This window comes from Acanthopagrus latus, chromosome 6 (assembly GCF_904848185.1).
Source record: "Acanthopagrus latus isolate v.2019 chromosome 6, fAcaLat1.1, whole genome shotgun sequence".
Taxonomy (NCBI): domain Eukaryota; kingdom Metazoa; phylum Chordata; class Actinopteri; order Spariformes; family Sparidae; genus Acanthopagrus; species Acanthopagrus latus.
The window spans coordinates 24,977,296-25,215,148 of record NC_051044.1 but is presented as its reverse complement, the minus strand read 5'-3'; the positions used below and the strand labels follow the sequence as shown (position 1 = coordinate 25,215,148).

The window sequence follows — 237,853 nt, the reverse complement described above, 5'->3', positions numbered from 1 at the left end:
CAGCTACTTTTAAAAGAGTATAAATAACAACTTTTCAAATTAATCTGGGGTCCTGCTGCTTTTGGAGACTTGGATTACACTGGAGAAACTGCTTTGGATCATTTTATATTTTATCTTCAGTCATTTCTATACATTTTAGAAAAAGTCCCCATCTACTGCAGTTGTTAAGCTGTTTTGCTATGAAGCTCCATAAATGTTTTGTGGACTACCACCTGATTTACCATCAGCATGACGGTGAGTAGATAATGATTACATTTACATTCCTGGGTGAACTTTTCCTTTAGATTATTCTATGCCATGTGAGGAATACCATATATTCACTGTTGAATACCGCCCTGCTATGTTTAAGTCCTTCTTGGAATATAAACGGGAGAGTGTTTTCCAGCAAGTCCAACTTGCAGAACTTGTTTCTCTGCAGTGACGGGAAGCGTTCACCCTACATGGACCACTTTATGTCCAATTGTCCTTTTTTAGTTAACATATTTTAAGAGAGCAGAGGCTATTAAAATGAAATTGATTGCAAATTACAACAAATTGATCTACAGCAATCCTCTGTGATGTATCACACTCTCTCTATGGTAAATATAAGGTGTTACTGTCAGGGTGGAGGTAGAGGGTACCACTCTTCCCTTGCTGTATACCTTCCAGTATAGCTCTGACAAACTTGTGATGTGAGGTTTTGTATGTTTGCCTTCTTTATTGTTTGTGTTTTTAGCACTCTCTATTGAAACGTCTGTCTTTGATTGTAATAACTGCTGTATTGTTGTGGCAGTTGCAACAGACACAAAAAGGATTTCTGAAAGTACGATTGCTTAAAATGACAAATTGATGACATCACTTTACACCCCATCACGAGCTGTGATGACACACCTGAATCATTGCTGATGCAGTTTGTTGTTCCAAAGAAGCCGTTTTTCAAGCTGACAAGTTGGGTAAACGCTGAGGTTAAATCTAGGAAGTAAGTTTACCGAGAAGTAATCCACTGGTCCCAGACACGTGACCAAAAAATGCCACGACAGTGAATAATCAGGAGACTTACAGTAAGATCGGTCATATTGTTAGGAAGAACAAAAAAAAAAAATGGCACAGGTCTGACATCACACCTGTGGACACCAGTGCGAATGAGCTTCAGGGCGTCATGGCTCAGATTTTTGTGCTCAGTTTAGACCAATTTAGCAATCGATTAGTTTTCATTTAAGCAAGTTTTCCTTTAATCTGTGTCAGAAACATTACTCAATTTGTTGATGGTGGATCCAGGTTTGGGGGGGGGGGGGTTGGACATTTTAAGTAAGTATCCATGTATAAAAATGTAAGAACTGTAATTTACAGACTGCCTAGCTGTGTCACCCCAGGTGCACAATTCTTTAAAATCATGTACATTTGGTGTCCGAGGGGAAGCACAAGCACTCCTGACATGAAGCTATTTCAGTGACAATAATGATACCCTTATCAGCAGCCTATGATAATAATGACGCTAATTGTCAAGCACAAGGCCTAAAACTATTGGTGTAGGAGACAGTCACACACACACAGAGATAAGCAAAACACATCAGGGAAGTGTCGAGGCCGACATACCATAAAGGCCATGAAACATCCAGAAGGGGAACAAGTGGACGTCCAAAGGGTTCAGACAATGTGAGCAGCAAATGGCAGAGCGGGTCGAAACAGTGGAAGGTCAGATGGCTGTCTCAGCTGACCTCAAACACATTCCTCCCTAAAGGGCAAAGTGATCTCCCCCCCCCAACCCCACCCCACCCATCCTACACTGCCTGTGTGAGCCCCACAGCCAAGCTGCAGGCGGCGCGTCCCCTGCCTAAAAGGAGATAACATAGTGTGAATAGTCATGTGCAGCTGCAATTGGTGGGATGAAGTAGCCAACATGACCCAAATCATTTGGCTCCTTTAATTTGGAATGTCACTTTATTTCCATGACTACAGCAATCAGTTGCAATAATGATCAATATTCGTGACTCCTTCTGCTCCATGCACAAAGATATTTCATCCATGGACAATTTCCATTGCACAGTTCTGAGTGAGATTTGTACGGTGGCCCTGAGGCTCAAAACACTACAATATTTGAGAAACCACATTTAAAAAAACAAACTAAAAGAATTTTCACAAAGAACAATGACATTTCAGATTACAGATTCAGTTTACCGCCGGAAAAGGTGCTCTGATGGCAAGGTAGAATACGCTTAACCTGATATAAATTCGCACCACAGCCGTTTTCCTTTGACATCACGCGCAAGGTTGGAAGTTCAGATTTTGCGATCCTGTGTTCCAGGTTTCAGTCACATAAATGTAAGAATTTGACAGATTGTTATCAATTCAGCGCTCTCTGACCATCAACAATGGAAAGTGAAAATCAGGACTGACATCGAGCTATAGTGCCAGGTAAAACCCTCACATCCTGTTAGCCTCTGCTGGACGTCAGCTGGCGTTGGCATTCAGCCACTTCTGAGTTGACTTTACTGTTTGATAGCATCACACTGTACGATAGGAATTAATTCTGAAATATCAGCACACATCTTCTTCACAATCATTTAAGCCTGGATGTGGGGCGCACTGGATGTTTTCAGACAGTAAATGTCAGCAAGGAAGTGGCTGAATGCTAACCTTAGCAAATGGGTCATCAAAAATGTTGCTTCATCTGGCTTTACCTCCCTCCAGATTTTCGCTATCTTCTCAGTTGTTGATCGCTTGACATGTGGTAAATTGAAATCATCAGATTCATCAGATTCCCCACATCTATACAACATGAAACCAACATGACAGTTTCCCACCAAGAGGGAATGCCCGCTGTGTGAATATGGTCAATTGTTTAGCTTCTTACTCCTGTACTCCTGCTGGTTCTTCAGACTAGGGGTGACCACCATCTGTCTTACCAAACTATGGTCAACCATGGACTATAAGCCCTATAAGCCCACTTCAAAAGACCCAAACTGTCCCTTTAAAACCCTAAAAGCATGTTTGAAAAAACTCATACTGAGGCTGAGAGTAGTACACTGTATAAACAGGAAATTAACCGGCCCCAGGGACTTGGGTCCCATCCAATCACAAACAAGAATGCCTTCTGTAATCTGAAATGTGGTTGGGTTTAGATCCTCAGGGCTGCTGTAGAGTGTAGCCATTATTACAAGAATAGTAGATGTAACAAATTGATACTGCTGTCCTGCACGGGGTGAGACCTGCGTTGAAGTTTCACAGGTGAGAGCAGACAGTTAAATGAATGAATTCCTCTTTATGGCAGTGCCGAGGCCTCTGGTGTTTGTAAACCTCTGGAGGTGGAGAATCAGTGACTTCTGTCAAAGAAATCAAGTGGGAAGTGTACCAGACACTGTTATATCAACACTGTGCAGACGTTACTGATACGTGCTGTAAACATGCCTGCGCCTGCCCACAAAATGGCTGACTAACAAGGGAAAAATACTCGCCACTGACACAACCCCATGATGAAATATGTCATTTGCGACATACTGTAAAGTTCCATCGACAGATGCTCAACTTCTTATTGACTTATTTTGAAAACTTTTGTACTTTCTTCAAAGATGTGGAGCACCAGACAACTAACAACGGCTGGGAGGTCGTGCTCTGTTTGGGCCACGTCTAATAATTGCTGACATCCCATTTTTTCAGCGAGGAAGCCAAGTACTTTTTTATCATTAGCTTCCCCTAACCTATCCCCTAAATACTACAGGGTGACCATGTGATGGAAGTGGGGGAAAGGTCCTTACCATGTAATCTAAACATAATAATGGTGACCTTTTCCAGTTCAACACAAAGTCAGTGGCTGCGTCCCAAATAGCCACTTCACTCCTGCTATTTATAGCAGACTCACAAAGCCTGAGAGGCTCAGTGACAAAAACAATAGTTCCAAAGTCCACAGAACTAAAAACATCCTGCACGAAGACACTCCGGCTATACTTTATAAAGGTTTATTTACAGCTGTATGGACAAGTACAGTCTCTACATGGAGCAGTTGTACCTTACAGATGAGTTTTCCATGATTACAGGCTGCACTGTCTCCCTGAATGTGAAGTGAAACTGTAGCCCTTATTTACAGGAAGCATCATACTCAACCCCCATAAACACACACACACACACGGAGAAAGTGTCACAACTCATCCGTGTAGCACGGCCAGCCATTACCCCACTGCCGCTTGCACAAAGCTCTCTGGCCTCACACACTGAAAGGAAGCAGAGCGCTGCCTCTCAGAACTCCATCAAGAGGACAGATCAGCAGCAGTGACACTGATTAAAAGTATTGCTCGGTAGGATGTGCATTGTTTATTGCTGCTTGGATGAAAAATACTCCCCTGGGTGATTTTATTGACAAGACAGTCAGTGTCAGACTTTGCTTTAATTCATAAAAGCAGAAGACAGACAATATTTAAGACAACGCAGGTAATAGTGTGTGTTCTAGTTTCACAGTCTGTCCAGAGTTGGTTTGTCTGTGTGTGTGTGTGTGATTTGCACACTAGTGCACAGTTACAAAGAAGACCTCAGCCAAGCACTCAAATACACAACACGTGATCACTACAAGTACCTCAGGTCTGCACACAGACACGCTTAGAAACAGGCAAGATCTAAAAATTACATACATATGTATAGAAGAACAATTCAAAACTGATGAGGCCCACAGTGAGCAGAGCTTTTGATGTCTGACAGGAAAAACAGGTCTTGAAATGTCTTATAAATGTCCAACTCTGACTTTGCTGTTCTTCCTATGTTGTCCCTTTAATTCGAGGAACTTTTCCTCAAAAACCCGTCTCTCAAGATTCCCAGGCAGGTCTCTAACATGATCCTTTTCTGCACAATTCAACTTCCCCTTCCTCTTGAGGACCACCTGAGCTGGTTTTCTGTCACTGGCAGTTCTGCCTAGATTAACATCAACAGTCCTCTGGGTCTCATTGGCTTTGGCAGACTGTGGACCCGCTCTTGGCCCCCGCGGCGGCCTTCTTGCGTCTCTTGTTGAGTAGTGGATTGCTGGAGGTGTCCAGATCTTTGATCTTCACCTGGTCATAGTCCACACGCATGGTTGCTAAGGCGTTGGTCATCTCCTCCTGTGAGAGACAAGGGCAAAAGAAGACCACCCCAGTTATAAACATTAAGAGGGCAGGGAGCGTGCTCTGCAGGGCACATCTGTAGTAAATACACCTTTGTTGAGTTTCACTTTCTTTTTGAAATGTCGGACAATTTTGTTGGTGCTTTAGTACTTTTAAAATAATTAGTGATTACAACATTTACCCCTCTACATTCCATAGACTTCAAGGAATTAGTGGAGATATTTTTAAAGCAACAGTTTGACATTTAAGAGAGATGCACTTATTTGTTGTAGCCAGTTAGCTTAGCCCAGCAGAAAGACTGGAAGAAGGGGAACACAGTTACGGGCAGGACACACTGGAATGTGTGTTCAGCACTGCTGCGTGGCGTTACAGGCTGGGCACACTGGCTGCCTGTTTACATGGAGTTTGCCTTTGATAATTATCAATAAATTTGACGAAGTGATTCTCCTTTACCTGGCTAAAAGAGCAAGAAAGCAAGAGAACAAGATGGAGCGAGGCAGACAAAGTGAAAGAAAGAGAGTGCCTCTCACTTGTCGTGTGCGTTCTCTTCATGTCTGTGACATATTCTAATTAGGCCAGACTCTCCCTAGATGAGATGCAGCATCCTCGCTTGACACACATGCGCATCTCAGTCATCCTGCGTGACCGGTCTAACCTGTCGCGCCCGTGTCAAGTGAGGTTGCTAATCCACAAATAGAACTTATCATGATTGGTGAGAAGTAGAGGCACTCTGCCAGGTGAGCTGTTTCCAGTCTTTATGCTAAGCGACTTAAAACAATCGAACCTTATATCTGACATACAGATGTGATGGTGTTATCAATCGTATTAAAATCTACACTCTCAAGAAAGAAAGAAAACAAGAAAGAAAGCAAGGAATATAACGTTTTTTTGATCCTCTCAGGGTTGTTCCGCAGTAATTCACTAAACAATTTGTAGTGCAGGTCAAAATAAAAATAAGAAAAAGGCAGAGAGAGTCAAAATCTTCATCCTCTATTCTACATGATTTAAGGCCACTTGTCAGACCTGAACTACACTACCTATGTAGAAAGACCATGAAGTCTCTTGTTTTGTGCTTTTTGAGAAGTGCTTGTTTAAGAGTGCAGTCTGTGACATTTTTACGCAATGTAGCGTTGCCCATTGCAGAAGTGAACAGTGGCATATTGTGTGCGTATCATTTTAGAGAAATGTTCCTTTCATACGTTATCACTTCAGACTTGCCCATTCAGCAGTTGTGAAGGAATGTGCTACTCTACTCACGGTTTAGCTCACATTTAGAGCCACTGAAAGGAGACGGAATTGCACAACTGAGACATTTTGCACAGTACTGTAGAATTAACCCCGAAATGACTTAATGACAGCAAACAGTCTTGTTGTTTAACATTTTATTCTTTTGCGTAAAAATCATAGACAAAGAGTTGAGTTGAAGAATGACTCAGGGCTTTGTGTTTGAGTGTGTGTGTGTGTATGTGTGTGTGTGTGTGTGTGGGTGTGTGTGTTAAATGTTACACATAAATCAGAGTACTAGCACAGCTCAGACTTTAAAACCAGTTGTAGTCTTCTGATGCGCTGGACAAGCTTTGAAAAGGTGAAGAAAATTACCCTGATGGTGTCAGAGTGACCAGGGGTCTCTCAGCTTGGGCTCAGAGATGCCACATTTTAACAGTAAGCAGTACAAACTGAGTGACAAGAGGCTGAAAGATATTGGTATGTACATGCAAACATATAGGAGAAAATGAAGGATGCAATAGAGCTACATTATGGCGTATCCGGCATTTTTTAAGGAGCTTCCCCCACTCCTACTTGTGGCGAGGAAATTGATAACCCTGTCCTGGCTCAAGCCTCTACCTCCCACCCTTCAACAATGGCGAGAGGGACTAAAGAAAGTTTATGTAATGGAGACGATAACTGCAAAACCTCATGTAAAAATTGACTTGTTTTTGGCTTTGTGGGCCCCCATCATCTCCCACTTTGGATGGCCAGACAGATGAAGTGGTAATAGTTTGTTGTGAGAAGTTATGTCTGTTTTTGTCACTTGGTGAGGGTCTCTTGTCGAGCGTACTCTCTCCCCCCTATCCGGGGTTTTGTCTTGTGGGATGTCCAGTTGTATAGTAGAGCTATAGGGTTTGTATGTTTGCTGAGACACTAATCGTTCTTTGTTTTGTTTTTTTGTATTTTGTCCTAAATGTATTGTTTTATTTTGTTTTTACATGCATAATTTTCAATAAAGACTGTTAAAAAAAAAAATAAAGGAGCTTCCCCCATACTAGAGGTGTGAGGATATCTAGGCCTTTTCACCACTGATCTTTAAAAATTCCTCCCCTAAATACTATGGATGTTTAAAGTATGATAATTGCTGGAGAAACCCTGTAACACTGGTCCCAACTTCAAGCTTTGATAGCCCTGCAGCGACATGTTGTAATGTACATGAGTGACCACAGGGGGTCAGCGTTGTTCTGCTCACCTTCACATCCTCCCACATCTCTCTGTCCTCAGTCAGAACTCGGGTGGTGTGGAGCGGAGTGGAGGGAACCACCATCGACTGCTGCAGAGTGCACACAAACACACACAAAGATGCAGATATGAGCAAACAGATGTATGGAGAAAGAGGAAGCAGAACAAGAAGTACGCCGTGTCCGTCCGTACTCGACACATAAGCACTTACATTAATCCAGGGGTGGTTCATAAACTGAGTGATGGTCATCCTCTCGTTGGGGTCTGTCTTCAGTAGCTGATGGATCAAATCTTTTGCTGGAAGAGGAAAGGCAACGCAAAGATAATTACTTTATTAATAGCAACACATGCAATCTTGTGTCTTACGAAGCTTTTCCTGGTCTCGGGGACCAACTGGCCTACTTATAGTAATGAACTGTCATTGGATACCAGCAGGCTGCAATGAGTTATCTGTGTTATCTGTAAGATGACTCATGGAGGAGTCTGAGTACGATCACTAAGTCTTTAGCAGTGATAAACTCCAGGAAAGCACCAGTGAGGTCATGCCTGTGGGTGTTTACAAAGAACCAGAGTGACCTTGAGGCCAGCACTAAACTTCCAACCAAGTCAAACAGAGAATATGGTCTAACCAAAACCCTGATGTGCTGTCTGTTTGCTGAGACTGCACTCAGGCAAGAGCGCACAAAGCCTAAAGAGGTGATATGGTACAACGTTTTCCGACCAGCTGCAGCCGATCACATCCTGAGGTTTTCTACACGAGAACGTCTTTGACTGGGTCATCGAGTAAGCCTGTGGTTGCAGAGTCAGTTGTTTAATGGTTTCCTGTTCTCGACTGGGAGGCTTCAAGCTTGACAGGGAGGCCATGTCCACACTGAAGCACTCAGTATGACTGAACATGAAGTAAGGATGTGCATGGTTGATAAAACGTTGCTACCTTTACGAGTTGGCACCAGAAATACTAGTCGCTGAAACTTATCATCATTATCTTTTTAACGTACACATTTAAATCACATACATATCGACATGATGTGAACTGAATTCCATGTCTTCCCAGTCAAATGTTGCTTGAAAAAGAAATGAACATCTGTTACTAATGTTAACAACAGTGGTTAGCTGTTGTGTCCGAGATGTATTTACTAGATTTTTATTGTTCGTTTTTTTTGTTACGTTGAATATTGTTTTCAATATATATATATTTTTTTTTACTGTATTGTGTTTGATGAGTTGCTGTCATGTTTTGTCGGATAATGTGCCGTGTTCTTAATGCTCAGTTATTGAAGAATGTGATTGACACTTTCAAATGGCTCAAACATAATCTACACAATATATTAAAGTTTTACCTTAAATTGTGCTAAATGTTTAGTCGAAACTTCTATTTAAACTTCATGGAAATCAGACGATAGGAACACCCCTAACGACAACATTCTTCACATTCCACACAGGGTTCAATCAAGTGTTTTTCAGTCAGCTTGTAAGGGTTCATTTTGCTGTCCACAAGAAAAATGTCAATTTTAAAAAAATGTTTCAGTTGGAAAACAAAACAAAAAAATGTCTGTTGCCACCATCATTTGGTAAAGAGTTGGACAGAACAGACCATTCGGTTATTCTGCTTGGTGTCAGCTAGGCAAGTTTAATGTCTACATCTGACTATCTGCTGACTAACAGCGTCAGTGAAGAAAAGTAACACACTCACTCCATGCCACAAGGCTTTATTAACAATTATTAAACTAATGGCATGACGTATACGTAAAGCTGTTATCTTTTCATTAACCTCTGGCTCATGTTTTTTGTTGACCACAGCTTGGAAACACAATAGACAGTTGAACAGCTGCATGGCAAAATATTAACCAGTGATTTAAGAGCTACAGAATATTAAACCTTTCATAAATGCACAGGTGAAAACGTGAAGTTTAATAATCAGGTGTTGATGTTGGGCAGAAAATTTGCCCAGGATTTTCTGATGAAAACTGACTATTTCCAAATGTGTAAGCATCAGTGTAGACAGGGCCCGCGTCGTTTCCTCACCTTCCTGTGACACTATAGCCCACTCCGGGTTGGGGAATTCGTACTGGCCCATCCTGATTCTCCTCTTCATCCCTGGAGATATGGCCTGGCCTGTGTTGGAGTAAAATGGAGGGAAGCCACACAGCCTACAGAGACAAAGGTGATGAGACAGACGTGCAGCTTTAAAACCTTGAGAAAAGTGACCTATGATATCAACATGTTTGTGGTGACATCCACCCAAGCCCACAGCGAGTACTCACAGGATGTACATGATGACGCCTAGAGACCACATGTCACATGACTTGTCATATTTCTCGGGGCCCAAGACCTCAGGAGCTTATCGCAAACACACAGAAATAGATACAAATTATAAATGGTAAGATAAATGGCGAGAACTGGCTGCAGCAACTGTGTAGTTTTTTCTTTTCTAAAAACCCTGTTAACATCTGTCAGTGACAGAATATAAAGATACTTACCCACATAGTAGGGTGTGTAACAGGGGGTCTGAAGAGGGTTGTGTAGAGTGGTCTCCTTAGCAAAGCCAAAATCTGTTAATTTGAGGATACTTTTCCTTTCTTTAGTGGTGTACAGCAGGTTCTCTGGCTGGTAAAAAAGAAGAAACATAATTTAATAAAATGTCCTTCATTAGACCCAGAACCGATCATATTCTCCATAATTTGGGCGTTGTCTCTCTGAACCTTGATGTCTCTGTGCGCAATGTTGATGTTGTGGAGAAAGTCAATGGCCGTGCCGATGTCCCTCATTATCTCAGAAGCCTCTGGGAGGAAAAGAGGAAAACACACTCTCTCAAACCAGAAGCAGTTCCAGTGTCACACAATAAAAGATTTTTTTTTTTCTCCAACATGTGTGTCTTATGTCACACTTTCCTGGGAATGATTGCTCATTATTTCTCTCTTTCATCCTGTGATGTGTTTATAACCAGTGGTGGAATGTAACTGAGTACATGTATTCAAGACTGTACTTTTGTACAAATCTGAGAAAACAAGCGTTGGAAAGGTGTCACTGAGCTTTGGGTAATTCAGATCAAATTTATCTTTATTTTCAGAATTTTTACAAATGAATCAGTCAGTTAACTTAGAAAATGATCTGCAAATTAATCTCGAAACAAAAATAATAAGTGTTAATCCTAAGAAATCCTGTTCAAAAGAGTTGATGTTTAATACTTTAATACTGCAAGTACCATTTCATGATTATATTTGCATACAACATATTCAATACGTGACTATTTGAACAGTGTTGTTATTATTAATTTACTAAAGTATGTATATATAAGTATGTGCTTTAGTAAAGGATCTGAGTCTTCCACTGCAACACTTTCCATCCATTTATCAGTCCTCACCTTTCTCAGTGAAGGCCTGGTCTCCTCTGGCCTGGATCCTGCTGAACAGCTCTCCTCCCTCCATACTGGAGACAGACACACACACATTCACACAATTTTAAAAAAACTGCACATAGGACACTTCAGGGAAAAATGTCACCTGTATGTCACATAAATTAACTTTATATTTTGTGACCACTCAGCAGCTCAGGGCTCAACATTTTGATATCACCTGGATACAATGATCAATAATCGCAATAATTTACAAATCAGGGCAGTAACTTATAAACGGCACTGTGTTTCACACATTGGGTAACGGGGTTGGATTTCAGTGGCTCTATGCTGAGTTGTTTACAGCTCAAAACACAAGTGTTACAGTTTACAGCTTCTCGAAAAAGAGAAATGGTAAGTGAAATTGAAATTCTAGAAAGTACCAAGTAAAATTCTTCAGTAAAACCGCCTCAAATATGGACGAAGAGAGAAGTACAAAACCTTTCCTGCTGGAAGGAACCGACAGGGTTTTTTATGAAATGAGCCAGCATGTCATTATTATTACAGAAACTCTGACAGTTTGTACCTGAGACCTTTGACCCAATTCTTTTAAAGTTCAGTATCTGCTTCCCACTCTCACCTTTCACAACCACCCATCAAACAGATGTGATGGCATGACTGAAACTCTCCCCTCTGCTCCTCAGAAAAATATGTTTGTGCTTGTGTGTGACGTGGATGTGAATTTATGTGTATTAAGTAAGGGCGTACTTTTTGTGGTTCATGCACACAGATGGACAGATAAAGAGAGACAGACAAATGTGACTGCTGTGGACTGTACTGCCGTCCTCCTCTGACCCTCGATCACACAGGAAGCAGCAGCAGTGAGAGATTACTGAGAGCACACACAAACTCACAAGGTCGACAACATACCGTGGCGCACACACAGTTGCTGTGTCAATAAGTGTGATGATGAGAACCACCGAGTCACTGTTTAAAACTCCCACGAACTGAGAACAATGTCATTTCTGTGGTTTCTCCCTCACCCTCCCCACTATTATGTGTTTTTCCACTCACAGGTGGAGGAGTGGGTAGTAAAAAAAGTGCAAAGCTCAACTACCTGTATGCACATCAAAGCACACACACACACACACACACAATGTGTTATCAACGTCACTGGGGTCATTAAGGGTATTATGGGTAGTTTGACGTGTCAGGTGGAGCCCAGAGAGAACTCACTCCCTTTATCTCACCATCACCTCCACTTGTCTCCACTATGACTGACCTTTAGCATGTGTTAGTTCTGTCTGCAGTGGCACATTGGCACAAGATTATTAGAATTAGAAATAATTAGAAAACATCTGGAAAGCATGACTCTATATGTGTTACAGACGGTTGGTTTATCAACTTGGTCTAATATACAGTGTTTGCATATTGCGTCTTGTGCTTCGGGAGCTGTGACTGTGTGTTTGTGTATTTGTTGTATTTTCCCTGTTGAATATCTCCTGGGGGCAGATTTACAAACACTGTTTTCACATACAAAAAAAAACACGTATACGCCTTTGCCAAACACAATCTTGTATTCATAAAGGAAGAATGTGCTGTGAGAAATCGGGTAGCTTACACATAATTCAGACCAGGCGTACATATTTCTGCGGTTAAAATGATGAGGTGGGCATGAATTTTTAAGATGACAGATGTAACCTTAGAGTTGCAAATATTGTTGGTCTAGGTTGTTGATTGATTGGGTTATTATTTTGTCAACACAAAAGTCAAAAGTCACTGAGAGATGCATTATAAACATGACTTCACCTTCTTCACAAGTGATCAATCTGTGATTAATTAATGATCTTTTCATTTGACCCTGAATTGCAAAGCACTTCATAAAGTGGAGATTTGTAGAGAAGCTCTACTGACTCGATCGTCCTTCTGACATTTAATAATTACTGAGATATTACACACAGCTTTTTTAATCTGACAAAAATAATGCAAAGGCATATTTGAAGTGTTTGCGCTCACACACAGTCTATTGAACCTGCACAGAGTTGCATGCATCTGGCCCTTGTACTGTTAGTATTTGGGGAAGGTTTATGTTTACAGTTGGATGATATTTGTGTTTATATGATGTTGAAGCAATGCGCTGCTCGAGGCGATAGTGGGTTAACATCCCAGAATATTTGGTTTATAGTTTGTTAATGTGTCTGAAAGGATGGGTTAGGGTCATGTAAGGCCAGACACTGAGATAAAATATTCATTCATTCAATCGATAGGCTGTATTTTTTTTGTGAAAATGTATGAACTTATTAGATATATTGGTCTAACACATGTGTCTTCTGTTCAGTTCTGTCAAATGAGATTTATTTTGTTAACCTGTAGGCTTCTCAACATAGTGGATAAACCAAAAATTATAATTTGACCTATTTTTACAGAAAGATTGTTCATATATCACTGTAAAAACATTTAAAAGAAGATACAGTTTGAGATTTAAATGCGTTTTATTGTTGTGTGTTGACTTGTGGAGATCACACAATCCTGCAGGAAATAATGTTCCAAGTCTTTATTCACTACGGATCTTATGTTCTTGTTCAATATTGTTTTTCTTCCAGATTCTGATATTGAACTTTGTGCCAATCTGACACCAGAGATTTTGGCTCCTTGTGCAGTAAAAAACAGTAAGGTTGCCTGAAGGTGTGCAGGACACTGCTGGGAAGTAGCAGTATTCCTGTTTCTGATAAATGAATCACATGGTATTGGTGGGGTGCTTAGACTTGTGTACTAGCTGGAACTGGAACCAGCATTTTAGGCAGTATCAAGGTTTTTTTCTAATACTGGTATTGGAACAACCCTGTTTTTAACAGAACAAATATAAAAATTACAGTGGAAAGTTGTGGAAACTGAGAGCAAAGGTAACGTTTGGATTTTCTTGTCGACTGTCAAACTCCACATCATCAACTCAGAGCCACTGCAAGCTCTGTCAAAAATTCATGAATTAGGTTAGTCTTAAAATAGTCTTAAAGTGACTATGAGGAACTTCCAGTTTCTTTTATTCTAGCGGCTCCTTCTGTCAAAGGCAGTACAACACCAGCGCCTTCTATTGTAAAGATCTTTGCTGGTGTGTGACGGCAGCGTGTGCATTTGTTTTGGGAAGGAGTGACAGAGAGATCGCAGGATTGATCGCTACGAGGGAATGTATTTATATATGATTTGATATGTGATGAATGGGATCAGACCCGAGCACAGGCATTAAAAATAACTATAAAAATAGCAGTCTTTTTGCTATTTGCTGTCACAGGTCATTTATAATCATCTGAGGGATCGCAAGACTGTTTCTTAAACGCTTAAAAGTTCCTCGTTGTCACTTTAAATAAATGGCTTTGAAGGAAAGTGTTCAGATAGGTCTCCGTGTGTGTAAAGTGATGGGCAGAGTGGTGGCGTGTGAATCCTACCACTCCATGATGATGAGCAGGCATTTCTTCCCATGATGCATGTTCTCGTACAGGCTGAGGATGCGAACAATGTACGGCCCTCCTGACACTCGCCAGTGGAGCTCCACCTCTCGTCTCGCTTTGGGGCAGTCGTACAGAATCTGGCACACAATACAAAGTTAATGAAGTTAATGCTCAGAGTATGACAGGAACAACGACCTTAACAAATGTAAATAAGTACTAAATACTTCATGTTTTGTTTCTGTTATAGAGCATGCTGTAATTAACAACTAACAAAATTACTCATTTTGGTTTAAGTTTTACATATAAAAAGCATTTGGTCTCATGAATAACAGGACTCTGAGCATCCATTAGTAGATCAAGAGAGAGTTTATTGATGAAGTTGTTTGACTGATTTCAGCTTCACCACTGAGAGGATTTTGTGCTTTTCTCTATTTTGATGTCACTGTAAATTAAATATCTTTGTGGTTTTAGAAAGAACAAACAATATGAAAATGTCAGCCTTTAGGAAACTATGATATATATTTTTCATTATATTTTATGATATAAACAGCTAACATTTATCAGGGAGATAAGAGATGGATTAACTAATCATGAACATGATGGTTAGTTGCAGGTCTAATGTTGATATCAAACAGATCAAATCTACAGCATCCTGTAAGATTCTTTACTGGGTTAACAACAAACCCCTTTTCCATTATTTTTTTCTTTTATACTATTTATCATCAATGTTGCCTTACATGGTTAGATAATTATTCGATTTTGTGTTTTGCTTAGTGAAAAGTGACCTTTCAATAGAGTAGACACAGTAAGAGAAAATTGATAAATAACAGCTTACAGAAAAAAAAACAAAAAAACAAAATTCATTTATTGACTCTGGTCCTCACTGGTCTACTACGTGTAAGCAGAGGACACACACTGTACAGTCCTTAGGGCGGCCTGGTCACATAAACACACACGCAGCAGGTGTGGACCCTGACATAGCACACATCTTCAGTCAGGGTGTATTTTTGGATATGACAGTGATGGAGAGCTCTCCTGCTGCTCACAAGGCCGAGTCTGGTGTACATAACTCACAACACACACACAGGCTGACTCATTGACTTGCGACAGACCCACCCACACACACACACGCACGCACGCACACACACACACACACACACACACACAGACGTTAAACCTGTGCTCTCTCACAGGTGAACTCTGTCAGGATGTGAAGGAACATTCATAAACCTTCAGTTTCAGGGGGGTGAAAATGGAATCAGTTCACATATCTTGGAAACTCAAAACGTCAGCGCCGCTCACATGTTGAGTCTGAGCTCGTTGTAGTCAAAGAGGAAGTGGCCATGGGTTTCGAGCAGCAGGGTGTTGAAAGTAGAAGTTGAGAGTTTCCGTTGACTTGTTTGTTGCTACTAAATGCGTCCTACTTTGTAAAGCAAAGTGGTGGGCAGGTTTTTTTTTTCCTGCTGTGTCATTTATAGCTTTACGGCTTTAATCAAAGCGGGCAGCTTGTGAGCTGGTTTCTTTAATTTCCTGCAATAAAGCCGAATTGGCCTCAATAAAAGAGCTGTGTGGATTAAATACACATATAAAACACTGAGAGAATGAAACAAACACAGTTAATCTTCTCATGGACTCTTTTCTCATGTGAGGCAACATCATGGAGCCTAAATGCACACTTGTCCCTGATCCTGCTCTAAGCCAATCAACCACATCCTCTAAACCAATCTATGTCCATAGAGACTGCAAATCACACTGACACACACACACACATCTACCTGAGTTTAGCAGCGCACACACACTAATATCGCTCCAATATATTTGCACTCTGTCAGAGTGTGTGACTGTATACCTTGATAAAAAGGAGGTTTATCTTTACAATGTCCACCAATAAAGAGCTGCTCATAAAATCTACATGAAAGTGGTCTAGAAGTAGTGTAAATTTAATCAACAGGTGTTAACACACAGCTGTCCCCAGTTATAACAATGTTATACTGCTTGACTACTTTTAGTTTAGGACTAAAATCCTGGCAGTTTAAGAAAAAATATTGTTTTTTTTTTTTTTTGAAAAGCAATCATTCCTATGTTCCCTGTGTTCTTAGTGCCCCAGATTTATATAACAAAGGGTCACACAGTTTGTTCCGAGGGTCCTACGGTCTCCGTCTCTGGGGTTATTTGACCCAATCAGATCTGAGGAGTTGAAGTGTGTTATTGTAATATTGAACTGGGAAACAAAGGACTTAAGAAATGTGTTTTAATAGAAAATGAAGTGCTTTTCACACTGTGCTTATCTCCAGCGTTCTGGGCTTAGGTCAACCCTGGGTTAACAGTTCAAGTATAAAGGGGCTAAGCTGACCCAGGGTCAACTATTGGCCTAGAGTGAAAAGACACCCCTGTGCTCACAGTATACGTTGTGAGAAGCCTTGAATAGTCTACAGCCATGCTAGCAGCTCTGCGAGGCTGTGCTTGGGCACAGTGGTGCTTTGAGCTGAATGCCAACACTACAATGCTAACATGCTGACGTTTAGCAAATGTTTATCATGTTCCCTACCTTAGTTTAAAATGTCTGCATGCTAACATTTGCTAATTAGCACTAAACAGAGAGTTTAGCAGGTTTTTGGTCATAAAACAATTGTACAAATAACAATGTTGACCTGATAATATTGACGTCAGACTGACAAAAAAATGAATTGGCTTCCTCCTGTGGGCTCCATGAACTCTGAGACTTTCAAGGATGCCTCTTTCATACCGAATCATTATAAGTCTGCTGGTTACCAATTAACCTGTTTACCTGTGGAATGTTCTGGATTCTTCCCAGTCTTTCGTTTTTCCTGTACCAACCTCTTTGAGACATGTTGCCGACATCAAACTCAGAAGAAGCATATATTAACGAAAATCTACTGAGTTGATCGGAAAAAACATGAAATATATTGTCTATGCTGTTGTCAATTCACTGGATATGTGAAAAAGGATGAGCACATTATCACAGTCTGGTTTATTTATATTTTATGTTGTGTCCCAACTTTTCTGGAGTCTGTGTTGTATTATATTAATATCAAATACCCACCTGACATACTCAACATTACAGTAAGCTACAGTAAGAAAAACACCAAGAGCATATTTTTGTGTTTTTTCCTTGACATCAGAGGTCAAATGCAATGTACTTTACACAAAATCTTTTGAATAAAATCCCAAGTGAATCTCCCTACTAGGTAATGAGACATGAAGTTCCCCAAGCGTTGTTTAAATTGGCTGATCGACGCCAACTCAACTTCCATTTTTTCAGTATACTACGAGATCCTCAACCACAGAGGATCTCCTGTTGTGTTCATTCAAGACGTGTTGATCGTGTTTTTTTCATGCTGCAGTCGAAGCAGATAATTAGCTTGAATTGCTCAACATTCAATCAAAGCCTGAGAGTCAATGGAGACTCACAAGCCCAAAGTTCTGAGACTGATTAACTTGTTTAAGAGCACTGGCTGCCTGCAGTTGAGGCCTGCATAAGCTCTGAGTACAGTATTCAGCAGTGTCTGACCAAACCACCGAAGATTTTTTTCTGACAGTTTGGTCTCAGTGGGTCCCAGAGGAAACCCAGACAATCCGCAAGCGTGAAAAAAGGCTGACCATGGCGGTGAACACACAGAGATTTTGACTATGAATGGAAGCCTGTACACAGACCTCAAGCTTGCACAGCTTTCCGTACCCTAAACTTGACAGAGACTCAAGCGCTAAAATGGAACAATCACCGGCCAAGTACTTGCTTCCACAATGGTATTAGCAGTTAATGGTGGTGTGGTGCAGCACAGGGATCTACCAGGTCCGTCTCCTCCCTGGAGTCAAACAAATCCAAATTAAAAGAGTCCTGATGGCTATAACTGCATTACATTGAAAGGATGGCTCCCCTCCAAAGTGGATTAAAGCTATACTCATCCATTAAGTTAAGCGCTCAAAGCCACACTTAATTAAAAAGCCACTGAGCTGGTCAAGTCTCCTCACCCCGCTCCCAATCAAACCCTCTCAATTATTTCCTTTTGGCCTGAGATTAAAATAATACCTGGACAGCAGGAAATGAGCTTAAATGGTATTACAGTAGAATAAAAACATGTATCAAGTAGACTCAGAATACTGTCACTTAGTCTGGAAGAATTCATAAGCAAACCAACAGAGATGCCAGCTAGAGCTACAAGGCATTTTGTGATCTCCTGAGTGTTTCCTTTGTCATCTCTCAAACCTTTTAACGGGGTCTTCAGAGAACAAAGGAGGGATTAGATCGTGAGTGGTGGGTTTGTGGCGGGTCACTCTGACCTGCTGGAAGCTGAAGCCTGTCAGGCCCCAGGTGATGATGACAATGCACACTTACATCCTGGTTATAAACAGGTTTTTGGAATATACTGGTAATGTTCTGCGCATGTCAACGGATTCTCTCAGTTTCAAAAACCTGGATGTGCTACATGGAGTAGGGCACAGGTAGTAAAAACCAGGACGTGGCAGCATGTAAACACCTTGTGAATATTTCTGCACCCACCTCGTAGTGGCTGAGATGGCAGGAGACACACCTACAACAAAACATTTAAAATACAAAGCAAGTAACCTGGAGATTATTTGGCATCATTAAAGGATAAGCTCATCCAAAAAATATAGAAACGTTTGTGGAGCTTCACAGTGAAACAGTGTTGTATTATTCTTTCAAACAACTGAAGCTGCTGTGATCTCAGGACTTGCAGAGACTTGGGATACGCCACAGCTGCATGACTCCATGAGTTGCATGGAGCACTGCATGTTTTGTTTTTGTTATCACAAGTTAAAACAAGTCCCCATCTACTTGATTCTTTTTAGGAGAATGCCGTAACATCTTTTTGCTGTGAAGCTCCAGAATTTTTTGTGGACTATGAGACCTCACCCGACCTTCCACTGACATGAGGGTAGGCAGATAGTGACTGAATTTCCATTTTGGGGTGAACGTATCCTTTAATCCCTCTCTCCCACCCTGACATGAGGCTATCAAGCATCCTATCCCTCATGGCCTTGTGTTTGGGGCTTCCTTTTTTCTGCTGCACTTTATCACTCTTTCTCATCCTCTGTCGCTCTCCCTCTTCTACCCCACAGCCTGGGTCTGCAGCTCTGCTTGCGACACCTCTGCTGTCTGGTTTGGCAGCTCAGTTCCAGATGGATTACTGTAAGCCAGTAAATCTCTCTGAGTCTGCGTCCCAGTGGTGACAGGTGACAGCCCGACGACCCGGGCATGTGCGCGTCTACGCCGCTATGAAGGCGTGCCCAAGTTTCCACTGCTGCCTAGAATAAGGTGTCACTGTCAAAATCCATGTGCCTCCACGAAGCAGCGTTACATGTCACAACATATGTGGCAGGGTGACCGCGCGCTCCTCAAATCGCATTTGATCCATAGATAGGCTGACATTCTACGAAACACAGCTCTGTCTTCACATTCAGCTTGTGTGCACGTAGAGCATGTGAGCTCAGTGGGCAACATGTGCACGATGTCGAACCCAACGTGAGCAGCAGGTACACAAACATGCAAAAGCATGGCTTGGACACGCACGGATGCCAGTCATAGCTCCAGTGTTAGTCTGGGTCCTGTATGTCTGAGACAGGAATCCAAACGCAGTAAATAGTATATACAATAACATTTCTCAGTCTTGGTCACAGACTCACAAGTAAACCCACTTGACAAATCTCAGATCCAAATCACGCAGAACAAACATGTTCCCACATCAAGATGCATCAAGATGGCTGCAGTGACACAGTAAACATAAACTAAACACTTTATGATAGTTACAGACATTTTATCCTTGTATGTAACTGATGCTGCTATTTAAAGGATCAATCCATGATCTAAATCCAAGGATGTGTAGATTCAGACTGAAACTATATCCTGACACTGTCAAAAATGTCATATTCCAACCTCATGTTTGTAAACTCAGTAGAATAGGTCTATTTTTTTCTTTATTTTGATCAGTGGCAGAAGAATGCCTCAGGCCCTTTACTCGATGTGTTTTTAGTTTGGAAAGTTAGTACAGAACGACATGTATGAGCATTTTAATGTAGTTCCTCGATGTGGAGCCCGTTTTGGATACTTTATATAGTTCCTATATTACTGCATCATAACTTAAATATATCACAGTCTTTTATGTAAAAAGTAAGGGTCAATTAAATGCAGTGGAGTATAAGTGTAAGGTGTAAATGCTAAAACCAGTATGTCAAAATTGTCCTTCAGTAACTTGAGTAAATTGTACTTGTTGCATCATATTGGTAACACACAACATGGCCAGCGTCTTCAGATCTGCTTTAAGTGAATATATGTTCAACTTTCATGGTTCAAAGTACTGACTAAAGTGTGTACATGATGTGAGTAAAGTGAGCTGAGGGGTGGTCTGTCCCCCGCTGCCCTGTTTCTAACATGCTCATCAGTGTCAGGTGACTCGGGTACCTTCAGTGCGCACTTCTGTCCAGTCTTCTTGTTGAAACACTGCAGGACTTTGCCATTGATCCCTAAGCCCAGCACCTGACTGGAGATCTTGTAATCGTCCGTCACTGCGTTGCGCTTTATCTCCAGTTTGGGATATTCGGGCAGGGGGAAGTGTGGGGACTCGCTGCCGGCGTCCTGTCCGTCAGCAGCGGGGGGAGCCGGCAGCGGCGGCTGCTGCTGCTGCTGTGTCGGCTCGTCAGCCGGGGAGTCCGGCTCTAGCTCTGCCTTCGGCGCTTGGAGCGGTTTCTCCTTTTCGTTTCCATTTTGTAGCATGTTTACGCCGGCTCGTTGCCACCAGCGTTACGCGGGAGAAAAGGTGGAAAGTGGGAGTGATTCACCAAAGTAATGCGATGACACCGGCTGCCCTCCGGTAACTGCGGACCGCTGAGAGGAATCCACGAGCACCGCCGGAGCGTGAGGCTGTCCTGGGCACCGCAGCCCCTGACCGGACCCCACACAGTAATCCCACTGTGGTCTATTTACTGTACAGCTAGGAGGCTAATTACAGTGATCTAAACTACAAAACAACTAGACCACTACTTCTGAATTAACTTAAATACCCACTTTAAAAATAAATAAATAATAACTATTCCATCAAACGATCAAACCTGTTTCTCCAAAGAAATCCAAATGTATTAAAAAGGTTGTCTGGATGTCGCCGAAATTACATTCCAGTCAGAGAGCAGTGTGTGAGGATATTCTGCTGGTCCTGGTGATCTCAGTTTCCCGTTGATGTGATGTCGTGTGGCTGCGCTCACATGGCTGGTCACTGTCACTGTTTGTTTAAGCACCACCCTCCCACAGTTAAGTCATATTTCTCAACGGGCCCTATGTGGGAGCCTTAAAGGAGCAGGACGTATAATCAGTTCAGCACTGTGGAGATAAGTAAAGGCTGGTAGATGAAAGTAGAGAAGCTTGAGAAATCTTGGACATGGATGCTGAAAACACCCGAAAAAGCAGCCCTAAACTAACAATCCCACCAGACAGTATCAAACTAATATGGCATTGTGAAAACCTGTTTATTCCACAGACAGAAGGAGAGGTTCAATGAAGTCTTATTTGGTGACACAAGTAGCGCAGAAAACGGGTCTGTAAAAGTGGGGGTGTAATACAAAGATACACTATAAAGACAGGTGTTTTTCTTGTTTATGAAAAAGTGTTTGTCTGTGTTTAGTAATCCAGTGCACAGATGAGTGCGACTCCCCGCTTGATCCAGTGTCTCTGACTGCGATCTGTGGGCAGCTCCGCGGCGATCACATAGTTGGTGGAGTGACCGGTCTTAGACAGAGTCCCTACAAAAGCACACAAAGCGTTTCAGTGACATGAACACGTTTGTGTTTTTCCAGTCTCTGTGCTGTGTCCAGCGTGCCAGCGCAAGGTGTTGGCTACGTGCTGCTGTGGGTGGAAAATACAGAGCTGCACTTTCAGACGCTTCGTGAAACAGGACACTGACTGGAGTCTATTTTGGGTGAGTAATAAAACCACCGAAAGGAGATGCACACTAATGCAAGAGCGAGCGTCCCGACACCAAGTCACACTGAAGTTTCAGTTAATCCACTTCCATGAGTAAAAGAGATTAGTAACATTTAAGATTAGGGGACAAATACATAGTTGTTACTTATAGGGAAACTGGCTCGTTATTAGGCATTATTGTTCATAACCATATTCTACAACTACTAAGCCATTAACCAAGAGGTTTCTCTCAACTTCCTTGTAACTGCTTATTGATTGGAGGCAGTAATGGAATGTAACTAAGTTCAGTTACTCAAGCACAAAACTCAAGTACAATTTTAGGTACTTTATCAGAGTATTTCCATTTTCTGCTACTTTTAACTTCCACTCTACTACATTCCAGATAAATATTGCAATTTTGCTCATCACATTTATTTGACAACTGTAGAAATTACTTATTTTGCAGACTGGATGCTGCATCAGAGCCAGAGTCGTGCATTTTTATCTAATCGTCAATCATATTAAAATACATAAATAAAAGAAAACTGATTCTGATAATCAGGAAAATGCTGATTATCAGATTGGATAATCGTCCAGACCAATAATTAGTTTAAACCATAGTATACAGTATATACATACATGTTAATATATTTATGTATAATTTACTTTTACTTGTACTTTTGATACTGAAGTACACCTATTGCCAGAAAATTACTTTTTACACATCAGATACTTTAAGACTTTTACTTTTTTTTTTACTTTTATATTCATTAATGTTGAGTTTACTTTTAACACAAACTACTTAATTTCCCTTTCACTTATGTATGACTTTTGGATACTATTAAAACACTGACTGTAGATAAGGAGACTGGACCTGTCAGCCTTCATTTTCACTGAAAATTGTGTGGCCGTGGAATAACAAAATGTAAGGTTCAAAAGTGACTTATGATCTGAACGCGGTTGGTGTTATTAAACCATAGCCATTTACTTGTGCAATCAACATTTTTTTCATAATGATATGTTCAAGTCAGCTTACTATGCTTATCTCAGTATGGGCCTTAGATCGTGGAACCACAAGAGTTGTCATTTTCCCTGAAGAACACTTCCTGAATAGTGTATATTCTTATGTAACTAAACAAAACAACAAGAGTTTTTTTATGTCAACATAACTCATAATGGTTAAAACATGTTTTCTAATCTTTTCATTAATTTCATTAATCTCTAACGAAGCAAATTTTGTCTAATATGTAATAGAGCTGAATCCAGTCAGATACTGAGTGTACGTACCAGCACGTGTGAGGGTCTTGTAAATGGGGCAGACATAGACCCCAGAGGTCGGAGGTTTGCGGTTAGGTTTGGGGATAAGCCAGATGACGGCCATTTCTGTGTAGAGCTCCTTGGGCCTAGAATCAGTGAGTTGACCTGCCTCGTTATCCCAGCGAGCCCCCTCCAGAAATAGACCGTGGATGTAGCAGCCTGTACTTGGTTTCTCTGTTATCTCTGACACTGACTTTGCTATCACCTGAGGGGGATTATGAAAGAGAGGACGGTCAGTATAAGCCATCTGTACTTGATGATATTCACACGGATAATTTACCTGATCAAAAAAAAAACAAAACAAAAAAAACCAGTTTGTTTTTAACAGAATGACACAGGCTATCAGGCTTACTGTCTGACCTTAAAGTCAAATTCAATTGTGTCGATGGAGGTGCCAGAGCAACGGGCGTAATTCTGTAGGGTCCCGGTGAGAAAAGCCTGGGGGAAAAAGAAGCCGCTAATCCAGAAGACAGGTGGAATGCCATTATGGATCCATCTCTGCAGAAAATTGATTCTCTGAAGCAGGTCTGACACCCAGGAGGCCAGAGGCTTCAGAGATGGGTAGGCCTGGAGGGAGAGAGAGAGAGACGCATGGCCAGGCAGAGTTATGTATTCTTAGAAAGCAGAGTACTGACTTATTAGAGCAGCACAGAAATGTCACCAAAAGTTCATCTGATGTCCTGTGCACTGAAATCACTCCCATATGTCAAATGTCAGAGCCTCATGCTATAACGTCACAATATTAGTTCAGTTCAAGGCACACTGCAGTGTGCTGTACTGAAATTTGGGGTTTGCATTTTACCTTACAACAATCATTTTAAAGATGGAGGATTGTGCTTATTGTGTGTTTATTTTGAGCTAAGCTGTCTACAGAGTACTTAAGAGTATACAAATATGAGACAGTAATTGTTAACTAATTAATGTTAATGCCACATTTTGTGATGAATCCATTTGTGGCTTTTCTTCAGTATGTTATCCTACATAATGTTTTACAGTGGTTGTAACATGCCACCTGTGCACTTGTCACTGATACCCTCAAAGGAATGAGAAGGAGAATGACTGTTGTGTGCGTCTTGCCTTGGTTTTCCATATATCAGGCACCGCGTTGTTGAACAGGCTGTTGGCCATGAGCTCCAGCTCTGATGTCATCGGGAGGAAACCCTTCAGAGCCTTCACAATATCGCTGAGACTCTGAGAGATGACCACCAACAAATTATTATATCTGAAAGACAAAAAGGTACAAAGGACAATTAGTGAAGTACTAATGATTTATATTGACACGCCTCAGTTCAGTCATAACGGTGTCCTACCATTAAATGACGTTTAAACTGTCACAAGAACAAGTGCATCATCCAGGTTTATTTATTAATGTGTGCAAACATAAATACATAGTAATTCGAAGTCATCAAGGAAAGTAAAACAGTCAAATTTGACATTATTTACTGAGGGCCCTCACTCTAATTAGTGAAATTAATTTCCAAACCCATTGTTACAGCCTAATGTAACTTCAAGTTGACTAATAATAATGCTAACCTAAATAGCTTTTAGGTTTTGTTAAAAATCTAAACGAGTAATACAAATTCTTCAAAATCTTTGATGGAGTTTGTAAAAGCAAAAATAATTCCTCAACTAGCTCAAGGACATAATGTATGCAATACTTGATCTAAATACATTCAGATGCACAACAAACAAATGTTAGCCACCAAAAAAGTTGTTTATAACACAAGGACAACAACACCTGAAGAAGAAAAAAAAAGAAAATATTTTTCTTGCCCAGGTACGAAAAGGAAATAACAGATTTGCAAAGAGCTGATAGTACTGTTGACAGCAAAAATAACATCAGGGATTTCTGGCCTGGACAAGCTGCTGACATCACAATCTACTGTAGCTCACACACAACTGCATAAAAAAGTTGTTGAAATTATAGTATGAGCACAAAGCTGTGTAATAATATGGTTACTGGCCGTGACTTTTAAGGATACATTTTAGCTTCTGGACTCAAATAGAGGCATTACATTACGGGTTACACATTTAATTATTATTTTTTACCTCAAAAGTTAGGTGAGCTAAATACTGTCAGACATAATTTCAGTACAGCACAGATGGCAGTTTCTTTCTCTGATGTTGAAGAAATACCAAACTCTCACGCAAAAGATAAAGATAGCATAATTTGCTTATGTGAGTAACTGGGAGTCGTCCAGATGACGTGTGTTATTATATGAAGGAGATCTGCAGTGTGGTTCGTGATGTTATCTAAAGCTTGTTTTGTTACCTGATGACCTCCTGGATGAGCACTGTGTTCATGGACTCTTCATAGAGGACCGGGTACTTTTCCATCACATCTTGAGCACTGAAAGGTGGAGGAATCTTCTCAGCGATGCCCTTCACTGTCTCCTCCACCGTCTGCAATACAGGAAGAGGCACATCTCCGATTAAACACAAAGTGTTTAAAAAAGTCCATACATTTAGCAAAGGTATTGATAGGTACTGAAAGCCAGTTATGTTTGTATTAAATAACTGTAGTATACAAACTATAATATGATAGTAGTACAAAAAACAGAAGAGTAAAGAAAATATACAGATATTTTTACCTCATCCAGGGTTTTGCCCCCAGCCGTTGCAACTTGAGGCTGCAGACACGTCAAGGCCCCCAGCAGAGCGAAGGTCTCACTCTGGGCAGAGCTGATGTTAGCGTTGTCATGGAGACCGAAGATCTCAGGTGTATCATTGATGGGCAAACCATGAATGTATTCCAAGTAACCCTAGGGTCAGAATATTCATGACAAACAGGTCACACAGACACGCACTTATACCAACTGTCGTTAGTTAGTTTGACAGCAGCTCAAATGTAGCAGTCCTGTATCCTGTGACCTTTTAACTTGCTCGGTTCTCTGACTAATCAACTTTACTCCTCTATTAGCTGCTTTATATTTGAATGATTCTGATGTATTTGTGAAATGAGCCTTTAAAGCAATTAATATATATTGTACATGACTATTTTCACTTATAAAAAAAATCTTCCAATTTTAGTTTTACAAAGAATCATGTAATGTTCCATAGATGGCCATAAATATATGCAGTTTTGGAGTGCACCAGCTCATTGAGGGTTAAATCGAATCCACAACTCTGATCATGATCTCTTGAATGTGCCTGAGTTTATCTAACCTTGATGTCCAGACTTGTGTCTATCTGCCTGTAGACTCCAGACGAAGAATAGACATGATCATCAATAAGCACAGCGTGACAGTAGAAATCCTCCAGCACACTGAGCAGACAGCGTCTGTCCCAATCATCTGTCACACGGCCGCCATAATTTATCTCCCCTGCAGTGTATTTAAGCACCTGGACAGGTGGAGGACACAAAGGGAGACAGACAGATGAACCCGCAAAAACACACACACATTGGCTGAGGAAGAAAATGTGTCATTTACTAAAGGTCTTGTTGGCCTATATCCACAGTTATGGAAAACGTTTCACAATAGCAAAAAAGGCTGAGCAATGGTTATTGGTTATGCATGACAAGTTAGGAAAGCTAGGAACAGAATCAGTAATGGTAAAAACAGAAAGGGGAGAAAGGACAGCAAGACACAAACAAAACAAGAAAGAAAATGAAAACGATGCAGCTTTGGAACTGTGTTCCCTACAGGTAGGCATATATAGACAGAAGCCATCTCTCCCCCACCTTGTATGGGATGTCCTGGTACTCCTCCAGGAACATTTTGAGTTGGCTGATGCAGATGTTCAGGTCCCCATCGGTGAACTCATAGGGAATATTAAAGCCCAGTGGGCCAAACTTCCTTCGCTCCAGAGCAATTCCATGGAAAAGGCACAGAGACAGGAGCAAAGACTTGAAGTGTGACATCTGGAGAGTAGAGAGGAAAGGATGCATTGGAGATAAAAGTAGATAGAAAAGATGTCCTCAAAAACAAAAAGGCAGCTGTTTTCATTAAAAGTGTAAGAAGATAAATAGGATAAGCCGGATGGTGAGGGAAGACAAGGCAGACCTTGGTGGAAGAGCAGATGAAATCATCTGTGAGCCTGAGGTAGGTTTTCTGTAGATTGGCCTTGATTCCTCTGGGAGGCTCGAGGGTCATCTTTGACCCATTTTGGAGAATGGAGACTGGGAACTTGTTGCTGGGGAGACTGGTTAACCACAGACGGAAGTCCTTGTGCACCTGTTTATGGGTTATGAAATATGTGGTGCCAGTGGACAGTTTAGAAAGTAATTTAAAAGTCAATGAAAGGCCTGTCAACATACAGTACAATACCACAACAGTGTACAATACGTGTAAGCATATGTGCTGACCTTTACTGGGTCGATTTTCTCAATGAGTATCTCCAGGGCAGGCATCCAGCTGGGTGCCAGGTGACAGTTCTGGAGAAGGACCCACTGCCCTTTTTCCATGGCAGTGTGCATCATGGTCTCAGCCCGGGGGCCCTGAATCACACAGATGTAACATGAGGCTTTAATTTAAGAGACAACATCCACGTTTCCAGGAAGTTTGATCCATATTTATGGAGCAATAAATATAATTAATACTTTGGGATATGTGACATCTTCCTCAAGCCAGTTTGACATTCTAGGAGTCTATCAGGAAGGCTCAAGAGCACTGAGTTCAGTGTAGACATAAATTGAGGACAGGGTTGACGCAACAGCTCAGCAGGAGCCAGGATTCTAACTCCTTTATTACAAGTAATGTGATAAACACACGCTAACACTTACTGAACAGCCACAGGGGGAGTGTGTTGCTGGGAGAAACGTTTGATTTGCCACTGGGCTTTAGGTTTATGGAGGATGAGACGGCATTTATCATAAAACCTGCACATGATGTTAATGTGATTGTTTTCTGAAGTAATTTACAGTGTCCTGGAATCTAGCATCTATGATTGTGGTTTAGTAACATTGTCCTTGCCCACGGTCAGAAAAAGAGAAAACAATTCTCACAGAGGTGGCCATTCTTAACGAGACAAATGAGAATGGCCTGGTTCTGTGAGACAGTGATTTGCAGTGGCTTTTCTCCAGAGTCAGACAGAAAGATTGAGACAGAGTTCCCAAACATCCCCCCGGCCCTGACCTGGCCTTGGCCCAGAGAGATGGCACAAATTTTCTTGGAGAACTGCATAACGTCAGCAAACTTGTAGAGGTCAGCAGCAGGGTCAGCGCCAGGGGACATGATGTAGATGAGGGGGGTGCGGGGGGAGGACTCCTTGAAAACCACGGACAGGTCTGACGTCTGACAAGGGAGATATGGAAAAAGAAGGCGTGACAATTCAAGACCACTGCCGTCACACACTGTACAGTAGAGCAAACAACCAGGAATTGTTTTCAGCTTAGGGTGGTTAATTTTGTATTCATTAAACAATGTTTGTATTGCTGCAGTGACCCAGCCAAAACAAACCGAATCATTATTGCCATGGTAATGTTACCATACTCCTAACTACAGTGTCGCAACCTACATATAAGCTTTAACATCAGCATTAATACAAGAGGACGCTACCTGAGGTTCTATGAAGCGCTGACCCAGCTGAGCTGACACAAACTCCTGCAGGCCTTGAATGAGACAATCAGTCTTCAAGCAGCGCAGAACCAGCAGCTTCTGGAATGAGTCCAGCTTTGTGTCCCAGTCTCCTGGGAGGAGCTCCCTATAGGCAAACATACATATACACACCTTGTTATTGATGGCTTACACACAGTACAAATGAAGAAAGTTATTTTCACACATTGGTCATAGATGCGTGCCTGTGAGGCTGGTTGCTGTCAAAGATTCTTTTGAAATCCTGCAGATGTTCGGTGAAGCTCTCTGCCAAGTTGCTGAAGTTGTCCAGAGCGCTGAGGCCCTGGATCTCCTGCCAGGCACGCTCAGGCAGCCAGCTCACTGCTGGGTTTGACAGCTCTTGGATGATCATCCCTCCAGATAGCAGGAAGCGCCACTCAGCCTGCCACAAAGACACAACATAAATTTCATCATACCCCGAAGAACTTAACTTTGTGCAGAAAACTAAAGAGAGGAGGGATGGACTTCAAAGTCCTGTGTTGCTCACCATATCAATTTTGTTCTCATTCATCATGATGCGAGCACACAGGAAGAAGGCAAACATGAGTTTGTGCTTCTCAAACAAGCTGAGGCACACGTTGCTATATAGGCTGAAGGTGAAAAACTCATTAATGTTGGCGATTCTCCTCTCCACTGTGTCTGTGAGGCAGAAAAAGTGAATGGAAGCAGAAGAGTATTTTCAGCATCTGGTTATTATGTCATAAAACAGTCTAAATTGTTATTCCATCTGCACGGGCAATACTTTGTGTATAAGCTTTCATGTGGAATGTTTTCCTACCTGCTTTCTCAGAGTTGGTGATGCCAGCAATGAAGATACCAAGGAACCATTCCAGGGAGTACTGGTACATGGGGTCAACATTTGACAGTTCGGCTACACAAAAGAAGAGGATCTGTGTGTGCACAGCCACAGGAACATACACGATACGTGTGGCGTTGATGTTCTTCTCTGTCTGCTCTGTTTCCATCACTTTGCTCTGATAGTAAATACACAACCTTACGTTAGTAGAAAATCCAACAATAGTCTCATGACACAATGTATAATTATGAACATCATGTTAGGCCATTTATGATATTAACAATAATAGCACTCCCACCTTGATCTCTGCAGCCTTGGTCTTAGAAGCCTTCAACACTTGAATGATCTCCTCGTGGTCCACAGGGTTCCCCTCTGTGGAGCTGAGTCGGAACAAGATCTCATCCTCAATTACTTTCAGCTCTTGTCTCATCTTGGCGTTGCTGATGATCAGCTGGTTCTTAGCCTCCTCCAGATCTGGACGTTCTTTAGCCACCAACTGGCCCAGCAACTGGTCCTCTAGGCCACTAGGAATGCACAAAATGCACATTTAAGCAAACATAACCAGAAAAAAATGTAATCAGAGCAAGTTCTTCACCTTGATTGATTCTATCTGGTACACAGTAACAACCAGTTTTACCTGTTTAAAATGTGTTACCTTGGTGACAGGGTGAAGTTTATTAGTGTGACTTTGGTGGAGACCTCTGGTGAGTAGTGTGGGTTCGGCAGTTTGGTAGTGATGTACAACTTAAAGCCTTCATGGTAAGGGATGTATTGCTTCAGCCCAGTGCTGCCTTGTTGCCTGAATGTCTAAGGGCAAAAAGGTGTAAATTAATTGCTGATGTTTGTGATGCTTGATGTCTTTTTGTAATAAATGTGTGTGTGTGTGTGCTTGTTATCACCTGTTGCAACAAGATGGGTTCTAGAGCAGGATCTAAATCCTCTCCTGCATTTTCCAAGAGGCAGGGTTTACCAAAGATAATGGCGTTCTCAAGGCTGCGGTGGAAGTTTTGATCATTTAGCTTCATAGCCTCCAGTCCATTGTCCCGCTCCTGGGTGACAACAGGAAGCAGATATGAGTGAGTAATGAATCAAATATAGCTACAGACACTTAGACGCTTTACAGAGGAGTTGATAGTGCCATGGGATAAGACATGTCCACTGTTTGTCACAAAGCCAAAGCAAGGTATGGGTATGTGTTGAACTTAGTTCAGCAATATGAATAAAATATGAATGTCTGCTATGTCAACTTTTGAAACTGGTAACTAAAGTATAAGTAAGAGCTATACATCTGATGTGAAGAGGTTAATTAAAATCTTGACATGGCCTCTTTTCATATATTTTTGTCTCACCGGCACCCTCTGCAGTTATGGTCGGATCAGCACACAGAAAAGTGTCCTCACCATGTTTTTGATCCATGTGTTGGCTTGTCCCTCAGGATCAATAAAGAGAGCCCAGCGCAAAGAGTACTGAGCAATCACACCATTCTCCACTGACAGGTTATCTTTCGGCAAACCTGATACCTGTGGACACAGGAATGACAAAGAATGATGCCAATAATGGTACTAAAGTTAACCCGAAAAAGTATAGAAAAACTAAGTCAAGCTTTAGTTCTGACTATCAACAGTTCAAACAATTTGTTTTAAGAAGCTGATCACAGGTTACTTCTGACCTGCCAGGAGTGGATCTTGACTGGATCTCCGAGGGTGTTGATAAGGTTGGGTTTGTCAGTGTGTGGAACATTTAGCTCTTTGAAACAATGAAGCCACTCCTCTGCCATGGCTGTCCTGTACTCTCCCTAAGAAAAAAAAATAACAATAGGCCTTCATGCAAATCATACAATCATGCTGCAGACCAGATCAGCACATATAGGTTTAAGGGTGAAAAAACACAAACATACAGTGACACACCTACTAAAGATTTGGGTTTTGCCAACAATTATGTATCGTTAATTAACCATCATGTTCAAATTCAATGATTGTAAACAGTCTGATTTTAAGTAGAGTCATCTGGAATAACCAAAACAGAGGCTGAAAACTTTCCACCAGGAGAGCATAACAATATTGAATCTTTAAAATACGTCCTATTTTCATGGGAAAATATGTGTATATGCAATAAATTATGGGAACTGCAAATTCATATTGTGTATTCACACTCATGCACTTACTGAGCTATGACAGACTTACAGTGAAAGGTCCCAGGTATGCTACATATGCTGCAGACAGAAGCACATCGCCCGCCACATTATTGATCATGTAATCCAGATGTTGCACTGTTTCCTTCCAACGCACCTTCTCATCTGCCAGTTCGCCTATAAGCTGGGGAACACCAATCCATCATCAAGACATTACTATCAAGATTTAAATAAATTAGTATTCACATAGACATTACACTGCATAAGACACTGCTTATATAGTATATATTTATATGACATTATATATGTATTACATGAGCGAGTATGTCATATGTTATAAAGTTTTTTAAGATGTATTGTTCATATTATATGAGTATTACATTATTCTATTTGCACTTAATTCCTGATTATATTCATTAGCCATGCATACACATCTGCATTTGTGTCAGTTATAATGTACTTTTGCATTACTGGTTTGGCATAAACACTACATTTACATTGCATTACATTACATTTTTTTGTTGTAGCTTTATGCAGAAATTGTTTAATTTATTTAGTAAATTATTATTCCTCTTCCCCTCATCAATCTAAACTCAATACACCACAATAACAAAGACATTAAAGAAAAGTTCAAGATGTATCACACTGACATAAGTATTCAGACCCTTTGTTATGACTTAAAATTTAGCTCACACGCACCCATGTCGCTTCATCATATTTGAGATGTTTCTCTACCTTGTCTGAAGGCACACACCTGTCTATATAAGGTCTCACAGCTGACAGTGCACATCAGAGATAAAATCAAGCCATGAAGTCGAGGGAACTTCCTTGTAGTGTTTACAGGACTGTGTGGAGGCACAGATCTGGGGAAGGCTAGAATAAGATTTCTGCTGTGCACAGTGGTCTCCACCATATTTATCAGCACTATTCCCAGAGCTGTCCATCCGGCCAAACTGAGCAACTAGGGGAGAAATTAAAAAGTCAACAACATCCACTAGTCTGATGAAACCAAGATCGAACTGTTTGGCCTCTATTCTAAGCATCATGTCTGTAGGAAACAGGCACTGCTCATCACCTGCCCAATACCATGCCAACTGTGAAGCATAGTCGTGGCAGCATCGTGGGTTTATCAGCGACAGGGACTTGGGGACTGGTCAAAGTCCAGAGATATCCTTAATGAAAACCTGGTCCAGAGCACTCACAACGACCCTGAGCACACAGCCAAGACAACACAGCTGTGGCTGAGGGACTGTGGCTTAACTCTGTGAATGTCCTTGAGTGGCCCAGCCAGAGCCCTGACTTGAGACACCTGAAAATGGCTGTCCACTGGCAGTAACCATCCAACCTGAGTTTGATAGTATCTTCAGAGAAGAATGGCAGAAAATCCCAAAGTGCAGGTGTGCGAAGGCTTGTTGCGTAATATCCAAGAAGACTTGATGCTGTAATGGCTACCAAATGTGCTTTAACTAAGTAGTAAGTAAAGGGTCTGAATACTTAGTCAATGTAATATTTCAGTTTTTCCTTTTTAATCCATTTGCTGTTTCCGCTTTGACATTATAGTGTATTGACTTTAGATTGATGATGGGAAAAAAATAATTTAACGATTTTAGGATAAGGCTGCGACATAACAAAATCTGAAAAAAAGGAGGGGTCTGAATACTGTCTGAACACATTGTATACAAACTGATTTCGCGTAACACACTCCAAACTCTCTTTTCTGTTTACTTTCCCCTGGAGATCAATGCAGTATTGTTTTGTTTTATCTTATGCCTCCTTCTGACCTTCTCTGTTTGGATGAGGCGGGCCTCACACAGTTGATACTTTTTATCCAGCTCTTCTTTCTTAGCCACACACTCATGGAACTTGGCCTGCAACGTGGCTCTGCCACTCTCCATTGCTGCCAGCTGCTCTTTGGCATCATCCAGGATGCGTTCAGTCACCTCTAAGTCCTTCTGGGCCTCCTGGAGGGCTTGCTGTACAAATGTTTACATTTTTAATGTTTGGTTTAAAAAAAACAAAAAAAAACATCTAGGTGCATTCCTGTCTTACATGGATAATCAGGACAATTCAAATTTGGACTTTTTACCCTTTTAGGCTCCACAGCCTTGGCCACAAAGTGATATACATGCATGGCTCGCACCCACTGGCAAATGGAAGCACAGGCTTTCGAAACCTTGGCAATGGCGGCTGGCTGGAATTCCTCATTATCTATGTAGGGCTGGACTGAACTGATCACATTATCTGGGATGTTGTCCTGCAGAAATGGTTAGTGAGAACTTGAACTCAAATCTCAATGACAACATACATTTCACATTATACATATAATGATACAGCAGTTAATCTATTAGATATGTGCTCTACCTTATCATACTTGAAGAGGCTCTCCAGAAATTTGCCAGGATCTTGTAGCAGATTCATACCACGTTCCCAGTAGTCATCGACCTCAGTGTCAGGCTTCTCTCCTGGTATCTTTTTGGGCTTGATGCCTTTCATAATGCAAACTGCCTCAATAACAAGCTGCACCCCATGCGGTGGTTGCTGCATGCCTCTCACCTATGGAAAAAAACGACTGAAGAAAATGAACAATGTAGGAGGACCATTTGAAGGAGATTTTACCCAATCATTATCAGAATCCCTGACCTCAGTGACATTATTCTTGTGGAGTGACTTGAGGCTGGCGAGGGCAGCATCCAATGCTGGCAGAGCCTCACCCAAGTCTCTCTGGGTGTCTGCTGCGATGGCTCCTACAAAACGGGCTCTCCCTGAAGCTTTGGCTTCCTCTGCCTGCACAGACTTCCGCGTCTCCTCTGCAACCACTGTCTGTTTCTAGCAACACAAGTGTAAACCAAGGTCCATAGGTTACAAGCTGGTATATATATGGGACAATCATTTTTGTTTCCCTATTTTTGTATTGATTTATATCAGCATATCAAATATCAACATCTGTAAACTAAAATAAGAATGCTAAATACAAGGCATATCAGTGTAAAGCAAAGTCAGAGTCATACTTTACAATGTATCATTCTACTTACTTTGATTGTCTCCATAGTGAATTCAGAGTCCTTAGCAGCCTCCTCCAAAAGAGCCCTCATCGCCTCAAGCTCCTCCTGCATCTTCCTTACATCATCTGCTGCGCTGAAAATCTAGAGGATCACAGAAGAGCAGATGGTTATATAAGTGTGCAAATGAATTATATGCACAATTTAATTTCTTTGATTCTTTTTTCCAGTCCAGAGATTTGCCTTGTCCAGGCCAGTCTTCACGCGGTGGCGAGCGCTACAAAGTTCTTGCTTCTTGCGTCTAGTGAGATCTGAGAAGACTTTGAGCAGTTCCAGGTAGCTCTGGGGTGTGACATAGTTGTGTCGAGAAAGCTCAGCCAGGCACTGTTCACACTTCTTGGCGACCGTCTGATGGATCCTCACACACATCAGCGTCTAGAAAAGGAAATGCGATTAAGGAGAAATTTTGCTTAACAATCTTAATGAGTTTTAGATTTTTGATTATTGTATTTTTAATTTTTAAACATTAATACTGTTAATGCTCATTGACGCACAAAAACAGACATCATCCTCACCAGTCCCTTCATGGCTGTGGGGCCGGCTTCAACCTCAGGCAGCTCATTAAGAAATGATGTGGCCACAGCCTGTAGAGCCTCCTCTGGCCAAGCGTTGAACCAGTCTATGGTGCAACATGTCACCAGCGAGGGAAACTGCCTTAGTCGCGCACGGAATATCTCACCGATGGGACTGTGAAGGAATAAATTAAGAGGGTTGGTGTGAGTAGTTGAAAGGGAGAAAATAGGCTAAAAATAAAAGGTGAAAGAAGTAGCTTCATCCACGTCTTTTAATTTGTCTTTTTACAATGTCATCATGTACAGTTGCTGACCTCATGCAGAGTACAGTGTGGATGTTGCTGCGGACCCGCCTGATGTAGGCAGCCATAAGGTTGGCTTTAGTTGGCTGCTGGCCCAGGTCTTGCACCACAGGCTTCATGGTTGCCATGATACGCTCCTGCTCGTCCGTTGCATACAGGTTGGGGACATCCCCAGAGTTCAAAATGTTGTTGATATCCTCCAGGAATGACTCACTCTTAATCTGGAGGATTAAATGAAGGTACTAATGTGTAAAATGCTTCCTTATTATTTTAAACGTAAATACTTAAGATCACTTCGCTTCCTTGTTTATACTCTTATTCAAATTGTCTTAAAATAAGTACCAGCAGTAAAACATTATTCCAGTGATGATCACACACAGAGTATACTGTACTAGGTTATAAGACAACACTATTGATACCTGTGTGTCTACAAAGAGGAAGGTGATCTGCTTGTCCTGAAGGCCAGCCTTTAGCATAATGGTTTTGATATCTTCTCTCCACTCTGTCTGACCATAGTTCTTAGCCAGGTCAATCTGGAAGCACTCGTGGTCTGACCTAGACATGAACAAAGGCATGATGAGGACCAAGTCACAAGATACTAAAGGGGCCTGACTGATGTTCCTGCATGTTCCAGCACAACAATCATGTATGTGTATGTATATATATATATATATATATATATATATATATATATATATATATATATATATATATATATATATATATATATATATATATATATATTTATCCTTTATACAGTCCCTGTTTGTAGTTTGTAGAACTAACGTGTCTCAGTATGATTTTTTTTTAGGTGCTGAAATGAATGGAAAAAACCTGCTGCCTTTAAAGTAGGACATTTTTTAAAAATTGTGTATACTTTGGAAAAAGGTCAGCAGTAACACAATATTTTTTTGAAAACATGCAGATCCCAACAGGTAGATGCTTTAAAAAATATTTGGAGATAAAAAAAAACAACTTATTTATGGGAATCTCACATATGTGAGGCCAGCTTAGTGAGCGACTGGCGCCCGCTCCCACCCACTCCCAGGAGCAGGGCATTGCCTAGGGGCTGGCGCAGGATGCGACTGATACGGCAAACATGCTCAATGGCATCCATGAAGAGCACCAGCTTCATCTTGGTGGTACTTCTCTCATTGTAGTCTTCCATGTATTCCTCCATAATTTTCTCCAACTAGATGATATAATTCAGGGGTAAAAAATGGTTTCAATTCTCAGTTACCTTCTTATGTTGTAAAGTAGAAAAAACAAATTCATCTGTTTAGCATCAAAACACTTACTGTACCACTCACCTTTTCAATGTCTTGTATAAATGTGTAGACTTTGTGTTGTGCCTCAGGAATCATGAAATCTCCATACAAAACAGGTTGGCAGGGTACAACCTCTTCAAAGCTGCAGTCAAAGTCTTTAATGCAGTCCTTCAGGAGACTGTTAAACCAGTTCCTGTCCTCCGCACACACCAGGCGGTCCTGGAAAACCCGGCAGCTTTCATGGTACCACAGCTGCAGCAGCTGCAATTTGTCCTAAATTTACAGAGGTAACAGGACTTTCATACTGGGGATTTTGAGGCGTGTCTTTTAAGCCCTCTAACATTTCTTGGTAGTTTGAATTCAAGACATGATTATTCTGGATGTCCCGTAATATTTCTGCAGTTATGTCATAGCAGCACTGATTGCAAAATTATGTGATTATGTCAAATTAATTTGATTTTACCTCTATCACTCCAGCCTCTGCCGTGAGCATGCCCTGAAAGACTTTTGACAAGTCTCTGAGGTTGAAGGTGTAATGGCACTTGGCTGGAGTTGGGAGAAGCTGGGAGGTGATGGTAGCGTAGACTCGGACAGAAGCGTCTACAAGAGACTCATTCAGTGGCTGGATAGCTGGCACAGGTCCTAATGAAAAAGAGTAGGATAAAGGAGAGAAGTGATAACATTAAAACATGAAATTAATATGAAACTCTAATCAATAAGCCAATGTTTAATCAGAAGACACTTCCACAACCTTTGGTCAACAGCTTTTGTTTTTCAATGTGCTCTATGAATTATTCAGATGTGTTTTTTATCTTTTTATATCATACAAGCCATACTAAGTCATACTAATGCTATTTATTTTTCACACGTTGCACTCTTTTTCTACTGTTTCCCTGTGGCCCTGACTTACTTCCTGGTTCCCTTTACTAAGACAAGTTTTTTATTTTCAGAAGCTCATGTAAGTATTCTGTACTCTTTAACACCTGTCCGAGACTCACCCATCCAGCTGCCCAGAATGGTGGAGAAAATCGTTTTCTTGTTGGCATCCTCCATTTCAGTGAAGGACAGTAAGTTAAAGTGGCGCGTGAAGCGCTGGGTGATGGGGTTCCGTCCTCCACCTGGAGGTCCCATGGCACAGGCAAAATTGATGTCCACAATGTGCTTGAATGCCCCTGTGGAGAAAGGACAGGAAAACAAAAGAGAAACTCAATCTAATTAAATGTTTTGCAATTTATGAAAATAAAAAGTCCCAAATTGAGGTATTCAAACAGGCACATTAACATCAACGGTAATATTGTAGGCATCAAGAAACACTCTCTATATAATAATAATATAATAATCTAGCCCTATGCCTGCAGTACTCTCACCTATCTGTTTCCTGTCATACCAGCCTCCATGGTCCAGCCACTGCCTCAGCAGTTCAATAGGAGGCTGAGCACCATAGGTCTCCAACATGGGCATGTTCAGGTCATCAATGAAGAAGATGAAATGCTTCCTTACCGGGGGTCCAAACACAACTTTCCGCCTGACACAAAGGCACATGCAGCATGACTCAGAGTCAAACATAAATAATGTGAAGCTACATTATAAAGCATGCATACCTTTTTTCTAGTTTACTGTCAATGTAATCTTGAGTCTGGTTGGCTGATGTGTGGGCAGAGAACATGAGGAAGTGTGTGATGTATTCTGTGGGCATGTTCTTAAGCAGCTTGTTTGACATGGTCAGCGTTTTCCCTGTGCCAGCTGGACCAATACACAGCACCTGGATCACACACACAATTATAAATCATTCATTTTCAAGCCTAAAGAGTAAGTGCTTCAGTATAAAATGTTTTACGGACAAGTGATACTATTTGGACATCTTTTTAACTTTTATTCAAACCAAAGTATTTGTGGACATTTGTGAATTCAACTGCAATCAAAGCACTCACAGGTTTTTTGTTGGTCAAAAGCATATCCATGAGGAATGACATTCTCACTGTGTCAGCAGTGGGAACAATGATGTCAGCATAATTTGTCTCGGGGGTGATCACAACACTCTTTGCAGATTTCATCCAGCTGACCCACTGGACCTAGAGAGCATACAAAATGATGATTGAGAGAAAAGCAGAAATGCATCTGATGGTCTTGGCTGCATGAAATATCTGTATGATATAATTACTTTTCTTTCCTCATCTTCATCATCATCCTCAAAGTTACAAATCCCTGCATCATCAAGCCTATAGTCATACACCAGGGCCTCCTCTGGAAAACATAAGTGAATCTGAAGGACAAATGCATTTAATTAACTGTCAAGAAATAATCCAGCTGTCAATACAAATCACATTGGACATATTTTGGTGTTTGGATGCGAGAAGGAGAGATGATGATATTACCTTTTCTTCTGCCATCTTGTTCTTGAGCCAGGCACTGAAGCGCTTACAGCTGGCTGCATCTCCTGTGGCTCCTACACTCCACACCAGGGAGAAAATAAACCAGGGCTCGATCAGCTCCTTTATCCGGTCCAGTTTCTTCTGTGGCGGTGGCCTCTCATCCTATAAAATGGTAAAGTATTGTTGAGGGATAAATAGTCTTGCATTTTTAGAGCGCTTCTCCAGTCTACTAACTGCTCAAACCACCTTACAATAAATACTTTTCACATTCACACACACATTCATACTGCTCATCAGGAGCTGCGGCTCAGTATCTTGCTCAAAGACACTTCGAGCCAGGATTCAAACCAGCAATCTTACAATTACTATCACAATTAACATTTTTTATTTTGTTTTTCTGAATAAAGTCAACATATTTAACAATGCAGATTTAACAGCTAAAACCAGCATAGTTGCACAAAAATCCAGGCATTAATTTTTGAGATTCTTTCAAACACAGAGAAGCTGCACACACCTCTTTAGTGTCAAAAGGACTGAAGAAGCAGTCCATAAGTTTTAGCAGACTGCAGGTGAGGTTGCTGTCCAGGGATGTGATGACCTCCTTTACTGATGTGCGCACAAATGTGATAGAATCCTGTGTAAAAGCACAACAAAATAAAAACAAAGGCAGTACATTCTTTACAATATCATAATCTAATCCTGCTGGTCTTTCTCCGTTGTGTCTCACCTGCAGGAACCTGGCAAACAGGGAGTCAAGCTGCTCCGTGTATGGTTTCAGGGCTTCAGGGACCCGCTTTAGCCAGCATTCTGTAAAAGGGACGAGGCCCAGAATACTGGGCTCCAGGTAGACTATCCCGCAGCGTGACACTGTGGCAGGAGAGGCCATCGCCAAGTCTTGCACCTCAAACATCATGGTCATCGCCTGCAGGAAGAAGACACAAAACCTCTGAATGCACATAGGACAGAGGACGACAAAGAGACAAGAATTAAAACCATGAAAACTCAAGCTTACATCAGTGAGCTTAATGATTTCCCCAGAGCTGAGGCACAGTTTCTTGTTGTCATCAAGCAAAGTGTTCATGTTCTCAGTCCATACAGCATCAACGGGCCCATCAAACATGTACCAATTTTTCTCTTTTTCCATGGATGCTGCACCTCCGCGAATAAGAGATGGGAGGATACCATCTGTCCTGTTGGGTCAGAGAAAAACTTTGAGTGTATAGTATGAGTCTGACTCGCTCTCTAGTGTGTGTAGAACAAATCATCGCTTACCACTTGTGTGTGAGCAGGTCATACTCCCCGTAGAGCTGTCCCATGGTGACAGACTTGGGGTTGAGGACATATATCTGCACTGCCTCATACACACCACCACTCATGGAGGGCTGCCCCTGTAGAGCTGTTATTGCTGCACCTAGTACCTCGTAACACTAACACACACACACACACACACACACACACACACACACACACACACACACACAAACAGTAATACGTACAAACAGGACTCTACACTGCTCTGGATAACTGTGATTAAATCCGTAAACAATATAGTGACAAGTCAAAGACTCACCTTGGTTTTACCTGATCCAGAAGGTCCCACCAACACCAGGCTGTGTCTCACCACAGTGTTCTCATACAGCTGAATACACTTTTTAATAAACCCTGCAATCACAACAATTCTGTCATCTATTCATCCTGAAATAAAGGAAATTGCATGTCTTGAAACATATGTTCTGTACATCCAGACACACTAACCGTCCACATCTTTCAGGTTCTTCTTAACGCAGACATTCCGCATGGACTCTTCCAGTGTGCCATATTTGACTGGCTCCTGTTTTGTCTTCAGGAAAAGATCGGACACGATGCCGTTGAAAAGCTTCAGGTCATTTTGTAAAAACTTTGGTGCACTGACATCTCGAATGGCCCGCAGACAGATTGACTCCTAGGAGACAGAGAGAGCCAATGACAAAGATAAGAATTGGTTGGTTTAGAGTTTTACAAATTCAATAAAAAAATTGTGTCATTTTTCTTTTACTTGATTTCCATCAAAAACAAAATAAACATTTCTCACCTCATTCATGTCAGGATTTTCTTTCTTCAGGTTCCCGGCAGCTAAGATCACAGTCTTCACAGCTCTCATACCAAAATCATAATGATCCTTCATGCACCAAGATAAAAAGTCAACACATCTTTGTTATTCTTATATACACATATGCACACATTTACACATCTCTTCCATCTCCCCATGTTCACTACTTAACTGTATGTTATGCCAGTATTCTACACTCTTATTCTGTAATATAATATGTGAAGATCAAACTAATTCTAATTTTGACCTCCCCTGAAGTCACACAGTACCTGAGAACTCAGCTGTTCAGAGGAGAGCTTGAAAGTGGTGGTGATCTTCTTTGAGAGGACTTTGGCATCACTGAAGCCAAACGAATACAGGGAGATCTCAGCTATCATGGCGTAGTCAGGTACCATCATGGCCACAGGACGAAACAGAGCCTGCAGATGATTTAATCTAATCTGTTGAAACCCATCTGCTCATCCTCAGCTTTACACAGTTATTTAAAACTCAATAATGATGTAAAACCTTGAGGCTGTCGGGCAGATCAGTGCGTCCAGCGTAATCAGGAGTCATAGTGATGAATACAGCACAAGAGGGGACAAGACGGATCTCTGTCCCCTCAAACACAAACCGCTCTGCCTAAAAGCACAACATACACACAGTTATATTAGAGATTCACAGACTGCTTGTTCATCGGTGCAGTACAGTGCTCTTATAAATTCTTTACTTACTATTCTTTAAAGTCCGTGTAAAGCAGAAATAAATTTGTTTTATGAGTTTGTCACACCACAAAAACATATGTCTTGACCACTGAGCCAAATTTGAAAGATTAAAAAATTGCCAAGTATGTAAAATTAGGTCTAAAATTCATGGGGACAAAAAAGCACTTTTCTCTGCTGTGAAACACTGGGAGCGTGTCAGTTAGAGGTGCTGGAACCACGCCCACACGCAGGAGGGGAGCTGCCTCCATGTACTGTACAAGGACCTAACCTAAGCTAGCAGCGTCATTGGACGGACCCAGCCCGACCTGTTTGAGCCATCAGAGCCAGAAACTGACCACAGAAATCTGTGTTTGTGGTTCATGGATATTTCTTTACACAGAAATCATGAAACACAGTTTGTGAGTCTAGCTCCAACATTAAATTCTACATGGTTGAATGGCTTTTTACATGTTTTAAGGAAATATATTTATGACCTATTTAATGTGTTTGGAAGAAAATGGCTGATTTGCTTTACACAGACTTTAATGTCCCACAGACAGGGATATCTGTTTGTCACAGCAGCGACAGAACATTACAAAAACAGAAACAGAACAGGAACAATAGCAAAAATAAGCAAAAAAATTAAAAAGGGAAGAAATAGACATATATACATATTTACATGATGTAGTGCAAAATTAACAGCAGTTTTTTTTTTTTTTTTTAACGTTTTAAAGTTCATCCTGCTTTTTCTGGGTTTCAGTAGGTCCTGAAGTTTTGGTTCCTTTTGGACCAAGCGTAAGCTAATTCAAAAGACGTATATTGCACAGACATTTTGTGATGTAGCTTTCTGAGTCATTTGGAGTGTCATGTATATGATAAGTCATCAACCAAGGAGGATGTGTTTTGTTTTCTTTTCATTTGTTTCCTATTTTAAAGTTGGATACATTATGCTTAATAATGGGTTTATTTGATTGTGCTATTCCTGCATTGATCATCTATGTTGTATTTTAATGCGAATGCAGGGGACTTTTTAAATATTTTGGAGCACCTTCTGCCACTAGCCGAGATGAGGAGCCATCTACCTCTGCAGCCACACACGTCTCCACAAATGCTGTCTGATCCTGAGGATGAAGACCCATTTACCTCTAAGTTGCTAAGTCTCCGAAGAACTTCAGACTTAGGCGTATGAATCAGAACTCTTTAATAACGCACAGCATGGAGAAGAAGGCAAAAGCGTTCTCTCTCAAACTCTAAATTGTTATCCTTTAAGTACAGACTCAGAGAGGAGGTTACGTTCATTAACAACAGTCATTAACATTTTCTTTACATAATAATGACTCGTTGATGTTTGGGTGTATCCTGTCTTCATCCAGGACAGTGATTCTTTGATGTAACAGATGGGACAGCAAATGTCATCTTATCTAAAACTTCTGTGTCTTCCCACATGGGGGATGTGCCCCCACCTGTGGCTCTTATGACACCTCAAGCAAAATGTCATTCTCCAACTTCCTCCTCCTGTCCTTACAGCACATTTGATCACTAACAGGAAGACTGTGTAATTTCTCACTGGGTATGTGTGATGTTCTGCACTATAAACGCTGTGAATAATGTGTGTAATGCCCTTGTGCTCTCCATTAGAAATGCCTGGAGCAGAATAGTCTCCTGAGGATGAGCCTCTGTGCACTGACCTGCTAACTGACCTTCAGTTCTGACTGTGAGAATTCAGACACAACTGGTTTCCAGGGGACTAGGTCAGGTAACATCTGACTTTGTATTTCCCAGAAACGACAGTGACAGAAGAAGTTGCCACCATCAATACTTCAGGAAGTCATTGGTTAGTGGGGAAAATATATCTAGAAGTTGGTTGGTATTCATTTTGTGTTTCTTGTACAAAGTGTAGTAAAATTATTATACTCTCTTAAGTGTTATTGTACTTGTGTGATGAAGGTGAGGTTTGTCCAGGGCGTCATGAAAGCTAGGACTGCCACTGCTCACATTCCTAGTAACCTTCGCTGCACGTAATGATGTTGACCTCTTAGAGTGCTATCAATGGCATGAATGAGTTCCTCATGCCCAGAAGCTTGAAAATACATATTTGTACATCTTAAATTAAAGCTTATGTCCTGATGAAGAAACCCTGAATGTTTCACGATTCTTTCATAAAAAGCAAGATTATTGAGCTTAACAACTCCACTAAGTAGTAAGGATGTCATGATTTCGATTTACAATTGAAACAGACCGAAATGAAGTCACAATCTCAAACTTTGAATTAAAAAATGGGATCGTCGATGCTGCCACACCCCCCTGTCACGTCCGGTCCGCTTGCCAAGTGGAAAAAAACACATACGTGTTGAAGTGCTGCGAGTCAACCTCCTCTAAATTAGCTACTAGCTAAGCCAGTAGCTATTAAGCTACAGCCAGCCAAACGATAGCATGGTGTTACACCGTTCCTGTTCAGCTCCCGGACCGTGGTTGGGAAGCAGAGGGGAGATGATTTCCTCCAGGGCTGAAGTTTGCGATTACCTTCAGGGTGAACCACTTTCACATGTTAAGCTGGTTGGGAAATAAAACCAGGGAGCTTTGCTGTATCTGGAGGAGCCGTCGCCTTTATTCACAGTCAAACTGCAGACTATATTGTACACTTTATTGCAGTCGCTACTACTGCTACTCCTTTGGCCTCTCCTTCCTCTCCCATTCATTCACTGTCCGCACGTACACACGCTCCCTCACTCTCGCTCGCTCGCCCACTCACACCCTACAGACTTTATGCACACACACCTCACACACCGCCCTATTCCTGAAAGGGGCTACATCACTCTTACAACAATGGCAACTGGAGACCCATCGATAGAACTTGAGCCCCCTCCTCTTTCACTGAAGTTGCAGGTGTGGAAGTACTTTGGATATTCAGCGAGTTATGTTGACAAAGAAGCCACAGTTTGGAAGCTCTGCAGAAACTAGATGGCAGGTTATTTTGTTTAAGTTTCTAATTGACTGATAATATGACTAATAAATGTTTTTAATTTGACAATGTAGTGTGGTACATTGCGAACAAAGGTCAGATATTATATTGCATAAAAGTCTAGTCAAAAAATAGCATCGCAACCTGTGCTTCTTTTAAAACAAATGTAAAAATTGAGAATCTAATCAAACCGTGACCTTAGAATCGAAAATGTAATTGAATCGAGGATTTGGAGAATCGTGACACCTCTACTAAGTAGCTTGGCTCTCAGGATGCAGATGTCGTTTGGATGACTGTTTGGATTATCAACAAACTCTGTACAGCCATTCATGCTCTCCAGAGGATTCATCCTCCTGTATTTGGTGAAGCCCTGACTCTTCATCTAAAACCAACCAGTGAAATATCTCAAAATGTCTCAATAAAAACATTGTACAGACATTGATGGTTCCCAGAGGATGCATCCTAACGACTGCAGTGATCCTCTAACCTCATCTGTAGCCATACGGGTTGGTACTTAAGATATTTGATGTCTGTGATAACTTCATACAAAGCTAGAAGAAGCTGTACACAGAATCGGGTATTTGACATATGTGTGTGATATAGGCTACCTCTGATTACACAAACAAATCTCTTAAAAATCTGATAAACACTTGACATATTTTCATCACAGACTTGTTTTATGTGTTTAAGAACGTGGGCTCTGGGTTAGTGAGTTGATATATTTGATTTGATGGTCAGACTGTGAAAGTCTTTATTTTTTGTCATCTTCATTGTCTCCATCTGTACCATGCAGAGCAGAAGACTGTTAAACCCTGGTACAATTTAAATATAAACACTGTCTCTGCGTGCTTTTGTTCATTGCTTGAATTTGAATTCTGACTTTGATTTCAGATTTTTAGAACTTTGAGAACCCCCGTTGCTACGACAATAGGAATCACCTATGACACCATCGTGAACCTCAAGCTGCCTGTGCTCCTGTAGAAACCTCATTTGCGTTCGACAAGCTGAGCTATCAAGGTCTTTTTGTCATTTCTGAGAAGAAACGTTTAATTACTCGACATTCAGTGGATACCTTCTGGATATTTTATATTCAACGGATACCTTCTGGATTAATCGATATTTAACGGATATCTTTTTGGATTTATCGCAATCTATCAAAGTCTCTCTGCTCAACAATCGAAACTCCGTTCCGGTTACAAGTTGAGCTTTTAAACATTGATTTTGACGACTATTCTCATTCCAACTTTGAAATAGTCACTGTGTTGCAATGGACAGACGTCTCAGTGAAAATAACCTGGTAAGATTTTCTAATTTGACCTGAAGAAGCTTTTTTTCAGCAGTGTGCCTCTCTAGTTCAGCATGATGTTTAAGTCGAGGAATAATATGTTCTAAAAATTGTCTTAAATGTTTTCAGTGAATATGTTTGATTGTAATTAGTTGACAATGTCATGTTGCTCTGTATGAACTGCTGGCCGTAGACTACAGTATATTTTATTGTGTCAACAAGTGCACAGGTTTTCTTTTCTGTCTATCAAATGTCAACACAAGACTTTATGACTGACATGTGTTTCTGTCTTTCAGCCATTGCAAATGCAGTTTGTTGCTGTCGCTAACGGCCCAGACATGCCGGTAGTAGTACAGCTGAAGACCCATGAAGAGCCCTCTCACCCAGGACTCAGAGAGTCCCTGTACTCGGCCATCAATGAGATTAAGTTTCTGAAAGATCAGAACAAGTCTCTGATGACTGAGAATGGTGAACTCAAGCAAGAGCTGACCAGCAAGGACAAAGCTCTAGAAAGGGCCAAAACCGCCGCCAGTGTACTCAGTCACGCATCAGAGGAGTGGAGAACGAGATGTGAGGTCATGGAGAAGAGCCTCGCCGCCAACACGTTCCAGCTGCAGGTACGCTGCCTTAGATCATCAATTTACTTCACAATAATATCGTGTTGAATTATAACAGCTGCAATGAATATTAGAATAAAAATATTGTTTTTCTCTTCTCAGGAGCTCAACATCAAACTGCAAGAGCAGAAGCAGGTGTTGACTGGCAGGCAGGTGGAGGTGAGCCGTCTCCAAGAGGAGTTTCGGGAAAAAACTTTCCTCCTCAACATGGAAATACAAAAACATCAGGCTACCACCAAAGCCCACGTACAGACCCTGCAGCAGCTGTCTCGCAAAGAAACCCAGCTTAACAGGATTGAAGGACAGTGGAAGAGCCGGTGTGACACTCTGGAAGAGAACCATGTCTCCAACTCCACCCAGCTGCAGGTAAGCTAACACATATCATCAATTTACTTCACAACAATCTACTGTTGGATTCTAACAGCTTGTGTTGGACTGCCTCAGAATCAGCTTTTTTAATGTAAAATAAAATAAAAATACTGTTTTTCTCTTTTCAGGTGCTCAACGCCAAACTACAAGTGCAGGAGCAGGTGTTGACCAGCAGGCAAGTGGAGGTGAGCCGTCTCCAAGAGGAGCTTCAGGAAAAAACTGGCCTCCTCGACAGGGAAATTGAGAAATGTCGGGCGAGAACCAAAGCCCACGTAGAGACCCTGCACCAGCTGTCTCTCAAAGAAACTGAGCTCAACAGTATTGAAGGACAGTGGAAGAGCCGGTGTGACCGTCTGGTAGAGAACCATGTCTCCAAATCCACCCAGCTGCAGGTAAGCTAACACATATCATCAATTTACTTCACAACAATCTCCTGTTGGATTCTAACAGCTTGTGTTGGACTGCCTCAGAATCAGATTTTTTAATGTAAAATAAAATAAAAATACTGTTTTTCTCTTTTCAGGTGCTCAACGCCAAACTACAAGTGCAGGAGCAGGTGTTGACCAGCAGGCAGGTGGAGGTGAGCCGTCTCCAAGAGGAGCTTCAGGAAAAAACTGGCCTCCTCGACAGGGAAATAGAGAAACGTCGGGCGAGAACCAAAGCCCACGTAGAGACCCTGTACCAGCTGTCTCTCAAAGAAACTGAGCTCAACAGTATTGAAGGACAGTGGAAGAGCCGGTGTGACCGTCTGGTAGAGAACCATGTCTCTAAATCAACCCTGCTGCAGGTAAGCTGCCTCATATCATCAACTTATTTAACAATAATTTCCTGTTGGATTCTAACAGCTTGTGTTGGACTGCTTCAGAATCAGATTTTTTATGCAAAGTAAATAAAAAAAAACTGTTTTTCTCTTTTCAGGAGCTCAACATCAAACTACGAGAGCAGGAGCAGGTGTTGACCAACAGGCAGGTGGAGGTGAGCCGTCTCCAAGAGGAGCTTCAGGAAAAAACTGGCCTCCTCGACAGGGAAATAGAGAAACGTCGGGCGAGAACCAAAGCCCACGTAGAGACCCTGCACCAGCTGTCTCTCAAAGAAACTGAGCTCAACAGTATTGAAGGACAGTGGAAGAGCCGGTGTGACCGTCTGGAAGAGAACCATGTCTCCAAATCCACCCTGCTGCAGGTAAGCTGCCTCATATCATCAATTTACTTAATAATCTGGACTGCTTCAGAATCAGCTTTTTTATGTGAAGTAAAAAATATATAATTTTCCTTTCTCTTCCCACAGGAAGTCACTAAACGTTCGGCCCAGGAGGAGGAGAAAAAGAAAGAGGAGGAGAAGATCGAGAAGAAAAGGGAGGAAGAGAGCAGAAAAATGGACAATGATGTGGAAGAGATTAATGTGGAGGGTAAAAGTGGAGCGAGAGAAAGGAAACATACAAAGAATCATCACAAAAGGAGAGCGAGAAGAGGGAATCACTGAAATGTTCGGTAGCGAGGAGGAATGGTTGGACACCCCCCAAAAACTCCAACCTGCCTCCTACCTGACTCTCTCCTGGCTTAGTCTTCCTTACTCTCTACCCACAACCCTCCTACCCTAAACCTGCCACACCAGCCTCACCCCACCCATTACCGTCTCCCCCCTATTTATTTATTTATTTAGTTAGTTACATAGTTATCTGTCGATTTATTCATTTAGTTAGTTACTTACTTACTTAGTTATCTATTTACTTATTTATTCAGTTAGTTAGTTAGTTATCTATTTACTTATTTAGTTAGTTAGTTACTTAGTTATCTATGTATTTATTTAGTTAGTTAGTTAGTTAGTTACTTAGTTATCTATTTACTTATTTAGTTAGTTACTTAGTTATCTATTTACTTATTTAGTTAGTTACTTAGTTAGTTATCTATCAATTTAGTTAATTAGTTAGTTGGTTGGTTAGTTAGTTACTTAGTTATCTGTCAATTTATTTACGTATTCATTTATTTATTTAGTTAGTTAGATACTTCTCTATTTATTTATTTTAGGATTATAGCTAGTATTATTATTAAATTTATTCTTCTCATTATTATTATTATTATTATTATTATTATCATTATTATTATTATTATCATTATTATCATTATTATTATTATCAGTATTATTATTATTATTATCACTATTACTATCATTATTAAATATATTATTGGCATTATCATTATTACTATTATCATTAGTGGTAATGAATAGTAATATCATAGTTATATTTCTTATTAGTATGTACTATTATTATATGTATACTTATGTTTAACAATAAATATATGATATATGAATAAATATATGATATCAAAAATAAATACTGAATTCTCTGTTTATTCACACTCACACACCATGTAACAGCCAGTCTCAAAGCCAGCAGTCCCTCACTCATATGAACTGTTTATAAGTGGTTCTCTGTCCGTGTAGCTGCTTGTGAACTGAAAGGCTGCCTAATTGGTTGCCATGATGTGGGGAGTTAGATAGAATGATCTGTGTGAGGATGGGCAAATGAACTTCAAGTTGAAAAGGTCATCTGACAACAATGAAACAAGCCTAAGCAAAATTCAGGTTGTTAAAATGGATTTCATACCACATGGAAAACTAAATGAATTTACATAATGGAGAACTACAGTAATAACTGAAGATTTACAGCATGTACTTTAGAAATTAGTCCATGGTAACAGCCTGGCTCTAGACCTGTACTGCTGGTCCATCAGTCACTCCTCCACTTTGATGAAATATCTACGGGATGTAGAGAAAATTGGTCTCTCATATACCTTTAATAATGAACTTCACTATCTTTGTGGTCCCCTGCAAGCAAGCTAACACGCCAAACTGCGATGGTGAACATCATGGATTTTCTTGAAAAAAAAAAAAAATCATGTTGAAACTTCTATTAAATTCAGCAGCCCTTGTACAGTCCTATAGCTGTACTCCAAATACATCTTAAATAACCAACATAACTGATCAAAGTCTGACATGACTATTGCTGAATCCTCGAATGGTGGTCTTATTTGTTGAACTCTGGAAACTTTATTTTTGGTGAATATTTGAATTAGACTAATCTTTAGGAAGACAACCTGTTATTGTGAAATGCCCCTGTCTTATTGAAGTAGAATTTGAAAAGATGTTACAGCACAAAACCGAGCACTGCAATACCTCTCAGGACTACACAGGTGTGCACAGGCAGTACTAAAAGCCTAATACACAATCACAGAGCTGTTGTGTGGTCTGTGTGGACTAGAAGCACATCTGCACCACATGAGGGAAACAGCTGAAAAAGGCAAATGAAACATTACCTGTAGACAAGCTGTGACATGCAATTATGAGGCTCTCCAGTGTGCAGCCATGATGACAGACTGGTCACCTTCAGAGTCTGAAGGGATATTCCGGTGTAAGTTTAATCCATGGTCTAACATACCGTGACACTGAGTAAAAACCTCCCTCGAGAGATCAAACTTTCTGACTGCTAGCTTATGTAGTTTTAGCAACCTCAAAAAAGACAGCACGATAACAATACACTGCAGTCTATGCCTCCAGCAAGAAACCGCCATCAAAAAGCCACTCACAGCCACAAATAATGCTCTGAACAGCACCAAACTTCAGCAACAGTACAAATAGGGTCCCAGCACATAGTTTGAGGCATCAAACCTCTGCTAGCTTTGCTGGATTTCTACTGAAAAGAGAACACAGCTCACCACTCTCCTGCAGCAGCATGCTCGTAGTGGGGAAGCCCTGACGAGTCGATTACCGAGTGCAGTAGAGTTCTGCAGCTCAAGGATGAAAATGTATGATTGTTACACCACAGAAATGCAATCAAAGTTCATATGTGTCTTACCTACCAGTTTATAACAGTTATTATCGAGAGCAGACAGGGGAAAGAGTGGAATTAAGCATTTCTAACTGCACTCGGTAATCAACTCGTCGTATCTGCTCAGGACAGTAGAATGTGCAGCCAGAGTATTGAAAAATATAAAATGGAATCAGTCAAATGCTATTTGAAGTGATAATTTTATTGCTTATACTCTTGTAGGTTAATGCCCTTTGGACAAGCAAACCAACTGAAGTTGTTGTGGCTGTTGCAAGACATGCTGAACAGAAGCAAAATTTCTCCCTGCAGCACAAGGAATTTCAGAGTTTGAGGCCTGATGATCTCATCATAGGCAAGGTAAGTTTCTCAATGGTTGTGAATGCAGGAGGCATTCACAACATATGTTGGTTGTTTCACATAATTCTTAAATTTTCTTCAACTTATTATTCTTCTGGGTCAGAAAGTTTGGCCCTTAACGCCTTCAACATTTTTCAACGCATTTACTCTATGCACACTCAATTGGGAATCAGCTCTGGCTATTTTTTTAAATTATATCATTTATAATTTCAGAGAAATTTGACGTTTTTCAGCCTTCTCAAGCTCATCTAATCATTCACACTTCCACATTAAAACTCCATTATACAACAAGTAGTTCCGACAAAGCAATCTGATTGGTCAACAAGAAATTTAGACCATGCTCAAATCAGCATGGCTGGGAACGAGCGAGGAGCTTGAGATAAACATGCTGGAATGAGTTATCAGCAAATGGGCCTGCCACGAGAGAATGTCCCGTAAAATTCCCAAAAATCCGTGTGTTGACACTCCCCCCCACCCCCAGAAGATAAGGTAATGTTTTATTGGACTTTAAGCGCCCTTTTTTTACTAGTTCCCAGGTCTTATCAATTCTTTTTATGGACTTTTTACCTGTGGTTTTTATCTTCATTTTATTCAGTGAATAATTATCAGTGTGCACCTTGTTTGACATTGTGGTTTTGTGGTTTTAAGGACTGCTCTCCTGCCTGATTTTAAACATAATCAATTTTATCTAAACACTTTTTTTTTCTTACGTCATTTTAACTTTTAAAACATGCGCATACACACACACACACCATAGAACTCCTGCGTTACATCAGGAAATTACGAGACTGTGATAAAACATTAACGTCAGCTCAGAGTTCACTCATCTGGGACTAAAAAATCCTTTCTGTTGCTAGGTCTTTACTAAGGGTTGGTGCTGCTTGTGGACCTTGGTGCAAGCGCCTCGGTCCTGACTGCATTACTGTCATGCTCAAATGACAGGAAAGGAATATTGCTTTTGTTATTCTAATCTTTTAAAGGCAATTTGTTTTATATTAATTTTGTTTGTATACATTAACTAACTTTTGATTAGTTTTATTGACTTTTCAATGCAATTTAGAAAAGAAAAACTGTAATGCTTTAACTTTGTGAAACAAACTGTGGCTGCGCTACTGTCAGTTGAAAATAAAAGAAAAGTAGCCTTATGCATTTGCATTTTATCATGTTTTTCTTGTTGTGCTGAACGTGCACTGAACCATAACCCCTGTACTGAGGTATGTGCTGCACGGTGACTTTTGTGTACTGTACCATGGCAACTCCATTGGTACATACATTTTTTCATGATAGAAAAAGTACTCAATTATAAGTCAAAGTTGATTCCAAATTTTTACTTGCAGCACTTGGCCAATTTCAGAATTTTAATTATTGATATCATTTACTTAATGATATACTGTGAATTTCTAATGAATCAGCTTCTCACCTTTTGCTGTTGAGCCTTCTGTATAGTGGCGATCTGTTGTGCCACCACAGACAGCACTTCCACATCAATACGATTAAACTCATCAAAGCATGCCCACGAACCAGAGCTGCAAAATGGCAGACAGACAAAACGTATGAATGTGATTGATATAGGATTTGTGATTTTTAACAGTAACACACTGACTTGGAAGACACTCTAAATAATTGCCTCTCACCTGGCAAGTCCTTTGAGAAGCTTTCCCATGGCAATGAAGTCGAGCTGATCAGAGCAGTTGAAAACAACTGTCTGGATAGCCAGAGCCTTTCCCAGATCTTTTGTGGTTTCTGTCTTTCCTGTACCTGCTGGACCTGCAGGAGCCCCTCCAAACTTCAGGTGTAGAGCTCCTGTTAGTGTCAGGTAGCATCTGAAAGAGGCACGAAGTACTGTATTCAAAAGAGTATATGACATTCAGGAAAAATTAGGGTGGAGAATTGACTACCTGTCAGTGAGCGGGGTGATGACCAGACGCCCAGAGTTACCAAGGTACTCATATCCATACAAGAACTCTGCATTCACTGCACGGATGTACAAGTCATCTTTTGCCCAGTAATATCTACAAACAGTATCAGATCAGTATCATACTCATTCTGCACCCACATTATTGCAAATGAGAGGAAAGACTAGACTCCAGTATCAGGATTGGCAGAAGTAAAAAGTGGAAAATATGCAGAACAACAAGACAAATGGATAACCTGAGCTGGCTGATCCACTCAAAGTCATTGATGCTTGAGACCTCCTGCTCCACCAGTTTGGCTGCAACGTCCTTAGCATGGACCTCTATGACGATAAGGGCAGACAGTATAGCTCGCTGCATCTTTGACAGACCTCCTCTCACGAGTTGCACCAAGTCACCCAGCTTCAGACACAAAATGGCATGTCAGTATACAGTTTTCTACTGTGTGCACAATGTTCAGAGCAAATATTAATAGAATGGGTATATTTTTTTCAATTGATATTGAATTATCAACTGTTATTTAGTTTGAGTATTACTCTGCCTGATACAAAGTGCATACTTGTGTCTGTAGCTGTGGATAAAGGCGGTTGGCCAAGTTTCCTTGCTCCAAAGCCTTAGACACCTCCGCAGTCCAGAAGACCTGACAGCCAGCTATCACCACTTGACCAGGCCACAATAATACCCACTCAGCATGAGGTTGCTGAGGGGTCAAGACAACAAACACAGATCTCACAAAAGCTGGATAATTAAATATGCATAGAAAACACATCATGAATATCAAGGTGTGAGTCAGGGTTGCAGACCTCAGGGTAGACTCTGAGTGAGCGGTCAATGTTATTCCTTAATGTGGCCTTCATAGATGTCTCGACATCCCTGAGCCAGTCTTCCACATTCCCGGTAGGCCACACAGGCAGAACCAGCTTCATCTCCTCCCCCTCTCCAGAGTACATATGTGTGATCTGTAGATCCGACTGGAACTGAAGCTAAAAATGTTGAAACAGAAGTCTCAGTTGCATGTGGTATGCCTTTTACACTGTAAAAGACAATGTGTCTGAACATGTATGCCTTTTACACTGTAAAAAGCATACATGTTCAGACACATTGTGCAGAAAGAGTCAGAACAAACCTGTGCGATGTTCTCAAAGCATTTGAGCAAGTGCGGTTGTACAGCGGCAGGATCTTTGGTCTGGGACAGAATCTCCAGGAGCTCATCATCTGAGAGAAAGTAAAACCTGCAAACAGATATACATTGTACTAAGTCTTAAAATAGACAGAGTTAAATAATTTAGAATGGAAACTCATTCCTGGTCACAATTCAACACACACCACTTATGGTCTGGTTGTTATACATATCATTGTTGATTCAAGTCGCCCTTACTTCTTAAAGAAATGTGCTTGCTGTCCTCTCAGTATCATAGCTTCCCCCATTCACACTAACTAAAGCAAGTTTCTTGGGCAACTTACTGTTGGTTAGGAGGTGGTATGATATAAAAAAGTGATATCAATGCATACCCTCCACAGGGAATGGTATGTGGAATACAAAGGTGTAAATCTGTCAACATCAGAAATTGAGTTGCAGGGTAATCACAGCCTCACCTGGGGAAGGATTGTCGTTTTGTCTCCAAGTACTCACTGAGACCCCTTTGCACCTGTTCCATGAGTGCATTGCACTTTTTCAGTTTGTGGAGTAGACGAAGATCAGAACACAACTCAATCATCTATAAATAAATGCAGAAGCACACATTAATAGTTAAGCAAATGAGCATCATCATCTCGCTCGATGCTCATCTCTGTATAACAACAAAAGAAGTTATCCTTTAATATAAAGTGTTTTGAAAGCTCTGACCTTTTGATTATTAAAGGCATTTTTCATCACTGTCTTCCATGTTTTTTTGATTTGCTGGTATCTTTTTCCTTCCATAGGCAGCTGCTGGTTAATATAATCAGAGCTGAAGATGGGCTCCAAGTTGAGCCAGTACCGCTGGCACATCACCCATTCCTCCAGCACATCCTGCAAGCACCAGAGGGCAGTAGCACAACATAAGACACTGTGTAATAATTACACAAGACTCAAGACCCTCTGTGACTTTATATGGTTGAGTGTATTTTGTGTGTGTACCTGAGTCATTCTGAGCTTGCTTTCCCAGGCGTCAATGTGGCTCTCAAAGGTTTTTTTGAAGGGAGAGTTGGACATGCTCAGTATCATGACAATGTGGTCATCTAGCAGCTGGGACGTTTCATTTGGGCTCTTCAAGATGTAGGTGCCTGTCTCTTTGTAGGGCAACACATCAAAGACTACTGCCGACCACTCTTGCTCTATCTTTGACAGAGCCTGAGTGAGAAGGTGTAAAAAAAAAAATTGTAGCCACATATTCACACACTAGCAGTGAGCACTGGCAAGAAAAACTGAAACACGAGTCACTCTGCCTCTCTTTCACCATCTATTTGCGTTCATCAAGAAAACTGCATTTTTTAAACCATAATGATGACACAGATAAAAATATGCATCCCAAATGACATCCAAACTTTGAACTTTGACAGTGACACTAAAGTTATTGAATAACCTGTACTTAACACAAGATTGTATATACTGTTTTCAGAATGTGGCACATGTGACACACAGATACCTGTTCAATGGCGTACTCTTTCCAAGCCATCTCGCTCACATGAACTATGTCATCCACATGGTTCTGTAGGCCAAGCTCCAGACAGTGGGAGAAAGACACGTTGGCTTTGTGCTTGGCATCCATCTGAATGCGTTCTGAAAGCATCTGCCAGTGACGGCTCCTCATCCCTGGGTTCCTCAGACCCCTAATCAGAGGTATGTGAGGACGGAAGTCTTCAATTTTGCTGAGGATTACAGCCGCCACCAGCTGACAGTCTAGTGTCATGTTAAAATAAAGAAAGTGTCAAATATATTTTTAAAAAATCACACTTTAAGTTGTAAGGTTTAAATGGAGACCAATGTGTCACCTACCGGGAATGTCCTTGAACTGTTGAACACATTTGTGCATAGTCTTGTGGGCGTCTGTAATTTTGCGCTCAAGCTGCTCAGGATCAATAGAAGACAGCGGGCTATTGAGCCAGCTCTCATGCCAAAGTAGCCAATCAGACGTAGTGGTCCACAAGTCCTTAAAAGGCTGGAAGTCCTTCACCAGCTTCTGCAGATGATCATACTATAATAGACATTTATATGTCAGTTTCATAAAACGTATGACAAATGTTTAATCTCTCCCAATTTGTTCAGCTCTAGACTAATAAAATGTATCTCGACGTAATTTCGCTTGATGGATGCTCTTTCACTTACATTAGTGACAGGAATACCAAACAGATGTTCTCTGGTGTTGTAGGTCTGTGCCATTGTCTGGTACTCATTGAGTGCATCACATATGCGTCTAACCTCGTTGGCCACCTCATGGGCATGATCAATGTTCGTGTGGCTCGTAAACCCAGCAACCAACATCTACAACAATTTAGCACCAAATAACATAAATTTCCTTTGCTGTTTCTTAAAAATAGAATTTCTTACACACTTAAAAAAATACAAATCTTCATGGGGTTGAACTGTCAGATGCATTGAAACGGCTTCAAGTTCAGGAACTTTTTCCAAAAGTCCTCTCAAATTTTTCTCAGCTGACCTTTAGAGATTCCAGGCGATCCTCAAAGTTGTTCTGATCGACCAGCTGGATCTTATGGAAGTGCTCCTCATCCTCCACATGCTGTACGGCTGCTGCTTCCATCTGATTGATTATTTTTTGAGGCCATCCAATAGCTGTCCACCTAGGCAGATTAGCAACTATGACATCAGTCTGCAGCCCACACGAGAATGTACAAATCTAATTTCTGATATGCTTTCAAACACTTGGCATAATGGTTTTCCACTTACTTTTTGTTCATATCCTCATCGGTGAGACAGTAGTAAAATTCTTCAAATACTTCATAGTCTGGCAGGGTCTTGCAAATAAGTTCCTGTTGTGAAAATTAAATCAGAATTACTGACAGAGTAACACCTCACATGGCACTTACAGAAAAGTAAGTTAAAGCCTTCACTGTGCACCTTGTAACTCTTGATCTGCTCTGGGATTTGCTTCATCCAGTCCCTCTTTTCAGTGAGTTCCTCGATGCTGGTGGGCTTCTCACGTAACTTTCGACTGATTATGTTAAACTCTTCACACACCTGAACAAACATACACAAGATACAAAATGTAACATTCAGTTTAAAAAAAGAAGGAAAAGGTTGCTGTCAAACTGAAGTAAATATAGGTTCCGTGTAAACAAAAAAAACAGGCCCAAATAACATTCATAAACAGTAGTCTACTGTATACTCTATATTAAGTGTTTCGAGTCTCTGAAGAAATGACTTACATCATCAATCTGCTTGCGTAGCTTCACAGCAAGGTGATCCAGCATTGTCTTGGCTAAAGCCTTTCTTTTGTTAGAGAGAGTCTGACGTACAGCTTCCACACGGACAAAAAATGGACCAATTACAATGGAGGATGGCAGGGAGTGTTCGAGCTTCTCCTTTTCTTTGAGATGCTGCTCCACCTCTTTCTTCACTTCTTGGGATGTCTGTTCCACACACGTATGAGATCTGGCAGAAAACATATAAATTACTCCAATCCATGCTGAATAGCACAGAAACCTGACTGATTGGCATTTGTTAACCTGTGGAAGAACTTTAAGCAAACTTACTCGAGAAGGGTTTTGACATCTGAGTTGTGTAGCTCCAAGTGTTTCTCATATTCAGCAGCATAAGCCCTGAGAGGTATGGCTGCTTGTATCAGAGCATTGCGGACCTTCTCTCTCTGCTCATTTACTTCTGGCTCCCACAAGCTCACTGACTCCAGCAATGAATCACCAATGATGGGCAACTTCTGCATCACAAACTGTAACAGACAAGAAAGGAAGGATGCACTTGTCAATATCAATTTTCATGGATGGGGGAACTTAACATGAACAAATCTTACATACATGCATTCCCAGTTCTAATTTATTCCTTTGGAACTCAAGTGAATGAAGATACTCTTTTACCTTATCAAGTTGCGGTATGTGGTACGTGGCCATAATACCGTTGTCAAACAGGTTAACGATAGAGGTCTCAAAATTCTCCAGAGGTGTGCTGTAATGAACCCCAGTCTGATCCAGAACCAAGTCCAACAGGAACAGAGCATTCTTCTTCAGCCTTATTATAGATAATGCACTTACATCAGCACAAAGGCTTTGTCACACTCACTATCAAACACTTACTGAAACTGAGCAGAGTGCATAATGTAAAACTGACCCCAAGATCAAGTACCAGGACAAAAAATATACAAAAGCATATGAGCACAAAAGTGTGTGAAGAGGTTTACACAAATGTGAATGTACACCCATGTGTGCTTATATTTCCAAGAAGTGTGTATTATCCTACCCGTAGGGGCTAGTGATGAGGTTGTTGCCCCAGACTAGTTCCTGAGGACATGTGAGCACACTGTGGCAGGCGTCCAACAGCAGCTGGGTCAGGCTGGTCAGTGAATCCTGCACGAGGAAGCGTAAGGAGTTCTGCAGGTTGAGGCGCACCGCAGCCATCAGTCTGTACAGCTTGGAAAACTTGTACGACTCCCAGTTAGACTCATTGATGTTGTAGGATCCCCGGCCTAAATTCCGCAGGTTGGAAAGGATGATGTCGCTTATTGTTGCTATCCATGTTTCCCTAAGAAACAGGTTAATCTGGAGAAGAGGGAAAAATTTGATGCTACTTTATTCAAATGAAATTCAAGTGTCTGCTTTATGTGCAAGGATTGTCTCTCTGTTCATTCCCAGTTTACATTAGCAACAAAACTGATGCATGGCTTGTACAGGACTCTTTTCCCAACAGTACCAAAAAAAGGAAAAGTAAAGTAAAGAGTAAGAGCTGACATTGTTAATCTTTTTGCAAATGGTGTGTCCATGGATAATCCACAGCTGCCATGCTGCCTGTTTTGGCATAAGAAGCCATTCATTTTTGCTGCTAAGTGAGCGGTGATTACCAAGCAGTCAAACTATGCATTCAAATTGCTATTAAAATTAACTGAAAGCTACTAGACAAGTGTTGGCAGAAGAAAAGCTACCCAAATACTACAATACCTGAGTCTGGGTTTGAGATTGTATGTTTTCAAACTCGTCCAGTCGCAGTTGTGTAATCAAAGTGATGTTGAACAGTCTCATTGTTGCTACTTTGTTGCAGTTGGCCCATATTTCACACAACACACGGATCACCTCCGGCTTTACTAGCAGGGAATTGTCGATAAAAGCAGCTTGGTTCTTCTTATAGGCAGAGTGAGGAACAGGAACACACCCTGTGAACAGATGAAACAAAGCAGTGTGTAGATTGTGAGGGTGAATGCCCGGTATACATTTCTTTGATTTTGACCCCATGGACTCAAACAAATGTAGATAAGGCTAACTATGTTACCTTTTTGAGGAACAAACTCAGGATTCTTCTGTGGTAGGGTGATGTGTGCAAACTCCTCTGGATGGCTCATCACTACTTTGTTAAAGCTCATGCGGTTCATTGTATAGTCATACTCCAGTTTGATCTCCCTCTCCAGGACCCCTATATACTTCTTCACACTGCACACATTAATAATCCCTTTACTCAGCCCATTAATTATTTCACATTTCAACTCAGATGAATCTGTTAGAAAAACAGATCATAGTGGTCAAAGACACACCAACATTACTTACATTTCTGGCCTGAGGCCAGGGGCAGAAAGGGCATGTCTTTTGATACTGTGGGTATCAAGAGATGGGGTTCCCCTCCAGATGGGCATGCAGTCCACAGACAAGCGGTAGAGAAGGAGAGCTTCTGTGTTCTCCCTCCAGTGCAGGGCAAACTGGATCCGTTCAACAAAGACACGTGGATCCTCTGCACTGAATAACAATCTGATCCTGGGTATCCAGTACTTAGAGTCTGGTAGCATGTCATTCACTCCTATGCAACAGAAGGGGATGGAAAGCATACATACATGGTCATGATGACAAACAGAGGGTAACAGAGATAAGAGGAAATTATGAGTGCAAAGACATAAAAACCAACCAGGACATTTGCTCTTTTTGTGTTTGTCAGTTGGATTTCCTTCTTCATCTGTCAGTTTGGTGTTTTGGCGAACCTTCTGTACCAGGTATTGGCATTTCTCATTACTATAGTCAAGAACACCAACTAAATTCCAGCTGTATTCATGGGAGGAGCTTTTTGAGAACTCTTTAAATGAGAAAAACAAGAATAACCATTAAATAACAGTAAATATTGTCTATCTACAATACATTACATTTTTGAGGATAATTTACCAAAAGGAATTTTGTCATCTGTAGGTAGCAGGGCTTTTGCAGGTATAGGTTTTCGATCTGGAGATTGTTCAGCATAGCCCAGGGCGAGCCAGTCCTCTGGTGTCCGGCAGTCATAATCCTCATTGTCAAATATCTAAGGGACAAAACACAGGAAAGATTAGAGTGGAGTTGTTTGTGTACTGGGAACCAAAATTCGGCAGAAAAGATTGCACCCTGGAGACTGGAGACTCACCTCCAGGGGGAGGTAAGGTGACACAGGAGTATCTGGTGTAGTCCCATGTTTATCACTACTGCTCTGATGTATCGGCATCAAGAGATTAGAGTCTATGCCTTTTTCTGCCAGGAGCTGCTCAAAATCTATGTTTAGGTACTCCCTTCGACATCTATAAAAAAGAACAGAGAATAGTATATAGTCTTAACAGCAAGCTGTCAAATAAACCAATTCATGGATCCCATAAAACCAGCTACTGTACGATAAGAGTATATTGCTCACTCTGTCACTCAGTCACATGTGACCATTAAATCAGGCCTTGTAGTACATTATAGATGCTCATTACACAAAACAAGGAGCTCCACAGCACTAGCTTGTCCTCTTCTGTCATACATGGTATACACAGTACATACCGCTCAATCGCTAACTTGCGAGGGATCTCGCCAGGAATGGTTTGGTAGGCGATCTGGATCTTGGGTTTATCTCCACCCTGGCTGAAGTAAGAAGTCTGTGGTTGCGTTGAAGAGGTTCCTTTGTTATCCTTTTCAACAAGACTGTACTGTTCACATGGAGTGTTGAAAGTAGTACCTAGGAAAAGATTTTACGAACAGCATGTACAATGTTGTATTTTAGAAAAGCATAATATGCTCTCTTTATAACTGCATAGTATCAGTGAGAATGAGTAAAAATGCCGGGATCCATAAAGATGCCATCTAGCAAAGCTGTATATCACCTTCTGTTCTGTTGAGATCACTGAACTTGGGGATGGGTTGGCCCTGTGACCTCTGCTGTATCCCAGGTCTCTCTGTACACGACTAATGAATAAACAGTTATGCTTAGTTTTGGTCTTAACATAACAGAAACTCACACATTGCTTCATAATAAAATGTCTGTCAGAATTTTTAAATGTCTGATTTGCATGAGCTTACGTGCTTTTACCTGAAACTTGGGTGTAGAGATGATATCTGAGTAGATGCCCCTCTGTTCACTCAGATAGCATTTTCTGATTGGAGGCAATCTGAACTTGTGACTAAGAGTTGGAGATTTGGGATCTCGTGGTCTGGTGGGGGGATGAGGCCCCAGTACACCGAAACCAGGCAAATGTTTCCCGTCCATCTTCTACATCAGCAGGAAACAGAATAACGTTAATTTATGCATGAACAACCAAGCACGGATTCAATCCTGTTACTGCCTCCAAGCAGCGCTTTACCCAACTAGTTAACAATCTCAAAAGGAGAACAGGCAATTAACACCATCCAGCGGCTTCGGCTCCAGCCAAATTACTGCCAAAGCAGCAAAGGAACAATTCTGCGTTAGCTAGTTAGTATGTTAGCTGACAGTGGCTGGGAGCAGTTCCGACCGTTTTAAGCTCGCCAAATAATTGTCTGAATTGGTCCCATTAAACTTAGTACGTAATGTTTGCTGCTAAATCAAACAGAAAACAGTCACTTTCACATACCTTACTGTTAACTGTCTCATAAGTTGTGCAAACTGAACTTTTCAAATCTCAGTTTCTTCCAAGTGGAAGTTGACCACCGGTATGTGAGTGTTGGACGCGGCAACGGTTGTCATGGATACGGATATGTGGAGCTCCGCCAACGGCAGAGAGAGCCGGAGCAACACGTCTGAAGAAAGTAGTCCCCCACCGACAAGAAGGGGAGAGCTTTCAACAAAACCCTCTGTGATTAATGAACACAGTTTCTGGGACGCGAGAAGAGAGGAAAAAGAGGAGGAAAGAACCCAAAAGACGGCCAAAAAGAAGTAATGATGGCAGAACGAAATCGGAGGAACTGCTAATAGAAGGTAACGATAAAATGGAACTGCCACTAAGTACAGTTTAGTTACTCAGGTAACCAGCTGTAATAACGTGAGGCAGGTAAGGAGAAGTGTAGCTCATAGTCAGGCCCATACCTCCACCAGATAGATACACATAAAAATCCTTCTAATAATTAACAAGTAATTCATCAGTAATCCACTCACAGGTTCTGTTTATATTCAATAATTAATTTTCTTTCCATTTTGCTGCTAATACTTACATGCCTTGAGATTTCAACAGTGTTTGTAGACTAAAAGATCTGTATACTTCTTGTAAGTAAGAAAACCCATTGTGAAGCCAGGCAGTAACCCTACATATCCATTTGTAATTAACTTACGAGTCCGTCCCTGTAGAAAATCACATTTTTTCCCCCTGTAGTATAGTTGGGATTCAGTAAAATCATTTCTCATTCAAAGCAGTCCCAGTTGCAAAATCTTGGATATATATATATATATATATATATATATATATATATATATATATATATATATATATATATATATATATATATATATATATCTTAAGGCAGCATGAGCCTCTGGGTGATTTCTACCCATGCTGTGTGTAAATTTACGTAACCTCCACAAAAAGTTCACATGACACTGTTCTCCACAGGTCAGCACCAGAACAGTCACATCCCATGCTGTTACTGGTGACGATAGTGATGCTAATGGCAGTAATGGTAAGCTAACGGAATTTGATTGGAATGCACACTTTTCTGGTCCTCCATCTTCTCCTTACACGCTCATGACAGCTTCGATGTGTCCACATGGGGGGAAACACCCAGTGACCCATGCAATCTCCACACTCCTGGGTCACAAGGGCATCATAACCTCGGCTGTTTCCCATGGCAGATCACAGGCATCATGCACTGCGGCCCCTGCTCCTGGCTCTGGCCTCTTCAGTTGAAACCCATCAGAGCAGCCCGAGATTGGGTGGCCAAGCACAAATGAATAGTCTCATGTCTCTAAATCCTCACGTGTCACTTGCAAAGGACACGCTGCAAAGATGATAGGGATAAATTAAGGTGAAGAGGGGACCGATGAGTAGCCGAAGAGGTGCGGTCTTTGGCTGGGGTCATGAGGACGGGAGGGTTGAGGTGACGTCACTGTAATTGGCCGCATGAGACAGTCAGGAACAAAATGCTCTACAGTGGAGCCAAGCACACAGAATGACTTGATGTAGATGTGGCGGTCACCGCTCAAGAAAGGCCCGTCGAATTGTTCAGATAGAGGTCTTGCTGCTTCATTGGCTTCTTCTCAATGGAGCTCAGTCTGAAAGCGATGACATCACCTGCTGAGGAAGCCCAAACCAAATGAAAGACTTCCCCAAGGGTCCAAATAACCCACATCTAAAAGTGACATTATCATATCAGCGTGGTCTCGGCACACAAAGCATCCTGCAGTCTATTAATCATAAGCACATGTCTAATGGTATTGATTAAATGAGTGAGGAGACGCGGGTCGGAGAGGTTCCAAAGAAAACCTCACAGGAACCGCAAGCCTCTGATGAGGTGGTGGTACTCCAAACATGGTCGCCTACCAATGTTTGGTTGGCAGAGCTGCAGCCATCTCTGGAGCCAGGAGCCCACCACGGTGATGGGACGGGATCGGACAGATGTGGTCAGCAACTCCGGGTGAGTGGAACTGATTAGACCCTAACAAGCTTCGTTACAGCTTTGATCCGCCCTGCACTCGTGTATCCCTCACTTCTCGCTCTAACAGTCCAGCAGGAGATAAAATGCTGACATGAAAGATCTGGCTTGACATCAGTTGCAAAGAACATCAATATTAGGTCGCTTATATAATCATCCAGATGTGTAATCCCTCCTCTACCCTCTTCATCCTGAAATCGTCATATTAATCATCCACTCCTCTTCCTCCCTCTCTCCTGCTTTTACAGTATCAGGATGTTGTGAGGGTCATGCCTTTGTGAATACAACTCCCATTTTACGCTAATGACATCAGCATGTGCTGCTAACTTTAGCTCCTCCTGAGGGCCAGATGTTGGCTAATGTGATCAAACACTGGCTCGTTCCCGCTTACTGTCACATTGTTGGGCAAGCCAGGAGGGCTTAGCTGTCACACATATTTCCACATACCTCTTTTCTCCTGCAGGAACCCACAATCCAACCACAAATGCGGGCGCACCCTTGAGCAGCAGTTTGATTTTATTTTTGCATTTGCGCCACAGGAAGCGAAACATACGAAGGAATGCCATAGTTTCCAATAAAGTCTCATTAAGCTTTGCGTGTGAATAGTGTAATTTTTGCTTAGTTGTGGAAAAAAATCAGTGTGAAAAACATGCAGGGAGGTTTTGCCACAGAGCAACAAAGTCTTCCTCCTATTGGACACTATGGAGCCAGGAACTAACAGAGCTCCTGGACACATTGTAAGAATCATTTAAACCTACCACTTACAACCAAAAGCCCATCTCTGCACTCCATTTTCAAAGCTCTTTGTCTCATTTAAAGGGCATCTGAAACGGGCAACAACACCACTGTGGTCAATGAATGTCACTGGTCTAAGTGCATGGATGAAACAGAACCATCACGAGGGCAGCAAATGTCACGTTAACATCACAGTGTTTTGTGGCAGTACATTTTACAAGAGCAGGAGCAGACATTTTGTACAAGGCCGCTTCCACACAGATTTGATTTTTGTCTGTCCGGTCATGCGAGGTACGGTTGTTCAACGGTGACCCCTGTGCTCCGCTGTACGTTGAAGTTGCCGTCATGGCTCGGGTGACTCACAGGTGGACTCTTGGCAGTCCAATAAAGACTTTTTTAATGAGTTGAGAAGGGCCTCAAAGCAGCAAAATGGCCAGACATGAGAGACCGACTGGAACCCCCAACCTGTGGAACAGGACCTCAAACAGCTGCGTTTGATTTCTCTTCTCATTTGCTCCATATCTCAGTGTGACTTTTAGGAGGGGAACCAGAGTCAGACAGCACGGGCCATAAAAAGGACGTGTCGAGGAAGAATCTCAATGATGAAGAACTGAAAATGTTTTTCTGGGGACAGCCCTGATTTAAAAAAAAGTTGCTGCTGTGAAAAATAGAGATTAAAACAGGTATTTTCTGGTCTTTTGTATCAACTTTCTTAAAACGTGTTGCTGGCATCAAATACAGAAAAGCATATTTACAAAAATCAAGACAGTTTATGCGTCAAACATTGCAAAATATTGTCTTTGTGCTGTTTTCAATTAAGTAAATGTCAACAATTGGCAAATAATCTCAAACTTGTCTGGAAGCAGGGGTGTATTTATGTGAGCTCTTGTGGCTCCCTGCATCTAACTGAGCTCCAATCAGTGTCCAACACTGATCTCAGCCTCACTGTGCTGAACTTTGACCCCAAGCATACTTGATGGCGGTTTGCTTTTTTCAGCTAGTTTGCCATTTTTTTTGTGCGGCATTTTTCAACGTGCCAAACTACAGCTCATTTTGAATCCATTGGAGTTTCAGTTTTAGATATGAGCTGGAAGAGTAGGAAAGCAGCGTGCGCAATCTGTAACACATGTTCCTGTGTGTGTGTTTTTGTGGTACAAAAACCAGTGTGTGTGCTGGCATTCCAGTTTGTCTAATGTGGGTGGTCGATGGTAAGCCAAGAAAGAGTTGTCAAGAACTTGTGTCTCTGCATGTGTTTGTGTGTCAGAGTGACAACGTGTTTATGTGAGCGAACCGGTGATGCACAAAAGTAAATCTTGAGCTTCTTAGTTGATGACATCATAAACAGATTTAAAGGAGTCAGACAGGGATACGAGACTGGGGGAGCCAGTAGTGAGAGCCTATGTTTGCGAGTGAGTTTGTGGGTGGGAGGTGACGCTGTTGTCCTATTTCAAACAGGAGTTTCAGCTATAAATAAATCATCACCACTCAGCCCAAGCCACTCTTTAGAATTCCAGACATTCCACCTTGTTAAGAATTAATAAAGAAAAAATTGCTTTGGCATATTTTCCCGTCACTTACACACGTGAGAGTACATGACCAAAAGTATTCCAGGGACAAACGCCCACAAATCCACACACAAGCTCACAGATGCAAGCATTATTGGTTTGGCGAGCTGCCTGAGTGCTTCAAGGAGGCCAAGACCTGTCATCCTGCCTCATCTCGCCTCCATCACTTTCTGCTCTGACAGTTTAATCTGTGTCATTCATCCTCTCACATCAAAGAGCCAACATGCAATCTGAGCCTAGCATGCCAGCAGATAAGTCCACTCACACACCAGGTAGATGCGCACATGCACATGTTAAAAGGGCACTATGTAGCTTCGGAGAGGGAATTCAAACTCAGACTTTTTAACATTTACAATATTAATGAGGTAGTAATACAAACTCAGAAATATTTGTCTATTCCATAACTGAATAAACAAGATGTTCTCAGAGGAAAATAAGTGTTTGAAGCTAGAAAGATGTTGGGGTCCGCCACACACGACAAAGTAAAACAGTGTGAAACTGTGTTGACCTTTAATGATGAAAAATCAAAGCAACAGAGCAACTCAAACTATCTGCAAGAAATACAGTCTTGGCTTTATTGGACTTGAACTAGACCTTTGCAGTTGACCTATGACCCTGGCCCCTAACCTGAAACCTTGGCAACCAACAGACTTCAGGGTAGTCGAAGTATTTAAGAATAACCATTATACGATTTTGAAGTGTGCGACTGTGTTTCTTGGATCAGTATATCACATTAGTACTTCTTCAAATATTCAACGGGATCACACCCCATTTACCAATGCACTGACTGGTTGCTTCTGTGGCCAGTAGTTAAGGTCATATGAGATCCCACTGTGCGTCACCATAATAAACTGAAACACATTACAATTCTACTGGCATAATATTGATCGTTACCAAATCCACATCCACTGACTGAAAAGATTGGGAGAACAAAACTGAGGCCTGATCGTGTTGGCCTGAGTCATTTGAGGAAGCAGCCTAATCCTCTTCATCCCCCAGAGGAACCTATAAGAGCTGACATGTAGAACACGAAGAGCGAGAGAAGACGTGGAGATGGCAACGTGCGGAGTGACACTGTGTGCTCGACACACACAAGTATGAGCAGCCTGGACAAACACCGAGGATTAGAAGGGCGGGAAGGGGGAGTCTCTGTTCGTCTGACCCCGGCTCTCTAACCCCCGGCCCCTATTAAGCCCTGTAAATGACAGAAAGAGGAGCAATTAGAGAGGCAGTCATGGGGCAGGTAGGAGATCCCTATGACCTTCTCCTGGCTGGTATTTGACCTCTCACAGCTGGGGGCCATGATGAAGATACATGCTGAACATTGACAGAAAGTATTCGCTAGAAGAAAGAAAGAAAAAAAAAAGCGGACATTTTTCTCTCAGTGCTGGGAATGTAACACGTGTGGAGAACTGCGGCGTGGATTCTGTTGTTTATCCTGCTTGATATGCTCTAAACAAGAACTTTATTGGCTGTGGACAGCTCTGCATTCCTACATCACAGAAAATTACCCTTAATTACAGTTTGCTCAATTAAGAGTGCAATGTGTTTTGCATTTTGGAGCCAAAATGAGCAACCAAGAATAGTTTATCTGCACTTGAGCTGCTCTTAAAAGGGTTTATGGTTCTGCTGCAAACCTTGACCTCAAACCTCAAACGCTTATATTTAGTGAAACCTGCAGTTTTGCTGCCTTTGCAGAAATCATGTATCAGTCACACGTACAGTAAGAACTTCTCCCAGAACCAGCCCCATTCTCCCAGCCAAAGCAAAACCACAGCTGGACCACACTGATTAACTGACTCTATGGTTTATCCATTATCCCTCCTCTTTAAACACACAAAAGCACACAGGTCCTCCCATCCTGCAACCTGTGAAAAGATGGGAATCTCATTTCCGTGTGTTCCCCCTGAGCCGGAGCTTGACTGTAAATCAGTTCAAAAGCAGTCAGAAACTATGTATGCCTCTAACATCACCAGATAACAGCTAATCCCCCATAAACGGCACTGCCCTAATCTCCCATAAAGCTATTCTTAGCATATACTGCACCACTGGAGTGAGGCGAAAGGAGAGACTGTGAGATGAGGGAAGATGGAGAAAAGCCCCAGGGACTTTTTATTATGTGGAGGCCTAACAGACACTATAGCTGGTGTTGGAGCGCAGAGCAGGAGGATGAAAGGAAAGAGCCGCGTGGGGTGAATGAAGACAAATGAACAGCGGATGGAGATGGAGTGATACACGAGTTGAAAGATTGAGGAAAAGGAGATAAAAACTCGAACAATGAGAAACATTCATAATCAATGCAAACGTCAGATTAATGAGGATTGATGACTGGGACATCCACTGCTGGCTGCTCCCTCTAAAACATCACATTGTGTTTTCTGTTAGAAACACATAACACACATCACTGGCGCATATGTCATTGCTCAGTGATTCTCTTTTTGTCCTCCACTCTGGGGAGAGAAAGCAGGCAGGTCTGTAAACAATTTGTATGGCATTAAAGACATTTATGGAAACCAATCCAATTATGCGCGTCCATTCCAATTTTCTGAGCCTCCTGTTTTTCAAGCTGAGCCATAAAACTGAAGAGACATGATGTTTATCCTCCAACTCGGAAGGGGGTGGGGGGGATACATCAGGCTCAGCGAAGGACCTGACATGTGTGGTTAAAAAGAGACTAAAAAGAAAGTCTGTCATCTATCAGGCCATGTGCTTATTTTCCACTGTTATAATGAAGAATGGCGGAGCAGACAGATGGGCGAATTCTTTCCTCCTGTCCAAATCATTTGCATGAAAGTCCAAGCTGTCAGATTCTTTTGGTGCCACAATGCGCCATCGGGCTGCAAATAACCGCACCGAGGACTATTTTTGTCTCCCTGCTCAGGTTTCCTCCTGCCAGACTTCAAAGAGACCTGTAACTTGGAATTACTGCCGCTGAAAAACAGGAGGGCAGAAGCAGATAAACTAATTTCCTTGCCCTATTACGAGGCCCTGGTTAGTGGAGGGGGACCCGGTGTAGCTGGTATGCGCTGTGCGGCTGGTTCGCATTAACGAGATCGTGCTAAGGCGCGAGTCTGTCCTCCTCTGCGCACGAGACTTAACAGAATCCCGGTGGAGGAAAATCTTCGTTTCGTGTTGTTGTTGCGGTACAGCGTCCTGACAGTGTGTGTTTGTGTGCGTGTGTGGGCGGGGTGGACCGTGGATAAATAGGGCGCGCACTCCTCTCCCGTGCGTAAACGCGTTGAGCGCAGGACCTGGCCGGGACACGGAGCTCTCGGGTTGGCTGTGAATTGATGGAAACAGCATCAATTAATTAGCACAAAGAAAAAGGGTCTATCAATTTCATCTGTCCCGCCTAATTACTGGATGAAAAATGAATGAAGACAAGCATATATCTCATGGAGATTAGCAACATTTTTTTTTTCGTTCTTGGAGAAACCAGCGATCCATATTTTCCTGCAAGGGGAGTTCACAAACCATGACAGTCAGAGGGATGTTCCTGGCCTGAAGATGCTCTGAACTTCTCTCAACGAGTTGTTGTTTTTTTTTTTTTTTTCTTCTCAACATTTTTCGTTGCAGGACATCGGACAAATCGGACGCTTTGCGCATTGCGTAATTGGCAGGGAAATGCGCTTGTCCGTCTCATAGGCTCCACATAATGTTGGGACTAATCTCTGCTGGAAGGCGTTTATCGCTCCGTGTATGCTGCAAACACAACAGAAACAAGGATGACAGTCTGTAGTATGCTTGGCAAAGGTCGACATCAGGTGCTGGTGGGGCTCTGTTGGCTGTTTCTGGTTGTGACGCGGAGCGGAGCAGGTGAGGCACACCGTCATCATCATCATCATCATCAACAACATTATCATACTCATCATCATCATCAGCAGCAGCAGCAGCAGCAGCATCTCTGCTGCAGTTGATGATGTTTGTCTGAATAAATTGCGTCACTGTGGCCGAACTTGTCTTTCCTCGTTTGACACCGTTTGGTTTGGATTGGGCAGACAGAAATAGTGGCTCGTTATTCATGCAACTGACGACCTAATGGTGTCTTATGCTCCGTCATGCAGGTTACATTTTATTTGTTTTTGGTGACCTAACAGTGACGTAAAGGTCATTCATGTTAAACTCGATAGTGCTGCTGCCTTGTGTCCATTACATGTAACCCGAGAGTATCAGTGCAGTCAGGAGGGGGAGAGAGCAGGATTCTGTGTCACGTCAGAACAAGCATCAGTGGCACAATGGTCAGGAAAATTAAATATTCATGGCGGACACAATGAATGAGGACTCCAGTTTTGTCCAGGATGCAGGCATGTTACTCAAGTCATTTGGTCCAAGTCCCAAGTCATGTTTTTCTGAGGAAAGACAAGTCACAGGTTGCCTCAAGATAACCCTAACCTGTCTAATGGTGATTCTGTTGGCAATTGGTATTTGACAATTGATTACATTCTTATTGTAAACATTGATAATGATTGAAACAAATGTAATCAAACAAAAACTTTATAAAGTGTTTCTTAATTTCTTCTCAATCAGAAACACCACTGATTTCGACATTGACGACAGTGAATCTTTTTAATATTTAAACTGAAGACATAAAAATACACACAGACAAGTCATCATGTGTCAAGTTAAGTCAAGTCTTTTATCAAGTCTTTTTTGTTGCAAGTCACCAAAACAGTAACTCAAGTCAAGGTCACACTTACTCCAGTGATTTAAGAAGAACCTAAACGTCACACTTAAACTAAAGATATCATGTTAAAATATTACTTTGGTAAAAGTGAATGTCACCTATACAAATAGTACTTCAGTAAAAGTATATGATATTTAATGCATTCAAGTACCTAAAGTATGAGTAAAAGTGAATGTACTTAAATTTAAATTTCATTACTGCTCAAGTCTGCCATGATGTTAGTGCTGGAAAGTGCTTGTTTTAGAAGCCTTTTTTATGTCAGTAGCAATAAAACTGGTAAAAACACTGATCTGAATGCCCCTGTTTTCTCTAACATCACCCTCTGCATCAGTTTCCAGATGTGTGGACCATGCCTGTAGTCCACCCATAGGGAACCTGGCGAGTGGCAGGACCCTCTTCACCCTCTCTAGCTGCTGTGGGAACAGCTCCTCCAACACGAGCTCTTGCCTCCATCGTCCTGTGACCCCCCACCTCTGTCCCGAGGACACCCACCCTCCAGCTCACATGATCGACGACCCTTTCTTGCATCCGGATACCTGGTGGGCATCGGGTCCAGGCACTGCCACGCAGGAGCTGCAGGATGAGATCCGGTTGGACCTGGAAACACAGTTCTGTCTGTCCCATGTTGTTTTGGTGTTCAGGTCACCTCGGCCTGCTGCCATGGCTGTCGAACGTTCGGCTGACTTTGGACAGACCTGGGAGGCCCTTAAGCTCTTTGCGCACAATTGCAGCTTGGAATTTGGTCTACCTGATGATTTTACTCAGCCAGGGTCTTTGTGTACATCCCGATACACCAGCACTACACCCTGCAGTGGGGGAGAGGTACAGTGACACAATAAGGAGAAAGATGCAATTCATTATCTTCAGTATTTGGTGAAGTGCTGATAAGAGCTGTTTCTTGTTGATAAATCTGCAAGATAATGTCCACAAATGTATTTTGGCCACAAGGCAGATATATTCAGTCTACTGTCATAGAGCAGTCCAGAGAACAGAAAATACTCAAATCAGAGAACTTGGACTTTTGTTTACATAAATCGCTTATCAGAATAGTTGGTGATTCACAACTTATCAGTAAATCATTGCAAATCTACTCTTCTTCTCCTCTCAGGTAATATTACGGACATTAGACCCCATCAGTGTTAAAACACTGGACCCGTACAGTCCAGAGGTCCTCGCCCGCCTCACCATCACTAACCTCCGCATCAGACTGCTTAAAGCTCAAACATGTCCGGCGCCTGTAAAACTCCCTGTAGAGCAGACGAGCCCCACACCCTCAGCGCTGACCGCCACATCCACCACAGAAAGCCCGGCCTCAGCACCTTATGCTATTTACACTTTACTGGCTAGAGGGACCTGCCTGTGCCATGGACATGCAGAGTACTGTGTACCACACAACAGCAGCCAAGACACAATAAAGGACAGAAACATGGTGAGTGATTTTCTGTGTGTTTAGGTGTGCTTCTAAGTTAAAGAACAGTCAGTGATAAAGAAAGACTCTGAGTGAAAGTCTTTGGCCTGTGCTCTATTACAGCCTCGTATAACACGTGTCAGGACGTAAGGTCCAGATGAAAAATGTACTTACTAATGGAAAAGCCCCAACTTGAAGGACCTGCTGGATCTATTTAGGATTTATAGATCTAGACAGCAGGTGTGAAGTAACTGAGCAGCCCCAGATGTGTCTTCCAGGTGTTTGGCAGGTGTCTGTGTACTCACCACACAGCCGGGGAGCACTGCGAGAAGTGTGCCCCACTCTACAGTGATCGTCCCTGGAGGCCCGCCAACAGCAGCAGCGGGGAGTCCAACCCATGTCAGAGTAAGTGAGTCAGTGGATACTTGAGCCCCTCCTCATCCTGCTGCCCTCACTTGGTCTCTCTCTCCTCTCTCTGACTGCTCTAATGTCACTCCTCTGTGACTCCAGGGTGCCAGTGCCACGGTCACGCAGAAAGCTGTCACTTCTCTCAGCGGGCATGGCTCTCCTCCGGTGGCACCAGTGGGGGCGTTTGCGATGACTGCAGGCACAACACTGTCGGGCGCAGGTGCCAGCGCTGTCGCCACGGCTACTACCGCCATCCATCACTGCCCCTCAACTCCCCCCACGCCTGCACACGTAAGACACTGAACAGGAGGGAGGCCTGGATCGGCTAATGTGTTTTCAATGGGTCAGAAAAGCAAAATGAAGGGGCTTCAAAATAATTCAAAGTTAGGGAAAATGTAACAGAGCCATAAGGTCTTATAGCTCCATCTGCTGGAATATGTTTGTGAAGTCATAATTTGACAATAAAAGAGGAGAAAATCTAATGTTTCACCTCTCTGTTTCTCAGGCTGCTGGTGTGATCCACAGGGATCTTTGCCCCCTCGTGCTGGAGAGGAGGGACCCTGGTGCCACCCTAGGAGCGGGCAGTGCCACTGCAAATCTGGCGTAGGAGGCATGGCCTGCAGCCACTGCCTGTCTGGCTATTGGGGTTTTGGGGAGGAGGGCTGTAAACCCTGCGCCTGCCCTCACAGCTGTGATCCAACCACTGGAAAGTGTTTGGACAGGTCCGTTAATTGCTTAATTCACAGCCAAATTCTTTACACATTAACACAGAACCTAAAAATTAAACTCAGTGTGGTTAATTACTAACAGTGGACCTTGACCTGATGGGTTCCATTCTGCTTCTGCAGCTACTCAAATAATCAGGTGTTCAATGTGCCGATCGGTGGAAAAATCCCTGATTTGGATCACATGTTTACATATGAAGAGGAAGTGCAGTGGTCAAAGGAGCTCGCGGTCTCTGCTCTGCATTACACAGGTGAGTGCTGTAACAACACACTTACGTTTGTCAGGATAATTACTTTTTTTAGATGATAACTCAATTTTATTGTCTATTTAAGCACTGATATGATGAAAACACAATAGTTCATAAAACGTACATCTTTTCAAAGATCAATGAACTTGAATTCTTTAGAATATCTAGATATTAGTCTAGAAAAGTTTAAAACATCAAAAAATTTGAAACAACAAACTAAAAAAATATAAAGATAAAATAAAAACACACAACCAACACAATAAATAAAATAGACTCTCCGGTTTTATTAGAACATGTTGCACTTCAATAAATATTAAACATGTGGCATATTTAGTTATTTAAGTGCAATATGTGTTAATAAAGCCAGAGAGTCTTTCTTACAAGCAAACTGTAACCGTAACCAAGCCAGTTTGTGCCACTTTTCCTTGGTCAAAAATGAGGTCATTTCCATATACGGTAACATATATATGACATGTCTATAACGTAATTCTTGTACTGCTGTTTTCTTTTAACTATGATGTAAATCTGATTTGCAAGCCCTAAAACTGTGGGATCACTGTGTTTCATACAGTGCAATTATGGATGAGAGCATAACTCAGTGTCTGTGCACAGGAAAGTGTAGCTGTAAGGAGAGGAAGCTGCGAAGTGTGTCTGACCTCTGTAAGACCAAACATGATTATGGTGAGTAAAAATGTGCAGTTTTCACTTGAAAAACTGTTTTTATACAACATATATTATATTGAAGATTGCTGTGGCTATTGCATCTAATTACCCTCTTGGTCTGTTGTCTGTCTTTCTGTGTTGCCCATAACAGTAATCAAGGCCAGTGTGCTGTCTGCTCATGACAAAGGCAGTCATGCAGAAGTGCAGGTAAAAGTCCGCAAAGTCCTTCAGTCAGGACAAGTGGCGCTCAACCTGGGGACCGTCAGCATCTATCCTCTGTCCTGGACCAGCCGCGGCTGCACCTGTCCTATTCTAAACCCAGGTAAGACAGGTTTCAAAGTTTGCGATATATACACAGATTTTTTGCATGAAAAGTTTAGTATTTAAGCCAACCCAACAAAGACCTAAAAGTTGGAATATATCATACTAACACTCAATTTACAATGTCTTACCTTTCTCACCAGGTATGGACTACCTGCTAGCGGGCCCAGAGGAGGCCGGGACAGGCCGTCTGCTGGTCACCATGCAGAGTGTGGTGGTCCCATGGACACCAAGACTGGGGCTACTCATATCAGAGGGCCTGAGGAATGGATGTCCGTGAAATATACGATCCAAAAAGGCAGCTCACACTTCACAGGATTTCACATGGAAAAAAAACAAAACAGAAAAGGGACAAAAAAACCACTGGACAACATGTTGAATCATCAGGGGGAATTATCCAAGAGTCACACTCTTGATGAGTCAAGGTACCCACATTGTGTGGGTGTGCAACACAAAATAAAGACCGATTGTATGGTCATATTTAATAAGCTGTACCTGACATTAAAGGCTTTATTTGCACTTCAGATTTATTTTTTATGGCAATTAAAGCTGATAACCATTCTATGTTCAGGTCTAGTTCCATACTGGTAAACATCTCGATTTGTCATGATCGGTGTCTGACAAATTTCTTATTCAATGTTTTATTTTTTATTTTTACTGGTGAAAAGCAATGTACAAAAGATTAAATATGGGACTGGCCAGATTTTGTGTTCCGTTCTTTCAATATCATATATTTGTGTTATAAATTGTAAACATAACAATTACTGAAAGCTAAATCTCTATAATTTGGGTTCAATAAAAGCTAACATTCCAAATATACTAGCTTTTTAATGACACAAGGCTGTAAAACATGATGGTGTGGCTCACAGTCATTCATTTCCCTCAACTGGTAAATCTTTTTGGGGAATTGTAGCGATTCAAGCTCTCAAAAGTTCGGCCTTCAGTGTGTAAAGACAAAAATGTATAGAGTAAAAGGGTGTCATGCTTTACTTTAAAAGAACAAAAGGAAGAGGGAAGCTGAGATTGTTCGACAGTCATTTTAATCTGGACATTGCTGGACAGTGGTTTGAGATAAACCCGTCAGGTCTTTTAAGGCCCGAATGACACCGAATGGTGACAACAGCACCAAATCATAGACAGTAGACAGTGTTAAGACAACATTTATGCAATGACAAACCACTTTGGTCGAGGCCAGATACAGAGATCATGAATATAAATGATGACCATTGTTCACACGGCAACAGATGAAGATGGAGACCCTTAAGTTTCGACAAACACAGTTACAAACGTGTTAATATCAATGCAGTGTTCACTGAACAGAAGCTGTAACAGTAGCTTTGTTTTCTTCCAAATGATCGGTGCTTTGGTCTTTCAAGTGATGGAAAGCAAAGAGATTCTACTGTAAGAGTCCAAACTGAGTCAAGGTAGGGTCTTAAGCTTTCTGTCAAATGCAATTATTAGTGATGAATCAGTGCTAAGTTGACACTAACAACACAACACACATAATGATTGTTAACAGCTCTCCCGTTTGACATGAGAACACGCAAATTAAAATTAAATTTCTTTTGCATATAGAGTGAATCTTTCAGCTAATGTCCCTGCAGCAAAGAGCTTGGCCTGCTGCCATTAAAATATATTATTCAATGATATTTAACTGTGCAGCAAACAAAGCAGCCTATAAGTTTGTACATTTCTCTGCGTTCACAAAGTCCTTGCCCCTGAGGGTCAAAGCTATGTCAGTAAACCCTGTACGTTGGCTTAAACAGGAAAAGAGACTAAACAGAGATCCTCATGGAGAGTCTTTATGCTGGGCAGTGCTCATACTCAGAGAACAAGAGCCTGGATGAGAAATGAGTGAGCTTAGCTGGTAGTCTGCTCGTCTGTAGGTGACATGCTGTCAGATGGGACAGCCGACTCAGGTTCCGAAGAGGCTGGGGTAGAGTCAGTTTCAGATGGTAAGGCAGAGCCCTCAGTGGGGGGGTCGGAGGCAGAACCAGAGTTGGACTCTGCTTTATCTTCCTCCTGAGGATAGAGCTCTGGGTACCTCTGCATGCACTCCTGCATATTACGGAAGTTGTCGATGCACTCTGAGCCCTTCACCTCTTCCTTACTATAGTGGAAGCAGGAAAAGGCCTCTTTGAACTGAGAGCCACAAGGTCCGCTGGCCATGCCGCCCAGGCACGGGCAGTTCCAGTTGATGTCGCCATTTGGAAGGATCAGACCTAAAGAAACAGGAAGCCAGACAGGAGCAGATTAACAGAACACCTGTTAAAATCATTCATATATATTCATATCAATACATGGGCCGATATTCTGAAATACACAGAAAATAAAAACTACCACTTTTTTTTGTAATGATCCCTCCAATTTGATTATATATGTGTGAAAAAGATAAACATGTCATCTAGGCATTAATAGAGTTCTGTAATAGTGAATAAACTTATTGTCCAAAATGACATCAGCACACAGAAACAGCAAATTTAACTATCAGTTTTCTGATTGACACATATTAGATATGTTGATACTGAGCTATCTGTGACAGGCCATTATTGGCCAACCGAGATATCGCACACAGACTAAATGACTGACCTTGTTCCTCATAAGGGTCATCTGGGTCCTCTGCAATGAGCTCAGCGTTGCTGGGTGTCTCATGATCTTCCCTGGTCACGAAGATGATGCGATCTTTACCTAAATGACAAAAAACCACAACAACAACAACATGGATTATAATACAATTATATATAAGTACACGTTCCGGTGCAGGATAACATGTTTAATGCTTAATCACTTCTAATACCACAAGTTAAGTATAGCTGTACTATTTGCATGTCGGTGATCCCAGGGGGCCCCAGCAATACCAGCACCTTTAACTTGTGTTAACCTGCTCTCCGTTAGCTAGCCCTGACAGTCTCAACAATGCTAGTGACTTCAACTACGTCTCAAAATAATGCGGGACCTGTGCATAATGCCTTTCAAAGCCAGACGATAATATATACCTATGTTTACTACTGCTGGAGGCTTAGCTTTCCCGCACCTGGCCCGATGGCTAACCTACTGTAATCTTAATTAACTAGAGAGTTAGCCTAGCATGGTGACTCGCTCGGTGACATTGCTCTGCCATGGAGTGAAAATGAATTAAATAAGACCGTCATTACCCTCTTGTCTGCAGTATGACATGTCTGCCGGTGTTGCTGAACGTCGAGCCTTGTACTCCGCGGTAAAAGAGGACCACTGTGACAGAAATTACTTAACAACTGCGAGGGTTTCATTTGACAGGCTACCCGGCGTCCCACAGCCCCGTTATCCCCCTGTGACCTGTCCACATGTGGGCGCACATTAGTGACGTCACCCGGTCTTGTGTAAAGAAAAATAAATAAATTAAAAAGAAATGAAAAACAAGATGAAAAAAAAATCGTAACTGCCTTTAAAGTGTGCTAAAAATGTTTTGTTGAAAAAAATCCGCACTTGCCTGGTTATCCATGTGTGTTTTATGTATATATGCGGGTTTTTTTGTTTTTTGTTTTTTTAAAAAAAAGGGGGAAATAAAATCCACTGTGTTTGAAAATAATATTACATAAATTTATATGTACCATTAAAAACATACACCAGAAATTATGCTGCTTTTGAGTCGAGTGATGATCATCACGTAATTTACCCCCATGTTACTGGAGTGTCAGGATGAGTCTCTAACCCTAGTTCTAACCCTAACTTCATGGCTATTTGTGCGTTGTGTTCCTTTTGTAAAGTATGTGACTTCCACTGTAGGGCAGCAGTAGATCAACTAATATGTTGACCAGACAGGTATTTGTTGAATGTTAGATGTACTGCCACCTGCTGGCAGTGGACTGGCCAACATGGTGGCGGTACCTGTATGTTTTGTCCCCTGGCATTTGCAACATCATGAGCCTTAAACTAACTATTTTTGTAAATTTAAAGGCTATGTACCATTAACACGCATTAAGACATTGCATTGGTCAAAACAATTTCACAAGCTTCAAGTTTTAAGGTGGGCCTCTCTTCCTTTTGCTCAGGGAGAGGCTCAGGGAGAAAACCTGTTCTTAAAACCCTTCCTTAACTTTAGAAAGCACTAAGCTGACATAAGAAAAAGAAAACAAATATAACTACTTACCTACTACCAGAACTCCCTAACAAACTAAATAACTAAAAAAACACGAACAATTTCCCGGCAAACGGGAAACCTTCAGGGATCGTTCCCTAAAGGATGTTTCTATGTTCTAGGAACGTTCTCTAAAGGTGCTCTGCAGATTATTTATTAATTTAATTATCTTACCATTTTCAGAGCACCTTCTCCAAGGGCTGTATACATTCGTTTATGTGGCCCTCAGAGAACCTTTAAGGTCCCCTGGGGGTTCTCTTAAATAGGGTATTTTTTTTTTCTTGTAACCGTAATCGTTGGGAAAATATCATTATTGTATCCAAACTATAAAAGTAGGTCACGCTCAACATTAATGCTGAGTTTATTTTTGATCGATATTATGCTTAATAGATCTGGAACACACTTCTACAGGGATTATCGGTCAATTATAATGTTGCTGGTGTATTCAGTGAAAGGTTGGGGCCTGTGGGTTGGCAGAGGGTTTGTTTTTTTTTTTTGATGTATCGAACCACCAAATGTCTTCAACATGAGTCAAGGAAAAGCGGAATTTCCAGGTTCCTACTGGCGGTGGCACGCCGATTCATTCATGCTGCGAGTCTCGACCAACAGTTTACGTGATTACGCGTTTGGCCCGCGCAACGTGACGTCGGGCTGCGTCTCTCCAAAAGTGAGTGACGTCTCAACCGGCACAAACCGTCGTGTGTCAGTGGGACGTGTAAGGGTGGGATACCAGAGACGCAGCTGGCTGCTTTTTCTTTCTTTTTTTTTTTTTAAGAAATAAAAAAAAGTTTGAGTGAAAGTGAAAGTTCTCAACCTGCAGTCCAGTCACCATTTTGAGTGTTACAGAAAACAAAGGAGCGGAGGAGAGAGAAGTATGAAGCGAGGTGAGTCGATACGACATGTGTATTATTTTACCGTCAGTTTGCCGTTAGAGGAAAGAGACATCAGCGTGAACTCAACAGATTCACCTGTGGCACTGCGGCAGGAGAATGCACATTTAAAGCCCCATTCCTGTGTATGTTGGCATATTTGTCCTGATAGGGTTGATAAGCTTAGGTTCACTATTATTTGACAAACAGTTTTGTGCTCAAAGTACAGTGGAATCTTTTTTTCTTTTTTACTTTGTGCATTGTGAGGTGGCTTCTATGTAGGGAGGGGACACAGATTTTGAATTGAATTTAAGAAGACTGCTTGGCACTTTGTATCAGCCATCAGAAACTGTATGGAGGGGTAACACCTCCACACAGAGCTGAGCTGCTATGAGGAACACTCTGTCAAAGGTCAGTTAAAGGTTTGTGGATCATTCAAACTGAAACAATAATTCACTTTTTAAAAAAAATTTTTTTTTTTTTACATTTTTAAAAATCTGTTGTTTTTTATTTTTCTTGGAATATTGGTGTAATTGTTCAAGGTATCATACAGTGCTCATACCATAGATGTCCTAAGAGCTTTACTAAATATGTAATCAATATAGGTTCTGGTAACATTTGGAGCCCAGTACCACCAAGACCATTTTCACATTAATTACAGTTTGTAGATTAAACACATTAATTTCAAGGTGAATGTCCTAAGTGTGAGTGCATTGTGGCTTCTGAAAATTTGCCATTAACATAGCTGTATCTTAGAATCATATTTTTTTAACCCCCACTTTCCTTTAACGTTTACCTATTTTTAACATGCAGGTTACATATGGAACTACTAAAGTGTCTGATTGAAAGTCTGACACTTTTTTCTGCTGGCACTTGTCATCAGGACTCATTGGGCTATCTGGTGCAACCTCTTGCGGATTGTTATCTCTCTGACTGTCCCGCTTGAATGCTGGTGTTACTACACATTCTGTTTAGCCTGCTCACAGTCAGTTCTACTGTTACCTCTCAGACTGACTTCAGACCAGAAGATGAGTGTTTCTGTGGAGGAAGAGGAGGACAGAACAAAGTCTCCAGTGTCCAGTTGTACGTCTATGAAGAGTGACCGGTCTAAAGATCTACCTGAACACTTAAGTAATGGACCTGGACCCTCAGACACAAAGTAAGGGAACTCACCAGATCTGTTTTATAACCAAGAGCGGTAACAACGTCACACATCCTGTTGTACAAGTTGTCCGAAAGTGTGACTGTACATCAGCAAATTTATCAAGGATTTATGTTTTATGAATAATGAGATGTTGGTGTTTGCAGAGGTCAGTACAACAGACAGAGAGCAGCGTCTCCAGTATCCAGCTGCCTGTCTATGAAGAGTGACCGGTCCAAAGATCTACCTGAACACTTCAGGAATGAATCTGGACCCTCAGACACAAAGTAAGACACTGGTTTAATTTTAACTGACTTGACAGAATATGAAGAATCGAGGATTTTTTTTTTTTTTTTTATCAAAACACCTGAGAACCACCATTTCAGAATGTAAACACTAATTATGAGCTACAAGATATGAAATCTTTGCTCTAATGTTGAGGTTGTAAAACTATCAATATTCCATAATAATATCAACAAATGTAATAACTTTTGAGTGAATCTGCTTTGAATGTGTACAGATACACAAGGCCGATACAGCAATGCTGCAACAACCTGACATAATGTTTTGGACAAGTAAAAGAAAAAAGTCTTTATGACATTTAATGCTGAATGTTCAAAATGGCACAAATAATGAAGAATTTGCTGTGGCAGCTGTGCAAAGTGCATTAAGTTTCTTCTCACTCAGTAACTCTCAAAGTTGAGCAGTTTTTACACCACCATGCCAATGACAGTTATGGCTGAGGCATTGAAATGTTCTTGTTGTCCATCCTCACGTCATGAGTGTGATCTCTCAGAAATGCCCAGAGGTTAGAGTTTAATCATTTAGATCTGACAAAAACGTCCACTTGGATTCAGCGATGAACTGATTAGATTTTGATGGTTCACCGGGTCACTGTGATCTCAAAAAACACTGTTCTGGCCGTACCTCTAATTATACGTTAATTCTGACAACATTTAACAGAATGTCAAATTGGATACGATGTTGAAAATGAAATTTTATATCCAAAAGGTCAAAGGTCAACTTCACTTCATTTTCAGAGATATTCTGGCCTGTAAGGTTTAACATGTTGAAGGTTTAACATGTTGAACATCCAGCTTAAGAATCTGTGAAGAATGGTGAAATCACCATTTCATGCTTTTAATTATTATTTTAATTATTTTTACCACTTCTAACCTCACCTTCTAATCCTATTTCATTGACAACATTTACTGTGACGAAGCTCCAGAAATGTGTTGAGTTTGTATTTATAACAAACTACAGGTACATCAGTAAATGTGTAATGAGACAGTCAGAGAGGAAAAGCAGTTGATTAATGTTAATGAAAGCAGGAGTGTTAAAGTAAAAGGCAATTTAAGGAACAATCATCTTCGTTACAGACTGAATGCTGAATGACACTTTTACTGTTCTCTGTGACCATCTGAGCTTCTGGACAGTGTCGACCGAATCTTGATATTTTTCAACAATCGACAAATCATTTTGGTAATAAAGAAATGTCTTCACAGAGGGAGGAAGAGGAGTGATGTTTCTGTGGAAGAGCGGCCGTCCTGCTGTGTTTTGTGTCAGGACATCCTGAAGGACCCAGTCTCCACCAGCTGTGGACACTGGTTCTGCAGACAGTGCATCACTTCAAACTCAGACCGGTTTGCTTCCCCTGGAGACTCCTGTCCTCAGTGTGGAAAAAGATCCAGATGTAGGTCCACTAGTACGGGAAGGTTTGGTTCTCAGCAGTTAATAATTACAAATGGTGACGATAAAGATAATAATAAATAATATTATAAATCAGTAATTAGAGGGCACCATCCTGGATCCAGGGACCAATAACTCTCACCCTTGCTGTCAAAGAGAGGATGTTCACTTAAAAATGAAGATATTTATGGAATATTAACAGCTGGTACCAGAACACACATGCACAAATAATCATAGTATATGTGTTTGAACAGTGTAATTTGGCCATCGTTCAACATCATATCTGAGGAACATACATGTCAGTTGTCAGTCAAGTTCAAAATCAACTGGTCAGCAACTAATACTCACTCACACTCACTCAAAGACCCGTACAGGGGAAATTTGTCTGACGCTTTCAGAGGGGAACAAGACAAATTGGCACAGAGGGAGAGGAACTGAAACTAAATACTCAGGGGAGGGAAGATGATGAGGCACTAGTGAAACGGTTGAGGGCCGGGCAAGTAATTACACAGGAGGGAGACACGCAAGGTGACAACTAGGGGAGATTGCTGCTATATTTTTTACAGTTGGTCAGACACTGAAATGGTGACACTAATCTTTTTGAGTGCCCGTCTTCAAACTCTTGTAATTGTAGCGATCCTCTGTGCTGCCCGGCTGAACATGTGTGTGAAGCACGCACGAGTTTCATCAGAATCCACTTTATTGTGCAAAAATGTAAGACTGTCTTCACATATAAGATATTTTACAATGTTTTTGTATCTCTCAATGAACATACACTCTAACAGACATACAGCAATAGTCCAGCACAAGATCATTGGTTTTCCTGAGATTTAGCTTCAGATGATGGTAGTTGGACAGTGTGACAAAGCTGACTATCAGTACTTCTGTAAAAACAGTCTCTCAGTGAAGACAGCATATTTCTTACTGGAATATATTATAATGTGTAACTGTGAGAACTTCCGTTTTGCCAAAAACTACATTTAATACCTTTTTTAAAGTCTTTACTACATATGAGTATGGACAGACATGGATGTAAACTGCAACCAATTAAAACAGGTCTGCACCAGAAGACATGGACATGTCCTTCCTTATTCGATTGGTGGATAAGTTTGGGATGTTTCAGGGAACAGCCACAGTTAACTGTTCAGATAAAGAACTGAAGAGAAGCTGCTGAGACTCAGCCTGTTGCCTCCAATGTGATTCAAACATGTACATCAGTACAGTCAGACACAGAGAAACAAAGTAGCACTCCTGATGTTTCCTCAGAACTGGAGTTTATACACTTTATTATATATGTTTATATATTCTTATGATTGTTTTTATTAGTACACCACCAGATTGTAAAATGTTCTTTGTTTTGTCTTAAACTTGTGTCTCTTTTTCAGTGAATGTTGATCTGCAGGAGGTCGTAGATGAACATAAGATCAGTCTGAGGAGGAGATGCGAACGTGTGACTGAAGGAACAGATAAAACAGGAAGTGGAACCCTCCTCAACAGGATCTACACTGAGCTCTACATCACAGAGGGACAGAGTGAAGAGGTTAATACCCAACATGAGGTGAGGCAGCTTGAGACAGCTGCCAAGAAGAAGACCTTCAATGAAACTCCAATCAAGTGCCAAGACATCTTTAAACCCTTACCTGGCCAACATAGAGCCATCAGAGTCGTTCTGACGAACGGAGTCGCTGGCGTTGGAAAAACGTTCTCCGTGCAGAAGTTCACGCTGGACTGGGCAGAGGGTTCGGAAAACCAAGATGTCAGTCTGCTGATTCTGCTGTCTTTCAGGGAGCTGAACTTGATCAGAGATGAGCAGTACAGTCTTCTCAGGCTGCTCCATGTTTTCCATCCATCATTACAGAGGGTGACAGCAGAGAATCTCGCTGTCTGTAAACCTTTGTTCATCTTTGACGGCCTGGATGAAAGCCGACTTTCATTGGATTTCCAAAACAATGAGGTTGTGTCTGATGTTGCCCAGAAGTCATCAGTCAATGTTCTGTTGACAAATCTCATTCAGGGAAATCTGCTTCCTTCAGCTCTCGTCTGGATTACTTCCAGACCGGCAGCCGCCAATCACATCCCTTCTTCATGTGTTGACAGGGTAACAGAAGTTCGAGGCTTCACTGACGTCCAGAAGGAGGAGTACTTCAGGAGGAGATTCGGGGATAAAGACTTGTCCAGAAGAGTCATCTCACATATCAAGACCTCCAAGAGTCTCGACATCATGTGTCTGATCCCAGTCTTCTGCTGGATCACTGCTACAGTTCTGGACCACATGTTCACTACAGACCAGAGAGAAGAGCTGCCCAAGACGCTTACTGACATGTACTCACACTTCTTGCTGGTACAGACAAAGAGGAAGAGGCAGAAGTATGATAATGGCGATGAGACGAGTCCACAGGGGCTGACGAAGGCAGACAGAGAAGTTCTTCTGAAGCTGGGGAGGCTGGCGTTTGAACATCTGGAGGACGGAAACATCATGTTCTACCAAGATGACCTGGAGCGGTGTGGACTTAATGTCACAGAGGCCTCTGTGTACTCAGGGGTTTGTACAGAGATCTTCAAAAGAGAGTCTGTGATCTTCCAGAAAACAGTCTACTGCTTTGTTCATCTGAGTGTTCAGGAGTTTCTTGCTGCAGTCTACATGTTCCACTGTTACACCAAAGGAAACACAGCAGTAGTGGAGAACTTCCTGGGGGACTGGAGAGAGAATGAAAGCAGCAAAGAGTCTCTGGAATCACTTATTGCGAGAGCCTTTGAACAGATGAACTTATCCCTGGATGTCTTTCTTAGGACCAGCATGGAGAAATCCCTCAAAAGTAAAAATGGCCACCTGGACCTGTTTGTTCGCTTCCTTCATGGCCTCTCTCTAAAGTCCAACCAGAGACTCTTAGGAGGCCTGCTGGGTCAGACAGACAACAGTCCAGAAATCATCCGCCAAGCCATCAACAACCTGAAAGAGATGAACATGTCCAAGATCTCTCCTGACAGAAGCATCAACATCTTCCACTGTCTGACAGAGATGAACGACCACTCGGTACAGCAGAAGATCCAGGAGTTCCTGAAGTCAAAGAACAGATTGAAGGAGGAACTCTCTGAGATCCACTGCTCAGCGCTGGCCTACATGCTACAGATGTTAGAGGAGGTTCTGGATGAGCTGGACCTAAAGAAATACAATACAACAGTGGAAGGACAGCGGAGACTGATTCCAGCTGTGAGGAACTGTAGAAAGGCTCGGTAAGTCCAGATGTGATCAACGTTATCAAGCAACGTAAAACTGAAGCCTTCAGTACTAAAGAAAAACACTTAACACACATGCACAGTGTTGACATTATCAAAGTTTTCTTAAACTAGAATTAATCCTGCTTGTTGAAATGATCCTGCATGTGTTAAACTACACACGTCTGGGGCGCCGCATAGCTCAGTCGGTAGCGCGCGCGACCCATGTGCCGAGGCTCTGCAGCGGACCCGGGTTCGACTCCCGGCCCGGGTCCCTTTGCTGCGTGTCACTCCCCGTCTCTTACCCTGTTTCCTGTCTAACTCTTCAGCTGTTCTATCAATAAAGCCAGAAAAGGCCAAAAAAAAAAAAACTACACATGTCTACAATCATACACTTTGCATTTGTAGCTATGATCTATAAGCCTAATAATTTGACGAGTGGTAGTAATGTTTTAATAAAGTATACTTTAAAAGCTGTTTCCTGCTTATATGAACACACCAGAGGCGACTCCAATAGTATCGATATATCAGCCGATATTCTTATATACACAGAATGATCCCTCAAAAGTGGCTATCAGAACCATTAGTTTGTAATGAGGCAGAATAGTTTAACAATAAACTTTTTTGCTTCAGTGCACTGAAACAACAAACTTCACTGGAAATTTTAAAAAATATAGATAGAATTATAACATAATTTAAACTACCTACAAGTGTTTTCATAATGGCAAATATTGGACAACATTTATGTCGATATCGACATATCTGTGACTGTCCAATGTAGGCCAATACTACCAACTACACCAGATGTGCTCCATAGAGACTTGAAAGTTTGGCTGTCTTTTTGTTTTAACAGTGTATGCAGTGTCTGCACTGTGTTTCTATAATATGTTTGTTCATTTGTACATCCTAATGTAAGAAATGGGACTACAAACTGTCAAATGTGTTTCCCCTCTGCAATTTTTCACAGAGTAACACTAAAGGCAGGATATGCAGACATAACAGCAGCACACATTTGTACTGTGGTATTCATTGAATTTGCAGCAACAGCCTTTGCTTATTTAGCACCTGATTTCCTCAGACAGCAGCTGATGACAGACACGGAGCTCCTGGGACGGCCCCCAGGTTCATTCACCAGTTCAGTGGAGGATTTTAAGCGCTATGTCTTAGGCAGGTGGTCGTGTTTCAGTTTCTTGAAGATGTTTCACCTCTCATCCAAGGGGCTTCTTCAGTTCTAACTATAGGAGGCCTCTAAAACCCTGTGTGGGAGTGTCCTTACAGAGTTGTCAGGGCCACTTGTGGGTCATTGTAAAAAACACAAACAAGTGAGGTAAATACATACAGTTAAAACCTAGAGTGATTTTGCAATGATTTTCATTTAACATCATGTGAAAGTTTAACAAGATCAAATAACAGCACGCTGTAAATCAACACCTGACACATGATTACATTACAGCTACAGGACACTTGTCAACAGCAACAGCAATTTGGGGATAATTACGTTGGTGAAGGACATGATACATTTTTACAGGAGGAGCTCACATTTCAAACTACAAACCTTGTGACCAGCTCAGGCTGACAAACTTAACAGCTGATCTATAGCTGCTCACATTGTGCTTTGTTATGTAAAATGCACATATTTATTGTCATAGAAAAGGGTGAGATTTTATTACATTTTAAATGTTATTATTTGTATTCCCAGACTTTCCAACTGTGGACTCTCAGAGACTCACTGTGAGGTTGTGGCCTCAGCTCTGAAGTCCAACCCCTCCCATCTGACAGAGCTGGATCTGAGTGAAAACGACCTGAAGGATTCAGTGAAACTGTTGTCAGCTGGACTAGAGAATCCACACTGCAGACTGGAGACACTGAGGTCAGTTCATGGGTGTTTGTTTGTGCACAGTGTAAATCTACCTTAAATCCATAGCAGAAGGTTCAAATTCCCTTCAGTTCTCTTCACAAATAACAACAACAGTTTGTCAGTTTGAAGTTTGGTTCAGAATTGAGTTTGTCCTCAAATTGGTTTGTTGTTGGTGAGGAAACTGTGGGATGTATCCTTCAGCGTGCGGTGAAATGAGAGACATCAATATATAGAAAAAAATATGAAGGTCCACACTTTCAGGAACAATGCCTTTTTAAATATCTAATCTTTACAAAAAAGGTTTTTTTATATATATCTATAGAAAACATCCCTCAGAATATTCATAAAATGCCAAATGATTGTTCTACAAGTAACCAGAAAGGAATGAAAGGAGCAAAAGAAACATCATGTCCAATTTGATCATTTATTATTGACATGTTGGGGCTGACATTTGTAGAAGGCTGGCATTATGATAATCCACAATTACACAATGACACAAAATAACTTGACTAATTTAATAGAAAAGCTTGATTAGGACTCAGTAAGGTTAAGCTTTTCAAACACATTTCAAACCTGAACACATCTAACCGGTTTATAATGGATTTTTTTTATCTCCATAATTTATTCTTTATTCAGATTGAGTGTCTGCAGTTTGTCAGAGATCAGCTGTGCTTCTCTGGCCTCAGCTCTGAAGTCCAACCCCTCCCATCTGAGAGAGCTGCAGCTGAGTGGAAACAAGCTGCAGGATTCAGGAATGAAGCTGCTTTGTGATTTTCTGCAGAGTCCACACTGTGGACTGGAGATTTTGAGGTCAGCTGTTTTTCAAATGCATGATAATATGAAATATACAAATACAACATTGAATGAATAATAATTCTCTATTTCAACCCTCTTCGGCTCTGAACTGATTATTTAACACTAAATGACTTCAAGCAGCAATATTGGCTTCTAAAGTTATATACTTTATCTGTTATTCAGATTGTGGAACTGCAGTTTGTCCGAGATGAGCTGTGTTTTTCTGGCCTCAGCTCTGAAGTCCAACCCCTTTCATCTGAGAGAGCTGGAGCTGAGAGGAAACAACCTCAAGGATTCAGGAGTGAAGCTGCTGTGTGATTTTCTGCAGAGTCAACTCTGTAGACTGGAAACTCTAGGGTCAGACCCCATTTTTGACTTCTGTAATCAGATTAACATGACATGACAGTTGAGGTAATACTAAACTGCAGACATACAGCAGATAATATGCTGATTTCTGTGTCAAAGCAATGTTGAGCTACCACATTTTTCAATTTAAAACCTTCAAGAAAAATCGACACCAGATAAGACACTATGAACTTTTTAATGAATGAAAAAAGGAGAATGTTTATAATGACAGATAATCTAGAAGAATCCCCCATGGAGTCCAGACCTTGGTGGTGATGGAAGATTCTGGCAAATATGTCATCCTATGACCTCAATATATAGAGTAACAGGCAAAAACTCATTAGTGTTCTTTATTTCCTTATTTACACTAACTTTGTGCATATGAATTTGCACATGTCCACATTTATGGCCTTAAAAACTATGATAAACTATACAATACTGAATTTAGAATCTCTTTGGTTACAAGATACATAAGTCACCCCGAGGCTGGCATGTTATTGGCTTAGGAGAGAGGAGAAAGAAGAGTGACTGGGTCACTTGTCTACACGATCACTCATTAGAAGTTGTAGGCTCTAGGTTAGGCTTAGAAGCTACCTGCTCAAAAGAAGTGACAATCAAATGGCTGCCATCTCAGGATTTCCTGGTATAGGGGGATGATGTGGTTTGGTGTGAAATAAGAAGATTTTTTAAAAATTTTTTTAGACAGTTATAAACATGAAAAAGCAGCGATCATTGCATTTTTTTGCCATTTGGTCAGCATCAAATCATGGAATACTGTGTTTTGCACTAAATATATTAGTGTTTTTGTCGGACTACTGAAAACACCCAGATACTTGATTGAGTTAGCAAAACTTCATAAATCCTAGTTTGTTAGCTTGTCATCGGTTCTCTGTTGAAACTGGCTGACCCTAAGAGCCAGAGTCACTACATCTTCATTGAAGTAGCAGAACCTTGTCATCAATATTAATCAGAGCACTTTTTCACTTTTTGTGTTGTTAGATTCAGGTGCTCAGAGTTTTCATTGTCTAAATTCCTCCATTCTAAACCATCTTCAGCTCTGAACAAATTGAACATTGAATGATCTTAAGCAAGAACATTGTTTTTTTGTGGTTACATGATGTATTCTTCATCTTCAGATTGAGCGGCTGCAGTATGTCAGAGCTCAGCTGTGCTTCTCTGGCCTCAGCTCTGAAGTCCAACCCCTCCTATCTGAGAGCGCTGCACCTGAGTGACAACATGCTGCAGGATTCAGGAGTGAAACTGCTGTGTGATTTTCTGAAGAGTCCACACTGTAGACTGGAGACTCTGAGGTCAGCTCACTGACTCTTGATTAACAATTGAACCTAGTTTGTGGTAAGACATTGCTCACTGTTAGTTGAAAAGTAAATTCATGTGGGGTGCCGTTTAGCTCGGTTGGTAGAGCAGACGTCCCATGTGCTGAGTTTCCCCAGTGGACCCAGGTTTGACTGCTGGCCTGGGTTGCTTTGCTGCATGTCATTCCCCCTCTCTCTCACCCTGTTTCCTGTCACCATCTTCAGCTGCGCTATCAATATAGCCATTAAAAAAAGGCTGAAAAGTGAATTCATGTTTGGAATGAATGGTCACATCTGTAGACATAAGATCCTCTGAAACTGATATTTGTTTAAAATTGATAAAGATAAAAATAACAGGTGTATGAGTGTTGTGCTGACATTTGGATAATGTCTGTCGAAGGCTAATATTATGATGATCCACAATTACACAATGACAAAGTCACTCAACTCATTGATTAGGACACAGTGATGTTGAGCTGAACATTTCACATTTTCATATCTGACTGGATTATATAAAAAGAAATCTGCATAATTTATTCCTTTTACAGATTAAGTCGGTGCAGTTTGTCAAAGATCAGCTGTGCTTCTCTGGCCTCAGCCCTGAAGTCCAATCTGAGAGAGCTGGAGCTGAGAGGAAACAACCTCAAGGAGTCAGAAGTGAGGCTGCTGTGTGAGCGAGTCCAGGCTGTGGACTGGCGATCCTGAGGTCAGTAGAGGGCTGGAGTCTGGTCATGCTGGTATCAGCAGTATTGTATTTAAAACATTTAGCAACTAAGCACAGGTGGACTTCACCTTGTTTTCCTCAGTGAAGCTGTGAGAGGAGAATGACAACAACATATGCTCTCTCTATTAATCTGTATCACAGCTCTAAGATCAGTATGACTGCAGCTTGCAAATCATTGGCTCATAATTTGAAGATCCGCTACATTGTAACCAGCCAGATAGCAAAAGTGTGTGTTATGTGTTTATTCAGCTCATATACTGCATGGAACTATGGCACTTGGGCAGTCCAATCCTGTTTGCCAGGTCTTTGCTAAAAGCAGCAAACCAGATAAACCAGAACTGGCCCAAGTCTGAGAAAAGAAATGAACTGGGCCCCAGATTTAGGTCAGTTCCTGTTTATTGGGTTCACCCTTGGCTGACTTAAGGCCATAGTATGGCCTGTTTGCGTGACTGTTTTTGAACAGCTTTGAACTCTAAAAGAAATAAATGTTGGGCCTAAAGTTCTTAGTTCCACTCACTGCCGTCCCTACTGCATCTATGGATTTGACATTAATAGAAGCATGTGTGACTCAGCATCCATCCTGTTCTAACGTACATTTAGAGTTCTGGAGAATAACATTTTACTTCGTCTCCCATCAAAACACATTTTAGAAATACTTTTTTGCTTTTTTAAACTATTTGTGGTTACAGATAATCTTCAGTTCTCTTCTCTCACTCGTGTAGCTTGATGTTTTACTTGAGGCGACACAACCTGCTGAGTAATGATAATCTTGAGATCATCATGAATCAACAACCTGCTAACTACTCAGCATGATGCACTACTTAACAATGTATATGAAATGACACCCTGCTTTTAGTGGACTGGATGCTTTACTCTGTAAATCTTTTTCATTTACTGTCTTTATATTATATTGTATGTTACACCTCGTTTTCAAATCAAGGCATAACATACAGTGCTCCATGTCTGGTGATTTTGCATAATGTTTTAGATCCACCACAGGTTTCCTCTGAAAGCCGTTAACTGAACCGGTGATGTGAATATTTTATTTGTTTCTTTCTTCTTTCTTTCTTTCATTTGGCCAAAATTGAATGTGGTATGGCACATCCATTTATTTCACATTTGAATATTTTTGTATTAATTTCATTACGGTTGAAAACAATTGTCTTTCTAACTTAAGTTTTTGTTTCTTGTCTGTACACAGATATACCATTTTAACTATGCATATACAGTATGATTACATCTTAATTTGATTTTTGTTAATCATTTCTCATGCATTTTATGTTATTCATAAGTTTTTAACCACATTTTCCCTCACATAATAAAACTTCCTTTTCATCAGTTCCTCCAAACATGCATCCTGAATTGACCCTCAGGACTTCAACACTGAAGCGTTCCAGTTGCCAGATCAATGGGACCAAGATGACAATGACTTCACTGCACTAAAAAATACTCTGGGTCATCGCAGGGCCCTCACTGATGAGTAATGTGGTTCAGTATCTCGCTCAAGGACACCTCAACATGCAGCTCAGCCCTGCCCAGAGCTGGGATTTGAACCAGTGACCTTCCGATCACTAGTCGACCTGCTCTACCCGCTGAGCTACAGCCGCCCTCTTTGTTTCACTGGGTGACATGTTCAGTCGTTACCACAAACACACACTGTAGGGTATTAAGAGTCAGTCTGACACACATAAATACTGACTAATGTACCAAATGTGAGTTGAATCGGTGCTGAAAATAGTCCCCATTACATTGCTGATTAATATTTTGCTTTAAACTACTGTGTCCAGCTGTTTTAGGAGCTTACCAGTATTTAATGCATTGTTGCTATTGGTCTTTTAATTATATTTGTTGTAATAAAGATCTTTATTATTAATGCCATACTTCCAGTGTCATTATTAATGTGTTAGTGGCAATTCTAACTTATAACCAGAATACTAATCAGTTCGCGATGAGCTCTTGAAAGTCATTACCAGAGAGTATAGCCCAGTGTTATTTACACTTTATTAAACTATGGCCCTAATAAGAACAACGTTTGGATGGACCAACGATAAAGGGTAAGTGTGGGCCAGATCTTCTGGAATCACTTTGCTTTTGTTACCGAGCCCACCTACCAACACACCAAAAATAAATACGTAAACAGAAGTAATGATGACTCTTCCAGTGCATTACACATTTAATTTAAGAACTTTATTCTGCAGGTATAAAAAATTAAGAGTACAAAAAAATCATAAAAGCTTGACTTAACTTATACCTACCTACATACATATTTGAACACTTCCACATCTTTTAGAAGATGTTATAAGAAGGATTCCAAAGGGTCTTGAGAAATGTTTCATTCAAATTTTTTCAAAATAATTTTTGTCATTCCTCTAATTTCATCTTTAAAAAATAGTCAACAGCTACAACCACACTGCACTACAGGACAGTCCTGGAAACCCTTCCATCCTTTGTGAATCAAACATAACTCATATATATGAAGTTGTGAGATAGTCTCTCTCTCTCTGGATCAGTCTACAATCATTACTAACCTATCTACCTACATGACTTCTCAGGAGAAAAGTGGGAGTTAATGTCCAAAATCATGGCCATAATGATGAACGTGAACTGAACTTACCTGTACTTCAGAGTTGATGTGCTACAAACATGGAAGTGTTAGATATGTGTCTCATACGTTTCTAGATGCAGCTGACCAAGAATGATCCTTACACCTACACCAGTTGGATAAGATGGATGTTTTTTCCTAATTCAGACTCTATTACTGCCTTCAGAACTCTTTTACATAAACTTTTCTTTGAGGGCAACATAAAGACACGGTACATTGAAGTCATTAAAAAGGCTTATGTGCGATACTTCTCTTCACTGCTGCTCTTTTTACTTTTGTCATGTTTAATTGTTTTACAACTTTAACTTTAATTTAACAATTGACTGCTTAGGTGGCATTGACTGTTATATGGACAGCATCTTGTGTCTAAAACCTTTTTTGAATTTATAGCTGTCATCATGCTTAAATATGTCTTCAAGTAATGTAGCTCAATATGGTATAATATAACGCTGTTATAGGGTTTGAACAGTTGTTTTATGATTGCCAACCTGTTCAGCAACTTTGCCTACTAGTAAATACTCCATGTGCAAAAAATGCAAAACAATTTGGGGAGAAAGTGAAAAGATGACCCCTTAATGCTGCCTCTATACGAGCATGCACAAAGGAATGCACTCAGTGTGAAAAAGTTCTCGATAGAATCAACTCATTTTCTTATTTCTTGATCGTGTGACTTCATATTTTTCGAGGCAAACTTCTACTAATCAGTATCTGATATTAACATTTAATGTAATATGTAATAAGTAGTTGCTGACAGAGGTGTTTTGGTATATGCACAACTAAACAGCCCTTTATGAATTTATACTATATGAAACAAGTTTATCTATAATCTTAAATAAAGTGACCTCTAGTGGAAGATAGAACAGCTGAACTAAACTGCAGCTGAGACATTAACTTAATACACAAGTCCCATTAAGTTGATAAATGTGTCCAGGCAGGTTGAAGTTCATTTTAGTGGTGGTTACAACACAATATTATTCTTCATCATTTGTCATCCAAATAAACCCCTGTAGTCATCACAGAACATGCCAGGGCAAAACAGAACAAGGACATAATAGGAAGCGAAACACAAGTGTGTTGGAAAAAAAATCCTGTTTTTTTAATAACACAATTATGTCTGTTACATAAAGTAAAAACCAAAATGAGACCCCTTTTCTTACCTATCAAACCCACCCTCATCCCGACCACCTCGGCAGTATTGTGCAGTGATTCAGTCTGGGAATAAAAGAGCATGACGACACAGACAAACAGCTTCCTTTGAGGACCCAGAGACAGTGGACAAACACTGTGCCCTACATAAGACCAGAGTGAATACAAACATAGTCCATCATTTAAAATATCAAAATAAATGTAAATAAAAACCACCAACAGCTTGTCTGAGATTATCAGAAACCTTATCAGGAGTACAAGCATATTTTATTTATACTTTTCACATCCTACTATAGGCCCTTACAAATCTCAAGCATGACGCTACCTGTGATTAATATGACATGGCTTTCTTTAAACTCCCCCAAAATGTCCAGGGACAGTGCTTCCTGCTTGAAATAAGCACCAACATGTTGTCGCCGTCTGTGTTTAGTGAACTTGCTGCGATGAACAATGCCCGAGGCAAGTCAAAGACAGCACCTCACACTTGTGTGCTTTTAGGCATTCTTCAGCTGATAAGACAGTCTTTGGGAATTGAGGCAGCCTGCAGAGTGATGGGTAATTGCTATTGGAGTAAAAGGACTGAAGAGACACAATACCATGTGCAACCCTGGGAGTAACCAAAACCAATTTCTCAGCATTGACATGCTGGAGATGCATGATGGAAAACAAAGGTGGTAAATAAAATGAGGGTGGATGCCTTGTGTCTGATGTGTGTCAGCAGCTTGGTATTTTCTAGAATAGCAGTGCTCCCATGCTGCCCACTTCGCTCTGCTCCTTCACAAAGATTTCAAAGTACTGGTAGATGATGGTCACAGCCAAGAGGATTCCCGTACCCGAACCAATGGCACCAAGGAAATCAGCCATAACGGACAGCCCTCCTATACAGAGGCCACCAAAGGCAGCAGCTGTGGGGATGTACCTGCAAGAAGAAAATCAATTATACACTGATATTCAGGAGAACAACTTTCTATATGCTGCAGGTAACAAACATTAAACCTGAGACTCTTTGTACCTGTTCAGCTCATGAACCATGGAGGTTTCTCTGTGTCCCCTCATTACCATCTGCTGCTCCTTCAGCTGCTTCGCCACCTGAGACAACACACAAAGGGAAAAATGCAAGTTGTTTTCAAGTGGGATGGACACAACGCATGTCAGAAATACCTGTACAAACACAAACTTACATCTTTGGCAGAAGATCCTGAGACCTCAATCCAGGTCTTTGAGAAGAAGGCACAGGAGCCGAGCATGAAGACGATGTAGATAACAGCGTGAACCGGGTCATCAAGAACAGAACCAAATGACTCTGGAGGAGAAAGGTAGTAGCAGAGACCTCCGACTGGGTAAGCTCGAGCTGGTCCACCGCTCGTAGCATCCTACACAAATAAGTTTTTGTTAGCAAGATGCTGTATATCCGTAACAGAGCCTGGCTGTACCCTTTTAATGAACAGACTACTTAACACAATCTCCTGGTTGCAAAGAGGTGAAGCACCTATCATGTACTTACAGACCAGGTTCCCAGGAGGTTGACGAGGAAGTTGCCACTAAAACGGGTTGAGAGCATCTGAGAGATGACGTAGAGATTGGAGACCAGGGCAGACTGCAGGATGATGGGGATGTTGGAGGTGTAGAACAGTTTGATGGGATAGGTGTTGTACTGACCACGGTAGCGTGCTGACTTGATGGGCAGGTCTACCCTGAAGCCCTATTGAGACGACAATGGTGCTGATCAGTCAGCGGATATTTGTTTCACAACCTGTTGTCCAATTACTACAACAAGCAGGTTAAGACACTGGACTGCACTTATTTGGTGTTGCTAGCTCACCTGGAAGTATATGACCACAGCGAACACAAAGACGGTGGCGATGAGGTTCATGAGGTTGGGCAGGTTTTGTCTGTAGAAGGCCTCTCTCAGGGCACGCACCTTGTCTGTGCGGGTGGCCAGGAGATGGAAGAGAGCAATGATGGCCCCCTCAAACTCAGTACCTGGACAAGCAAAAGGAGTCACAGGGTTAGCCATTACTATATAAACGAAGATTTATAACGAGCGTTGGAATCTAGTTGTCCCCAGCAGAGGTTGTGTTAGTCTTTGCGACAAACATTAATCACTTTTATTACCCATCATTTTCATTTTATTTCAATGTTAATGACACATAGGTTTCTTAAGAGAGATACATTGCTCTTAAATGCACCACTGAGCGCCACAGGAAGTCATTCCTGCCTGTGGCCATTAAACTGTACAACTCCTTTCTCTGACGATTGGACTCATATGGCTATTTATAAAAACAAAACAAACTATAATTACTCATTCTCATTTCATTTATAACCCTAACTATTTCATTGTATAATGTATATATTTTCAGATTATCTACTTTATTGTTGCATTATTTTATTGTATATTTTATTTCATTTTATTTGATTGTCTATTTTACTGTTTTATTTATATCTTTAGCTCTTGTTTCCACTTATGCTGTATTTCTATTCAACTTTGTACGGAGCATCTGGAACAAAAACAATTTTACACCTGGGGATTACTCAAGTATTCTGATTCTGATAAATAGCATTTAATTTTCAAAAATAACTTGTCTGCAATAACTCAATATAACGATTAAAGGAGATTAATATTGAGGGCACAGAGAGAGACAATTAAAAGTTTCATGTCCCAACCACAAGAAGCAGATTAATTAGTTTTTATTCCCTGCAATGACAGCAAAGGGCAATAAAACACCTGCCTTTATAGGCAAATGACTGACACAATTTTATAGAATTTGTCAAATACAGTTAAAAATTCAGTTGGCCTGCTGTAGCCGAGCTTGAACTCAAAGCTTCCTCTTGGTCTGCGTGGATTTAAAACTAAGTGCTTGGTTGAGCTCAAACACATCAAGGGAAACGGCTGCAGAGGTGATTGTCATTAGGGTCAGCATCCTAACTTCAGACAGGCAATTTCTTATGGCCACTTTTTTTGTTGTGAACTTGTGGTCTACATACATACAAATCTGCACAAAGCATATACCAAATCTGCACTAGGAGTACAGCTGCAGCCCACTGTGGCAGTGGTGGTCACAGATATGCTCCACTGCCTCCAGTCTATCGCTTTTCAACGTACTGTCAGGACCCAGTTATCACGTACATGTGGTTTGACAGTGTTGCATGTGAATTACTAAAGTTTGGGGGGATGAATTTTTGCTCCTTTTGGCAGATTAGAATTCTGAGGGCCAGTCAATGACAGGAAACATTCGGTCAAAACAGCCTCTGGTTTCCAGTACCCATACCTCTGCCAGTGTTGACGGTGGTGGGGCTGAAGGCTTTCCAGACGATTGTCTCACAGATGTTGGTGGCAATGAAGAGAGAGATTCCAGAGCCCAGACCATAGCCCTTCTGGAGCAACTCATCCAGCAGCAAGACAATCAGACCCGCAACAAAGAGCTGAAGAAAAAACACACAGGAGGTTTGTATAGAGCAGATTCAGGCAGACAAGCAGGTGTTCAGAACAGCTGCATGTGACAAAACATTATGACAGTCACAATAAACCATTCACTTTATGAAGATGATGTGTGCCTATGTCGCAAAGGGAGATAACAGATTAATCTGAGTTTAACTGCTTTCTACTACAAAAGAAACCTTTAAATCAGTTTGGATAACATTCTTCTATTTCATATATTTGACTATCAAGAGCATAAATGAAACATTCTAGACTGATGAATAACTTATTTTAGCAGGTAATATCCAGACACGTGACCACACATTTAGGCAAGAGAGCAGCAGTGAGAGTTTTATTAACCTGGATGATGATGAGCAAGCATATCCCAGCACCCATCTCTGAAGGATCTCCATACATGCCTGTCATAACATATACAATGGCCTGTCCAATGGTGATGATCATTCCAAACACTGCAGAAAGACAGAACAAGAAAATGTTTGGCAACCTTGCAGCAACAGTGACAGCTGATGTAACTGAAATCGTAACAGTGAATTGTGCGTTTCATCTTCAGTTTCATGAAAAGACGTAAAAATAGCAAATGCACTGAGTAGAAGACCTACATTTCTGAGCTCCGTTGAAGAGGGCTCTGTCTTTGGGAGTGTCTCCCACCTCAATGATCTTGGCACCAGCCAGAAGCTGCATGATAAGGCCTGAGGTGACAATGGGTGAAATACCCAACTCCATCAGAGTACCTGGAGGTACGAGGTGACCAGCATTAGTGTCAGTTAGTACAAAAAAAAGAAGCAGCAGTACCTGAAACAATGCATAAGGGTCTACATTTTTTGACCTTTGGTTTATCACAGGTGATAATGAGATCAAGTCAGGCCTGATAACAACATTAGAATTAGACTAGAATTTCTCCTTGTTGGAGCTGCAGAAGACATAAAAGAACTCTGTGATGAAGCCTGTTAAAAATGTACAATTCAGGCACCTCTGTTGGAAGCAAGGATTACTCTCATCCAGTAGAAGGGATCTGCTGAGTCTGATGACATGATGCCAAAGAGAGGAATCTACATTAGAAAGAGAGAAGAAACAGTTATTCGACAGTGTCACAATCCACTATCATCAAAAGCAGAACAACTGGGTCGGTTGTCTCAGAAGTCTCTTCATCAACAGACACTAACCTGGCAGCACACCAAGAAGATGAATAGTGTGATTGCTGTCCATAGTACTTTTTCTCTAAACTGAATCTGTGAAGATTAAAAAAAAATAAGAAGGTGTCATTCACATTAAACCATGCATGCACAGTGCAAAAATAGTGCATCCTGATAACTTGTGTTCAAAGCTTACCTTTCTCTCTGGTTTCTGGATTTCTGGCAAGACCGCACAGAACGGCTTGATCACCTCCAAAAACTTAACTGCAAAAGGAGATTAGCAGGTTAAAGACGAACATAACACCGAAAAAACAAAACAAAACACCCCCAAAACACTGCACAGTCACTCTCATCAATGTTCGTATCATTTTGAGTCGCTGCTCTTCGGAAACAAGGTTAGCTTACATGCTACGTCATCACTAACAATCACCTGAACAGCTGCCAGCGGTAAACTCTAAAATGCGACAACAAGCAGAGTACTTTCCTTAAAGTGAATGAACATACAACGATACACTTGAACGAGGTTGAGGGCAATACTATCTTGTGTGTAATAATCTCACACCGCTTGTGAGCTCGCTGCTTCTTATGTTTTGTCTATGTGTTGATCAGCTGTGCCAATCACTGAAATTGACTTTGACAGCAAGGAGATTTCAAGCCACCTGAATTTAGTTCCTGGCCCTGGGCTGACAATTTTTTGAGATCTATCAATGTCCTCACATGGAAAGCGAGAAAGCTCTTTCACTTAGTCTTTACGGTAAAGTATCTGAGAGGAGCAGCTCATGCTGATAGCGTCAACTACCGTTAGCTTGGTGCTAACTAGCGTTCACTCACAAGACGAGTGAGAAATCACTTTGAAAAACAGGAAGCTTCAAAGCCTGGCTGAAAGACACCAGCAGGATGTTAGGCATGGCCTCTGATTGTGAAACAAATCACAGTGACGTTAATTTCTGCATTTGATTAGGACAGAAACTCCAACTTAGCTCCCGTTATAAGCTAGCTACAACTTGTCACCTAACCTAACCAAGGTTAGCTAATTAGCTTGCCGACGAGCTCTTTCTGTCCATTAATTACTCGAGGTTAAAAGGGACAGCAGGCATTTTAGTTCACCCTCAACACGTGTAAACGAGAGAAGAATGTCACTTACTCCCCATGGTGTCCTTAGGCCGTTTCCTGCCGTGTTACTGGTACCAGTTTGACTGCTCAGTGGAGTCAGTGTGGCTCCATCCAGCCTCTCCGTAAGAAAAGAGAGAGCAGTAGAGACACGTCACCAGAAAGCCGCTAACACACGTCACTTCTCTGAGACACACGCGCACACATATACACACACACGCCGGTCACACTACACACTGCAGGCTGTGCATGGTCACACCTATCGAGACTCGTTACTTGAGCTTGTTAACACGCAATGTTAACTCGGGAGGAGCACGATTTTAATTTTTAACATTTCTAATGAAACCCCCTGCAGCACGCAGACCTCCCATCCTCCAGAGGGCGCCCTACTGCAGACGCACCAGGCTCCATGCTTGACCCCTCCTTCCTCCTGACAAACGTGTGACGAACGTGTCACTGGGCCCCTGATGTTCTGATCTAATATGGGTCAATACAGGTAAGGTCATGAAATGATGAAAACAAGTGGTGACTGTGTGTATTACTCGCAGCAGACCAGGTGATCCACTTTCAAATCAGCAAACATAATCAAAATAACATTACACATTAACATTATTAAACAGTTTTAGAATTAGTGCTGTATTTTATTGTGTCCAGGTAGGATTTTTAGTAGGATTTAATGACAGTATCATTTGGGTTTCTGTTTTGCAAATTTGCTGCTGCAAATTGAATTTGGCTGATGAGGAAATAAGGTGAACAAATACATAAATAAAAGTACATTTTAAGGTCAAATTATGCAACTTATTTTCTCTTTAAAAAAAGATTAAGGTCAAACCAAAAAATCTGAACAAAGGCACAGTCACCACTGTCTGTGTGGTGACAAAGGAGGCAAAGTGGGTCAACATTTAGCAGATATTTTACAGTAACTGAATGAACAGTTAATAATTGTGTGGGACACCTCTCGTACCTTTTTTTTGCAACAGAAATGGACCAGCAGTTGTCTGCCTTCTTCCTCCATCATTAGATTAGCTCTAGATGATTTGATCAAGATACAACTTGTAAACACATTATGCCTTACCTGTGTTTTTAATGATTGTATAGGGTACTGTTCCATGGGGTGATTTGTTTTCTCCAAAACAACCTTATCTCAACTCTCCCGCTGTGGCGCTGCAGGAGCACTGTGGATTAACGACACAATGAGACTGAAAAACTCCAGTCACTGTCCATATGTTTGTGTAGCTTAACAAATCACCTATTAACACAGCTTAACAATGGTGTAGCAGTAACTGAAGAATTGGGTACAGTGTACAAGAAGCCTCTTTGTACACGTGCAGTGGTGAGATGTAACCAAGTACTTTTATGCACAATCACATGCAGTGTTGAAAACTACTATTTTTGGCTACTTTCTGCTTCTACTTAACATTTCAGAAGCAAATATGTCACTTTTACAGTACTAAGTTTATTTGACATGTGTTAATACAATGTTGAACGTTTAGCCTACTTGTGAAATGATGTTATATATTAACTTTAGAAGAGTATATTGTGGATGTGAGGTAAACATATCTTACACAGAGCATAAGATATTTACTACTTGAAAGTCAGATCATTGTGAATTGGAGCATGGTGTGTTTAAGAAGTGGTTCTCTCAGTGTCTTGAGCAGTTGATATATCATTTTTAGCATCATTACAAACGTATCTAGAAGAGATTAGAGTATATTCAACAGCAGTTTATCAACATATGGGGCAGAGTATAACTAATCATAATGGAAAACCGTGTTAATCCAGTTTTGACAAAACATTCTGTGCTGAGGTATAAAGTAGTGAGATTAATATTATTCTGCAATGTAAGGCGTATTTCTTTTGCAAACTTCAGAAACTCATATAATACTAGTGAAAAACTGCTTTTAGTCATGAAAGATTCTTCCATCGTTGCCTAAAAGCAAGAATACCATTGGAAAACACTATGTGGTGTCAGAAAATAGCACACAGGATATTCTCTTTGCTGTGTTGTTAGAGAGCCTCGCTAATTCATTTTCCTGTGTGTCTCACTAAATTCGGTTTCCTTTTTGTTCAGGATTGAAGGTCACATATTCCATAAGTGCACCGTTATCACTTAAAATGAGTGTGAAGCTGGCACAGTATAGGCCATAGGAAAAGTATTTACTGTCAAAGATTTAAGCAGTGTAAAGTTACATTATAATATGAAAGGAAAATACTATTAAGTGGACTTTTTAAAGTGTGGTGCCAACTCTCACCATCTATCTAGGTTTTTCTCATGCTATCATCTGACCACTAGAGTCCAGTGTTGTTCCAGTAAAGATATCCACCCATGCTTCTTGTGTGTGTGTGTGTGTGTGTGTGTGTGTGTGTGTGTGTGTGTGTGTGTGTGTGTGTGTGTGTGTGTGTGTTTTGTTGGTGCTGGTGTGCATGCATGATGGTAAGTGGAAATAAAGCGGATGAAAACAAAGAAAAACAAACCAAAAAACCCCCAGACTCTAGGATTAGAGGCTCAATAAAGTAAGTAAGTGTAATGAGATTTCTTGGACTTGTGAAATTCTGGGGCAGTGATTTTATTGAATGCTGATGAGCATATATGGCCGCACTGTCCCGGTGGCACACTTAGCCACTGACCCATAATAATCAAACAAAAGCGTGATGGTGACTGTGGGGCTCTCAGCCATCTGTACTTTACATGTGATCAACTTCGACCTACTATCATCTCTTGATTTCTCTTTTTCAGCAGAAATCACGAACTTACACACACACACACACACACACACACACACACACACACACACACACACACACACACACAAAAGGGTAGAGGAGGATGGTTGGGAGCCTGCTCATCTGCCTCCAGATAAAGAGATATTTGTTCATGTGGTTACATAATGACCACGGAGCTGTGAGCTAACACAGAGGTGAGGACAAGCAAATACCACACGGGCCTCCTCCAGTCGCTGCCTTTCACACAGTTTTGAATAGACAGTTACATTCAAGATCCTATCTTCACTGTCAGTCTCATGGAGAACCACAGCACACCAAATACATTTTTTCAATATTGTGGTTTTCGTGTTAGATAAATGTCCCAGTGGACGTCACAGTGGACGTTAATCTGCAGCGCTTAATGATCGGAAAAGGATGAAACAGACTAATAATGTGCTTTGTTTTAGTTGTGCGTGTGAGTTTTTGTAAAATAAAGAAACCTCAACCTCTTACAAATATCTGATAATTTTCTATACAAAAGGAAAACCCATGCAAAGAAAATGCTGATCCAATGTTTCCCCTCCAGTATGTCTGTTCCTGTGTGTACCTGTGGAGGACATTGAGTCCGTCTGCAACCTTCAGTTATGTAAACGCACAAATGAACACCTAATACATGGACCTGCAGGCCATGGAAACAGACCCAGGACTACACTATTTACATTCTGAATTTGCATAGAGTAAGTATGAGGACATGTTGTGCCTCAGGCTCGGCTGCTTTAAGACAAAACTTTACTCATTAGTCAGCATTATGTGCTTCAAATTGAATAAAAATACAGTTTCCCCTTAAGCCAACTCTAAGGATTCCATTTAAATCATGCTAGAAAAATATTCTTGATCTGATCATAATCATACTGATGAGATCAGTGAGTATTTTTTTATACTAAAAGGCAATTATGACAAGGTGATTATTCAGCAAAGTAAATGCGGCATAATGTCAGTATAGAACTGACATACACAACTCAATATGTCAATTGAATTAAAGGGTAACTCCACCACTTGTGCACACTAAGGGGTCTTTACAGATCTTGGGTAATCGTACTACTGCATAGGTTAAAAAAAGTTGTATAAAGCATTTTGTGGCTCCAGATGAAGCTGCACATAATCTGATAAATTGCCTCCAGTGATGTCACTCAGTTTCTAAGTTGCATTCTGGGTAATGTAGGGACCAGGTAATGAAAAGCAGCCCTCTCTTCTAGCATTATACTCATATAGCACTTTTGGACTCATTATGGACAGTTTAAAAACAAATGATAAAAACTGACACAGCAGAACCAGAAATATCATATTTTATTATTCCAACTGCTGACATCACTGAAGGGATTACAGCTTCTTCTTCTTCTGGAGCCACAAATGGTCGTATATTACTTTTACATGCACACTAAGACCTGTTAATACACTTAAAGAGACAATTGGTGAAGTTTCAGTTTATTATTAGAATTTAGTTTTTTTTGTTTGTTAGTAGTAGTAGTAAAAGGAAATGGAAGTGTCTAGTTTGTTCTGTTAAACACACCAAATCTTAAGATGTCTTTATATTTAAATTTTTTTTTTTTTTTTTTTTAGATATATAGAACATGTATGCAAATCCTAGAAATAATCAGGACAAGCCTTATTCTGCACAAGATAAATAAGATAAGATAAATATGTTGAGGCCCTTTTTAAGAACATATACAGGAAATGAACATTTTACTGATTTTGTCAACTAATCTATTGATTGTTTTGACACTGAATATCAAAAATATGAAAACAAGTCACAATTTCACAGTTTCTTTCAAAGATTAAGTTTTTGGAATCACTGACCAGCAGTTCAAACCAGAGACATGCAGTTTACGATCATATAAATCAAATGAAAGCAGCAAATTCTTACATTTAAGAATCTGTGTCACCACATTTGACATTTTTTCCTTTGAAAATATAATATACTATATTGAAATACATTTTCTGTTGAACTTGGCCTATAGTTATTTGCTCACCAATATTTGTAATTAGCTATGTTTTTCTTTAGAGAGGGTAAAATATTTTGTTTAAGACCAAACTGCAAAGTAATTTGTAATTTTGTAATGTAATGTCATGAACTGTTGGACTGCAGCAACTGTATTTTTGGTGTCTTGTCAACCCCGGAGGTTTGGACACTCCATGTGCATGACATGAAAAAAATCTAATTTACTTGGCCAAAAACTGATAATGTTTTATAAAGAAAAGCAAAACAGTGGTTGAGATATTTGAGCTACTCATCTTACTAAGACCTTTAGACATAGGGATAATTTCTTAAACAACTATGAACCACTAAAAGAAGATTAAGAAGCTGGAAATATGATTGAAACATATTAAACTCAATGACACTCCCCTTTGACACCACTACTTTATTTCCACTGTGGCTGACACCCAGCAGAGTATTTAAAAGGCTACCAAGTCAATAACTTCTTTCTCAATGAAAGCAAAAGCACGGCCCTCTTAAATCACGCGCTACATTTGCATAAAGAATTTAAGAAGCAGGACTCATTTGATGTGTTAATAAACTTGTGCCACTTCTCTCCACAAACTGCTGCTGCTGTCATGAAATACATCACATGTCACTACATCCAGTCATATGTGCTCTGACCTCATTTCCAAAAAAACAAAAACAAAACTGACCTCCTTCTACACTCGAGCAGACACACATGGCTCCACACACTGATTTTTTTGACATGCAGTCAGCCTGAGGTGTGGGATCTGATGTCGGTGATGTGGGTGCACTGCTAGTCGGCTGATGTGCGTCTGTTCCGGATGAGTCACGCTTCTCCTTTCTTATTTTTAGAGATGAGTAAAATGTAAACAGTGAAGTACTCTTGCGAGTGTGGAGGCATGAGGGAGTTCAAGTCAGTCAGTGGGCAGGTGTATCAGCAGAATATGGATCAGATTATCAGGAACAAAATCACACATCTGTGCTCTGCACCCATGTTTTTTCTTTCTTTCTTTCTTTCTTTCTTTCTTTCTTTCTTTCTTTCTTTCTTTCTTTCTTTCTTTCTTTCTTTCTTTCTTTCTTTCTTTCTTTCTTTCTTTCTTTCTTTCTTTTTTTGTTTTACCTTGTTTAACCCTAACTAATGGTGCATCAGGAGACACCAATCTGCTAACAGTGAGTATTTACAGATGTGTGTGTAGTAAAGATAATAATGACACAGTCCTGTCCATCACCACTCTCCAGGTTACATGAGTCCTGAGCCATTCAGCAGCGGGGAAGAGCGTTAACACACACAGGTTAAAACATGCATACACACAATACTATTTATGTATATGAACTGCTTATGTAAACCCAACGATGATGATAGACACACATCTACAAGTAGTAGATTAACCGTGGCTCCCTCCATCCTACCAACAGAGAACTCTGTCCCTGTTGGTAGGATGGAGGGAGCCACGGTTAATCCTTTGCTGGACTATTTGGATTTCATAATATATTTCTCACCATATCTGGCGCCTGTCTATCACTGGCACCATGCCAGGCTGTGTACAGCAGATGATCTGCTTGGAAGACACGCAGCCAAACTGTTTCACAATGGCTTTATGTATTCACTGTATTTATCTGTTTTTCAAACCTGAACTGCTGTAATCCCAACTAATCCAATCGGGGCCGGGCAGTGTAATGCAACACCGAGGACCAATTCAAGAGGTCAGAAAGTCTTGAATAAAAGTGTGTATTTGGTGTTAATCTGCGCCTCTAATGGTTCATTAAAGTAATTAAGAGGTCAGTGTAAATTATTTTGACAGACAGGGTTGGCAATCGGTGGGTACGACAGAGGCCTCAGGCCAGCTCGCGGCCCGACGCATGGTCAGCAGCGTCACTACCACCCTTATGTAACATTCTAATTACATCTTGGCGCCATTTTGCTTTTCCTCTCTTGCCCTTGATGTCCATTTTTCAGCCTTTCTGTGACTGGACAAGCAGACAGAGCCTCTATGCACTGTGTCATCTTTCGCTGTTCTTATTTACAGTCAATTTGATTATATTTACTGGACGAAGGTCCAGTTGGTATTAACATGGTTTAACTGCAGAGGCTGCAGCTTCGGACAAGAGATCAAGGGATCAAGTGTAGGGATTTTATGAACTGGGGGATTTAGTTTGAAATTGGATAATGGCATAATTCTATCATCTGGTGATAAATAAACAATGGTTTCTGTTTCATGTTCCAATGTTTGCTTAATAAATAATTCCCGGTAACATTGTAAATCGCCTATCATTCTGATTTTTAAAGTGCATTTAAAAAAATCTTTACGTAACACAATACTTTTTATTTATTAAAGCTGGCCTGATGCCTCGGCTTGAAAGTCAACCCTCATCCACTGAAACTGAAGAGACTCGGTTTTTCCTGTCCACTGATCCACTATCCAGCTTAAAAAGATTTAACAAAAGAACAAGCATACTGTAACTTACTGATTTTTTTGACTCAGCTCTAAACCACCTCTCAGAGTCTTTGTAAGCAAATGCAGTTTACTCATCTTTACCATCTAAAGCCAGTAGGTGGACTTTGAGTTAAATAGTTTTGAGTCACACAGGCAGCGTGTCTATAAGGATGACAGTGTCAGTTGTTCCGTCTTTCATCTGGTCCAGACTGAAACATTTCAAACGTTACATTCTGAAAAACATGAACTGTGAGCAACTTCCTCTTTGTACCAAGGGTGGTACAACAAAGCTCCAGGAGTGGCCGCATCATCCTTTATCATAAAATTGACACGACAAAGTTGAATAAACAGTGACACTGTGAGCATGTTGGCAAAGACATTAGCATTTAGCTCAAGTAGAGCATCATAGATCAATGTGTCTGTAGCCTCTTTTCACTGCTTCATAATCATAACTCGTGTCTTTGTGAGGTGTGACATGTTGGCCTGATTAGAAGACCCTTGGTGGCAGTTTAATCAGGGCGGCACATGAGAGCTGAACTTAAAAATAGATAATTTGTAAGAAATCAGTCTTTCTAATGTCTTTGTTAAACCCTTCTCATCAGAGTTCAAAGCTCAGCTGTGTGTGCCTTACTCTGCTGTAGATGAAGTAATAAAAATGTTCTCAATTCATTTTGTGTTCTTTTTTGTATCTGACAGGTCCAACTTTTAGAAAGGCAGCAATGAGGCAAAACCTACAACAAGCAATCACAGGTACACTGCAAAGGGTGATTGAAAAGCACAGGTGAGGGGATCAATGCGAGAAATTCAGTAAGCCACTGAACATCACTTAGAGTCCGGTTGAATTAACCGACTGGCAATAGAAAGCGTTTGGCACAGTTGTGTGACGTCGAAGGGGCTTTTCCTGTTGATCAGCCACATTAAATTCCCCTTTTGATTCACTGTCGAAACACAGAAAGTAACCAAAACCGCGGTATCTGCACATTGTGTTGTGGATGGATCTGTCTCATCATCACACACAGCTGCTGATAATCTCCCGCAAACTGACCTACAAACCAACCTCGCCCCCGAGCAGGTGCACACATGCACACCTCGCTGGTGGCTGAACTCTAATCAAATCTTATCCAGATTTTTAAGCAGGTCAGGAGATCAATCCCCTCAGCCATCACCATCTTAATGACATGAGAATTCTTTTTCTTCCCCCGTTATTTTTTTTTTGCTTTTGTTATAATTATGAGCTCGAGCTGCATTCTCTACATTCAGTCTTTCATCTCTCCCTCATTACACTATCAACCGGTTTATGTAACTGCCGTTGTAGAGCTTGTCACCACTGTAAGATCAATTTAGCACCCGTCAAACTATGCATGGCCGTGATTCTGATTCATGCAGTTGTTGCCATCTGTCTGTTTACGCTGGCAAGTTTCCTCCTTATCACTAAATATAAACACTATGTGCAACAGTGTCTCTTTGCCTGCAGTATGCTGCTCATTTTGGCAATGGCACAGCTGTTAAGATGGCGCCACTCCAGGTGGCAGCCTATCTATCTATCTATCTATCTATCTATCTATCTATCTATCTATCTATCTATCTATCTATCTATCTATCTATCTATCTAGCTAGCTATCTAGCTATCTATCTATTCATAAATAATTTTCTTTCCAAGTTTCCAAGTGTAAAAACTGGAGGCGTGTGTCTTGATTGGAAGAATTTAATCCTCGTGGTCAATAAAGGTAGACTTTCAGCAGTAATGAGACGACCAGAAAAAGGTTTTTGAATGTTTCTTGCTATGCCTGAGGGAAAACTGAACAGCATCTTGGCCACAACATTGCTGACTGGTTTCAATCCCAACTTTGTGTTCAAGCCTGAGGCAGCGGCATCCACTGCATGCTCGTACGCTGGCAAGTTGTGTGACGGGACAATGGAGCATTTCTCAGACGGCAGTGAGAGGACGCCATGAGACACAGCGCTGGGGATCACATGTAGGAGGCACGGGGCCGCTAAAGTGCACACCATGTAGGTTGGTTATTTCGCTTTTTCTTGCTGATCCAAAACACCTAAAAAAAATGAGGACCTGTGTGATATTTTTAGGCCGTGCTGTGTGTGAGCATATGAAAACCAGAGGGGATGTGGGCGAGTTTATGCAAGAGGAATTAATCTTAAATTATGCAGCATCTATCAGGAATCATGCAAACATTCAGAGAGTGTGAAAATGAAAAAAAAAAAAGATTTACACTGTGTATGAAACACAAACAAATGACACAAACAAAGCGGAAACACCCAGAAATAAGAACTGAGTGCTCAGCCACTGTGTGTTGCTGTGTGTTTGAGAGGCTGTCAAGGGAAAGTCCTGTAAACGTGAAATATCCAAGAGGAAAGTGAAGCTGTGGTAGTGAAACACAAATCCCCACATGCAGAGACAGTCAACCTCCTGTCAGCGGTGTAATAAGTGCAAGTCATTAGATAATCCCGAGTCTGTTGATAATAAGTGAATTGCTGAGAGACGAGGAAAAGAGTCGGCTGCGAACAAACAAGGAAAACTCATTTTGTGTCTCGCATGACCTTGAACCTGATGTAGGAGGACTTTTGCAATGCAAATGAATTGAATTTTTGTTTCTGGAGGTGACAGATACATCATTCATAACGTGCTGTGGATGAAAGTGTGCACCGGTATTTCCATATGCACGTAGGTGTGTGTGATGTACAGTGAGTGACTGCTGCGATGGAGCGGATATGATGAATGAGCAGAGTAGTGACAGAGTGTATTAATATTTTGATGCACAGGGATGTGACTCTCGTCTCCCAAAAAGCTATGACACTATTTCATTCCCAGTAAAAGGCTGCTGTTGCCATAGTGATATTAACCGCTGTTATGCAACTGCTCCACTTGCAGTGGCAACCTTCACAAAGCGTTGGGCAAAGAGGAGGCACACATGTCACACTCTTGTCTGTGAGCACTATGGAAAAGGATAACTGAATCTACAGTGTGTGGTTTAATATGCATGTGCATGCACACAAGATGATGACAGAATGGGATCATTCTGATGGTTAAAAGCGGCCAACTGACCCTGAGGCTGTTGCGTAACATCGGCTGCCGAACCATCCCCCACCCCCACCCTGTTCTAGCCAGCAGAGTAGCGCTGGATGAGCTTATCGTCTCCATCTCACCTCCTCTCATCTATCAGTTTTTCCATCAATCACTCAGAGAAACATCACACTCATGTCCTGTTTCTGGACTGACTGTGGCTCTGCAGCTGGTCACCGGCAGATTATTAAATACGGCAAATGCGGTCTGAAAGAGACGTGTTAATACCGTATGTGCTCAGAACATTTAACCCTGCCCTGACCCATCCTCTTAGAGATTAAAGTGTCTGGGTTAAAGTAAAGGGTTTGACCCTTGATCTGACCGCCCTAAAGCACCGCAGGATTACAGAATGAGCAAGCTGAGAATGACATACATTATGTAAAGAGCATATGTTTTCACAGTCAACCAATGAGATTAGAGAGCAAACAGGAGCCAACATGTAACAGTTAAGCATCAGGACCATCATGGTTGGAACAGCAGTATTGTAACTCAATTACTTGGAATAATCAAGCCAAATAAAACCCTTTTTCATACTTTATAGAAGGGATATCATACATACCATATTCAGTATACATACAGTATACTATACTCTTCCCAAACTGTTCTGATTACCCATATCTAACAGGTTGTTTCTGGGGCTTAACACTGATTTGGTAAAATATGGACCAAGCTTTCAGGTCTGAAAAAGTGATCCAACACAGAACTGCCTTAAGCCTATGCTGAGATTGACAAGTCGCCACCAGGGCATTCACTCTATTTAATCAGATCCAATCAGGATGTCCTACCTAGCTCCAGTGTCTCGTCTAAATACGGCCACTTCTGGCGCCAAAGAACAAGGATATTTATGTCCGTAATGCCAATGTAGTCCGCAAACCACTGGGTGACGTCATGCTGGGTTTACACCTGCGTTATCAAAGTTTTTATGGCATAGCACCCACAGGACCCCCCCAGCCCCAGTTCCCAAACCACTGCTTCATGGGCAGTATGAGTCTGTATATGTCAGACCACATGGGACAACCTATTCGTGGCCGAAGCCCAGCAAGCATGTGACAGCTGGACCAAGCTCACAGGCTCCATAATGTGATGAACTCAAAGCACAAAATCAAGATGAAAAAGTGGTGTGTCAGGATAACTGTGTCAGGATAAGATTTAGGCTCGAATTTAACGAAATAATCAAGTTAGTAGCTGTAAATTAAAACATCAAACACTAGAACATTACTTTATTAACATATATAATATAAACTGTGCTTTATATTTCAGACACTGATTTGAAATCCATGTGTTAGATGGATGGTCTGTGCCAGTGGTTTGGTACATTCCAGAGAGAGACAGACACTGAAGTGGTAATGTCCTGTGCTCTCTGTTGACACAAGGTACTCTTCACATCACCCACAGCTTGTGACTCTGAGAGCAGACTGTTAAGCCCTACTCAGTCTGCCTCAGACTAGTTTGAGTTGACCCGGACTGGCTGAGGCAGCTCAGGGTGGCGTCATCCTCCTCCTGCGAGAACATCCCCCGGCTCCATTTTAACATCCCGCAACTAGTACATATATATATATAGATTTGTTTGAGTAAAACTTGTGTCTTGGCTGACACTCAACGACATCAAGTCATGCATCTTCAGCAGGAATCACATCCCAGATATTTACATGAAATTTGATTGCTGCGACGTTTAAATTTCAAGTCTCTGATTTATTTCCTCAAGCAAATGATTGAAAACCAAATCAGAAAGAGGACGCAGATGCTAGCACAAACCCACGTCTTTAATTCCCCCCAACAGACTGTGGACAACACAAACATACAAGATAGAGGTATCCAAACATGTCAAATAACAATATTAATCCATATCATTATTGTAACACTAATAACATGGAATGTAGTACTCTCCATTCACATTCGTTTTTGAACTTTTAGTTTATTTTATGAAACATGTCAAATAAAGAAATAGCTCTACATCATCTGTTTCTGATAGCCTTATGAATATAGTCTCTTTGAGTGAAGATAAACAAGGAGAGAATGATGGCAGAATGAACAGGCAGAAGAAAAGAACGGAGGGTGTGAGCTCACTACCTCTCCTCCCATCGACTCTGTCCTCAGACACATGTGACTCCTACTCCTACTCCCTTAAGTAGCCCTGTCTCAGTGTCAACACACGCTCAACAGAATGTGTTTCAGTGCATGTTTGTGTGTGCAAAATGCTGATACTTTCTTTGGAATCGGACACAAGGAAAACATTTCTACTGTCTCAAGGCTTCAGACTGCTTTTATTTGCTGCCTACCCTTTTTGTCCTAACTGGGTTAAAGAGAACGATGGCAATGGGTAAATCACTGCATCAGTCACACGAATGGCTCTTCTATGTTACATGAAGATCTGTTTCATATTCCGAAGACGGCAACACGCGACAGGAACATCAAGAAGCACCAATGGCAGAAACAGGGATGGGTCCAATGAAAGACCAGCTACAACAAGATAAAATTTTGAAGAGGAGAGGAAAAATATCTCTCCCCTTCTGTAGTCCAGTCCTGCTCTTCTCTTCCAAAGGTTTTCAGTCTGTGCTGTGGTTCTCCAGTTCAGAGATAATAGTGATCAGGTTCTGGAGACCAAAGAGGTAGCCACTGTCCAGGCCCTCGTACACCACAGTGTCTCCTTGGAAATGTCTGCAGGTGGTGTGGGCAAAATCTATCATCCTCACGTCCACCACGGGGCCGCGGGGCTCTGAGTGCGACAAGCGAGCCTGGCCGACACCCGGGCTCCCACCACTGCTGCTGCTGCCCTCGCTAGACATGGAAGGGCTGTGAGGAAAACCAAGTGCACCTGCTACTTCACCCACCTCCTCCTCCTCTTCCTCTTCCATTTCTGGTTCAGCCTCCGGCTCATCATCCTCATACTCTTCCTCCTCCTCTTCATCTTCTTCAGAGTGACTGTCCTCAGTGTGTTGGCGAGTGTGTTTCCTGTGAGTTGCTCCATCATAGATGATGAGCAGGGAGCTGGAGTAGAAGCGGTACGATTCACAGCCTTCCAGGGCAGCTTGCATGTCTCTGAGCCTTTGCAGCACCGGGGAGAGAAGTTCACGTCGTAGACGGCGTCCACTGTGGAAGAACTGGAACAAAGCCTCCTTAAAGTCCGCTAGTGTCAGCCTGCGGCCATGGAACTTGCTCATAAACATCACCTGGCCCGTGTCAGACTGGTATACCTTAAGTGACAGAGAAACATGGATATTAGGAATGCTGACTATATACTATATATTTGACTATATTGAACCTAAACTTGACTGGCCAAAATTTTTATAATCAATTTAACAGTTAATTTTGCAACCAATGTCAAATAGTTACCACCTATCTCACTGCCATTTGTTACAAAGTAGACTCCTGAACAACACTTGGCCATCAGGTATTTAGAGGGATAGTTCCAAAACAAGACAGACAAGAAATAATGTGTTAATTAAAGCTTGAGATGTACTGGTCTGTCGATTTTGTAACTCTTGAAACAGACTCAAGCTAGCTTTTCCCCCCCATTCCCAGTATTTGTGCTAAGCTACTCTAATCAGCTGCTGGCGATGGCCTTCTATTTAACAGACAGATATATGAGTAATATAGATCTTCTTCTCTAGCTCTCCCAAAAAGCAAACAACCATGTTTCCAATGCCCAACAACTCCTTTAAGACAAATCCACTAACACAGAGGCCAGTCTTGGCTTGAAACTCACCTGCATGCCAGCAAGGCAGACTCCTAACGAGGACGCCGTGCTGCTCTGACACTTTCGGATCTTCACTGCCTTTTTTTCCTCTGTGGCATCGTCTCCATGCTGCTGTGTGCCCATCTTCAGGTCCAACACACATGGCATTGTGTGCTGCCACGTTAGGTTCTCCAGCAAAATGAATTCTGGAAACTGAGTCAAGGAAGCCAGAGTCGAAAAACCATGGCCCTAATATAGACTAATCAGCTTAAAACTGACAAAATTACATTCAGGAAACTCTATGTAGTTATAAGCTTTTTCGTCCACAAGTTTCAATGCATGCACATGAATAGAAGGCTATTTTCATTGTAACAGGTGCAAGCAAGTCACAGTGATATCGAGTAACTAATGGGAGTGCTTTGGAAGCACGACAAAGACATTGAGAACTAGACATTGTATCTGCTACATGCTGGAACCTCTGCTAATCATGTATAGGTTTCAGCTGCATGTAGTTAGGCAGGTGTCCATGTGTCCTGGTGGCTCACTTGGCTGAGACACACGTCATGTCCTCTGGCAGGGAAAAACTAATCCTGCCTCTCTACACTGTGACACTGAATGTTGGCAAGAAAGAAATAAAAAGAAAAATACAGGGCAGTCCTTAAGCAGTGAAAGGATACTGTACTGGTTGTGATGCTTAGCGTTCTCCTTCATCTTCTGCAGGTGATGCTGTTGACACTTGAGGCTCCAGGGGTTGTGTCTGAGCTGCACAGCGTTACTGTGACTGTGCTCCAGTCTGTAGTATAGCACCTCGGTCTGCCGCAGCCACTCCAGCTCTACGTCCTCCTGCAGCTTGTGAAGACTGGACGACAGAGAGACACATCAGTTGAAGGCACAAAAAACAAACTCCGTATCTGCTTGTGTACATGGTTACAGTATGTATGTGGGTAGTAGGGCAGGGAACTGTTACATTGGATATAAAGAGGCAGCCAATGGAGTGAAGTCTTTCACTTTCTATCATCCAACAAAAAAAAAAAAAAAATCAACTTCCTCATATTTTCATCCTGTTACATCCAGTTGTCAGCTACTCCAGGCCAGGCACTGACCGAGTTTTATGTCTGTATGTATACACAGATTTGCATCTACTGCAGTTATGTAACCCTGAGACTGTGACCCTCCCTCTGGCTGCCAAGGCCAATGATCAGCCTCTCACAGCATTTAAAGCCAGTTTTGCCTGAGGTTGAATGTGTAAGTCAATGCGTGCGTCATCAGTCGTTTCATATCAGTCTTCAGACTATAGCTTCACCATTCATGGAATACTAACATTGCTTTACATACATCCTGATTGTGTAATCATTCTGAGGCGGTCCATGCATCATGTTCAGTTCAATTTACACAACCCTTGATGGAAGTGTGAAAGTGACTCACTTTGCCCCCGCCCGCTGATGCATCGACAACACCTTCTGCTTTATCATGAGTAACAGGTCACTCACTGTACTGCTGTCTCTTTTGGGACATTTTCCCACATCTCACCCCTTCTCTTTGTCTTTAGTGGTGTAGCGGCTTCGTCCATCTTTGCTGTAATTCTTGCTGTCCACAAGCAGTGAGGATGACATCGTCTTCCCCCACTTCAGCATCTCGCTTTTGGGCTCGCAGTCGACCAAGGGGTCCTTGTTCTCCAGATCTGCTGCTGGGTCACTCTGGAGGGGGTAAGCGATGAGGCAAAGGTTCCCTTCCTCATCCTCTTCGAAGCTCACTGACACCACACCTGCAAGCAAGAGGGAGATAGAGGGAGACAGAAGGACATCTGTTAGACATTTGTGTCAACAAACAGTGAAGAGAATATGTCCCACAATAAAGATGACAAGATAAAGCAAGAGCTCAAGTGCTAAGAATCTCTTATCCCGATCTTGCTGCCTTTTTGCAGCAGTTACACTTACAGTCAGACAAAACTGTGACAGACGAGAGAGGATGGGGCAGAGATACTGAGCTCTCAAGGCAACACAGAAAAGGACAGAATGAAAGAACAATCAATAAATAAATCAATATCAATATGCAGACATTTTTTTCCCATTCACACAAAAACAAATCATGCTACATAGAGAGAATAGCAGCCCAAACACAAATGACACAAGGCTCCAAATTTAAGTCAGTTCAGTTTATTACCAAAACTTTAACGTCACACAAAATGATGATCATTATACATATGTAGCACACAGAAACCACTTCACACATGCACAGAAAAACAGATATTATGCTAGTTGAGAGGCTTCAGAACATAATAAATAATAGCCCATGTAAAATAAGGTCCCAAAACTTGTCTTGACCATAAACAGCCTGGTGTCCCATAATATGGCTGAGGGACAAGGCCAAAATGAGGAGGAGAACAGGACTGCACTGGTAGTAAAAATAAAACTGAAGAGGTGACAAGGGAAAAAAGCACTGCTGGTGGAAAATATTCATGGCACAGCAAAGGAATGGGAAGATGGAGAACCTGAGACTGATCTAACATCATTCCAAGAGTTGTTGTTGAGGCTTTGAAAGGGTGGATGATATGTTATGGGTTAATCCCTACCACAGACAACAAAACACCCTGAAGAGCTTATGGTGATATGTGTTAGACATAGAGGTTGCATGATGAACCAGTCAATCTTTCTTACCTGTGTATAGCCTCCTACAAAGAGCACATCACAACTGAGTGGCCTGTTTGTAGGAGGCTTGCTTGCAGGCTCAGCTGCAGCACCCTCCTGTGGCAGAATTTGAACATGCTGCTGGCAAACAACAACACTTGAGCAGTTTCCAAAATATCTCATAAGTCACTGTGTGCAAGAATGCAAGGCAGGTCTGCAACAAATCAATTCCGATCTAACTTGCACACATGCACAGAGATGAAATAAAGAAAGACTATGCATAAGAACACACCAAAACACAACAGCCAGACACAGGTTAGAAAAGGTTAGTATGCATTACCTCTGTACTGGGGGGTGAACTTCCTCATTGCAGCAGGAAGACTCTTGTAGAACTGATGTTCTCGGGGTATGAGGGGCTTGCAGACGGTCTGCTCCCCGAAACGCAGGACGCAGCAATGTCCCCCCACCTGGTGTACGAAGGGCTCAAGCATCACCCCTTTCTCCATGTAGCACTGCTGGTGCTGCAGCTGGTGCTTTTGCTTTTGCTCTGCATCCATGGCCTTCTGCGCCTGACCCTCCACAGCCGGACCCATCCTCCTCTGGCCCTGACCACACTGCCGTGGGCATTAGCCTCCTCACACACGCACACACAATGTGGTGGGGGCCTGATCTGGCAAGGATGCGCACACACTGATTCGCACACTGCAGATCCACAGAGGACTATTTGTGGTATTTCGCATTAAGTATTCCCACGATGTCTTCAGAAGCGGATGTTGAGATGATGTTCTGCGTTGCTTTTGCTGTGAGGGATTCTGCTGGTTGAAAACAAAGGACAGGAAGGAGGAAATAGAGCAAAAGCCAAGATTTAGCGGAAATTTAATTCCTTTTAAGTCCTTGTCTGGCAATTGTTGTGGCTGAGTAGAAACAAAGAGCCTTAGAAAGTCCTTTAAACGCGGATATTTGGACAGGTGCTGCAGCAGTAGATATTGCAAACAGAGACAGATTCTGCTTGTGCCTCCACTGCAGACTGGGTGCTCTCTGACAGCTGAGAGCTGGCTCACCACTGGTAAAGCTCTCACAAGCCCGACACTCGGACCGCCCCCATCACAAGCAGCCCACCAATCAGGAGCACCAGAAGCAGGTTGTTGGGTGGTAACCCTTCGAGGGAAAGGAGCGACCAAACAAAGACGGGGTGGGAGGGGGGAATCTGGTGGGAGAGAGAGAGAGAGAGGAAAGAAGAATAAAAACAAGAAGGGAGAGCAAAGCTGAACCTAGCGATTTTTTTCTCTCTGTGTGTCAGCAGGGTTTGAACAACAGAATAGGCACATTAGTTCCTCATTTAGAGAGAGGTGTAGGAACAAATAAGGGTTAGAGACACAGAAACTGACATGCCCTGTAGTCGTATATATACAAACACAAAGTAGTCAAATAAAGTTACTCTCTATTGTGTGTCTGACAACACCACTTTAAAATCCTTAAAATAGCACTTACTCTTTCTCTCTCATCAAAATTCCAGAAATTATGATTATCCAAATATTTTCATTTCAAAAGTTTAACTGTTGGACTCAAGACGTTTCCTACTTCACTATTAAGTCTATTCTCACTGTATGTGCACTGGAGGCTTTCTACATCACAATATATGCATAATATTGGACCAGGATTGGCTCCCAAACTATGTTTGATGTCACAAATCCTGCTTATAGGCAAACCAGACCCAAAATCAGATTTTCAGTTAGCACAGATAACATTGACACTTTGAGCAAAAAACAGACTTCTAGTGTCAAAACGTTTTTTTTGACTGGATAAGTTGTCACACATTGTGCATTTTACACTGCATTACAGGGTTAGAAAGGGACAAATCTGTTTTTATAGTTTTTTTTTTCTGACCAGAGTAAATATGTAAAATACTATAATCTATTCAAACAGTTGACCAAACTTGAAATGTCAAACAACTGACTGAAAAAAAGACATGGAGGGTGAAGAGGATGTCAATTGTGTGATTTTCTTTTAAGGTGACAGGACATCTTCAAACATGATAGAAATATTGAAAGTATTAGAATAAAACGCAGTGCTAGAGGAAGAAAAAAAACAACCAGGAGTTCATCTTTGTTGTAAACCAGCAAATAAAGACAGATCTCTCCATTCACACCACAGCAGCAGTACAACCTGCTTAAAAAGGTTACACCACTTATAAAATGCCATAACAATTATAGGGACTGCATCTTTCTAAAGGAGCAACTGATGGTCACTTTCATGTTTTTGGCAACTACCAATTAGGCAAGCTTAATCTGGTCACAGGCCGAATGCAAAACAAACTGGCATGTAGGCAATATGAAGGAAGTTACTGCTAATACTGGACATGCAGGAGGTATGCTGCTATGGATTCAATACTATATGCCTACTATCACTTCTTCAAACATGGACAAACAAAGATTACATAAATTGAATCCAACCAAAAATCTCCCATCAAGGACACAGGGCCACGGCAAACACACTCAAACTCTCCACAGAAAGTGAATTCAGCTTAATAAAAGTGTAAAGGGTTGATAGCAGTTGTAAAATATGGAGATGTAAACAGCAACCGTGGTCAAGATGTGGTGTTATGGAGATAAGATGGGGCGACCTGCGGTGGTTGCTGAGAGCTCGTGCTGCAGCCAGTGTGGAAACTATAATCCTCATCTCGCACCCTTCAAGACCTTCTTGACAGATTATCGTAGCAGCCAAAATAACATTTGATTAAGCCAGCCACTCACTGCAGGCTCCATTCATGGGAGTTAACTGTTAATGGGAAAACACAACAATGAGTGCACGCTGCGTTACAATAAAACATATTGAATTGAAACACAATGGACATATATGTTCATCAGTGAATGGCTGCATGTTTGTGAGTGTTAAAATATCATCGTGTTTTTTTGTGAATATGCAAATGAGTTTTTAATTGCTTGCACGCATGTTTCTGTACATTGCAGTTGGATGATGGCTGGGAGCAGAGTCAGAGGGCCAAGCACTAATCTGCCTCTAATCCTGCCTCTTGGAACACAAGAGGAAAATAGGCCATGACAACAAGTAGAAAATAGACAGTTACACTTAAACACATGCATGTTGTGTACATGGATACAAACATCTTTGAAGCTTTCTATGTGATGGGCACCATATCAGACAGATCACTCTGACAAACAAGGCCTGCTTGGTGTCAGCAAGATAACATGAATGAGAGTCACACTGACTTCCTGTCATACCTCATTTTGTGTTTCAAGAAAGGTCAACACTGGAGCAGCAACAATGAATCAATTAGTTGTCTACCACTAAATTAATCACCAACTATTTTGATTGTGATTGGGTTAGGGTAAGAAATCAAATTCGATTATATCAGCTTCTAAAACGTGAATACTTTCTGGTTTCTTTACTCTTCTATGACAGTAAATTGAATTGGACAAAACAAGATGTTTGAGGATGTCATTTTAGGCTTTAAGACCAACATTTTTCAGCATTTTCTGTTTTTTACATGTTGTACACCAAACAACTAATCAATGAATCAAGAAAATAATCAACAGATTAATCTGATTGTATTGTCAGAAGGCAGGAGGAATAAAATTGTGATTTAACTGTGGAATATTAAAACCTATTAACCCAGGTTAAACGTAATCCCAGAGTTTAAGATCATGTGCCTGTCTTGCAGCATAAACATACAGCTATGTCAATGTCACCACCTGTATTGCATGCTATATTGTTTTTGGAAATGACTGACAGTTAGCAATGTCAAGAGGCTTATGTTGAAATCAGGATTACCTTGCCGACAGCTGAGTGATATAGCAACGACCACTGTGGGTGTCATTTACATCCACATTTAAAGCAATACAACACATACTATTTGAAGCTCAGAAAGGTCTGACCCTGATCTGATTGACATAAACAAGCTCACAGACCAGCTGGCACAAACGCAAACAGTCATAAATGTAGGTATATCAAACATTTAAGTGATTTACAGCATATGCAATAAACCTTAAAATGTGTGAAGAGGTATTTAACAGGCACATGATGGAACATGAAGCCCAAACTGGAAAGTAACTGAGAACCGTGCAGGGGAAATGACATACTGTAGTGGAGGAGAGACAGGGAAGTGAAAGCCATGACCTTGAAAGAAATGGGCTGAGAGCAGCACGGATTAGTTAGCAGGGGCTCTTCACAGTGCTGGTGAGGAGTGTTCCAGTCATAAACAACAATGCTGGGATATACAGTCTACAGGAAGTTGGGAGTCCAGCCCCTCATCTTCACACAGAGCACAACAGGCTTGCCATCAAAACACCTCCTGACAAGATGAGAGTTTTTCCAGCCTTGACAAAAGCGAGGGGACAGATTTAAATCTGTCTAACGAGGTCAAGGCACGACTTCTCAAATGGATTTCAAAGTCCTTGGTTCATGTCCTCTCTTCCTCAGCCTGGTAATTATCGGTTAGTCAATTACAATTTTAGTTGCTTCTGATGATAACTAGGAAGTGAGTCTGTCGCATCTGACACTACAAAAATTAAAACACTCAATCTGAATCCCCACAAAACACACATGATATAGTGCACATCCATTTAGTACTCATAAACATACAGTATGTAATGATATAGAGGGTCAAAGATGGAAGAATTAAGCCATTTGCAAGGCTGAGGTTAGCTCAGCATCTCAGTCACTGCTCTCCTATAGCATTTACCATGGAAATTATACAATCTATCAAAGAAACTATAGCTAAATGACAAACCCACAAACATGTTTACAGTATCACTTGTTTTTATAAATTTGCTTTGAGACAGTGTATTTTGCTACTACTACTTTTGCCTACTTCCACATCATGCTTAATGCTGGAACACAAACTATTGCATAGATGGGTCATTGATGATGCATTTTTACACAGTCTAAACTAGAAATGGTGCCTCAATTTGCAGTTATGTTGCAGTTTAGATCCATATTTTTCCACACTCACATATGAAGGAAATCTAAAAAAAAGTGTATGTATAAAAGTGTTTTTTTTTTTTTTTTTTGGCAAAACTGAAATGATCACTACCGAAAACTTTGTGAATCTCCTGATTTCAGTGAAACATGCTGTCTTCACTTAGAGACAATTTTTACGGAGGAGTACAGAGAACTCAATATAGAATAGAATATACATAATATGTATTGTATTACTATATACATTATACATATAGATGCTCAATATAAGCAAAACTAACAAGCTTATAGTGGATTACAATGCCTCAAATATGGATTTGCTGTGAAGAATCTACAAATTCTAAAATGTGGATGATTCACACACATGTTCAACCTGGCAGCACAGTGGATCTTGAGAAACACCACAGTTTAGGGTGGGTACCAAAGATTAGACACAATATTACTGAAATACGGTCACAATCTTCCCTTCTGTTCCTGAGTTATGACACTGAAAAATGGCCTAAAGAATGTTTTCGTGATACATTGTGTCATTGTTAAGTTGACCGTTGGTCTTTTGGATATTAAACATCATCACTTCATCATTTTAAGCTCGACTGAATAAAAGGGGACTGTTGGGCCATTGCAGTTAGTGTTTGAATACTTGACTTAAGGCCAAAAACATGTTTTTTGAGGTCGCAGTCACCTTGGACGATCCAAATGTAATCATCGCTGAGTCCAAGTAGGTGTTTGTTTCAAGTTTGAAGAAACTCCATCCTGAGATATTGTATACACTAGAATAGAAAGGATGGGTGGACATCCCAAAAATATGATGTCTCCTATTGTGGCTGTTACCGATGTGGAGGCATAAAAAATTCAACATCTCATGCACAGTTACTTGTGTATGCCCCACTGGGGACAACTGCAGTAATGCAAGATTGTATTGCAAAAAACACACAAAAAGGTCCAGAAATCAAACTTGAATCCTTCTTCCTTGTTGTAAAGGTGAAGAGACTGGCACATGAGGCTTCCACTGGAATATTTTACCTTAAACGTCTTTGACCTGGGCATTACCTTCTGCTCCACATTCACAGTTATTCAGAGTCATGGAGACAACTGTTCGGCCATCCTCACCACGATCAACACGTTAACGGAGATCAAAGTGCTCACTTAGCAAACTTAATCTGGGAGCTTTCATCCATCAACAACAAACGGGGAAGCAGAGCAGGACAGAGAGAGCAGGTATGTCACTGAGGTTATCAAGTGGGTCAATCTTTCATTGAATCAAGGCTGCAACAGCTCCAGAAGGCTTTACAGCACGTTCACGCATCCTAGAAATGTGATTGGCACTTGTGACTGTATTAAGAGAACCCATGAATGTAACTGCTGCTGGTGGGGTGGGAGGACGGAGTGGGTTTTGCCCTTGTGTGGCAATGCACCTTGGAGGAGGACACTAATATGGAGGTGCTAAGTGAATGTATAAAGAAAACAAATGCAGATATAAAGAGATTAGCAGAGGACATGAAGGCACACACATAAATGTGTCTTAAAGATATTATGTGTATTTTTCCTTCATATTCTTTTAGACATGTAGTAGTTTGTTGTGTGTTTTTGTACTGCTGACCTTCTCGACCTCAAGAGACTTAAAAGATTTAGGGTGAGACGAATAATCTGAATGAGGTGGCATCAGTCTGGATTTACCTCAACTGATTTACGCCAAGAGGAAACGCGCACGACACATCGACTCATATTCATGCATGCTGAACACTCAGAAGACATGATGATCACATGTGCAGACAGGCAGAAACAGAGCAAAAAAACAATACACACAAATCACATACAACAACAACACACACACACACACACACACACACACACAAACAGTAAACACCCTACACAAACACACACACACTCTACCTCTGCTGTTTTTCCAAGCCTAACACCTGGCATGGATGCAATGGAAAAAGGCTGATCTTATTGATCTGCAGACTGATCAACTCACATGACATCAAACCAGATAAACCTGCTAACCAAATCCCCTTGGGTCACCCAACACCTAAGCCCCCCTAAAAATACCACATGCTGTCATCAATTCAGGCTGCAGGGTGGCTATTAATACACCAAGTCTCTCAATGCCAGACTCGGAGACAAATAAACACAGGGATCACACAGGAGGGAAACAATTCACTGGCGGCCAAGGGGGCAGACATAGACATCATAGCTGAACACACAGGTCAAGTCTTGGTGACAGATCGTGGCTACAACTGCAACAACTCCATGACTGTCCATGTTGTCTCTCTTATGCATGTGAATAAACATCATGAAACAACGCTGAAAGAAGATTATATTACATAAATATAGTCACAAAGTGTACAAAAGTCTCATCTGTCAAAACAAGATTGCCTTCAAAGGCTGAGCTATTCAGAGCCAGTAATTTCATTATTATTTCAAATACAGTCAGGCTAAGTTAATTTTGTTTATTTCGTGTCAATTGAGTCTATTGCTGAGGACTATTGTATAATAATGCCTAGATCAGTACCATATAAGGGAAAGAAATGAACTTTGACAGCTAGAGAAGGGCAAAGACTTCCTTATGGTCAACAAGAATGTGTGTGTACGTGTTTAATATGGGTGGGGGGTGTCAGTAATGAGGTCATCCCACCCTCATCCATCCTGGACCGGTTTCCTGTCTAACATCTCTAGTATCTTCCTGAGCAGGAAGGTAAAAGATGCTAAAAAAAACAGACTGAGATTATGATGAAATGACTACCCGGGGCTTTTGCCGTGATGATTGGCCTAATTAACTCGTAAATGAGAAGCACAGCACCAAAAATATCCTATTGCCCTCAATTAATGTTTCAGTCCCGTGTTCTTCTCCATAAACTATGGTGAGTGAGAACTATCACTGTTAATAATATTGTTAAAAGGTGCACTATATAGTTTTGGGGAAGACATTTTTATCAGAAGAGAAACATCTTCATTGACTGACTTTTTATGCCTAAACAAACTAAATAAACAAACTTTTCTTTCGTGTATGAATAAACAAATTGACCATAAACAGACAACACAGTTTCACACTGTTTGACTCATGAAGCTATTAAGGGGTAAAATATTCCAATGTTTATTTATCAGCAGATAAAAACACATTTTTTGCATTGATCCCTCAAATGCATGTCTTTCAAGCTCTAATATTATTATAGCTGATAAAACTAGTTAATGACATGATAATTCTGTCCAACAAAATTGTGATCCACTATATTATCCTGCTAATCATCAAATAATATGACAATTTTAAGGTAAAAACTAAAATTTCCTTAAAACATACTGTAAAACACTTTCACCTTACATCTTATTGTAAATATTGTTATAGCATTGCAGGTAGGACACATGTTTTCTTGTGAAAAACAATGAATCAAAAAATCATTAAAAAGTAGTCAGAAATCATAATGTCTTCCTGTATAAATAAAGGACAAATAAATGGTAGCAACCTCATCTCCCTGTCATTTTGTAGGTTTGGAATCTGTAGTATTAACTCATACCAAAATTAACTTTTTTTGCAGGGGATACAATGTGCAAGCCTGGCCTTCAGCCATGGTGACTAAGCCAGGAGGCTTAGGCAATTTAAAATAAATCAGGAAACCAATATAGAACTGTATTTCAGTGAGCTAGACAGCCTTTTCATATCATTCATGCGAGGACATTCACAGTCATGATTACAATCTGCCACAAAATATTCTATTGTCCCATCCCAATTCAACAGAGTTGAATTATTCCATCATATTTGATAATGATATTACACAGAGCTGTCATTACTAAAGATAATGCTAGTCGCCAACTCAAAGAAGTAGCATACTGAAATAAAATGGATGACTACGAACAGGTGGATGAGTTACATGTGTATACACCAACACTTAATGGGGACATCAAGCAAAAGACATTCTTGGAGCAGACGGTGTGCCTTGCCAAACACAGGTATATTTAGCTAATAGCATTAATAATGGCTGTATCCAATCTGAGTCTGCCAGCTCCATGGCCCCGGTACTGTGCATGCCAACTCACTGCTGGCATGGTTTAATGGCACACTAAAATCAAATGTGGCCATCAATAATGGTGTTATACCTGAGCTACCCTGAGGAAAGGCAGACGGATATTTGTTATAGAAGCCACCAATCTGCTGACTATGGTAAGATATCTTACATAAATTATCCAATGCTTTAGATGCACAACTCTGCAAAGGGAGCAAAGGATGTGCTTTAGAGTGTTGCAAAGGAGATGGATGTTAGAAAACCCCTCTGTGTTTAAAACACTCTAGTCTTAAAAAAGGACAAACAGAAAGATTGACATTGCATCTCTTATAAACCTTATAAGGAGGTTTTCCTAGTATGTGATGATTCAGTCATACTGCCGAAGTTTGTGACTGATGGTGAGTCATTGAATTAAGGGACTGCTTATAAAGCTGTAAAGCTCAGTGACACTAGATAGAAAATAAGGATACGAACGTCACACACCTCCTGGATTCAGGCTTCAACTGTCCACGCTTCTCAGAATCATTAGACACAGACTAAGCTGGCTTCAGTCCATTGACACAATTCAGTCGCACCAGCTCCAGTCTGGCAGACAACTGCTAACTGGCTCTAACACTATGGCTGGATTCCTCACACACACTGTAGTTTTATTACTGGAACAAGCTTCAACATTCACTGACAGCAACGCAATGCGCAACACGACTAATGAATTTGTCAGCAAGCAATAATGCATTAAAACAGAATTCCTTAAAGATTTGCTTCTTATGCTGTTCTTCTGTGTTTAATGGCAATTATTTTCATGTCGGTCACATTTATACAAACTGGAAAAGTGACCTTGTTCACTGATTTCTTAAGTTGTTTTGGTTTTGAGACCCTGCTCCAACAAGCCTGGACTGGACTATTTCCATGTCCTTTTGGCTGGGTTGCTCCTCTGCAGCTGAGGAAGGTCAGAGGGCATTGGCTCACCCACACTCTCTTGTTCAGTTTCTAGGAAGCTTCATAAATAGGACAGCAGAGCAGTGTTTTCTGTCCCCTAACAGCATTACAGCTTATTTGGAAGAAAATCTCTGGATAACTGCCTCTCATACCCACGCTGACACAAAACTCTGTGATTCTGTTCAGAGGAAAACAAGTTATTCTCATTACAACATTTGACCGATACTTGTGCAGCAAACTAACATTAAAGTGAGCGGTCCTTTCAGTGAAAACGGAGACAACAACAGATGTCTCAGTAACAAATCAGTTGAGTGAGTAAGGTGGTTTTTCATAATGTCAAGGCGAATTTGGACGAAGCAAGGCTTTGGGCAGGTAAATGTTAGGTCAACCCAAGATATCTATTATAGTCTCTCTGAATTTGGCAGGGACCTTCGAGTTGGGTTACATCGCGTGAGCAAGTGATACCTGTCGACATATCAGTATCAGAAGCACCTAGCCAAGGTCTGTGTTCGGTTAATCCTGTAGAGAGGACCATTCATAGATTTGTATATCAAAAACTCATCCACGGCCTTTACCCTTAACTCCATGACAGTGTGAACATCTGAAGGCCTGTCAGGAAAGACAAAACACAACATACAGCAGATGCTGCAGTTGCAACCGTGTTTCATCCAACAGTAATTGATTGCTAAAAGTATGTATGTATGAAAGAGCTGAGTCATGAGTTTCACATCTTTACCATAAATCTCAAATGCTCAACACACAAGGAGCACTGACTTTATCTAATTCTAATGGTAAGGTCTCCATGTTTGAACTTTGAATCCTAAATGCACATTATGTGTTCAAAAACACATCTGCACTGATAGCGCAAATATAATTCCTATGTGGTTTTACTGTTGTTTTAATGCAATCAAATATACTATATTTAGGACTAGGAATTTTTGACTTTGACAGCACTTTTTATCATAACCCTTTTTCAAGCAAAAAAGTCAAATATTTGCAAGTTCAAGCATCTTAACTGAAAGGGTCTGCTGCTTTGCTTTGTCATTTTTTATAGTAAATGAAAAGTCTTCAGGTTTTGGACAGCTGATTGGACAAAGACAGCAATGCGAAGATGTCACTTTGGGCTCTGGAACATTGGCTTGTCTTAGCTAGCCTTATAACTCTAACTTGTATCTTGTAAATAGGAAGAGTACATTAAGATGTACTAATGTGGAGCAGAAGCGGTCAAGGATGCTGAATAATCTATGCAGGTGACTTTTCTAATCAACGTGAACACCTGCTTGCTCTCACATTGGAAGTTTTCATCCTTTAAGCCATTTAGGGTGTATGTGTGTGTGTGTGTGTGTGTGTGTGTGTGTGTGTACGTGTGTGTGTGTGTGTGTTTGTCAATACAATGTGCGAATCCTTGAAATTTCCTCACCTCCAACGTATGTCAATTCCTACCATCCATCATCTCACGTGAGGTGACGGGTGGACGACTGTATGTTTCCTCTGGCACGTTGGCACGTCTCTAACACTAAATATAAACCCACACATCTCCCTTACCATAAATAACAGCACTAATATACCTTATCATCTACTATTAAAAGCTGGGCACTGACATAAACACAATGGCATGCCCTCAGTGCCACTCTCCAGACCAAAGCCTTTGCCAGACACTCACACTGTTGTGAGAGGCCAAATAGAAATTGGATGAGGCTATTTTTCACCCAAAAAGGGCAGGCTTTTGCAGTGGTGACAGCACACCGTCAAACCATGTGCATCTATTATGCTTTAAAAGGATGGGATGGGACAGAGCCATACTTATAATAGCAAAGCATTTCAGATAACAAATAAATACAAAGGAAAAGCAAAGTGTCTGAGTCAGACTGGGTCACTGATGAAGGAACAAGGACAAACAGGACTGCAATTGTGGGAGAATGAGTGAAGCCTACTACAGCATAGACTAAAGGAAATGTGAAACCATGGCTTGAAACCTAATATCATCATATTAAAAGAAATGGGATCATTGCCGTGAGAAGACAAGCAATTGCTTCGTCCAGGACACGTAATACTTTAAATCAACTCAGCCTGCAGAAGGGACACAGTTTGAGCTCCTGCTGAGTGCTACCCAGATGAATATTAATCCATGGAAAAAGCCCACACGTGCAGAAAAACATAATACGGTAATATAAGGCTCTAAGACGGAGTACAGTTACTGCAACTTAGAGGATTGGTGCAGACTGACCTCAAGTACATGCTCACACACACACCACTACACTGATGCACATCTGAAAGTTAATGAGTCTATTTATTGTGACAGAAATGAGAGAAGCTTAGGGATATAAGATGCAAGTCTTGTGTGCTAGTATGATACTCTGCCGGACAGCCTAACTCTGCTGTGCAGTCTGCTTGCAGTGCAGGACTCCGCATCTCAGCATAAGGAAGATAAAACAGTCCCATATGCTGTACACTAACAAAATGATCAAGAATGGAGAAATGTTTACACCTATTTTCAGCACTAAATAGAAAAAATACAACCACAACTCCCAAATATTTTTTTTTTCTTTTAACATAGGGTAACGTGAAGATATCCCAGCTCTACACAAGGTTTTCACCCATACCTGGTGCATGACTCTCTCTCACTCTGCTTCATGCTCTCCTGCCACTCCTTCCTATTAGTAGTTGCTACAGCATGATGAAGATGAAGTCCAGTACAGTGAGCAGCAGTAAGTGATCATGTGGCCACTTCCAGTTTTGGAGCTGCCTTTGAATTCTGGCCATTTCTTACAAACAACACGAAATTATGTATGCACTTCAACACATCAGTAGTAAGATACTTAAAATATATCCATGATTCTCATCTAAAGCAAGCAGTAGTGATTTTAATGATGTTATTCCATATAACTTCATTGGAAGCGAATATGACACATTTAAAACTGAAAGTAGGTACTGGCTGAAAGTAGAAAGTAGGTACAAGTAGTACTTGTAAGTAGGTCATGAACAAACCAAATTTCTATGGTCACCCACTGCTATTGAAATGTAGGAAGAATCTCAATTTAATGTGGCCTTATGGTGGAGGTTTTCTGAGGTATCTAAGTAGGGCAAAAGAGGGTGACTGGGAAGAGCTGCGAAGCTCCACTATAGCACAGGTGAGAAAACACTAGAATGATTTAGTGCTGTCTGTGATGAAATGCATAGTGTGTTTACAGACTGTGTGGGCAGGGACGTTGGCTGATGATACAAAGCTGAGTGGGCTGCGTTGGCAGCAGAGCAGCAGTGTGTTTCTGTGCCATAGACAGCTCTGCACTGCAGTGCTAGTGTGTGCACGTGAGGAGGAGTGCACATGTCAGAGGATTACAGAAGAGCCCATCCATATCCCCCTCTGAAGGCCCCCCCGCCCGTTCTTCAGACAAAATCTACACCCCTTGCTGCACTAATGCAGACCTCATTTCAACCCCTTTGTCATGTGAACATCCAGTCCTCAATCTCCCTGGAATAGCAACGTTATCCACAATAATAAGCGTTTTATATCCTCAAACCAGCTGCCTACCCCACCATCTAACATAATGTAGACAACATTCAATTTACTACAACGGACAAAAAAAAACAAAAAACAAAGAACACTTACTTTCCCAGACAATATTTGGTCTGCACCCTTTTGTCCCCACATCTCTCCTAAACACCTGCAGTATTCCCCGATACCATCTCATCAATCAATTATGTTAAAATTCAGAAACCTTTTTGACTCCCCTCCATCACTTCATCTCTTTTCCCCTTAGCTAATGTTCTGTACCTGGACATGTCCAGCGCAGGTGACACAAAAGCAAGGTGGCAAAGAGGGAGCTGGGACTCCTGGGGTTCGGGGTGCTGGGCCTGATGATGGTTTCTGAGTGGGTGCTGATTGGAAACACTTGGCCTTTTTCCAACAGGCTGACTGGAGAACACCTGAGCCCCACAGAGAGATAGAAACAAAGGAGAGCTAAATGATGCAAGGTGGAAAAATACTGCTGACTCTTCTCCACAACACTGCTGCAAGAAAGAAAAAGTACACACCTGCACACAGAACACATACACACACTCCAACCACTACAGCAACAAAGACAAAAAAGTGCATTGGAGTAGAAGGTTGCTCAAATATATTTCTGTTACAGGCTTAAATCTGCTGTGCTGAACGTTTATCTCCCCCCTCATGTAATGAGAACAATATCTCTGGTATACTACAAAAAGAGAAATGTATCTGCTGGTAAACGGCTAAATCAGCATAGTGTGAACTTGTTCGGCTAGAAGTTAGATTGTAACAGTCAAGTCTCAGACTGCATGTTTCGAGTTTGACGCATAAAAACAATTATCATTTAGTACAAAGTGTAGTAATTGGAGACCAGGAGACAGAATTAAGCCCTGTCAGATCACCTCTGCTATGATGTAACACATTTCTTATAAGTAATGTAATACAATATATATAGTAGTATAATACTTATACGTATTATATACATAACTCATTTTAAATTTTTGGTTTGCACTATCTGGTAATTTTTTAATACCCATATTTATTATTTGTAAATAAAAAGACTAATTTCCCAATTATAAAGGAATACTGATTCTGATTCTGACTGATAAGATATGGATGCTAGTTAAACGCTAACAGAAGGTCACCTGGCTATAATTTCTGACCCAGAATCTATGCTTGATAACTTCCTTGCAAGGCAAATTTACAGCGGTCATAAAAGAGGGCATTCCAATTTTAAGGCCCAAATCCACTCATCATGCCCAAACCTTACTTATGGCTACTCAGAGCCAGGATAGTATTTGGCATCTACATGGACTTTCCCTGCGGGCTGGTGTTTAGTTGCAATGTAGTCGACCATAGCTCATTTTACCCCCTGGTAAGAAGGATGTTTGCATTCCCAGCTATGTATAGGATACAGTAGCCTATATACCTGATCTAGAATGTATACTCCTCAAAGTCCAAACTTACATAACACCAACATGACCTGGCCTAGTAACACCACACCTGAGACACACTCAGGGTCAGATGGTGAGGAGAAACCCACAGGGAGGAGATGGGGAAGACTGGTGTCAGAAAGTAAAACACTAGTAGAGCAGAGGGAAGTTAGTTGCAGACATTTGATAGTCAAGGGAGATCTTTGCCCACCTGAAGTCAAAATACTTTTCGTGTGGCTTGCTGTACTCGAAGGATGGCCCCTGCTTGGCTCTATCCTCCTACAAAACACACAGAAACACACAAAAACCACATACGTGCATAAGTTCCTAAACTAAAGGTCAAACAGTTTTAACACACAAAGACACAACAACAACTGAACCAAACCCAAGTATAGAAACTGTTGTTTCCAAGCCATGACCTCTTCTTCACTCACAGTGTTTTGCCATCAAGGACTTTATTATGTGCATTTCTCCAGCAGCCAAACCCCACAACCAAACTCTCAACAAGTTGGTGACAAATCAGAAGTCAGTCTCCCTAACTCTCTCATGCCCAGTAGGAAGGGAAAAGTATGCTCCTCAAAAACAGTGCACACACATACACACTCAAACACACTGAGTGCAGTCAAGCAAATGCATTTCAGGAAAAAAATGATGTCTGAGGAGTTAGATGCAGGACAATGATGGAAAGACTGAGGCGGTAATTCGCTGAATGTTCAGGTCCTGCAAATGAACCACAGCTGGAGACTCCATAGGGAGAAACTAGGTCCTGTATTGACAAAAATAGCACAAAAGAGTGAATAGTAATATCAAGAGAGGGACATATCCGTGGAACAGAGAGCTGTGAGACAGAGAGGCTGAAAATGCGGAGGGATAGTGAAGGTAGACAGATGCCAGACAGACACAGATATGGATTCCAAACTAGCTGGCCGCGCCAACAACTGCTATGACAGTCCAGTGATTGTGTGAACAGAGGTTAAAAATAAACTCAGTAATCCCTCAACAAAAGGGCACTTAATGAGAGTCTCCCTGGATGGTAGGATGAGAGTGGGAGGGAGTGAGGTGGAGGGAGGAATGCGGCTGGCAAAAGCCCAGGATTGTGCCACAGATTCTCGGAGCAGGTCAGCCCCTCATCAAATGGGCCTTCATGCTTTGTGCCCTCTCAATGACAAATACCATGCTCCACTTCTCTGTCCAACTGGTTTTCCCCAACCTTACAGGAGAACAGTTCCTCTCCTTTCTCACAGCTACTAATCAGGAAAATTAAGTCACTGATGAGATTATCATATGCCAGTTTCAGGATTAAAACTCATCCCACTTTGCATGGTGACTAGCTGGTAAGTCCCTGAAGGAGAACGATAGCCCTGAGAGTCACCCTGTTGCATTGGGGTAAGTCCCTGAATTATTCAGAAAGGTCAAAGAAGTGGTGCTGGCTCCAGGCCTCAGCCACACTTTGATACTTGGGCCTCAAATGGGGTGCCAGCACCATGTTACTTTTTCTGGACAACAACACCACCCTGATGTGGTGTCATCATTTTCCATGTCAAGTGTCAAATGTTTATTTCTCCCTAAGTTTTGATCTCAGAGGGAATCTCACTTGTACTGTGTACTAATAGGAACAAATTATTCATATAACAACCACCTTCCCTCAGGCAAACAGCCTGGGAGAGGCATTAGGGATCTATTTTAAGGTGTTCTGGACACAATAGTTTTGTGTTACTCAGTGACTCCCTTTATCAAAGAATGTTTCTGTCAACCCAGTGACTGCCAGCCAATTACACAGTGTGACCTCATCAGCATGAAAGTCAAGGTAAAAGTAAGTGACCATGTGTCTGTGACTTGTCTGTGACAACTTTAAGTGTATAGACCCAAAATAGAAGTACTGACAAATGCCCTAAAAGGTAAGTCAGTTCAGATACATAAAAACACATAAACACATAAAAACTCAACTTGTTAAAAGGACCCCGATTGGTTTCCCAGCTAAAGCCTCTAAATCCCAGTAAGCACAATGCCAGCCGACATGGCAGCATGTCAAAGTATGTGTAATATAAGAGCTCTCATATCAGAGGTTTTGGAGGTTAGCAGGGGCTGAATGATTGACTGCAAGAAGGTACATGCCTAAAGGGGGCAGAGAGTCAGTGACAGTGTACTGTAGGTCGCGACTTCAGATTAAATGAATGAGAAGCTGCATCACAAAGACAAGACCTGCAATAATACCTTTATCAGCAGTGATATTATCGATTTTGGCATTTTCTAAACTATTGGTACTAGCATTTATAATAGCCGATAAATGAACATTTAAAAAATTAAATAAAAATGGACGAAACATCCTTCAACCATGTTGTGAGTGTTGGTGTTGCATAGTTTGCCCGCCAAAGGACACTCTACAACAGGGGTGCCCAATACGTCTATCGTGATTGAAGGGTAGATCGCAAAGGTAGTGCGGACAGATGGCGTGACATTCCAATTTATTTTTTAGATTAAGCGGTAGGAAAACAAATGAATGAATGAATCTCCAAAAGGCCAAGTCGAGTCTATGCCACCTGACTGACGTATACGACAGCCAGTCTGAGATCTCTTCTTGTACGGGTCAAGCGTCACATGTCACGGGTCACCATGCATGCGCAAATGCGCTAGCTACTGAAAAACACAAGCAGGCTAAGTGACTTGGTTAGTGGCTTCAATTGATATCAACAAAAGAAGGGATATAAAAAAAATGTGCATTTGTCTGATTTGTCAAATTACCATCACTATTCCGAAGAAGGGGAATTTTGAGAGGCACCTGTTCATAAAAAGTACAACACTAACTTCCCTCCAAAAAGCGAGCTGAGAAAGAGAAAGGTGAGGGAACTAAAATCACAGTTAACAGGACAACAGTCATTTTTCACATGGCGGAATTCCCAAGCAAAGGCGGCCACCGAAGCATCATTACGGGTGAGTTTGTCACGGTGCTGCTGTGACAACTGGGTTGTGTACTGTTCTGTTTCCAATGTTTCTCCTGTCCGCCTTCTTCCCCCCTCCCTTTTCTCCCTCACCTGCTCTTTCCCCGTGTGTGTGGCTGGAGGTGTGGTGACATCAGCGGAGTGGTGCATCTGCCCTTCTCTACTCATTACCTGCTGACACATAACCACGGTCTCCCTACAACACCGGTGACAGATTATTCCATAACCAACAATGATCACATTGCGCCATAAGTCTTGTTTGTAAATTCTACAATTACATGTCCTGTGTTTTTGCCTTTTAAGCTAACTCTCGTCCTGTTTGGCTCACCCTGCAGAAAACAGTGCAACTCTGCTTCATTTCCTGCCTACCTGCCTGCCTGCCTGCCTGCAAGTCCCTACCCATCTGGACCTCGCACCTGCCTACCACCTCAGCATTAGCACGAAAATAAACCTTTTTCAACTTGCAAGTTCTGTCTCCGTTCTCTGCTTTTTTGTATCATCAAGCATAAGAAGTCCTTCCAAGATGGAGAGATGATAAAAGAGGCCTTCCTTGAGGCAGCTGACTCCTTGTTTCAGGATTTTAAAAACAAACTAGAGATATTATCATCGATCAAAGTTCTTCAGCTATCAAGAAGTACAGTTACACAGCGCTGTGAAGTAATGGCAGATGATTTGACACAGCAGCTTCGGAGAGACACTGCAGATTGCAAGTGTTTCTCACTGCAATTAGACAAGTCTACAGATGCCAGCGATACAGCCCAGCTGTGCATTTTTATTCAGATGGTGTTTACAGATATGACTGCAAAAGAGGAGCTCTTAACATTACTGCCCATGAAAGAACGCATGCAGGGACAGGACATTTCGCAGGCATTCAAAGACTTTATGGAGAGAAACCACCAGCTCCTGGTGTGTAAACTGTGTGCCATATTGATGGCTGTTTTGTCACTTATGTGCATTACTGTTGTCAAATTTTATGTGAAATACCAAGGGTTACATTACTCTCTCAATATCAGTTATGCATTGTGTTATATACAGTATACTCAGTGTATGTATAAATAAATACATGTTTAGTATTTTTTATGTAGGTAGATCATTTTAACCTGGTCATTTTTAACGTAGCTCACAAGCTAAAAAAATGTGGGCACCCCTGCTCTACAACGTCCCTGTTGGCAACACTCGTGATTAGAAAGTGATTTATCAGCCAACATATCAGAACACAAGATTTTTAAATCACCAAATACTTATGGGAATCGTCGGCCTTAAAAATTCTTTATCGGTGGGGCTCTAAAACAAAGAAAAACATGTACATGATTGTATCCAATAAACAAAAGTTTAAGATTTATTTGAATGAAAGAAGTATTAGTTTCAGCCCTATGCCAGAGAGCAGGCAAATACTCGCACAAACCTTTCTATGTTACCGTGTTACGTTGCATGAGTAATTATTTTTGGATAACCATGTTACCTTGCTGCCTACAAACGGCTTAACGTTGGCTCATACTAACGTCAGTGTTACAAAGTGTATTCTTTGCTCCTCTTCCATACCACACATGTCTCACACACTTCTCATCCCCTTTAGTTACACTGTAACCAACTAACTTCACACTTTAAAAGCTCGCTGTCAGCTAACAGTTTATACCGTTGAGTTAGGTAAATTATCTGACATCGTCTGGCTGACTAGCGGTAACCTTGGTTACGCAGCAAGTGCTAGCTGAAAAGTGGTTGCTTCTGTCCAAAGTAACGTTACGGTGCACGCACTTCCCGTTACTTTGAAACTCAGTTTCGGCAAACTATCCGAAAAGTTTCACTTCAAATAGGTTAAAGACTCAAAACTCAGAAAATGTAAAATTACCTCTTGATCCACTCTGGCTTTACGTGGACCCCTCCTAAGAATTCAAGAGTGCATTTTCCGGATTTGGCAGATGAATCTGATTGGCCCAGGACTCCGGAAGTAGCCGTTTGGATGGCATGGCAACAAGAGGGGGAGGGGGCTACGAGGGCATTCGGATGCCAGTAGTAAAAGTAAGAAGAAGTTAGTTCTACAAGAACAGTGAGGAGGCTAATATTCAGTACAACATGGTCTTCTACGCAAACTTCTTTCACAATCTTCAACATAGATCATCAAACATCATTCAAACATCACCAAGGACAACATTAGTGGTATCCTTTTGTCTTTCTTGGTCATGTCTTTAATACTTTGAGAAATATTCAATGTTTTCCATAAAAACAAATTGTCAATCAAAATATTTAAACTTTCATGGCTTTTAAACTCATACTTTCAAATCAAGCATTCAAATGATTCACATCTGTCATACATTTTTAGCATTATTCAACCTTTACATCCCTTTACAACTTTCCAAAATATTCATCATTTTTTTAAGCTTAGTTACAATGGAAGCCATTTAGAAAACCCTTCCAACCCATCCATCTTCAACCTCTTCCCACCCATTCCTGCATTCACATTCACCAAACCGTTCACAATTCTCTGGGCTTTCTCACATTACATAAACTTTTTCACATCAGCTTCATTCGGCGTAAAAATCCCCATAAAAAAATCAGCTAGCAATGGAGTTAAATTGAAACTCTAAATATGATGCGTGTTTTTACTTAAATCTCCCCAAAGTTTTGAACAATCAGATTCAGCACCACCAGGACCATCGTGTTATTTAAATTCTCTTTACAAATTTACATTAATAAGTTATAAATGCAGGCCTCTCCATCGTGGTACTGTTTCTTTGTAGTATTTGTGTTTATCACAGCATGAAGAAATCTTTACACAGAAAGCACTGGGAAATAAGGCATCACTCCCTACTCTCCTGCAATGCGCAAAGTGGTTGATGGAGGTGATAACGGGGGTGATTACATCTTTTTTTTTAGAAAAAAGCACAAGAACATCATTTTTTTTATGTGTAATCATGTTGTCACATCTTGCACAATCGTTGAGGACCACAGTTACATAACCGGTCGTGAACTTGCATCTGCAGAGAGAGAGAGTGTGTGTGTGGGGGGGGCTTCCAGGCTCCAGACAGATATCAATAGACAAATGCTTTAAAGGGACACTCAATCCTGCCAGGAGGGTTTGCAGTTTGTGTGTGTGCCTGTGTGTGTGCTGGTGAGAGAGTGAGGAGGAGACACCTTCTCTGTCTGAAAGAGTTTGCTTGCTGGACCCAACCCAATTTCAGCTCTCTCCTCAAAGCATTACTCAGCTTCTATTTTAAATTTTCCTCATTTACTAAGCTTTTGACAGCTTGTGGGAAAACCACATGTGCACCACCCATGTGAGAAGAAACACACACATGCTCAAACAAACACACATAGACAATGATACACACACTCATGCCACAGAAGGAAAGAACCAGCATGGCAAACGCAGCAATGCTGTCATCGGAAAGTGTGACTGCACTGCCGACACACGTTGGCATGGTGCATTCAGTAACTAGTATAACCTCAGTGACAGTCATTAATTCTTGTGACTTCTGTGAGACGGAAAGCATAAGAAGGCAATGTGAGAGTGAATGTGATTACGTGTTAGTTTGCAGACCGAGGCAGTTCACAGACAGAGCTGGAACCTGGACTGGTGCACCTGGTTGTGTCCGTCTCCAGTAGATGATGTCAGTGATCCTCATATGGCCTGGAAAAGGCAAAGCAGGAGGTCAGTAAACTGTTCATACCCTCTGTGTGCTGTTACCCTGACAGACAATAAGAAGATATACTAAATCTCGAAAAGACTATGGGAATCCTTTATTAGGTACTCCATTATAAAATGCATGTTTCCAAATGAATTTAGCAGCATGTTAAGAGTAGAAATCAGACACGAATTGATGAAGGATTTTAATTTCCAGATTTTTTGATACACAAACACAAGAAGTTCAGCTGCAATGTTGGGCGAAGAGAACAATCATTATGAATCTATATCAAGGGAAGCTTTGATTCAATGACGCAGATCAGCACCCAGGCATTCGCAAAGGTCAGCACTGTGTGGAGAAAGAACAACACCAATCTGAACGACAGCATCTGCACAGATTACACAGAGAAACAAGCCTCCCCACTGTCCTTGGACCCGCTTCAAGAAGCAGTGAGTGGGTTCGTTACTTTCTACTCAGTCAGTCTGAGAAGACAATGCGTCCTCTTTTTCTGAAGGACAAAAGCGAGGTCATACTCTGTCTCCTCAGACAACCTTCTCTTGTCACACTTGGACTGTATGCATCATGGTGGGTTATGTCACAAGAGCTCTGCTACAAGACCTTCTTGTGCTGGCATACCACTCGTCTGTAGGCCAGATCTCTCCAGTTTAGGGACAGATTGTTATGCAATAACCAATAAATATCAATTACTGTGCTTTCTATCATCTTACGTTCTTTATTTGGACTGTTATGTGCAACACAACGCCAAGGCATACTCTTTGTATTTGAAAACCTACTTGGCAACGCATCTGTGCCTGATGTTTATTCTAATACGCCAAAAATGTCTTTAGCCATTTAAAGGGTTACGTGACACGTGTGATCTTGTGTCAACAACTGAGCTCATTCATCAATATATTTGGCGATGTGGTGATGATGACATTGGGTTGAGGCATGCAACAGCGGTGGATTCAGTGTGACCCCTTTCATACTTTTGCGTGGAAACTAGAATGTGTAGAGCACCAGATATTTTAGAATTGTTTGCAGGGCCAGAAAAAGCCGGGGACTTCAGTTATGAAACTATTCTTAGATTTATACTTGAATGTAGTGGTACAGTAATTTCAACAGTAACTTACACACCTGGGATCTAATCAACTAGAACTGACAGCACTTGGCATGTTATTTCCACTTGTAAAAAGACAAGAGAACGGTCTGAGGGTTAGGTCAGGAACTGTCATGTGGGAAAAAGAGAAAATCGAGTTTTTTGAAAGACACGCGATGGAAAAGGGGATTGAAGCCAGGCAAACTTTTTTTTTCAGTGGCCTAAATCGTGAATTGACAGACAAGGCAAGACATGCAGTTTGCGAATATTGTTGCAGCTGTACTTAACAAAAGAGCAACCATGAGTACTAAGTAGTTCGACTCATGAGTACCACAAGCATCTTCAAACTAAACCTTTAATTTAATTTTAACTTTTACTTTTCATGACTGCATTTGAAAAGATTATTCCATCCAATATGTCCAAAGATAATGACCGCAGGTCTGCTAATCCCTCATACCTTTAATTGATCATTTTGTCACACTGTTCATAAAGTTCTTGCAAAGTCCACTACATGTTAGTACATGTAGCGGTGCCAGCCTGCAAAGCCCCCACATAACCAGCAGGATGAGATCATATACTTTAAGTAGGTTTAAAAAATAGCTGCTTATACACTTTGCTGCTTAAAATTTCCCGAAGCTCAAAATTTATCACAAGTCTGTTTTTTATAAATGACACCCAAGTTTCTTAAAAAAAAAAAACAACAACTACTCAGGTGAACTCACTGTCCACTGAGCAGCAATCAGACAGAATTAGTGATTAATCAATACCCATAGTGAAACATATTTCAGTGTAAATATTGGACTAACATTAACGAGGTGACCAGAAACACAACTCCAAACGAAATTGCCTAAAGAGGACTGTTAACCAACATCTCCACCAACTTTTTAAATGCCAATTTTGTGTTTGCAGCTTGTAAAAAAAATGGAAATACAGCCTTAATTTGTGAGAAGTTGTGTCCATGGTTGTGGTGGTATTATTAGAGGTTTTGGCAGTATGGAAGAAACTGCACACAGCTGTCTAAACCAGTATCATCCATCACACAGCATAAATGCAAATATAAATCTAATACAACTATAAATGTAAAGGCCTCAACAGAGTAAGTCTGTCTGATATCAACAGGGAGGTTATTCCAGAGGAATGAGGCACAATAGGAAAAAGGCCCTGAAGCCAGCTGACTTTTCAACTTGATGGAGAAGGTCTCCATTCTGAGAGTGTGGAGTGTGTGATGGGATATTTCAAATGAGACCTGACAGATATGAGACCATTTACAGTTTTAGCAAAACTGTGATCTGACATGGATATTTAGCCAATGAAGTGAGACTAAGGTTGGCGTAATATGGTCAAATGTTTTAGTTTTATTCAAGAGTGGAGCTGCAGCATTCTACTCTGTGGAAGATATTTATATATGAGGAAAGGCCAAAAATGAACTGACAATAAAAAGTCACCAGCTCTACTACGTAGGGCTCAACCTGTTACGTAAGTGGGACAGAAACAGGGAGAAAGTCTGCTGGGAGGAAGTCACTGCTGCTCCAGTTATGCAAACCTTCAGCCAATGCCAAATAGACTGGGCCGTCTGTGGGAGAAGCTTGAAAGTGGAACTACACTGAATAGGGTTTTGATTAATTAGAGCAAAAACATCCTTTCCCCACAACGGCCCATCCATCCGTCAGCAGTCTGGATGGTTCTCCACCTGCTGGTTTCATTCAACCACCTCGCTGAATTGGTTCAGAGCTTGACTGGCATCTTCAGGCATTCTTTGGAGCTCTCTAAGGGCAGTGGGAACAAAGCCACCAGGAAACCAAACGGCTGCAGAGGAAACACACAGTGGAGGGACACTCTAAAGGAAGAGAGAGAGAGAGAGAGAGAGAGAGAGAGAGAGAGAGAGAGAGAGAGAGAGAGATTGCATAATCAACTGCACAGGACATTACATGGCAACAAATTACATAGCAACAAATGAGAAAGCAGAATGTCCATCAGGAAAAAATTACACATAATTAGTTTGTGATCTCTGCCAAATAGGGTTGAGATGAAGCTGACAAGCGATATACATTATAACCCCTGCATCTTCCCCCTCAATCAGACAAACACAATTATACAGTCTAGATCATGGGGGTTGATTCCCTGTTTAACAAGTACTATCTGACGCTCTCAGGCAGAAACTGTCATAGACACGGTCAGGTTTATTCAAGACCTGGCAGCTTGAATAAATCCATTTTATCTGGGTTTCAACATTGTCTGAAACATTTGTTACAAAGGTTGAGTGTTTTTAGATAATTTAATGCTCAACTGTAACATATCTGAAGAGGCAAACCAAGTCACCTTTGGCACCTACATTACCCATGATGAAACTTAGTCATTGTATGACATCACTTGATCTATCAAATGCAGCTTTTTGTGAAAACACAAAAGGCTTTATACTACTTTTAAACATATGCAGCAGTGCTCTGTATCACACACACTAATGTGTAAGATTGTTGTTTTGCAGTGTAGTTATCCTTTAATTTTCCTCCTGAAAATCAAATAATTGTTGTGTTTGGTTGTCTTGTTAAGGTGTCTTTTAAAAACACTTACTTGCAATGCAAATGGTTGCAGGAACAAGTTGAACCAAGCGTCTCATTTTGCATCAGGCCCAAACTGTGTGGTCCAATTAGTACCCCTCAAATGTCTCAGTTCCGTCTATATTGTTAATTCTTTTTTCAATCATTGTTTGTTTTTTAAGTGTGTGTGTGAGTCTGCAGACATTATATACACACAGTGTCTTCACAACCTTGCAGCACCTCAGAACATTTTGCACCTTTCCTATCCCCTCCCGCGTTGTTAGTTCTCTGAACCACTCTCTGCCCGTTCATTATCAATGCACTGCTGATTAGCACATCGCCACAGAGAGCCGGTTGGCCATTCATTCAGGTTTCAATAGGAATGACGCAAATCCCTGACCTGTTCTGTGCCCTGTGGCCTGGACCTGCTCTCTTGGACTGTGGCTCTCTTGCCTCTACACACCACGGCTGGCACTCAGACAGGTCAGAACAGCTGACAGACGGCCAGGACCTCCGAATGTACCATAGGGGGCCCATAAACCTGCTGTAGTCCTCCTGAGGCTCGGCTGGCACAATATGGTGTTGATATGACCTTAAATATGTTACAAAAGCAGTGTTTTTATTACATAATTACCTATTTTGCTTCAGCTTGACCTGACAGAAACCTACTGAACCAAATCGCATCTATAAATGTCTGTTTCTGTTACCTCCTCAGCATTGCTGGTTAGCTTTATTACATCTACCAACTTTATTGGCCATAAACTACAGGCACTATACTGTTCAATTTTGTGTTTTGGGCTTTATTGCTTCCATAACATCATCTTCTTTCAGACTATTGGGGGAAAAAAACACACTAAAATACACATGTGGGCATTTATTTTAGTATGCAAATAAGTGCATACTTAATTATTGTCTAGTGCAGTACCATATGGTATACTATAGTAGAGTATAGTAGTGCATCATTTGCTTATTTGAACACAATTTCAGAAAACTCAGACGGATATCAAATGTATACACTGTTCAACTGTGGTGCCTTACCTAAAATGTAGGTGCAGCATTAAAACATTTCTGATGTTTGTATCTCTATAAGTTTATATTTATTCATTTCTTTATATGCACATAATGTACACACACACACACACCACATAAATTTGTTACATCTATCTTGTCATTATCCTGGCCACTTGACAAAATCTACATCCTTCTGTTCCAGCTACCTCCCACTTCAGTATTAAATATCCATCCGGATATATCATAGTAAGTATCATAGTATCATAGTTTTTTCACTTTCTCTTTATATCTGTTGTTTCCTTGAGTTGTTGCCATCAACTACATTTGATGATTTCTCTGAGGAGTCAGATCTTCATTTCACTTACACTTCAAGTGTAGCGGCAGTAGATCCTTTTAGAAGTTTACTGTCACGGGAACAGCATAGAGACATAACATGAAGCAACTTGCAGTGGTTTGATCAGAGGTGCAAAAGTGTGATCATGTGTCTTTAGAGACATATTTCTGTGAGTTGCTTGAACTCAGTAAATTACATTCTTCCAACTCATCATTTCAAGGCAAAAGACTTTAAGTTAAGAGGGCTTAATTTTATAAGTTTGGATATTGTCTAAAAAATATATACATTTTAAGTTTCATCAACCTGAAACAACTAAACACTCAACTAAAAGATGCAAAATAGCTACTTAAAACGAGGACTACTTGGGCTTGCACAGTGCCTGTACCTTATTACTAGTGCCCGTGATGGTGTGGCTGTGTTGCTCAGAGGTCTGTAGTGAGACTTGAACTCTGCATGAGTCCTGCCATCTACTGGCTGTTAAATGTACTACTGCTGTGTGTCGTCCCCTGAAAACAAAGACTACAGTGACATCTCAACAACCACTTTTACAGTTAGGCCTACAGTATTTTTGAATGATGTTCAATCAAATTAATGTTTCATGCTAATCATTCAGGCTTCATTCACAATAAATGTACAGTGTTCCTTGGATGGGTAATGCAAATCATGGCACACTCTGTGCTCTGTCTATAAGTGTGAGGTTAATGCTGCTCTGTATGACCTGCTAATAAAGAGAGTGACAAACATTTTTATCTCATAAAGCTGACAAGACGCTCATGACACAGAACAATTTATATCTGGTGCACATTAACACTTTGGTTTCTGCCCTCAAAATGTGCGCAACGATGGGCACGCCATCTGCCGAAACCCGGGATCGAACCAGGGACCTTTAGATCTTCAGTCTAACGCTCTCCCAACTGAGCTATTTCGGCTTCTCTATCGCGTCCCCCTGCCCACCAGAGGTCGTTCTAATACAGTATATTGTGTACTACAGGTACTATTGATATATATAAAGTAAATGTATAGTTTGAAATGTAGAGGAAAAAAACTCTAATATATGTGGACAGACTCCTGTTGCTCTTGTGTGGTGTGTTATGCTGTAGCACAGTCCCTCGGGGAAAAATCACATCTTTTCACACATAAGCCATATCTTTTTGTCCTGTTTTGGCTTTCAGGGGGAGTAGTACAGCATAGTCACATATGATGGTGCTGAAATCTCTCATTTTATGGTTTAAGTTTATGTTGCTGTCATGTCTTCCAGCACAATGCAATTTTCATTTAACCTTAAAGACATTCAAATCAAGACAGGCAGAAACAAGAAGTCCCCTTGAGCCCAGACTGAAGTTAATTCTACACTTGCAGATTTTTGGGAGATTTAAGGTAAACTGTTTCAAAAACAATGCATGAATAGCATGTTTCTAGCTATTAAAATGACATCATATGTCTTCAATTTAAGGAACGATTTTGGAAGATATGCTTATTTTGGATGCCTTGTTGAGAGTTAATGTACAGCAGAGTATTGATAGGCCTCATGTAAGTGAGTCAGATTTAATACCAGTAATGTTATTAAGCTGGCACCAGCTGTGGGTTAGCTTAACTTGGTAGCCTACAAAAACTGTAAACAGAGAAGCAACTAGCCTGCCTTTGTTAAAAGTTTTTATTGTTAGATGTTTGTATGGATTAAACAAAAAAAGATAAAACATGTTCACTGAGCCAATTTTGTTACCTTTGGACTGTTTCCCATGTTTCCAGTATTGATTCTAAACTAAGCTAACAGGTTAACATTACTGGCATTAGCTAACATTGATGTAGATTGATGGCTAAAATTCTAATTTGGCACAAAAGCTAAAAGTTAGAGGAAGGGTCATCTGTCTATCATTAATGTGATGCTCACCAGCATCATGTGCTGTGATCCTGGGACACAATGACAACACTGAAGGCCACAGAGTCCAACTCTGCAAGAAGCAGCGGCACTGGTTTAAAATAGACGTATGTGTAATATATTGACAGCACTTGATGAAAAGTGAAAATGAGGGTGAACCGTGTTAGTGATGACCCAGAACATCCATCAGATCTAATGTAAACATCCACCATATTCTGCTGGACTTACTCATCATCACTGACCTTGAGCTGTAATCTGAGAAGTTAGGATGTCCAAATCATTAAGTTCAGATCTCATGGAGCAAACAGACAGGGCACAAACTGGACAGAATATGGCCCAGATGCTGCCATACGTTTTCCCAGATGGTGAGAGAGCAGGCAGCCTGTGATTGAGGAGGTCATGATGCAGATACAGCATGTGTGGCAGATGCTGAGGAGAGGGCTCTACATTCATTTGTAGGCATCATCACTATCTACCCTACCCTACCAAAAGGTGGAGCAGTCTGGGCTCGTGACAAAGTTTAACATTCTAATTTTACAGTCTCTGTCGCTCTAACAATATGTAGTCGTTTGGAAGAGCAGCAAGAATTCAGATCAGCAGCAGGATGTGCTCAGCTAGTGCATCATCATATGAGATTCTATTTTAAGTACGTTACTCTACATTATCATCACGCTGTTTGCCTCACCGTGGGGTTTTCCCCAGATTCCTTTCAGTACATTTACCCTTTTACCTCTGCTTTAAGATGCTTTGCAGTTATATAATCAGCAACCTATTCTATACACAAGTGAGCCATGCAAAGAATGCGTATGAGTATCTGTTCCTTGCAGATATCTTCAGAGTTTATATAAAGTTGTTTATTCCATATTTTTATTAATGCATTTTAATTATATGAATATTTAATCTACTACTAAAAGAATGTAAACATATCTATGATAGAGGTAATATATTTATTAGAATGTCATGTGAATTAAATTAATTGAAAAAGGGTGTATCTTCATCTTCTTTTTGAATAATTATTCTGTTTTTTCAACCAAAATTGTGGAGATGTGGCAACAAACAATTCCTTTACAAGATTTCAGATCTGAGGTTACTTACAAGCAGAGTTTTTTTATTTTATTTTTTAACCAGCAGCTGCAAAATAACTGAGTCAGGAGTTGTGACTTTTTACTCCAGTGAGCGTCAGCCTTTCAGCATTTGTGCTCAGCGTATCCGTTCCGTAAACACGTGTAAAACCAAATTCCCTCAGCAAATACCTCCCATGAACTCATCCAGTACATCTTGTGCTTATCTCGTAATGCTGGTGACAGGATGCCGGTTCCAGACATTTGTCAGTAAGACTGACTCTGCATGTGTCCTCACAGCTTAATACTCCATTCACTTTTGGTTGATATCACTTTATGTCAATTTCAATCTGTCTGTACCCAAAAACTTTTTTACATTTATCGATTTCCACATTGTGGAGCACAAAATACATTGATGTTCTCTATTCATGCTGCGGAGAGTTCATGACAACAATTCTTTTCAGCATTAAGCGTCACCTCTGATCATCAAAGTGAGTGACCACCAGATCCATGATAAAGAAGCCAGAGATAGAAGTCACATCCTGTTTTTAGTGCTGTGCTTGCTTATACATATATAGGCTTGTCAGCATGTTCTTAGACTTAAAGGTAAACAGGAACCGTGGATGCCCAGAAATGTCCCAAAGTAAAAATAATAACAAAATGTTTCTGCTTAACTTCTGTCAATTCAGTCGTTTTTAAGCATTTTTTTTAAGCATTCACATTCTCTCCAATTTTGTTTCTGCAGATCAGTCCAACTGTGGAAAGTTTTTCCAGAACGCACTTCAGTTTAGTGGCCTTCTGAAGGGAGGTTGGACAGAAACAAGTTGGAAGTTGAATTTTCCGGGCAAATGCCAGGTATTTCTTGCTTGGCTTCTTGGTATTGCTTATTGAAAAAATAGAAGAATGACGTTATGAAATATTGTTTTTAAATGAATGTTGGGGTAATTATTTTGATAATTTGGGGTAATTCATTACTTGGTAATTAACATCTACTTACCATTAAATTTGCAGACATGTAAAGCATTACCCCTGTTTTTATTGCTATATATATTATATTCATTCTTTCATGCAAATGATTTACTCTATATCTTTATCTTAATTTAAATTATTTACTACTCTTACATTGTGGTATTATTCATTTAAATCCATTTTATTGCTTTGTATCTTTACTATCATATTTATTTTTTATATATAAATTAACTTTTTTTCTGTCGTGGAGGCTCTCAGCTAAAGTGGCTAAATACCACTGCAACAGTTCTTGACATTCTATGTTACAGCTTATTGATATGTGATATAAATCTAGATTTAAAAAAAAAAAAAAAAAAAAAAAATCGAAACCACAACTGCCGAAACCCGGGATCGAACCAGGGACCTTTAGATCTTCAGTCTAACGCTCTCCCAACTGAGCTATTTCGGCGCGTAGAAAGCCAGGTGCAATGTGACACTATAACGGCAGAGGTCCCCCTCGAGTTGTCCGAAATAGTTTAGATGTCATTAAATTACAGTAAGCACGCACAAATAACCACTAAAATCATTAAAGTAGTATAAGTTGTCCGATTGTTTTCGCTCGGTTAAAGTGATGCAGAATTACTTTTGTCCTACAGGCTTCATCCCACATAGATGACCTTCTTTTTCCCATACTGCAGAGGTCTGTAGCGCCTCCCTCCCACGCAACACGAAGCCCACGCAAAGTTGGCAAAAGGCATGCTGTTGGCAGCTTTCCGACTGGGAGGAGCGTGACATGAACACTGGCAGGTACTGTAGGTGCTCAGTGCCTACTGAGGGCACCCAAACTGGACAATGGATGTACTCACGGAACGAACAGCAGAGGATGGCTTCTCGCAGTCAAGCAGTGAAGTTTGACTCTTAACCATGCCAACAGCGACAAGACAGTGCTAAAATTAACACATACAAATTGCACCACCTACTCACTATATTACTGGCTGCTTTGTGCTCGTTATAAGTGCGCAAACAGTATATCATACGCAAAAGCTGTCGCTGTTCAAACACAGACTACAATAAAGAATTTGGAAATAGATGTCCAACACCAGTGTTTATTTATTGCAACAGTGTGTGGTTGTGTCAGTGAGGACTTGGTGTTCTTAAGCTCGGCAGTAGATAACGTTTGTCCCCTCAGGTACAGAGGGAATCATCATGTGAGCTATGCTTCTCATTGTGCTCATGCTGCTCCCCTCACTGCAGGCTTTCCTCTTAAAAATGCATTCATCACAGCTACGCTGGAGGACAGGGTTGTTGTCCGCATAAAGCCTGGTAACTCCAGGCCCCAGGCATGTTTCTCACAAGTATTTTTATTGTATACGCTGTTGTACTCAGTAACTTCAGCAGACAGCTCACATGAACAGACCTCAGTATTTCATATTTATTGGTATAATTCAACAATGCATGGTGATACATTCACATAAAAACAACACCATGGAGAAAACCTATAAAGATAGCATATTCTTGGTGTACACACAGTATAATATATCTTTGTGTATGTGTTTACATTCAAGAATGCATCACACTGTGTGCATGTGTATGTGTGTGAGAGAGGGAGAGAGAGAAAGAGAGAGAGAAATCACTTGACCTAGTCAGTGTGAGTCCCAGTGTGAGTGCAGCATTCGAGCAGTGATCACTGGTCATGTTCGTGATCCCACCAATGTGACAGTGCTTGAGTTGGCCCTTGGGACCAGACGTCCGGCTGCCGACACTGAGATGAGCCAGCTGCAAGTGCGACGCTCCCCCAAAAGTCAGTCTACAATCACATAAAGACCAAGTGACTTGAACCGTAGATTCACATGTAATAAATTTAAAACTGGACAGTATTTACAGCATGTACATGGAAGTTATTTCAAAAGATAACTGCATGCCAACAACCATAAATTGAACCACAGGGACACCTTAAATATAACGTATTCTAAAGTATAGGCCTGCAATGACTTTGATTTGTCATGAGGCTGTGAGTTTTTGTTGAGATTGTGTTGGAGGGGTATAAATTGAGCTCTTTTGTTGGTTTTTTTTTTTTTTTAGATTGTTGTCTTTGGTGTCACATTGGACTGCATTATACCGAAAGGTTATCCTTCCAGCTTTTGCTTCCAGCTAGCTACTTCAACAAAGACAGCTGATTTTACCCATAATTATGTTAACATTGAATCAATTTAATAAATCATAGAATAGATTTATTTTTCATTGTTTATGGGTCAGTTAAGCATTCCAGAACAATACCTACTTGCTTTCTTGCTAAGAGTTTGATCAAAAAGTTTAATTCTCCACCTGCACAATGTAATTTGACACATAACCCCCTTTTACAAGCTGCATGTTCTTTTGTTTTCTGAGTGTCAACTTTTCAGTGCATCCATAGTTATCTCAGCACTTTTTCATCCGTTACTCTGTTAAAATACTTGACTTGTCATGATAGTTTACCAAATGAAAGATAAAACATTAGCGACATAGCGAGCCACATGCTAAAGTTAGCTTGCTATGGCGCTTTCTTACACTGGACTTGTAAGAGCTGCCAAAAATGCATCAGTAACTAATGTATAACATCTAGTGAGGGAGAGAGTTGGCACCTGAAGCAAAAGGACATGCAGTTCCTAAAGCGGATATACTGTAAATCAAGATGAGAATGGCACTCCTATGCCGGTATGGTAGCTAAAAATGATGTTAAAGTCAGCAGCTAGATGGCTTAGCTCAGCATAAAGAATTGGGGTACAGCTAGCCCTGCTCATTCTTAAGGTAAAATGTTATATATTGTGTTTTTTAATCTGTAAAAATGTGTAAAATTGAGTGGTTATTTTTGGACAGGGTTTATCCTCAGTTAAGCTAACCAGCTGCTAGCTGTAGCTTCATATTTAAACAGTAGATATTATCAATCTTTTTAATCTAATTTTGTCACACAGCATATTAGCCTATTTCTCAAAATGTCAAACTACTGGGCTACTTTGAACAATGTGCTTCCCTTCCCTCCCTGCAATATATGCAAAACATTGATGGGATATTACTGGATATTATTAGAAAATGTGTTTCATTTATATGAGGGAGGTCAGCAAGATTTTGTATAAACACTGAAACATTGACCGTTTAAAAACTACTCAAGCTCAAGCAAAACTGGATTTAATATTTCACACTAGCCTTTAATTGCCCTCTGACTTGTTCCTTGCCTTGTCTCTGTGGACTTCCCCTCCTCAACCCTGACACATTTACATGTCATCACCATATGACGTGCATATTCTGTGTTTAGTTCAGAATACACAACATCCCATCCAGCTAAACATTCAGAGCAGAATGAAGGCAGAGACCAAAATTAAATACATTCAAGGAGCTTTTTGACAAAGTGTATCGACGTTTCTTTAAAGCTGCCTTGGAGCATTAGAGTGGGTGGGAGATCTGAAGATCTTCGGTCTACACACATTCTTTGGAGCCATTAGGTAAACATCGCTATATAACGCCATATCATACAACTCCACATGTAAACAGACTTCACTATTTCACAGAGTGAAGATGCAAATTATATACAAGTATGTGTTAGTTGTTGTATGATTTCCTTCAGCTGCAGAGGCTGTGCGCACCACAACCAGAGACAACAGCCCCCTGCTCCCACTGCTGCCTGAGGTGAATGTTCGCCGTGTTTCACATGGGCTTGCTGCTGGTGGTTACATTAAAACATCTCCCAGGGGTGGAAATGTGTTTTTCACATCTCTTACACTGGCTTCACGCGCCAACGAGTTTTATAATGGAACACACCTGTGACTGTATTCTGGGTTTTAATTATACAATGTGGGCCCTTGTGTGTCAGTCTCACAGGACCTCTGCCAGGCAGCGGTCAGTACCTTCGCTCGCTTCCAGCCGCACCTGCCGACTGGTTTTTCTGTTCTCCACCCAGGAGTTGTGTATGACAGTGCCCCCTGGAGAAGGGTCTACCTGGAGCAGGGACACTACCCTCTTCTTAACCTTGGCACGGAGGGCACGGCGTAGCTTCTGTCGGGTGAAGGCGTAGAGCAGTGGGTGAGAGACGGTGGTGCCGTAGGCCAGGGCTAAGAACCATAGGCGTACGCTGACCAAGGTGTCACTGGGGCCGATGCCAAGGATTAGCACATTGGTCACAGAGAGGGGAGCCCAACAGCCCAGGAAGGTGGTGATAATGATGAGGGACATCCTGAACACCCGCCTTTGTCGCTCACGTCGATCCCTGTGTCGCCGCACTGCCCGCCTCAGGGCAATGATGGCCGACACAGAGGCCTGGACACCCATGGTGGGGGGCATGTGGGTGGCAGCACCCGTGTCAGGCATGACGAGGGGGGCCGAAGAGGATAGGGCTGGGGGGGAGGTAGCTGTGGGTGTGGGGGTAGGGGAGGGGATGAGGGGTGGGTGGCTGTGCTGTTTTGTGCCATCCGTGGTGCACTGTTCCCCTCCCCCTCCTCCTTCTGCACTGTCATTCATTCTGACCCCCGCCTTCTTTTTTTTCTGTTTCTTGTGGCGCCCCCCGCAAGAGGGACCCTTGAACCGCTGGCTCTTCTTCATGTGGGAGCCAATGCGGATGTTTAAAGCCCTCAGTATTCTGGAGTAGGTAAACAGCATGACAGCCACGGTGACAAAGAAGATGGGCACCTGCAGGATAAGATGGTAATACATACTTTGGCCTATGTGGAAGCCCTGCCCACCAATACACAGCAGCGTCTGGTTGCGCCACGCTGGCACCACAGTGGCACTAATGCCACGTGAGGACAAGGACAAGGGTGTCCCCTGTCCTCTCACCTCTGCTCCATCCCCACTGGACCACTGCTCCTCCAAGAATGGGATGAAAAACACAGCCACCGAGGTGACCCAGACAGCAGCCAGGAGCAGCGCTGCTCTGCGTGTCGTCAGCATCCTGTTGGCCGGCCGTACTGAGATGTCATATCGGTCCATGCTGATAACCAGGATGTTGATGGCTGTGGCTATGCTGGCGAAGGTGACGCAGGCCTCGTGGAAGCAGCAGAGCAGGGCCAGGTTTGGTCCTGGAGGCAGCAGAACGACCACCAGAGTGAGGGGCAGACACAGCACGCACACCGCCACATCCAGCACATGCAGATTGACAGTCACCATATTGCTCACCGAGTCCACTAAATTGGATTGAGAGCAGTAGAGCACCAGTACCGTCAGGTTGCTGCTGAAACCCAACACCAGCTCCAGCATAAGGAAGGCGGTGAGCGGCACCTGGAAGCCCAGCGAGTACGGCATTAACCACGACGCAGGGCTGTTGGACGAGCCCCCTCCTTCCTGCTCCTCAAGGACTCCCGTTCCCTCCAGGCCTGCCACCATCCCAGCCCAGTCAGTGGTGGCTGGGCCCGAGGTGTAGCTGTCAGACTCCATGACCGCCTCTCAGCCCTCATATATTGTGTCTGTCACACTGTTGAGGAGCTCCCATGATGCACCAGGCTGATCCTCCATGATGCAGGGATGAATAACAGCTTGGTGACAGCGCTGGGGAGACAAGAAGACAATCCAGAAGGATGAGAAATGAAGTATGGAGGAGGGAATCAAAACACATTTTCTCTCTCACCTCATGTCAGACATGTCAACATAAGTTGTCATAATACAGTGATCATTACCCAAATCTATCCATCTATCTGTCCCTCAGTCGGTCCGTCTGTCGGTCCGTACGTCTGTCGTTATAAAATATGCATATAAAAACCCCCAGTGTCTGCAGATTGAACAGGTGCTGCATAATGCATCAATCCAGTGTCCAATCTGTCTCCTTTCAGTGTCTCTGATTACGATTTTGGCTCAGCCACGGTCTGAGACCTGCGCACAAGCTGTCAGAACCACAGGCCATCACAACAGGCAATCACTAATGTGCTCTGCAGCTCAGGGGAATGAGCAAATTGAATGGAGCAAAGTAATCAGACCTGCAGGTAATCAACTGCCCTCTCATTGGATCAGTGAAAACAACACATTCAGCAACTTACACACAATTGGTTATGATCTCTGCTCTGCCAGCTGTAGCAGACCACATGATTTATTTATAATACTTCAACTGCCAAAGGACCATAAGTGGTGGATGCTTAAAGCCAAACTGATGATGACTGCAGTTAATTCACTTCACATCAGAAGAGTTTTTTTCATTCAAATGTTCTGTGAAAGGACCCCAAGGAATAGCTGCAGAATGAACCAAAAGTAAAAAACAATCTCAAAGAGGATTTAGGGGAGATTTGTATGATTAAATTGCAATGTTATCTACAGTTAAACCTACAAAAAAAGAAAAAAAGAAAAAAAACACGTATTTGTTTTACAGAAGTACATTCAAAGAATTGCTTGGAGGTGATTGCTTACAGTTGGAGTCAGGAGGTGTTAGCCTAGCCTAGCAGAGAGAAATGGCCTGCTGGGGACCAGCACCAAAACACAACATATGCTGGTCTTGCTGGTGACTGGTCATCAGCAATGCCACTTTAACAACATTCACTTTAAACTCCCTGTTAAAGCACAACTTGTTATTTTAATATTTCCAGTTGTGTCCAGATAAAACAAATAACATACAATGTTGTAGAGTGATGTTTAGAGGTGTTGCAGGCATATATTTTTTTTAAGTTTGTAAGAGTTAAGCTAACTAAAAACTGCTAAGCTAATCACGTTCTTGCTTCTAGCTTTATATGTTACACATAAACATAACGAAACATAACTTTCATCTCTGGATTTTTTGTATTTATTTAAAGCAATCACAATCAGCTCTGGCAGTGCAAAGGACACCATGCAGCAATGATGTCCTTGCAAAATAGTGTAGGGGGTGAGCACTGGCATTAAAATGGCAAAATCTCTGTAAAGAAAAGGTAAAAGCTGCTAGCTTTATCATTCTTTGTTCTATTAGCAACCAGGTTCAAGCAACTTGTTATTATCAGTGTGTAGTAAGGGTGGGTGGTTTACAGTTTGGTCACCATTGCAGCTGTCATGCTTGGTCACAACATGCGTTTTGCAACAGAGTCAACGATGCTATGATTGTTTTAGTGGGTTCAAAACAACGTGCTTTATTGTTGCTGCAAAAACATGCAGCTAGTGGTCAAAGCACATAATCATAGAACTAAAGTTACATCCAGTAATTACTGTTTTCTGTGCTAACAGCGATTTAGTATCACAAATATGTGGAAGACTTTCCCGTTGTTGTCTGCAAGATCCAGTGAAGTGAAGTGAAGATCCAGTGGATTAACTTTCTCAATGTAAATAACAGAATGCGCTTCAAAACTCAGCTTGAGAAAAGATAATTTCTAAGTTAAAACTTAAACTTGTTAGTTTTGCCAAGGCTTCAGCTTACTTTTTATTTTGCATATTAATCTGTTGAGCTTAACTTTTGCACATCCTTGCTCTTCAGTGACTCATGTCTATTGTAGCACAATTATTTAGTACTCAGCCTTTGTTGACGCAGATGAAGTTACTACAGTAGTAGGTTAGATGTGGGCAACTGTTTTGTCACATTGCTTTTTGTCTAACTCAATACTGCAACAAAAGCTCAGCTGGCTCCGTTGCTAACATTACAGGAAAGCTCCGCCTGCTCCCTGATCCTCAACAGTGTGTGTGTGTGTGTGTGTCTGTCGCTGCTGTGTTGTATTTGGGTTTTCTCCACATTAATGCTGTTGAGATGCCTAATTCTACTGCTTGACTAACTGTGAGAATGAATCACATTATCTGGCAGGCTACCCCTCTTCATACCTCATACCTCATTTGTATTCCAATTTCAAGACACTGAATGTTTTTTTTTGTTGTTGTTTGTAAAGACACACTGCCAATAGAGTGAACAAAAAAAAAGCTAGAATCATATTTGAGTGGAGTATCCCTTTTATTTTTGTAATAGTGTGACTTGTCGCTGCAAAAATACAAAATAAACACAGTGAAATTTTAGGTCATATCGCCCACCACTAGAGTGTAGGTTGTTGTTGCTTCTTTCATGTATCCACCTGGATACTGAAAATGGTAACATGCAGATAGCTGAAGGGGAGGAGAATGTCGCCTGAAATAGGTTGCCGGTGGCAGGCGCATACTCTCAGTGTACATCCGGTGAGTCAGACTAGTTGTATTTAGAACAAATACTGATGTGCGATACTGATGATAATGTCAACAGCATCAGAAGACAATTACTTACATCTAGTCTCTGTCCAGTCTTAATCTGTGCTGCAGAAGGAACTTAGAGAGGAGGATGATGATGATCCAATCCATTGTTTTGAGTTGCCTTTAACTCCCTCTGCAACAACACCACGAAAGGCATTACATGGAAGACAAAAAAACCCTCACTCTGTCCAATTTACAAGTATTGACTCCACTTCAATATCTGGATCTGAACAGTGTTATCTGCTGTTATTCATTGCTGTAGCTCGCAGGTCACTGAGGACTTTCGTTACAGTTTTCTGTAGTATCAGTGTGACGTAGCGTGTGGGTACTTGTATGCACTCAGACAGTGGCTCACTGTCGTATCGACAACTTCGAGATTAAAGGCACTGTCTATTACACAGTCGCTCGTCATTGATTGGAAAATGGCTGCCTATTGCACCTGCGGGAAATCAATGGAACAATTAGAATCACTGCTTCTCTACTCCGAAATTCATCAAGAGGTCGAAAATCTCAGCATCAGCATGGCGCTGGAAACACGTGACGGCGGAAAAAAAACACACGGAAAAAAACGGAAAACAGCACAACAAATCAGCTCCCAACCTCCGCACAACTCAACTCTGGCAACGAGACATCCATTTGAGTGATGGAGTCATTTTCTCCTTGTTACTGTTGCTACGGCAACCACACTACAAGAGTCTAGATTAATGAGGACACAGGTGCCATAGTATTGAAGTGTGCGTCACTGGGCTCTTTGGTGACACCACGCTAGTGACAGTGAGGAGGTAGAGTAGCAGAGTTGAAACATCTCTCGACTGCGGAACGGAGAGCTTGAAACATGTCGCATTCCCACAGGAGAGGATAAAAGCACAACGTAGCGCTGCACTGTCGCTGGTCTGCTGTTGTGAGTCAAAATGTCAACAGCAAAGTGCAACAATAAAACCTTCTGCTGCTGGTATATTGAATGTTGCCTCTAATAACCATCCACACCACAGCGTCTGCGTGTTTGTTGACTTGCATGCGTTCCTGCTCTCCCCGGGCATGTCAACAACAGGATGTGGGAGGAAACAGAAGTCCCTGGAGACTGACAGCACTCTTCTTTAAACTATTCCCAGTAACATAAGCAAATTACAGACTTTGTGGAAGCAAGAGGCAAGTTAAGTTTCTGCAGAAATGCCTAAGTTAGAGAGAAAGCAGTTGGCAGATATAGTTTAAATCTGTAGGAGCCGCCTCGTGCTGACTTGAGGAGACACTGGGGAACGTAAGGGAGTCGGGGAAAAAAAGGCCAGCGAAGAACTGACAGTGTGCATGAGCGCAGCCCTGCAGCCACTTTGCTAGACTCGCGTTGGAGGTTTCCAGCTGGTCCGATCGTGAGCAGACTGTCTGATTGGCACCAAAGGCTGGAAATGGGAGAGAGTGAAGATAAGGGGGTGAAGAGGGGGAGTTTGGATGGAATCTGGGGAGAAATGGAAATGTGGAGAAGTATGGATTCTTGTTTATTAAGGTGCACCTGAAAGTAGGACATGCCAAACGCCTCCTAGAGAGCTGAGACAGATTACAGAAATGACGCGGGAAGGAAGTAGAAAAGACAGGCGAGCCAGCGGCACTGGTAAACAAGATGTCCCAGGGAGCAGAGGTGGCAGATTTTTTTTTTTTTTCTTAACATCAGCCTTACATCAGCTTCCCCCGAACTGCCGCTGGTTTCCTGGTTTCCACCAGTTCCCAAAAGACCTCTTCAGTCCCGAAAGACTCAGCTCATGATTGCCTGTGTGAAAAGCTGCATGATGAGCACGCAGGTTAGGTGAACAGATATCGGCAATCTTGAAATCATAGCAGAATAGCAATCTGGCTTTTGCCCGGCATCCTATGGAGAATGGAGCTCTATGATATTATATACGTTTTTTTCCCGTAATATAGGGACTAATGGTTTGGCAGTGCGAGCTTTGTGTGCTCTAATTTAAGCAAGGTTTTGTGTGATTTTAACACACTAAGGGAGACTTTCTGTGTCAAACAATGTAGTAACACTGGTTTTCTGTACTTTAAATTATAAGACTGAGTTGCAAAGGGCATTCATGTGAAGCAGAAGTATGAAAAACAATCAATATGAACCTGATTTGACCCACGGTGTGTCACGCTCAACCACTTCTTTATCCACAGGATGGTTGTTAAGAATTTTCTCGCTCTTTGAACAGCCGGAATCCAAGTGACCTCTGGGTTAGACTTTGTGAGGCACTGTTCATTTCTGAATCCAGATAAAACCCTGTCAGAAGGCAGCAGCCCCGCTCCTGATAACTAGCTGTGAGTCAGAGGCAGGCAAGTGTGAAGCCAGGTGCATTTCTTAAAGGTGGTAAAGGTGGCTTCCTAATTAAGTCGCCTGCGAGCAGAAGGCGCTCACCAGGGAGTGCTCCAAGTGACGATGTGTGTGACCATTTCCTAGCTTTGCTGAAGGCAATAATCTCACTTAGACCCTGACATCCAGAGGACCAGGGTAGAAGTCACATCAAGGTGATGCATTTAATCTCCAGGAACACTATCTCAGCAACACCTTCTCCTTTTAGCCTCCGACAATGTAATGAGGTCGAATGTGAGTGCAAGAACACATTTTTAGAGAGAACAAAGTATCAGGTGTTGACAGTGAGAACCTTTGTGCACTGTACCTGTTGACACCCAGGTCTGACTGGAATGTCCCGTTCCCTGCTAGCCTGAAGCTAAATAAATAGTTTGTAATAAATACGCTTATTGGATTTATTTGATAGATGAGAGGATCGTCCGCACTCTCGTGTGTAGTCTACATGAAGTTCCGGCAAGCAGCAGGTTAGCATAAAGACTGGAAACAGGTGACAACAGCCAGTCTGACACTTTGGGGGTTTTGTATGGATTACACAAATACAATATAACGCAGTAATTAGTTAGCTGTGCAGCTAATTGTTTCACCCTGCTTCTAGTCCTTATGCTAAGGGAAGCAAACAGGCATTGGTGTCATTTACGCTGGGGGCAGGGACACGTTTTGAAATGCCTAAATTTGTCTCCATTTCATTTTAAAAGCAGAATTTGTTAAGAATGTCTCAGAATAGCGTGCGCCACGAAATGTTACCTAGCAAATCAGAACAAGTTGCTCTCAATCAGCCCCTGCTGTTGAAATTGGCTGCTGCAGAGTGTGATGCCAAACTGTGCGCAATTTTAACTTGGGACCTCACATTTAAGGTAGACTATTAACTACGACTGAACAACAGCATACAACAAGTAAAGGAAAACAGTTAAAATCTGTTCTAAAACTGTTAAATCAGAAATTAGTAATAAGGTTGACTGTTTAACTAGCTGGTTAACTAGAACAGCCTAAGGTTTACAAACATATCAAGATCACTGTTTCATATTTGATGGGTTTTATGGCACATTAAAAGACAGTGACTTGCTGTAAACTGCTGCATACTAAAGCAGTTTCTCATTTTTCCTCCCGTGGTCCTGTTGTACATCATGCACTTTGGGGTCGCTGTAAGTTATAACTGCACCTTCTAAAAAATGCATTGCTGGCTACTGTACTTCCCGGATTCATGACGCTGTGGCAGCCGCGAGTGGAGGAGATTGACAGACGTGGTATTTGAGTTTAATTGTGTCAAATGAATGAATTACTGTGTGGAGGTCTCATTACATTGCTTCAAATTTTGAAGACGGTTTGAAAAGCCCTCATGTCCCAACCGCTTTTCAATACGGAGTGACACCCTTGCTAACAGGCTGCCGGCTCCGGCTTCATGTTGACTGCAGAGAGACAAACTGTTGTTATTCTTCGTCATGTTCATATAGACTTATAGTCGCTGCCTGAAATTCTCACTACAAAAATGCAAAAATGTACACATGCCCATGCACAGTATTCAAATGCATTTATTTGATTCTGCACTGCACCTGACATCACATCCAGGTCCGAATCTTAATCCTTTGTTTTTCATTCAGCTGAGAGGAGTGTTTTGTTTAATCTCATTTAGCTCTATTTATATGTAAAGATTTACAACGTTTAAAAGGTTATTTCCTCTGCCATGGATTTTGTTGCTTTGTGATCTTGTTGAATGCCAATTTTCTTCAGGATAATCAAGGTTCAGTGAAGCTAATTATCATACATCAGGTTTTTTATAGGAAAGCAATAATTTTCAGTATCTATCCTTGTTCAACAACAACAGACAGAGAAATCCTTTAGAAAGTGGAACACCAAGTTCAAAATTTGCTAACCCTAACTCCAAACAGTCAGACTTGAATGCAACAATGCAGACCTGGTCCCTGGAGGGTAAAGAACTGTTCGTTCAAACATAAGAAATCAATGCAGGTTGATGAAAAGTGCAATAGAAACATTAATTACAACACTTCATAACAACAACTGCTGAACACCAGACAATGATCTGATGATATAATGGATAATTTTTCACTTTAACGGCGCATCAAAGCCTCAGCAGGGAGGTTAATTCACAGTCTGGTACAGCACATCCAGAGCTACCACTTTCCACGCACACAGAGCCGAGTGATGCTCCACAACCTTTTCCCCTCTGGTGTAGGAAGCCAGAAAATATGTGACAAGAGACTGTATAGCATGTATAATTGAACAGCTATGGTCACATCAGCATTTCCCAGAAGCAGCAGCACAAAGATTAAAAAGATGAATGGCGGAGAAGATAATATCGCTACTCCTGTGAGACAAGCTGATGTAACAGGTTGTCAAAATGACACATGGTGGGAAGACAAGAATGTTGAATAGTGAGAGGGAAATACATTTTAATGTACAGTTTTTATGGGGGATACTGTGGGAAACCACATTGTATCAACACCAGATAAAAATGATCATGACCAGTGTGTGATTTGTTCATTTTGAACAGCAGCATGGACATAACCCTAACACTGATGTAACCCTACAGAAAAAAAAACTACATCTGTAGTCATGTCAGCAATGCAGAAACTACTGAATGATCATGGAAATGTCCGAGGGATACCGGCCGCAAGTGTGTCTCTATGATCCTCTTGCTCCTCTGAGCCGACACATTGCTTCCTGTCACCTTGATCATGATGGTGACATCACCCCAAAGAGTATATAGGACACATTATAGCATAGAATTGAGTATTTATAGTGTATGGTTTGGATGATATTATAGATCCAAGACAAAACTGACAGAAGGGAGGGACAGAGAGAGGAATGTGCAATAACAAATCTGCCTGCTGCCTCAGCACCATGGACAGCACCATGGATTTATTAATGCACAGTTACACTACTGATATTTCAAAACCATGGTCATGGCTGTAGATTATAATTTACACAAATTTCAGTCAGATAGAGGAGCAATGAGTACAACAGACTAGACTAACAAATTCAACAAAACCCCCCTCTTTGAACTGTGGTTCTCTCGTCTTGAAGTCAGTGAGTTTTTTAATGGGTTTTCAATTAAAAGTCTGAAGTGGTTAACACAAGCTTATAAGATTTTCATATTTTGCTCGACAACAGAAAAAACATCAGTAAATACCCCACGTTTGAATTTCACTTGGCTGTCTTTACAGGTGGACTTGCACACAATTCTAACTGTGACTTAACAACTTATAGATTGATCAATTTATAGTAAAGTGTGTGTAGGATGGTGTATTAAGATGTTAAGTGCCGGTTGTCCGGTGTCCAAGTCACACAACCACAGTCCAGTTCAACGTTACTACGTCGACTTCTGATGATTTCCTTTATGCTTCAAAATCACAAAAGCGGTGTTCATCTGGAAAGATTATCTTCCTGAACAAAATGTTAGGCACCATAAACCTGTGTTGTCTACAGAGTTTATTTTTGGCAATAATCCGAAATCCAATCCAAAAATAGGCCTTTTGCTAAAGGGAACCAGAACGATGTTAACTTAGTCCAGTCTGGGGATCGGCGACGTGAAATGACTCTCTCTGCTCTCAGGGGATGGAGAGCAGAGATGGGTGATTAACAAGGGGGATGCATTTTTCACTATCTTGATTTAGCATGATAGCAGGCTAACATTTGCTTGTGAGCACTAAAGTACAGCTGATCCTGATGAAAATCTCAGTGGTTTTGTCAGGTAGACTGTCAAGGTTCCAATTCATCCTTAAGGGGATAAGAATACCTGTACCAAATGTAATGCCTATTAATCCAGTAGCTGTCCAACCACTGTTAGCAAGGCAGCAAGTAAAGTAAGGTTTAGATAATTATGCTTTCAAAATACACTTTTATTTGCACTTTCCGTTGTTTGAATCTATATCGCCATTCATCAGGAGTGCAGGATGTTAACTAAAAACTTCCACTGTCAATAACAAATCCATTACAGTATTATTACCATGTGTTTATCAGCGAGCATATCCACATTTTTCTCTACACACAACACATGGTTTTTGACATGACCTCCATATGTTATAGCATCACAAGGTTATGGCGGTTAGAAGTACATCAGTTTTTCATTAAGATGCAAAGTTATGCACTAAGGTGCCTGAAAATCTAATCAGAGCATGAGCTCAAGCGGAAGAAGCATGAAGTACTGACACTTAGTTTTTGCCATTAGCTGTGGTGGCAGGACAGAAAGAAGCGATGAACAGGGCGGGTATTTAATGACCATATTTTTATTCTAATATATACTGTATGTAAAGAGATTGTAATGTCACTATGGATACTTCAAGGGTTTTTTTTTGTAGTCTGTACAATAGGAGAATTCGAAAAAAGATCTAGCTTAAGTGTCTTGCCTCCAAAGAATCTGATCATTCACTCTTTTGTGCCAAAACGGAAGCTTCAATCACCTCTCACAACGATGTCCCCACAATGTTTTTTTTGGGGGAAAAAAGACTACCCACTGAGACATCAAGCTGTGATTTGAGTTCTCTCTCAGTCACTGCACCATGATGGAGACAAAATGTCATGTCAGAGCAAAATACTTGCAGGCCACTGCTCATCCCCGGCACAGTCGGCCTAGGAGAGCAAGGCACACACATTAATATTGCTACACAAACACACACGCACAGTTATACAACGGGACACCTGCTGAGTCTAAGTGGTCTTGTATCTGTGGATGAATACAAAAAGGATGAACATCTCATCCGAGGCAGCCCAGGAGTACATTACAGGACTGCACATGTAAGGGATTATTTTCTCTGACTGCAATTGAAAACACAAATTGAACACGGCTTTCTCTCCTGAATCTGACTTCCAGCTGTTTGTCTGCCTTTAACACGACAGCTCTCTGGGGCCTGACTTTGACCTTTAGATGTGGAGACAACTGCTACATTGACATTATGTTGACCACTTTTCAAGATCAGTATCATCATGTTGCCTAAAGTATTATGGACATTCTGAATATAAATCAATAATTATAAACTGCCAATATGACAAAAACAGTGACACATAATTTCACACACCTAATTGTATATCCTTCCTAGTACAAACTGCATGGCTTGTTTTTTTGTTTTTTTGTTTTTTAAAAAAAACTTTTGTGGTCAAACTCCATCCAGGGTGAAGACCATGCTGCTTTGCTGAATACTATTTCTAAGGATCTGAGTTGAAATGTGTCTTTTGAATTGACAAACATCTTGTGTGAATCATGGCACAATTCAAATGGGCACATGCACATGTATTTAAGGTGTCATGGTGGTCCAGATGAAGATGGGGGACTCTGCCTGTCTATAGAGGGAAAAAGGCTTCTGCTTTCTGAGTGAAGGAGACATATCACAGCTTGCATGCCTCCACTTCATGAGTGAAATATGAAGACACAAGGTGGGTCCTCCTCCAAATGTGCTATAAAAGTACAGAGGTCTTGAATTACCACTGGTTTTTAACAGACATGTATGAATTTTGTAGAAAAAAAGGTTGTGTATCAACATCTTAAATGTTGAAATGTGCCCATCTAGCACTTGGAAGCTTAGATTGCCCATTAATACGTCCAAAACATCATTGCCCTCTTTTCAAAAGTATTAATATGCATTTGCACAATAGCTGTAGTATCATCAAAGTCTGCTTCCTTCCCGCAAGTGAGGAGAATTCCCTTTTTTAGCTAGCCTTTGATTGCTTATGGCCTCCGAAATATTCAAAACTTTGCACACTTCACAGTGTATGTCATATGATCTACACAAAGACATACAGAACATAATACACCCATACACTGTCTCATCCGTCACGGCTGTATTAACACAGTGAGGTCACAAGCAGGGTCAGGGGTCTCTCTGACTGATTGGTTTATTGACCCTCTGTCTACGGCTTTTACAGCCCTCAACTGTGGCTTTTGTTAAAGCTGCATGCATGCGTTCTGTTCAGAAATCTGATTATCACTTCTGCAAAAGTCATAAATATTTCGGCTCATTTCATAATGGAGTTGAGGGGCAGCTCGGAGAAGTGAGCAGGGCGGCGTGAAATATGGAGAAATACAGAGAGTGCTTTAAAGGAAAGTATGAGGGCGCGTAAAATGAAGCAAAAACTCTTCAAGAGACTCATCTTTAATGTATGTATATCTTTAAACGACGGCCGAGGAGAAACGAGAGAGATAGCATGCACACACTGTTAGTGCCCCTATTGCCGTTTCACTCAGTGATCAGAGTACAGACTCTCCAACGTTAGACGGGCAAGTCAGGTTTAAACGCAGCATCCAGCCTCTCACTCGGGGCCTTTGTGTTGTCCTGTTACCTGAATTATTTAGCACCAAGCAAAAATGTGGACCTGAAATAGCCAGGCATCGGTAAAACCCAAGCTTGGGTAAGAAAAGAGGGAGAAAAGAAGAAACAGAGTCAAGAGAGAAGGCGTGTGTTGCAATTGACAGACGACGGACGCAAAACAGAACACCGCTTGGTGAGAAAAGATGAGGTTATTTAACTTCAGACGGAGGCAATTAGAACACAACACATCAGTGTGTGTGTGTGTGGGTGTGTGTGTGTGAGCTAGACAGAAAGGGTGTGATGATGTTTAACACACACACACACACACACACACACACACACACGCACACTTCCTGTCTTCATGTGTCCAGCAGCATTTGGTTCTCCCCTCCCCTTCATGTTCACAATCAAAGCCGTCCACAGCAGAACACGGGGACGGCGCGGCGGAGACACAGCTCAGACCCGAACGCTTTCATCAAGACTTTCTCTTTGCTCTCCTCCACCTCCACACTCTCGCAAACCAAGCCCTCCCTTCTCCGCTGCTCCTCATCTCGCCTGCTGTGTCTTACTGCATTTAGTTTCACTTTTACAGTCTTTACTTGTCCCTCTGTGCAGTCTCTCTTCTCATCTCTCTTTCTAGCTGTCTTGTTCTCCATCTTTACTCATAGCAACAGCACAGTTTTTTCACAATCTACTATATAACAGCAGTAGTGGGAAGTACATATGGTATGACGGTGTTTTATTTATGGCGTATGGTATTGGTGCTTTGGTTTAGAATAGTGTTAGTCGTCTTCAGATTTTGCCCTTTTACTTGTTTATGTTGCACCATATGGTCCTCTCATCTGTGCTGTGCTCTGTGCTGTACATGGTCACGATGACATTACAGCTCTGCTTGACTTCAACACGAAAAAAAAACCCCACTGTTGCTCGTGATGAAGAGTTGAGAGAGGACTGGCGTGCCACAGGATGCAGATAGCACGACACCCTAAGTCTGAGGTGTTTGATTCTGTTAGCGCAGATTGTTCTGAGATGTCGAGCAGCACATCGCCCCGTCATGTGAGTGGCCAAACACGCCTGTCTATCAATCTATTGATTCATCTGCCAATTACATTCAAGGTGAATCACTTGGTCTAAAACATGAATGATGGCTAAATGCTGTGTTTCTGCCAAGCAATAGTCCAAAACAGGAAAAAAAAAAAAAAAAGGAAATTAAATTGCTTCATAAATAAGTAAATAATCACAGCTGAGAGACTAAAACCAAATATTTCTTTTCTTGCATAAAATGAATATTTAAACCACCCCTTGCTTTACAAACTAAACTTACAAAACTCTCATATTAAGGTGTGAATGTGCATAAAACAATTAGCTAGTTGATTAACAGACCAATAAAAAGTCCCAAATGTAGCTCATTCTGCCCTTTAATTCAAGATTTATGTCTTTAACGCTCAGCTGAAGTTGAAGTATTTTGTTTACTTCTCACTTAAACTGTTGTGGAAGAAGACACACAATCATAATCCAGCAACTAATGGAGCCTGGCGGGCAGAGAGAACAGAGCACGAGAGGATTTATGCATTTTAAAGATATTCTAAGGCATGTTTGGCCCCTTGGCTGTTGGCACACGCAATCAAACACAAACGCAAAACAAACAAACAGAAACATCGCAAACACACACAGCATCCAAACAGACAAGCGCGCTTTGATGCGGGCTGAGATGTTTCCAGCGGACTGCAGTGAGGACTCCCTCAGGAGCGTGGGAGAAACACACTGCCTCGGAGCCCGTAACTGTGTCAAGCACCTACTCCCACATGCAGCCCGCTGTTTCTAATAAAACCCAGGTTCCTCTGCTAAATCAATACTTCCAAACAGCACGGGGCGGTGCGCCATGCTCTGCACGGAACGAAGCCAGTGCAATTATTTCATAGCAATCCTCGCATCAAATGAACGCATACAGTGGGATATAATATGCATGATCAAAACAGTGTTTCCGTTTATTTATTTTAAAGATTTTGTTAAATATCCACACTAATAAGCTGCGTAAAAGTTTATTTTTTACCATTTCCAAAGTTTAAGGGGCGCGCAAAAAGTCCACATGCATATTGCAGAAAATTAAAGAACTGTCTTATTTTAATTGCCAGCTGAAGTTATTGTTGGACTGGACCGGTGGAGGACATCTGCGTGCCGCTGCTCGCCAAGCTGCTGCGCAATTACACACCAAACTGTCCATCAGATAAACGGCTGCACACACACACACAACAACAACATAACAGTCACAGCTTGGTACACACGTGCTGTCATGAACAAAACTACACGCTTACCTCTTGTGTCGGAGCCGCGCGCTCAGAGCTCCATGTCCACAACCTGTGTGCTGGTGGGAAGCGTCCCTTCTGTCCTGTGGAGGAGCCGAGCACATGCTCAGCTGCAGCAGCTCCACCAGGGGCCACTGAACACGACACAGCTCTGAGGGACGGACCGATGGAGAGATGGATGGACGGACGGACGCACGGCTGCACTGCCCGTTTCCAGAGCTCCTCAGGCTCCTGCTGGATGACTTCAAGGTGCTGACTGGAGGAGGAGGGAGGCGCCAGGTCTGCTATCAAGGTCACTCACATCAAAGCGTTTCAGACTCCAGACCGCATGTGATGTGGTCTCTGTCTCTGACGTTCACTTTTAAAGCTGCTGTCTATTTGTCTTAAGGGGTTACATTCATATTCAAATGACTTAATTGGTGAGCACCACTGATAATGAAAGAAGCTGAATACAGCCTCCTGTGGCTCCAGGAGGAGATGTGCAAAATCTAATGAACTGCCTCGTGTGATGTCACTTGAGTCAGCATCAGCTGCCGCTCAAGTGTGAGTCGAGAGAGATGAAGTGAGCTTACAAGACCCCTGTTGCCCACTCCTCATCTGTTTGAGGCTACACATTAGCCACTACTTAGCATAACACTTTCTGACCAAACTGTCTGTGGTTCAGTTGCATTGTGGGAAATGTAGGCCCTAGGTTTAAACAAAGAGGAATTATGTATGAGTTAAAGAGACAACAGCTCTGATGCTGCTGCACCAATTTTGAGCGTTTCAAAACACCAAAAACAACACCCTGCATCACTATAAGTGCAACATCACTTCGGCAGAGTACACTTATAAGAATAAAAATGAATATTTTGAGTTTTCCTCAATTTCTTCATCATCATGATTACAAGTTGTTTTCCAGCTATGTTTTGGTTATGTTTTTTAAGTAGTATGGTGACCCTTTTTTTCTATATTACATCAGAGGTTGTGCCTTTTTATAGTATAATATAGCCTACAGAAAAACTATAATTTTGAGTTCATACCCCTAGGTTAAATGAGACAAAAGCAGCCATTGATTGGATATTTTCAGCTGAAGCATCTGTACACCCTCTGTGATGGGAAAGAAAAATGAAACCACTCACCAAACAAACCTGTTAAACAGATTGACAACGAGTAGAAACAAATGTAGACAATTATATTTCTACATTTGAATACTCTTGAAAAGTCATTTAGGAATACTGTGAACAACAAATGTAGATTAAAACATGAGATTGTCAGCCTGCGCCTCATGACTCATTTCAGTGCAGACAAAGAAATGGCACATGACCAGTGTTCACTTTCTATGTCGTGTTTGCACGTGGGTGTTCAACTGGAGTTCATGCATCCATATAAGATGTGATTTAACTGATTAGATGCCAACACAGAACAATAGGAAAATGTGGTAAACATTTATTACATTTAGACAACACCCATATCCCTAAATACATTTGCAAACAAACAGATTAGTTTTGTGTGAGTATTGTATTTCGTGTAAACATGGAGTGAATCAAAAAATGACCTCGGACAATCATTTCTATTTCTTCTCGTCATTATTTTCTGTAGAAGGAGAAGCGAGAGCAGAAACTAGTTGAGGATACCTCAGGAGAGTGAACCAAAGTCTACTCTTCACCCAGCAAGTCTGTACCTCAGCCATTTATCTCCTTCACCATTTATCAGACAGCCAATTTGGTTCCAATCTGTCTGCAGTTTTTTTTATGCCACCTTCCAAGACAAGATGGCAAAAGTGGCACTTCTGCCAGAAGCTGAAGCCTTCATCTCTCTCAGTATAATGGTTTGTTTCCGTCCCCTCGCCTCCCGGCAGCTGCCTGCTCTTCCTTCATTCCCTTCCTCTGGTTTTGTAAGGCAGAGGCAGGCTGCAGCTGACAGGGCAGCGCAGGCCAGGGGACAATTAAGGAAGCGTGGGAGAGACAGCTGGACCTGTTGCCAATTACACTGACTAGACCAGGAACCAGCCTCCTCCCACCCCTGATATAACTAAACCCACATCTCGACTACTACTGTACAAAGACATACAGCCCTGATTCCAAAAAGGACTGGGCATTCATATTTCAAGAATGGGAAAATAAAAAAATTGTTAGCTTTATTTATTCATCATCATAGGAAAAAGTTACACAGGAGTGAAAGTGCTTTCTGAGGAATAACTTTTGGTGTCCGCTTACAAATGGAGCAAAGAAATGTAACAGAGCAAGACTATAAGTGACTATGAGAAGAGACTGTCTGAAATGTCTGCACAGCACACTGTGACATGAACAGGCAGATACCTCCTGTTTCTTCTGTGTGTGTTTTTGCTCTTCCATCGTGAGCCTTTAGTCCATCATCAATAGGATATCTTGCCCAGCAGCATGCTCTGCAGCTGCCTGATCCTGCTCTCCTGTGGCAGCGTCAGGCTCTTCTCTGCTCTCTCCTCCTCCTCCAGCAGCTGCTCAATGTAGCAGGAGGAGCCCAGCAGGATGTGGCCTGTGGCCTGCATGGAGAAGACGGTCCATCGCAGAGCCTCTCTGGAAGCACAACGCAGAGAGAGAAAGTGAGAAGGCAACTTAAACAGACACATAAAAACACAGAATTTGAGAAACTTTGGAAATAAATATGCATGGGAATAGTATCAGGAAAAAAAAAAGACGTGTCAATTCCTGAGTAATTGTCACAGAAAATGAAATAGACAAGCGTGACAGACCAGTGTAGGATGACGAGAAAATGACTGACGGGAAATATTCACAACCTCAGATGAGTGTTTCTCACATTAACTGCATCTCATAAAACATACATCTTAGAAACAAACCTCTCATAGTGAAATGTGAGCTCAAAAGCCTCATAATTGTGCGAGTCTGCAAATTTTTATCCTCTCCAACTGAAGCTTCGTGCCGAAGCTGAAAACCAGTAGATCTCAGCAGCGATGACATAACTCCTCCCAGAATTAATCTGGGTAAAATCTAGCCTTTGTTCTTCTGCAATCTGACCATTTCAACTCTGCCACCCACATGGGTATACACAGTGAAATATGAATATAGAAATTACATGTTGGGGGCTGTGTGCAGGCTACTGTAACTGGTATTAACATGTTTAAAAAGCAGCTGAAGTAGTAATTGAATCATAAAACAATTAGTCGCTGGCCAGATCACAAAAAAAATTATCCACTTGGATTAGAAATTTTCATCTCTCAACTGGATTGAACACCTTTTTTTTAAAAAAAATGCAAACAGTGCTTCTTTTAAAGTCACCAGAGCCATGTTTTGACATGAAGAAAATACATTATGTAATAGATCAAACACAAAAGCACACAAATATCAGAAGCTTTCAGGTTTGGCAGACTCTTTCACTCACTTCAGCATATTTTTGGCAGCGTAACAGCGCAGGTCATAGGACACAGAATAAGCACCGTACAGGGTCGCCTTCACATTCAGGCAGCCGATGAAATCCTTGGGACTATTCTTGTAGAGGTCTAAAGTCAGCTTGGCCACATCTGTCCGTTGTCGCGGCCTGTATTCGCTGAGCTGATCTCTGGAGGGGCTGTTCTGTTAGGCGACATGAAGAGGAACATAAGTCGGGTCAAAAGGGTCCAGACACATTTCACTGGTGCGATTGCAGTGAGCAATCTGGGTCATATGGCAGCACCCAGCGCCACCAGCACACTAGAGAGGTTACAGACTGAAGCAATGGTCATGACAATGAAACAAGGTCAGTGTGAGGTCCCTTCAATAAACATTTATGGTGGAGGAGGGGGGTGCAAATCAGTGCATGCATCAGTTTCTATGGAAATTAATACCTTTTGGGTGAACGCAATTCAAATTTGATGATACCTCTGGGTCTGATTAATATTCAAACCCAGCCCCTGATTTGTAGGAAGAAATGATGAAGGAAGAAACTAATCTCTGGTGTTCGCCCCGTGTTCTGCCTCTGCACAATGATAATCATATCAATCCACTATTCAATTTGAAGGATCACTCAACAGTCAGTGTATTATTCCTCACTCTACAGACCCAAGCTCCATCCATTTTCATGGTTGCCACATTAGAGAAACAGATATTACCCTGTCTGCTCAGTCACTACATCAAAGAATCAACTGGGATAACAAACAATGAATACAAGTAAAAGATCAATGTGTTCAGCATCAGTGTGTGATTTTAAAGCAGAAGCAGCTGATCAACACTGTCACCTAGTGGTAGATTTGAAAAAGGTATATAATAATAATAATAATAATAATAATAATAATAATAATAACAACAACAACAACAATCACTTACAGGATGTGGGGTCCATTTCTGGGCCTTCTCTAGGACCATGAGAACAGCATTTTCAGGCAGTGTCTGGAAGAACTCCTCTGTGTCCACTCCTGTGCCGTCTTCATCCAGCACCAGGACGCTGACACACGGTACACTCAACGAGTCACTGACCTGAGAAACCAAATACACATTACTCATTAAAAAACAATTAAGATACACCTCAGTCTTCCAACTTTTACCAACACGAGTTTAAATCATGCTTGAGCCTCGCAGATGGAGAAGCAATAACTAAGTCACAGGCCAGACTGATACACACCAGGATCCTGCCACACTATTGTTTTAGTCTGAAAGGAACAGTTGACCCAAAAATGACAGTTTAGTCAATATCTTCTTACCCCCATACTAATAAAAAGTTGGGTTAAGTTAAGTAGTCCACAAAATATCCCCCCTTTTACCTTGTTCATCAGGTCTTGGAGCGTCTCTGCCATGATGCCCTTCTTCACACTGCGGTCAGCGTTCATGACCCTGAAGGGTCTAGGTCGTGGAGCCCGACCAGACAGAAGCTGCTGGGTCACTGAGGCGCTGGCTGAGGTTACACACCTGAGAAAAGATATTTAAGAGTTTATAACATCATCCTGTCTAATCAACTAACAGCTGACAGTGCTGATTATCACATCCACCTCACGGAACAGTCCTCTTACTTGGAGAGGGAAGACGGTGTCAATAGGCTGAGGGACTTCATCGCGTAATCCATCTGAGATCACCTCCACCTGGAATAAAAGCCAAAAGTAATATTACTCATAGTATCCAGGCCTCCTAGTGAACATCATAACTAAATTGAATGTGTAGAACAACCCTTGTTCTCCTTTAAAACTACACTCATTTCACAATAATTTCCTGATAAAACACACACATAAATGTGAGACATAAATAATCTTACGTTATAGAAAAGGGTGACACTTCACCCTCTGTTGGTCCGACTGCGTACGTAGAAAATGCCTCCAGTGGATGTGTGTTCCTGATCCGCGGCTCCTTATTCTATTTTCACCACTGAACCTTTCTGCTATGGTGTGGTCTTTTCTCTTGTTGCTTTTTCTTGCATCACTTGGTCTCTGAACTTTGTGCTGGTGACTGTTGAGCCAGTTGCAAGCTGTCAGCTTTATTGAGTAACTCCCTATGAACACTCCCTCTGACCCTCCCTTGTGAGAGCCCCAAGATTCAAGTTCATATACAACTTAAACTAAAGCGTCAGTTCACCCACATAGCTAAAACACATGTTCTCATCCACCTGTTATGTAGGCATGCAATAGCTTTGGTTTAATTTGTCAAAGTGTTGCAATACCAGCTTCTGTGGACAGCTTTCATCAGAACTACATCCTATTGAAGAAACAGTCCCAATAAAACACGCTGTCAGTGTGTTATGTGGATTACAAAATACATTATTGTGCAAGGATTTTAAAGTATAAGGTTGGCTCTTAATGTCTCTTCTGATTTCACACCAGATAGACGAGACTGACTAGCTGCCACAATTTTTCCTTTTAATGCAGTCAAAAAGGAGTTGTGGAGTTAATGATTCAAAAAAAAAAAAAAAATAATAATAGAGAAAAACTTTTTTTTTTTTCCCCCCCCGTCTCCGTCAGAGGTCGAGGACAATACGTGACAGTGACCTGAAGTACATTTATTGTAAATTTCCCAAATGAAGTCATGGTTCAATGTTCACACCACATGTTATCTTACACACTGGGGTCAGCTGATGCAGACAAGGAGTGTCCAGGCCTCCTTGTGTTATCACGTCATGTTTCACAACAAAAGCTACAGGTAGTCTGAGGTCACCTGTGTACACCAGGTACAACAGATAAAACCAAGGAGACAAAATGGAAATGGTGCGACAGAGATCTCAGCTAGGTGCAATATTAAATCTGTAAGTAAGACGTCTTAATGTTTGTTTCTCTGACTCTGTGGATCAGAAGTGACCTCACTAACACTCACACCTGCTGTACAACAAAGAGATACTGTACAGCTCCTAAACTTTAATCAAGATGAAATGCCAGAGAATTCAAAACATGCACTGTTCTCTCACACAATTCATATGCCATTGCCAGTGGCTGTATTTCAGCCATTCTGTGTCTGACAGCTTACACACAGCTGCGCAGCACATCATTCACACTCTGCAGCCTCCTAAAACAGAGGAAGCTGGGGTGAAACACACACACACACACACACACACACACACACACACACACACACACACACACAGCCCTGACATCATGGCTAAGCATACTGTTTGCCTACTGTCATGCTGTAATCCTTTATTCATGTTCAGTGTCAGACTGCTTAAATGGCACAGACATTCTGTAAAGTAGAAAAGGAAACAAATAGTGTGTCTGAATAAAAATGGGGGATTTTAAGATGAGGTCTGAAGTTGTGTGAGAAAAATCATCTCAAGGAAGGTGAGGATAAATGTTTGTCTTGCTTTCTAAGGTAACAATTATACAGAATTTAGATTTATTATAATAAAATCCCTAAAGACTCGAAGGTGCTCCAGTTTAATCAGTATGTGTTGATTTGAAAAAGATGACTTTAATGTCTGAAATGAACAAGAATAACATTCACTGTGAGTTTAGATATGGAGGGACTGAGGTTGTTTAGTGGAAAAACACTAATTGTCCAAGCAGGCTTTATACAGAAAATGGATAAGACTGGTCAACGTCAGCACATAGAGCGTACAATATCCACGTAGCAAAGTGCTAATTTAGTGGTAAGTTAATAGAAATGCAATGGTTTCACTAGTGCGCCAGCCTGTTTAGTATTTTACAAAATAAACTACATTAAGCAAAAAATAAATAAATAAAAAAATTACAGTGTGACAAAAGTCGAACAAGACATCAATAAAGTACTGACTTACTTTTCCCCGTGGGTCTGTTGTGAAGAGCCTCCACATGCGCCTTCACTGCACTAATTAACAACACCTGGAGCAGACTGATTAACAAGCCGGCGCCATTTTGACTCCTGTCTCTCGGTCTGAGCGCTCGCTCTGAAGCCTGTGAACAAACAGGGTGCCCGGTGAAGAAGTGTCCATACAGGATATATATGACGATATGAAGGGAGTTTTTCGTCAAACTGTTGCTATTATTGAAGAGCTGTATTCTGCAGTGTGCGGGTGGAAGATAAACAATGGCGACATCGTGTGGACAAACGACGAAGTGCTCCAGGTTAAAGCAAGTTGGAAACACCTGGTCTGTTTCAATGCCCTGTACATCCTCAACAGTCCCGTATTTAAAAATGTACTGGCTAAATAAAAGTAATGAGGTATCAGACTGTTGGCAACAAAATGTAGGCTACTTTAACCATCCCGGAGACCAGGGGCAAATGTAACAGATTTAACACTTTATTATTAATCAAAACATATAAAAACCTCTAACATTGTTTATGTTGACAGTGTAAGCAGACATTTTGTGTTAATTTTCAAGTTCATAGTATTATTATGTGTTGCTACGAGAATAAGTGCGCATGCTTTAGTGCTTAAGAAAAAACACATCACTTTTTCTCATACTGTCCAGTGCAGCAGCACTGTATTCCCCCTCCGTTTGAAATGATCTGTTTTAGCTCCCTTTCTTTAAGGCCTCTCTTCCTGAATATCCAGGCGGGACTACTGACCATGTGTTTCAGGAGCGGTGTTTTCTATAGGACAGAGGAGCTTCTGTTGGTGTGGACTTTTGAGACATTTTACATTCCCAAGAACATATATGAAACACTAAAGGGGAAAAAAAAAAGACAAAAAAAGCCTAATAGGTCTCCTTTAAGTAGGCCACAGTACTTGAGTAACCGAACACCATCGGCAGTGGAAACTTCTTGGGTCCAAGTTTATTTCTTGTAATATAGCAACTGTAGCAGAAGTCCACTTGTCAAGGCAAATCTGTGAGACCACTTTAAACCCAATCTGAAAAGGCTGAATACAGACTGTTCTCAGAGGACTGCGCTCATTACATAAAACAGAGTAGCCTCCAGTTAGATTTTTATTGTGATAACTGCCTAATGATGATGACTGGAGTTTTGTTAATTTTTTTGTTTAAACAACATTTCTTCTCTATACTTCCCCAGACTATACACAGTTGTACTGTGGGGAAACAAGGCTTTACTGCTGTATTTTGAGTATACTGCATGATTCCCTGTATGGTTCATTGCCAGAGGTAACTGCTGTAAAAGAAGGCTGAGAAAACCTTTTTAGCCACCTAAAATAGATCAATGTTACAATACTCCTGTGGCAATATGAAAAACCATGTGCTCACTGATGCCAGCCAGGGCAACAATCAAATGCTAATGTCTGAATAATTGCTGGATAAATGTGGTTGAAGCGTTTCCTGTGATGCCCAGTAGTGGTAACAGTGGCTGCATCATGTTATATTATAGGACTGAAGCTACCACAGTTTGAAGTGATGACATGACCGGCGTAAAACAGAACAAACTCAAATGTAAATCAGATGAACATTTATTTCACTCTGTTGCTTCACATTTCATGCTCAGTGCAGGAGTGCAGATGAATCATGCTACAGATATTGTCTAATGGAGAGCAGATAATGCACAAGACTTAAAATAGCTGCGACTTGTTTGCCAAATGTATCAAGTATTTAAGGTCTGAAGAAAGGGTCTGTTCTTCTTTCAGAGGTCAATATCCTGCCCACGCCTTTGTCCTGTTATCACATATCAGAGTGTGCTGTGGGTGACGCAGGCTCACTTGGCTCAGACCCATTCATTTGTGCTTTATGGGTTGCTGATGCTTGTAATTATACTAAGCGTGCCTGATATCAGTGCAGAGTGGAATGAATTAGACTTGAGAAAAAAAATATGAGTATCATATTGGATTTAATTGAACAACCTTTGCTCTGAACTCAAGACTACACATACAAACACAAGAAACAGATTTGAGAACGTGATCACAGTGTGTGACCCGTGGGTGAGACAAAAGACCTGCTTCATCTTGCATCATTTGACATCGTTTGCATTGTCTGTTTGTTTTACATCGTTCTTTTTAATTACCTCTATTTCAAGTCAGTCGATGGAGTGGTATGGGTGCGGAATGAGGTAAGTAATATAATAATGTAACACAAGTATAAAAGTAAAGCAGATCTAAGCTCTAAACGACTGCTGAACTAACATTGTTTCTAACCAAATGCTAGTGCCACAATGTAAGAAGTTAGCTCCTCTGTGAGGTGAGATTTTGTCCATCGAGCCCCTGACGGCTCCCTGGGGCCCTGCTTCTTATTTCCTCTTGCCTATTCGTGCCATCAGTTCTGCATTGGCTGCTGCCTTGGTCCTCATGTCCTGGTTCTTGGCCAGGTCTATGAGGACACTGAGGATGCTGGTGGGAACATCGAGGGACAGGGCGAAGCGGGACCCCTGCTGGGCTCTCTTTGGCACCTGGGAAGCCGGACGTGGAGCTCGTGCTCGCCGGAGCACAGCCTGAGGCTCTGATCGGAGCATTGAGTTCAACAGACCACTGCGATTCAGGATGTCAACAGCCAGCAAGTCCCTCTGTGTGTCTTCATCCAGTCTGGCAAGAATGGGACTGCTCCTCTGGCTCTGGACACACCAAGGCAGCAGCAGAGCCAGGCAGAAACATACACGCACACTTGTCATGGTCAGGACTCTGTCTGCAAGGAGAGACGAAGGGGAACAGAACATTTCACACCTGTGATGTTTGAAGGGTTTCTCACTCTAATGGCATGATAGTAGTATTCTTCTTCGCATTACTGGGGCCAAAGAAACCATCTGAAAACTACAAACCACTTAAGTCATAAAGTAAAACAACTGATGTAAAATAAGAGGATTCTAGCTAGGAAGTGTGCAGACTCAACCGATTGCAACAGTAAAATGAAAAACCTTTTATTTTGCAACCAAGACCGAATTGCAAACCAATCATATCATATTAATCATCAGGAACATTCAATTAAGATTTATATTCAGTGGTCCATGCCAGTGCACAAATGAAAAGAAATGATCTATCCTCTGTGCAATTATTGGTAGATTTGAAATACAGCTCAAAAAAAGACACATAAAAAATATACAGTTTTCTGCAGAGAATTGTACATTTTCCAAAATGTTATTCAGTTCTGACATATACATATAAATTGGGGTGAGCATGATCAAGTGTAAGAATCCCAATTCGTACTTACCGTGTGTCACCAATGATTGAAAAGCTGGTAACTTGACAAAAAGGCACTTCTTCCTCTGGTAAATAGCGGGGCTTTTCTAATGAGCTCTTGTCTTTGACCCCTGATATCCTGTCTTGCTCTATCTTTTGTCTCCTGGCTTCTTCTTGAGCTACTGGAGGAGCGACCAATCCAGCATGCAGTCGGATGCTCAACTGGACTTTTGCCTGCTCGTCCACGACTTCGCCTTCATCCACGTCGGTCTTCACTGTGACACTGCCCCTTCCCCGCTCTGTTTATCTTTTACATTTCTACACCCCATCACCCTCCCCTCATTTCATCTCATTTCCTTTACACTCATAGACGTCTTTCTCTTTCTAAAAATAACACAATGGTGATCACAATAGTTTGTTCGTAATGAATTGGATGGTTGCCCCAGTCAAAGCACAACTGAAACTCACTGTCTCCAATCAAAAGTCAGGTACCAACATGTTGTATTCAACAACAAAATTCACTCTTTCTTAGTGTTGAGTTCATGTGTTGTCAGTCATCAGTGCAGACTGGGTGACCTTACTCTCCTCATAACAACAGAGCTTATGATTTGTCAAAGGCAAGTGATAAGACAAAATTGTTTACCTTTATTGTTTACATTTATTTCACAGATCCAAACCTTAATTTAACACAGAATTACCAACAGCTTCAAATCAGCTAATTTAACTGTGTCATGACTTTGTTGACATAATCTCCAGTAACTGTTAAAAGCGACAAACATTTCTTTTCAACTAGTCAGACAAATCTCCAGAACCTAAACCAATCTGCCTACCTCACAAACTCCAAAAAAAGGCAATTCAACATGAGAGAGCAGGCGGAATTCTTTCACATTCACATGATAGTGATTTAAGTCTACAGGGAACATTTAGACAAGAAGAACACGACTGAACGTTGTGTCATCACTTCAAACTGGGAGGTGATTGCATAATGGGATTTATGTGTTTTGCAATAATTAAAGTAGAATCAAAGCAAGTGCAAATTTGAAATCATTTGCTTGATTGAAGATCTAATATCAGTATGGGCTCTTATTACTGCTGCTGTCTGATTTTGCGCAATGACAACCGTCACAACCATGTACACGTGTCTCCTCGTGAAGCATGTTGAAATGTTAGCCTGGTATGAGAAAGAAAAATGTAATCACAACGCTGGCCACATTGTTGCCACTTAAGGGAACATTACATATGAGTATATGAATCGTTCTATTTACAGAACATGGAGGAGAGCAGGGGACTGTTGGGAGGTTAGAAAGGGGGGCAGTCATAGAGGAAGATCTGAGAACAACAAGGAGGAAGAGGCTGTCAGGCCCAGGAGGGAGGCTGAAAAAGACAAAGTGTACCTCGTTTCCTGAGTCTCCTCCAGTCCGGCCCATCAAAGGACTTATCCTTATCTGACTAATGATATGAATATTACAAGTACAGCCTGATGACAACAGTTGGGCCCTCGGGGGTCCTCAGGATTACGAGCTGTCTCAGTTAACCTCAAATAAACAAACACGGGTCACACAGATGTCATCCAGCAGCAAACATATGTCATTGGCCGTATACCAGTAACATTAATTTCACAGATGCAGCATGATGCAGGACTGCTCATGGATTTGAGATGATGTCACTGCTATGATTCATGATACAACATATATATCACAGCAGGTCCTGGTTAATCCTTCATGTGGCCTACTGACGTATGTTCTTGATACGAAATGAAACTTAATTTATCAGGGAATTTTGTCTTACTTTGATCAGTGAAGTCAGTGTGATTGGTTTAGACACTGTTTCAATACAGTTCTAATCTACTCCTGAATAATCACATCGTAGTAACTGATAGTGAGCACAGAATACCAAAGGACAAAAGCAAATACTGAGAAGATATCACTTAGACTTACAATTGGCTCACAATCTATAGATTCACCACAAATAAGAAATTACTGATAATCCTGATAGATCAAAAGACAGAACACAAAGACAATGCATCATCTATATTATCTTATATTCTTGTTTATAGAAAACCAGAATTTTAGTGTAACACTGAAAGTCTTACAGCTTGTGGTCCTAGCAATAATTTTACAATCATGTGTCAGTGCTTTTAAGATTCAGGGGTCTGCAAACATTTTTGTGGTTACAGCTTTTATAAAATCTACATTTGATTTTGTAATATGACTGATTATGCATCAATTATACAGGATGCGGTCAGTGAGATGCAACTGAACAGAAAAACACAAGGCTTAGCCTTGTGCTTACATACTGTATTTTAGATATTTGAACTTGCACGCAAGTGTGTTGGCCTTGGAGGTTGTTCTCTGTGCTTAAATAGGCTTCCCCCATTACCAAAAAACATGTTAGATTAATTCTCCTGTCAGTGCCCTTGAACAAGGCACTGGCTTAGAGCTGGACTTAGTCCCTGAGTGCCCACAGAAGCCCATTGCACCTGAGGGATGGCTTGAATGCAGGGATCAAATTTGATTACATTGTACTATGTACATGAATGCACAATTAATTTTCATTTTATCGATAAATTTTTCCACAAGGGCAACCGGGTAGCTGCTGGATTCAATTCTGACCCCAAGCCATTCCTGCATATTGTCCTCTCTTCAGAGTCTTCTGCCGCATTATCTCATAAGGAATATAATGAAAAAAGTCCCTTTCCCTAATAATTTACCAATGACCCTAAAAACGCATCTTTGGATACTACAAGTATCTAAACTGTATTGTGTACTTAATACTTTGAGAAGTCTGAAAAGTATAAAAGTAGAAATACATATGAATGAGACAAACCACACTGGGCTAATGTTTTACAGTATTTTTATTCTGTCGGAATGAGAGCTTCTGTTATGTACAATAGAGGACAGAAACAAGTCTTACAGAATTTATAAATATACTCTTGCTCCTTACTGGTTGTATTCATTATCGGCGATGTGTGTCAAGTCGATGATTATTTTTCCAAGTCCGCCCTCTCTCCTCTCCGCTCTCAAACAGTACCAGGTGGACCTTTGTAGTACAATCAAGAGGTAACCAATGCATAACTTCAACACTAACAATGTGCAGACATGCTGCCCCCCTCACAGCTAACTAAAAGTGACCAATGGGCAGGATAAGAGAGGGAGGCGAGGAGAAGAGAGAGGACGGATGGCTGCATGTGCCGTCAAGCCAACGTGTAGATGGTCCTCTGGTGTTCACTCTGGCAGTGAAGACAGTGAGGCTGAGGACGAAGAAGAGGAGCAAACATGGGACACTCGAAGCAACACAACAACTTATCTTAAAACCTCAGCCAGTACATGGCACTGCGCACTCTGTTGTAGTCAGGTAGCTGCTCGCAGGGGCCTGATGGAGAGAGGCAGGAGGGACAGATTAGAGAAAATTATTACAGTGTGGGCCCTGACGCTGCTGCAAATGGAATAAAACCACAATGAACTCACCAACAGCGACCACAGCAGGACACTTGTCATAGATATATTTGGAGCAGATGTCACGTAGAACCCTGGGGGTCACAGCCTATAAGACGAGATGTGGAGGGAAGTCAGAACACTGATCAACAGACCGTAAGACTTTGAGCATTGAGGCTTTGAGAATTTTAAGAAACCCTGCTTTACGTAATCGATTGTTGCCTTTTAATTGTACAAACAGTCCAGACAAGACCTCTAGTTCAGAGTGACCACTCACATCGATACGAGCGTCCCACTCAGCCAGAGGAATACGCCGCCCGTAGTTCAGGATGTGTCTGCCGATGTCATCACAGATTGGTGTTGTTCCTAAAAGACAAACAGGTTTGTTAACTCAGGTGTGATTACGAGGAGTTTGTACTGTATATGTGTTTGTGTAAATGTGTGACAGACATGTTATGTACCATTGAGCTGTCCAACCAGACTGGCCCTCAGAGCTTGCTTGCCTCTGGCTACATCACTCTCTGTCGCTGTGGTGCACAGGTTCATCCTGATGGGAGCAGAAAGTAGAGGAATTAAGACAAAAGGTGTGCATTGTCCTATAATAAAACAACATACAGTTTTGGTGCGCTCTCTGCGTGTCCTGTCATTACTGACCAGGCATTCTGGGACCAGTGCATCATGTCTTCAATGTAGTGCTTATCAGCCACAAAGTGAATTCCCAGCAAGCCGGTGTCGCTGTAGGAGGAGTGGAAGGCCTGGAAGCTGTGACACAGTTTCTCCTCCACTGCCAGGCGAGCCAGACGGCTGCTCAGATTCTGTAGGTGATTGGAAGGAATTCATCAGTTCACAATCAAAGTTATGTTATTGATGGGACAGCAACACCGTAAATCTCTATGCCAAGCCTATTTTGTAGCAGCTGCTATGTATTTCAGGTCTTGTTCCTCTCAACAGGTCCAGAGGCAGGGGTAAGACCCCTGACCCAGGTTTTCAGAGAGGATCATAGTTTACCCCTCAATAATGGCCACTCAAGACATCAACAACCTCAAGTGGGCAAAGCATAAAGGGGATACTGGTGAACCAATGACATGAATTGACTTCAGAAGATATAACAGTTGCCAATTGCATCCTTGTTGTCTTATATTAACTGCACAAACTAAAAAACACCTGTACTCGTGTATTTCACCAACCTTTCCACCTCCATATGTGAGGTCAAAGCTACCGATGATGGAGTTGGCCACCATGAGTGGCACGATGTCTGGGCTGGCAGCACTGGCCCCCTCCACAGCGATGGCAACATGTGCCAGAGGCAAACCATCATCACGCATACGGATCTGAAGAGAGGCAGGAGAGGAAGCAAACAACAAAATAATATACAATGACATAAAATATCCCTACCCATCCTCTATTCTCTGTCACAGGACAGAATCCCATGTAATGGATAAAAAAAAAACAAAAAAAAACCACAAATCTCAGACATAAGTTAATTAACTTGAAATGAGTCTGTTACATTATATGTGATAGATACAAGGTCACATTTAGTGTATTTATCAAATTTTGGCTGATAAGGGATTTGAAAAAAATGAATGGTTTTGCAGTGGAATAAGTGTTATAAAACCCACAAAAAAAGGGAAAAATACCGCCATAGAGCATTTACAGCTAATCTCACCTCACTGCCGGTAAATCTGCAGGGTGACAGGACGGGGACGGCATCTCCCTCATACTCAAAAGACACTCCGCTAAAGTGAGTTTTGGCCAAATCAACCAACTCTTCATGGTTCACACCTGTGGATGAAATGCATTAGATTACCTACAGATTAATTCCAGGAGAAGTAGAGACACAGGTAACCAGCTTTAATCTTCAGAGTGTGTGTCTGGAGGAAGAGGACATACCTCCAGCAGCAGCCAGCACCATGCGAGGGGCTTTGTAATGGCTGTTGATGTAATCCACCAGGTCCTGACGGGTCAAAGTCCTGAAATAATTGAAAACAACACTGATGCTGACATACACTATGGTGCAAAGTATAATATGCAAGAGAGATGGTGAAAAAAAATATCAAAAAGGTATAATCTGACAAATTCAGAGTGTTGGGATTTGTTTTATGCTACTTTTGAAGTCCTAATTCATTCCATTATTGCAACAAGGGAACATTTTAACAGCTGTACGTTTTTGACAAAAGCAATTCTGTGATTGTGGCTAATATTTCAGAGGATGTGTGGGAGCATCAAGTTCCACTTGCCTGGCATTGCTGGATGGTCCCAGCACGCTGTGTCCTAGAGGTGTGCCCTGGAAGGCGGTAGCATGCAGCAGGTCCAGGCAAACTTCCTGGAGGTTACCCCCAACTTCCTCGAGCTCCCGCAGTACGACACCCCTCTGCTGCTCAATCTCTGCCTCACTCAGCGAGCAGTTCTGCACCACCTCGGACAGCAACTCCACGGCTGGTAAAACACAAAGAGAAATATTTTTGTTCACATACAAGTCAGGATATGCTCTCACTTAATGCTAGAAAACAGATGATCTTATTTGCTGCTCCAAACAATAACACGCCAAGTAACTGGCATTCTGTACATGTTAATCACAATAACCTCACAAACATTATCTGTTAAATTTCATCATAGTTTTCTTTACCATAAAACTAAGGGAAGCCTTACCTTTGGGCAAGTCTTTGGACAGCGTCTTCATGTAGTACGCAGTGTGTTCCCTGGAGGTGTAGGCACTCAGGTGAGCACCCATGGACTCCACCTGCTGCTCCAGCGCTGTCTGAGGGTGTTTCTTGGTTCCCTAAGGGTTGGATTGAACTGTAAGATCTGTTGGAATGAACTGTCTTTCCAACAGGTAGCTATAAAGGTTCCATGAGAGATCTAAAGGCACCCTGTGGAGAGTTTGCGCTCCACTACTGTAGCACTGGGGAGAAGTAGGTCCTTCTTTTGTTTTGTTTTCCCATGCATGTTAACAATGCACATTTCAAACTTAACAATTCGTCTTGCACAATGACAAAATAAATGCATCTTAAAATGTTTGTTAGGTTTCAAGGATGCCCGCAATGTGTCAAAAGTGAGTCTACCTTGAAAGCCAAGTGCTCCAGGAAGAAGCCCGCTCCATTGTTCTTCTCACTCTCATAGCGGCTGCCAGTACTGATCCACAGTCCAACCTATGATGAGGAGAAATGAAGAGAAATGCAAAGAATGTGTGAACTGGCACTATAACAACCTCCAGCATGGACGTAAACAGACCCCCTATATTACTGGATTCTTACAGTGCATGTGGCATGTCCAGTCTCCTCTGATGCAACCCTCAAACCATTGTCCAGGGCAGTGAGGCGAGTTTCAGGGGCTCCCACCAGACTCTGGGCATAGCTGACTGAGGCCTGTCCACGCCTCAGAGACAGCAGGATGGGCTGGAGAGCAAACACACAAAGAGTCTTTTTAATATCCAATACATTTAAAATTCTGTAAGATTAACAGGAATTTGAAAGTAATCTATCATGAGCTGTAGCTTGCTGGCTGGTTCAGCTGCTTGTTATCAATCTTACCAAGCGAAAGAGCTTATGTTGAAGGTCCTATTGGTCGGTCTGACAGTTATCTTGTTTTATTGAATAGTAAAAAGCAGAGTATTTTCTATGATTTTCCCCATTCTATACTGCACATAATTTGCAACATGTAAGCCCTGATTAATTACTTTTTAATGGGTGTGATGCAAATCTAAATTCTGACACATTTTTGATTGTAAAAAAAAAATAGCACTGCACACCCTGAAAGCAGTAATTGGGTAATAGGACTCTTGTAGGGTCCACAGTATGTAGAACTTGATCAGACTGTATTAAACACTTGTTTGAGCTAACTTGTGTTGATTACGTGCAAAGCATGAGTGACATTGTTGGGCTTAGGACAACAATTTAATTTATGGCTGGTAGCTGACACTACTTGACACTACTGCCATATTCTGCCATCAGCTAGTTAAAGTACTAAAAATAGACCAGTAGATAATGTCATTACACATCAGATCTGTTGGATACAAAGATGTGAAACTGTATAATTCAACACATACATCACATTGCACTGTGGGATTACGGGACGTTATTCTGCACCACTTGTAGATCTCAGAGTATTTTCAATACTTTGAATCGTAGCTCTTTCTAAGCAGATGTCCCGTCATCCTTCGTGATGGTGTAGAAGTATTTAATCAACAATCAAACGTTTTGACGACCGTCGAGTACAGGATTGACAAGATCTGCCTTGACAAAGTCACCGTGCTAACGCTGCTAGCACCAACGCTTAGCTGCAGTATAAGGGCAGCTGAGGACAAGTGACAAACATCGCAGCTGTTGACCTTGTGTATGACCGAAGACGACTGAAAAGATCACCAGCTGGTCTTAGTAGCGCGTATACAGAAGTGGATGTTACATCAAGTTTTTGTGACAAGGCGTACTTCCTTACTAGACAGGTGACCTTGCTTTCACTGGTAGCTAACTGATGCTAACCGGTTAGCTAACCCCTTCCCCACGTAAAGCCCAGTTAGCAATTTAGCAAGTAGGCTATCTTCTTCGCTTACCGCCATCGTTACGCTAGAACAAGAGCAGCACGGCTTACCCGCTGAGGTATATTAATTTTCAGAACGCGTTTTTACTAAACCTTTAAATTTGTACTTACACTGCGGTTTTTAGCGAGGGCTCGACCCACAGTGCTCCCGACTCGGCACACAGACGCCGCCATTTTTCTCAGTGCGGTTACTAAAGGGAGGAGTCACAGCTGTGCTCGAGGAGTGTTTCTTCTTCGTCGTCTTGATAACATGAGTATTAACTGTTCAACTGTGTATGATCGCCACCCAGTGTTAGTTTTGTGTTGTTGATGGAGAGAGTCTCTTTATTCCATCTCGGTACTAGTTTTTACTGTATTTAACACTTTACTGTAATAACAGTAATATATCAGGCTCCTTTCCTGCATTACTAACTTCGTAATTTATATTCTAGAGAAAAAATGATCAGCACTGTCATTTTCTCAATGCAAATTTTTGCATTCCTTGTCTAATAAACCTTCCCTTGTTAGATCTTAAATTGTGAGACCATATCATAATAAGACTGAAAGACAGAACATAATATTTAATATTTCCCTTTTTCTCTTAGCTAAAGTCATCCAGCATCTTCGCTGCTTTAAGCAACTTGCTGTAGTAAAGGGTTGATAAATCCAATGACAACAAAAAGTACTGCCTCACTTATTCCGATGGTATCACGCAATTTAGTTCTCCTTTTGACATTTGACATTTAAGAAATTCAACAGCAACATTCTTGAAACAGCTTCCCTGTTACTCTGGATAATCCACATGAAAACATGTAATAGAACTACTTTCTATCAAATAAATAGTCCCTATTTAAACAGTTAAACCTGTGTGGAAAGCTGTAAGTAACAGGCGCATTGTTGTGTTAAATCAAATGTTTTACTCTGAAACTCTGAAATCTTTGAAATAAAGAAAGAGAGAAAGAAGTGAGTGACAAAAGACACAGCATTCTATCAGATGCTAACTTTGTTATGAAGCACACAACCCCTGCAAGAAGTTCAAATTGAAGGAGCATGTGAACGATATGGTCTCAACAAACCTTTTTTTGCAAGTTTATTAGGCACTCATGGTGCTGGTGGCTGCTGGTCTGGACTGTTTAGGTACAGCAATCTCTACAGTCAAAGCAGAACATTGGTCTTTCCTTGAGCAGACTTTGGATACCTCTGATTTCCTCTTCTGTACAAATTCAGGGTAAGGCTGTGCACTAAAGGGCAGGTGGAAGGATTTCACGGTCATTGGCAGGTGCAGTCTGAAGGATTCAACAGGGATGGGCACAGGCAGCTCAAGAGGTGGAAGTGAAGGAGGTGGAACCACGCTGCTGGTGGATTTGAGCTGAGACTTTATCTTGGGCAGACGCTTTGTTTTATCTGCAGCGGGCCTCTTCTCCCTGATGGAGCCTCTGCGTTTCGGTGCTGAACGGGTGAAGGACCTCAGTGGAGGAAGTGGGCAGGGGCATTTGATCCTGAAGCCCTCGACAAGTAGGTTGACTCCGACATACTGTGGCACTTCTACTGCTGCCTGGAGACCACAAATAGCATCTGAAATTACTGTACATCACCTTCACAAATATGGGTCACTTAAAAATACATCATAACCTGAAGAAGAGGCAAAACTTTTTTCCCCTTACCTGTTTAAATATGAGCTGAAAGTCTCCAGTGTTTGCGGTGCGGTTTGCTCTCCGATCCAGGATGACTCTTAATGTGTCTTGCTGCACAGCAGTGCAGAGGCGGGCTGTCACAGGGGTGGAAGGAGCCATAGTGGGACTGGCATTGATTTCTATCAGCCATGGGCGCAGGTCACGTCCTAAGAAACACAGATGCCTTATCTTTTCATATTAAAGAAAAAACAATGACAAAAAGAAAAACAAACTATGTACATTTCCAGCTGCTGCAAGAGCTGTTGCAGCGTCCACTTCCTACCTAACATGAAGTCAGCACCATACAGCTCAAATGTGTTTTTGCGTGAGTCCATCAGATCCTGCGTTGTCTGCAATGCATGAATCACAGCCTTCTTCATCCCTGGGACAACCTCATCCTGCCACTGACCTTCCCGACCCTGGCTGGACAGAAAGGTCTTGAACTGGTCATCCGACCACATGTTGTCTGCTGGGATGCCTCCATGGCGCAGCTGGGAGGGCCTCAGGTGCTTCTGGATGGAGTTGTTGCACAGGTGGACAGAGCTGAAAGGACGGGGTGAAGTGAGGACAAGCAAGGACAGAGGAATTAGAGGAAATGAGTGAGACAGTGTAATGACATAAAGAGAGAAATGATACAAGCCTGGCACTACCTCTACACTTCAGTTTGCTTTCAAACTACTTCTCAGTGATCTTCTTTCTTTTATTACAGCTTGAAAACCAGATACATGTTCTTTCTATAATTCTGCCTGGCTATAACAAGTGAAGTGTAAAAAAGAGGGGACTGTGAGTGGGTAAAGGGCTTACAGAGACTATTTTTGCATGTACTGTAAAGCAGATGTCAACTTGAGTTTCTGGTATGATTTGAATGTTGCTAATATTAGAAACTTATTTGAATATACCCACAAGATAACAGTTATTTTCATGCCATGCACTGACACAAATTAAATCTCCCGCCACATACAGCAGGCAAAAACACACTCTGCGTCTTTCTCGCACTTCCCCTTTTTCAAATTTGACGTTCATCTGGTTTCACATCTGCTTCTGCCTTTTATCATTCATTCATTCCTTCACCAATGTCACTGTCTTACCTGTTCAGTGTATCCAATGAGTAAGGTTGCGTAGAAAAGCGCATATAACACTTCTTATAGAACCACACGGTCAAAGGGTTCCAGTCAGTGACCAGAAACCACTGTCTCAAGTCAAACTTGGTGCCGTGGACCAGAAAGGGGCGCTCCAGGTACTTCTGTATCACCCACTTGCTTTCCTTGATTAGGGTTGGATCAACGTCCACCAGCCTGAGGATCTGATCCAGACGCTTGACGCATTTGATACCTAGAATGCATGTTAGCAAGTCAGTCGGCTTGCTATAGCAGATGTTACGTGTAGAGACTGACTTCTCACCTCTGCCTCTGGACTTTGCTCCTGGTTTGATGATCCAGATGTTGTGTAAGCCATCTATGTCCAGCTGTGGACAGACCGCCGCCAGCCTCTGCAGCATGGCTTTGCAGCAGGCCACAAAGTGATCAGTGTTGTCAATCTCTGCTCTGCCACTGAGCGAGGAAACAGACGGAGGGAGAAACTGTAGCAAGGGACATGGAACCTTTACTGCTCATACACCCACAAACTGTACTCACTGAACAAGAAGGTAGTAACTGTCAATGAACTCTGCCCACTCCTCCTTTGTGAGTGTTGGTGGTGTCTCCAAGCTTTTGTCTATGTCGCGATGCTCGAGACTCTCCAGGAAGTCCTGGCACACTTTGAGTGCGCTGTCAATCATTTTGGAAAGGACCACAGGCTTGGATCGCTGTTTGCTTGGTTTCCTCTGATCTGAAAGGGGAGCGAGAAAGTGACGTCTGTCTTTATTTAGCTACACTGAGTACGAACACAGAGATGTAAGAGGTGCTCATACCCTGAATGCTGTGGCTCATTTGCTCTCCCTGAACACCCTGCTCCTTCTCCGCAATGTACTTCAGAAGACTGATGCAGGCTGTTCTCCTGTAGTCCTCTACACAAACGACACAGAGGGAAATACACAATGAAAGTATGAATGAAATCATAGGGATGGTGGAAATACATGCATTTTATATATTGTGATGGGCAATAATAGAGTAAGATCTGACCAATGAAAGCATGCTTCTCATCCTGTGCACAAAGTCTGTAACAGCGGGGAAAGAAGGTGTCTGGGTCGGCTGAATCAAACCAGTGCAGGTTCCTCAGGTTCACGCACAACCCCACCTGACAAGGCAGACAGTGGTATGTTAGTGTGGCAGGAGAGTACTGTTAATGAGAGAGGGGATAAAAGCTACTGTAAATGTGCAGTACCTTGGTGGCAAAGCTGCCTGCTCTTGCAAAATGATTAATAATCTGTTCTTTCTGCAAGCTGTTGCTGTTGATGGCGTCTCTACGATTTGTCCAGTAGAAATGAACTGTTTCATTCCGCACCAGACGAGACTGTATGAAAGCAAGAGAAAGATGAGGGCTGACACTGGCAGTCTAATGACGTTTGCTATTGAGAACTTTACATTTTCCAGCATGATTATCAGGCACTTTTACCATGAGATCACAGAGTTCACCTGGATCCTCCTCTTTTTCGACACTGTCTGAGTTGTCTGGGAAGAAGCAGGGTTGTTAATAAATGATCGGATGTAGACAGTCATCTGATTTCTATAACAGTCACACTTTCATCGTCTGGCTAACCGTCATCATCATCGCTGTCACCAGCATCATTGGAGCTAGCTCTGCCCTCCTCGCTGTGATGCCGCTGAGTACGGCGGTTTGGGAGTTGCATACGCTGCTCCACCCAGCCTCGGGCCCTCAGTGCTGCCCTGATGACAGGGTAAGGGCCCTGGACAGAGAATACCTTATGCATCTGCGTGTACAGAGAGGAGTCACAGAAATGATGGACAGCTTTTAAAACAATTTGATCTTGGAAATAAACTTTGAATTCTTCCAGTAATGTAACTCACCTTGACGGCCTCATCCACAAATACTTTGGCTGTCCTCAGTCTCTCTGGATTAAGAACAAGTGGGCTGAACAAATGTTGATGAACTCTGCCCTCAGGAGGGGTAGCTGTCAGACACACACACACTTACAAACTGCACTTAGGACTTAATACTGCAAGGGTATCAGTGTTGACTTGCGAAGTATACCTACCTGTTTGCAGGCATTTGCTTTTACCTTGCCTGCACGGCTGGACCACAGGTGTAACCCTCTGGTCATTAGTTCGGCCCTCTGTTTCTCCTGCAGTAACAGTTACATCAGAAAACACTCTGTCATACAACTTACATCAGTGTAATGAGCCATCATTCATCCAGAATGATCCTAATCTACCAAAACATCTTTGTAGCCGATGACAGAAAGAACATCTTGTAAGAGAAAAGAGAATATTCACAAATGCATGGATACAGTTTTATCATAACATGGGACAAAACGTTTGGAACTGTAATCGATCTATCAAAAATGCCTACAAAATGGATGTGAAAACACATTAAAGATATAACTGCTGTTAGCATTTACACATACAACGATACAGCAAAAGACAATGTGACTAAAGCTTAAGTCTGGACATCTTCAGCTTGACGCCAAAAAGAGCAAGATCATGCAACTTTAATGCATGGCCTCTGAGTTCAAACATTTGGCCACCTGTCCAGAGTGTGACCTCATGATTAATTCAGCACTTGTGATCTATAAGCGGACGCTATGAATACCGAGGCTAAGTCCTCTGGAGGTGTGAAGTGATACAGCAGAGACCTGTCTCATCAGGTCACAACTGACATTATAGCATGTGTACTACCCATTTAAAAACAGATGGTTCCAATGCTGTGCAGGCCACCCTTTGATTAACAGTTCAAGAACATGTTTAGTGATTTCCAGCATTATTTTTCTGGTGTTCACACAGGGACAGTGTTTCCTGTGCTGCCTTCTGTTTCTCACCACTCTCTGGGCATGGCGTGCAGCATCTATCAGAAGCCTGGTGTCCCTCCTGGTCCTGCTGGACCGACTGACAGGACCTGGTCCTCTCCGTATTAACATTAGCTCTCATTCTTCAGGGGAACCTTTTCTCTCACTCTGATTCATGGTTTGGTCAGACACAAACTGCTGCAGAGGACACAGCATTTCAATCATTGCAACATTTAATCATCCAGCATTTATGATTTGAAAATCACACAGTTCAAAAGAATACACAAATGTTCCACAAGTAATAAACAACCATTAAAACTGTAAGCAACTTCAGGTGTCACACAGACACCTGTGGCTACTTTTAGATCAGCCTCTCTCCAAGTGCAGTGGACTATAAAGTGGGTCAAGTTGCTGTGCAGGAGACTGCTTGGCTACACCTGTCAGGTTTGTATCTAACAGCCCAGGTAGGCTGTGATACCCAGTCTGATTTCCTTCAGTTACCCGCTGAACAGAGGCCGGCAACTGGACACACAACCCAACAACAGAAATGCCCATTCAAACCCTGTCCTGTGCATCATGCACACAAAATATTCTGACATTTATTCAGTAAAGCCACCAAGTCATCTTTCTTTTGCAAAATTAGCATAACATCTTCTCTAAAACACACCACACTCTTAATGTCTCCCTTTAAAAAATATTGTAAAAGTAGCTCACTATAGGTGTCCCCTCAACCTATTGCCCATCTGTACAGCACGCCTGAAAGTAAGCCTGTTTCTTACCTGCTGAGGTCTGCAGGTGTACTGACTGTAGAGCAGGTTGAGTTTCAGTGGAGGAGCGCGCGGTGCGCCGGACATTCTCCTTGTTTATTGTTACCATGGCAACCGCCGAGTAGCCGCACATGCTAGCATTTACCAGGCGGTGAGTTTTTTTCAACCCTTCCTGTGTACGCCAAGGTAACAAAACCTTAAAGTTTATACGCACGCGTGGTGTTGTTTATTTTTACGAATAGCATTTCAGACAAATTCAACAGACTATCTGTGTATCCTGTACCTGTCAGTCACAGTATTTGACTCCTTATTTCTGACTCCTAACATTGATTTATGAAGAAGCCCTAACCCATATACTATACTTTAATTGCTACTTACACTGGTGTTAAAAAAGAAGTGCAAAATAAGTTCAGCTTAAGCTTGTAGATTTTTTAAATAATTATGATGTTTTTCGTTATGTTTAGGTATATTTGTCTTTGATCGTCGCCATTTTGGCTCCGGCAACGCGGGGAGGGGCGGGGCTGTTGTACGTCAAGGTGTCACGTGCTCTTGCTCTGCAGCCCGTGTCCAGGCAAATCTCCTCTCAACTGAGAGTTCACAAACGAAACTGTCGTTGTATACGCAAAGTCGTTACATAATTCACATATAAAGTGCAACGGCACGCCTCTTACTTATCATCACTCGAGACAGGTAAGCTGAGCAATGTTTCCTGTGGCCCATTTACAGCCAGAGGGGAAAGCTATGTTTTGTTTCTTGAAGTCAACTTAAGCTAACATGCTAACACCGCAGAAGTGTAGGCTAATCGTAGCTAACTAGCTAGTAGATACTTAGCTTAACTTTTTTTTCAGGTGGTCGAATCAGCTGTAAAATGTGTGGAAGAACCGCTTGTACGCTTGCTCCTGACGAGGTGAGCCGAGCCTGCTCCTACAGAAACCGAGGAGGGCGGCGGAGACAACCCCGCTGGAGGGATGGAGATGAGGATAAATATCGACCCTCTTACAACAAGAGCCCCCAGACTATGAGTCCCGTTCTGCTGTCCCAGAGGCATTTTGATAAGGTAAGAACAGTTGCACAGTTGTGTATATTCATTATAAACACGCAGAACACCGGCACTTGCTGAAAGAATGACCCAGTAAACGTCATTAACACTTACCTGTCCGAACAATATGGCACATTAAGCCCTAATGTAGATCAGGATGAATGCATTGGACTGCACGATACAGTGCAGGTGCTCATGTTGTCTGTGTCTGCAGACTGCTCCTGTGGATGAGTGTGTGTTGGCCTCGATGCGTTGGGGTCTGGTGCCTTCCTGGTTCAAGGAGAAGGACCCGAGCAAGATGCAATACAGCACCACCAACTGCCGCAGTGAGAACATGCTGGAGAAGAAATCGTACAAGGTGCAAACACTTTATGGTACTGCTGAGCTATGTTCCCAGTGTTTTGTGTCTGTCTCTCAGTGTTGTGTATATGCACACATATCACTCTCTAATCACTTTTTCGTCTCCACTAAGGAACCCCTGCTTAAAGGACAGCGCTGTGTCATCCTGGCTGATGGTTTTTATGAGTGGATGAGGCTGGACAAAGTCAAACAGCCCTTCTTTATATACTTCCCTCAGACTCTGGAGAAAATAGAGGGTCAGGATGATGCCACATCCTCAGCTCGCAATAAGAAGAATTCAAAGACAGCATGCCCTCCAGTGCAGGCCTCCCCCGACTTAACTGAGGTTTGTATTGTTTTTTCTATTACAGTATAAGCACCATGAACATGTGCTTTCATCCAGAACAGAAGTAGAGAGAGTGCAGCTGTGGCGGAAATTACCACTGCTGAAAATATCCTGTGTGGGAGAGGAGCCAAAGTAAAAATGTGCATGTGTCCACCAGCTGTTTTTTTAAGAAATTTCATACATCGTTTTGATGTTATTGCCAGGCTGAGGAAGGTCAAAAAATTGAAAACCATACCATCAAATTCTTTCTTCTTTTTTTCATAAAATTTGATAATATTTACTACTTAAACACTTTTCCCCTCTGCTCTATGTGTTTGCCAGGGAGAAGAAGCAGCAAGTGAGTGGACTGGATGGAGGTTGCTGACTATGGCTGGACTGTTTGACTGCTGGACACCTCCAGATGGTGGAGAACCCCTTTACACATACAGCGTAATCACTGTGAACGCTTCCCCTAACCTGAAAAACATCCATCATAGGTAAGGGCAGTTAACTGAAAAACAGGCTCTTTTTTCCACTTGTGTTTGTAATGTAATGCTAAATTACTGTGTGGCTGTGTTTTAGGATGCCAGCAATCCTGGATGGGGAGGAAGAAGTGAGAAGATGGCTCAATTTTGGGGAGGTGAAGTCCCTAGATGCCTTGAAACTGCTCCAGTCTAAAGATATTTTGACTTTTCACCCAGTCTCTTCACTAGTAAACAACTCACGCAACAACTCTCCAGAGTGCCTTCAGCCAGTGGATCTCAACAGCAAAAAGGTATCAGGTTTACTGTGATGTTTTATTTGCTATGTTTGGATTTTAGCTGTGTAGTGTTGGCTGTTAGGCAAATACAGGTGTTTGAGCTGACAAATCTGACCCTTTATCCCCAGGAGTCCAAGCCCACAGGCAGCAGTAAAATGATGACGAGCTGGCTGACAAGCAGTGCATCTGCAAAGAGGAAGCAGCCCAACACGAGTGAAAGTCAAGAAGAGCAAGAATGCAAGGGTCAGCGCAAATCCACAGGAGGACTTCAGCAGTGGCTTCAGGGAGCCAACAAGAAACCAAGAACCAACTGAAGATAACAAATAAGTGTGACTGAACAGTCCACCTTGTTTCAGAGGCCATTTAGGCCTAAATTATTCCACATCACTATTTGAATGACTGTGAACGATTTACATTCTTGTATACACTTTTTTGTAATAAAACAACATGCTATAGATACTATTTGATTTCAAAATGTTCTCAATAAAATATCCAACACAGAATGCTTTATTCAAGATCTTTATTACCCTTATTACTTGAAACGCAAAGACATTTTGAAACAATGTAGATGCTATGCATTTATCATATTAATAATATAATAATGATGAATGCCAATACTTCCCCCACATTTTTTCTTCTTCTTTCAAAGTTACAGTATGTATGCTATCTTGTAATCTATAATGCATTTCAGAGTTTAAACATAATACGAACAGACAGATCTGATCGGTTAAAAGAAAAGTCAAGCACTTACACTGTTTGCCAACACGAGCAACTGGCAGAGTCAGATATGGAGATTTACAGCACAACTTTTTGCCTTCCCCACACAATGACTGAGAGGTTTGCAAATATACAAAGTCTTGCAATAATTGACAGTAAAAAGAAATGTACTAGCTAATAGTACTCAGTTATGAATGACATTTATACTTGAGAAAAAAAAATATCCCCAGGACTTCCAGGTAGAATGACACGCTGTCTTGATTTCGTTCATTCTCATGTAAAATATTGTACCAAGAATAAGTGATTACAAGACGAACCTTATTTTCCCCAACAGAGGAACAGCAAATACCATGTTAGGGACAGCACTTACATCAAGGAGCTGAGTCTGGATTCTCAGATCTCCTTAACCTGAGCTACAATTGCATTTATTGTGGCTCCAAAATGAGATGTCTGAACAAGTCTTTCATTACTGTAGGTGACAAAAAAGGGCCCAAAAAAGGAGAAAAAGATCTGTACACACTGTCTGATAGACTTGTCATCAAACTGGATGTTGCCAATTAGCAAGAATCAGCAGGCAGCATATTCATGTGATCCTCACATGCAACTTCACACGTTCTGATCCTTCATTTCTGACCCATTTAGGTATCAGGTTTTTTTGGGGGGGTTGCACGAGGTAAAGTGAAACCATTAAGTGTTTTTGGCGAGTGGAACAAATTTAAGCCACAACACAAATGAGTAAAATGGGGGCGCAGTGTTTCCTCTATTCATGCAGCAGTGGCGGGCTGTGAAAGTAAGAAAACAACCACCACTGCTAAAGAAACTTAATGATTAAAAAAGAACAAACATTAGTTTTCTAACTTTACTCAATCACACATACATGTATAGAGATAATGCTTCGATTTATCACAAAGTATCCAAATAAAAGCAGTTAGAACCAAAACTGGGTGTGAAACTAGCAATTTACATGGAACCGAAAATGAGATTAGCCCAAACCACCACCGCCATGAAAAAGTACGAGGGGAAACACTGGGAAGTAATAAGCATCATACAAGTAAATTCCATCATGTTTCCTTAAGGTTTTCTTTGGGCTAGGAGACTCATTTTTATAGAAAATGTGTTTTTTTTGTATATATAAGGAGGTGAGTGCAGCATGTCTGTGTGTAGTAGTATACTCTATGAGTGGGATGCTGCTTGTATGTTGGGCATCAGGGATTAACACAGTGGACCATGGGAAAGGGGATATATAGACAAGGCAAGACAGGGTAGTGCGAGCGGTGACGACCCCCCGTAAGATCTTCAGCGTCCTCAGCAGCTGCAGGTCTCCGCTGACGGCTTGGCTCGCTCGTTCCGGTCCAGCTTTATCGGTTCTGGGAACTCGTTGTACAACTCCACTTCAGTCTCCTGCAATCAGAGCGCACATTCGAGTGAGAGCCTGGATCCTCATCTCCCAGCTTTCAAAGAAACAAAAAACATTTTTTCCTCAACTTTGAAATGGCTGAGCAAGACTGTTCTCGCTGCAGTCCGTTACCTGTTTAAGGGCGTTGCGTGCGATAGTCTGGAAGGCCTGCTCCACATTGATTGCCTCCTTGGCGCTGGTCTCGAAATATGGGATGTTGTTCTTGCTCTGACACCAAGCCTGTGCTCGCTTGGTTGTTACCTGAAACAAAAAAGGAGCTGCTGTCAGACTTAGAGAGGCATGGGATAATGAATGTCTAATCCAATCAAACAAAACATATTTAGATCCGCTAGATCCAGATTTGTATTTGGATTCTCATCAAATTGTTCTCACTGATAGATACCAGCCACCTTAATACACTATAAAAAAAAAAAAAAAAAAAAAATATATATATATATATATATATATATATATATATATATATATATATATATATATATATATATATATATATATATATATATATATATATATATAGTCAAGATCTATGCATCATTCCATGAGAAATTAAGAAATGCCCTATCTCGCAATGGTACATAAAAGGAAGAAATATTCCTACATCCATCCCAAAATTTACGGGATGTATTCTGGGCTGAGACCCGTCCTCCATTTAAGTTTCGTGAAAATCTGTGCAGTAGTGTTTATGTAATCTGGCTGACAAATCACTCAACCAACCAATGGACACAGGTGAGAACAACCTCCCTGGCTGAGGTAAATACTTAGCTTCCACTATTACCAAGCACAGAGAGAAAAACAAATACAGTGATCCCCACATAGTATAATGTGATCTTGTGGACCCACCTGTCTGTTCTCCAAATCAATCTTGTTGCCCAGGACCACGAAGGGGAAATTCTCCGGGTCTCGGGGGCTGGCCTGGATCAAGAACTCGTCCCTCCAGCTGTCTAGAGTCTTGAAGGTGTTGGGTGCCGTCACGTCGAACACCAGGACGCAGCAGTCTGCTCCGCGGTAGAACGCTACGCCTAAAGACTGGAACCTCTCCTGACCTGCTGTGTCCCAAATCTGAGATAAAGAGTAGAGAAGGTACGGTGTGTTAACTTGCGCAAAATAATCAGATTACTGTAGATAAAGAGATTTAAGGTAATACTTTGACTGTAGTGTTTACATGAATCACATTAACCACATCCCCCTCATGTGTTTGTGCTATCGGCTGGATGTTTTTGTTGCTTGCCTTTATAGAATTTGGTTTTAATGCAGCAACACCAGCTATAATGTTGTTTGTGCAGACAAATGCAGCTTTGTAGTCTGTTTGTTCTGTCTCTATGTGGACCACGTGTAGAGTAAAATACTGAACAGGACAACATCAAAAGCCAAAGTAAACTCTATTATACAGCTCTGGTAATAAAGTTACACTTTGGACTTTAACCAAAATTCAGCTAAATTAACTCAACTAGGGTGAATTAAATATGACTGTTACAAAAGAATTATGGTTATGAAGGTAGACATCTCAGGTTAAAGCCTCAAAAATGTCTTTTTCCTTAAAGGCAATATAACATTTTGAGATGACATGGTGATGAACAGCGAACATTTTTAATATCAAGGCATTTTTATCAGCTTTTTATTTATTCAGATGTGACGCCTGTGTTTCAATGAGGGAGAAGTCAATGTCACATTGGTCTGAGTGTAATTTCCTCGTTACCTGCATCGTGACAAGTCTGTCATCCACCATGACTTCTTTCGTCAGGAAATCAGCACCTATTGTGGCTTTGTACTGGTTACTGAACTTCTTATTCACATACTGGTTCATCAATGAGGTCTTGCCAACTCTGGGGGGGGGTGGAGGGAAATCACAAGACAACATTCAGAGAGCATGAAGGGCAGAAACAAGTCAAACAGGAACAGTCACGTTGAAGAATTGATCGGCAAAGCACAAAAATGATTCCTCCCTCTTTGTATTAGAGCAATTGTCTTATCATTAGACTTGATTCAATACACAGATCTAGTGTTTTCCTTCCCATCAGACCCATCAACACTCACCCGGAGTCTCCGAGGATGATGACTTTGAGTAGGACTTTCTTCCTTGACGTCATTGTCCCACAGCTGTAAAGACAAAACGGTAGATCAGAGGGGATAGCAGACAGAAGCACATTCACACAGGAATTGCTGAGACAACGTGGACAGAGTCATGCCATCGTGGTGACCCTTCTGATATGGACCAACAGGTTTCACTGAAAGACGATAAGCTCAGTGTGCGTCTCTAAATACACTCCGAAGAAATGGACCAGTTCTCGGAATGAAACCCAGTGTAATGTCTCCCATTTCGAGTTTTCCTTCACTTCACAAACAAATACAAAGCTGTTATGTGGGTTAAACAATATGTTACACTGCGTTGTGGCGTAAGGCTCTTAAAACAATAGATGGAACAAACAATTCACATTTGAACTAAATACAGTAGGGTCAAAGAGTCCAAGACCACTAGAAAAATGTGCACAAATTTCCAAATGTCTTAGTATATTACCCCTTTTGCTTCAGTGAAAGGATGCACTCGAACAAGTATTGCCTCCACAAGTTTGAGTAAAACCTGATGACTCATACTATCCCAGCATGATTTGACAGTGTTCCACAAAACATCTTGTGGCGTTACAGAAATCTTGGCGTTCTCAGTTTTCAAACCCCCCCCCATAAATGTTTAATGGGGTTGAGGTCAGGCAACCATGAAGGAAAGTCAATGACAGGACCTCTTGGTGTTCTTTGACCTTCAATTAGTTCTTGCAATATCCTGCTGCACCACGCACCCTCTCCACAAATACCAAACCGGAGGGTGTAGCGTGTCTCTGAAGAATGAAGTGGTACTTCTCCTTGTTAAAGGTGGAGTCATTTCTGTGCAGGTGTCCAACTCCAGTGGAGGAAAAAAAAAAAAACAGCTCCGGACTTTAATATTCCCACCATGTTTCAATGTGGAACTGTCTCTTGTGTGCATCTGCTTACACACAGCCCTCTTTTAATGCCATGATTCTCAAACTTGAATTCATCAATTGACGGGACTTTTCCCAGTCATCCACTGTGTAAATTCTTGTATTCTTTAGCCCAAATTTAGTGTTTGGCCTTGTTTCATCTCCTGAGAGTAGTTTCAAAACTGATACACATCCTCTTAGACCTGTACCAGACAGCCTTCTTTTGACAGATCTTCTGCTGATTGGAGTCTTGCATTATTCATCTGTGATGACGGTGCTTTTTTATCTATCAGGAAACTAAGCTTGATAGACTGATCTGATGGTGGGTTCTTTTTCAGTCTGCTTGATCTTGCTCTGGATTTAACTGATCCAATTTCTGCAAAGTATTTTAAAGTTCCACGCACTGCCCTCTAGAAACTGTTACTCTAGCCACGATTTGAAGCTGAGAAAGGCCCTCTTTGCTTAGTTTAACAATTGGACTTCTGATACATTTGCTTAGTTCTGATGCCATGTTTCCCTGCAAGTGAACAAGCCTGGGATATGTACACCTAATCCATCCGAGTGCTTTTTAATACTTGCTTCAATGGAAGGGATACAATTCTTGGAAATCTGACCTTTTGTACAAAGAGTTAAGCTGGCCAAACCACAAATGTGCTTAAATTTGTTCCTGAGCTACAAATAATTCGGGATTTAAAATATGTCTTCTTCACTTTACACGTCAAAACATAACTGTGCATCCAAATGCTTCTAAATCCTCAACATGGCGTCATTTCCGTGTTTCCAATTTTTCCGTAAAACCATGAACAGATCTACAGTGTGGGTTCAGACTAGGGTTGTTGAGCTAAGATAACTGAAATCTTTTATTATTGTCACCACAGCTGGCTGTTTCCATTGTAGTGTAAAATGCTGATTGTGTGATATGAGTGCTTCTGACAAACCATTCAATGGAAAATAAAGCTTCATTGTGTCAGTCCCGACGCCACAATAAACTAAGAACAAAACTGGAACACAGTCAGTCTCCCTTAAAACATTCAGGATGGAGCCAGAAACTGTTAATAATTACATGTTTCTACTGGAGTGTATCATTATGATTTAGGCTGTGTTAATTAATCCACACCATCTGAAGTACGGATTGTTCTATACTAAAATCCATGTCTGATCAAACATCCTCATCTTTGTGCTTTCTCTAGACTTCTCAAGCATTTTAAGCCTTGGCTGACTGTGCCATGTAATAATAAACGACCTCATACAGTTGTTATGACCAAAGTCCAAACACTGTTACAGGTGGGCTTTAAAACCACTATTCCACTTGTGAAAGACCTTGGCGAGCGCATTATTGGATAAAAAAACGATTACTCATAGGTTCAATCCACACATCGCTCCACGTTCACGAACCCTTGTGAAAAAGAAAAGACACGGCTTGGAGCCATATCATCGCTGTTCTGTGGCGAAATTAGCATAGAGCTATCGGTGCGGCTCTCATAATCTGCACCCCATGACACTGTGTCAGGGACTGGTCACATGGTTTTAAAACACAGGACTAACGGAACCATGACTTGGCAGGCGTGATTAGCACAGCAACTGCTGTAGGTTCAAGTCAAGTATACAGACCGGTATAATCCACAGCTGTAATAAACTTGTCATGTGAATACTTCCACTTTATAAACCGACACAAAGACATTTTATATGACGATCATAAAAAGAAAAATCACACACACTTGCAGAGGACTAGCAAGGTAGAATAAACATTACATTTGGACATCGAGTGCTAATTAGCTATGCAATAAAATGCAAGAAGACAATATGAAATTGGCTGGGAGGAAGAACCGTTATCAAATGGAGGACCTTTTCAAAAGAACTACCGTTACAGCCAGTCGTTTTAGATACCGTGTCCACTAACAGTTCCCATATCAGTGACACTTCTTATTTTAAGCTAACGTTTAGTTAGCTAACAGGGCTTATTAACAAATGCTAAACCCAGTTAACGACAGCTATATTGTTAACAAATGTGATTAGTAAAACCAATAACTTATGTCAACCCATACCGACCTGGGCGATGATCCTGCGGTAAAAAATATCAAAAGTGGACTTTTCCTCCTCCTCGGTTGGAAGCGTTAGCTAACGCTCAGGCTAGCTAACAGGCTAACAGCTCCTTTAAATATCTGCTGTAAAAAAACAACTCGTTTCGAGCGTCGACAGCTAAATAATCTCCGACAGCTAGCCTCGCAGCTACCCCTGCTTATCAAAATCAACACTGCCACTACCGATGTATAGCTCTCTTCGCGATTTGGTACAATAGTCTGTCGCCCTATTCCCGTTGACGCTGGCTTTTCCTGTCAAGCTAACGCGCTAGCTGCTAGCCGAGCTGTGTGCACTTCCTCCAAAACAAGCTCGGTCCGTGAGGGCTGACGTCACGCGCTGGGCACGCCTTGTTCCACAGGACCTGAGATGTCACAACAACACGAATGACAGCGTTTATGATATTCCATCTGTCCTGCAGATCATATGACTGCTTACACCGCATCCAGTCCAAAGCCCGTACAGTTAAAACAGACAATATACATGGGATCAAATGTTTAAATGTATGGAGGACTTTGACTGCCAGAATGGAACGAAAGAAAGAAAGAAAGAAAGAAAGAAAGAAAGAAAGAAAGAAAGAAAGAAAGATGTGGCTCAGTGAATGAATTATATGCTAACAAACGCACAACCAGTGATGTCAAAAGTAAATATTGGGATACATTAAGTAATCACATACTGATTTAATGCAAATTTAATGTTTTACTAGTCCATATTTATCTACTTCCTTATCTATTTTTCAGTTTTGTATTGTATCCCTTTGTATTTTGCAAGATAATGAATACATACATCAATTAAAAATGAAGGAGTTATGAAGGAGTTATTAAATACGGTAAATATGGTAAAACAAAAGAAATAAATAGGGGGATTAACACAAAGGTTATTTAATACAGAAGTGATTTAAATCAGAAATATCAAATTTATGTACCTTTTGTAAAGTAATTAATGGCTAAATTTATTTTCAGTACTATTTTTGTACATTTAATGGTAAAGGCACTATTAATTTTGGGCCATTTATTTATTTCTTTATTGACTTTTTATTTTGGCAGTTTCAGCCCTGATACTGCTATAATTTAGAAAAAATGATCAGGACAACAAGAGAGCACTGGGCAAGATGTGGCCCTCTCCCCAATGTTTCCTCATTGCTCTCCTTCACACCAGCCTTTCCAAGCCACAGATCGGATGTCCAGATGTCACCTATCTTCTCATCTTCTCTCTCTGTAGATGGTGCCATGGAGGGTCTTGGCTTGCCAGGGTCCATTTGCAGAAGATCTGAATTCACACACCATGTCTGCTGATGAAGCATTTTCTTTGGTCCAAGATCCAGTTCACTGACACTGACAAATCTTGTGATGTTTTTCTTTTTTATTAACAACCTCACTCAGTCCCACCTCCTCTCCAGCCAGAGTACTCTGTATGGGTGCTGGACTAAATGTAATAACAATGAGTTTCCAGGTCTCTAGCTTCTACTAGCAGATTACATGTAGAAGACATTGGCCAGCTAACTAGACTAACTTGATTTCTGATGACCAATGTGGTGTGTGATGATAACTTTGAATTTGTTCTTTACTATTGAACTAACAATTTATTATGTTTCTTATTATATATGTAATTTCATGCTGCACTCTATCAATGCTCCCTTGTGATGCTTTCTATGTAAGTAAAATTTGTGGCATTTGTCAGGCTTTTGTTGGGTTTAGCTTACACACATGATTACACACAAGTCATTGATCTGTATTGGACATTACCTTTTAATGTGGTTTGGTCACCCAAGTACGTAATGAATTACCATCTGACTATATACAATAATTTAGCTACAGCATTATCCAGATGCACTGAAAAGACAAGTGTAACCAAAACTGAAAATGAAGTTATTATCTATTCACCCACATGCAGATGGAGAGTCAGGTTAAGTTTCGTAATCCTCAAAACAATTCTTCAGCTTCACGGCAAACAGTGTTTTGGCATTCTCCTAAATATCTGAAGTAGTTAATAAAATGATAGAAAATAAAAATTCTTTGGAAACTAAGTGATCCTTATAGAAGCCCTAAAGGGCCATGCATTCATACATTTTATTTCATCCGTTTTCCCGAGATAAAGGGATAATTTATTCGAGATCTTGAGATTACAAACTTTGTTTTCCTGCAATAACGACATAATCAATTTAAGATCTTGAGGAAAAAAAAAAACAATAGTGTAGTATATCAAATCATTGCAGGAAACATCATTCAGTGTAGCAAAATCAGAGGAGCAGGAGCATATCGATCACTATGTCACATATCTTTTCAATTAAGGCCTGACACAGGCTGAAATAGCATCATGCCTTGCTGTTACAGATAATATACATCTCTTAATCTGAAAAGACAGAGCCTGATGTCGCCCTTAACTACATTGCTGACCTTTTTTTATTTTTTGTGCTTTTTGTGTGTTCTGTGTTTTGTCATGTGCTATATGTGAACATGTGACGTTCTCTTGTGTCCAAAACAATAGTCTCCTAAGAGACACAATGAAAGCGACTAACTAACTTTCTACGAGGTCCCAGGTATCTCCGTGGATCTTGTGGCTGGTCAGCTATGTAGTTTAACGATGACATCAGGCTCATTTAGATTGAGATATACAGTAATGTGTGCATTATCTGTGAACCCATCGGTCAGCATGCCATGCCACTTGTGTGCAATGGAAATCGCAGGCCTATCATATCACAGTCATTATCTCGAAATCTCGAATTAACAAAATCGTTGTCTCTGGAAAACAAAGTTTCGTTATCTCAAGATCTCGAGAAAACAAATTAATTTACCTCACTATCACTGGAAAATGGGGGGCATAAAATGCATAAATGCATGGCCCTTTAAGGTGATTTGAAGAGATATTTACATTGAAATCTTTACTGTAGCTGCTAAGATAAAAGCATTAGCATGGGCCCTGTTTGAGGTGGCTGCACAAGATTGACCTCTCCTCAAGGATGTAAATATCCTCTTTTCAAATCTATTTGGGATCTCCGTGCTTCCAGAGACTTGGATTACACCAAACTAGCTGCAGGAGCCATTTTATGTATTCTTTAAAATCAGAAGTTGCGTTATTTGATTTTGGAGAATACAGACTTGCTGTGACAGGCAGGAAACAACTCGCTAATGGCCTAGAGTACTACTCCAGCGTTTCTACTAACGTCAGACCGAATAACGTGTCTTCATTAATATTTGAGGGTGAATTTATCCTTTAACACATTTAAAAAGCCACGTGCGTCTGCCGAAACCCGGGATCGAACCAGGGACCTTTAGATCTTCAGTCTAACGCTCTCCCAACTGAGCTATTTCGGCCCGTTGAAATCGCTGAGTAGTTACAAAAACCGGCTTGTACAACGTCAGATGACTGTCACGATATATAGTTTTTGATATACTGACAGTAGACGGACACGAGTACCATCAACAGGCCAAGAAAGGTGAGGTGACTACAACAGTGTTCAGACAGTCTGAAATGGGCCAAAACTCGTAAGTCAGAAGTTGTCTTGGTTGAAACCCTCATGTATATGTTTGTTTTTACGTCCGTGCCACATTTCACAATCGCCCGCTTTCGACGTACGGCTCGTTGTGAAGAGCGCGCCGTAACGTCATCACGCTGGACTGAATGAGGCGTCATCCTTTCTGATGTAGAGCGGCACGGCGGCCTTTCTTTGCTGCTCTGCATTTCCCCCAATCTCTCCGCTCTTGTCCCGGTATTTCAGCTCTTTAGTTTCTTTAACTATGACTCGGAAGTCGCCACTCCTGGCCGCTTGCCTGCTGCTTGTGGCGGCCCTGAACTCAGAGGTTTCAGCGAACGGTCTGGTGAACGAGGAGGTGAAGAGGACAGTGGACCTGAGCACTCATCTGGCCAAGATCACCGCGGAGATCGTGCTGTCCAACCAGGGACACTCTGCCGTCCAGAGCTTCATGTTGGCGGTAGAGGAGGACCTGGCCCCGCACCTGGCATATATCGGAGCTTCGGTGAGCCGAACAGTCGTGAATGAAACCCCGCCAGCACCTCTGCCTGTAACCGGTCTGCTAGCTTTAGCTTGTTAGCCACTTCATAGTAACTTGTGCTACACATATCGTGGCGGTGCAAAATCTGGCAGCTCTCATGTGTAGCATTTCTCTTTGTTAAAATGACAGCAGCAGCGGTGCACAGGGTAACAGTATGCTACTATATGATGCTGCTGTTTATTCACGGAATGCATGAAATCACAGCTGTTAGCTAAGCTTGGTTGTGTGATGTGATTCAGTGCGGTCCTACGGACAGTCAGCTCTGCAAGCTGGGAAGCCAAACAGCCGCCTTTAGCCAACGCTAGCTACCACTTCAAGATGGATATTGCTTAGTACAGGGTGTTAGCATCCGCTCCGTTAGTGTGAGCAGAAATGAACGGGACAGCTTAACCTGGATCAGATGAATTACATTTGTATTGTAAAGGATGTGGATAGCAACATGTTAACTTCCGCAGCGCTGCACGCTCTGTCAGTGGCTGAATGACACGTATGCGCTGGGCAGCTTACTTCCGTGTGTGACTGCGCAGACATGCCCCTTCCACAATGAATGGAGCTGCATCGGTGATCTGTTTTGATCAGCATTATAAGATATACATGGCTCCTTCAAAAGCCCATGACGAATTGCATTATAAACCTCTCACTTGTCCTGTATTTGATTTCTATGTGTTTTATTCCAAAGAGAGTTTGCTTAAACCACCATGTTTCCACAGGTGAAGGGTGATGAGGAGGAAGACGGCACACTTGAACTACAACAGACAACAATCCCGGGACAAAGGTAAGAGAACAGACTCTTAGAGTGACATCAACAAGGGTTCTCAAGCCGAGTAGAACAACTGAACTGATGGAAACACACCACATAAGTAGTACATTAATTAACTTTTTCATTCAGTGGCTAAGTTGTATGTGGGTTGAATAGAATATTAATTAATTGTCAGCATACTCGTGTACAATGAAACAGTGAATGTTGTAATGTAGCTGCCAGCATGTGAAAGCAGTCCACTGGTGTATCATTGCACTCCTGTAACACTGCTGGACTCATTATGGACAGTTTAAAAAGCAAATGATCAAAACTGACACAACAGAACAGAAATATCACCATTTGCATAACACACATACGTCTTTCTTTTGAAAACCTGGTGCCTACATTACCCACAATGCACCTTAGCTACAAATTGCTATCACGGGAGACAATTAAATTATCATACATATAGCTTCTTCTGGAGCCACAAACGACTTTGTGCAACTTTTTCCATATATTGCGTAGTGCTTCCCAAGACCTGTGAATGCACTTCAATGTGTAAAATTTTCTCCTCTCTGTCATGTCTAATCTGCTCCCACACAGTGGTCATTTCTACAAAGTACAGCTACCCTCCAACCTAGCAGCAGGTGCTCAGCTGAAAGCAAAGGTGGAGATGACATTTAGCCATGTCCTGAGGCCCTTCCCCTCACACGTCACCCAGGCCGAGCGCCAGCTGGTGGTCTTTCAGGGGAACCACTACCTGTACTCCCCATACCCCACCCGCAGCCAGACCACACGTGTCCGCCTGGCTTCCAAGACTGTGGAGAGCTACACCAAGCTGGGTAACCCCAGCAAGAACGATGAGATCATCGAGTACGGACCTTTCCGCGACGTAGCTCCGTTCAGCGAGGTACTGCTCTGATGTGATTTAACAAGCTTCCAGTAAAGCTGCAAGGAAGTTGCTTAAACATTCTGTGGTTTGTGTGTCCTCTGCTGTCCAGGATACAATGAAAATCCATTACGAGAACAACACACCCTTCCTCACCATCAGCAGCATCACTCGGACCATCGAGGTCTCTCACTGGGGAAACATCGCTGTGGAGGAGACCATCGACCTGAGGCACACAGGAGCCATCCTGAAGGGGCCTTTTTCACGTTACGATTATCAGCGCCAGTCTGACAGTGGCATCTCCTCAGTGAAATCCTTTAAGGTGTTGTATTTCACAAAAACCACGCTTGTCTGACCTGTGTGTACTGTTCGGCTGAGGATAATGACTATATATGCATTCTCCTCAACAGACTATCCTTCCTGCCTCGGCCCAGGACGTCTACTACAGAGATGAGATTGGCAACATCTCCACCTCCCATCTGCAGGTTCTGGATGACTCAGTGGAGGTGGAGGTCAGGCCTCGCTTCCCCTTGTTCGGAGGCTGGAAGACCCACTACATTATTGGCTACAATCTACCCAGCTACGAGTACCTCTACACTCTGGGTGAGTTGATTTCTGATGACATTAACTAATCCAAACATGGGGGAAAACTGTGATTCCTCCCCATGTAAAAAAGGTTCCAAGGAGGATGAGCAAAGATGGCTTGATGCAGACAAAACCAGTGTCTCGCTCAGCGGGGCAGATGCTTGTGCTTATTGCTAACATGTCACATCATTTTATCGTCTAGGTGACCAGTATGCACTGAAGATGAGGCTGGTTGACCATGTGTATGACGACCAGGTCATTGACTCCCTCACTGTGAAAATCATCCTGCCAGAGGGAGCCAGGTCAGTGTCTGTAAATAAATCAACAGTTTGTTGTTGCGTAGAGAGTTTTGCAATACTTGATGTGGATTTCTCATATTTTCCCTCTCATGTCCCATCAGAAACATCCACGTGGATACACCTTACAAAATTGATCGCATGCCAAACCAGCTGCACTATACATATCTGGATACGTTTGGCCGACCAGTGCTGGTCGCCACCAAGAGCAACCTGGTGGAGCATCACATTCAGGATGTTGTGGTAAGATGACTGATGTGTGTGTATATAGCTACCTCAGTGTTATTGTGTCCACATGTTGGAGCTGGAAAACATGTAGAGCTATAGACAAGTTTTTATTTTAGCTTTGATAAATTGATGAATGTTTTCTTGTGTCATTGTCCAAATATAATCTTTGCATACGAGATAGCTCAGAATATGCTGAGTTCCTTTGTGGTATCAGTATTGCAAATTTTTCTGAAGACCTTTTGATAATATGTTAACCCCTGACCAAGAGGAAATGGTTAACTTGCTTTTTGGAACAAGACTCAGAGAAGCTTCTGTGTAGCTTAATACCACTAGGGTTACTAGTGGGGATTTTAGGTGCTTCGTGGCTACACTTTACTTTCAAAGTACACTTTTCACAGTACTGTGACCTCACAGAACAAAGTGCTTAATATACAATATTTAAGAAATATCATGCAGTATCTCATATTTGACAAGCTTTAAGCACTACATGGTCTGTATTTTTACCTAATAAAATAATCTATTCAATAGTAATTGATACTATTTCTTATATCAGCTAACTAATGAACCTAATCAGTTTTAAGCACTAGAAACAGGGTCATTTACTGGCTCCAGTCAGGTTTCAGTTTGGGGAAGAAACATTTCTCTCAGAGGCCCCGTGAAGACACCGACCACTGACCCCAACATTCCTGCCTCTAGTAAGGCTGTAGACCTTTGCAATGTGTCGTTCCTCATTTTCTCTCATCTCACTGACATTGATCTGAGAGGGGCATTAAATGCCAAAGAAAAAAGAAAATAGTAACATTTAAAATGATCCTTTAGTCAGAAACATGTCAGCTTAATGTTTGTATTAAAACATTAATGTATCATTATTTACTGTGAAGGGGGATGAGCCTTGTGTGAATTTGATGAGCTGTGAATTTGTATTCAAATCTGTATTAATAAACCTATTTTGTGTTTAACAGGTTCATTATAACTTCAATAAGATCCTGATGCTGCAGGAGCCTCTCCTTGTTGTGGGAGCTTTCTACATCCTTTTCTTCACTGTCATCATCTATGTCCGCCTGGACTTTGCAATCACAAAGGTATGACAACCTTCAGGAATGTCTAAACCCTCATTTATTCTTTGTGTCCCTCCTTTGGCAGAGATTTTAGATATTTCTGTCCTCAGTCAGTTCTTTTCACTTCACTCACATGCGTTTTGAGTAATTTTTTCATCTTTCTTCTTTGTCTAGGACCCTGCGGCTGAGGTGCGTATGAAGGTGGCCTCCATCACAGAGCAGGTGCTGACTCTGGTCAACAAGCGCCTGGGTCTGTACAGACACATGGACGAGGTGGTCAACCGCTACAAGCAGTCCCGCGACACCGGGGCGCTCAATAGCGGCCGGAAGACTCTGGAGGCCGACCACCGCGCTCTCACTAACGAGATCAGCTCCCTGCAGGCCCGCCTCAAAGCTGAGGGCTCCGACTTGGCCGATAAGGTGAGTGATGCACATTTTTGAATCGCTGTTAACTCGACCCCGATACGCAAGCACGGCTCACTCCCCTCACTGTGCTCTCAGGTCGGGGAGGTGCAGAAGCTGGACGGCCAAGTGAAGGAGCTGGTCTGCCGCTCCTGCCAGGAGGCGGAGCGGCTGGTGGCGGGTAAGGTCAAGAAGGAGGCTTACATCGAGAGCGAGAAGACTCTGACCGGCAAGAGGCAGGAGCTCGTAGGCCGCATCGACAGTCTGCTGGACGCCCTCTAAACAACTCCTGCCGCACAAGCACACACAAACGGAAACCACCTGCGCTACAACATACATCCGACTGCTTGTATGTATGAGAATTACATTAAATGTGACGCAAATGCTTACATTTTTTTTTTACCATCATTGAAGTCAGATATGGACTGTTAACATGTCATCTTATGGTATTGATGGGTTTATCTTGCGCCTTCGTGCCTTGTGATAAACTCACTGTGTGCTCAGCTCTCCAGCAGCTACATCACAAGTTTTCGATTTTCTTGTTTGTCTGTTTTTGAGTTTGTTGATCTACACTTAAACTTTGTCACACCTTGCTCAGACTTGTCAGACTTGACTCTTCATTTTTATGTTCAAATCTGGACTTTGTTTTATCCCTCCTCCCCCCCCCCCCTTTATCTTATGTATGTATGGTTATGGGACTCTTTTTGAAACCAATAGCTGAAGGGCCCAAGTGTTTTCAGTCTCATGTCTTTGCTCACATCTGCCGTATTCTAAGATGGTATCATCTAGTTCTTAAATTTGAATCTCTTTTGCACTTACAACCTTTTCTACTTGCCCCTGACTGACATTTATATTTGAATGAATTTAAAGCTCTGATTCTGTGTCATCACAAATGCTCTTTTTTGATGTTCATTAGTCACATTTTCTACATTTTGTATGATTTTTTTTTTTCTCTTCTTCTTGGTTTTGTAAGTGTTGTATTTTTTGACCATGAGATTAGTGAATACACGAGATTAGGTTGTATGCGAGAAAAGACATGGGAGATGGGACACAGATTGTTTGTGAAATGGGCAATGACATGAAAAGCTGTCAAATTTGAAATAAAGTTTTGAGAAACTCATCATTTAGCATATTTGTTAGATTGTGAAGCTGGAAGATGGAGTTGAAGCCGTTCTGGTTGAAATTTCCAATGCGCAGTACCCATAATTTATCAAAGGGGGGCGCAATTGTGTCAAGTATACCACTGAACCATATTGGACACTTTTTTCTCCCTCAAATAAAACTGGGCTACTTTTTGACCCTGTCAGTGCCTTTGAATACTCTGCACACGTGTAGATAAAAGTGTCATCCTAACATCCCAAAATAAAAATCAGCTACATTTGGTCTGTGACTGGTGCCCCCCTTTTAAACTGGCACCTCAGAGGGACTTTCCAGCACATTGTTGCACTCCTTGTTTCAGAGAAACCCCACCTATCAGCCTCTCCTCTCCAGCGGTCGACCTGCCTCGATCATGGTCTGAGCTCAGCACAAACATCAGGGTCAGATTGAGGTCACTGCTTTCCCTGTGAGGTCACCAGGGGTCCTGGCAGGTCATTTCCTGCTCTATAATAACAGGTCCCGCTCCCCTCACAATGATAATGTTAACATATTGTATGTGCCATACAATAATCATTCTGAAAATACACAGCAGGGGGAAAGCAAAGACAATGTCTGTTAGCACTGATGCTCGGTGCTGGTGAAAGGCCACACAATGGCATTTTTGTTAGAGTGTTTGGACTTGAGTGGAGATTTGGAGCAATGAGAGCTCGGAGAGCCACAGAGTCTCATTCTCACAGCAGAGAACAGCAGGCAGACTGCTGCCGCTCACACAAGTCCACCTCGACACCAAACCACTGAGCTCACGTCTGCTCGCCACTCAGTGATGATGCTATCAGGTCAGTCCACGGGTTTGAATGTTGGACTGACTGGTTAAAGGCTTTCATTGGGGGACTGGAAACTCATTTAAAATGTGTGGATTTGAGAGATTTTATAGAGTGAATCGTTGGCTTTGAAAATACATTCTTTAAGATAATGGAGATATTGAATTCTAATGCTTAAACTCTCTGGCCTTCTGTCCAAATGAGGAACAACGCTGTTGATGGAGACTCAGAGTGACACCGCAGCAGTTTGAAAAAGGGTGATGTCACTAGGATCTCTGGACAGTACTTGCATTTATCAAATTACAAAAAAAAAAAAGAAATTTTTGGACTAAGATAAAAGTAAAATCTTCCCCTTTTTCTTCTACTCACAGTCTAAATGCGTAGGAAGATTAAAGTAAAGCTATTGATGAAATTTCTTTCTAAATTAAATTCAAGAGAGCAACATCAGTCCTGAGCTGGTTAAGAGACGGTGGCTGCAATCCAGACAGAAATGAGCATTCAGCTTCTGAGAAATGTTTTGGAACGACTGTATAATGTAACATTGATCACGACGACCAAAATGTCATCTGATTCTGAAGCAAAATGTTACATTAAAAAAAAAAAGGTAAGGAAGAACCCTTTGAATGAATATTACCCTTCTATTACTCGTATACTTTCTCTGGTGTGGCTATTTATTTCGTCAACTGTCTCATCCATAACAGCTAATGAACCAGTTGAATATGTTTTGTTTCTTTCAATAAAAGAGGCAGTGTGCAGCTCAAACATAAATATCACCATTTGGTGCACCTTCCCAGGTCAGCTTCAGGTAGTCCACATCTATTCTGTGGTCCGTTGGCAGGCCAGGGTAGAGAGACAGTACCCCAACCAACAGTAGAGACGAAGCATAACATATAAAGTCATACAAAAAAGAACAAACAAGACACACAGTACAAAAACTACACACAAGATAAATCATTTTTTAATTAAATATATTAAAAAATGTGATTTGCAGGGAGCTTAATGAAATCAGATAAATTCCATCTAGACTGCAGTTAGCCTACTGCGACTCTGCTGAGCTAGGTTTGCTAGCTTATAGGGACTGGTTTCTCTGGTAATAGTGTTGTTTATATATTATGTTTGGATTATTTTGCTGTGTAATCTATATAGTAGACACCAAAGTGACTAACTAAGATGTTGGAGCATAAAAAATTCACAATTCAGTTACAGGAAAATGTAAGCCAGCTTCTCAGCCAAGGCTTTCTCACCAGCTAACTTTTATGCGTGTGTGTTCAAGTTCAAGTTCAAGTTACTTTATTAGTACCCAGAGGTAGATTAACTAGAGTCATGTGAATTAGGAAAAGGGTCACTGGCCTCCCACTTTACACATTTCAGAAAAACAGGTCAGATTCTATGATAGCAGGAATATAGAGGAACAAATTGAAGGTTAACACCTGCACACTTACTTCGTGCCACAGATGACAAATAAAAACAACACTGAAAACAGCTTGACCTGATGAAGATCCTGTCTTTCTCAAATGATCAAAACACAGTTCCACTAAACTCAGCTCTCTCCTGTCATGTGTTCCACAGCACCACGCACACTGATTTTGGCATCGCGAATGGTGTGATCACATCACAAGATGGTCTCCCATAAATCAAGTGATTATCCTTAAATAGGAGAGGGTCACATTTATGAATATGTCTTTCAATGAGTAACTTATTTGTGCTCCTTAGCTGTGTCCTGAGTGTGTTCTTCAGGTTGCTTCTTGATGGTTAAATAAGCCAGAGAAAGGTCTGAGCCCTTCAACTTCATGAAGCCACTGGGAAATGAATTTAATGTCAGAACGTTAGCGACCGGCACGCTGCTGGACCTGCTTCACGAAGGGGCATCACTGAACACGGCTTGACCTTAGTTCTTGTGTCATCACAAATGGTAAGTTAATGCACTTGCTTCTCGGCTTGGCTTGTTATATAACTGTCTTGTGTGGTACTTGTGTTTGGCTGATTGGCCTTTCAGTCTCTTCAGTTCCAGCCCTGCCCTCTGCCCCAGGATGTGATTACCCGTCGCAGAAGAACTGCGGTTTATCTGTTGGCGTAAGCCGAGCAGAATACTGTTTAAACCGGAATTCGTGTGCAGCACTGTATCCTGATGTGGCAAACCGTGTGTGCGAGTGTGTGTTTGAGGTGGATGAGGGGGTTTGTGCAGGGGTGCTGGACTGGCTGGGCCATGTGGTTGAGCTGTCATGGTCCCCACTCAGGCATGGAGTTGATTACTATCTTCCTCTCCTGAAGTATGGTGAAGATGCAGAGTGTGTTCTTTCTTTATCTGCCAGGAAAATAATGAATATGCAAAAAAAAAAAAAAAAAAAAAAAAAAAATTGGAGTCAAACCAGGTATCAGTTGAAGGGGTAATCCACAAGCCCTGGGTCTTGTGACGTGGTGGTGATTGATTACATTGAGGGCTCACCTGCAGTACTCTCCCTCTTAATCTTTCTCGCTCTAAAATGCACACACACATACGCACAAAGGGAGAGGCAGAAGTCACCAGTCAGGGAACAATATCCTGCTCAGAAGACCCTTCACTGCACACTCTCATAAATCACTGAGACAGAGCCACCACCCTCACTGTCAGCATGTTATTATGCACGCACACACACACACACACTCGGGTCCACGTTCCTCGCGGCAGACGTTCATTCAATCCCGCTTCCACAAAGGGATGTCATCGAAAAGAAGAAATCTAAACTCAAAACTCTTAAACACACCTCACCCGCGCTGATTCCCCTCTGGCTCTGCTTAAAACACACACATCCTCACAAAACAAGCCGCTCTGTGTCCCACTCTGTCCTGACCCTCCGCACCGGCCATTCCTCAGTGACAGGGTGCCAGGATGAGGGGATGAGAGGCTCTGAAGGGCGAGGTGAGGGATGGATGAAAGCCTCGGCGGGGTAAGGTCCCGGGGCTGCGTCCTGTGCAGGTGGCAGGTGTGATCTGGCCGGGTGCAGGGGCGTGAGGGCGAGGAAGAGGAGGACAATGAAGGCGTCTGTGGCCCTCGTTGCAGCTGCAGGAGGCGGGGAGGAGCGGGGCTGACAGATAAGACGGAGGAAGGGAAGGACAGCGCGGGGACCAAAAAAAAAAAAAAAAAAAAGATGGAGATGGGACTTCAAACAGAGGATTGGGCCACGGGTGCAGAGAGACACATTCTTGTCTGGCATGGATGAGGTGGGGATGGAGGGAGAGCAGGAAAGACGGATGGCACAAGAGAGACGAGCATCAAAGTCCCTGCTCGCGCTCCTCTCGTGCAGATGTTTACGCCATGCACTCATTTGCTGCGTGTGCTCTGCCTGTATCTGTGTGCATATTGATGTCAACCTCCCTCTCTGTGTGGATTTGTATCGATGAGACAGTAATCCTCTTCCCATGCCGCCCCTGTGTGCAACTGTCCACAGCTCCCACTAAGACTCACTGATCTCTGCCACATGGCGCTCCATCAAAGCGCTGATGGTCATGCCTCTCAGGGCACGTTTTTGCCAAAAAACGCACCAGCGTGGCTCGCATACGTCCCTCATTGCAGAGGATCAGCGGCAGATGAAGGTCTAACGCTACTTTCAGACTCTGTATCATCTCGGATCACGTGAAGGCGAGCGAAACAAAGCTGCTCTCTGTGGAAAAGCTCTCCCGTCCGAGCGCGTGCACCCACACGCACACACATTTCCTACTTTCTCTATCGGACCTGATTAGAGTGACAGGGGCACTTCCCATTGGCTGTGAGAGTGGCCCTCTCCTTCCCAGGGCAGCCAATTTCCCCTGCTCCAAAGCTGATAGGAAACTTTGATTGTCCACTGAGCTCAGGAGAGACAAAGAGATTTTTCCTCCTGCAATCCACGTATCACTCCATCACATCTCCACCTACAAGCTCCCTCCCCACTTGCTCCTCTCCTCTCCTCTCCTCTGCTGTCTCTGCCTCTTGAATTTTCTTCCCTTTATTTCCATGCGTTCACTTTTTCGTTGCGGGCTGTTAAATGCGAGTCCATTAAACTGGCACTGACTGCTTTGATGGGCAGGAAGTCTCACTTCATGTGGTGACATCTGCATCCTGTGACACAATCCTACCCAGCACACACCATCTACTGTCTTGGCTTACCACTGTCCTCTAATAGCATTCCTATAGTTTAACACTGTGAGCACAGGCAGATGCTGCTACGAGCCTTTTGCATGCTGTTATTGGGTGTGAAGTGAACCGAGAAAAGAGGGAGGGCGGACAGAATGAGCCAGGCGTCTAAACATGTGGAAAGAGCCAACAGGAAACATCACCCTCTCTCTCTCCCTTTCTCTCCCTCCCTGAGAACACACTTCCTGTCAGAGCTCCTCTTACTTCCTGTCCAGCCACTGGGAATCCCAGCTGAAACATTCCAGCTGTGCGCTGGTCTCCCCCTCTCTCTCTGGGCAGCTTGATTAGCACAATTACTAACTTGCTCAATCCCTCACACACACACACACACACACACACACACACACACACACACACACACACACACACACACACACACAGAGAGAGAGAGAGAGAGAGAGAGAGAGAGAGAGAGAGAGAGAGGGCTGCTCTTGTAAGCGCCATTGCATCTTCTCGTCGCCAGGGGTCGCTATATAACAGCACATTTCCTCCCCGACTGCGTCTCTCCTGCAGTGAGCAGCCTCTCTGCTGAGGATACTGGGCTCCTCCATCTCCTCAGGAGCCTCTCATTTATATTACTGGTGTGTGTGTGCGTGTGTGTTCTGTTTTTTTAGCGCAAGTAAAACGCGCAGTGCCATTAGCGTAATGGCACCAAATGAAATGGCACATGCATGTTCATAAGTGCGCCTTGACGCGGCTCCCACACGGCCTGGAAAACAGCAGGTTTGGTGACTTTGTGTTTGACCTTTTCGGAAAGAGAGCTAATCCCGAGCTATAATAGACTCCGGGACCGATATGGAAAACTGCTGCACCGTTATCTCGGTTGTCTAGGAGACCATCAGAGCACCGGGGCCGGTGGAGATGCCACGGTATTAAAAGGGGGGAGTGTGCGTGTGTGTGTGTGTGTGCGCGCATTGGAAAATGTTCGCTTTTTTTGTCACAAGTGTCACTCATAAATACTGCATTGTCGACGTACAACCACTTTTTTTTCTCCTTCCCCCTGCCACGTTTGGCCCGCAGCGTTATTTCTTTTTGCAGCATGTTGAAATTATAAATTCAATTTTGGAGACATGAGGGAAAGGTCAGTCATGGGGGAGGTGGATGAGGCTCGTTATTAGCGCATTTAAACTGCATTACAGTTCTAGAAAATACTGAAGGCCTCTTGTGCTCTAAATTATATCAGACACAGGCTGTTAACCAAACGCCACAGCGGTTTGATTGGAATGATAAGACGGGCCTTAACAACCACTCAACAGGCCGACAAACTTACTGTGCGTGTTGAGCGGCTGGTCCCGTTGTGAAAGTGAAGATAATGCTCCCGTGTTTCGATGTGTTTATTGGGAGGGGATCACGCACACAAGCACAATTATAGTCGGAAATGGAGCTTATCGTGTTATCTGCATTTTGCGCCGATGATGTCTTAAAAAAAACAACACGACGAACGCTAGGCCTGCTTACAAACGTCTGAGTTTGTAAATGTGTTAAAAATATGGTCGTATTTTTTTTTTTGTTTTTTTGTTTTTTTGTAAGAACTCAAAATGAGCTGTATCACACAAAAGGCGGGCGTACATTTAAAGGAGGCTTTACATCCCAGGGCTGTGATGGGACTAATCAGACAGATAGGCATCATATAACAGTGATGTATGTTTAATACAGCTTGTATTGATATGTAAAGTGTGTGTACCAATAATCAGGCCAGTAGACTCCCTCCAGTGCCAAATATAGAGCCCATATTGGCTGCGCCTCTGCAGCGCGTAAAACGTGTAAATATTTCTCATTCCCTGCGCCTATCTGTCTCTATCAACCTGCGGGATCCCCCCAGCCCTCCCTACAAATGATGCATTAGATGCATTGAATGTATTTGTTGTGCAAGTTTGAAAAGGCGGCGATAATCTGGGAGTGAGAGATAAGGAACACCAATTTATTCAGCAGCACTTTGGACCCCGCTTCCAGCCTCGGTCGGTGCTGACACCCCCAGCAGTTTGCTGATAACGATTAGGCCATTTATTATCTTCACAGAGAACAAAGATTGCGTGGTGCCGATGAAATATTACCCCTGGTAATAATCAGAAGGAGAAGGGCCCTGGCATCTAATGCAGTGTGCATATAATATCGTGCCTGACGAAAGGCGTGCACGCACGCTCAGACGCACGCACGCACGTAATCCCGTGCAGTAAAATGGTTAATTAAACAAGTGAACGTAGACACAAATATAACATAGGATATAATGTTAAGAATTAATTTTACTCAAAGTGATAAGCGGTTTATTTTTCACTTATAATAATAATAATAATAGTAGTACTAGTGATAATAATAATAATAATAATAATAATAATAATAATAATAATAATAATAATAATAATAATAATAATAATATAAAATTTGGTGGCCGTTTTTTCAAGTATTAATTATTCCCTAACAGTGCCTAAAATAAAAATGTTGATGTATTTTTTTTAAAATTGCATTCACTTATTAGACCCTATGCTTTCAACAAGAATGGAAGCAGTAGCAAATTGTTGTCAGACGGACCACAAAAACCCCACTGTCATAACGCTCAGCTTATTACTTTATTCTTCTTATAATTCTAACCAGCAACTGATTTAAAAACTCGAATGTATCGTGTTTGCATAGTCAAGCTATTTTAAGATTACAGCAACAGTATAGAATGCCCTAAATGTTGTTTGTAAAAATGAACCTCTTACAAATCGGCCAGATAATAAAAAGAAAAACTAGTAACGTTTCTTTGAAATAAAATATAATATAATAAAATGAAATGAAATAAAATAAATAATACAATTCTTTCACCGTTCAGACCTTCACAACACCCTGGACTTCTTTTCACCCCCCCAAAAAAATCTTCTCATTGTTTGCTTCATGAGTCAGAATTTCTTGAGAGACCATGAAGCACTTACAAGTCGTTCGTTACACTGAGCACTGAACAAACTTGTGTTTCCGTGGACCGTCCATTATGTGCCAAACATTGTGAGCTCTCACATCTTTGTTCTGCTGATCTCGAACACTGAAACAAACGTTATTAATTCAGTCGGTGCTGGACTTCACGATCCCTTTTTCTTTTCTTTCTCTTCTTTTTGTGTGCGTGTGCACTCTGGGGAGCACGAGCCCCCCGAGTTGCAGAGGTCCTCGCGCCCCTTGCACCTGCCCGGCTGCGGCGCCGCGCACGAGCCCCGGTCGCGTGCAGGAGATTTCAGGGGCTTTGCATGTTTTACAAAGTTGTTGTTACTGTGTGGGACATAAAGGCCACAAAGAGACGAGGGAGGGGACCCTGTTTCTCTGCTTTAACACGTTTAACACAGGGGGCGGGGGGAGGAGCGGGGAGGGGGAGTCATGAAGCACAATCTCCTTAAGTCAATTAGGACCCTGGCTGTCAGTCTCACACAACATTTTCAGTAGCAACAAAACTGAGAAAGAAAACACACACACACACACACACACACACACACACACACACCCACACACACACACACACACACACACACTGGGTGACAAACGTAAAAATGTGATAAACAAGATGTGGCTTCGATATCATGTATCATATTTAACTGACTAAACTGGACTTTTTTTCCCATGTTGTAAAACGACAAAAGTTGGTCGTTTGCAAACACAATGACTGTGCGTGTATTATCTTGTACCTGGGGCAACAGGAGTCCAAGCAGGGACACCCACTGGCCCTTGGAAGACCCCAGGGAGTCCTCACCCAAACGCAGTTCTTTGGTTTCTTTATCATTTTACATAGAGAAGTGAAAGACGTGCATCAAAATGCTCCAGTATCAAAACTATTGAACTTGTATATCTGCACTATTCTGCATCCCTTGATGGCAAACACTCCTATCGGGAAGGTTTGGCAGCTCAGTGTAGAGCTGGGTGCTACAGCCATGAAATGCTGACATCCTCTCCTATGTAAGGGCCGCGTTATTGATCACCTCTTGGGAACAGGTATTGCTGCCAGTTTCTGTCCATTTAACCGGGACCCGGAAGACACAGGGCTGCTGGCTGACGTGCCGTTACGTTGCTGTGTTGCTGCAGCCTCTCAGACGAGCCGCTCAAGTTTTTTTTTTTTTTTTTCTCATATTCAGAGAGGTTTGGATACAGCCAGCGAGAGAGGAGACACGGAACACGCTGAGCGCGCACACACACCGCTCTCTGCCGGCGGATGAGACACTGAGCACCGCTTGTTCCTTCCGTGTCGTCTCGGCAGCATCTTTAAAAAGCAGCTTCAGGTCCAGTCCGGACATCTTTACCCCTCATAGGTCGGTGTTTTCGCGCCGTTAGACTCGGGAGAAGCGCCGGGTGGAGGTGCGCGGTGAACCCGATGCAGCCACTTTCTCTTGTTTGACGAAAGCGCAGCCACTCTGTAGCAGGTAAGTGAATTACATGATGTTTTTACACTGTCTCCCATTTTTAAATATGCTTTGTATTTTTTTTTTTTAAAATCAAAAATAAAACGCAACAAAATAAAGATAGCATAGGTTGGAATAATAGTTTATAATTATGCTCATCGGACGTTATTAACATTAATGAACGGGGGTAAAGGTTATTTATCTGCAACATGTCTTGATCTAAATCGTTCGTGTCTATTAACGAATAAGATTTGTTGTTTTTCTTCATAATTTCTATTTCTGTTTACCTTCATATTCAGCCTTAGTTCGTCACGGTAGCTTATTATTAACTGTATAAACTCCATGACATCTGACAAGCGGCACAAAGGCGAATCAAACGTGTAAAACACACCAGTATTCAGTCTTATACACTGTCAAGCTGCAGCATTAGATCTCTTTCTTATATTCACACTCCTCTTTAGACCTCTGTTATTATTATTTTTTATTAACGAGCAAACAATTTTAAAAAATAGGAAAATAAAAAAACTCAATTTAAGCAGATAGCAGTAATATTATTGCGCATAGGAAAAGTACAATATTTCATAAAATTCGAAACATTCACGCGTTCACATAAATACTCTGTTGTAATGTAGTCCAGCTCAGTGCTGCCGTGGGCAAGGTGTTCCTATTCCTGGGAAGAAGGGGGGGAAAAAATTCCCCGATCGCGAAATGGATTAGTGTATCATCAGCGTGATATTAGTGACGACAAAAGTATTCAATTGTCACGCTATAAAAATGCATAATGACTCGAGCGCAAGTCTTTCATCAGCAGAGAGAGCAATCACATGGGCACAATGGTGGAGCAGAGACAGGGGCGGGCCGGGGTCTCCACAGGCATGCAGGAGCTGGAGTGGATACATGGCACCTTTTACACCAGCCTCTCTCTCTCTCTCTCTCTCTCTCTCTCTCTCTCTCTCTCTCTCTCTCTCTCTCTCTTACCTGCATGCACTGTTGTCTGCTGGATGCTGTAATGGGGTGTTTGTGCATGATTCAAATAACATAAAACGAGTGTGTGTAGCTTTGTGTGTGTGTGTTTAAACTGCACATAGATTGATTAAAGGACTGGGAGTAAGAAAGAAACCTGTGTGTTTATTTAATGAATGAGTGACTGAATGAATGGACAGATTTTGACACTGCTGGCACTTTTTTTTTGTAATTCAAACTATATTAGTAATTTTGTATATTTTTTTCAATCAGGCTTTTCTTTTATAGCTGAGAGGTTTTGCCTATAGACCCCAGAATCATCTGTGAGTGTGCGGTCGGTAGTGTTTGGTCCTGCCCCATCCTCAAACGTTATTATTCTGAGCTCAAACTGCATACACGGGGGAGCGGGTGCTGCTCTCCTCGCAGCATCCAGGCCCCTCTCGCAGCAGTTTTATGGTCTTGTGTCTGGGTGCTTGTGTCTATAAAGCCCCCCAGTGCCCTGGCTCGATCTAATTAGCCGTGAGTAAAGGGGACAATAATGCTTCAGCTGGTTTGTGTCATTCTCCTCTCTCTGGCTCTGCTTATCTTCACAAGCCCCACTGTGGCTCTTCACACTCCCCCCCCCCACCCCCACCCCTCCAAAAAAAAAAAAAAAAAAAAAAGAACACACACACACACACACACACACACACACACACACACACACACACACACACACACACACACTCGCACAGCCACAAACCTCCACTCTGGATAATGATGGATGACCGTGCCCAATGGGAACAAACAGGTAGATAAAGCCAATCCCATTTAATAACAGCGTGGATCGGAATGATAATCTTGTTGTTCATTAGCCGCTGTGGCTGCACGGCGATACAGTTGTTGCTCACAGTTCTCACCCGGCACAGGAGGTGTTGGGAGAGGGATAGTGTTCTCCGGGCTGGGATAGCATCCCTGCGTGGTGAAACAATACTGCCGTGTCCTTGAGAAAGACAAGAAGGAAAGCAACGGCAGCACCCCTCCCTCCTTCCCCACCACCTCACTCTCCACCAACCCTCCGTCACCCTCTTCCATCTTTTGTTCCAGCACAGATACAAATGGGATTAATGAAGGTATAAATTACAGAGGGCTAAATCCTGCTGAGTAATCCATTTGGCAAACACGCAAACAACAATGGACATGCTGCAGCAGCTAGCCTGGGCCTGACCCTCTCTCCAAGGCCCAGTGGTGAGCACAGCCAGTAAGCACATGCAAAGGCTGACCACTGCAGGCTATGGAGACATGATGGGCTAAAAAAAAAAAGTCCTTTCATTAGAAAAGCATCACTGGTCATCATTCATGCTCAAGACAGAGGCAGTCGTTGTCGTTTCACAGTCAAGCAGCGTTTATTCTAAAGCCGGAAATGGCTTCTTTTTAAAAAAATCAAACATAAAAATAGTGTGTGGTTGATGATCAGTTCACTGTGCATGACAGTGCAATGTTCATTAAAAGGACAACTAGCATGTTAAAGGTGAGCACTGTCTCACTCCACCTGAGCTCCCTGTCCTCGCAGGAATCTCAGTAATTCTCCTCTGCTACAACACACGCACTAATTTGTTGATTTTAGGAGTTGACAAGCTCAAAGGGCTGAGCTCATCAACCCGCCGCCGCTGGCAACATGCCACTGATTTAATGACTGATGACTGACACACACACACACACACACACACACACTTGCCCAGCAGGTATAATATCAGATCAGAGCACGCTTGTCGCCCTAATGACCTGCACGGTGGAGGATGCCGTGTCATCGGAGTTATGAGGGCACTTCTTTTTACCTGCACACAATTCGCCCAGGTAGCACAAGTCTCACGTGAGACACCCTGCAACCCCCGCGATTGTATGACGTCAGGAGCAGGCGTCAGCGAGGCGGCCAGTTTAGGCTCCGAGCGACCTACCAATTATTCCCTGTCAATCACAAACACACACACACACACACACACACACACACACACACACACACACGCACACTCAAATGCGTGGATTTGAGCGCACGCGGTAATCTTTTTACGCACGCACTGCTTCTAATTCTGCAATTAGATTTGAAAAGAACTGAACAGAATAGAAAATAATATGATTGGATTAGAAATTCTTAACTTTTATTTTGCCCTGAACACTATGCAACCAAATTAGCCTTTTTTCCCCTTAACCCACACTGGCAGATAATTACCTGCGAATTTTAGTCAATCAATAATATTATTGATAACAATAATAGAAAAACAAAACAAAAAAACATGCCTTTGTTTAGGTTTTTATATTTGTATTGTGTGTGTGTGTGTGTGTGTTTTGTTTTTTGTTTTTAAATGAGGGCGTTTGGAGACACTTTGATGATCACCAACTGGTTTTTCTCAGGTGAGGCCTTGCGCCCATCCCTGGTGCCGCCATGGAGAAAGAGGCGCCATTAGTATGCAAACTGTGTTTGATTGCCCTGTCCCCGAGACAAAACCACTGTTTTCACAAGAGGAATGCCCTGCCAGTAATTAAAGACAATTAGGCGCTCCCAACAATGGGGCCAATTTCGGGGTCATAAATCGACTCCTCCTCTGTTGGTTTTAGAGGTGCTGAAAACGCTGTTTATTTACATAACAGCAGTATGCGAAAAACAACACCTACAATTATTGCTGGTGATGACGAAGCTCCACCAGACACTCTAATTGTTAAAGACAAGTTCAAAAGGTTTGAAAATGTTTCTCTGATCATTTCTATATTTGTTTTGAAATATTCCTGCAGATGAGTTCATGCAGGCGAAAGCGACGTACAACAGCTTCTCTTTCCACAGTCATTATAATAGTAAGCCGCGCATTGTGCAGAGTGAATTTCCCTTCATGTTAGATGTCTGTCTTTAGGCTTATAACTGCCGCTAAAAAAGCAGATTATCAGGGCCCGATTGCTCATTCAGTGTGAGCTTCATGAGAGAGAAAGACCCCCGAGAAATTACCCCGCTGATTGATAAGTCTTTTAGTTTTTCGGTGCAGAGAAAATGGAAATTGAAAGAGGGAGAGCAGGGATGCAGCGAGCCAATTGCGGCAGGGGCTGGCTGCGATTGGCCCAGAGCGAGGCCCCGCCCCACGTGGCTTGATATGGGAATTTACTGGCGCCAGCCGCATCAGTCTGCGCCACATCTCATTAATGAGCCTAAGCACTGCATGGATCAGGAGGTTTACACATCACACCGAGCTGTTTGTACCGTCAGCTGATCGAAATTGCAACAGGTATCAGGATGAGACATTTGGTGTTTTTTATGTTTACTTTACGCGGAGGAGGGACGCGGCGCTTCAACACTGAATCAGCTGTGCACTACTTTGTTTTCGAGCTTTAGTCATTAGGCGCGCACAGTTTATCATACCATGTTTACTGTGACGATTCGATAAGATACAGAGGATGCGCCTGCTGTAAGAGGGGGTGAGCGGTCACGTTGTTCATGAACTAACATTTTGTTTTCGTCTCATTGCAGGTAAAACTGAGGAGAAACGGGAGACCGGCTTATTCAAGGATTCTATTTCTGAAGTAAATAAACAGGCAAGACTTTCACGGATCAGGAACTATATTGTAAGGAGGATTTAACTCCCTCTACCTCGGAGGTAAACATAGCCCTAAAAGTAGCCCGACAGACAGAGACGTCTTCAGAGGGAGAGCAGAGACGATCACAGCCCAGCCATGGAGGTCGCAGCGGCCGATCAGTCTCGATGGATGGCGCACCATCACGCGGTGCTGAACGGCCAGCACCCGGACTCTCACCACCACAGTCTGAGCCACAACTACATGGAGCCCATGGCGCCTTTACTGCCCCAGGACGAGGTTGACATGTTTCTGAACCACTTGGACTCTCAAGGGAACCCTTACTACACCAACTCCCGTGCAAGGGTCACGTACAGCCAAGCACACGGTAAGATGCGCTCCAGTGTGATGAGATCTGAGTTTGGAAAAGTTGGCGTTTTATTAAGGCATTTCTGGATTTATATAGGGTCAAAGTGATCAGACAGAGCGTGCATTGTGAGTGTATATATGTGTGTGTTGCCTGTGTGTGTGGAATATGAGCTTGATAATTCTTGCAATGTGCAGTGAAGTTCGTCTTGACTTTTTCTAGGACGTTTGAGCGACATAAAAGGAATTTCTAGCAAATGACAGCGAGAGGAAAGGGAAGTATGTCATTTAACCCCTCAGTGTTGGGGCAGGGGTTGCTGGAGAGAGAGAGAGAGGGGAGAGAGAGAGAGAGAGAGGCACTTCCCGGATATAAAATAAAAACCGCAAATTTACTAATAACAATCTTTAGTCCGAGAGCTGCAGCCGATGAAAAGATACTGGGCCCACGATAAGCTTCTTTCAGTGTGTTTCCAGCGCTCAACGGGCCTTTTAGAGGCTCTGTCTTAATTAGACAAGAAGCTGCTGTTCATTCATGGACAACATTATTGGATAATTGAGAACAAAATCTACGAGTTTAAATTAACTTCTATCAAATCTACATCTGGAGCTAAATGTCGGACTCGAGTAATTCTGAGTATTTCACAGGTAAGGGCTTCATGTTTTGTCGCAGGCTGCTGTGTCAAGAAAAAAAGTGTAAATATATCAATCGCGTTGTTTTTTGGGTTCCAGCTCGTCTCACTGGGAACCAGGTCTGCCGACCACACCTCATCCACAGCCCCGGCATTCCCTGGCTGGACCCGGGGAAAGCAGCCCTGTCCGCGGCCCACCACCACAACGCATGGGCGGTCAGCCACTTCAGCAAACCCAGCCTGCACACCACCGGCTCCGGCTACCCCTGCAGCAGCAGCACCGGCACGGCCCCGGTGTCGTCGCTCACTCCGGCGTCCCACTCCAGCCCGCACCTCTACAGCTTCCCCCCTACCCCTCCGAAAGACGTGTCCCCGGACCCCGGCCCCACCTCTCCCACCTCGACCAGAATGGACGAGAAGGAGTCGATCAAGTACCAAGTGTCGCTGGCGGACGGGATGAAAATGGAGAGCTGCAGTCCGCTGCGCAGCGGCCTGGCCTCGATGAACGGCCAGGGCCCGGCCACGCACCACCCCATCCCGACCTACCCGGCCTACTCCCTGCCGCCTCACGAGTACGGCGGCAGTCTCTTCCACCCCGGCAGCCTGCTCGGCGGGTCCTCCTCCAGCTTTACACCCAAATGCAAAAGCAAAGCCAGGTCGAGCTCAGGTGAGTCCCACGCGTGTTTCTCCCTCCTATTGCAGGTGACACTGACAAGGCATAATTTAAAAAAAAAACTTATGGTTTATTTAGCGTTACACACTATAGTTACCTCGTTATATCATCAGTGGATAAATGTTTAATGTAGCAATATTATCATAACCTGCTATTGTCATATATTTCGTTCTAAGGGCACTTTATAACCAACTTAAACGGGGGAAAAAAAATTACGCATCAAGTGTTTGATTTAGTTTTTATTAATTTTCAGCGCCAGCTCGGTCTGGCACTGACCTAGTTCTTGAAGTGGAACCTGTTGCTCTGCTGGGTCACTCTCAAAAAGCCTGATCACTGCCACTCAGGAGCTGACAGCTCTTATCTTTGTCCCATCGCTCTCCTCGCCACTTCTCCTCCACTCAAACGGGCTCCAACTTTAAATGAAACTCATCACACTAATCGGGGTCAACTATTTACTAAACGCGGAGCCAGGGGCCATTATGCGTGCGATTAATGGACACTTCAAATAATGGAAAGTGGGATTAAACCTAACTGGACATTATCAATAATTCATATGTGTTTATTTTGTTGCTGATCCGGGGGGAAATTAAACGCGATTTTTAGTTTTAAGTATTAAAAGCGCCATTTTACCATAACATGACATCGACTCATTCAGACAGTCACCTGACTTCTTCTTCGTGCCATTGGCTTGTTTTCTTTTGAACGTGGCCTTTATTGCTCTTAAAAAACGAAGGAGTCACGACGCCCTGGCTCCTGCCATATCCTGTATACCTCCAAGTGAACAAATCACGACCTCCACCCCTCCCTCAGCTCTCCCCAGCACTAACAAAGCACAGGCGACAGAGCCCTGCTGTTTGTGTTTTTAAGCATGGCCTTGGCCCGCTGCACTGACACGGACTGGAGGCACAGGGTAGATCTGCCTCTGTGTGCAGATGGAAGTCTGCTCCATGAAACCATTAAGCTGTACGCATCATCTCAAAGTTTGGAGAAAAAAAAAACAAAAACACATAATTGGTCGGACTCAAAATTGTTTATAATAAAAGGCAGTCTATTAATTGAATGTCTGGACAAGCAGCTGATTCAATAGTCTGCATGTACTGGGAGTGATATTCAGACTTTATGTCTGACATTAATGTGCAGACATTTGAAAAACAACCCAGTCTGGTAATGGCTCTGTAATTTCCCTGCATTGTTCCAGCTGTTGGACTTTGAATTAATGGACAAAAAAAAAATGACAACAGAAAAACTTTGTGGGCTGTTAACTAGTTTGCTCAAAATGTAGTCGTGTAATTATCTATATTGTTATCATTGCCTGTGTGCTTTTTTTCTTTTTTTTTTTTTTTTTTAAAATACACCTGGGGAGCGCTCAGTGGCTGATAATCTGACTGAATGTGAGCTGCTGTTGTAGCAGAGAAATGTTATACTGTGACATTTAAAAGAAGCTGCCCAGACTGGGCCTGAATCAGTAACACAAACATATCAGCTCCGGCATTAAAAAGCCTCTTATCTATCAAAGTTGGTGTCCAGTGCCAGTAATGGTGATTGATTGTTGTACTAAATGCCACAATGACATTTCAGCTGTCAGCACATATACCTTACAGTAGTGTGGCTTCCTGCTGAACCAGCCTCAAACCAGACCTCCTCCTCCTCTCTAACATACCTTTCACATCAAGCTTCCCATTTCTTCTCATTTCAACACTGAACATTGCATAAGACGGAATGCACAAGTCATTGTTGGTGAATATTCAACGCATTAATGAACTCGCTTTAATGTGGTCGCTGCGTTGCGAAACGCTTAAGAGGAAGAGAAGGGAGGTACAAAAAAAAATGCGGCGAGGTGCATTTCAAAAGGAACATAGCTTTTTGCTCAGGTCAGATTGCATTGTGGAGCGAGGGTGGGACTGTGGGTGTCGCTGGCATTATAACAGGAATAATGAGATGATGCTCTAGGGAGAGAGGGATACTTGAATTAAGTGAATCGGTCGGTTTAGCAACAGGCTGTTTGAAGTCAGTCAAACCTGAAAGGGCGAAGAGAGGTGTGGGAATAAGTTAAAAAGCAGGTTTTTTTTTTTTTTTTTTTGCATAGAAGAGCTCAAGGAAGTCGATTTCAGACTCAGTCACTCTCTAAGGGTAATGTGATCAAAATAATGCTAGTCTGATTACTGTGTTATTAATTGACGCCAACTGGCACGCAAGCCCGTCATTAAAGGCTTGCAGCCCTGTTCGGCACATTTAATACCAACACCACACACTTTTGTTTCCTCTCATGGGTGCCCACTGAGTCGATGAATAATGTAGTTCTAATTTGATGGTGTGTCTCAGTCTTCTTGTTGGACACCTCTGGACATGTTCTGGCTGTCTCAGGCCTCCCCACTCTGGATCGGTTTACATAGAGGTGTCTGTGTCCATGACAGCCGCACACACACCTGCACCCTGATATGAAGACAGATTTTGACTTCATATTACATACTGAGCTGGGCAGCTGCTATGTGTTGCATCTGAAAGGAGTGTGAATTTTTTAATTATATAAATTTCCTTCTCCTCTCCTCCTCTTGAACTCTATGCAGAGGGCCGTGAATGTGTAAACTGCGGTGCCACCTCCACCCCTCTGTGGCGGCGGGATGGTACCGGCCACTACCTGTGCAACGCCTGCGGACTGTACCACAAGATGAACGGCCAGAACCGACCGCTTATCAAGCCCAAACGCAGACTGGTGAGTCCCGCTTCTTACCGCACGGCAAAGGCTCTGAGAGAAGGCACCCAAATATGCACAAAGCACAGGCCGGCAGCACAATTCCAGGAAAGTTATATTTTCCCTATGATCTTCCTGGAATTGTTTGTCCCTCTCACCCCCTGATGATCCGCCTTCATGGCCTGTTACAAAACTGCTACTATTGCCATTGTTCCTGCTATCATTATTGCTGGTACTTCTGATACTGTTACTGATACCAATGCCCATGCTGCTTTAGTTAACACCATGCTTGAGTAAATGAAAAGCAGCGTGGACATGTAGCCTGACATTCTTGTGTTGGATGGAGCACTGCTGCAGAGCTGCACAGACACTTCTGACATTAACCCTTCTGAGGCTGGACACATTTATCTGTGTCATGATTTCACTCCTGCATAAATAACACTATCTATCTATCTATCTATCTATCTATCTATCTATCTATCTATCTATCTATCTATCTATCTATCTGTATTTAGCTTGACATTTTACTATTGTTGCAGAAATATTTTTTAAATTTTGTGTGTGGCGGGTTAATTTGTAAACAAACAAACAAACAAATCAGGGCACTTTGTTGTCTACAAATTCAGAAATTGTCTATGTAAATTAAAACAATTTTCTCTGTAAATGGTTAATTAAAAATAGGAATAGAAATAAGCATTATAAGACAGTGACTGTCAGGAATAAATAACAACACAAGGCACACAACTACAATTAATAATTATAATAAAGTTTAAAAAATAGTGGCTAGATTGGGATTCATTTAACAGTTGCTTTGACACTGAACATTAAATTAGTTTTTTGGTAGTGTAGTGCTGCCTAGTATAACCCTTCCCTTTAATAAAAACGGGTCTGTGCCATCTCATTTACCCAGGCTAATTAGGACTGCGCAGGCTGTATCCCGGGTCTAATGGTCTTCATTAACATTAGCTGGTAGTTTGGCTTGCAAATAAATTGTCCGCTATCAGAAGATCTTCGAGACATTTTTGGAAAGGCCGTTCTCGTCTCAACACTGACGCCTCTTCATGATGTATCTTCGGGTGATATTTTTTCGGGTCGCTCCTTGAACACCTCCACGTCGTCGCTCCTGGCGAAAGGTCCCATTACATTTTCCACCGGGGTCGGCCCATGTGGCTGCAGCTTTTGCATTTTCAGCTCAAGTGTTTTTCAGACTTGTGTTCAAAGGGGCATCCAGTTGTTTCCTATCCGGATATCTGCCCGGCCCAGATAAGGAAGTCAGGCTCCCGGCTGTTTCCGCCTTCAACCAGCGCGCTGCATTCTCTATGGCCAGACTGACATATACTGTAAAGAGATTATCACAACACTGGAGGAGCCGCTTATGTGTGAAGAGACAGAGCGTGAGGGGCGGGGATTGGAAAATAAATGGATTTATGTTCTTCTCTTGTTTGTCATTCTGTGCTCCAGCCTCAACGCGCAGTGACTTTTTTTATTTTAAAAAGATAGATTTTAGATTTTTTTTTTTTATTTCGCGAATGAACTAACTAACTAACTAACTAAATAAATACACACACACACACACACACACACACACACACACACACACACACACACAATATATATATATATATATATGACGAGAGTTACTGCGGCTCTCCGGGTCACCAGCAACGAGTGCACCTGAAATTAATTAAAAAGAAAAACCTGGATGCTGCCTGCAAAGCTCAGGGCCGCGGGGTTCTCGCATGTAAAGCTAATGTTTCTTATTATGTGTGAAGAATTGATCCGCAATGGACGCAGGAGCGCATTGCCAGGCAGGACACTGGGTCTTACATGACTTTGTAGTCCACTTTCCCTGGATCAGGATAAACAGAGGGTTTACAAAAGTCCTGCTTTATAACCTGTTAATACCAGTGTACTTGTTTTTTAATTCATTAAATATGATAATTACCGGAAGGCGTGCACAGCATCAGGCATTCGCCATAAAAATAAATAAATAAAAAAAAATCCCCGTGTCTTATTGCGCAAATTAGAAAATGTGATCATGGTTGTAGCGGTCTGCTTACGTGCAATTGATTTAATAGAGGAGTTAAGTGTATTTTCCAGTCCTAGTGTCGCTCCTTTTGATGCCTCGCTGCACATGGTGCTGCGGTCAAAGTAGAAAGCTCACGAAATTCCACGTACCGCCGTATCCATTTAAAGACAACTCTCATGTTTTGAAATCGCACATTCAGAACATGCGCATGTTACAGTTGCTCCGATGGCGCAAATGTTTCACGATCAGCCCTTGCAGGTGATGTTTATCGTGTTTGGGTGCAGCACGGTGTCCGCGCTGACCTCTCTCCACGCCGCGTGAATGGGTCATTATTCACCGTGTATTTTCTCTGCTTCCTTCAGTCCGCAGCTAGACGCGCAGGCACCTGCTGTGCAAACTGCCAGACCACCACCACCACCCTGTGGAGGCGCAACGGGAACGGGGACCCGGTGTGTAACGCCTGCGGCCTGTACTTTAAACTGCACAATGTAAGTATCCCGTGAAGAAGAAAGAAAGAAGAAAAAAAACAAGACAAAAAACAAGTCAAGTGCGTTTGTTTTGGGGGAGGGAGGGGAGGAGGGAGGGGTGTGCTGGTCGTTAACTGGTCAAGTGGGCGGACAGCTCCTATCGATTTAGAAGCGGAGAAACTGTGAGAGTGTGGAGGCAAAGCCTGCTCACCCGGTCGGGCAGAACCCACCGGTCGTCTTTTTTTATTAATCCATCGTTGTTTCAATGGGGGGCGTTACTCCCCGGAGAGGCTGCAGGGTGGGACTGTCATTCAGTGTAACGGCGTCGGTTACACTGATGAGGATTTGTCTGAGGCTGCTCTTTTCAGCTCCAGCCAGCCTTCCTCCCCATGTATTCATATTGACCAGGGCGGTTCTGTTGGGCTTTAAATTAAACAAAAGATGAAAAACGCCCCTGACTCCCTTATAATGGAGCTATATATGCAAAACAGCTGCTCATTATTTATTGCATATATTTCACACTGGTGTAACTCATAATATCAAGCCGGGGCGCATGTAAATCCTAACTGGTGATGCAACTTGTGACACATTTGAAATTATAAGCTGGTAAACAAGCTGGAACTAACATCAGACCATTAAAATGTGCTGTTCACACTGTCAGTGAAGCTTTTGTGTGGTGTGCCTTGAGCTAATGTTCTGCTCTCCACAGGTCAACAGACCCCTGACCATGAAGAAAGAAGGCATCCAGACACGCAACCGCAAGATGTCCAGTAAGTCCAAGAGGAACAAACGAGGAGGGGACGGCTTCGATGAGCTATCTAAGTGCATGCAGGACAAAGCCTCTCCCTTCGGCGGAGCGTCCAGCCTCACCAGCCACATGGCCCACATGGGTCACCTGCCCCCCTTCAGCCACTCCGGACACATGCTGCCCACTCCCACGCCCATTCACCCTTCATTCGGTCACCCCCACCACTCCAATCGCTCGCCGGTGTGGGCAGAGCCTCACTGAGAGGCCCCGTCGCACCCAGAGCTCCTCCGCCTGTAGGAGCCACCACGTTGCCATTAACACTAAATGGCCCTCCACATCGCGTCGACGAGGTGAGCAGACTTGTTGCATCATGTACAGTGGATGGAGGGGGAGACTTTCAGTTGGACTTAATGACTGAAGGTCGCATCATGCCTGACCTCACTGATGGGATGCTGCAGAGCAGGACTTTAGTGGACTCTGAAGAGCTAATGTGACAAGGGGGTTTGTGAGTCCCTGTGTGACTGAGGCTCGCAGGAATGGAGTGAGCGGAGACGCCTGTCGTTCTTTTTGCTTATTTTTACTAAGTCACTTTGGTACCCACCTCTCCTTGACCCTGTAACAGGAGACTCACGAGAGGTCTTAAAAAGAACCGCTGTTTTCACCTCACGACCATCTCATTATATACTGAGATACGTGCACCCCGTCCATCCCCGGGCTTTCGTCCACAACTGCTGTGGACAGACAGACAAAAGTGCTGGAAGTCTTAAGACTGGCTCACAGCTACAGTACCCGTACCAGAACCAGAGAACCAGTCAGACTACAGTACCCACAAGCCAGTGCTCTCCTCACATGCTGGATTGTACACCACTGCAACGCTCACCTGTTTTTAATAATGGACTTTTATGGAAAAAAGACACAGTAAATAGAGTGTTTATAAATGCTTAATTGCTATTATTGTTGTTATATTTGATGTTATAATTATTGCTACGATAATTTATTTTCACTCTTTAAGCTTTCGTCAAAGACACATGGAAACTGTTATGATTTGAATTTCATGGTTATTACGTAAAGAAAAACACTGACCTATCTTAGATGAAAAGTCCCTGAGCTGTATGTTTTTATCATTTTTCCATCTCACAAAAAGTAAAGGAAATAAAGTTTAATACTAAAATAAAACCTGTCACTGCCTCGTGAGTTTGGTCTGTCTCTCTTTATCAACCCTGCAGACACGCACACACACACACACACACACACACACACACACACACACACACACACTGGACTGAACTCTCCTTGTAATGAAGAGTGCTTGATTATTAACATCATAAGTGATATCAGATGCATCAAGGGAAGCTCTGTGATCCCTTGAGCATGGTAATGCTTTGGTCAGGCTCCGCCTCTATCTGTGATGGCGCGTTGTTAAGAGAAGGCCTCTTTGTGGAGCTGAGGCCCCAGGCTGGACCATTGTACCCAGACAGCAGGCTCCAGCGAAGGGCTTGGGAGTCACACACAGTCATACATATACTCGTACCCACATGCTCACACACACTTGGGGGAAAAAAAAACAACGAAACACAAACCCTAATTCACACCCTTATTTAACCAAGAAACTCTTTTTCAAGCTCTCTAAACAGGCACATTTGTGATGATTTGGTGTCTGGCAAACACTGAGTCATGAGTGCAGTTCATGCGAGAGCCTCTCTTGCTTCCCTGTGTCTGTCGGAGCGGCCCTCTCTCTTGGCTACGGTGATTGGAGTGAGAGGAAGGACAGCGGGTCTTTAGTGTGAGAGCGAGGAGGAAGGAAAGGCAATCAGGCGACCTGAGCAAACACGTGGGGGTCTGCTCAGACCCTTAGCACACAGATGTGCACGCAGCTGAGGCTGCCAGGAAGCAGGCGTCGACTCTGCTGCTCCCTCATCGTGACCTTTTTTTCTTTCACTTTGTTTTGTTTATCTTTCTTCACTCTCCTGCTTTCTGCTCTTTATTCTGTCTTTAATTCTCCTTCGTTCCCTCTGTGTTGGTCATTGTGTCTCTCCCTCCCCATTTAGACGATTACAGTAAAATAAAAAAGGAACTTTAAACAGAGCCAGCTACTAATGAGTCTGCTCAATTAGGGCCAATTTGAGGTCATCATCACCGAGTTCAGAATACCCTCACACACCCACAACACAAACCAGCCGATTAAACAGTCCAAGCTAAAAGTGGACTACTACCCCTCCCTGAACCCTCCACCCAACTCACATCTGCTGGACCGCTGGGGTTTCCCAGAGGCTTGATCTGTTCAAACTGGAAATAACATTTGTCCAGGGATAACTATAGGTGTTGATTTGTTATCCAGTGTTGCTGGAGCACTGTGTTGTTAGCTTATGCTATATCATAGCACTCTGAATAGCACTAACCTGGCTGCATACACATGGATACAGTACTGCACAACACTGACTGAGTGTATGTTTTCAGAGCGGGGGCGGGATCCCCCTGATCCACTTGCTGAACACCAGTGAAAATGTAACGCTCGGCTGCCAATAAGCAGTCCAGCCATCTGTGTGTAGGGCAGTGCCGTGGGTGCTGAGCCGTGTACAGGCCACAGCTCCAGCGGGGTTGTGCGCTTCTGCAGCCAGCGAGCCTGCTCGGCCGGGCTTGGCCCGACTCCCGGAGCCTGAGAGGGGGAGACGGAGAGAGCCAGCACTCTTCAATGAGGCCCTCCAGAGGGAAGGGGCAGCCCTCCCAAAAATAATACAGCAGTCTGCCAGGCCAGTGACTCCCAGCGCTGCCCTCGCCTAAACACACACATCCAAACACATACAGTATACGCAGACATGAACATGCATGTTAACATACAGACAAGGAAGGTGTGTAACAAGCTTCTCATGTCTGATGCAGAGGCTGATGCAGCCTGAAGAGACGTTAGGTAGCAGGCATATGACACGTACACTTGCTCTTGAAATGAATGCTTGGCTAATTGTTTTGGTAGTCAGCATGTGCCTACGTTGTTACCCAAATAAATTCATACAGACTTTGAATATTAAGAGTTATGTCTGCATTTTATTTCACAACTGTTACATTGAAAATACCCCTTTCCTAACTCAAATCATGAATTATGTGACATGAAGAGAGGCATAAAATAGGATGTTACTTATCTTCACTATCAAAGTAGCGCTCCTTAGAAGTGATGAAGAGAACTTGGATGAGTTGGTGGGGTGAACATGGTGGTCACCTCGATCAGAGCACTGCAAGGTTTACGACTTCAACCGGGAACTGGATGTCATCCCCACTCCCTACCTCCCTCTTTTTCTCCCCTCTGCCTTTCCGTTTGCCCTCACCAACCTCCCCACTGATGCTCATTCCCTCTCTGAGCTCCATGAAACTCTCCATCTCTTCATGCTCCCCCTCTCCACAACCCCTACTACTCCCACTCCTTCCTTGTCTCCCACTCCCCCAATGTATTTGTTTTTCCATCAAATTGAATTAGTGGAATCAAAAGGTATCCTGACCATCCCCTCACAAAGTTGAGTTAGGGAGAGAGAGACACACAGAAGATGAAAGGAAGTGGAGCGCAGTTCAGATGCAGGTCTCTTCATGTGTGTGTTGCACTGGGGGTTGACCTTTGCCTTGGCCTAACTAAAAAAGAATCCCCTAGAAGGATATTAAGGCTGTGAGATGGGACAGTATTTAGATAATGAAAACACAGTATTCCTGCGTTTACCCGCCATCAACTTCAGTAAGTTTCTTGTTTACTGCCCTGGAGCAAAAAGAGAACTTGTGCTTTGCAATGCCATGATGAAGCTCCAACTTAGCTCTGAACTGTCTGAATTCTAATGATTACAGAGTCATCGTGAGTGTGCTATGTTAAGACCCATGCGTGAACTTCCTCTTTTCATGGACAAATTCATAGAAATACCCCTGACAGGAAAAGGTGGGTACATTCAGTAAAACACCTGGTGAGCACTATTCACAGAAACCATTTGACACTTGAATAACTCCTAACACTTCTAAGATTAATCAACCATACCATGTAGTGATGATGTGATGAGGCGACGATCTGATCGGCACAGCTTTGACTGGAATAACTGTCACTCAGCGAGAAGCAGAGCTGACAGCAGATAATCGCTGATGACCTCTGTTGACAGGAAACAACCGCATCCTGACCTGCCAGAATGCCAAATCTCGCTGATGATCTCTACAAATGTCAGAAATTACCCAGAAAGAGTTAGAAGTGTTTTGATCTTGCATCAGTTTTGTCTCCCCAAAGACCTCTGTGGACCTTGAATGGCCTTCTGCTAGTTACTGCTGCATACCAAACTTGACTGAGGACATGGCTTTTCAAAGCAGTGAGAAAAAAAAAAAAAACAGGAAGTGAGAAGTTCAAACAGGAAATACTTATGTTGTGCTATTAGGAGCAATTGAGACCATAGAGGTCTGACAGAGACAGTAAAAAGAGATTGATTGCGCGGTTTTTACAGTATTTAAGTGTAATTCTCTGCAAGGTTTCATCCTGTATGCAGTAAGAGCCGCCACAACTGTAATAAGTAACCACTGGCTTAGTAAATGTAATAACTTGGTGAATTATTTGGGCTATTGAAAATCTTTACCCTGCAAAGAAGGTCATGTTTTGGTCTGTGTCTGTTTGTTTTTTGGTGGTTGGTTTGTCAAAGAAACTACTGAATAGCTTTCCAGGACACTCAAATGGTGGATGGGTACTGACCCAGAATAGACGCCTTTAACTTTTGGTGTGGATCTGGATAAAGGATTTTTTCCTCACTTTATTTAAAACTGTGATGTATGGTGTTTTTGACATTTTCTTGAATTTCTCAGGGAGTAATGCATGAGTCTTGAAAATAATCAGACACAATTAGGTGGCTGACTGATAATAATTTGATAAAAGAAAAATCTGGATTTAGAGGATTTAAATGTATTTTAGTTGATATTGGCGTTCATGTCTGCTCAGTGAATTCACAGAGAGCATGATCCTCTTGTGCTGGTTCCTACTCTGGCAATAGCAGAACAGGGAAAGCTACCGATTCCAGCGCTCCAGCGTGACGGCTTATACTGCCAAACAGGCCAGCTGATGAAAAATGCTTGAAAAAAGAAAAGCAAACAGAGCTGCCACAAAATAAAGAAAGGAGTCGTGCTAGTGTGACGATGTATAGAGGAGGTTGCTAACTGCAAACAACATTGCTTACAACAGCTTTAAGCTTGGCTGAATCAAAGGGGACTGTTAGACCATGGCAGATGTATGAGTACCACTTTAAGTAAAAATGAATACATTTTACAAAAAACTTTTTTTTTAAATGTAAATGTCAAAAAACTTAACCTGTCAATATGTTTTTACCTTTAGAAAGACTACTGAGAATATTTTACCAGCATCAGTGGGAAAACTAATATCAAAGTAGAGAAGTGAAAGAGGGAAAGAAACAGGGAGAGTGTTTCATATCAGTCATCAGTGGCTGCAGATAGACCTCATTGCCACAGTTTGTGGTTTTAAAGAGGTTTCTGGGTAGAGTGTAGTAATAATGAAAGAGGTATATGAGTGCATAGAGTTACGGGTATTTGTGGCTGCTATGTTGTACTCCCAGATGATTACATAACATCAAACTAAGACCATTATGAATTCGCATCACTCATCTGGCCGGTCCACACATTCTTTTCTACAGTGTTCAGGGCATGCTAAGGAAGTAGCTGTCAGACACAGGGTGTGGACATGCAGAGCACCCCTCCCTCAACTCACCCTGAAAACGAGGTCAGTCTCCTCTCACCTGGGACAGAGAGCATTCAGGATGTTCACCTGGGACAGGTAGTGTTCAGCTCTCATTCATGCCGTGTTCTGCTGGGCTGAGGCCCTCCTGCTCACCTGCTCCGACAGACAAATTCATCCCCACTGTCTCAGGACAAATGAGCCCATTCATCTGGAGGCTCCCATTGAAAAAAGCGGGGGGCAAGTACAGTACTAATGCCTGGGAGGGCTCAGGGGAGTGGGCGTCTGGACCTGCCATCCTCTTCCGCGCCCATATAATGTCCCTTGCCATTCCCAGCCCCCGCCCCGCTCCACTCGCTTTCACTGGCAGGTAACTGGAGAAAGGCGTGAGTGGGGGAGTCAAGGGCACCTTGGCCTGTGGCCAGGAG

At 42.0% G+C, this 237,853-nt stretch overlaps 17 protein-coding genes, 3 long non-coding RNA genes and 4 other non-coding genes across 46 annotated transcripts; 9 read left to right on the top strand and 15 right to left on the bottom strand.

Moving 5' to 3' along the window:
- Nucleotides 1-3,919: 3,919 nt before the first annotated feature.
- On the bottom strand, nt 3,920-21,543 carry mapkapk3 (MAPK activated protein kinase 3). Its single transcript, XM_037101856.1, has 10 exons — nt 20,740-21,543; nt 14,295-14,434; nt 10,882-10,946; nt 10,220-10,299; nt 9,998-10,124; nt 9,782-9,857; nt 9,543-9,667; nt 7,729-7,814; nt 7,528-7,608; nt 3,920-5,063 (listed from the first exon to the last, which is right to left on the bottom strand). The coding sequence occupies exons 1-10, from the start codon at nt 21,049-21,051 to the stop codon at nt 4,908-4,910; spliced, it is 1,248 nt and encodes a 415-aa protein (XP_036957751.1). The 5' UTR covers nt 21,052-21,543; the 3' UTR covers nt 3,920-4,907.
- Nucleotides 21,544-21,778: 235 nt separating this feature from the next.
- On the bottom strand, nt 21,779-62,771 carry dnah1 (dynein, axonemal, heavy chain 1). 2 transcript variants are annotated; one of them, XM_037101842.1, is made up of 78 exons: nt 62,625-62,771; nt 62,105-62,284; nt 61,899-61,980; nt 61,579-61,753; nt 61,187-61,337; nt 60,955-61,087; nt 60,704-60,868; nt 60,352-60,598; nt 60,080-60,237; nt 59,752-59,963; nt 59,057-59,355; nt 58,678-58,828; nt 58,339-58,532; nt 58,012-58,237; nt 57,704-57,823; nt 57,533-57,615; nt 57,285-57,426; nt 56,954-57,109; nt 56,624-56,822; nt 56,274-56,527; nt 55,766-55,978; nt 55,493-55,657; nt 55,243-55,364; nt 54,773-54,878; nt 54,450-54,629; nt 54,206-54,346; nt 53,885-54,048; nt 53,632-53,745; nt 53,368-53,556; nt 53,154-53,259; nt 42,139-42,252; nt 41,901-42,050; nt 41,614-41,700; nt 41,298-41,484; nt 41,113-41,204; nt 40,815-40,969; nt 40,555-40,732; nt 40,270-40,464; nt 40,057-40,176; nt 39,546-39,704; nt 39,332-39,433; nt 39,102-39,242; nt 38,772-38,932; nt 38,538-38,695; nt 38,169-38,342; nt 37,634-37,812; nt 37,213-37,443; nt 36,898-37,094; nt 36,322-36,457; nt 35,915-36,123; nt 35,604-35,775; nt 35,272-35,463; nt 35,062-35,172; nt 34,670-34,855; nt 34,391-34,582; nt 34,116-34,283; nt 33,811-34,002; nt 32,082-32,213; nt 31,568-31,693; nt 31,299-31,418; nt 30,798-30,947; nt 30,554-30,705; nt 30,197-30,422; nt 29,881-30,076; nt 29,590-29,741; nt 29,288-29,484; nt 29,046-29,190; nt 28,623-28,781; nt 27,854-27,985; nt 27,552-27,722; nt 27,230-27,409; nt 26,713-26,889; nt 26,139-26,309; nt 25,820-25,950; nt 24,625-24,769; nt 23,908-24,114; nt 23,518-23,752; nt 21,779-22,070 (listed from the first exon to the last, which is right to left on the bottom strand). In XM_037101842.1, the coding sequence occupies exons 2-78, from the start codon at nt 62,279-62,281 to the stop codon at nt 21,949-21,951; spliced, it is 12,588 nt and encodes a 4,195-aa protein (XP_036957737.1). In that variant the 5' UTR covers nt 62,282-62,284; nt 62,625-62,771; the 3' UTR covers nt 21,779-21,948. The 2 variants fall into 2 exon arrangements, with proteins under 2 accessions (XP_036957737.1, XP_036957739.1); XM_037101844.1 differs by having other exon boundaries at nt 60,973-61,087.
- LOC119021514 (trichohyalin-like) lies at nt 46,219-49,292 on the top strand. 3 transcript variants are annotated; one of them, XM_037101849.1, is made up of 7 exons: nt 46,242-46,573; nt 46,858-47,178; nt 47,281-47,544; nt 47,676-47,939; nt 48,071-48,334; nt 48,466-48,729; nt 48,835-49,289. In XM_037101849.1, the coding sequence occupies exons 1-7, from the start codon at nt 46,544-46,546 to the stop codon at nt 49,027-49,029; spliced, it is 1,602 nt and encodes a 533-aa protein (XP_036957744.1). In that variant the 5' UTR covers nt 46,242-46,543; the 3' UTR covers nt 49,030-49,289. The 3 variants fall into 3 exon arrangements, with proteins under 3 accessions (XP_036957746.1, XP_036957744.1, XP_036957745.1); XM_037101851.1 differs by lacking the exon at nt 47,281-47,544 and having other exon boundaries at nt 46,219-46,573; nt 48,835-49,292; XM_037101850.1 differs by lacking the exon at nt 47,676-47,939.
- A 47-nt stretch (nt 62,772-62,818) lies between the features above and the next one.
- Nucleotides 62,819-76,091, top strand: si:dkey-202e22.2 (netrin-4). 5 transcript variants are annotated; one of them, XM_037101848.1, is made up of 11 exons: nt 62,838-62,968; nt 63,597-63,663; nt 71,951-72,441; nt 72,728-73,048; nt 73,306-73,432; nt 73,538-73,726; nt 73,941-74,157; nt 74,284-74,411; nt 75,021-75,089; nt 75,223-75,393; nt 75,536-76,091. In XM_037101848.1, exons 3-11 carry the CDS (start codon nt 72,124-72,126, stop codon nt 75,670-75,672), a joined length of 1,677 nt encoding a protein of 558 aa, XP_036957743.1. In that variant the 5' UTR covers nt 62,838-62,968; nt 63,597-63,663; nt 71,951-72,123; the 3' UTR covers nt 75,673-76,091. The 5 variants fall into 5 exon arrangements, 4 of the variants coding, with proteins under 4 accessions (XP_036957740.1, XP_036957743.1, XP_036957741.1 ...); XM_037101846.1 differs by lacking the exon at nt 63,597-63,663 and adding an exon at nt 70,512-70,751 and having other exon boundaries at nt 62,855-62,968; XM_037101845.1 differs by lacking the exon at nt 63,597-63,663 and having other exon boundaries at nt 62,819-62,968.
- A 322-nt stretch (nt 76,092-76,413) lies between these two features.
- On the bottom strand, nt 76,414-78,726 carry chchd4a (coiled-coil-helix-coiled-coil-helix domain containing 4a). The gene is made up of 3 exons (XM_037102571.1): nt 78,548-78,726; nt 77,982-78,080; nt 76,414-77,614 (listed from the first exon to the last, which is right to left on the bottom strand). Exons 1-3 carry the CDS (start codon nt 78,567-78,569, stop codon nt 77,253-77,255), a joined length of 483 nt encoding a protein of 160 aa, XP_036958466.1. The 5' UTR covers nt 78,570-78,726; the 3' UTR covers nt 76,414-77,252.
- Nucleotides 78,727-80,195: 1,469 nt separating this feature from the next.
- On the top strand, nt 80,196-93,337 carry LOC119021903 (NACHT, LRR and PYD domains-containing protein 12-like). 3 transcript variants are annotated; one of them, XM_037102497.1, is made up of 11 exons: nt 80,196-80,393; nt 81,388-81,537; nt 81,687-81,806; nt 83,025-83,212; nt 84,594-86,442; nt 88,124-88,294; nt 88,919-89,092; nt 89,261-89,434; nt 90,559-90,732; nt 91,284-91,441; nt 92,799-93,337. In XM_037102497.1, the coding sequence occupies exons 2-10, from the start codon at nt 81,407-81,409 to the stop codon at nt 91,438-91,440; spliced, it is 3,138 nt and encodes a 1,045-aa protein (XP_036958392.1). In that variant the 5' UTR covers nt 80,196-80,393; nt 81,388-81,406; the 3' UTR covers nt 91,441; nt 92,799-93,337. The 3 variants fall into 3 exon arrangements, with proteins under 3 accessions (XP_036958392.1, XP_036958391.1, XP_036958394.1); XM_037102496.1 differs by having other exon boundaries at nt 91,284-93,337; XM_037102499.1 differs by lacking the exon at nt 81,687-81,806 and having other exon boundaries at nt 91,284-93,337.
- Nucleotides 93,338-95,131: 1,794 nt separating this feature from the next.
- On the bottom strand, nt 95,132-101,066 carry LOC119021596 (protein transport protein Sec61 subunit alpha-like 1). The gene is made up of 12 exons (XM_037101990.1): nt 100,924-101,066; nt 99,976-100,043; nt 99,810-99,875; nt 99,617-99,695; nt 99,246-99,377; nt 98,986-99,095; nt 98,477-98,630; nt 97,030-97,190; nt 96,712-96,909; nt 96,389-96,580; nt 96,220-96,296; nt 95,132-96,126 (listed from the first exon to the last, which is right to left on the bottom strand). The coding sequence occupies exons 1-12, from the start codon at nt 100,928-100,930 to the stop codon at nt 95,940-95,942; spliced, it is 1,431 nt and encodes a 476-aa protein (XP_036957885.1). The 5' UTR covers nt 100,931-101,066; the 3' UTR covers nt 95,132-95,939.
- Nucleotides 101,067-101,230: 164 nt separating this feature from the next.
- Nucleotides 101,231-103,218, top strand: LOC119021597. Its single transcript, XR_005075663.1, has 2 exons — nt 101,231-101,385; nt 101,988-103,218. It is a non-coding gene; the product is annotated as an uncharacterized LOC119021597 (long non-coding RNA).
- A 9,785-nt stretch (nt 103,219-113,003) lies between these two features.
- Nucleotides 113,004-137,296, bottom strand: LOC119021387 (inositol hexakisphosphate kinase 2-like). Of its 5 annotated transcripts, none has more exons than XM_037101647.1 (9): nt 136,995-137,094; nt 132,418-132,485; nt 131,059-131,210; nt 118,473-118,618; nt 117,752-118,226; nt 116,315-116,549; nt 115,462-115,643; nt 114,815-114,990; nt 113,004-114,302 (listed from the first exon to the last, which is right to left on the bottom strand). In XM_037101647.1, exons 5-9 carry the CDS (start codon nt 118,002-118,004, stop codon nt 113,655-113,657), a joined length of 1,494 nt encoding a protein of 497 aa, XP_036957542.1. In that variant the 5' UTR covers nt 118,005-118,226; nt 118,473-118,618; nt 131,059-131,210; nt 132,418-132,485; nt 136,995-137,094; the 3' UTR covers nt 113,004-113,654. The 5 variants fall into 5 exon arrangements, with proteins under 5 accessions (XP_036957542.1, XP_036957540.1, XP_036957539.1 ...); XM_037101645.1 differs by having other exon boundaries at nt 117,752-118,223; XM_037101644.1 differs by lacking the exons at nt 117,752-118,226; nt 118,473-118,618; nt 132,418-132,485 and having other exon boundaries at nt 136,995-137,296.
- Nucleotides 137,165-139,454, top strand: LOC119021389. Its single transcript, XR_005075549.1, has 3 exons — nt 137,165-137,302; nt 138,675-138,794; nt 138,985-139,454. It is a non-coding gene; the product is annotated as an uncharacterized LOC119021389 (long non-coding RNA).
- Nucleotides 139,455-144,602: 5,148 nt separating this feature from the next.
- On the bottom strand, nt 144,603-144,675 carry trnaf-gaa. Its single transcript has one exon. It is a non-coding gene; the product is annotated as a tRNA-Phe (tRNA).
- Nucleotides 144,676-144,924: 249 nt separating this feature from the next.
- On the top strand, nt 144,925-148,722 carry LOC119021388. The gene is made up of 3 exons (XR_005075548.1): nt 144,925-145,123; nt 147,432-147,541; nt 148,291-148,722. It is a non-coding gene; the product is annotated as an uncharacterized LOC119021388 (long non-coding RNA).
- On the bottom strand, nt 148,031-148,103 carry trnaf-gaa. Its single transcript has one exon. It is a non-coding gene; the product is annotated as a tRNA-Phe (tRNA).
- Nucleotides 148,723-149,699: 977 nt separating the features above from the next.
- On the bottom strand, nt 149,700-167,298 carry LOC119020425 (G-protein coupled receptor 22-like). Of its 3 annotated transcripts, none has more exons than XM_037099707.1 (3): nt 156,362-156,400; nt 155,796-155,894; nt 149,700-153,148 (listed from the first exon to the last, which is right to left on the bottom strand). In XM_037099707.1, the coding sequence occupies exon 3, from the start codon at nt 153,035-153,037 to the stop codon at nt 151,484-151,486; it is 1,554 nt and encodes a 517-aa protein (XP_036955602.1). In that variant the 5' UTR covers nt 153,038-153,148; nt 155,796-155,894; nt 156,362-156,400; the 3' UTR covers nt 149,700-151,483. The 3 variants fall into 3 exon arrangements, with proteins under 3 accessions (XP_036955602.1, XP_036955601.1, XP_036955599.1); XM_037099706.1 differs by having other exon boundaries at nt 156,201-156,376; XM_037099704.1 differs by lacking the exons at nt 155,796-155,894; nt 156,362-156,400 and adding an exon at nt 166,684-167,298.
- Nucleotides 167,299-168,088: 790 nt separating this feature from the next.
- Nucleotides 168,089-173,974, bottom strand: cidec (cell death inducing DFFA like effector c). 2 transcript variants are annotated; one of them, XM_037102221.1, is made up of 7 exons: nt 173,839-173,972; nt 171,874-172,064; nt 171,635-171,703; nt 171,389-171,533; nt 170,955-171,104; nt 170,035-170,225; nt 168,089-169,211 (listed from the first exon to the last, which is right to left on the bottom strand). In XM_037102221.1, the coding sequence occupies exons 3-7, from the start codon at nt 171,685-171,687 to the stop codon at nt 169,031-169,033; spliced, it is 720 nt and encodes a 239-aa protein (XP_036958116.1). In that variant the 5' UTR covers nt 171,688-171,703; nt 171,874-172,064; nt 173,839-173,972; the 3' UTR covers nt 168,089-169,030. The 2 variants fall into 2 exon arrangements, with proteins under 2 accessions (XP_036958116.1, XP_036958115.1); XM_037102220.1 differs by lacking the exon at nt 171,874-172,064 and having other exon boundaries at nt 173,839-173,974.
- Nucleotides 173,975-175,245: 1,271 nt separating this feature from the next.
- LOC119021745 (urocortin-2-like) lies at nt 175,246-177,599 on the bottom strand. The gene is made up of 2 exons (XM_037102222.1): nt 177,107-177,599; nt 175,246-176,584 (listed from the first exon to the last, which is right to left on the bottom strand). The coding sequence occupies exon 2, from the start codon at nt 176,568-176,570 to the stop codon at nt 176,193-176,195; it is 378 nt and encodes a 125-aa protein (XP_036958117.1). The 5' UTR covers nt 176,571-176,584; nt 177,107-177,599; the 3' UTR covers nt 175,246-176,192.
- Nucleotides 177,600-179,911: 2,312 nt separating this feature from the next.
- Nucleotides 179,912-185,314, bottom strand: LOC119020708 (cytochrome b-c1 complex subunit 1, mitochondrial). The gene is made up of 13 exons (XM_037100249.1): nt 185,157-185,314; nt 183,764-183,904; nt 183,572-183,658; nt 183,159-183,288; nt 182,747-182,945; nt 182,400-182,479; nt 182,176-182,291; nt 181,697-181,840; nt 181,164-181,324; nt 180,971-181,056; nt 180,787-180,875; nt 180,543-180,618; nt 179,912-180,447 (listed from the first exon to the last, which is right to left on the bottom strand). The coding sequence occupies exons 1-13, from the start codon at nt 185,217-185,219 to the stop codon at nt 180,383-180,385; spliced, it is 1,437 nt and encodes a 478-aa protein (XP_036956144.1). The 5' UTR covers nt 185,220-185,314; the 3' UTR covers nt 179,912-180,382.
- Nucleotides 181,443-181,563, bottom strand: LOC119021991. The gene has a single exon (XR_005075817.1). It is a non-coding gene; the product is annotated as a small nucleolar RNA SNORA26 (small nucleolar RNA).
- A 772-nt stretch (nt 185,315-186,086) lies between the features above and the next one.
- Nucleotides 186,087-192,648, bottom strand: LOC119020707 (tubulin monoglycylase TTLL3-like). Of its 4 annotated transcripts, none has more exons than XM_037100247.1 (15): nt 192,519-192,648; nt 190,632-190,796; nt 189,852-189,938; nt 189,664-189,767; nt 189,395-189,566; nt 189,251-189,306; nt 189,020-189,148; nt 188,818-188,932; nt 188,607-188,702; nt 188,332-188,524; nt 188,099-188,247; nt 187,786-188,029; nt 186,981-187,240; nt 186,689-186,864; nt 186,087-186,579 (listed from the first exon to the last, which is right to left on the bottom strand). In XM_037100247.1, the coding sequence occupies exons 2-15, from the start codon at nt 190,738-190,740 to the stop codon at nt 186,118-186,120; spliced, it is 2,352 nt and encodes a 783-aa protein (XP_036956142.1). In that variant the 5' UTR covers nt 190,741-190,796; nt 192,519-192,648; the 3' UTR covers nt 186,087-186,117. The 4 variants fall into 4 exon arrangements, with proteins under 4 accessions (XP_036956142.1, XP_036956140.1, XP_036956143.1 ...); XM_037100245.1 differs by lacking the exon at nt 192,519-192,648 and adding an exon at nt 191,378-191,517; XM_037100248.1 differs by lacking the exon at nt 192,519-192,648 and adding an exon at nt 191,378-191,517 and having other exon boundaries at nt 189,876-189,938.
- Nucleotides 191,914-194,331, top strand: hmces (5-hydroxymethylcytosine binding, ES cell specific). The gene is made up of 7 exons (XM_037100250.1): nt 191,914-192,055; nt 192,214-192,422; nt 192,619-192,762; nt 192,877-193,089; nt 193,411-193,565; nt 193,651-193,843; nt 193,957-194,331. The coding sequence occupies exons 2-7, from the start codon at nt 192,234-192,236 to the stop codon at nt 194,140-194,142; spliced, it is 1,080 nt and encodes a 359-aa protein (XP_036956145.1). The 5' UTR covers nt 191,914-192,055; nt 192,214-192,233; the 3' UTR covers nt 194,143-194,331.
- Nucleotides 194,332-194,334: 3 nt separating this feature from the next.
- LOC119020710 (ras-related protein rab7) lies at nt 194,335-201,325 on the bottom strand. The gene is made up of 6 exons (XM_037100251.1): nt 200,963-201,325; nt 197,997-198,059; nt 197,659-197,785; nt 196,803-197,021; nt 196,074-196,202; nt 194,335-195,946 (listed from the first exon to the last, which is right to left on the bottom strand). The coding sequence occupies exons 2-6, from the start codon at nt 198,047-198,049 to the stop codon at nt 195,851-195,853; spliced, it is 624 nt and encodes a 207-aa protein (XP_036956146.1). The 5' UTR covers nt 198,050-198,059; nt 200,963-201,325; the 3' UTR covers nt 194,335-195,850.
- A 2,908-nt stretch (nt 201,326-204,233) lies between these two features.
- On the bottom strand, nt 204,234-204,306 carry trnaf-gaa. Its single transcript has one exon. It is a non-coding gene; the product is annotated as a tRNA-Phe (tRNA).
- Nucleotides 204,307-204,598: 292 nt separating this feature from the next.
- rpn1 (ribophorin I) lies at nt 204,599-210,323 on the top strand. The gene is made up of 10 exons (XM_037101914.1): nt 204,599-204,969; nt 205,716-205,780; nt 206,348-206,654; nt 206,746-206,955; nt 207,044-207,236; nt 207,421-207,520; nt 207,619-207,757; nt 208,705-208,824; nt 208,975-209,220; nt 209,302-210,323. The coding sequence occupies exons 1-10, from the start codon at nt 204,730-204,732 to the stop codon at nt 209,482-209,484; spliced, it is 1,803 nt and encodes a 600-aa protein (XP_036957809.1). The 5' UTR covers nt 204,599-204,729; the 3' UTR covers nt 209,485-210,323.
- A 9,037-nt stretch (nt 210,324-219,360) lies between these two features.
- Nucleotides 219,361-232,908, top strand: gata2a (GATA binding protein 2a). 4 transcript variants are annotated; one of them, XM_037102485.1, is made up of 6 exons: nt 219,361-219,650; nt 224,086-224,517; nt 225,225-225,791; nt 228,353-228,510; nt 230,881-231,006; nt 231,695-232,908. In XM_037102485.1, exons 2-6 carry the CDS (start codon nt 224,289-224,291, stop codon nt 231,992-231,994), a joined length of 1,380 nt encoding a protein of 459 aa, XP_036958380.1. In that variant the 5' UTR covers nt 219,361-219,650; nt 224,086-224,288; the 3' UTR covers nt 231,995-232,908. The 4 variants fall into 4 exon arrangements, with proteins under 4 accessions (XP_036958380.1, XP_036958381.1, XP_036958379.1 ...); XM_037102486.1 differs by lacking the exon at nt 219,361-219,650 and adding an exon at nt 223,729-223,843 and having other exon boundaries at nt 228,365-228,510; XM_037102484.1 differs by lacking the exon at nt 219,361-219,650 and adding an exon at nt 223,729-223,843.
- The last annotated feature ends 4,945 nt before the right edge of the window (nt 232,909-237,853 follow it).

What these genes read in the sequence shown, in the direction of transcription:
- mapkapk3 (XM_037101856.1), bottom strand. Translation starts at nt 21,051, where the DNA reads ATGCTACAAAATGGAAACGAAAAGGAGAAACCGCTCCAAGCGCCGAAG. An exon ending in TTACACACCCTACTATGTGG is followed by an intron (nt 9,858 to 9,997) that starts GTAAGTATCTTT and finishes GTTTGCGATAAG; the next exon opens with CTCCTGAGGTCTTGGGCCCC. An exon ending in AGATGTGGGAGGATGTGAAG is followed by an intron (nt 5,064 to 7,527) that starts GTGAGCAGAACA and finishes TGTCTCTCACAG; the next exon opens with GAGGAGATGACCAACGCCTT.
- LOC119021514 (XM_037101849.1), top strand. Translation starts at nt 46,544, where the DNA reads ATGGACAGACGTCTCAGTGAAAATAACCTG. An exon ending in CCAACACGTTCCAGCTGCAG is followed by an intron (nt 47,179 to 47,280) that starts GTACGCTGCCTT and finishes TTCTCTTCTCAG; the next exon opens with GAGCTCAACATCAAACTGCA. An exon ending in CCAAATCCACCCTGCTGCAG is followed by an intron (nt 48,730 to 48,834) that starts GTAAGCTGCCTC and finishes CTCTTCCCACAG; the next exon opens with GAAGTCACTAAACGTTCGGC.
- dnah1 (XM_037101842.1), bottom strand. Translation starts at nt 62,281, where the DNA reads ATGGACGGGAAACATTTGCCTGGTTTCGGTGTACTGGGGCCTCATCCC. An exon ending in CACACTGTACTCTGCATGAG is followed by an intron (nt 35,776 to 35,914) that starts GTCAGCAACTGT and finishes ATTCCTTCACAG; the next exon opens with TCCCATCGGTGAGATATTCC. An exon ending in GCCTCTTCAAGTATGATAAG is followed by an intron (nt 34,284 to 34,390) that starts GTAGAGCACATA and finishes CCATTTCTGCAG; the next exon opens with GACAACATCCCAGATAATGT.
- si:dkey-202e22.2 (XM_037101845.1), top strand. Translation starts at nt 62,854, where the DNA reads ATGAACACAGTTTCTGGGACGCGAGAAGAGAGGAAAAAGAGGAGGAAA. An exon ending in ACTGGAAAGTGTTTGGACAG is followed by an intron (nt 74,158 to 74,283) that starts GTCCGTTAATTG and finishes CTGCTTCTGCAG; the next exon opens with CTACTCAAATAATCAGGTGT. An exon ending in CTGTCCTATTCTAAACCCAG is followed by an intron (nt 75,394 to 75,535) that starts GTAAGACAGGTT and finishes CTTTCTCACCAG; the next exon opens with GTATGGACTACCTGCTAGCG.
- chchd4a (XM_037102571.1), bottom strand. Translation starts at nt 78,569, where the DNA reads ATGTCATACTGCAGACAAGAGG. An exon ending in GTCATACTGCAGACAAGAGG is followed by an intron (nt 78,081 to 78,547) that starts GTAATGACGGTC and finishes TTTGTCATTTAG; the next exon opens with GTAAAGATCGCATCATCTTC. An exon ending in TGACCCTTATGAGGAACAAG is followed by an intron (nt 77,615 to 77,981) that starts GTCAGTCATTTA and finishes CTGTTTCTTTAG; the next exon opens with GTCTGATCCTTCCAAATGGC.
- LOC119021903 (XM_037102497.1), top strand. Translation starts at nt 81,407, where the DNA reads ATGAGTGTTTCTGTGGAGGAAGAGGAGGACAGAACAAAGTCTCCAGTG. An exon ending in TCTGGACCCTCAGACACAAA is followed by an intron (nt 81,807 to 83,024) that starts GTAAGACACTGG and finishes ATGTCTTCACAG; the next exon opens with AGGGAGGAAGAGGAGTGATG. An exon ending in AGGAACTGTAGAAAGGCTCG is followed by an intron (nt 86,443 to 88,123) that starts GTAAGTCCAGAT and finishes TTGTATTCCCAG; the next exon opens with ACTTTCCAACTGTGGACTCT.
- LOC119021596 (XM_037101990.1), bottom strand. An exon ending in CTGTGGTCATATACTTCCAG is followed by an intron (nt 96,910 to 97,029) that starts GTGAGCTAGCAA and finishes TCGTCTCAATAG; the next exon opens with GGCTTCAGGGTAGACCTGCC. An exon ending in ATGGTTCATGAGCTGAACAG is followed by an intron (nt 96,127 to 96,219) that starts GTACAAAGAGTC and finishes TTCTTCTTGCAG; the next exon opens with GTACATCCCCACAGCTGCTG.
- LOC119021387 (XM_037101644.1), bottom strand. Translation starts at nt 137,257, where the DNA reads ATGTTGAAGATTGTGAAAGAAGTTTGCGTAGAAGACCATGTTGTACTG. An exon ending in CCTGCGCTGGACATGTCCAG is followed by an intron (nt 116,550 to 131,058) that starts GTACAGAACATT and finishes TCTTGCTTGCAG; the next exon opens with GTGTGGTGTCAGTGAGCTTC. An exon ending in TAAGCATCACAACCAGTACA is followed by an intron (nt 114,991 to 115,461) that starts GTATCCTTTCAC and finishes CTCAGTTTCCAG; the next exon opens with AATTCATTTTGCTGGAGAAC.
- LOC119020425 (XM_037099704.1), bottom strand. Translation starts at nt 153,037, where the DNA reads ATGGAGTCTGACAGCTACACCTCGGGCCCAGCCACCACTGACTGGGCT.
- cidec (XM_037102220.1), bottom strand. Translation starts at nt 171,687, where the DNA reads ATGGATTACGCGATGAAGTCCCTCAGCCTATTGACACCGTCTTCCCTC. An exon ending in TCCAAGACCTGATGAACAAG is followed by an intron (nt 171,105 to 171,388) that starts GTAAAAGGGGGG and finishes TTGGTTTCTCAG; the next exon opens with GTCAGTGACTCGTTGAGTGT. An exon ending in AGAAATGGACCCCACATCCT is followed by an intron (nt 170,226 to 170,954) that starts GTAAGTGATTGT and finishes GTCGCCTAACAG; the next exon opens with AACAGCCCCTCCAGAGATCA.
- LOC119021745 (XM_037102222.1), bottom strand. Translation starts at nt 176,570, where the DNA reads ATGACAAGTGTGCGTGTATGTTTCTGCCTGGCTCTGCTGCTGCCTTGG.
- LOC119020708 (XM_037100249.1), bottom strand. Translation starts at nt 185,219, where the DNA reads ATGGCGGCGTCTGTGTGCCGAGTCGGGAGCACTGTGGGTCGAGCCCTC. An exon ending in CTGGACATGCCACATGCACT is followed by an intron (nt 183,659 to 183,763) that starts GTAAGAATCCAG and finishes TCCTCATCATAG; the next exon opens with GTTGGACTGTGGATCAGTAC. An exon ending in TCACATATGGAGGTGGAAAG is followed by an intron (nt 181,325 to 181,696) that starts GTTGGTGAAATA and finishes AATCACCTACAG; the next exon opens with AATCTGAGCAGCCGTCTGGC.
- LOC119020707 (XM_037100247.1), bottom strand. Translation starts at nt 190,740, where the DNA reads ATGAGAGCTAATGTTAATACGGAGAGGACCAGGTCCTGTCAGTCGGTC. An exon ending in TTGTGGATGAGGCCGTCAAG is followed by an intron (nt 189,567 to 189,663) that starts GTGAGTTACATT and finishes CTGTACACGCAG; the next exon opens with ATGCATAAGGTATTCTCTGT. An exon ending in TCATTGGATACACTGAACAG is followed by an intron (nt 187,241 to 187,785) that starts GTAAGACAGTGA and finishes CCGTCCTTTCAG; the next exon opens with CTCTGTCCACCTGTGCAACA.
- hmces (XM_037100250.1), top strand. Translation starts at nt 192,234, where the DNA reads ATGTGTGGAAGAACCGCTTGTACGCTTGCTCCTGACGAGGTGAGCCGA. An exon ending in CCCAGAGGCATTTTGATAAG is followed by an intron (nt 192,423 to 192,618) that starts GTAAGAACAGTT and finishes CTGTGTCTGCAG; the next exon opens with ACTGCTCCTGTGGATGAGTG. An exon ending in CCTCCCCCGACTTAACTGAG is followed by an intron (nt 193,090 to 193,410) that starts GTTTGTATTGTT and finishes TGTGTTTGCCAG; the next exon opens with GGAGAAGAAGCAGCAAGTGA.
- LOC119020710 (XM_037100251.1), bottom strand. Translation starts at nt 198,049, where the DNA reads ATGACGTCAAGGAAGAAAGTCCTACTCAAAGTCATCATCCTCGGAGAC. An exon ending in TTGATTTGGAGAACAGACAG is followed by an intron (nt 196,203 to 196,802) that starts GTGGGTCCACAA and finishes TTTTTGTTTCAG; the next exon opens with GTAACAACCAAGCGAGCACA. An exon ending in CACGCAACGCCCTTAAACAG is followed by an intron (nt 195,947 to 196,073) that starts GTAACGGACTGC and finishes CTCTGATTGCAG; the next exon opens with GAGACTGAAGTGGAGTTGTA.
- rpn1 (XM_037101914.1), top strand. Translation starts at nt 204,730, where the DNA reads ATGACTCGGAAGTCGCCACTCCTGGCCGCTTGCCTGCTGCTTGTGGCG. An exon ending in ACAACAATCCCGGGACAAAG is followed by an intron (nt 205,781 to 206,347) that starts GTAAGAGAACAG and finishes GCTCCCACACAG; the next exon opens with TGGTCATTTCTACAAAGTAC. An exon ending in TGGACTTTGCAATCACAAAG is followed by an intron (nt 208,825 to 208,974) that starts GTATGACAACCT and finishes TTCTTTGTCTAG; the next exon opens with GACCCTGCGGCTGAGGTGCG.
- gata2a (XM_037102485.1), top strand. Translation starts at nt 224,289, where the DNA reads ATGGAGGTCGCAGCGGCCGATCAGTCTCGATGGATGGCGCACCATCAC. An exon ending in CACGTACAGCCAAGCACACG is followed by an intron (nt 224,518 to 225,224) that starts GTAAGATGCGCT and finishes TTTGGGTTCCAG; the next exon opens with CTCGTCTCACTGGGAACCAG. An exon ending in TCAAGCCCAAACGCAGACTG is followed by an intron (nt 228,511 to 230,880) that starts GTGAGTCCCGCT and finishes TGCTTCCTTCAG; the next exon opens with TCCGCAGCTAGACGCGCAGG.